Source organism: Equus asinus, chromosome 2, assembly GCF_041296235.1.
Source record: "Equus asinus isolate D_3611 breed Donkey chromosome 2, EquAss-T2T_v2, whole genome shotgun sequence".
NCBI classification, from domain to species: domain Eukaryota; kingdom Metazoa; phylum Chordata; class Mammalia; order Perissodactyla; family Equidae; genus Equus; species Equus asinus.
Window position 1 is genome coordinate 156,509,011 of NC_091791.1, and position 270,437 is coordinate 156,779,447.

The 270,437-nt window shown below is 43.0% G+C and overlaps 3 long non-coding RNA genes across 4 annotated transcripts; all 3 read right to left on the minus strand.

Moving 5' to 3' along the window:
• Positions 1-6,655: 6,655 nt before the first annotated feature.
• On the minus strand, positions 6,656-16,642 carry LOC123283498 (uncharacterized). The gene is made up of 5 exons (XR_006524174.2): positions 16,572-16,642; positions 16,404-16,456; positions 16,161-16,238; positions 14,118-14,194; positions 6,656-7,296 (listed from the first exon to the last, which is right to left on the minus strand). It is a non-coding gene; the product is annotated as an uncharacterized lncRNA (long non-coding RNA).
• A 33,689-nt stretch (positions 16,643-50,331) lies between these two features.
• On the minus strand, positions 50,332-183,492 carry LOC139043873 (uncharacterized). 2 transcript variants are annotated; one of them, XR_011500942.1, is made up of 3 exons: positions 183,324-183,492; positions 70,689-76,699; positions 50,332-55,666 (listed from the first exon to the last, which is right to left on the minus strand). It is a non-coding gene; the product is annotated as an uncharacterized lncRNA (long non-coding RNA). The 2 variants fall into 2 exon arrangements; XR_011500948.1 differs by lacking the exons at positions 50,332-55,666; positions 70,689-76,699 and adding exons at positions 162,876-171,602; positions 172,270-172,391.
• Positions 183,493-192,214: 8,722 nt separating this feature from the next.
• Positions 192,215-207,714, minus strand: LOC139043969 (uncharacterized). The gene is made up of 3 exons (XR_011501040.1): positions 206,929-207,714; positions 198,190-198,238; positions 192,215-192,553 (listed from the first exon to the last, which is right to left on the minus strand). It is a non-coding gene; the product is annotated as an uncharacterized lncRNA (long non-coding RNA).
• Positions 207,715-270,437: the final 62,723 nt, after the last annotated feature.

Below are 270,437 nucleotides of genomic sequence, written 5' to 3' on the forward strand. Positions count from 1 at the left end.
GGTCCTAAATCTTCATTCTAGTTACTTATGTCTATAAGCCAGCTATTTTAACTGACACTGAATAAACAATTTCACCCTGTGAAATTTCGCCATGGACCACCCAGCCTCTTCCCACTAGTATGTATAATCACATGGATCTGTTGTATACAAATGATGATGATGCTTCAGAGCCAAAAAAGATGCTGCCCATGGTGTTGTCTGCATATAAGTATGAGTGGATGCTCCAAAGCAGTGCTCTCCTCCCTCAGGGAATGTGAGCATCCTGGACCGATGTGGCCACATTGGAGCCTTTTGGGGGGCCTGTCTATGGTGGCTTTTATTCCTTAACACCTCATAGTTTAGTCTTTAGGCCATTAGCTAAGCTTCATTTTGTAGAGCTTGTCTACTTAAATAGCTATGATGAATCATGTCCCTCCCATATCCGCTAATACACCTTTAAGCCTCAGAGAACCTAGACAATCACAGCCCCTTCTACACTCTAAGGCCCAGACTTAGACTTTAGGTGAAACCAGCCCTGCTTCTGCTGGTGGAAACAGGGCTTGGAGGACAAAGCAAAGTAGCCTTATACATGCCTGCAGATGCTAGAAATAAGAAAGGCCGTAGCTCCCAGCTGGCTGACATGCTGCCATCCCTGGGTGTTCCATATCAAAGGCGGGAAAACCAAATCACATCCTGTATTTGGAGAAGTATAAACACCAAGTGAACACAAAATCGCTGGATCGCTCAAGGTCAGGCTGCTGTTGCAAGTGATGTAGTTACTCTGCTGCGTCTTCTGAATCCTTGAGAGCCCAAGAGACAGGGCTGCTGTTGAAGCCCTTTCCCATAATACCCCACGTTCCGGAGCATCTGAGCAGCAAATTGCCAGTGTTGTAGCAAACCTACACGCATCTCTTTAAAGAGCCTAATCAAGACAACATCTATTATCTTATTTCAACACCCTCAAAAAAAACCATGAGGTAAGTGTTTTAATTCCATTTTAAAAATGCAGAAACTGGGTCTTAAAGCCAGAGGGGAGTTGCCCAAAGTCGAATAGATAGTAAGTGGAAGAGACTTTATGCGCTGGGGCAGTATCATTTTCTTCAAGGCCAAGATGCTGTTCCAGTCTCAGAGGCTAACTGTGCACAAAATGATCAGCAGAGGGACTGATCTAAGATCACTTCTGGGCTCACCTCCTGGGCCAGGGCTCTCACAGGGCCACCTCCTCCAGGTCTCCAACTGTCAACTCCATTCTGGAATGTTTTATTAGCCCATCTTTAATCCATCCACTCCCGGTTCCTTTAGGCTTCCAAGACACAATCAGCTAAGTGGTAAAGACATGCAGATTGCTGCAGTGGAGCAGAGCAGCCATCCCCCTGCCCCCTCCTGGGGCTGTCACACTCCTCCTGGAGCTCTGCCCGTGGTTCTGTGGTGGGACTTCTACTCTAATACTGGAGTGTGGAGTGTGGTGGAGAGGAAGGCAGTGTAATTCCGGGCAGATGGTGCTCATAATATCTTGGGACCATGTGATCCTATAATGTGCTCGGAGAAGATCCTGTGTGACCACCTCCTTGTGGCAAACCTTAGTTGTTGAGCATTCTATCATTATTCTCAGTGAGATATGTTTTAATAATAAATAGGAAGGCATTCTCACCAACATTTATGTCTTGGAAAGGAACCAGGCTGTACAGAGGGAGAGCCTTGAAAGGATGTTTTTGTAGGATGGCCAGCTTTGCTGGTTACTGTGACCAGGGGCAGCTATTAGCAGGACATCCAAACAGTGGAAATAGAGTCATCCTAGGATTTGTCTCCTGCCTCGGGAGGGAGAAGGTGGTCAATGCACCTTCCAAGAAACAAGATAATCAGCTGGGAGAGAATCTTGGCACTTTGAAGGACTCTACCAGCATCCTCTACATAAGACTAATAGGAAAGTATCTGCCAGAGAGCCTGGCACATGCTGGTCCTTCCACAAATGGAAGTTCCCTTTATTTCTTACACTTTGGTGAAAAAAGTGGAAGAGTCTCTCATAGTGATTTACACACAGAAGCACTTAGTAGAGTTGCACACAAACACACACATTATGTGAGCACCCAGAGAGAAATAAACCCTAGATAAATATGAGAGGACCAAGGAAATAAAAGCAACCATCTAAAATGTAGTCCCCACCTCCAGTGCCTGCCTGGTATACAGTATGTGCTCAATAAATGTATATGAAATAAATACATACAGACATAAAGTGTTGATTGAATATATATTGAATCAGTCAATAAAAGTAACCTGTTAAAGGTCCTATGATACAATAGGTAAGTTTAGAATATGAATCGAAAGGGCTTTTTTCAGGGCCCAGTGAAGCCACACTCTGGCTACCTGACCTTGGGTAGGTCACTTGATGTCTCTTTGATTCATTTCTTCATCTGTAAGGTAACAATAATACCTATCTCACCAGATTGCTGGGAAGATTAACTTGTTTAATACATATGAAAACAATGTACAAACCATAAGCACCATGCAAATGTTAAGACTATTACGACAACAAAAAATAAGCACAGTGAGATAATAGGATTATTATGTACTTAACAGCCTGCTTTAGCACAGCTCATACCCCTGAGAGGTAGGCCTCATTCTGAGTTCCACTTTTCTAAGCAGTTCTTTCAGCTTCCTCCTTCTTGATCTCAGAATGTGTGTACATCCTGACTCTAGTGATGTGAGAGAATAACAATCTTAACATTTCTCCACCTCACTCTTACTCAGCCCTACAGACCCAGTTCAGGAGTTGCTGCCTCCCAGAAGTCTTTGCTGATGTCCCCTTGTGTGAACATCCTGTGTGTACAATACTCCCTGAGTTACATGTGATCTGTAATCACGTAGCGATTTATGCATATGTCTTTGCTTAATCGTCTGGGACTGAAACGTAAATGTCTTGAGAACTAGATCTTTCCTCTGATTATCACCTATTCCTAGAACAATGGCTGATACAAAGCAAGAATTTGGCAAATATTCAATGAACTCATTATGAGTGAATGAGACTTAAAAAGGCCCATGTTCCCATTGGTTGGCATTGTAGAAAATTCCCTTACTAAGGCAAGTTAATAGTTAATCTTCCAAATATATTCTAAAGACTGACTCACAGAACTCCAGGAATGTGTGTCCTTGAAGGGGTTAGAAAAATGTCAAGCTGGGCATGACTGTTTATCTATTAAATGATATTTTCCTCCTTTTATTTTCCTTATATGTCTCCTCTAGCAATAAACAGGGTCTCTTTTCTTACCATGGCATGAATACAGCATAAACCACAAACTCCACACATTCCTTTTACTGAGGCAACTGTACATGTTTTCCAAAGGAAAAAAAAAAAGGAAAGTTAGACACAAGATGTAGAAGTCATCAGCAGTTTTTTTAAGGTCCCAAAGATCCCTCGAGAAATTAACATTTGCAAAATCACTTTGAACTCTGGCGTTCAACAGCTTTTTGAAAGTTCCATACAATGAAAAGTTCCATTCCCATAAAAGCAGAAATACTTTTCTGGGCTCATTTCATATCAGAATGCAATAAGGTTCATAAAAGTCTCTGTGAAGTTTGAGTGTAATAAAGTTCAGCTATAAAACACTTAATATGTGACAGGCTTCTAGACCAGTCGACGCACTGACTGTGTTTAACAGGGCTCCCTTCACAACATACTTCATCTGCAACAAGAAGAAACATAAAACGGAGCAAGAAATATCTATAAATACCTGCAGGACAACCATCAAAGACTTTTCTACTCTTATTACTGATCAGGCTGAGGCAAGCTGACATTCACGATCACTCCGCCCAAAGTAAGTTCATAGAAAGATCTGTGACTCTGTCCCCAAAGACCATGCACAATCCACTTCTGATTTGGATTCGTCGTTCAGCAAATGATAAATATTCTCCAACAGCTTCAGCAGCAGCCTTTCCTACAAAATGAGTTTTTCCTTTGGGACCCAAAGATGCAGGGTCCTTCCACCTGTCCCATGGTGTCTGTGTACCTCCTCTTCAATGCAGACTCAGTTCTACCACCAAGCCCTGGACCCTGGAGCCCCTGGACCCTAGATGGAGCAATTCCATTAACAAAGTCCCATGAGTAATTTGTTTGCAATTTGGGCTGGCAGGCTTCAGGTGTCTCTCTCCTAGAAATGACTCCATCAGTCACCAGGGGGGATCCCCACTCTTTTCATGCTTCTCCAAGGCTAACAGAACTACGTCTACAAGCGTTGAAAGAAAAACTACAGAATTATACCCAAAGCTCACTCTCTCACTTCATTCAGGTTTCTGCTAAAATGCCTTCACCACATACAGCCCTTTCCTGACCACCTTGATTAAAATATCCCACCAATTACCCTATATCTCCTTACCCTATTTAATTTTTTTTAAGTTTTATCATCCCGTGTCATATTTACTCATTAGTTGTCTGCCTCCCTCACTAGAATGTAAGCCTCCCGAGGGCAAGGACTTTGTTTCACCCACTCACTGTTGTATTCTCAAGGGGGGAGAATTGTTTGTAACACCTGGCTGATGCTCAAGAAATGCCTGTTGACTTTAGTGTGAATGGATGGATGGACGGATGGATGGATAGAAAGATGAAAAAAATAGAAAGTCATAGACAAATGGTGTAAAGGACGACTGGGGAAACCCATATTGTAAGGAGCCCATTTTGAAACACAACATGTAGCCACATGCCTCTGTTTCTGTTCATGTTGGTCCCACTGCCTATAATGTCTCGACTCCCTGAAAAAGGGCCCATCCTTAAACATCCAGTGCCAATTTCACCTACTCTCTGAAGCTTCCACAGCCCTCACAAGACAGAATCGACCACGTCTTCTCTGTTTCAAATGCATTTTAAAATTATCTCTATAAAATCTTATGAACTAGGTCCTAAGTCCTGCCCCTAGCTGTATAAGACTCTTATATAAGACTGCCACTTGCCATTTGCCTCCTATGTAAGACTGTGTTGCCTAAAGACATAGCCTGGCCGAGCTGTACAACATACATCAACTGTCTAAGGTGCCTAGGATATATCAGCACATAAAGTAGACAAAGATCCCTAAACTTACTGGAATTATGTTCTAGTAAATGTGTATTAAATACTTTTTTAAAAAAATGGGTTTTCTTCAGTGACATCTGACTCAGTCTTCTCACCCAGGAGCCTCAATATTTTACTCTCTATGTCAGTTCACCTCACCTGAGAAGGGTAGCTGTTTATTGAGTGGTTAGGGAGAAAGGCAAGTCTTCCTTTTCAGGAGTTCGGCTATTAGGTGCCATTTCAGAGGTTAGATTGAGAAATCCAGGTTTTAGGTGACAAAAAGGAAAGAAAGGGAAGCGGGGAAATCAAAGATTTCCTTAGGCATAGGGTGAGGTTGGCAGCCACAGAAGTCATTCTGAGAATTTGTCGCAGTAGGTGTGTATGAGGCTTGAGAAAATCACTCCCAAGTAATGGTGACTAGCGGTTAAACCCAAGATCAGCACATAGACGGTTTGGTGTGGAACTTTTTTTTTTTGCTGAGGAAGATTAGCCCTGAGCTAACATTTGCTGCCAATCTTCCTCTTTTTGTACGTAAGCCGCCACCACAGCATGGGCACTGACAGACATTGGTATAGGTCCATGCCTGGGAACCAAACTTAGGCCACTGAAGCGGAACATGCTGAACTTAACCACTAGGCCACCGGGGCTGGCCTAGAACATTTTGTTATAAAGAAGAAAGCATTGAAGGAGGAAGGGTCCTTTGGTCTGAAATATTTGAAAGCCAAGGGAACTAAAAGTTATCCAAGATGTTAGGAAATCTAATCTCTCCTGCGTGGCCTCTACACACAACGACTTGTCCTTTTCATCACTGACACCTCCTTGCTCTGTCAGTAGATTGTCAATATTCCTTAAATCTCAAATCAGAACAGGTCATGTGTCAAGCAGAAGTGGACTCACAGAACATAAAGTGAAGATGTTTGAAAACAGAACTGTCCCATAAAATATAGGATAATGGGCACCATACCCATAAAAGAAAGCCCCGATCTTAAAACAATTTCTGCTGGGGAATATGGGTAACAAAATGAATGCTTTACCCAACATCTATCTCCACCTTCATTAAAAAGGCAATGCACCAAGTTTCCAGATATTCAAACAGATATAAACTAAATAAAATCATAGAATGTTATGACTAGAAGGGAAATTAAGTCATCTCATCCATCCTTCCAACTAGGGCTTGCATCTTCCCTGAAACATCCCTTCTGAGTGAATACCCAGCTTCTCCTTGAACAGCTTCAGAGGGTATTACTCTTCATTTGTCTTCAAACATCCTCAGGCATCCCCTGAGGACCTTTCATAGCTGATGTTCAGATATCTGCAATGACACATACTGATCTGAGGAAAGAGAGGAAGAAAGAAAGAAATTTTAAACGTCTCATTTCCAAATGTTTCTTCAAGAAAAAAAAATTTAAGTCTGATTTCCAAATGTTTCTTCAAAAGAGAAACATGCAGTGAAACCAAATGGTAACCAACCCTGACTGGGTGGGGTCTGTACCAGCAGCCAGATCAAGACGTCCCAGCACAGTGCTCCCCACTGTGCCTCGTAATCACAAGAAGAATTCACTAGGGGTTAATTCCATCTGTGTAATGTTCTCAGAGGAGGAAAGAAATAACTTTCCCCCAATTTTTCAAGCTATTTACCTTCATGTCCCCTGGAACCTTTTAAATAACATTGCTTGAAAATCCAGTCTGTAAGCTGCCCTTGGCTCCAAGAATCATTAAAGAATTTATAAGCTGTTTTCTCTCTTATCCCAGGAGCTACTGCCAGGGGAAGCAAAATCCAGACGTTTGCAACTCAACACCGGTGAGTGCCTGGCTAATCTGATCAATGAGGAGGCAGCAGTCACAGTAGCCTTGGACACAGGGCATCTGACAGGCGTTGATACTCTGCTCCTGCTAATGCTACTTCAGGGCACTCACCCAGCCCCTTTCCACCATGGCGGAGCTCTGGGCTTTAAAGACTTCCAGGTCCAGGTACCAGTCCAGACAAAGCTGACTTCTCATGTCTGCCAGGGCCTCTCTGGAAAGCTCAGGAGTACAGACTGTCTTGGGAGGTTTCTGATATTTCCTGCCGGTGACGTCCAAGCGATGATGGCAATGGCGTGCAATGTCCACCTGAGGCCCTCAGGGTAGTATATAACCCTGTTGAGGCAGTTCAAACAAACGTCCCAGTTTAATCATCGAATGCTCGTGGTGGCATTTGGGATCTCATAAATCAGGAAAAAAAGCTTTTTCTGCATGAGCTCCTCGGAGAGTTTCCAACAGCAGAACTTGAGCCAGGCCTATGCAAAGCCAAAGAATTCTCTTTAGTCACCTGCTTGTGATGGCAAACCTGAGGAATCCTGAGTCTTGGGAAATATTCAGTAGTGCAGTTACCACATCGGTGAAGGCACCATTTTTGGACTCTTGAGGGTCATTCTACACGCCACCTTTCTGACCCTCAAGAAGGGAAGGATTTCTCAATGCGGGCAGGAAGAGGACAGAAGACAGCGGTCTGTCTTTTAGGTTCTCTTATTGCTGTTATACTTTTAAATTTTCTTATTTTTTCTTCACTTAAATCTTGTCTAAGAATTCCAAGAAGTAAGGGTCTCTTGGAAACTTGGAAATCAAAATAAGATACGACTATCACTCCTCTCCTGGACAAAAAGTAAAAGCATGCGAATTAAAGTGCATATGTGTACACACACACACACACACACACACACACACACTAAATTGATTGGCCTTAATCGGCTCTTCTAATTTTCATCAGTCTTTTGCCTGATTTATATTATTCTTCATGAGGAGGCCGAAGATTGCATTCCTTAGCTGTAAGAATGCCAATCCAGCCAGTCAAGATTGTTAAACCAATTTAGTTTATGTATTTAGTAGGATGGAAGAAGTAATTAGGATAGCCCACTTAGTTGTTTCACTGGCACACAGCCAAGAGCTTGCCCACAGCCGGGCATGTTTCGCAAAAAGTATATGCAGACCCTTAAAGGACTAACACCCATCTTTGTACCAGAATGTTGTAACACGTGGTAGCTGAAATGATATGAATGTCCCATTACCATACAGCCCATCAAGCCCCCAACCCTTGGTCATCTACTGTTATGGGATATTCTCTACTTGCTTCATGTATATTCATCTTGTCAAAGAAACTGTGCAAGTGCCCCGAAAGCAGGAATCAAGTCTTCTGCTGCTTTTCTATCTCTAACAGCAAAGTATGACAGTGAACTGTCTCAGTGACATCCCCCATAAGATATATCAGCCACTCAGTAAAGGAAAATCTCCCTATGAAGGACACATGCCTCTCTGAGATAAATTAAATGCATTCCTAGCTAGAAGAGGGTTAATGTATAGATGCAGAACCAAAGGCTCAAAGAGAAATAGGGGCAGGGACTAAGGATGCGACAGCTTAAACAGTGAGTTTATAGGGTCTCTTTCATTTCTACAATTATCCTACAAAGCATCTTCGTCCTCTGCCGCATGTCATCAAAACTCATTTCCTTTTCCTCCTGGGCATGGAGTAAACTGTGTTTCCCAGCCTCCTTTGCTGTGCTGGGTGACCGTGTGGTGGACTTTTAACTAATGGAATGTTGGCAGAAGTTATGTGCACCACATACAGGCCTAGCTGATAAAATCCTCCCATATGAATCCTCTCGTGCTTTCCCCAGTCATAAGATGAATAGAGAAGACTCTGGATGTAGAAGAGTTCGGAATCCAGAGACAGAAGCAGTCCGAGTTCCTTAATTACCACTGGACTACTCCCCACCAAATACCCAAGGGTTTCATGAGTGAAATAACCTCCTATTGTTTTAGGTCTATTGTTTTAAATCTGGGGCTGTGTGACATAACAGTTAGCATATCCTGGCTAATGCATCCTATGAAAGCCGATTTCTCTTCTCTGTCCAGTGACATGAGTGTGCATCCTGGGTGCAGTTTGGTCTCTACTGCTGATAGTATTTTCTATCTCCCCATTTTTTATTGGCTCTTAACCAATTATTAGTTAGTACTAATATGTTAGTACTCTGCAACAACCTCTTCCTTTCTTCTAGGCATGTCTACAGTTTCTTTGAAGTGAAGTATGGTTGTGAATAACATAAAAAATGTGTCTATGTTCTTTAAAGCTCATCTTAGAACTATTAGTAGGGAGGAAGTGGTTGGGAGTAGAGGAGAGAGAAGGGAATTGCAGGCATAAAAAGCCGTATAGAAGGTCATCCCTGAGAGAGAGTTGAAAAGCTCTTCTGATCTTTAGAATAGAAGTCAATGATAACCTGCTCTTCTTACTGAAAGAGGCTGTGGACCACAAGCCAAAACTTAGCTCCACATTGATGAAAAGTGATGTGGCCTTTCCTTCTATTTTGGACAAGGGAAGGAACAGCCACATATCTTCTACTCTGAGAATAATTGGAATTCCACATATTATTCTAAGAGGCAAGTCACCCACTTTACGAAAGAGAGAAAGATGGAAATGGAATATTTGGGCTTGGGAAGACTGTGGTTGTTAGAGAGAGCCCACCATTTTCTCAGTTTTCCTGGGACAGTGCTTACATATCAGTTGTAGGGGGTGGGAGATGCAAGGAAGTAAAAATAGACTTGATAAGACACAGAGCTTTTATAACTACCAAGAAGTGCCAGTAAAATCTCCTCTGATCCAGTTTACTGTAAGTTTCATGTCCTCAACACCATCAGAAATGATGAACAGATTCACAGAATGTCTATAAACAGGAAATCCTTCTCAGAAAACAATTTTTTTTTCCAGTCACGGGGAGCCCAGATTCTTGGGCAGAATTCTCTCCGGGAGCCAAGTCAGCCTGATATGTTGACTTCTGTCAAATATTAAGAGTCAACAAATGGTTTTGCCTTGAAGACTTGGCCAGAGCTGCAGCTAAAGTTCATCAGGCTGTTGTGGGGAGATTGTTGGTCTAAGAAAACAAAATTCTAAATGCTCCCATTGTGAAACTAGGGTGGCAAAAATGCAATGTAATAAAAGGAAAAAGTCTTTTTCCCTTTCACTCTCATGGAAAAAGTAACCCATCCTATTGTTTTGATATTTCCTTTCCAGTGTTTGCAAACTTATTCCACTGTCAATTGAGGAGGAAAGGATAATGTACATTTGCCTCTCACTTGATGAGATGACTACCTTCTACACTCACGTCTTCTTCTTTCGGTTATCACACAGGCTCTGTTTTCTATGGTTCATATCTAAATCCAGCCCTGGAAAATGTTGATATGAATTTATCTCCAGGTATCTCCATCTCTATTTACTGTTCTTAGTAATTGTTTCAATTTGCTTATAAGAAAGTTGGGACACTAAGAATTGAGAAAGCATTCAAGCAGCCCAAAATACTGAGGGGGAGGGACAGGTCTCTCCTAAAGAATTAGACACACGCAGCTATTTTCCCCTCCAGACACTTTACCCAGCAGTCATTGTGGTCTCAAGTGGCATCTGCTCTGAGGCGCATTACTCACCAATAAAAATCCTGCAGAGTGTGTTGCATGGGGTAGATAAAAATCAGGTGGTGACTTAAGAAAAATGTTTGTGCTATGAACTGTTAAAAGGTAAACTGAGGCATTTGAAATGTTAAGAGTTTAATGATTAGAATCTGGCAGCACCAAACTGGAAGTGGTTAAGAGCGCTCTACTGACAGGAGCCAGAGAAAGACTTTTGTAAAGAAAAGGTGAAGCAAAGTAAGAAAATTATTGATTGGCTGTAGTTTAAAGTCTAATTGGCTGTTGTTGATTGGTTGTCCTTAGTGTTTTGATTTTGTAACTGTGAGGCATTTATAGGCTTTGATTTTGCTTTGGTTTACCAAGGCTGCCACAGCTTTAGAGCCACATCAGTCTAGTGGCCTCCTTGTTTCATTAACTTAACAATATACATAGAAAAAGAATAAAGAGTTTAACAGTGGGTTGTCTTGGGAGGAAGAGTGATCAGTAATTTTTATTTCCTTCTTTTTTCTAATCTGTATTTTATTTTTTAAGCAAAGAAAATATATTATTTGGACAATAATATTGGTATTACAATGAAATAAACATTTATTCTCTTTCTCTCCAGTTTTTGCTTTTTGGTCTGTCTGAGTGGAAACTTGGAATATGGCTGCTTGTGAATTGATCCCTTTGTTCTCTGAGCTGAGGAAGATGCAATGTGCTTAAGGACAGTGAGGAGAAGACACCTTTAATAGTCAAGACCAATGTACCCTTGGTGGGGTCAGGCCACCAATCAGTTTCTTTATCTGTGCTGGCACAAGGGTATACTTTGGCATTCTCTGCAGCTTTAAGGAAAAGCTGTATACTTTTTTTACATGCATGCAGGCACATCCAATTGTCCAAACTAAAATCACATCTAAGATGGGAGGCAGCCTGGAAAAGGTCATTATGGGTCCTATAGGCTCTGAAGTATGAGACACACACACACACACACACAAACTTTTGAAGGAAAGTGAAATGGATGTTAAACACCAGAAAAACTTTAGAAGTATTTCTGCTACATTCAGGAAAAAGTGGTGCCATTTTCACCACTTTATTGCCATTGTACTAAAAGACAAGTCAAAATAATAATAACAACAACAATAAGAGTTATATATAAGACATAGAAAGGAACAGAAAAGACTGGCCCCATTTTCTGATGAAGTGACAGTGAATCTAGAAAATCCAGCTACGAACAAGTCAAGGTAATAAGAGAATAAATGAAAATTGCCAGATATAAATCAACATATAAAAGTCAACAATATTGCTGTCCACATCAAATAACCAATTAGAAAATGGCATAAAGAAGCACACCAAATAGTGACAAGTACTCTAAGGAACCTAGAAGTTCAAGGAATAAAAGATGTGTAAGATTGGTGGAAAATTGTAGAAAAGCAAAATTAAAAATAAAAAATCTGAACAAATGGCAAGAGTCATCATGCACATTGGACCAAAGTAGATATTGTAATTTAAATTATAAAATACAGAAATAAACGATATATAATGCTATGCTTCAAAACATGTTGGATGCAGCTAAAGCAGCACTTAAAGAGAAATTTATAGTCTTAAGTCCGTGTATTGAGAGAAAAGGGGATAAACCTTAATGCAGTGGTAAGCACCTACTTAAGAAAAAGTAGAAAAAGAAAATAATTATAGCAGAAATTAATGCAATATAAATAAACATATAAAAGAGGGGTTCAACAGGTCCAGAGTTGGTTTGTTTTTTGGTTTTGAGCTTTTTTTTTAACTTGCAAAATAACATCTACCAAGATTGAATAAGAAAAAAGGAGGAAGGTACTAATAACTAGTATTAGCAATGGAAATGTGGATAAAATTAAAAATACTGTTGATATTCAAAAGATAAGGGTATTATGCATAACTTCATCACAATTTGTTTGAAAACTTATTTTAGCTTATTTGAAAATGGTGAAATTCCTAGAAAAATAAAACTCACCAAAACATTCAAGAAAGATAGCCTACTAAAAAAATATATCAACAGCTGCAATTTTTTTTTTTTTGGCAGGGAAAGATCCACCCTGAGCTAAAACCTGTTGCCAGTCTTCCTCTTTTTTTCCCAGCCCAAAGTCCCATTACATGGTTGTATATCCTAGTTGTGAGACCTTCTAGTTCTTCTTTGTGAGTCACCACCACAGCATGGCTACTGACAGATGAGTGATGTGGTTCTGCAACTGGGAAATGAACCCAGGCCCCTGAAGTGGTGAGAGCACTGAACTTTAACTGCTAGACCATCAGAGCTGGCTCAACAGTTGCAATTTTTTGGCAAAGAAAACACTAAATGGTTTACCCAAGTTCTGCCAAGTATTCAAAAAACAAGTAATTTCAATCTTAAACAAATTCTTCCAGAGAATAGAAAAAGGGGGAGTGATCCTCATCTTATTTTATGAAGCTAGAGAAACAATTGATGCCAACATTTGACAAGGGAAGTGTGAGAAAGGAAGACCACAAGCCAGTCTCTCTCATGAACAGAGATCGAAAAATTCTAAACAAAACATTTGCCAATGAAATCCAAATACAGTCATGCACTGCACAATGACATTTCAATCAAGAACAGACTGCGTGTATGATAGTGGTCCTGTAAGATTAGTACCATATAGCCTAGGTGTGCAATAGGCTATACCATCTAGGTTTGTGTAAGTGCACTCTATGATGTTCGCACAATGATGGAATTGCCTAACAGAGCACTTCTCAGAAAGTATCCCCATCGTTAAGTGACACGTGACTATATATAAAGGACTGCACCTCATGATCAAGTTGGGTTTATCCTAGGAAGGTATCCTCTGTGTAACCTGCAGAAAAGCAAAAAATGTGGATGCAGTTGCAGGAGATGGAGGATTTGGGGTTCAGAATCTGTGGAAGTTCTCTTTTGATTGCTTCAATTTTTTTCCCAATGAATTAGAAAAAAATGTTATTAGGGGAAGGTGCAAATAGAGGAGCAGCTCTTGGAGATTTGAGGACAAAGAAGGTATGAATTAGTCCTCTAGGAGAGTGGGAGAGTAAAGGGAATAGAGTGTGACTGAATTGAAATTCATCTAGGTTCATGGTCATAAATTTAAAGATCATTTACTAGAGGCCCCAGCTTGTGCAGTAAGAAATAAAAAGGTCTAAGGATTAGGAAAGAAACAGTGAAGCTCTCATTACTCATAGATGATATTATTATTCCTACAGAAAACCAAAAAGAGATTGTGAAATATATAAAAGTCAATTGCATTTGTAAACATTAACAGCAAATAGTTGGAAAATTTAATCTTAAATCAGATCACATTTAAATATATATATGATTATATATCACGTTGCAAAAAATATAAAAGTGTAGATTCTTATGAGAAAAATGTAAAATTTTACTGAATGATATTAAAGAAGCCCTAAAAAGGGGGAATTATATAACATATTCATGAATAGGAAGAATCAGCATCATAAAGAAGTCAATTCATCACTAAATTGATATATAAAATTCAACGTAATTGTAATTAAAACTGTTCAAAGACATATTGTTGACAGAAAGGCAAGATATAGACCCTACTACAAATGAAAATTTATTTTCATGCCATAATAGTTAAAGGGATATGGTACTGGTCCAGGGATAGACAAACAGATTAACAAAATTGTCGAGAGAGTTCAGAAGCAGACTCACACATATATGAAGACGATTCATAATGGCTCACTGGAGAAAGGAAGGCACAATTCCAAAAACGGTGCTGAGGCAACCAGCTATCCAGAGTAAAAGAAAATTAAAATTAATTCCTTACATTATGCCATACATAAAAACATCTACATAAATTAAAGACTTAAATGTAAAAAGCAATTTTAAAATATATTTTAGAAAATACCAGATCATTTTTATGACATTGAGATAGAGAATATTTTTCTAAATAAGATGGATAATGCACCAAAAGGAAAATATTTGAATTGACTAACATTAAAATTTTTTGTGTGATGTGTCCAGGTTTCAGTATTCTGTATAGTTGAATCAGGAAGGAGCCTAAGATAGGAAAGATTGAAATAGGCTATATTCTACCTATGTCAGAAACTGTTCTACGGTAGAGTTGTGGATACAATAGAAATGTGACTCTGACTCCTTTTGGTGAAATCTTACAGCTTGTGTTCCAAAAAGCAATATAATAGAGACAAAGGAGAGTTATAAAAAGAAATATAGATGTACTTTGGTAGCAGTTGAGAGGCAGACATTGAGATGTCCTTGAGAATCTGAATTGAGGAAGCTAGACCTAGCCCATGAGCGCAAGCAGCTGAGAACTGAAAGAGAAGATGGCTTTCAAGGAACAAGCAAAGAGAAATAGATAGATGCTAGGCTGAAGGTGAACAGATGGATAATAAAGCCAGGAGAGATTGGTCAACCCTTTATTCAGGCCATCCTCCTCTGTATTTCCTAACTTCTCACAGCAGACGCTCCAGTACATACCAACCGAAGGTCAATTCATGGCAGTTCCTGCAATAATTCTAGCAAGGGCAGGAAAGAGTTAACCTCGACCCCACCATCCCTCAAGGCTTAGACTTAAACCACTAAGTCAGCCATGACTGGTGGGTTCATATTTGGCCTCCTAAAGTCACCTCCTCTGCTCACATCCAGGACCCAGCCAGCCCCACTCTAATTATATTAACTTCTAAATTGGAGACCACCCTTCCATCCACCACTACCTGCTCCCGCACCATGCTGCAGTTCTGGCCAGCTCCAAATATTGGCAGCCAAGTCCCCCTGTCACACCTGGGACCCTGCCACCCCTCTTCCCCTCTGCCTGGGGCGAAGCCTGCCTCCTTCCCTTGCTGCCAGCACACCACAAGGACCCTCTTAACTATTCCATTGTCTCATTACTAGTGGAGGAAATTTTTGTTAAGCTAGGCCCTACTTTGAAGAGGAATACATTTAAGCCAAAAAGGAGAGTCTGCCTTTCTGAGACAATTGTCCTAAGGCAGCAGTGATAGAATTCATAGATCCCAACACTCAGTCTCCCCTACCCTAGTCCCAGAGCACCCCACTGCCCACCACGAGAACTCATTCTGCAGATATGAGAGATTTGCCCAGGATGAAACTCCTGATTCAGGCCTCAGGAGCTATGGATGCAGTACACCACAGCTGACTCAACCGGGCATCTTCAGAGCTGGAATGTCTCACCTTGTGTGTCTGCAAGCCAGCTGCCAGCTCATCAGGACCAGTTACGGAAGGGAAAATCACATTTTCCAAAAGCTTTTCTAAGTGTTCACATGGCTAACTGCCCTTGCTTATTGTCCTGAGTACTCAGGCACCGCACACCACAAAAACCAGCTGAGACCACTTCAATGACTGGTTCCCAGAGGAAAATGATGGTGCGAAAAGGTGAAACAAAATTATGGAAACCAGCTGCCTCTTCATGGAAGTATCACCCTGGGTCTATACCAACCAAGGGTTCGATATTTACCAAAATATAAATTACTCTCCAACCTCAGAGCCAAGGGCAATGTCTTAAGAGCCTGAGATGGCTCTACCAGTTGAATGAAGTAAGCAAAGTCTGATTGCTTACTATGAGCTGGACTGTTCTCCATTATTCTTTTTATCATGGGGTCCAGTGTCCCCATGTTGATCTACAAGCCAAGTCTCCTATTTCATCCTCCCACATGTGTCTTCCTTCTCTAGGCAACACTTCAAGATTTGGACATCTTCTTTCTTCCTCCCAAAACTTACCAGTCCTGGATTTCCTTTATTTAGTTCATTAATTTCAACATAAATTTTTTGGTCTCCTTCTGTGATCCAGGCACAATACTATAGTACAAAGCATAAAACAATAAATTAGATGTGTTCCTTTTTCTCAGGAACTAAAATAGTTCTATTTCTCAAGGAACATGTGAACGTTTACCTAACGTCTAACTATACTAATGTATTCATTCATATTTCAGGATTTATTTATTTTACAAATAGTTTACTTACCTGTATATTACACCCCTGGGTGGTTCAGTCGGGAAATACTGGATTCTGAAGTGCTGTGGGAGAGGGGGCAGAGATATAGCAATTAGTATTATCTAGAAATCAGCTAGAAATTCAAATAGAGGTTTTTAAAGGAAAGTCAAGCCTGGATATGAGAATGACTGTGGCTACCTTGGCAGAGAGAAAGGCTGAGAACTACACCCTGGGAACATCCACCATTTAAAGTTATACAAAGGAAATGTGAATTCAAAGAAGATGACTGAGAAAAAGTGCCCGTCACATAAGCAGAATCACGTGAGTGCAGTTTTAAGACGTCATCAGCAGCCCCAGTTAATAACACATGGTCATTTTAACGATGCCCTCCAACCAGCTTGGGCATGTGAGCCTTTACTTCCTCAAATTACAACCCATAGCCAAACAACCACCTGATCTAGAGGTGAGTTGGTTGGGCCTGCATACTGTCCTTTGCTAATGGGAATGTGACTAAGGATCGAGGAATCAGGAGCGGGCCAAATGGACTCACTGGGGACCAAGAACAGGACTGGCTCTGTGCCAGGAGTTCAAATTTCACTAGTTGGCTGCAAATCTGTGCCACTTCCCAATGGAATGCTACAGTCCTCCGACCTACCCTCAACTCATAACAGAGGTCACAACTCACTGCAGTTTCACAGTGTGTTTCTGTGGATGTTTGGAATCAGAAGCACGGAGTCACAGAATAGCCGTACAGAATTTAAAGAGAATCACCAGAATTCAGCCTTCTCATTTTACACAGGAGGACGCTGAGTCCAAAGATTATTAATTTGGCCAAGGCTGCATAGCAGTTTAGCAGAGTGGTTAAGTAAACAGGCTGCGGACTCACAGTGCCAGGGAACTTGAAGCTGTGTGCCTAGGGCATGGCCCTTAAGGTTGCTAGGTCTCAGTTAACACTTCTTTAAAGTGGAATATGAATAATGTCTGTATCACCGGTTAGTTATAATATGAATAAGATAATGAATTCAAAGCTCTTAGCACAACAACTAGCATATGGTGGCACAGACGATTCTCAAAGCCAAGTCTTCTGACTTAGAGGTCAGAGCTCTTTCCCTGAGCCATGCCCCCTCCCTTATACAGAGAAGTTAGAAATGAACGTACAGAGGCATTGCGCATGTACAAACTTATCACTAGAGCACGTGAAGTATGCATCCATTTTTTTATTGTGGTCATAGTAGCTTATAACATAGTGAGGTTTCAGTTGTACATTATTGTTTGTCATACACCATATAAATATGCCCCTTCACCCCTTGTGCCCACCTTCCACCTTCTTCCCCCAGTAACCACTAGTTTATTCTCTTTGTCTGTAAGTTTGTTTATATTCCATATATGAGCAAAGTCATATGGTGTTTGTCTTTCTCTGTCTGGCTTATTTCGCTTAACATGATGCCCTCGAGGTTCATCCATGTGGTGGCGAATGGGACGATTTCGTCTTTTTTATGGCTGAGTAGTATTCCATTGTATATATATATCACATCTTTATCCAATCATCCATCGTTGGGCACTTGGGTTGCTTCCACCTCTTAGCTATTATGAATAATGCTGCAACGAACATAGGGGTGCACAAGTCTCTTTGAATTGTTGATTTCAAGTTTTTGAGTAAATACCCAATAGCGAGATAGCTGGGTCATATGGTATTTCTGTTTTTAACTTTTTGAGAAATCTCCATACTGTTTTCCACAGTGGCTGCACCAGTTTGCATTCCCACCAGCAGTGGATGAGGGTTCCCTTTTCTCCACAACCTCTCCAACATTTGTTGTTTTTGTCTTGGTGATTATAGCCATTCTAATGGGTGTAAGATGGTATCTAAGTGTAGTCTTGATTTGCATTTTCTGATGATTAGTGATGATGAGCACCTTGTCATGTGCCTATTAGCCATCTGTATATCTTCTTTGGAAAAATGTCTCTTCATATCTTCTGCCCGCTTTTTGATTGAGTTGTTTGTTTTTTGTAGTTCATTTGTGCGTGCTCTTTATACATTATGGAGATTAACCCCTTATCAGATATATAATTTGCAAATATTTTCTCCCATTCGGTGGCTTGTTTTTTCATTTTGATCTTGGCTTCCTTTGCCTTTCAGAAGCTCTTTAGTCTAATGAAGTCCCACTTGTTCATTTTTTCATTTGTTTCCCTTGTCTGAGTAGACATGGTATTCAAAAAGATGCTTTTAAGTCTGATGTCAACGAGTGTACTGCCTATATTCTTTTCCAGAAGTTTTATGGTTTCAGGTCTTACCTTCAAGTCTTTGGTCCATTTTGAGTCTATTTTTGTGCAAGGGGAAAGATAATGGTCTCCTTTCATTCTTTTGTCTGTCCAATTTTCCCAGCACCATTTATTAAAGAAGCTTTCCTTTCTCCATTGTATGTTCTTGACTCCTTTGTCGAAGATTTGCTGTCCGTAGATGTGGGGTTTTATTTCTGGGCTTTCAATTCAGTTCCATTGCTCTGTGTCTCTGTTCTTACACCAGTACCATGCTGTTTTGATCACTATAGCTTTGTAATATATTTTGAAATCAGGGATTGCAATGCCACCAGCAATTTTCTTGTTTTTCAGGATTGCTTTGGCTATTCAGGTCTTTTGTTGCCCCATATGGATTTTAGGATTCTTTGTCCTATTTCTATGAAGAATGTCATTGGGATTCTGATTGGAATTGCATTGAATCTGTAGATTGCTTTAGGTAGCATGGACATTTTAACTATGTTTATTCTTCCAATCCATGTGCATAGAATATCTGTCCATTTCTTTATGTCACTATCAATTTCTTTCAGTAATGTCTTATAGTTTTCTTTGTTTAGGTCTTTCACCTCCTTGGTTAAATTTATTCCTAGATATTTTATTCTTTTTGTTGCGATTGTAAATGGAACTATATTCTTGAGTTCTTGTTCTGTTAGTTCATTATTTGAGTATAGAAATGCTACTGATTTTTGTAAGTTGACTTTGTACTTTGCAGCTTTGCTGTAGTTGTTGATTATTTCTAATAGTTTTGTGATGGATTCTTTAAGGTTTTCTATATATAAAAGCATATCATCTGCAAACAGTGAGATTTTCACTTCTTCAGTGCCTATTTGGATTCCTTTTATTTCTTTTTCCTGCTGAATTGCTCTGGCCAAAACCTCCAGTACTGTGTTGAATAAGAGTGGTGAGAGTGGGCATCCTTGTCTTGTTCCTGTTCTCAGAGGGATGGCTTTCAGTTTTTCCCCATTGACTATGATGTTGGCTGTGGGTTTGTCATATATGGCCTTTATTATGTTGAGGTGCTTTCCTTCTATACCCATTTTATTGAGAGTTTTTATCATGAATGGATGTTGGATCTTGTCAAATGCCTTCTCTGCATCCATGGAGATAATCATGTGGGTTTTGTTCCTCATTTTTTTAATGTGGTGTATCACGTTGATTGATTTGTGGATGTTGAACCATCCTTGGGTCCCTGGCATGAATCCCACTTGATCATGGTGTATGATCTTTTTAATGTATTGACGTATTCGGTTTGCCAATATTTTGTTCAGGATTTTTACATCCATGTTCATTAGTGATAGTGGCCTGTAATTTTCCTTCTTTGTGTTGTCCTTATCTGGCTTTGGTATCAGGGTGATGTTGGCCTCATAGAATGTGTTAGGAATATTTCCATCTTCCTCAATCTTTTGGAATAGTTTGAGAAGAATGGGTAATAAATTGTCTTCGAATATTTGAATTTTCCTGAGAAGCCATCTAGTCCTGGACTTTCATTTTTTGGGAGGTTTTTGAAAACTTTCAATCTCTTTACTTGTGATCGGTCTATTCAGATTATTTATTTCTTCTTGGTTCAGTCTCGGGAGGTTGTAAGAGTCTAAGAAATTATCCATTTCTTCTAGATTGTCCAGTCTGTTGGCATATAGTTTTTCATAATATTCTCTTATAATCTTTTGTATTTCTGTGGTATCCATTTCTTCTCTTTCATTTCTAACTTTATTTATTTGAGCCGCCTTCTTTTTTTCTTAATGAGTCTCGCTAAGGGTTTGTCAACCTTGTTTATCTTCTCAAAGAACCAACTCCTTGTTTCACTGATCCTTTTTACAGTGTTTTTTGTTTTAATTTCATTTATTTCTGCTCTAATTTTTATTATTTCCCTCCTTCTACTGAGTTTGGGCTTTGTTTGTTCTTCTTCTTATAATTCTATTAGGTGTGGTTTAAAATTGCTTATTTCAGCTTTTTCTTGTTTGTTAACATGGGCCTGTATTGCTATAAATTGCCCTCTTAGGACCACTTTTGTTGCATCCCATATGAGTTGGTATGGTGTGTTTTCGTTCTCATTTGTCTCCAAATATTTTTTGTTTTCTCCTTCTATTTCTTCGATTATCCATTAGTTGTCCCATAGCATGTTGTTTAGTCTCCACATTTTTGTTCCTTTCCCTGCTTTTTTCTTGTAATTGGTTTCTACTGTCATACCATTATGGTCAGAGAAATAGTAGATATGATTTCAATCTTCTTAAATTTATTGAGGTTTGCCTTGTTTCCCAATATATGGTCTATCCTTGAGAATGTTCCATGTGCACTTGAAAAGAATGTATACTCCTCTGTTTTTGATGAAGTATTCTATATATATCTATTAAGTTCATCTGGTCTAGTTTTTCATTTAATTCCACTATCTCCTTGTTGACTTTTTGTCTGGATGATATATCCATTGAAATAAGTATGGTGTTGAGGTCCCCTACTGTTATTGTGTTGTTGGTAATGTCTCCTTTTAGATTTGTTATAGTTGCTTTATGTACTTTGATGCTCCTTTGTTGGGTGCATATATGTTTATAAATGTTATGTCTTCTTGCTGGAGTGTCCCTTTCATCATTATATACTGCCCCTCTATGTCTCTCTTTACCAGTTTTATCCTGAATTCTACTTTTTCTGATATAAGTATGGCAACACCTGCTTTCTTTTGTTTGCCATTTGCTTGGAGTATTGTCTTCGATCCCTTCACTCTCGGGCTATGTTTGTCTTTAAAGCTGAGATGTGTTTCCTGGAGGCAGCGTATTCTTGGGCCTTGTTCTTTAATCCATCCTGCCACTCTGTGTCTTTTAATTGGAGAATTCAGTCCATTTACATTCAGAGTGATTATTGATATATGAGGGCTTGATACTGCCATCTTATTTCATGTTTTCTGGTTCTTCTGCATATCCTTGGTTTCCTGTCCCATGTATATCAGGCTACCAATTTGATTAGGTAGTTTTCTTCATTTTCTCCTTGTCTATCATCTATGTCTCTGTTCTAATTATTTGTTTAGTGTTTACCATTAGGTTTGTGTAAAAAGTCTCAAAGATGAGCTAGTCCATTTTCTGATTGCCTCTTATTTCCTTAGACTATCCTGCTTCCATCCTTTTCTTCTTCCCCTTCTAAGTTATTTTTGTCATGTTTTATTCCATCTTGTGTTGTGAGTTTGTGGTTAAGGTGATGATGTAATTTTTATTTTGTTGCTTTCCTTTTCTTTATCCTTGATGTAAGAGTTAAGTGTTTACCAAAAGACATGCCTATAGATCAGATAGAGAGCTGCCAATTTCTGATTGTTGCATACCTATTCATCTCCTTGCTCAGGGTTTTGTAGCCCCTTTCCTGTTTGTTTGTTTTTTATTCAGGTATGAGAGGCTTCTTGAGGATTTCTTGTAGTGGGTGTCTTGTGGTGATGAATTCCCTTAGCTTTTGTTTATCTGGGAAAGTTTTTGTTTCTCCATCATATCTGAAGGAGCTTTTCTCTGGATAGAGTATTCTTGGCTGGAAGTTTTTGTCTTTCAGGATTTTGAATATATCATTCCACTTTTTCCTAGCCTGTAAGGCTTCTGCTGAGAAATCTGCTGAAAGACTGATATGGGTTCCTTTGTAAGTTATTTTCTTCTGCCTTGCTGACCTTAATATTTTTTCTTTGTGGTTGACTTTTTCCAGCTTTACTACTATATGTCTTGCAGTAGGTCTTTTTATATTAACATAGTTGGGAGTTCTAGTAGCCTCTTTCACGTGGATTTCCATCTCCTTCCCCAGGTTTGGGAAATTCTCTGCTATTATTTCTTTGAACAAGATTTCTGCTCCATTCTCCTTCTCTTCCCCCTCTTGAATACCTATCATCCTTATGTTGCATTTCCTAATTGAGTCAGCTATTTCTCTGAGAGCCTCTTCATTTCTTTTTAGTCTTAATTCTCTCTTCTCCTCCGTCTGAAGCATTTCTATAGTACTGTCTTCTAAACTGCTAATTCGGTCTTCCATATTGTCAGTTTTGTTGTTTAGGGAGTCCAGATTATTTTAATCTCATCCATTGTGTTTTTCATCTCCAACAATTCTGATTGCTTCTTCTTGAAAGTTTCAGTCTCTTTTCTGAATAAGCTCCTGAATTTGTTAATTTCTCTGTCTGTGTTTTCTTGGAACTTGTTGAGTTTTTTTATGATAGCTATTTTGAATTCTTTGTCATTTGGGTTATGGATTTCTGTGTCTTCAGGTTTGGTTTCTGGGTACTTGTCATTTTCCTTCTGGTCTGTAGATTTAATATACTTTCTCATAGTGCTTAATGGATGGATTTTTGCCTCCACATGGAGTTATTATCTGGTCACTGCTGCCACGTGCCTCCACTGGGTGAGGATCAGGCACTGTGTATTGTTGGCCCATCATGACCTGGGGCTCCCCAGCTCCAGCCACTGGCTGCTTTTCTCACTGTGTGATGCTCTGGCCAATGGCAGGTCTGGAGCACTGGGCAGGGGGAGGGGTGCTCTCCTTCCCCTGTGCTTCCCCCAGCCTCTGCTTCTCACTCTGTTCAGAGCTCTTGGTGATAGTAGGACTGGAGTGCCAGGCAGGGTAAGGAGTACTTTCTTATGACTGCATGCCTCCCCCAACTGATGCCTCTCTCCCTGCATGGTGCCCTGGGTGCTCATGGGGCTCCACCTGCCATTGCTTTGCTCTCCATGTGGTGCTCCCAGCCATCATGTGGCTGGAGCTCAGGGCTGGAGCACAGGGTGGGAATGGAGCTCCTCTCCCAAGCTGTGCCCCTCCCCTAGCCAGCCCCTCTCTCGCTGTGCCACTCTCCCAGTGAACCTGGGGCTGGAGCACGGGGCTGGAGTGCTGGGTGGGAACAGAGCATCTCTCCTCATCTGTACCCCTCCTCTAGCCATGGCTTCTCTCTCTGTGGAGCTCCTGCCAAGCAGCTTCACCTTCTTCTGGAGGATCCAGCCTCACCACCACCTTCAGGCGTATGGCTGTGTGGGTCTCCCAGACATCTCCTGTGTTGTGTGTGTGTCCTCTTCTGGTTTTTGAATGTCCTTTTGGTTGTATTTTAGAATTGAGAGTCCAAGTTAAGAGCTCACTCTGCCATGATGCTAATGTCACGTATAGTATATCCAGAGAAAAGATGTTGAAAAATGGCAGTTCCTTGAAAAACAATTTTCACTTCACTCCTGCAGAGAATTTTTGAAAAAGGCCTTGCATAAGTGTGGCACCTGGGATCATATGTGTTCATTTTTTTAACAAAATCAGTGGGGCATCTATGGACTGGATGTGGACGTGCCCATACTGAACAAGACCTGGTCTCTTCCTTAGGGAAAGAGAAGATTGTGCCTTATGTGCAGGGGTGAGGTGGATTTGCATGGAATAAAGAGGAGTAGGAAGAATCTAGAGACAAGGAGATGAGATGGGATATTCTTGCCATAGTCTAGGCATGCAGCATCAAGGTCCAGAGTGACATGGTGAGAATGGGAATTAAGCGAAAGGACAAAGTAAGGAGGCAGGAGCAGGAGACTTACCCCTGAGCCATTATTATAATTATTGTAACCTGTCTATGAAATCTTTGTTTTTATGTGTTTCTGACAAGAATTTGCTTCTAGAATTCCAGAATAAAGTCAGTTAGTACTCTGTATTCAAGGAGCCGCTGCTTCCTGCCAGTGCATAGCACAGGACAGACGATACACTTAGGCCTCTTGTCCAGGGTTTCATCCACAATGAGGGGAGGCCAACAATTACTAGTGTTAGGGCTCCAGAAATGGGGTCTGTTTAGCCAGGTCTAAGGCCATCTGTCTTTCCCTCCTGCCAAATTCATTGAGGGCATAACGGATTGGGTTTATATGGTAACGAAGTGAGGAGAGCGGGGCTGAGCAAATAGACAAATGTTTATCTTCTGCAGGAATGTGGGTTTGGCTCTGGGGGCTGCAGCTGTCCATTAGAATCCACACTTGGTAAAGTTGCAAAAGGAAGGGGCTCAGACAACACCCTGAGTTCCTTGGCCTCCGTGGGCTTAGCGCCATGTGCCAGGATTCCAGGCCAAAACACATGTCACCCTAACAAGATCAGGCAGAAATGTCCACTGGTCCATTAAGACTCTACACCTAAACACTGCCCACCCCAGCCTCCCTGTCCTTATTATGGCCCTACCTTTACCCTCAGGCCTGCTCTCCTGCCCAAGAAAGGGAGAATGGTTAGCGACTTCCAGAAACTTAAACAAACACCGAAGTTTGCCAACATTAAACCCTGCTTCACAGCTAAATGGACCATAAACTTTCAGGACCTGGAACAAAACTTCGATTCAACCCCCTCCTACAGGTGCTGTGGGCACAAAGACTGCACAGTATATTTTGCCCTGGAAAACAGTCTCAAATTATTTTTGTAAAAAAAGTTTGCCTGGAAGAAAGTTTCATCTGGTGCTTAGAAAAATAAGCCCAGCGGCAATGCGGCCCCCTTCCTCTCCATTCTCACATCCCTGTGCTCCCACGAGAAGGTCCCACCCCACCTGGAAGCCCACAGTGGATGTTAGAGAAGCGGGACATCTTCTCCCAGGTTTTCAGATGAGCGTCCAGGATGAGGTACACGCAGACCATTCCAGGCAGGCTGCAATCCACCAGCTTCTGAAAGGCCCACAGTTATGGTGCAAATTACATGAGTGGGAAGCACAGGCTTAAGAGCCAGAGGTCTGGGCTGTGGCCCAGGCTCACCGTCATTTCCTATGTGACCCTGGCATGTCACTTTACCTCTCAGGTCTCGTGTTCCTCAGCCAAAAATCTCACGATTTGGACTTAGGTCCCTTCTGGCCCTAAAATTCTGTACAGGAATGGCATCAACAGAGTAAATGGGTAAATTTTTTGTTCAAACCAGGAGAGATGTGTGAATACAAGAGGTAGCTATTAATAATTATGTCTGGCACCAACCAAGACTGTGCTGAGGAACCAGGACCCATGGCTACCACAGTCCTCAGTGCCCCCCCAATGGGGGCTGCCCCCAGAGCTCCTCTGGCCTATTCACCTACTAACGCCTCTGTACCCTGGAGTCCAGTGAGAGAGGAACAGAGAAAATTCTCAGGGAGTCCAGTGCCTTTCCTCTGTTCTCCAGCTACTTCTCACCATTGTTCTCCCCTCTCCATACTTACACCCTGTCCTGGGCTCACCACATTCTAGGTTAACTTGGCAGCAAGGCAGAAGCAATGAGAGCCAGTCTCGGTCTCAGACTGCACGGATTCAAATTGCAATTTCATAATTTACCACGTGATCTTGGGCAAGTTACTTAAACTTTCTAAAGTACAGGCTTTCAAGTGTTTTTTTAACTGCAATGCATAGTAAGAAATATATTTAACAGACTGCTTTAGCATATATATATATGTATATATATATAAACACAAGTTTACTCATATAAATTGAAACAAAAGTTTAATAAAACAATATTTATTCCTTATTTTTGTGCAGGGAAAGATTCGCCCAGAACTAATATCTGTTGCCAATCTTCCTCTTTTGTTTTTCCTCCCAAAACCCCAGTACATGGTTGTATATCCTAGCAGTATGTCCTTCTAGTTCTTCTGTGTGAGCCACCACACAGCATGGCAACTGACAGACAGGTGGCGTGGCGACTGGGAAACAAACCCGGGCACCAAATCAGTGAGAACTCCAATTTTAACTGCTAGGCCATCAGGGCTGGCTCAAAACAATACTTATTCTTTTTTTTTTGAGGAAGACTAGCCCTGAGCTAACATCTGCCACTCCTCCTCTTTTTGCTGAGGAAGACTGGCCCTGAGCTTGCATCCGTGCCATCTTCCGCTATTTTGTATGTGGGACACCTACCACAGCCCGGCTTGCCAAGCGGTACCATGTCTGCACCTGGGATTCGAACAAGCGAACCTTGGGTCACCGAAGCGGAATGTGCACACTTAAATGCTGTGCCACCAGGCCGGCCCCAACAATACTTATTTTTGATCTATTCTAAGCACTTATTATTTGTTTGATTGATTCTATTCTACATAAATTTTTGTAAGAGCTAATCATGACCCACTAAATTGATTTCATGGTCTACTAATGGGTTGAGACCCAGAATTTGAAAAACTCCGCTCTAAAGTTTAGTTTCCTCATCAGTAAAATGAAGATGATGATAATATTATCTCTCTCATGGAGTTGCTATGAAGATTGACTAAAATGTTGACATGAAAGTGTTCGGTTTAGGACATAAGTGCTCAGTGAATAGTAGATATTATTGTTACTCAAGGCAGGACACTGATAGGCAGTAAATCTTGTCACACTTAAAGTCCAAGAAGGATATTCCCAGCAATCATCCCCCTCATGAACCTGAAACAAATGGATTTCCCCACGGGCCACACATAATCGTAATATCAAACAAGTCTGAATTTAAGCTTCTGTCACGGATGGGGTTATGTGAGGACATGATGCTTGGCACTGTGGCAGCAACCATCAGCAACCATCTTGCAACACCTGAGGAAGGGAGAGCAAAATGATGGAAAGGGCCTGGGTTTTAATGCTATTTTTGAGTTGCTAAACCAATCCTGGAACTTCCACCTCAGTATTTCTTTTTGTTTAAATCAATAAAATCCTCTAATATTGAAACTGCATTTTTGTGCATACCAGTTGATAACCTCCAGTGATATCCCTTCCCCCAGCATCAGGAAGTGGTCCTACATTTAAATTGCCCCTCGATTCTTGAAAAGGAGCATTCCCTCAACTGCCGCTCTGGAGTTCTGGACTCTGAAACCATGAAGATACCCCACAATAGAAAATTCTCCTTTGATTCCTAAACTTTCTTTCTAGCGCTCCTGTAGGGCTCATGAGAATAAAAAGAACACCTCAGGCCTCTCGTGGTCAACAGTGGCCCCACACTCCTTCAGGGGAAAGATGTGAATTCAGGAGCCCCACTGCCACTCCTTGGGGAGGTACCACAGACTCTCTCAAATACTGACACTAGTTGAACCTAAGCAATGCAGGGGAAAAGCCCTGTTTCAACATGCAGGGCTAAGCTCACCCTGACCAGCATTCAGTGGATTGGAGAGAAAACAATTTATAAATTCTTCAACGTTGCTTGGCTCAGAAGGCAATTAGCTCGCTGGCTGGCTGACTTTGCAGGTACTTTCAGTTAAGGGTTCCAAGGCACTGGAAGGTAATTAACGAGCGAGGTGTCATAACACTGAGGACAGAGGAAAATTTTTTTCCACCATCCCGTGCCCCTGGTGGCCATTTTCCAGCCCTAGGGCAAGTTTGCACATGACGATGAGTGGTATCTGAAGGCTGGTCCTGGCACGGAATGCGAGCAGATGACAGTTTAGGACTTGAAACTTCCATCGGAATCATTGGTGATCCTGCCACTGTTTCCAGCCAGGGGAGTCCAAATCTAGTCTGTCCTTTCTTTCCCTTATGCTGTAAACTTTCCCCTATTTTAGTCAAATGATGCCAGCTCAGGAATTCTGACAGCCACAGACTGAATTTTGAACCTCTTCAGTTTCCAAATAGTTAAGACAGAGAAAATGAGTTCAGTGTAACATAGTCAGATTAAAATAACCAATTCAGTGTTGCAGGAGAAGAGTTCCGGCTGAGTCTAAGATGAGTGCCTAGCCCAGGGCCCTGCAGTGGACATATGGTAAGTATTAAGCTGGTTTTTTCACAGATGCACTTAAGGATGCATTTGATAAATTAAAAAAGAGGAGATGAAAACAAATATTTATCAAGCACTTATTGTCTATCAGGTACTATCTATACATTCTCTCATTTATTTCTTACAAAAAATATATATCCTAGCTACTATCATTCCCATTTTTGAAAAATGAAAACTTGCCCCAGATCATAAAGCAGGTACATATCAGAATCAGGATTTAACCCTTGGCCTTTCTCCTGCTGGAGTTCCTACACTTCTGGCCACACTTCACTGCCCCCACAAAGAGAAAGGGGTGTAAGAGAGAGCACAGGAGTGGAAAGAAGAGAAAGGAGGAGAATCTAAAAACAGGGAGAAGAAAGGAGAGACAATGGATAAAAATAAGAAATGAGAAAGGGAATAAACGCAAAGAAAGAGCAGGAAGAATGTTGATAACACCTTGGCTTTTTAGTGGAATTTGATGATTTAGAGCTTGAGATGTGCAGTCCGTCGCTCTGGTCTCCCTCAGGGAAGCAAGACAACTATAAATCTGTTTTCCTCAGTGTCCCCAGTGCAAATGCCTCCAGGAAATTTTCCGGATACTTGAAGCAAGAGCTAGGAACCTAGACTATCTTCTTACTCAGTCATGACCCCAGAAAAGGGCTCAATGGAGTTTCTGATGGGACAGAAGGGATAATCCCTTTAGTTTACAGCTACCAAAAAGGAAGTATTTTAGGACCTGTCAATATTGGATTTTACTCCTTCTCTGGCCTCGGCTTTCCTGTGAGTCTTTTAGCTGCAATGAGCAGATGTTTAGGGTAAGAAACAGGGAACAGTCAAAAATTTGTTTCCTATCCATGTTGATTACTAAGCTATATCATCTCTAAATTCCAAGCTCACCCTTCATTCTCAGCCTTGTGAAACTGGAGCTGGACCTCTGCAAACTGTGTTTCTGCTTTACCAGCTGGATCTCCATTAACATCTGTCCTGAGGGGCCACTAGAGAGAGAGCAGAGACAGGAAGCGGAAGAAGGGACTTGCTCCTTCCTGTTTGCTTGCTGGTCCTGTCAGCGTCAGCCCACCAGCCATTAGGTCCAGTTTTCAGTTTTTTCTTTACTCCCAGAACCAGGCTCCACTCACTCCTGCAGGGAGAAGATGTGCCCGTTGGTGCCCCCGCCCCCGGATGTTGAGTCTCTGCTCTAAGGGTCTCTCCTCTGAGTTCCCAAGATGCCCATGCCAACTAGGTAGGCAGCACCCTCTGTAGTTCTGGGTTACAGCTCTGAGGGGCCCCCTCCAAGCCTCTAGATCCCAGTGACCATAACCTCTTTCCTTTGCTCCCTCAGCCCTGGGTTGGTGGTGGCTGCCTGAAATTACTCCCTCTTTGATACGTCCATGTTCCTCTTTTGCACTTTCACTGTTTGAATTGCCTGTATTAAATATTCTTTATTAGAAAAACTGGTGGATGTCTGTTTTTCAGACTGGCCTTTGCCTGGTCTGTTTTCGTTTTTGTCTCCATCCAAGACAATGCTAAGTGATATTCTGAGATTACATTGCATCTAGCTTCTTGTGAAGGTGCGATTCCTTTGGGAATCCAAAGGCATCGTCACTGATGTCTTCAGGGTGGACAGAGGAGTTTGTGGGCAGTCTACAGCAAAGCTTTGAGCTATGCTCTAGGAATTTCTGTAAAAGAAGTGCTCTGGTCCTTTTTATTTCTCTCCTCATGGCAGTAATTTGGGTTCCATGTTATCATTAAATTTAAACTCTCTCACCTCACATGAAAAGATTCAGCGGTGAACATAACATTTTTACTTTATTCAAGACACTGAGGATGAAAGATTAATTAGTGCTGTTCACAAAATATTACCAGTTTTCAGGGCTGGCCCAGTGGCATTGCAGTTCAGTTCACTCACTCGGCTTTTGTGACCCAGGGTTCGCCAGTTCGGATCCCCGGCACAGACTTAAACATCACTTATCAAGCCATGCTGTAGCAGGCATCCCACATATAAAATAGAGGAAGATGGGCACAGATGTTAGCTCAGGGCTAATCTTCCTCAAAAAAAAAAATTTCCAGTTTTCCTTCTTCCAAGCATATAAGTGGACTACACTTTCCTGCTGCCTTGAAGTCAGGGTCACCAAGTGTCTTACTTTGGTCAATAAAATGTGAATGAGGGCAATAAACAAACAATGGTATATCTATACAATGGAATACTAGGAAGCAACAAAAAGAAATCAAACCACAAAAGGACATAAAAGAACCTTTTTTTTTTTAAAGATTGGCAGCTGAGCTAACATCTATTGCCAATCTTTTTTTCTTTTTCTTCTTCTTCCTCTCCCCAAAGCCCCCTAGTACATAGCTGTATATTCTAGTTGTAGGTCCTTCTAGTTCTGCTATGTGGGACGCCACCTCAGCGTGGCCTGACGAGCGGTGCCATGTCTGCACCAGGGATCCAAACAGGCAAAACCCTGGGCTGCTGAAGTGGAGCGTGTGAACTTAACCACTTGGCCATGGGGCCAGCCCCTGGAAGAACCTTAAATGGGTATTGCTAAGTGAAAGAAGGCAGGCTGAAAGTCTACGTACTGTATGATTCCAGCTATGTGACGTTATGGAAGAGGCAAAACTATGGAGACAGTAAAAAGATCAGTGGTTGCCAGGGGAAAGGGGGAGGGGGAAATAAGGAATAGCGCATGTTTAGGGCAGTGAAACTATTCTTCAGGAGACTATAACGGTGGGTACAGGACATTATGCACTTGTCGAACTCATAGAACATACAACACAAAGCGTGAACCCTAAAGGGAACTATGGACTTTAGTTAATAATAAGGCACCAACATTGGCTCATCAATTGTAACAAATGCACCACACTAATGCAAGATGTTAATAATAAGGGACATATGGGAGTGGGAAAGGAGTACATGGAAACTCTCTACTTTCTGCACAACTTTCCTGTAAACATAAAACTGCTCTAAAAAGTAAAATCTATTTTTAAAATATAAAATAAAAAATGAGGTGTGTAATCTGTGTCACTTGTGGGTGGGAGCATTGACAGCCTGTACACAGTTTGCTATCCTCCTCCCCTTTTTCTATTTCAGCAGTGGAAGCTTGAAGATGAGTCTCCTTTACTCTGGTTCCCTTAACTAGGATGGGCTAGAACATCTCCCCACTCCCCACCTGCCAGTCAGTCTTCAGCCGACCTGTACCCTTAGAGGGTAATAAGTTGTGGTGGTGGTTGTTTTAAGCAACTAAGATTTAGCGAGATTCTTTGTTGCCACCGGATAAAATAGCTTATTCTGACTCATCCAGAGAGGAAGTCTGAGGAAGTCCTGACCTAGTCTTTAAAGAAATGTTAAACTGTGAGCAATCGTACAATTTCTAGACAAAGAAATACACTTTTTATAGACAATTTTCAAACATTTCGCATTCTCTTCCCTGATTGTAATTTCACCTTTTGGCAAGGTTGCACCACCTTGCTCGGGAACGATTTATGAATGGACTCTCTCCCAAGAAAAAGAAAAATTGTCGTATGGCGTTGTTAAAGGACCTGAGCAAATCAAACACTTTCTATGGCAAAAGGAATCCCTTCATCAAATTTTGCTTGCGTGCCCAAAGTGTTTTCTTATGACAATTGTTTAGCTTGTTTGTTTTAGTTAAGTAAGTAATCATTCTTTGGAATTTAGCATGTCAACGAAAGTGTCAGGAAATGCTATGCTGAATGAATGGAACTGAAATTTTAAAATAACCCCCGCAAGGAAAGGAAACTATACACATAAACAAAACCAAATACAGTTATAGAAACTTCGTGGACAACTTTGTATCTAACAAACAAAATCGCTAACTGAAACAACGCAAAGAAACGTCACTACCCAAATGGTCTTGTCAAAATCTTATTTTTATCACCTCCAAAAAATATCCATCTCTCCTTTCGCGCCTGTACCCACGCAGCTACTGATCTGCTTTCCATCACTGTATGTTACTTTACATTTTCTAGAATTCCAAATAGATGGAATCATACAGTATGTATTCTTTTTTGTTTAGCTTCTTTCATTCAGCACAATGATTCTGAGATTCATCCACGTTGTGTGTATTAGTAGTTAATGCCTTTCTGTTGCTAAGTAGTGTTCTGTTGTAACTTCATTTGCATATCCTTTAGCCCACTGATGGACATTTGGGTTATTTCCAGTGGCTATTTCAAGTAAAGCTACTATGAACATTCACGTATAAGTCTTTGTGTAGACACACATTATTTAGGTGTTTTTTTTTAATATCAGTACTATGTTGTTATATATTCAATTCACACACACAAATGAATTAATGACTTAAATGAGGTTAAAGATGGTGATGAAAGGTAACAAATACTGTAACTCAGAATTACTTTGTAAAATAAATTAGTGAATAAGGCTTGGTAAATAGAAGAATGAAGCTGTTAATCAAACTAAGCTAAAGGTGATAATTTAAACAAGCATTCAAACAAGAAAATTATGAGCAGGAAAAATGACAATGAATTTCCAGACATTTAGTTTTAGTGGGCTGGTGACCCATTTGTCCCATTTGCATTTTCAGTCATGAGTCTCAGTCAAGCAGTGGACATGAAAGCATCAAAGCTTTCGTAACATTTTTCAAATAAAGCACAACAAATTCTCTACATAATCAATGGAGTTTTTGCAATAAAAAATATAAAATAATGCTCTCCATTGCAAAATTTACTAACTTACTTACTAGAGGCATGGAAGAAAACAAAACTAGAGATATGTCTTTCAGAGTTATACATCTCATAGCAAAAATAAATAGAACTCACACTATTTGTAAGAAAAATATAAAGGCAGCCACAAAGATAATGGCTATTATGGTGTTCAGAAATAAATTAGAATGAGCTATTGAAAAAGTTACCTTTACAAATGACTCTATTACATGTTAACTAATATCCATGACATACATTGTAGAAAAATAATTCCTGGTGTATGTTAGAATTATATAAAACCACAGATGTGATGAATATGGATCAACACTTAGCATTATATAGGGTTCTCATATGAGGAAGAAGCGGTTGACAAATTTCTGTATTTTTCATCATGGAAAACTCAGGCTACAAAATTAGAAGTTTTGTCACTTAATTGACTCTTGTTTTATGTGATTTATATATACATAATATTTGTGTATAGATTATATAATGTGTATATATAATATATATAACATATATATGTAATATGTGTTATTATAAATAATATCTATGTATAATATAACATATATTATATATACATATGAAAGGATATAGCTACCTTGAAGAAGAGAAGTGGCTTTTGAATGACTGTCTGCATGTTGTTTATTCACAGAGAATAATTATGACAAAAAATAAAAAATCTCCTGCTCTTTATTTAGTGTTGACAGAAATGGTGAGATTATTTAATACTATCAACTTTCAGGCACTGAATGTACTTATTTTGAGAGACTGTTCAAAAATGCCAGATACAAACGTTGCTTTTCCACATTTAAATACTCTGCTATTGAGAGGAAAAAAATAGTCATACACATTTCTGAAATGAAGAATGAGATAAAAATATTGTCTCATGACTATAACACCAATAAAGAAAAATATTGATTTCACGGAATCTACAGAAATAACATATCCCAGTAACATACCAGTGTCATGAAGCAGGTGAATCTATCTTTCAGAGCCAAGGTATCAGGATTTTTTAAGATTGAAGATAAGTAGTTGGGATTTCTTAAGAAGGCCGACCGTGAAGGCAAGGATTTGATTGTCCAGTGACTTCTCTGGGGCCTGAAGATTTCCTTTACTCTTCAGAAAATATGGTCAATGGTTCCACTGGACCTTTTAACATCACATCCAAATGCTGTGACAGATGGCGGCACCTTCCTTCCAGGCCAAACGCAAGCGCACAGTGTATTTTGAATCCATTGCCATTATTGGGAAAGCTGAATCATTCTACCTTCCAGCTTTGAAAAGTGATATCTATCCTTATCAATCCATGATCTGAAGGAGCTCTGAACCCTCCAGTGCGAAATCGCCCCATAAGACTCATTTGAGAACATCAGGAAGACCTAAGACTCAAGACACCTCTCCTTGAGCTGGACAAAAATTCCTTGGGAAAAGATTATAAAATAAAACAATTATTTTTGATAAAATTTTAAATATTTTATTTTTTTATTTGTAAACATTCGTATTTTTAAATTCACTTAGCACTGGTGGTATATTATAGCGCTAAATGTTTATTAAGTGACTCAGAGATGCTGAATCTTTGGAAAGCACTGAAGTAGTCCAGCGTTGGGGGCTGTTGGGGAAATAAAGGAGATTGATCTGAGATGTTTTAGGGAGTAAAAGAATGTGAAATACAATACTCTTCAATCAAATAGGAATGTCTGGTTATAGTAGTGCCACTGGACGGGTGACTGTCTCGAGTTTGGGGTCTTGGGTTTGCAGATGCTCAGTAAGGGTATGATTTCCTGTTGCCCCTTATAAAGGATGACCTTGGACTGTAACTGCCAGGGTGCACACTGGAGCCCTTTGTTGCCTTTGTCACAGCTTAAGCCCCATAAGCCTTCCTAATAACAAACTGAAGTCAGCTAAGTTCAGGTGGCTAAAATGGTGCTTTTGTTATGAAAGCAGAGGCCAGAAAATGCAAACTCTTTGAGTCACCCAGACCAGCTATTTCCTTCAGAATCCAACAGTGAGCCAAGCGGGTTTTATTTTGTCTTCTCAACCTAGGTAATGCTCCCTTGTAGCAGACTCCAGGATAACTACAGGCAGCTGGGGGCACACCCCACTTTTGGGGGGGAGTTTTCGGACCAGATTTAAAACCGATTACCAGACTTATGTAAGCGAGGGCACCAGCAAGAGCTGGCAGGAGAGGGGTGAAGGCATTTAGGAAAAGAGGCACAAACGGCAAAATAGGAGGAAACCGTGGGAGAAAGCAAACAGAAGGAGAAGCAGCCCACGCCTAATAGAAGAGAAGATTGTTTTCTGGCAGAATTTATGGATGTCTAAAAAAAAAAGGAAGAGAAAGAGAGAGAAAACAGCAAAACAGCCATTTCTTCTTTAGTCTTGGCTCAATCACATGGCTGTCACATGGGACCAGTCCAACCCTGAACGTTGATGGTTTCTTTCCTTCATTTCTGCTGACACTTTCTCCCGCTCGGCCTGGGGCCCTTTCCTGATTTTGTTTGCTCATTGAGGCACAGAAAGAACCAGAGTCCCTGCTCTCAGGCTTTCCCTGAAGAGCCGTGGAGAGAACCGACCTAGGGAAGAAGGACCACCTCAACTTCATCACTTCTCCACCAGCCCCACAGCATGCCACAGGCCCGGATGCAGTGCTTGGATTCCAGGAAGTTCCAAATCCTCTTGAAGGCCTTCATTATCCTGATCGACCTGTAAATAAAGCACTTTCTAGACGTTTAATACTTAAAATAATTCTTCCTGTTTTGAGTGAGCTATAGTGCCCCAGTAGTTTCCAGATTCCCAAAGAATAGCACCAGAGGAAAGGATCCAACGTTTAGTCCTTATCATCAAGCAAATCACTGACTATAGAGTCTTCTTTGCCAGAAATTTCTAAAAACAGCCTACTGCAATAAAGACTGTGGATATGGCCGAAGGCTGTTGTTTTTTTCGTCTCTTTACTCTTGGCCATATCCTCTTTTGAACACGGTTTTCTGTAATGAAGAGTAACAAGGTGGAGATGATTTGGTTGGGGGAGGTACTTCAACGAATGTCTTTTCAAACTACAGATTCTTTGCTCTTATATGAGACAACTTTGTCACTAAATGTTCAGCACACTTGTGCTCTGATACGGCTGTGAAAGATTCGGATTCCAAATTCTCCAGCAACTAGGTCAAAGGGTTGGCTTTGAAGCAGAGATCCTGGCAAGAAGGAGCAAAGGTTGATTCTCAAAGTCAAAAAGTTTATGGCGTTATTTGGTCAGGATTTTTCAAAATAAAATGCAAAATGTTAAAAAGAAAAAGCTGCTCTTTTCAAACGGGCCAGTAGAGGGAGTTGATTTACTCCTGGGCTCATTCATTCAGCATTTATGCAAGCCCAGAGGAGGCATGGAAGCTGTGTGCCCCTGTCCCCATACCTTGCCCTTTGCATCTTTCTATTTGGTTGTTCCTAAATTGTATCCGTTCTAATAAACCAGTAATAGTAAGTAAACTATTCTTGAGTCCTGAGAGCCATTCTAGCAAGTTATCGAACCCAAAGGGGTCATGTGAACTCCTGATTGATCAGAGCATGGGAGGGTGGTGACTTACAAATGGCGTCTGAAGCGGGGGCAGTCCTGTGGGACTTTGCCCTTACCCTGTAGCATCTGCAGTAACTCCAGGTAGTTAGTGTCAGAATTGAATTGAATTGTAGGATACCCAATTGGCATCCAGAGAGGTGGAGAATAGGGTGTGGAAGAAAGTATCACACATTAGGTGCCAGAAGTGTTGTGGTGCTGGAAAACAGTTCATAGAAGAACACACTTACTTGCCCCTGGAGGTAAGAATCGGGAAGGCTGTAGACGAGGTCAGTCTTCAAGAATAATCTGATTTGTCCTAACAGAAAAGGGACCAGATTTGGAAAGCCATGGAGGTATCTGGGAGCTTGTCACATTGGGGGAAGAGAGAGCAAGGGTATGGGCCATGGGAACCCATTGGAGAGAGACAGGAAAAAAGTCTGAGAAGGAAGCAGGAACTTGAGCATGACAGACTTCAAATGCCAGGCAGGAGAGCAGATCAGTACACAGCGGAATGACATGAGGTCTGAGGTTGAGAAAACTCATCCTTCCTGGCCACACGGAAGAACCGGAGAGGGACCATTTGGGAAAACACTATCCCAGTCCAGGCCAAAAATTTTTTAAATGACGTGGACCTGAACTGAAGTGGTCGTTACAGCATTGGACGTGAGGAGACGGGTCAGGAGATATGAATAAGTTAAAATCAGTCATCTTAGTGGTTGATTGGATATGGGAGTGAGTGTAGTTCATTTCAGACTTGAATTCTAGGCAGGCGCTGCCATTCACTGAGATAAGGAACATAGGAGAAGCGTGTTCTGAGAGGCTGTGAGCAGGAGTCGGGCATATCAAGTTTGAAGTGGTGGCGGTGGGACATTTAGGAGCAATCATTTCCAGATCCGGACTAGGGATTTAGATCTGAAAGACATTTGAAGATGAGGGCCCTGTGAGCAGATGAAATAGACCAGAGGGTCCAGGAAACAGTAGATCGCAAGCGTAACTGCAGGTATTGGAACACGGGTGGGTGAGGATTTCCTCAGTCATTGAAAGAAGCTTGATCAATGTCTCTGAGCAAGTCCAGGCCAAATGGCAGAGACAAAACAAAGAGAACACTGCCCTGAGGTTACTGATCCTCACTGCCCGCCTGTGAGTGGTGGGAAAGATCCACGGTCAGTACGCATCTTGAAATCACACATGCCCCAAATTAGATCATCAGGTACATTTTTGAAACAATAGTGCCCTTTCTCTTAGGCCCCTTGTCCTTGCTGGCATGTCCCTGGGCCAGAGTCTTTTGGCCACTTGGGGCTCTTCTCTGTCCATTGAGGCTTCGCATGGCCCCTCAGCCAGGAGCAGCCGCTTCCCATCTCCCAAATCTCCTGTGTCAGAGAGAGTGTTCCTTTCCAGGTAGGTCCATCGGAGCCTGAATCCAGAGAAATGGCGCATCTGACTCAGGGCCTCTGATTTTCTAAACCAGGACCAGCTTATATTAAAACCAGAAAAAACAGGCCCTCTTTTTACGGAATGTACTTTCTATGGGAAATAGGAGGAACCAATGAAAGATTTGCCTCTGTATTTTGACACACTCTCCTGACTGCAGAACACCATCTCCCTGAAAGATTGATTCTTAACCTCACAGCCTAATCAATCAGCATGCAGGAAAAGCTTGAGCCAGGCTCCGAGCGTGCAGTGGCCTAAGCCCCTGGGGGGAGGGTATGACCTGTGCTTTCTGTTCCTGCAGTCACAGTGCTTGTCTACAGAAGACCTGTGAGAACGTCTTTAAAGCCACACCTCTAGCCAGGAGTCTTTGTCTCCCAACTTTTCTGAAGTTTGTGTTATGTAGACAAATGGCTCTGCTTTCCCAGCAGGAGTGGCCTTCGCACTCCTGCTGTGGACCCACTTTATGGAAGAAGCCAGCTCAGGCTGACCGTGATGTGTGCCCAGCAGACATGGCCACTGGCTGTGGGTGAGAAAGCACTCCTGATCTGTCAGAATAGTGATTTCAGCGTGTTCTTGGCGGGCTGTCAGTGGATCCCGCAAATGTACCCCCATGCCTCTGCATGATCTGTTGGACTTGGAGTCCTTCCCCGTTTCAATTTCAGTATCACTTGGAGGGAAATAGCAAAACAGCATTCCTTCATGTAGATAACCAGTAGGCAGCTGGCTACTCCTGTTGGTAACATAACTCCGCCAGTATATCCTGGCAGCTGGGTTTACTTAAGGGAGAAGACAGACATTCCCCTGCTCAGCACAGAGCTGCCGAACATCACTGCAGGAGCCTCCTCACCGTCTGCAGCAGTCAGACCCTTGAGGGAAAATATCAGGCAGGGGCTTGTCTTTGAGTCAGCCTGAGCACAAATCCCAGACCTGCCACTTACCAGCTGTGTGGCCTTGTTCATTCATTTCTTCCTTTAAGAAATATCTACAGAGTACATATCGCAGGGCAGGCACAGTTCTCAGACTAGTTAGCTGATCTTGCTATGCCTCAGTTTCCTCATCTGAAAAATGGGGATGCCACTACGTACCTCCTAGGGCTCTGCGAAGAAAAGTGAGATCGTGCATACAGAGAATGTAGCACGAGGCTCATGCAGGGAGCCCTCAGTCGCCGCAGCCTGCTGTTGTTCCCTTTAGCCCAGCCTACGCCAGCTTCCTTCCCAGGGAGCAAGTCCTGAGAATGCTAGCTCCTCTCTCCAAGCCCTCAGCTGGTGCACAGTCCTCCTTTTTATTCCTTCTGTCTTTATATGATATTCATTGACTTGCAGCAACCCACACGAAGGGGCAGTGTAAATAATGGCAGACAACACGTCTCTGACCTGGCTTCAGAGCTCACCTTTGTGGTCCATGCTTGCCATATATGAAATATTTATGTATATTATGTACAGAAGTATGTGTATATATTTTTTTCTTGACCCAAAGTTGAATAGATTTCTCAGTGATGGGCAGGAGAAAGTGATAGTTTTAACATAGACATGTGGCAAAGAGAAGTTGACCTTATTAACAAAATTAAAACAGAAGCTGAATTAGGCTTCAGCAGACTCTAGCTTTGCCCAAAAATCTCCTCCAAATATTCCTCAGTTCATCTGAGGTTATATTATAGTGTGGAAGCAGGAATAGCAGATGGTACTAAAAACAGCTGCTCCGGTCCTGACCTCCCTTCAGACTGTTCTATCCCGCTGGTAGTGGTGCCGAGGTCTGTCCAGGTGGTACTGAGGTCTGTCCAGGGAGGGGCAGCGAGGATGCCTGTCAAACCAAAGAGGGGGCCGGATGTCACTTCAGTCAAAACCAGCCTTCCTGCAAACTTCTTCAATCTCCACAGTGGGCTCTGTTGACTTCTTCAGAGCACAGGTCTCCCCCAAGCCCCGATGAAATCCTGACCCTAATGAGAGGCCTTCAGAGCTCCAGTTCAGTGGTGCTGATGGGAATATCAACCAAGTTTGTTGTAAATTTCATTTTGCCGTTTCTTTCATTCAGCAAATATTTATTGAGCTCTTACTAGGCACCAGGCACTGGATTCAGTACCACGGTTCTAGTCATCTGTCCAACTCCTCAGGCACCTGATGCAAGTACCTGCCTCATTTCCCCAAGACTGAATTCTGCCTTAATATTCTATCCAAATTCCAGTTTGTGTGAGACTTGCTCTCATCCACCACTTTTCACTGTGAACCCCAGTCTGTCTGGAACTCGAGTCACATCTATCAGGCCTCTACTGACACCACCAGCTGGACCAAGGTGTCCCCTATTTCCTCTTGCGTCAGGCAACCCACTCCACTCCTCCTCCCACCTGCAAGGACACCACTAGTTACCTTTCATTGGCCTGCCCCGACATTGGATTACCTAGACAGAGAACTTGCATATAGTACACACTTAATAAATATGATTTGTTCCATTGAGATGGCCCACTGGTAAGGTGACCTTCTTGAAAACAGAAACTTGCCTGACTTGTTCACTGATGCGTCCCTAGAACATAGTAGGTAAGGAAAAAATGCTTGGACTGCAGATTCCTTCCAGCCTTTGTTTACTTTTAAGAAGGTTGGGAATGTCAGCCCCCACCATTCAATGATAATCCCAAACGAGAAGAGGAAACTTCTGTATCAGACACCTCTTTTTATTTAAGCCACCCCTGAAAGAGCACCTCATGCACCCCAGAAAGCTGGTGGTTCATCTTATTCCAAGTGAACTATAGAGATGAATCCTGCCCCACCTTACTCAGGAGCAAAACAACCCTGGAAATGTGTTTTCCTGCTCAGTTAACCAGAGAAAGGAGTGGGGTGCATAACGCTGTGGAATATTCCAAGCAGAGTATTGCTCTCCTATGCTTTTTCTCAATGCCAAATGTGTATCAAAATGACACGTAGTAATTTCCCTTACCCAGAAACTACAGTTTGAAATATATCCTACAAAAGAACATTCCTCTCCATTTCTCTTCCCCCTGTCAGCCATCAGTTCCTTGACAACGAGAAGCCATATGCAAGAAGATCTTACTTGAAGGCTTAAAAGAACAGAATTCATTCAGTGATACATCACTTTGGTTATCTTGAAGATACTTAAAGAGAAGCTAGAACGTGCCAGACATTTCTCTGCAGACTTCATGAAGAGTTGGGGAAAGTTTCAAGGTCACAGGGGAAAATGGATGTAGGGGCATTAGCTGGCATGTCCCTTTAAAGACCATGTGTCCTTGAGGCTCCTGTCTGGGCTACACACCAGCACTCACGATGATAACAGTCCTGGGCTTGGCCAACCCAGCTGCTTTCTTGTGGGAGAGTTAGCACCAAGACCTCGTGGACTGAGGGAACACAGAGGCCCTCCAGGGGGGCTCTGGTCCTTGGAATGTAGGTCATACAGGGACAGTCCCTTTTGGCAAGCATGCAGACTTTGTTCCTCTCCCTACTTAAGCCAGCTTCTCTCAGGGGGTGGCAGCGGATTCACGTTGCTGTCCAGCCCACCGTCACTGAACCTCCCCTGTAAGTAACTCCCTAATAAACCCTTAGGTCTCATTCATTATCTCCGGGTCTTTGGTCTCTTGACAACCTGTCCCACACTGCTCATCCTGCTGGGTGTCTGGAGGAATATGGAATAGACTAGTTTTTGCAGATCAGCCGAATTCTTCTCCATCTGCATGTAATTCCTAGTTCACTATCTCCTCAAGCCCATCAACCTGCATTATCACAATCAATGCACGCACTGAGCAGGCTTCACCACTATCTGAGGTAGAGGTGGTTTAGCCACAGTGCACGGGAATGCATAGCATGTCAAGATAATACTGAACACACCAGATAGGTTTGTTGGTAATAATGATGAGGGGATTAAAAACAAATAAAAGAAAGAGAATACAGTTTATTATGGGCCAGGCATGGTGCAAAGTGTTTTATATATGATAGTCTTAATCTTATTTGCATAATAATCATATAAAGTTGGGATGGCTAGTTCAGACATTAAAAAATTGAAAAAGGCTCAGAAAAAGAAAGCAACCTCTTTAAAATCCCATGTGATTTGAGCTGCACCCCTTTCTCCAAAGCAAAATTTTCTGTGCTAGTAAAATTATCACTTCTTCCGCTGTGTCACTCTAGCTCTCTGTCCATCATGCTATGATAACAGGTGTAAATTCCATTTTAATTGCCTATATACGCATGTCCCCAATCAGGCTTATCCCCCTTTCCTGCTTTATTTTTCTCCTAGAACTGCATCAGTTAGGTTTCGACCAAAGAAGCAGAAGCAATAGGAGATAATATCAAGAGGTTTGTTGTAAGGAATTGGCTTATGCAGTCATGAGGGCTTCCTAAATAAACCCAGTGTCCATAGGACAGTTAACAGGAAGGACATGGACTGAAGCCACTGTCCACAAACAAATTTCTTCTTCTCTCAGGGAAGCCTCAGCCCTACTTTGAGGGCTTTTCAGCTGATTGAATCAGGCCCGTCCAGATCCTCTAGGATAACCTCTCTCCAAGTCAACAGATTATGGACTTTAATTATATCTAGAAAATACCTTCACAGCAGCATCCAGATTAGCGTTTGATTGGCTAATTGGGAACTACAGTCTATCCAAGTAGACACATCAAAAAGACTACCACAACCTGATATATTTTACTCATTTATTGTTTACTGTCTCTCCTTACTGGAACGTAAGCTCCACGGGGACATCAAATTTTTTGGTTTTGTTTACTGCTATATATTTCAGGAGCTAGAATGCTGTCTGGCACGTGGTGAGGAGGCAAAAGATTTGTGTTGAATGAATGAATGAATGAATGAATGGCTTTCTTGCAGGAAGGAGTTGTCCTTCTCCATATGGTCTCGCCAGCATCCAGCACAGTTCCCAGAACAGGTGGTCACAATTGTTTCAAATTAAATTGTCAAGAGAAAACCAGCTGGTGACGCCCATTCTTTCTTTGCCTATATAATTCCACAGCTCAGGTGAACTGGTGTTGTGGCGAGGATGGGCATGGAGCACAGTTTACACATCTGATATTACCAACCTGAGGAGGTATGAACGTCAGCACCATCACACTCCTGCTGGAAACTGGAGGAACTGAAGACACAAGGAGATACAATCACTTCAGGAATAGCTCAACTGAGCACTGGCTGAAAGGAGGTAGGAAAGGTCATAGAGTATATGGCTTCTAGATGCTTCTGCCTCTGGATGAAGCCCCCGGCTTCTGGGTGACAGCCAGACAGGAAAGTCACGGTCTTGGACTATCAATTCAGATGATCAAAGTCAACAGAGGAAACGCCATGAGCGCCCAAGGTGATGCTTCAATTTCTGTGGCCCCTGGACAGTTGTCCTTGAAGGAAAAGGGCATCTGATATTGTAGGGTTGTTTCTTTTGGAGCCCAGGGCTGTGAGAGTCCTTCTCCTAACCACGGTGGGGTATTTTTATTTACAGCTGGGATGATAATTATATGTACGATTTTTTTTAATATGGAACATGGATCCTCTTTTTTACTCTTAAAGGAGAGAAAGTTTTCCTACCAAATCTGTTATTACCAAGTGGTATTTTCTTCTTCCCGATATACACGGGACCTACCAGTCTGCCAGCTCAGCAGATGCATGGAAATATCCATGTGCCACACACACACATACGCTTACAGGCAGTAGTAGCAAAGTAAACAAGAATAGAGATGGAAACACGGAAATGACCAAGGAATAGAATGCTTCTTTAATGCATGCTCTGGTGTATTCTAGACCGTAAGGAAAATTCACTCAGAAACTTAAAAAGTGAGTTGGCTGAAACGTTTGTAAACATAAGATTATGAATTTGGCAGTAGAAGAGGCAATCATGTATAAGAGGGGGTCAGTGGACCAGAGAAGCTGTAAACTGAAATATCAGACCATAGAATCAGGCTATAAATTTCCCTCCTTATAAAACTCTGTGGAGGAACTAGAACCAGAGCCAGAACTCTGGGAGGAGATGTGATTAGCACCTAACACAGGAGTCACCAAACAAATGCTTGCTGAAGGTGACGTCATAAAACCCCTGTTAGAACAGATGGAGATGGGCTTTAGAAGGAGATCACTGAGCAACTGAATGACTTTGTGTGTTTGTGAGGAAGATTGGCTCTCAGCTAACATCTGTCGCCAATCTTCCTCCTTTTGCTTGAGGAAGATCGTTGCTGAGGTAACATCTGTGCCAGTGTTCCTCTGTTTTATGTGGGCTGCCAGCACTGTGTGGCTTGATGAGCAGTGCTAGGTCTGCGCCCAGGATCCGAACCCGAGAACCCTGGCCCACCAAAGCAGAGTGTGCAACCTTAACCACTACACCATCAGGACAGCGGCCTGAATGACTTTTAAAAGTAAAACCGATGATGCCTTTGAAGAAATATAGGTTTCTCAGCTCCAAGAAATCTGAGCTTCCACCACCACCATCACAATTGCATAGTTCTTTTTCAGGCTACTCTGTTGATCGGTAGTCAAATCCTCGGAAGGATGTGCTTGCTCAGAAGCTGGCTCACTTGCTCAGAAGGCTCGGCTCCTCCCAAAGCAAAGCGTGATTATCCAACATTATTCTTCAAAATCTAGAGAAACACTTCAGTGAAGCACTAAACCAATTAACAAAGAGTGTTTAGAGTGGCCCAGAGATATTTAGGAAGAGAATATTAGGCTGAACCTTGAGGTTCAAGGGTCAATAGAGGCCAGTCTCTGGACATATTCCAGAGACAAAGTAGCAGTTAAAAATTGTTGAATTAATTTAAATATAAATTGAAAATAAAAGCAGATCTGAAAAATCAGTATTAGTAGAGGACGGCAGAGATACAAATAATTTTTAAAAATCGTTTATGTTGGACTTTGTCGTGTTTTCATGGATTACATGAACCTGAGTGTTTCTAAATTATAAAACTCTATGTGTCAAAGCATTGTACAGCCAAGAAGATCTGAAGGGACTTGAATATTTTGGGAGGACATTATTTATCTATCCCCTACCTTGTTGCTAAAATAATTTAAGAAATTTATAAGGACGTGTACAATGAAGTAAAATAAAATAAATTTAAACAACCAAAAAAATAACAGAAAGGGAAAATAAGGTTAGGCAAATAAGATGGAGCCAGGAATGAGATTAATATCCAAAGACTAATTCCCTAGACACTAGAAGACATAGGAGGATAAGAAATCTCTCTAGCTTTTTCCCCCCACCTCCTACCATTGTCTAATCTCCCCATCAGATCTCTACGTCCTGTGGTGGCTGGCGTAAAGACAAAACACCAAACATCCATCGCTAAGCTAGCTGATTCTCTCATTTCTTTCCTGGGGAGATGGATATAAATTAAATGGTAGCTAAGAAAGTGTGGAAGGGGAAGGGTCTCAAAATTTCTCCCTGCCCATATTCCTCCCACTGTGTAGACTGCTTTCTCATAAAGCTTAATAAATGGATGGATCCATAAAGATGAGTCTTCCACCACAACCAGAGTTTGGCAAAGACAAGACGGAAAACCAGCAGTCCAAATGTAGATCAGGAAAAGTCAGTGATTCCATCACTTGTAAGGTTTTCAGAGGTTCAAGTGATAACCTTTGTTTCTTCCCCTCTTGAGTTCAGAACCAAATGAGAGATGGATACAGGAATCAGAAAGATGGAAATTAAAATATCAGCTTTATTACTGGGGTAGCTGAATTTGAGAATGCAGCTTGACCCACAACCAGAATATGAACCTTAATGAGTCTCCTGTAAACAGAATCTACAAATGAAAGCACAGGTCTCTCCCTGCAGAGGCAGAGGATATCTGGGTAAGCTCCAAATGCATGAGCAGACCAGTGAGATCCTAAAAAGAGCTGGCTCCAAATAGGACCAAGAAGAGGCTGAGCCACATGTTTTCAGAGTTTCTTCTCTATCTCACCAATCAGATTAGTCTTTCCTTTCCTGGGAGCAAGGGATGGGGATTGGTTAATGAACGAGGAAGAGAAGAAAGAGCCCACAATTATATCTTCACTATCCTCCATGGAGTGGGACGTAAGCATTGCCCCTGAAGGACCTCCAAGCAGAGGTGCCGTCCTCAGTTCCACAGATGTGTAACAGTGGGATGCACAGAAAAGCACTGGAAACAAAACTGTGCAAGTGTTGATTCATTCTAAGGTCTATATCTAAAGCCACAAGATAACCTGCACCTGTATGTGGGCCTGAACAGGTAGATGAGGCAAGAGTACTCTGGTTTGCTCTGTCCCTAAGAGTCTAAAAGGCAAGAGAATGTGGCAAATAGCATATTAACATGAGGCATGTGTTGAGATCTTGCTTCCTGATGCTGTCATCCCAGGCTGAATGGTGCAGTGGGTCTTCCCTCCCCATAAAACCCTTCAATCTCTTCCTTGTTCTCAGGTTTAAGTTCTAACCTCTTAGGATATCCTACAAAGCCTCATCCTGTGGCCCAGGACCCATCTTCAGTTAGTATCTCATCTCTTACGGCTCCCTATCTCACCCTCAACCTCTCCTTCACTCAGTTTCTCTGAAGCACCAGCAATGTCACAGGAGGGTTCTCTCCTCCATCTGGAACACCCTGTCCCTCCCTCTTCTCCTGGTTAACCTCAACCCATCCTTCCAGTCTCCTACAGGAAGCATCTCCACAAAAGTGGTTAGGAATGCCTCCCATGGTATTCCCCTATACCACCCCGGTACCACACTAATGGTCAGTTCATTTGTCAACATTTCTTACTAGAATTTATACTTCATAAAGTCAGGGACCCTGTACCTCATTTTATCATTTATCCCCAACATGTAGCATAGTGTTTGTCATACCAAAGGTGCTGAATAAATATTTACTGATTACATGGTGAATGAGACTGTCCCCCAACCATAGAACCCCAACCCCCACCTTGGCCTCCTTTCCCCTCTGCTGAGAGACTCAGATCAAAATAACGACAAATATAAATTCCAAGATCCTGCTTCTTAATTGTTTTTATTGTTGTTACTGCTACTACATAAAGTCTCCAAAGACCCAAGAATTTGGAAATCAGCAGTTTCTCCTTTTTTCTGCCAAATTAAGGGAGTTACAGCTCTCTTCCCCCAAAAGTACACCCTCCCAAGTGGCTTATTAGCTCAAATAGAACCCAGGAGTCAACAAGATTGCCTTTGTTCAATTGCACAGCCATTGCTCTATTTCAGCCCTCATTAGCCTTGCTCTCAACAGGCCCATTATAGGCCTCCCCGCTCCAAGGGTGACTTTGATTGAGAGGTGAGTGCAGTTTTCTGTCAAAGCTCATACACCTGAAATATTTAAAATCCAAGAGTTGCCCCTCCCCACCCTGTGAGCTGACTCCTAGACCAACCCCATTCTACCTCTGCTCCTGTGACTCCCAGGGAAGGTCTCCAAGGAAAGTGACCTCCCTGGGCTCTTCCCAGGTGTTACCTGCTACCTCAAAGAAGGGTTTTGCCTCTATAGTAGAGTTCTTAAGCTTTATTCAAAGGTTGACTTTTAGGGAATCTGAAAACCACCTGAACGCATTTACAAAATTTTGTGCAAACATCCATTTGCCTGGGAAGGGGTCTGTAGCTTTTACTGGATTCTCAGAGCAGCCCACGGCCTCACTGTCCTGTGGATTTAACTGGATGGTCCTTTTACAGCATCTTCCAACTGATGCCAACCAATGACTGTCTTTCCTAAGTGTTCTTCAACTGAGGCCTTCGCATGGGTGTGGAGAACCCTTCCCATACGCTGGCTTCTTTGTCTCAGCTCAGTTTGCTTCCACCTTACAGTCCCTCCCAAGGGAGGAACCCATAGGGGCAGATGCTGAGGTGCTGGAAGACCCCATGGCACCATTTTATGGAAGACCCCATTAATAGAAGGTAGGGACCTGGGTTCTGCTGTGGACTCTACCTCTAAAGATGTGTGTGACCATGTGCAGGTTACTTATCCTTTGTATTCTTCAATTTTCTATCTGTCAAAAAATAAAGAAAAACAATGTGGACCAGATACACCCTAAAGTCTCTCTGAGCTCTCAAATGTCTATAATCACATGATGTCAGACCGCGTGGACAGAAAGGATGCTCTGAGTAAGTAGCTGTATGGGTACAAGCTGTGTTAACATGCTCTGCGGTGCTCCATCTTCTAGAAGCGAATGTGCATGCTGTATATCTGAAAAGGTAAGCTTAGCCTATTTCCTATGTATTCCTCTTCCTCTGTATTTTCTTTTCACCCATGTTTTAGATGTCAGCTATGGCAGTGGGGTCTCAAAAGAACAACAGAACAAGAGTCAACTTGCGGCTTTTAGGTCTCAAAACAGACTTTGAAATCCTCAGCATAGAACACAGATTGAATAGATTTATAAAGAAGCCATGAAAGTATAAGAGCTTTATTTCTTACTCTGGACTTGAAGATTCTTCAGAGAGGGGAAGGAGAAAAGAGATGAAGAGGCAGTGCGTGGACATAAGTGTGTCCCTAGAGAAAGGGGCCTTCACACTGCCACTCTCCCCAAGGCAACAAAGGTTTGAAAGTCCAGGTGCAAAAACAGAAGGTGTGTCAGTTTCCTGGCTGGTCCTGGGAAAGTGAACAAGGTCCTAGAGGTCCTCTACTCCACCAGTATTGTGTGGTTGCAGGAGGAGGCCAGGGCAATCTAGGTAAATAGGCTCTGGAACAATCTCCAAGCTTCCTTCTGCCCAAGAGCAGGATGGGGAACGGCTCCTCTAGAATTTCGCTTCGGATTAGCGTCTTCTATAATCTCTTGATGCTGACAGAAAAGTGAGATTTTACCTCCTAATTGACTAATCTTCAGTCTACTGACATCAACATAAGATATATTGAGAAAGATGGTTTTGTCAAAATCCCCTCCGAGCCTTTCATATTTGGCTATTAGACATGCATCTTCTCAACGCAAGCAGTTATATTCAATTAATAACACAAGTCACAACAGTTATTTTCAGATCCATTGACTTTTCTACACTAAAATGACCAGTGGACAATTCCTTTAAGAAATACAACAAGCTTCAATGCTTTTTTACACATATCAAGATGTTAATTACATGCAAACACCACAGCAACACCCTAGCAGTTAATGACATAGCTCCTTTGCCATAGAAACTCCTCTGAGCTCAATAGAAGGTACTAGGCTGTGATGCCGACCACGTCTCTGAGCTCTGCAAGCTGACAGGAAGTCCTGAGTTTGGATTTATCCACACCCTCAGACAATATGCCACTTTGTACAGTTCTGACTGTGGCCACAGACCACAGGCGGCTCCCACAATGCCTTTCCTCCAGGACATCATGAGGAAAACAAGCTGGTGTATTGAAACTACACTGACACTTATTATTCTCACACCAGGAAAAGAAATATTAATCCAGTAATGTTAAGTTTTGAAAAGACCCAAAGTACAAAGCCTAGAATTTCACATTTTAGGGGGAAAAAATAGCTTTGCAGGCCCACATGATACCCCCTGAGGAGAAATTTAAAAATGACAAATACAGGACGTGACAGATCTGGGTCCACAGAATGTGTGGTTGGCCTCCTGGACCATTTCGAACACTTTCCTGCAAAGAGAAGAAACATCGCAGAAACCGTCTCTGCCTCCACAGAGCACCATTTCTATCTTAGCAGCATCCTTGACTCAGGAATGAAGAACACATGGTTGACGCTATAGTTCTGATTTTTTTAGTGAACAAACTGAAGCATACAAACTTTGTCTGCGATAGTTTTGCTAACCCCTTCCCTTCATTTCTTTTGAAATTTGACTCTTTTCTCATTAAATATCATGTAGTAACTTTGACCTTGTGAGATTTTGATAGGCAACTCAATCTCCTAATATTCACCCCTATCCCCCTCTCCCAAAAAAGTGACCAAGATATCCCATTAGGTCAGGATAGTTCACGTTACGGGGAAATGTTAATGGGAATTAAACAATGTTTGTGAAAGTATCTTCAAAAATAGGAACTGATTATTATCAAGTCCCATAAAAGTCACGTTCCCTGCCCAGCTGGTCACTTTCAGCTTGAGGAGTAAGGGAAGACAATAATGAGACATAAACAAGGACATTCTGCAAAGAGTCAGAACCAGGCAGGGGAGAGGCATCCTCCAGGGAGAAGCTGGGAGCTGGCAGAGGCCATGGCCGCAACATTCTGGGTGCTGTCTGTGCCAAGAAGGACCAGCATCTCAGCAACAGCTTCAGCATCAGGGCCCATGGACACAGCTGGACAGAGCTGGGACTTCAGGCTGGGGTGCCTCAGACCCAAACAAATAAGTACGTTTCCTGCCCAAGTTCTCAGAGGTCCTAGCATAAGACTGAAGAACTGGGTACTGCCTGTCCTGGTTAACCTCCACCAAAAGCACTTTCTCCCTGAGTCCTGAGACTCAGATCGGGACATTCTTCTTTTTTAAAATTTACTTTTACTTTCTTATTGGAGTAGTAACTTCAGATCCAGCATGGGATCTTCGTGCTTACGGCCGCCTGTTCAGTAAAATATTCCTTAATGAAAATATTCTAAATTTGCTATTTTAAAATAACTGTCTTCTTTGGACCTTAAGATTCTTTTCTACAGTTTTAAATTCTGGAGATATTTGCTCATGTTCCATCATGGTGGCACATCTGGAAGTGTTTGTCAGTGGCTCCTGTCCCCAAGTCTAGAATAAACACTGTCCCATGTCCAACAGTTTATCCAAAAGATTATCCCTAAAACTAACTTAGAAATTGCTCTTCCTACAAAATACATCTGAAATGTGACTAGCTCTCACCACCTGCAGCTGTGCTGCCCAGGAGCGAGCCACCCTCCCTCCTGTCCTCCCTGGTTTTCCTCTGTGACTTTCTTCCTTGACAGAGCTGCTGGAACAATCTCTTTAAAACGTCAGGGGGATCATTTCTTCTGCCACTCCCCCCAACCACCCATTCTTAGCGGGTCTGTCTCATTCAGAATAAAGACCAGAGTCTTTACCACAGCCTGTACTCAGCACCTGCACTTCGGATTTAATGTTCTGCAATTGATGTCTTACAATCTCAATAATCTTATCTTTGAATTTGAGTTTTCTAAGTAAAGTCCAATGGGACAATGGAGCACATGCTCAGGACTGGGAGCCTCAGCTCACGTGCACTCCTGCCTCCCACCACTTCCTTGTCTCCCCGGGTCTGGTTTTCACTGCCCACTCCCTACTCCCTGGTGTCCAAGGCCCCACCAGCTGTCCCCACCTCATGCCCCTGACACATGACAGCTGATGCCTTGTACCCAGTGACCAGGTCAGGTGATAGGGTCGGCAGTGGAGGCCTGAATTCCACCATGGCCCTCACACCCCTACGAGAACGTGGACTGAGCTAGCATCCACAGCACTTTGACAGGCGATAAGTGGTGGTGCTAGTGGTGGTGGCGATGGGCAGCGGGGCAAGCTTCTTGCTCACTCCTAATCCAGGTGCCAAGTGCATCCCAACACTGCATTTGCAACCCTTTGGGGACTCTCATCCACCATGGGCTAGAGTGGGGAGCGGAGGGCTCATGGAAGGGGACACTGACTTCCCCTCCTCCCAGCCAGGGTAGGACATATGGTGGTCCAGTGGCCAGTGGGAAGAGGAACCCTGAGAAGCAGGACAAGGCTTCTCAGTATGTGGTGAGTGATGGATGGCTCAGTATGGGTGCCTCAGTCCCCAGGCACGCCTCGTGTCTACATTCACCCCTGAGCATCTGCATACCCAAAAAAGCAGGACACACATAGCAAATATAATCTCCATGAAGGGTTTAGAGAAAGACTGCAAAAGAAAGGAAAAAACATATTTTAGTACTTATAAAGTTACTTTTTTTACTGCTTTTCAAACAAGGGGCCCTGCATTTTCATTTTGTACTCTGCCTCCTAAATTATGTAGCCAGCCGTGCCTGTGCCTGATTGGCCCTGCCTACCTCTCCAACTTCATCTCCTCCGCTCTCTCCCTCCTGCACTCCACTCAGCCAGCCTGAAGTTCCTGCAGGTCAGAGAACACGCCAGGCTCCATCCCACCCCTTGGCCTGCACCTTGCTGTTTCCTCTGCCAGGAACACTCTCTCCCCAGATCTCTCAGTGGTCACTTCCTCATTTTGATTTTGTCCTCAAATAACACCTCCTGATCCTGATGTCAAATGATCACCACCCTCTCTGCTCACCCTATGAAAATACCACCCTATGCTAATCACTCTTCCTCTCCTTACGTAGCCTTATTTTTCCTCCAAGCCCTTAAAGTTACCTGACATATATTAGATATGTGCTTGTCGTTGTGGTTGTGGCTGTTTTATTACTTCTCTTCCCCATAGAGTGCATATTCTAGGAGGCCAGGGACTCGTTGTGTTCATCTCTTTATCCCCAGTGCCTGGAATAGTGCCAAGCACACAATCTGTGCTTAATAAAGATGTGTTGAGTGAATGAATGAACTAACCCCCATCTGTCATTCTGCATTCTTCTTGCTCATAGCTTTCCTTTTGAGGAGGGAGAAAACCACCTCCTAAAGAGCGATCCGCCCCAACCTGGGGCCTATAATCCAGTCAGTTATTAGTCAAAAAGCATTTATTGGACTTTGGCCACATACAACGTCACGTCGATGCCTGTTTCTTGTAAGGTTCTATGTTAGACCCTATGGAGAATACTCCTTATTAAGACCATCTTCACTTTCCATTCCTCAAAATTGTTTAGAGTATTCCATTAATTTTTTAATGCTTCTCTTCCATCCCTCAATTGTGAACTAACATCATCCGAGGGCCTACATACTTGCTACAGCATTTGAGAATAGAGCAGAATGATATTATTCCATTGGGGGATGTAGGCTTCTGTTTTTCAATTATAACAACCTTTTTTTCAGTGCGTCATCCACAAAACTCTGTCCTCTGGTGACATCTGAGGGTTATCACAAAAATACTGCACGTCTTCTCCAGGTAAGGAGTGCCCCAACTCTGTCTATTTTGAGTAATAATGCCATTAAACTTGGCTCCTTTGCTCCTTGTTAAAGCATTAAAAGTGGCTGCCAGTCGCCTCCTTTTCCCTTGGCACTCCTCCAGCAGGCTCTTTCCATTTATGGTGGATATCTGCCCCCTGGGAAGGATGCCAAGCTGGGGCCCAACCTCCCTCTGAGCACCTCATTGGCATTCCATGCTCTCCTGCCCCTCTCTGTGTGTTCCCTTGGCATTAGCTGGTACTGGCACAAGTCGGTGCTTGTAATGAAATTAGCAAGTGACACCAGCGGCCTCTTCCAGAACCTCAGTAATTCCTTTAAATGGACCTGACCCTTCCCTCACCCCACTGGCGCCACATAAGCCAACACCCCCAAGTTTGGAAGCATGGTTTCCACTTGGTGCTTCCTATTGTTTATGGCTTCCTGGCCAAATTCTCAAGCCCTGTGAACTTGTTTTATCCAAATCAACTGAATCCAGTTTGGCAGGAAACGTTTCATGACGTAGAGGAGATCTCCAAATATGTGTTGGCTTCTGCCAGGGCTAGGCTAATTCTTTTGAAATCAGCCACTTAGTGATTCTTACTGTTATTTAAAGACAAAATAAGTATAGAAAGATAAATCACCAGTCCTGTGGGGAGACTGCGGGAAGTAGACCACTCTCATTTCCCTCCGCGGCTGGCTTCCGTAGGTGTCCTCCAGCGAAACAGACTTTTGCTTTGTGACAATTAATAAGGTAAAAAAGAATCTCATAAATAAGTCAATTAGTGAAAAAAATCCATGGCAGGAAAAAGCAGACTAATCTATTTGAGAAAGTTCCTACCCAAAGAACCACACTCCAATTTGTTCCATTACTTTCTCAACTCGCCACATGGTTACTATTTAATTCTCCAGTAACACAATATAGTGGAACCTAAATCTTCTCTTCGAGAAATCTCACTGTGACCTGCCTTACTGAGGCCTGAGGGAGGCCCTCTCCCAGCTAGAACCTTTGAGGTCAGGATCCCCCTTACAGGCCATCCGATTAGCGCCTCACTGGTTAGTAATCACAGAGTGTCTGGCAGAATTCCCTTGTCAGCTGTCCTCTACATGCTCACCACTGGTCACAAGGGGGATGAGGCCTCAGAGTATGAATTGCTCAGATGCAGCACCACAGTGGAAGGACCAGTTCAACAGGAATGCTACACTCGAGGTGGTCCCTTCTTTAAGAGAGGGGAAAAACAGGAGGCTAGTGATTACCTGTAACAGCCCTGCCAACACTTGAACATTCAGTGTCTCTTCATTGTCCCAGATGGGATAGGTGGCCTTTGTACAAGTCCATGTAGGAGAAAATCTCCATAAAAGAAAGGAACAGTGGGGACCTAAGAATCAGCAGAATTGCATTACACTTGGTTCTTAGTTGTGTTTATCTGGATCCTAATTTCCTGAGCAGGGAGCTGCATGCTAATGCTCATACTTTTTTTGCTATGATTCCCAGGCCCAGGTTTGATTTGGCTTATTAAGGATAGAGTTGTCACCAGTGTACACTTGAACCCTTCTTAAAACCCTAGGCAATTATATGAGTTGGCCTGGAAATCCATAACTTTTAGGTCTTACACATGCTAATGATGCCTTTTCCTAGCCTTTTATTTTTAACAACATTCTCACCCCCTCCCTAGTCTGATAATCCAGATACATAGCTCATCTAGTTAATTACCTTTCACATCAAAATCTGGCATTTAACTGACATTAACTTCATTGTAAGTTTTATTACATGTATGTATGTACAGATACTCTATTTGGGGAATAGGCCCTTGAATTGGGGCTGGGGCAGAGACGCAGGGGTCGGGGGTGGGTGGGGTCGTTGGCAGCATACTTTGTGTGTGAGTGAGCCTGGAGTTGCCTACCATGAAATTCCCTCTGATAGTTAATCATAGATGTGTTCACTATTCAAACTCTATTTTTCCCCTGATGTGTGTTAGGTCAGATATTTTCCACCCTAACATAAACAGTTCAGTTTTGAGTTGTTTATATATCCTTGTTTTACCTCGTTTTATTGGAGAAGGTGAATAACACGGAATCTAGTTCATAGATCAACACAATTGTGTTTATTAAGGCATGCATTCCATGGCAAAACTAAAAACTGGAAGTGGAAAACCTGCTTTCACTCTCTCCTACCTGAATCACTGGAAGCGTAGGAAAAAAATCAAGCAGTATGCATCAATATAAGATTAATTTAAATAAAGTATGAATGACGCTAAATCTCTTATGTAGACAGAAACTTTGTAAGAGATTCAATATAGACTTCTTAAGAACACGTCCTAAATCTGTCCATCACACAAAACAATGCATTTCACTACCATTTCTTTTCCAAACAAAAGGTCCATCTCCATCTTTTTTTCCTTGTTGGTCACAATGTTTTCACGCTGACATGAATTTAAAAGAGCTTGGATCTGTTCTGTCTCAAGGATTTCAACACCTTTTATAGTTCTACTTTTGCTGCCATAAAATATTTTACTGATCTGAGTTTCTGGTGTCTCTATATTCAATGAGGAGACGTATTGGCCATCCAAAGAACAAAACCACTGAAACCGTGGAAGGCAGCTCAAGAAACTGGCAGCATCTTATATTCTAGCACAATTATTGTTTTGTTCCTTGAAGCTTTATTGTGGTTCCATCACTTTCGAGTGACTCATCCACCTTCTACAGTAGTCTTCCAGAGTAAAACTGGCCCCTCCACTGCCAGCTGAGAAGGCTTATGCCTTTTTTCCTCATAGAGAGAAGAATTTGAGATTAGATGCTATTGGGAAAACATGATTATTATTATTCCAAAGTGTGCAGGTCATCATGTATATTTCTCCAGAAGCATTTGGACCATCCATGACTTCAACCCACAATGCTTCCCATCGGCCTGAAGGAAAGAGTTAGAGAGTTACTTAGGACTTTGGGCACAACTTGGCATCTCATTCTCAACTTAACCTGTGGACAGTTTTGAAATTTCACCTCCTTCTTTTTAGATTAGAGACTAAGAAGAAAAGGCTAAACAGAGTTGGATAAAATGTGTAAAGAACAGGGATGATTTCAATTTGGCTTAGTGAGGGAAACTGTCTTCAAGGCCACATAGAGGGTTATGACAAGGATGATAACCACAAGTTGTACATTTTCTTTGAGCACCAGGCAAAAATAATGGGTTAACTTTTAGCCGAAGACAGGATAAAAATAAGCAAGAACTTTCTTGCTTTAAATTGTTAGGCTTTTAATTGTGTTAAAGAAAAATTTCTCCTTTGTTATTAAAAAGAAGAATACATACCTGTATTCTTTTCTCGTTAGTAATATCTCAACTTAAGATGAACTGAAGAACTGATCAAACTTCTTTTTTGCCAGCCCTGAGAAATTCAACCTATTGTACTGCAAAGAGTTTCAGAAGCAAGTAAAAATTAACATGGACCCTGAGCTGAGATGGAGCTTCAGAGTTGGCCTGGAGAAACACCAATTTCCACTCTCTTTCACCATTGTCATGAACAGGTAGTAAAACAAATCCAGTCTGGTTCATGAAACCCATGTTGCAAAGCACTTTACTCACAGGCTGGGCCCCTCAGATTCCACCACACCACAGTTGGGTGGCAAAAGGTCAATATACAGCTGTTTTTAGGACTAAACAATACTGAGCCCTTGGAAATTGCAGACTATTTACTGTTGTCCCACGGTAATTGTGGGAAGAGTTTTGGAAGGTCTTCTGAGAAATCCAGAGTAGTAAGAAGGGAGAGAGAAAGCCACAATTTGAATAGAGGAAACTCAAGAGGGCTACAGGAAGTGAAGAGATGATGGGAGTTCCTCCTCCCTTGGGGCAGGGCCTACAAATAGCCAGGCTTTCTGGTACTACTGACAAAACCTCCTGCTTTGGACAATCATTCAACAGCTTTGTTCAATTCAACAGAAACTGAAATGTTCTGAGTACTGCACTAGGTTCTGGGGGTACAATAATTAATTATGTCCAATACCTATCCTCACATGACTTAAACTCTAAGTGAGCCCACAGATGTGTAAACCAAGTGTTTCAATAATCATTCTTTCCCTTCTCTCTTCACCTGGGCCACCTTGGCATTTCAGGTGCAGCTTACATGTCACCTCATCAGCAAAAAGCTCCCTGCACCTCACTCGCCAGAATTGGTCTCTCTGTGCTTCTATTCCATAGCACTTTTCATACTTGTCATTTAAGAATTTATTTGTGTAAATATTTTTTAATACACTTCTCCTCCATAAAGGACGCTATCTGGCTTTGTCAATGCAGTCTTCCCAGTACCTAGGACAATGTGTGGCACACAGTAGGTGTTCAAAAGTAAACTTGATGGACGAATGAATGAATAGGATGCATTAAAAGCAATGATGGAAGAATGCATAGGACGCTATATGAACACAAAAAAGGAAACCCTGCCCTTGCCAAGAAGCTCTAGAAAGATGTCCTGAAGAAGATCGCTGATCTGAATCTTGACGTATGAGTAGTGTTAACCAGGCAAGAAAAGAGGGAACAGATACGCCCAGCTATGGAAACAGCATGCTAAATCCTAGAAGCGTGAAATGGCTTGTACTGTGAGAACAATTACAAGTGACACAGCATCACCTGCAGGACACGAATTGGAGGGAACGGGTAGCAGGAGATGTAGCTCAAGAACACAGAAGACTTTGTAACTTATTCCAAAAAATTTCCATTTTTCTCCATGGGCAATATGGTGCCTTCAAAGAGTTTTAAGTCAAGAGGTAACACGGTCAGACTGGCAATGTACCTTTCTGTGGACAAAGCGGGAAATAAAGACTCCCAGATCAAGACAGGCATTGAAGACATAAGGCTCAAGGCCACATCTCTATCAGTTCTTCCTAACATGGGGCCTGTGACAATTGATGTGGAGGCCCAGAGTTCATAATCCCACGTTAAGTTCTAACGGTAAATATTGGCTAAGCAGATCTCATGTGCCCAGCTCTCGTGAGGTTTCATGAGAAGTAAACAAATCCAGCTAAGGAAGCAAAATACCTATGGAACAACCAGAGAACAAAACTACACATCAGGAAGTAGTATAATGTAAACTGAAAAGAAAAAAAAAAAAAACAACAAACTCAGGACAAAGCGGGACCAGAGAGGTGTGGGGCGAGTGGGGAAAGACTCTTTGATAGAGGTGAGTTTTGATCTGGTCCTTTAAGAAAGTGATGGGACTGAAGTGACGGAGAGAGAGGGAGGGTGCTCAGAAGTGAGCCACCTGGGGAAGCTACAGTGGCGGTGGAATGCCACCCAATGGAAGAAGGTTGCCTGGATTTGTGGGACGAGCTGTTTGAGGAAACAATATGTTATGTAGCTCTCACCAATTTATCATAGTAAAAACTGTTCTTTCAACTTTTAAGACTGGCTGCTTCCCAAAAGTCTTTAGGTGGAGCTGAGCAAAGATAAGTGTAGAGCTGGCTAGGGTGGGTGGGTGGTAGCTGTAGGGGTTCAGAGCAGGGTGTCTGACTCTGAGCAGAGTGAGGAAGGCCCTGTCCTGGGAAGGCACCTGGTCCTTCAGGGAATCAGAAGCTGCTGAGCAGGGCCAGGGGGCTTCCACGTAAAGCCACCTGGGCAGGTGTCAGAGCCCGATTGTGATGGTCGCTCTGTGGTTATGGAGGAGATTGTCCTTGTTTGTGGGAAATACACACCGAAGAACTCAGACAAGGTGTCTGAGTCGGCGAGTAAACACGTTAAGAAAATCTGTCAATAATTTCCTCTCAAATGATTTCAGGTGGAAAAACGTTTTGTACTAAGCTTACAACCTTTCTGTGAGTTTGAGTTATTTCAAAATAATGTTAATTAAAAAACACCTGAAAGACTGGTAAACTATAGGCACTTACCTATGGATTTGAGCTGAGTCACAGACATCTCACACACACTTAAAGACTCTTTAGTTTAGAAAATATTTGCTTATAAGATTTTAAATTAGTCTGAGCAAAAACTGAAAAGGAAAGAAAAAGAATAAGGAAAAAAGAAAGGAGAGAAAAAGAAGCCTCAGAATCTAAATCATAGTTATGTAGATAATCCCAGAAACGCCTCAGTCTCTGGGCTTTGTCTTATCAGTGAGATGAGTCTTTATTTTCCTATTCCTCAGATTCATCCACTCAATTACTTAACAATGCGGAGCCTCCCATGTGCCCAGCATTGTGCTGGGAGTCAGGGGCACAATGGAGGGGAGGGAGTGAGTTCACCTCCTCTGTCCCAGTTTGCTGTGCTTGTTGCACTCTGACCTAGTTAAACAATAACAATAGCATCTGAAAAAGGCCCCAAGGCAAAGGTCTTTGTGCTTATATTTCCAGACTAGAAAGCTCCTGGCCCAATCACCGGCATAGCTCCCCACTCCCTCATTCATTCAGCCCTTCTCTGACTTTCCTCTGTCACTATCAATTCCTTTATTCTGCTTTCTTCATCTCACTTCTTTATCTAGCTCCCTGAGAACAGACTTTGGTTTTTCACTGGTGTATTTCCAGCACCTAAACATTGGCTGACACATGAGGGCTCAGTAAATATTTACTGAGCGAATGACCTAGTGCTAGGAAAGGGGCAGGACAGGATGCTATGGGAATGTGAAGTTGGATACCTGTATATGCCTGGGGAAGGCAGACAGTAAGGGCGGGCTTTCCTGTCCAGGAACTAAAATCTACACAGAGACCTAAAAAAACAATAGGAAATGCCAAGTGATGAGTGTTCAAGTAGCATTCAGGCCTACTGTGTGCAGGGGGTTCAAAACATGACCTTGGTCCATCAGAGGTCACTGCTTTCCTTAGCATCTCTCTTAGTGACATGCTTCTATTCTGTGGCAATATCCCCATTTCTCTCTTCTCTGTTCTCTCTTTACCAAAAGTGTCAATACTAATCTGACCTGAGAGGCAGCTTTTCCTTCTTTTAATCTGGTCACAGGCCCCCAGGGCTGACTAGGAATTGTTCCCTACAGTATAGGGCTAGGAGCTTGACATGGGGTATAAACCCCCATCAGGTCACTTACTAGCTGTGTAAGCTTAGACAAGTCTCTTCACCCTCTGATACTCTTTCCTTATCTAATAAAATCTGTCTACTAAGAATTCTTATGTCACAGAGTTGGAGCGAAGGCAGCTTCATGCTAAAGCACTTCATAATCTGCCATTATTTTGACCCCCACTCATAAGGCCTGAGATAAAAGATGGCAGCCACAAGCAAGGAAGGTTGTCATTGTGCACAAGACAACCACACTTGTCAACAAAAGACCCTGGAGAGAAGATTCAGCATCACACTTCAAGGCTTTCTCTGTTGATCTCTCCCTCAACACAGTCAGAAGCCTCCATGTTTCATAAGGAGCATGTTTTCTGCTTAACGCTGCAGTGTTCTGTAGGCCTCTCTGACCTAGCCCTTTTGTCAGAGGGTAAGGTTTAAGAGTGTAGGTCCGTGCGCTTGAATCTTGGCACTAGCATTCGCTATCTGGGTGATACAACCTTTCTGTGCCTCAGTTTCCTCCTCTGGAAAATGATGCTAATTGTACTTACCTCATAGGGTTTTTGTGAAGATTAAGTGATTTAAGGCTTTATCAAGTGTTTGGAGAACTACCCGGCAAATGGGAAGTGCTTAAAACATTTTAGCCATTATCCTCCCATAGTCATTGTTTCTAAACAAACCAAGAATTGGCTTGTGCTGTACAGTTAATTCACCATGGCACAGTGTAGGTGGCATTGGCACCCACTGCCCCACTGCCGGTGCCGGCGAGGAAAGGACAGCCCCACTGGAACTTGGAGAGTGGCTATTCTAAAGAATTGGAATCTCCTGCCCAGAACAGGCAGCTAGGAAGCAGATACAATGAACCTGCTGTTGCTTCTTCTGGGCTTTCCCACCTTTACAAAGGGGCTGGCATTTCTCAGTCATCCAAAGGAAGAGAAAAACTTTCAAAAACTAATCATTCTACTGTTAAAGAAGTTAAAATCATATACACTTTTCTTAGATATCTCACATACTCTTCTTTCCCAAAGTACTTGAAACTTAATTTAGTCAATGGCCAGTCAAGGGAGAAATGTGAATGTTGCAATTTGTGATTCACCCAGTGATAATTATAATAAATGTACTAATAGCAGTCAAAGTGAAAGCTAACATTTATTACATACCTACTCTGGGCAATGTTTTACCGTAAGTGCTTTATAGACAATAACTCATTAGAAACCTTACAAAAACCCTAGGAGGTATTACCCCACTTTACAGAAGAGAGCTCTGTCTCCGTGGTTCCCAATAACAGGAAATCAGGGAGATTTCAGTAGAAGGGTCAAGCCAGGAAAAACATGAATTCAGCAGACAGTAGGAAATCTGTGAGGAAATGACACCCCCCTCACTTTGTCACTCAGCACCAAGAACATTTCGATTTACTGTATGAGTTTCAAATAATGAGGCAACCATTTCGGTCATCAGAAAGTCCAAATAAAGGGCAAGCCGTATGAAAGGCTGTTTAAGGTTGAGTCACTTTTGATTCCTTCAAAATGTAGATCCGTCTTTAAAGATGGCTTCTGGCATGTCCGCATTAACAGGAGGTGTATTCTTCAAGCTGTTTGGAAGTGGTGTTGGTAATCAGTCACACCTGTCTAGACTTTTCAATGTACAAATCACTTTTAATGAATCATTCAGTCTGATCCTTTCAATGGTGGTGAATAATAGGAATTTTATTTCCTTTTACACATAAAATTGAAGCTCAAGCATGTCCTCAAGCCCTGGAGCTAAGCAGCGGAACTGGGTGCAAAAGCTACATATTCTGCTCAATCTCACCTCCTTTTTATTGGATTATGCTCTTGGCTTTTAATAAGATGGAGAGCCCAGGTTGCTACACAGAGTAAAATTCAGTTTCACAGCTATACACGCCAATGAACTTGTACGCGCATGTCACTGGCTGGGAGTAGACACATAAAACAGAGACAGTAAATGAACTGGTGTTGAGATTGGGCAAACATCCCCCAAACTCTGTTGAAAAGGGTCAACAGCATCATCATGGTATATAGATGCTTTTTATGTCTGGGAAACACAGATTTTGGAAAAACTCAAGGGAAATTCTATTGATATTATAGTTTTTCTTCTTGTTGCTTTAATCCAGTTTGGCTAGTAGCCAAAGGAACAAGGTAGTCACCTCCCCTTCTAGTCTTCAATATTTCAACTGAAATGAGAAGCATTTACATGCATTTTATAAAATAGCATTGAGTGATTTGGGGCTTTGAGACCCTCTCTGGGGTCTAGCAGAGAAAAGGAATGAAGGTTCCTGAACCGGCAGTCCAGCGCAATTCACTCATGCCTGATAGGTGAGCAGGAAAAGGGTTGCGCTGGAGCCAGCCGGTCTCCCTCTGGAATGTCCCTTTGAGGCTCTGGCTGAGCGTGGGGAAATCCATGTCATCACCTTCCTGCCATTGAATAATCACAGTTGTTAGTGGCTTCCAAAGGCCCTCAGAGTCAGGTTTAGGTCACATGGGACCAAATAATGGGATTTCTGCTCCCAAGGCCGGAGGAAGACTCTCATTTCACTTCACAGTCAGCGTTGCATACTACTTCCACCTGAGACTGTTTTTGTCTAAAACACTACCCAAACTGAAGTGTCATGGTGTGAAATATCTATGTCTGATGTTCTGTGTCCTCTGAGAGGACTAGGCTATGACCCTGCCTAGATTTCTGCTCAACAAACAAGAACTTTCAGACCTGAGATCCACTGGTGTCCAGCTTGAGGGCAAATCCCTAGAGAGGCCCTGGCTCCTTCACGCCTGTGGTACTGTGATGGTATAAGACGACAGCTTGGGGGGTTGGCCCCACGGCTGAGTGCTCTACTTTGGTGGCCCCAGGTTCACCAGTTTGGATCCTGGGCACGGAGCTACCCACAGCTCATCAAGCCATGCTGTGGCAGCATCCCACATAGAAGAACTAGAATGACCTACAACTAGGATATACAACTGTGTACTGGGGCTTTGGGGAGAAAAAAGAGGAAGATTGGCAACAGATGTTAGCTTAGGGTTGATCTTCCTCACCAAAAAACAGAAAAAAAAGACAAGCTTTGTTGGACTTGGAACCTGGGTCTCTGAGCACTTCCGTGCTGAGACCTATGTCTTCTTTAGATGAGGACCAATAGGGCAGGTGCAGCAAGGTGGAAGAGACAAATGCATCTCCTGGGAAAACCCGATCTGAGATCAGATTAGAGGTGTAAATCAATGCCTCAAAAGGAAAGCACAAAAGACAAAGCATTTACTGCTGCGAAGAAGACTTCCCTGATTGCGTGAGATATAGCAATCCCCACCCCCCCCCCCCCACCTTCTCTGCCCTTCCCCTTGACACTGTGTCTGACTGGCTGATGGCGATGCTGGTGACATGCAACTTCATTGGCAGAGCAAATCACTCCTATGCGAGCTGCTCTCACCTATTTAGTTGACACTTGGAATCCCAATATCTCAAAGAGTGATACTGCTTCTGTGAGTCTCTTCGGTTATTTACAGGTCCCTATTGTCTAGATGACACCCATTTAGCTGGCTTAGCACATCATCCGACACAGATAATCCCACTCTACTTTGACTCTAAACCCCTTTTCATCATGTGCTTTCTCACGCAAGCCCAAGTTAGAAATTATTAGAGGCTACTGTGTCCTTTTTGAACCCCATCAAGCCCTCACAAATGCAGAGGGAAACCGCCCCCTTCAGTTGCTAGTGAAAAGCCCTTCTGTTATGCAAACTCTCTCTCTATAATTAGTCCACATTGCTTCCAATCTTTGGCAGCAGTAATAAATAGGCCACTTCAAATATGGAGACCTTAAGGAAGACCATGGAAAATGAGGGTGGGAGCACATAGCTGTTGGTGGAGACATTTGCTTCTCATACTAGACAGAGTGCACATCCTGTCATTTTTTATCTGCTGAGAATAGACGAAGAACCAAGAAACAGACATGGCATCTGGCTCGGAATTGCAGCCATATATTTTTAAAACACTTGCCTAAGAGATTGACTGCATCATAATAAAGAATCCTATTCTCCCACCAGCGTAGTCTTAACACACCACAAATGAAAATCCTTTTGCTTCAATCTGCCATGCCAGATTCTTTCTCTAGGCCCTCTTATCTCTCTAGAATGACATGCATAAAACAGAGCACCAATAATACTATAACGCTGCATCCACCCTCCTACCTTAGGGAGATTCAGGGCTTCCAAGCTCAACCAAGGTTTGTCAAGATCATCAGGGACCAGCAAGCCCCACCAGGGAGGGAGGGTGGAGGGAAAGGAACTAACATCCTGAGACCCTAACCTGCCGTGTCTCAAGAGCTGCAGGTGTGTTGTCCCATCGAATCTCTACAACCATCCAGGAGATAGCATTTTCTCCATTTTACATATGTGAAAACTAATGATGAAAGAGGTTTAATAAATTGGCCAGTCACATGTTTCAAGCATAGGTGTAGGGTCAAATGCCATGCTCTTTCCACTGCACCACACTGCCCCGATTCTGGAGCACATGCACAGAGCACAAGAAAATGAGAGATGCTTACATGTTATTTCATCTTAAAAACAAGAATAAGTCAGCATTTACATTAAACTTTTTATCTCACATATAACACTCTACAAAGAACACAGAGAACTTATTGAAGGAGAGTAAAATTGAAGATAAGGAGCCCAGTTTAAGAAGGCTACCGCACTATTCCAAGACAGTCTTGACTGATAGGGTTGGAAATAAGGCGTGTATCAGTTAGGATTCCGTGGTTTCTAGAAAAATAAACAACACAAAAAGACATTCAGACCCTTTGGCTACTTTGTAAGAGCCTTCATTGGAAGAATTTGGTGGGCTCTCATGACTGCCAGGAGGCTGGAGAGCAAGACTTGAGAATGTGCCATAACCAAAATCTCCAAAAGGCAAGGAGTCAGGAGGAAGAGAGGCCCTTGTGCAGTAGGAACAATCTGGTTGATAGGCTTCTGCCACTATCCTGCAATGAGTGCCCTCCAACCTTTCCTCTGTCCTTCGACCCCTTACTCAAGTTTCACAGACCTGGGACAGGGCAGCTACTTGGCCACGCTTAGGTCAAACACCAGAGACCTAGTTTGGGAAATGGGCAAGGAGAGGAAGGATTTGGAACTCTTAGATTCTATAGTGAAATGTAGGCACGTAGAATTACCTCCCAACAAGAGGGTACACTTTGAGTGAAAGGTAATTAGCCCCAGTGGACATCCCGGTACTACTCAGAAGGTAGAGCGGATGCTGGGCAGCCCAAAAAATGATCAAGATTCACAGGAAGCACTAACAGTGAATTGGGGAGGAGATAATGACATCTGAAGTGCCATAAGCATTGAACACATTGAGAGTCTACTGTGTGCAAGGCAGTGGGCGAGGTGCTACCGGAGATACACGGAAATATAAGGCTCACACAGAATATGAGACCCAAACACAAGAAAGATAAGTGACAATACTAAGCCACATGTATGATGTGTAGATGTAGATGATGAGGCACATGGAATTCAGAGAACTGAGGAATTATCAAATCTAAAACAATTAGGAAAGTTATCCCAGGTGTTGTGGAACTTGAATGTAGAATTTGGACCAACAGACAGGAAGAGAGAGAGGGTTCTAGGCAGAGAGGATGATCTGAGCAGAGGAAGGGAGGTGCAATATACAAGATGCATTTAGGAACTGATTCGTGCACAGCGGTCTAAGGAAAAGAGTTCACGTAAGGAACCATTCCTGACTGAGAGTCAGTGATATCTAAGATGCACAAAAATGGACAACGTCTCCTTCTCTTCTTGTTTAGCTGAACTTGGTCGATCGCTAAGCAATTCCATTTCAAGACTTTAGGAAGGAAACTAAGAAAGTAGTATATTTGCAGGACTGAGGGGTTGGAGTCAAACACATCAGTGGTAGTGAGAGGAGAAAGAAAACAGACCTGAGAGAGACTGGCATTGTGCTTCAACTTTCTGACTCTCCTTCCTGGATCAGGGCTTCTTGGGTTGGTCTCAATTCATCCAGCTCATTGTCAGGCTGCCAAATGCCCTGAACTACCCCAGCTGCCCCATTATCCTCCCTGTTCCTCCTCCTTGCCACCCTCCAGCAACATTGTCTCTCACCAACCTGCAGAGCCAAGGCCCAGGAAGAAGAGTGGGTCCAGCCCAGGGAGTGGAAGTCTGGATCCTCCTAGACCCTGACTCCCCAATGGCAGGAGTCTTTTGCCCTGGCAGCCACTTCAACACCAGAGCCAGTCCTAATGGGACCACCACTCCACTCCATGGCTTGCTCATCTTCAGCATTTCCCCTTTCTTAAAGTGGTACTACAGATGGTGTAGACGGACAATGTACTAATTATACCCCCAGCTGATACTTGTAGGAATCAGTCAGGCCTCCAGGGCCCTGCCAGCAACTCTAGATGCTTTCATTTCTAGACACCTGCAGACTCCAGGAGGTGGCCATCTGCTTTTCTTCTCTCTCCCAGTTCTGGGGCATGATGCAGCAAGCTCACTATACTGGATCATTAAAATTGGATTGCAGACGGCCAAGATGTGTGGCCACCACAGGCAGGTAGATAGCACTGACAGTAGGCTTTTCCTTTAAGGAGACTCAGAGGGGTGACAGGATGCATTTTTCCCATCAGAGACGAATGGCCCAGGAAGCTTTTTCCTTCCCACCGTCCTATTTCCCTGTGGGTCATGGTGACATTAATCACCTTTAAAACTTAAGCCCGAATTTGTAGCCAATGCTAACAGTAGATATTTAAATGCTTTCCATGTTTCTAGTTCTTTACAACACTCAGTGGACTAATCAAGAGAAGCCAGAGATGTGGTCCAGGCCCTCAAGAAGCTCAGTGAAGAGATAAAAATCCAACTGTATGAAATTTACCCCTGAGACAAGCCTGGCACACCCAGTTCCCTTCAATGACTATTTGGTATATTATCCAAGAGGAGCCACAGAACTCTTAAGCACAGTTAGAATGGAAACAAAGCAATGGTAGCAGGTACAATTGCTACTGAATTTGATGTCGATGTGGCTATAAAAATACAAGAATAAATAAATAGCTAGGTTTCTTAGAAGAGCATCCTAAATCCTCTGCAGCATCCTCTGCACTCTGACTGTGCTAGATGTTATTACAAAAATTGCCTCAATTGTCTCACTCCTCACAATGTGACTTTGTAGCTGTTCCCACTAAGAAGTGGGGGTCTCTCTTCCTGCTACCTGAATTCAGGCTTAACAGTGTACCTTGGTTTGTCTAATAGAATGAGATGAAAGTCTTGGTATTCCAGTTCTAAGCCTAGAATTCTGGGGCCGTAGATGTTTCTGCTAGCTCTTTTGGAATCCTGTCTCCATCATGAAAATAATCCCATGCTTTACTGCTGGATAATGAGAGACTAAGTGGAAAAACTGGGGTGACAAGTTGAGGCATCTCAAGCCAGCAGCCCCCAGTTGACTTGGCAGCTGACCACATATGGGGGAGTGAGTCCAGCCAAGACTGGAAAGACCATCCAGCCCACATTTCCAACCCACAGAAACATGAGCTAGATAAATGGTTGTTTCAAGTCAGTGATTTATGGGTTGCTTTGTTACACAGCCATAGGGAACTGATATACCCACCCTTAGGTTTGTGGACACCCTATTTCTTCTTGGACATCAGGAATCAATGCAATTGTTCCAACCAGAAGCTGAGCTATCACTACTTTGCAAACCTGCTCCCGGGCCCTGCACATACATCCAGGTCATTTCTGAATTTTATAGTTAGCATGTCTGGGATTTCTACTTAGTCTTGCCTATCTTTCCTTTCCATCCCTGCCATGATCAAGCCTTCATTTCCTTTGCTGGACACTGGAAATGGGGTCCTAACTAATCACTGCATATTTCTCCTTCTTCATTCTGTGGGTTCCCACTGTCCAAAGAATTAGGCCTAAGAACCTTATTTCTGGCCAGAGCAAAACAACAACAAATGGTATTGAGTAGCCACTGTGTGTCATACCAAGCTGAAGAAGAGAGAGAAGAGTAAACCCACTGAGGGCGATAGAGGCCCTCTTTAATCTGGTCCCATTCTACCTCTGCAGATTCCTGCACCACAGCTCATCTACCTGACACCTGCCGTGACCCTTAATCATGGACATTTTTCTCCATGTAACTTCTCCCCAAACTCTGCTGCCTAAATGCTCTCCCTACTTTTCCCAGCTTCTCTAACCCTTTGTCTTCCTTCAAGGCCGAACTCAAGTCCTAACTCCTCCAAAACCTCCTCCAACTGCCCCTGCCCAGGTCATCTCTCTCTTCTGTCTCTCTTGCCTCAATTCCTCAAGAGCTCCCTTAGCTGTTGGCCATGGCATCTGCATGGCTAGTTACATACTAGCCTGGAGACAAGGGGCCATAGTGTGTCCCCTCTCCATCACCCAGCACAATACCAGACACACGTGGCTGCAGGGGATAATAATACCAGATAAATATGGATTCAATTAAGCAACCCTCTCCCAAGACAATGTAATATGTTGGCTCTCCTTGCTTTTATTTTATTTAATTAATTAATTCATTTATTTATTTTGGCAGGGGTATATTAGCCCTGAGCTAACTGCTGCTGATCCTCCTCTTTTTGCTGAGGAAGACTGGCCCTGAGCTAACATCCATGCCCATCTTCCTCTTCTTTATATGTGGGATGCCTACCACAGCATGGCTTGCCAAGCAGTGCCATGTCCGCACCCGTGATCCGAACCAGGGAACCCCGGGCCACCAAAGCGGAATGTGCACTCTTAACCGCTGCGCCTCTGGACCAACCCCTTTCCTTTCTTTCACATAAAACTCTTATACCCTCAATTTTGGGTATTGGATTTGAGGGAAAGCTGTCGACCCTCACCATCCCTACCACACCTCACAGGAGTCAGGTCAAAGGACAGCACTCTTCCTGACATGTAGCTACACCTTACTAAACTCTCACCAAGGACCAGGTTCCACCCTGGACATTTCATGTGTATTATCTCCCTTAATCTTATAGCAGTCCAATGTGGTACATGCTACTGCCTCCATTTTATAGTAGTGGAGACTCATTAGCATGACTGAGTGCAGAGTTAAGATTTGACTCCAATTCTGTCTGAGCCCAAAGCTTGTGTTCTTGGTCAGTAAGCTGTAATGCCCCTGACTTGTCCGATTACTCTGTTAAGACATGTGTAACAACTTTTTATCACTATTGCACTTTCCCATGAATAGTCCTTAATCTTCAACTAAGATTTCAATTCCAGGAAACCTACCTAACCTAGCACCTTCTGTGGTAAGCAGAATAATGCCCTCACCCCAAAGATGTCCATGTCTTCATCCCCAGATCCTGCAAATATGTTGTGTTACATGGTATGAGGGAATTAAGATCGCAGATGGAATTAAATTTGCTAATCAGCTGATCTAGAGAAGAGGAAACTATGCTGAATCATCCAAGTGGGCCCAATGCAATCACGGGGGTCTTTATAGTTGAAAGAAGGTGACAGGAGAGTCAGAGAAGGAGATGAGACCACAGAAGCAGAGATAAGAGCAATGCAGTTGCTAGAAGGGGGCCCCAATGCAGAATGCAGTCAGCATCTGGAAACTGGAGAAGGTGAGGAAACAGATTCCCCTAGAAATTCCAGAAAGGATAAATCAGCCTAATGAGATCCAATTTGGTGGGATAAGAAATTTGTGTGGTTTTGAACCACGAAGTTTGTCGTATTTGTTACAGCAGCAACAGAAAACTAATATGCCTTCCTATAGAAATGATTAGGGCCAGTTCACGGTCCAATAGCTTGTCAAGACTTCTTACAGCTCAGAAGCTACAGTCTGAATAGTTATAAGGAGTTGTTTTGGTTAAACCCCTATTATGGAGGCATTATAAATTGTTCCCACAAACAAAGGGGGGGAAGTCTTTGAAGAGCCACTCAAATGGCTAAAGAAGAAAGGGAGAGAGTGGATCCCTCTCTCCATTCCTGGGTTCATACACCCTGTAGGACCATGTTCCATTAAGGTTCTGATTAGCTGTGATTTCCTGTGGAACTAATGTCTTCTTGCTAATTCCCAAATGATGTCTCTCTTCTCCCAGTAAAATCAAGAACTGCCAATAGGGTGCAGGCCAGCTGCTGGCCCCTCTGCCTCTCACATACCACATACACAAATAGGAAGATGGTCCCCAAGGCTGTAATTTTCTGTCCAGCAAGTGTCTTGGGTTTCACTTGAGTGGTTAATGATGATGTCACCCGGGCGCCTTAGTATGGGACATTTCCAACCTTCAATTAAAGGACTATCATTTACTCTATATATTAACATCCAGAACAATAAACACAGTGGAACACAGTCATTAGAGGCAGCCATAATCCATGGCCTGCTGTGTATTGATGTCAGCCCTGCTGCGTTTGACATCTCAAATAAGTCCAAAGAAAGCCCTGCATTTTCAAAGCTGGGACTACGTTGAGGATATCCGCCCCTGGCTGCATTCCATCTTCCCACCTCCATCTTCCAACCTTCAACATCCTGGGTTCAAACTCAGAGTTAAAAACCACTTGTCCTCTACAAAAAGACATCCAGGCCAACCTCCTCCCTGACTAGGAATAATGCCACTAGTTTTTAGTTGATTGAACCTCGTGGGGCTTCACTGTAAGATAATAAACTAATTCAGGATGTTATGATTCCTAATCTAAAGGATGTTAAAATGTAGCAGGCCTGAAGATATTTTTAAAAAAAACAACTGACCTCATGATGCACAAAGGGAGTAGAATAGATAATATAGAAAACCGGAAAAGCAAAAGAAAATTTTACTCAAACTTAACCAGAATGTCTTATCACAAAGTCCTCCGGTTATTTCCTACATTCTTTCCCCACATTCATTCAATGCACCTTAGTTGATAACTTATTGGTGCTGGTAAGTAGAGAGAGGAATGTTAATAGGATCACATAGTCTAATAGAGGAGACAAAGAATCAGAAAATATCAATACTTACCATTTATTCAGGACTTACTATGCCAGCAGGTGCTATTCGATGTACTCTGCATCCACGATCTCATTTACTTCTTACTACAACCTCTGAAGGTAGGTACTAGGAGCCCTGTTTTACAAAGGAGGAAAGGGAGCCTTAGAGCGCTTAGGTCCCTTTCTCAAGGACTAGACCTGAATTCCAGCTCAGCAGGCCTCCCCGCCTCACAGGAGCCCCGTGAAAGGACGGTACTTCTTCCTGCATTGCGGGACCCATGCTCATCTCATCCTGTCAACCCAGCACAATTGCAATATCTGGGGGTCCAGCCACCTAGATTTCCAAGCGAGCTCTTCCTTCAGGGGATGCAAATTAAAACAGAATTCGAAAGGCTCCTCTGGCAGGTAGTGGGGGTTGCCTGGCATGGAAGTCTCCTGGTGTTTATCATCCGCTTCAGGCTGCGCAGAGAGATGTGCTTGGGTCATTGGGGTGATGGAAAGATGCTGTTGAGTTAGATGGAGAAGTAAGGACACAAAGAAAACCTTCTCAGCAGTCTAGGGCACTCTGGGACTCAACAACTCCATGACTAGAGAAAAAGCAGGCCTTCTTTCTTCCGGGGGCTGACAGCAGCTCCCTACCACCTTGCTGGATGAATCTCACATGTGAACTTTGCTCATGGGAGGATCCAATGTGGTTGGTCCTCACACTGAATCTGAGCATCCTCGTGGGAGACCTTGTTAGACCTGATCAGTTCATAGGCAGAGGCGGGCCTCTGCCCACCATAGGGCTGCCCCTGGCTGAGTCCCCAACACCCATCTGTTGGGTGGCAGTAGAGTCAGTGACTTCCCACTACACAGCACGAGCAGACTTGATGCCCCTAGGACCGCACTCCTCAGAAGGAGGCCTGGGAACACAGTAAGCAGGTAGACACCGCGTGTGCGTGTTATCTTTAGAGTCAAATATAAGTGATTTACTTCCCTTTGAGTTATCTGTGCCATTGTTCCTCTCCACCGAGGGTGTTTTGTTTGATTTCATTTTACTTCAGTTTTGGTAAAGTGTTATTCACCATGCTTGGGTTTGTAGAAGCCAATCAGAAAGAGTCTCGGCACACCGCTCTGGTTCCCTGAGCGCAGGCTGTGGGGACTTTCTGGAAATGACTGTGCCATAATGCCATGTTTGGAGGGAGGGTTTTCCCAGTGCCCCAGTGCCTTTTTCTTAACACCCGGGAGCCCTGATGGGACGGGAGTGGAGACCGTGAGAGGCTCTCTGGGGCAGGCTTCCTGGGCTCTCCCGTGGGGTGTGCTTCCTCGACTTTGCACACCCTGCCTGGTCCCTGTGCACTTTCAAACCTGGTAGACTTGCTTTTTCTAACCATTTTGGCGAGCTCTACCCGCGGGCTTTCACTGCGCGCGGCCGCCACCTGCTGGAACCAGCCTGGAACTGACTGCTGGGCCACATGAGGCGGACACCTGGCCAGCACAGGAGGTGTGAGAGAACAGATTGTCAAGTTCCTTCCGTGGCATTCATTCCAGAGGGAGCCTCTCCACTGGCCTTGACACACAGGAATCTGGTTTTTAATAGCCTTTTGGAGACTCAAAGTCTACCAATGATAACTCATCTGAGAGTTTAATCACCTTCTCTTAGAAATATTTTCCCTATTTGTGATCTCAATGATACTTCTGTTTAGGTGAATGCCCTGCTCATCTGTCTTGATCGGGAAGAAACACAGCTGCTGTGAGTTCTCTGGGTAAAAGCTCAATGAATGTGCCTCACTTCTCTGGAAAGCTCCCAAGTTTTATTTCCCCTTAAATTGCCTTCCTTTAGCCTATTTCTAAACTTATTTATCCTCTCTGTGGCTCTCCTCTGAATGTTGTCAACTTCTCAACAATTCTCCTTACCTGGGGATACTCTTAGTAAGGATCTGGCTTAAGCCGAGAACATGCTTCCAATATCGTGTACACCCTCCAGATAACCACTCCTTTGACAAAAGTTTTCTGAGCACCTGCTGTGTGTGAGGCCCACAGGTAAGAGCTGTGTATGGTGGAAGATGAATGACTCATGTACTTTCCAAAAAGAGGAAGGAGGTACTACTAGAGTGCCTGCAGACGGATCTCTAACAGCGTACGAGACAGGTACCGGCATTGGTACCACCAGACTAGACGTCAACAAAAGGAGAGAGTACTTTCAGGCTGGGCATGTAGAAGGCTTCATGTAGGTGGTGAACTGGTTTTGAAGATGAGATGTGGTGATTTATAATAGGAAATATATATTTGTTCTTTGACCCGTTTCTGGTACAGAGCTCCTAAAACCCTTGGGTTTTCCTATGAGTGAGATGCAGTCGTCTCTTGTTATATTAATGAGATGACTTCCTAAGGATGGATGCTGGTTGCCAGAGGAAGCAGCAGTGTGATTAGAGGGTTGGCACTTTCATTCCCCTCCCCAACCTTGGGGAGAGGCGAGGGGCTGGAGATTGAGTTCAATCACCAATGGCCAATGATTTAATCAATCATGCCTATGTAATAAAGCTTCTATAAAAACCCAGAAGGATGGAGTTTGGAGAGCTTCTGGGTTGGTGAACATGTGGAGGTTCGGGGAGAAAGGTGTGCTCCAGGAGGGCATGGAAGCTCGGCGCCCTTTCCCTGTACTTTGCCCTATGCATCTCTTCCAGCTAACTATTCCTGGGCTATATCCTTTTGTAATACACCAGTAATCTAGTAAGTAAAATGTTCCTGAGTTCTGTGAGCCACTCCAGCGAATTAATCGAACCCGAGATGGGGGTCATTGGAACCTTCAATCTATAGCTGTTCAGTCAGAAGCATAGGTGACAACCTGGCCTTGCAACTGGCATCTGAAGGGGTGCGGGGCAGTCATGTAGGACTGAACCCTTAGCCCATGAGATCAGACTCTATGTCCAGATAGTGTCAGGATTGAGTTGAATTGTAGGATACCCAGCTGGTGTCTGAGAATTGCTTGGTGGTGTGGGGGGAAACCCCTATGTGTTGGAATTGGTAACCAGAGGCATTAGAAGGATACATAGAATTTGGACCCAAGAAGGGCATTAGGAGAGGAATGGCATTCCAGGCCGAAAGACAGCCTAAGGAAAGCCCTGGAGATGTTGAACAACAAGCTTGGTTATGAGCTTTTGGTTGCATTTGGGTGGGTCAAGGGCAAATAAGGGAAAAATAGACCGAAAATAGACCGGGCCAGATTGTGGGGGCCTCTCCAACAACGGGGAGCCATTAAACACTCTAGGTACTGTGCTTACTTCATACAAGTCCTGTTTGATTTTATTAACTTGAAGACAACTTGTTTTTCACCAGGCTAACCCTAAATCATTCTCAGCTGTAATTAGTGTCATTTTGTCCCCATCTAGTACTGGCTCCTGGTTTTGACTTGTTTGCTCCCAGTCTCAGTTTAGTTTTTACTCTTTTGTTTCTCTATTTCTGAGAAATCTGCCTTGCCCTGGCATTTTTCACTCCCAGTCTCATCTTTGACAAGATCACTTCCAGCTGGCCAGTTCTGCCCCATCACTCCTGAATTGTTTTCCTGGTGCGGTGGATCTTTATATTCCACTCTCCCTTTAGGGGACTTAGGAAGGCAGGGCACCTGGAAGGAAGACCCTGGGCAAGTCACCTGCCCATTCTGGCCTCGGTGTCCTCCTCTTAGAGAGAGAAGGTATCTATTGACCTTTTGGGTCCTTTTTCAATCTCATGCTCTGTGAGGCAACAACCTCAACTACCTCTGTCTGTGAGCATACCCCTTAACCATTTCCACAGAATAATTCCAGCTTTCCTGGAAGAATTTGCCTATGAGATTGACTGAAAATGGAGTTTGAAATAAATTAGATCTGCTAGGAAGTCAACCAGCTTTGAGTTATTTGTTTCCAACTGGGATGAGGACAGAGGAAAAGATGACAAGTATGCCTAGCTTCCCTCTTGCCAAAGGGCCTCTCCCTAGGAGATATTTTCAAAGAAAAAGAGAAAATGATGGATTATAAAGCACAGAAATGAGCTGCAGGTGGCACTCAGCACCCCATTCCCTTCTTGAATTAGCCAAATTCTCTCCCTCTCCTCCACCTTTAGCATCCGACTGTCTCCGTTTGATTCAGCCTGTCGACCAAGGCAAGACCTTCCCTCTGGCTCTGGCGTGGTTCCCACTGCCATCAGCTGCCTTGCAGGTCCCTTCCCCATCTCTGCAGATGGCAAGTCTCATGCACAGCTGCTTTGAGCCACCTGCTACCCTAATTCTCAGTCTTCTCTTTGGTGTGAATTGCCTTCAGCATCAGTCCAGCAGGAGTATGAGATGGAAAGTGCTAACCTTCAGCAAATTTGTAAACTCCAGCCTGGGGTGCCTATCAGGTACTAGAAGTAACATGAGCCCCTTATCAGGAAAAATCGAGGGGCTCATGAGGATCACAGAGGGAGGACAGAACTAGGGGATCAGGGCAGGGAGTAAAAGTTTACAAATGAGAATTGTACCCCGTCCTACTACTTCTGTATTGCTTTGTTATTGTTGTGGTGCTCCATAAAATAACCCCACCTCAATTGTTTTAGTTAATTCTCATGATAGCCCTGTAAAATTAGGTGTCACAAATACTATTTTGTAGATAGGGAAACTAAGGTTTTGATTTTTTTTTATGTCTTGTAATGAGTGAACCTGACAATTCTAATATGACTTTCCTTGGATTGAAGGAAGAAAACATGTGCTGTTGAGATCCCAGAGTCGAATGATAAATGAGCTCAGGAAGATTTCTAAGCATGGTACTTTAAGAAATAATGGGAAAACAATGTGCACGCTTGTTGTCCCGTACCCTTAAAATGTTAAAAGTCTGCAGCTACTTAACAATAACAGCGTCAAGCTTCTCAGGAAGAATAATTTCCATTTCCAGCCCTGAGGCTTAACCACAAGTGTGGCTGAAGAAGATGAAACTGGGAAGGACAATAACCACAGAGGGGGGTGAAAAGTGATAGCAGCTGGATCATCAAGAAGGGCCCTGAGCGGGTGATCACTTTCATCTGAATTGGCCATTTCTGCTCACTCTCAAAGAGAGGGAACAGAAAACACGGATGAAGTCTCCAGGTGATACTAACCTGACTCAAATACCAGGGAAGTCTTAAAAATACTAACGAGGAAGAAGAAAGGCCTTGGATTACAAGAGAGGACCCACAGGAATGTGGAATATGTTCCTCTAGCTTTTTTTTGTTTGCTTAAATACTGCAGACTTCTTTTGGTATTTGATGATTTAAGTGGCTTTTATAAGTGGCCAGAGCAGATTCCAAGGCTCTCCAAGCCTTGACTTCCTCCAGGCATCACCCATAGTAGGCCAGTAAATATTTGACTGGGTGTCCAGTCGTGGTGCTTTAACCCACATCCTCCATGCCTAGAAAGCCTTTTCCTTACTTTGATCAACATTGTGTTTATCCTTCAGGCCCAGCTCGAATCCTGCCTCTACCCCGAAGCCTTCCCTGGTCACCACAATTCACAGCCTCCTGTTGACACTGAATCCAACCACATAAGTTGTGCAATTGACATTCTGTTCTTAAGTAATTAACATTGCCAGTGCAGAATACCTTATTTCTCCTTGAAGGGAAGAAACTATATTTCACAGTTCTTTTTATTCCAGTTAGTGTTATGCTTTAGATTTTCGAAGAACTTTGTGTACTTGTCTTATCTGACCCATACAATAATGCTGCAAGGTAGACAAGGATATTAGACACTTTTGCGAGTGACAGAAGCCCAACTTGCTGGAGCTGAAGGAGAAACGGAAATTTAGTAGAAGAACGCTGTGTTCACTCACACAATCAAAGGAAGAATTCAGGACAGATTTGGTGGGCTCCGAGAATGGAATACAGGATTTGATGCTTCTGATGGTTCTGTCTCACTTTTGTGTGTTGCCCGCATTCTCTATTGCTTCTTTGGCTTGCTCCAGGGTAGGATGCAGACATTCTCTTCCCACGTCAATATGTGTAAATCCCACAGCCTCAACAGAATCGCACTGGAGGGAGGAGGAATAGTTCTCCAAAGAAAGGCAAGGTCTGCACCTGAAGAAAGAGGAGGACAAAAAGCATACAGAAAACCGATCTCCACTCCAGCAGGGTACCATTGTTCTCTGAATACGACACTGAAACTTAAGTTCACACAAGCCACGTTGCTACTCTTGAGCAGATTCAAGATGAAAAATCAAGTTTCCCAGAGGTTTCTCCCCTATAATATACTATTTCAGTAGCTAACACAGGGCCTTGCTCAACAGAATTAGTCTCTAGAAAATTGGTTAAGGCCTCCTCTAACCCAGGCTTCCTTTCCCAACTGGAGTATCTAGGGCTGTAAGAAAAATCACTATAAGGAAATGAAGCCACCACTCAATAATTACGGTGACATGTAATTTGGAAACTGTTAAAATTACAATTATAGCAGCAAAAACAACAGAATCTGACAATTCAGTGTTTAATGTATGCCAGGAGCCATTCGAAGAGATTTGTGTGTGTTAATTTGGTTACTCCTCACAGCGCCACGGGCAAGGTACTGTTAGCCCCATTTTGTAGAGGAGAAAGCTGAGGTTTAAATAGGTTAAATCATGCCTGGAATCCCACAGTTGGTGGCAGGACAGGAATTCAGATCCCCGCCTGTGTGACAGTGCGCAGGCCTGGGCTCCTGCCCACTTGCTACATACCCCTATTGCAGGGCTCTCCATAGAACTGATTACCATCCCATCTGGTCTTACTAGGGCTGGACATTGCCACATGGCACTCAAGCCTCCTCCTTTTCTGACTTGAATTTTTACCACACTTACTCCCAGGTCACCTTGAGATATGGAGGAAATTGAAAGGAAAACTTTGGGAAAGATAGGTGATCTATACATCTGAGACATATTGAGAATAGATGTTCCCAAAACAGTTATGTCTGCTCACTTTTGTTCCTTTGCCCAAGCTGTTCCTTCTGCCTCAGTCTTGAATCCTTTCTTGAGTTTCTCTGCCTGGCAAAACCCCACTCACTCTAAGATCCCACTCAAACATCTCTTTCTCTCTGTATCTTTCCTTGACTTGGCCAAGAAATAAACACTGACTCCTATATACTATAGTGCTGGCTATGCAACCTCAAATACAATTTGATCTTCATGTATGTCCAGACGAGACTGACAGCCTCTAGGGCAGGGACTTATTCTCCTGTCCCTTATTGGTGTTTGGGTCTCCAATGCCCAGCATAAAGCCTGGTATATAGAAGGTGCTCAAAGAATGCTTAATGAATAAGTGAATAAGAGAATGATAGTTGGAAAGCACATGATATCATTCACTTGTTTGGGGGATCAACAAGTGGGTTCCAAAGTGATTTCCATCCAGTCTCTTGGTACTTAGAGGTATACCAAGACTGAAGGCCTGGGAAGGAAACCAGTGGTCTTGGAGGGGGATCAAAAGAAACAGTCTCTGCAGAGTCCATGGCCTTGTTATGTCTGGAACACCAAAGGAAAAAGAAAGCATAAACATAAGCCATGTAACTAGCAAGATGCTATAATCAAATTGTTTTGGTCACTGCCTCTCAGTCCTAACCATAGGATTCCGCAAAGAAGATGATCTGAGCTGTGTCAAACACAGAAGAATTCTGGTGGGTGTATTTCTCCTCAGCAGTTTGCATAAATAACTCATTAGCTCCCTCATGGGTGTGGACCATATAATTGTTATTATTCTCCCTGACCTTTCCACTCAAGCATCTGGAACTAGATACTTCCCATATTTGCGGGTCTGCGTGATCTCCGTAGAGCATGCTCAGTAATGAAATGCAACTTTGCATAGCCAGAAATGTAAAAAGTGTCACTGTCAGTAAACAGAAATAACAGAATCATAAAATTGTAAACCTAGAAGACTCTTAGAAAAATAGTGCTATCCCTTATCCTATTCACGGAAAAACATTACCCAAGACATCGGATGTCTTTCCAGGATCACACAGCTAATCAGGAGTACTGGTGACATACCCCTTAGAGAAGTTTATTCTTGTGCTTGTAACAAGAGGACCTTTTTTGTAAGAATCACGGAGCGCTGTTGCATACATTCAAAATGATGTGTGTAAACTCTAAGGTCACCAGACTCTCATATGGGTCAAACTGGGAATAGTTCATCAAAGGGTAGGGTAAATTTTCAAGTAGGATACTCTCCAAGAGGCCAAATTTCTGGGCTCTTGGAGAATCTTAATAATCAAAATGCACTAGAAATCAAAAAGTTCGGAAGATTCAAGATGTAGGATCTTGAAAGGGGAACAACCAACTTGGAGGGTTAGAGAAGTTCCTAGACACAGAGGAGGGGTGGGGGATGGCGGGGCAGATGAGCCCAGCCATTGAGACAGGGAGGTAAAAGGCTACTGTTGACTAGTATTTGCTGTCCAATGCTGGGGGAAGAGCATGGTTGTCTTTTTTCACATTAGGCTTGGCCATGTGACATGCTTTAGCCCAAGATACGCGAGTAGAAGTCACCTCTGTTATCTCCAGGCAGCAGTTTTAAGAGTGAGTGTATGGTTCACTGTATCCTCATTTGCCTGACTTTGGAGTCACAGAAGTCTGTGTTTGGTTTAGCTTCCATGCACTAGATCCCAAGTGGCTACAATGAGCAGTCTTTTGGCCAGTCTGTAATGGACAGGTAGTATGAGCAAGAAATACGGCTATTTTAAGCTTCTGAGATTTAGGAGTTGAGACTTGGCATGATCTAGCCTACCCAATCTAAAAGAGTCTAGGCAGTCCAACAAAAGGGGAAGTCTGTTAGTTCTGAGAAACGTGGCTGATGAATCAAATTGGATGAGGTCGGCTTTCAGTTTGGCAGTGTACCTATAATATGCCCACACGTATACCATTCATATCCCGAATTTGCTGGCACAATAAAGAACTCTATAAAGTCATTGCAGTGTCTCAAGCTGAATGATGACTCACAACAGAGAAGTAGGACCAGAAAGGACAATGGAGTTAAGCTGGGCCCCGTGCCTGCCCAGGCAAAGCCCCTGGACTCCAAAAGCAGAGCAGACTAGTGTTAGTGCAAGAGGCCACGCATCCCCATTTACATTTTGCCCTTGGCATTCCCATCACATCTTCACTCCCATTTCACATCCCAGTGCCCTGTCAATCTCATCTCCAGTGGCATCTGATGGGCCTGAGCAGGCCAGTCTGCTCATCTGATTGTATATACATGAGAGTACATGTGTGCCAGCGAGTGTGCTCACATGTAGACTCAAATATTCAGAAAGCACTTGCTAGATACAGGGAATAATTCTATGTTCCTTTCTCTATATAGATGCTCTCTGAACCATCCGGCTCCCATCCAATAGCATTAACATAGATCTAGCACTCAATGGTGGATTCCTATTAGACTTGGGGCCGTGGTTACAGCTGCTACCAGTGGCCTAAACCAGAGTATTATCTCCTGACGGGGACCAGTGTCATGCAGGAGGAAGGTAACTCATATATCACTTCAGTCTACACCCTCCTCCAAAGAGCAGATACAACTTACCAGGCAAGTTTAGCAGCACTGGAAACTTCTAAATTGAATGTTTTAAATATGAGTAAAAAAGAACTAGCTGATCAATAGAATCCAGAAGCCAAAGCTGAAATTCACCTCCTAATGGATCCATTCTAAATATTTTTATTCACATCTTCACTTTTGTGTAGATTCCACCTGTCCATCAGAATCCCAGAGAGTGTTGAGAGGTGCATTGGTCCAGCCTCCTCTTTTTATTGATGAAGAAGCTGAAGCCCAGAGAGATTAAGGGGTATGCCAACTCCAGCAGGCTGCTGCATCCTCAGCGGTTTGGAAGAAGTTCCAGTACCAGGAGAGCCACTGGCTGATCTGTATATGAGGAGACCAGCCTTTGAAGCTGAGTCTTGATGGGAGTGGACTTGCTCCTTTCTCTCTGGCCTTTTCATAAGCACAGATACTATCAGCCTTTCATCATACGCCTGTATACTTTGTGTCTCGCTAAATACTCTTTACAAGACTTGCAGAGGCTATTTCAGTAGCTTCCTGGACAGAGAAAATGTTTTGTTTAGGCCCACCTTATGTTCAGGGTGTCTGGGGCCTGTTGAAGTTGATTGAATTTGAGAGAGAAAAGAGACAAGGCATCAGACAAAGAGAAAGAGATAGTTATAGATCTGGCTCGAGATCTTTCCACTTCCCTCCCCCACGTGCCTCTCTCTTCTCCTTCCTTACCCACTAGAGTTAGGACTCTGTACCAGCCATTGAAATAGTTCTGGAAGCTGAATTAGAAAGAAGACTATGAGTCTTGGAACTAAAGCTCACACTCTAGAGAACTGCTGCAATATCAGAGTTTCATCCATTATTGCAGTCCTAAATCAGAGAGCCCTTAGGAAACAGCTATGTCTACCGCAAATTATAATATCACTATAAAGCTTTTCTGTAATAAGTAATTTTCCATGAAAACAACACTTCTTAGTCTTCCAGGACATAGCTGAAACATGACTTAGATTGCAGATTTTTTTAATGCATTTTTTTAAATGAGAAGAAGACTTCAAATTCCCTGAGCATGATGCACTTTTAATCTTACAGAGCTGGACTTCTCAGTAGAAATCCGTCCTAGGGAAGGGAGCTTAGTCCCAGAGGAGCTGTTCTGACTTTACCCTCCAGAAGGCTAGGAGGGCTGATTTATGAATGGTTCACATGTCTAGGAAGAGTCTTTGGACAGAGAAAAGGAGCTAGTTATTCTCTCCTTTCCTGGAAGCAAGACAAGATATATTTGAGTCCAAACTGAAACTGAAAAGTTAAGATCAAATATTAGGAAATCTACTCTTAAGGCACATATACACTAAAATGGAGTAGTGGAATTAGTTCAGGTGGAGTCTTGCCTAAAGGCAATGGTATGCATTCAATATCCCATCCCCAAAGTCCCTACTACTCTGATCCCAGATACCAGATAAAAACAATAGAGGTCAAGACCCCAAGGTAGAAGAAGAAGACCTCACTGAAAAGGACCAGAAATACCACTCCTCATCCAGTCACCAAGAAACAAGGATTCCTCTATGGAATCCTCAATCCACTCAGTGTTTGGTCTTCCTACTCAACATGGACACCAAGAGACAGAGACAAGAGTTCAGGACTTCTGATTTTGGTGCTTTTTAGAGGTTGAGCTTTTAAGACAGAGAATTTGAAGAGAGTCAAAATTCAATGTAGTCTTTGAAAAATAAAGTTAGAGGATAGATTTTCAGTCATTCAGCAATCATTTGTTGAGCATAGTATGAACCAAGGACTGGAAGTTGAGTGACAGACATGGTTCCTGTCCTTGTGGTGCTTGCAGCCACGCACTTTAGTCATCTTCAATCTACATGTGATGAGTGTTACAAACAGGGGAAGTAGGCTGCACTGAAGTACCTAACACAGATCATAACCTGATCTAAGGAGCTGGGGAGAGCCTTCCTGGGGAAATGACGTACAGAGTGAGACCCTTTAGTGAGACCTAAAGGAAAGGCAGGAGTTAGGTGGCAAAAAGGTCATTGAGTGAAAAAGTGTCCCATACATTAAGGGTCTGTACAAGCAAGAATATAGCATGTCTGAGGGACTGTCTTAGTTAGTTTGGGCTACTATAACAAAATGCCATGGACTGGGGGGCTTAAACAACCAAGATTTATTTCTCACAGTTCTGGAGGCTGAGAAGTCCAAGATCAAAGGGCCAGCTGATTCAGCGTCTGGTGAGAGCTCTCTTCCTGGTTTGCAGATGGCCATCTTCTGCCTCTACCCTCACCTGTTAGAGAGCTAATCCCATCATGGGGGTGCCATCCTCTTATCCTCTTGATCTAATTACCTCCCAAAGGCCCCATCTCCAAATACCATCACATTCGGGATTACGGTTTCCAACATAACAATTTTGGGGTCACACAAACATGCACATAACAAAGACTGAAAGACTAGAGTGTACAAAATGAAGGCAAAGTTCATGAGAGATTAGAATAGAGAGAGAGAGAGCTGGATCAAGAAGCACACTGCAGGCCACGAAAAGGAATTTGAACTTCAGTTTAAGAACAGTGAGAAGCCACTGACAGGTTCTGAGTGGGGAAGTAACAACACTGAATTTACATTTTTAAAAACTTGTCTTAGTCACAGTGTGGAGAATAGCTTTCAGGGAATAAGACTTGAGCTGGGAGATGAGTTAATGAGACTATGAAGTAGTCCAGCTGAGAGATGCTGGTATATGGACTGAGAAGGTAGCAATGGACATGAAGAGAAGTGGATGGATTCATGTGCTATTTAGGAAGAAAAACAGAGGAAATGTCATGATGGATTGGATACGGTATGTAGCAGATGAGGAAGAAGGTTAGGGTGATCCATGGGGTTTTTATTTGAACGATAAGTTATATAGTACTATCATGTGCTGAGATGGGAAGTGACTGCTGGAAGAAAATCAGGTTCCAGGAAACATGGAATCAAGATATTGAGTTCAACCGCAAATAAATGGTAGGTGAAGCCATGACAGTGGAGGAGATCTCCCAGAGATAGAGCAAACATACATTCCAGTTTGCCCAGGACACTTCTGGTTTATGTGTGTTGTCCTAATTTTCTGCTCAATTTCACATTTGTTCCAGATGTTTTATTTTTTAACAAACTTATTTTAATTGCTGCATTAAAATGTGCTATGATGAGCTTGATGGGCTTCCGTCTCATATGCCTGGCTTCTGCCTTGGTCTCATTAGTCATTGAGTAGACATTTTGCACAGAATTCTGTGCTTGTTCCCTTTTATCTCCTCCTTTAAACAATAGATTTCTTCAGGGCCCAACCGCTGGACCTTCTTTCTTTTATCTACACTTACTCCCTTGAAGATCTCATCCAGATTCATGTCTGTAAATATTATAGGCTGATAACTTCCTAATTCCTATCTCTAACCCAGACATGAATTCTAGATTCCTACATCTAACCATCTACTTGACATCTCTCCGTGGATGTCTAATAAGTATCTAAAACTAAGATATCCAAGCCTGAGTTCCTGACCTTTTCCCAAAAACTGTTCCTGTCATAATCTTCACCCGGTAATAAATGTCAATTCCAGTTTTTTCTAATTGCTTGGCCTGAAAACCTTGTAATCATCCTTGACTTCCCTCTTCCTTTCTCATCCTACATCCAACTGGTTAGCAAAGAAACTTCACTTCTCACTGCCTCTACTGCTACCGCCCTGGCCAAAGTCACCATTATCTTTGTCTATATTATTTCAATAGCCTTTAAGCAGGTCTCCTTTCTTCTAACTTGCCTTCCTACAGTTAATGTTATCACAGCATCCTATTAAAATACTGATCAGATCATGACACTTCTCTGCTCAAAACTAGCAATGGCTTTTATATACCTATCCTTCTACATACTGATTAGAATGACTAAAACAATTTTTTGTTGTTGTTGTTGTTTTGTTTTGGAGGAAGATTAGCCCTCAGCTAACTACTGCCAGTCCTCCTCTTTTTGCTGAGGAAGCCTGGCTCTGAGCTAACATCCGTGCCCATCTTCCTCTAGTTTATACGTGGGACGCCTACCACAGCATGGCTGCCAAGCAGTGCCATGTCAGCACCCGGTATCCGAACCAGCGAACCCCGGGCCGCCGAGAAGCGGAACGTGCGAACTTAACCGCTGCGCCACCGGGCCTGCCCCAGACTAAAACAATTTTTTAATGTGACATACAAAATGCTGATGAGGAAGGGGAGCAACCAGAACTCTTATGCATTGCCATTGGAAACGCAAAATAGTACAGACATTCTCAAAATCAATTTGGTAGTTCTTACAAAGTTAAATACATTCTTATGATATGACCCAGCAATCTTTCTAGGAATGTATGCTGGAGAAACGAAATCTTAAGTTCACAAGAAACAATCTGCTGTACACAAATGTTTATGGCAGCATTATTTGTAATTGTCATATATTAAAAATGAATCAAATTTCTTTCAATAAATAAAAGATATGGTACATCCATACAATGAAGTACACTCAGCAGTAAAAAGAAAATGGCAGATTAATATACACACCATACATTACATAGAGTGAAAGAAGTCAATCTCCAAGGTCATCTATTGTAGGATTCCATTGATATGACATTCTAGAAAAGGCGAAACTGTCAGGACAGAAAACAGATGAGTAGTAGCCAAGGGTTGAGGCAAGGGGAAGATTTGACTACAAAGGACAGCACAAGGGATGTTGGGGTAGGGGGTGGTGATGAAATTGGTTTTTTCTAGTGATGGGTATACAAATTTATGTATGCGTTAAAACTCATAGAGTTATAAAACAAAAAAGTATTTTACTGTATATAAATTTTTAAAATAACGATATCTAAAAAGACATCTGAAGCAAATAATTATAAAATATCACCTGATAACTTATTTGGTGGCTATATAGTCTGTCATAATATTTTCTACACTTTACTATATTTGAAAAATATCCTGAGTAAAAATTAACATTAGCATATTCTCAGACACCTGAGGACAGTGTCCTGTCATTTACTTACTCATTGCCTGTGGCTTAGTTGTATTTATGACCACACTGGTGCCAAGAGACCACCTGAGTTGTAGCATTTAACCTTCAGTGTACAAATAAGCATATCTGATATGCTGTTAAATTGATGTCCTAATGTCTAAATGACAATAACTATCCTGCAACTACCATCTTTACTCTTGCTGAATTATTTTATTCATCAGAAAGTTAAAACTTGCATTGGGCATTTGTAATTAAAAGATATTTTTATAGAACAAAATTTTAGTGTCTTAAGTTTTTTAATAAATTGAGATTTGATTTGACATGTGGCACATTAATTACCGTCGATGAGTGAGAAAAGAAAAGGTGGATGTTACTTGTAAATGATGCATTAAAACCAACTGAAGACCCAATGACTTCACGGTGCACTGTACAAAATTTGTTGGAAGTTAAAATAGAGGAAAGTAGTGGGAAAATTGTGTCATCACATAGCACTTAGTAACAAAGTACAGACATGCCAAATTCAATATCTGAATTTAATTTGGAATTAAATTTAGTTGTATACGTGTATAAGATGTATAAGCATAAAGAATTTGTTCCTAGCTTTATATTTGTACATACATATTTATTCTAAAAACAATTTATGTCAATAGCAGGGATTCGGGAGAATTCTTTTCTTTTTAATATTTCAGAACCACTGCCCTAAAGCCTTTTATTCTGCAAAGGAATCATTTTCACAAGAGTAAAAATGCTTCATGCTTTGGAAATTCAATTTGTCCTTTTTCTCCAAAATATTATAAGCCCAAGCATATTTTTGGCCTGAGGCAAGAAGACAACCAGCTCTGGACTGCCTGCCGATGGAAGGACAATTCATATGGAGCCTTTTTCAGGCCACAGAGCTTCCGCAGAGCGACCAACAGCCTGGCTCAGCAGCTGAGCTCGCTCTGCTTCTTCATCCCCAGTGACCAGTCCCTGCCGGTACAATGCACCACTTTATTGCCTAAAGTCTATTTTCTCCAAAGCTCTACCCAGATCCCAGAATACTTACTGACTAATTAATTTCCTTACTGGCACCATTAATACCCAAGCTAAGACCAGAAATTTGTGTCATCTTTGTTAGTCTCTTCTGAAAAAAATCAACCTGCTTCCCCAAAATCCATGAGACAAGATCTTTAGACACTTTGATGTTGCTCCTCTTCCCAACTCACCTCTTAGTTTTACTCACATTTATTCAACAAATGTTTATTGACCACCTACTATGTTCTAGATGCGGTGCTAATGGGACATCTTACACCTTCAGTTTCTCCCGTTTCCTCCTTTCCTCTAATAGTGGTTGATAAACTCTCCTTAGTACCTGGTAATATTTCCTATTGCAGATCTCAGCTCCCTCATCTCATGGCCTTCATTGTTGCTGCCACCATGCCTGGCCATGCCTTGTCTTCTGACGCCATTGCTTTCAGTAAAGGAAGAAGGACCCTTTCACTAACAAGATTACACCCCTTGATTCCCAAAGAGAAGGGTCTTAGCCTTAGTTCTCTTAAATGACTCCTGCTTAAACTATTTTATTGTTTTCTAAAGTATCTTCCCCTCTGCCAGTTAAAAAAAAATGCTTACAATAATTTTCTTGAGTAATTAGTGGAGTAACATTTTAAATGGCACCAAATAACTTCATATCCAAAAGAATCCTTGCTCCAGACCCATATACGAATCCTTGAACTGAATCCAGATGGGGCCACTTCATCACTTCCATGTGACTTTAGTTCCCTGCCAGATATGATCACTGCCTAGAGGGTTAAGAATGTTTCACTCAAGAATCTTTGTCCCAGGGCCAACCAGCACCCCCAAAAAGTCCAGTTGTCTCCTTACAAGAGTCTCCTTAGACACTTGTCACTCAATACATTTGTCATAACAGGGTACAACTTGATAAACATACCAGGCATAAAGAGAAAAGAGCCATAAGCAAGCTATTTAAATTTTATTTGCCCAACCTTCAAATGACAATTATTCCTTAATTCCGTTCACCCTTCCCAACCTCAAAAATGCCCCACATTTACACAAAACACACAAGAACACAATTTCTCTACTGACACTAATCAACCAGTCAATCAAAATAGCCACCTGTAAAAAGGACCCAGTAGGCAGTGGTGGGAAATATTTACACAGCACTTTACTGCTTCCCTTTTGGGGGTTCAGAACGTTTTTTTTCTCATTACTTTTTCATGGAGCTTGGAAATCAACTTTTTTCAGTCAACTAAAAATTAATAATGCTGTTTCTAATAATGCTTGCATTCTTTTTTAAAAAGAAATGAAGAAACAGAGAATATGTATCTTTGTTGTTGTTCTGCTCCTAGCCACCCTGTGTAGCACAGAGCAGATCTCTACCCGGTCTTTTTGCACCATCCTCTCCCCTTCCGGTCCTATATCAAACAATATTCTGCTGCTATTCATAGGGTTTTCATGGCTGATGTTTTTGGAAGTGGGTGGCCAGGTCCTCCTTCCTAGTCTGTCTTAGTCTGAAAGCTCCACTCAAGCCTGTCCACCATGGGTGACCCTGCTCCTGTTTGAAATACCAGTGGCACAGCTTTCAGCATCACAGCAACACACAGCCACCACAGTATGACCACCAACAGACTGGTGGTGTGGTTCCCTGACCAGGCCCTTGTGATGAGAATGATGAATCTCAACCACTAGACCACCAGAGCTGGCCAATACCTATCATATAATAGACCATTAGAACAGCCTATGAAATGCCACGTGAAGGGTTTTACCTACAATTTCTGAAAAGTTTTCTAAGTTACTAAATGTTACTTTTTCAACTAGAGAAGAAAATCAGTTTCTCCATCAGTACCTTCTCATTTCATATGCCACCCCAAAGAGGAAAAAATAGCATCTGTGTAGAGGCTCAGGACAAGAAATCTATTGCTCAAACAACTGGGTCCACAGGTCTCTCTAGCTGACTTTTCAAACCCTCTGTCGTCAGTTTGGCTACAGTTCTAGTATATTTTGGCCCATTCCGCTGGCTTCAGCTCAGCTCATGCTGACACATATGGAAGGGGCTAAATTCAATATCGGGGTAGACAATTTATGAGCACTTATCGTACACCACCCACGTGCAATTAAACCTGAAAAGAAACTATGGATATCCTCTGCGGCAGTGTTAAAATCCTCATCCTCCCTGCACCTCACTTTTTCCAGATTACCTTTTCCAAGGCATGAGTGCTCAGCCTGGAGCCAGGGAACGGGAAGCCATTTTTCACAGCCTGAAGCATTCCTTTGATTTCGGCTCTAGTGTGAGAAAGATTTTTCCCCTATGGGTCTTTCCCCTCCCACCCCATGTCACAGTGAGCTTTCACACAAAACTATGAGAAGTTGAAAAACCCCAACCACACACCAGTCACGCAACGAGAAGGCACAACTGCAAGTGTCAGCACGCACATTTTAAAATTTGACCTTGTGCCGAAAAATATCCATGTAAGGAGGAAATGCCATTGCAGAGACCTACCGGGAACGAGCTATATCTGGAATAAATGACTTTGCTTTCCATCCTCTACTCTGTTGTTTTAGGTTTCTTCCAATTTCCATTTTACAAAATGGGTCTGTTGACACACCACCGATCTGTCCATCAGTAGGACTCCCAGTAGACTGATGGTAGCAATATGATGGGCCAGAGTTGATTGACAGACATCAGGATGATAATCTAGGAAGTTGAGGAAGGGAGCTGAGGTTAAAAAGAAAAAGTAAAGGGCCAGAGGAAAGGATGACGTGAACCTAGACAGAAGCATCGGAGGAAGGGAGTCCTGTTGAACAGAGGCTGAAGAAAATTGAGGAGCAGCTGAGATCTGGAAGGCAAAGGAGCCCATTCCTCACAACAGAAGTTGCCCCAGCGGAAGGATCTACAGCAGTGGGGCAAGGAATGTGGGCTTTTTCCAGAAGAGACCATGGGGCAGATTCTGTAGCAGCAACAGTTAGATTGGTACTGTGATGCTTCCAGATATTTGACATGGAACTTAGAGGAATCTAGCAAAACCTCACTGAGTTTTCACAAGTTTCTAAGCGCTGGATGGTTTAGGGAGGAGACAGGCCAATGTTGTGAAGACCACACTCACACTTAGAGATTATACTGCATTGAGCTAACTATAAGGAAATGGTGGGAAACTATAATTTACCTATATTTTAATCATTTTTCTAATCCTCATCTTTAGTCATTTAATAATTATTCATTGAGCTTCTACCACAATGCTCACAATACCATAGAGAAGAGAGCAAGGGCTTATTTGATGAAACTGTAAACTCCATGATGGCAAAGTCTTTGTCCAGTTCCATACTTTCAGAGCCTAGAACAAAATGTTCACTAAATACTTGCTGAATGAATGAATGGAGCAAGCTTATAGCCTGTTAATGAACTCTTGCCTCTACTACAGCTAGAATGCTGTGGGAAATTTGCTTTGCTCACCATAATGCTAACAGAATGAACAATGTATCCTTTCCCACGTTCAGAGGACTTGGCACATGGATGAGGCTGGGGGCAAATTCTCCTAACCTAGAAGAGAAATTCCTCTTCTTTCCTATTGTGGTTGTTATGGAAATGGCCATAGCCCAAGGAAGACAAGCTGCCTTTGGACCGCTCCTTCTCTCAGCATGTGCACACAGAACCATGGATAAGCAGCTCTTGCTATACAAGCATATGAGCTGAGCAGAGGTGGAGAAGGAGGGATTTGCTAACCTAAACAGAAGAGCATGGCCTTGGGTGTTATACTAGTCAGAATCCTGGCAAGAAAGAGATGGCTCATTCAAAAGGGTGACCAAAGAGAGTTTCATGAAGGAGCCAGTTTTCAAGAGAGGGCAGAGTCAAGGGAAACCAACAAGGGATGGCGTTGGGAGCCTTTAATCTAAAGACTGAAGATACAAAGGGAGAGAGCGGTTGCTGAGATCTAACAATAATTGTTACTGTGGGAGAAGAATACCCAACAGGAGCCCTGGCCCCGAAAAGAAGAAAGCGGCCACTGCCAAACTGTGACCCAAACAGGAGGGAGCCAGGGAATGCACGGCTTGGTCTATCTTTCCTCCATCACTCCTATCTGTCATTGCCATTTCAACTAAAAGCCACTGGGGAAGGGAGCCTGGTTAAAGCAGATCATGGAAATCAACCTCTCCTTGCAGAGAGCTGGGTAGAGAAGGGTGGGAAACAGATCTAAAAGGGGAGAGACTATCTAACACATTTTTGCACTTCAACATGTATTGTTTCCCTTTGTCTGGTTGAAAAACATGTGTCTCCAATATAGGAAACACAGAGTTCCCATCAGCAGATGTATCACCATGAGGTGCAGTGGATTCACTCATATTCCCACATGAAACAGAAAATGCAGGCCAACCGACATCAGTGCTCTCCATGTAACGTAACACAGGGAAAAAAAGACGGGGGTAGGAATGACACAAAACATGGCTCCTACAGTCTCTGCTTTTGCGCCTGCTCTCAGGCCTAAGTTGATAACCACAGCTTCCTCCTTCTTCTACCCATTTCCTGCTCCCCTTACTCTCTGTAAGCTCCTTGGCTGGAGAAAGTCTTTACCTGGTGGTGAGACTCAAACCTTTATACAAAATCTGAGTCCATGGTTGTCTTGTATTTACTGGGACTCTGCAGTTTTTCACAGATCAATGTGGTAGAGAAATACTAAGAGGAGCACCAGTCAATTCTCTGGGCTCTAGGCATAACCCTTGCTCCTTGACTTGATAAACTGCTGTTGTACTTTCCCCTTTAACGGATGGTGGGTCAGATAACACCTAGTTCGTTAGGGGTAGCTCAGGTCACGTGGTCACCTGATTTTCCACAGTCAGTGTAATGGTTTGAATAGTGACCCCCCCAAAAGATACATCTCCTAGAACCAGTGAATGTGACCTTTTTTTGAAAAAAAGCATTTTTTGCAGACAGAATTAAGTTAAGGATTTTGAGATGAGATCATCCTGGATTACTGGGGTGTACCCTGAATCTAACAAGACAGAAGAGAGACACAAAGGAGAAGGCCGTGCAAAGATGAGGGAGAGATTGGAGTCATGCAGTCACAAGCCAAGGAATTCCTGGAACAATAGAAGCTGGAAGAGGAAAGAAAAGATTCTCCTCTGGAGACCTCTGAGGCAGCAGACCCTGCTGTCACCTTATGTCAGATTTCGAGGCTCTAGAACGGTGAGAGAACAAATTTCTCTTGTTCTAAGCCACCGAGTTTGTGATAATTTGTGACTGCAGCCTCAGAAACAAATGTGGTCAGGCATTTAGTTTCTACTAGGGCCCAGTGGCAAGGCGGAAGCTGTTTAAAGGGAGAAGAGTCACCTGCAGGAGGGGTCATGGCTAGACTCCAAAACGCCAGAGGTCTGCACCCATTCTTCCACTGGAAAACAGGAGCTTTCCAAGGAACAAAGGGGAAGGCTGGTGGCCACAAATGTGGTTGGGGAAGCAGGAACCTCTTCCTTAAGCGATGAAGGATCAGGGGAGTGTGGAGCTCCACAGTTCTCAATCTTCTCTGCTCCTGACCCAAATGACCGCATCTTATATGGCAGGAATCCACTCTTTTTTCACTTATGCCTTATCTTGTCCTACAAGACCAAGTACTGTTGCCCACTTAGTGACGCAGCAACCTGTCTCTCAGTGATTAAGCAATTTGTCCAACCTTATAGAGGTGGTGAGCGTCAGAGTTGAGAGTCACTCCCAGGTATATTTGAATCCTCAGCACAGGCACCTTGTATTTGACCATATTCCAAACCCCTAGAAATCTATCTAAGAGGCGAAAGGTGAACAGAGATAGTCCATGTGTTTAGGCACAGATGGTCTTCAATCATACTTGCCCTGCAGCTGTAGTAGATAAGAGATTCTTTAAAAGCTAGCCTGAGTTGGATACATTCATCCTGCAGCTACAGAACGTACAAGATTCTTTAAACACTTTCAAAGTGGCTACTTGATTTTCCACCTATACCCTGAGTTGAGCATTGAAGGCTGATAGTTTGTCCTTTTCTCTGTATCTGCTCTCTGGGATTCATAAGTCACCAGATCGTGGCACAATCTGTGTCATCTAAATCACCTGACAAAACAAGGCACGCTGCAGTCATGTGGTCTCCGCCCTTCTCCTGCACACCACCCCAGGCAACAGCTGTTGATAATTTGAGCAACTGTTATTCCACCACATTCTACGTTATCCATTTCACCTTGGCAAGGAGATTATCTGTGCCCTCATCAAATATGTGAGCAACTGAATCACAGAACCCCATTTTCTGGATCTGTGTTCAGGAACAAATCCTGGTTTCATTTACTGGATCACCCAGGTTCCCAAGATCAAACAGATGGTACACTCAAAAAGGATAATTAAAGAGAGTTTAAAGAAGGGACATTTACAGGCCTGTGGGCAAGGTAGTGTTAAACCAACAAGCTATGGTAAAGAGTAAAAAGCTGTTACCAGCCCTAGGCCTAAAGGTACCAGGGAAGAATTATTTGCTGGAATGTAGAGAGAGCTGAAGATGTAAGGAAGGCCATCCAGCAAGAGCTGTGGCTTTTGGTATAGGGATCCAGCCACTGCAAAATAGCTGGGACAGGAAGGGAGCCAGGGGACTAAGGGCCCTGACATTTCTTCCCTCACCTTTTCCAATCTCCTGCTGATGCCTTGCACTGGACAAACCCAATCAGAAGCCAGAGGAAAAGGGAGTCAGCCAGTTGATGGAGGCCAAGGAGGTTCACCTCACCAAGGCACAGAGTGGGATGGAGAAAGCAAGAGAGGGCATCTAGAGGGAAAACAGAGAATTTCCAGCTATATGTTTACTGACTGGTTTTGAGAGCCAAAATATACAAATCCATACAGCAACAGCCAGTTTGTCAGTCCCCCGGTCTGACAGTTATCTATTGGAGAATGAATAAAGTATGGTGGAACCAGAGCTTCAGCCCGCCATCTCCTGATCTCTCCCTCTGTGGTCACTGGAACAGGAGGAGTCAAACACCACGCCACCTCGTGTGGCTGAATAAGTGTCTATGTGTACACCTTTCCCTTCTTAAACCAACTTCCAGGGGCCAGAATGTGCATGTACTTAGGACTCAAACATATGTGGACTTGACTCTCAGCTCTGACATTTACAACCTACCTGACGATGAGTAAGTCACTTAGTTACTTTGAACATTAGTTGTTCCATCTATATAATCTGGAATAATAACCAGCTTAACAAAATTGTTGCAAAGAATGAATGGAACAATGGAAAGTTTTTTTTTTTTTCTTGCTTTTTCTCCCCAAATCTCCCCAGTACACAGTTGTATATTTTAGTTGTGGGTCCTTCTGGTTGGGGCATGTGGGATGCCACCTCAACATGGCCTGATAAACAATGCCATGTGCACGCCCGGGATCCAAACCAGCAAAACCCTGGGCTGCCAAAGTGGAACGCGCGAACTTAACCACTCCGCCACAGGGCCAACCCCTGGAAAGTTCTTGATAGGGTTTTTCACACATGGTAAATACTCTTTAAATGTTCCTTCTCCATACTGACCTTTTTCTCGTGCAGCTGCAGCCACCACATAAAACATATTTGTAACTCATTTTATGAGAGAACACATTCCAAATTCCAATCAGTTTACAAAACAAAAACCTTTTGAACACAACTTGTTTTAAATCGAGAGGGGTCTGTATTTAGGCAAAACTGTCAAGGGGTAATTGATGATCATATTTCCAGAAATGATAGGATCCCTCTTACTGGGATAAAGTGAGTTCACTCTGAGTTCACTCAGATGTTTATATAAGAAAGGCTACATGACACAGAGAAGTAACCTGAAATCTATGCATACCCTCTAAGGAACATGCTCTGGAAGCACATCCACAAAACTATTAATGTTGGTTAACTCTGGAGACCAGAGTGGGATTAGGGAGTTGAGAGCAATGAAAGCAGACTCTCCCTTATTTCTCTGTATATTTAAATATTGCTTAAATATCTTACGATGAACATGCATACTCATTCTGCCTCACTTTAAAAACATTTAAAATTCTTGCATGGTTCAAGGGCAAGACAAGATGTCGATATTATGGACAAAGGAAATGTCTGCTATGGAGAGCAGTGATGAACTACAGATGAAGCCATGATGATACGTAATAAATAAGATGGTGTAAAGCTCACTTAGTTACTAAAGAGGAAAAGTATTTTAATCATATAGCATATGGTAAGTAAAGTAAAGCTGCTAGTCATTATATAACACTAAAATCTCCAGGAGGATATATCCATTTATTCTTATTTATCCCTAATGCCTGGTCTAATAAATGTTCTATGCTCAATAAGCAAGTATTGTATTAATAATTTTTTTAATTGAGAGACAGAGTGGTATGTTGAAGAGAACACAATTAAATCAATTGTCACAAGCACTTCACAACTTCCCTGAGTCCCAGTTCCCTCATTTATAAAATGGGGGAGTTGATAACATGAGCCATTCCAAGACTGTAATTTTAATAAACGCGTAAGTATGTAGAGTTTTGAGAAGTGACATTGAGTACCCAATTATTTATTATACCAAGGAAGGATTTTAAAAATCATCATCTATTGTCACTATTATTTCATAAGTAAAAGGAAATTTTAACACCAAAAATGTAAGAGAGACATAATTCAGAATAAAGAACAGTCTTTCCTAAGAAAAGAGAATTGGCAACCTTACACCACTGCATGCACACGCGTGCACACACACACACAGATGCACACAAAATTGTACAGAAAATTTGACAAAGATTCACAGTAGATTTTGAATCAAAGGACTAAGTGAACTCTGGATTCTTATCATCTCTAAGATTTTGTGAACACTTTTTATTTTTCTAAATTTACTTAATGTTTTTATTTTCCAATTCGAAAATATGCCCTTATTTGTTAAAAAAGAATAATAATAATAATTCCAAACAACACTGATGTGTATAAAGTGGAAAATGAAAACCCGCTTCAAGGCCTTCCCACTCCTACTCCCCAAGTTAACACAATTCAAGTGTGGTGTGTAGGCTATTTTCTGTGACAACGTAAACATATGTATATTGGCACATAGCTTTTTTAAAGGAATAGAACTAATTCTAAACTGTCTATCAGTTTGCAAAGTAGAGAACAACATATGTAGTAATAATCAACTGAGCTGGATGTCAATAACATTTAAGGAAAATATTTGTTTGGCTCAGTTGAGGGGGGTGGCTCGTTGCCATACATTCCTCATAGTCGGGCAAGAAGCTTGAGTTTGAAAGTTTCCCTGACTCAGCAGGCAATTCATTCCTGTGTGCTGCACACGAGATCCCAAGATCTTATCTTGGGATAAAGATCTGCCAAAGAAGATGAAAAGCTGAGGAGTGTCCAGATGCAGAAGATCAAGTGGCTATTTGGAACAGAACTGAAGGGGGTCAATGAAGGTGTCACCCAAGGCTGGCAAGGAACTAGAGTCTTGAAGTGGGGTAATGGCCTCCATTGGAAAGCCATAGCTATGGCTGTGTTTAGGGGCACAAACTTAGTGAATGGAAGCAATTTTCATTTCTGGAAACTCCCATCATCTATTAATTCCCTAAAAGCACACCACAGGACTAGAGAACACCATAAAGGAAGGTTCGAGAGGCCTCTGGGAGGCTGGGGCAGTGGCTCCCGAATGCCAGTAGATGTTAGCCTTTTCCCAAGTTTCAAACTGTGAAAGCCACAAAGTCCAGAAGTTTTCAAACCACCGAGTTAGTGCTCCAGATTTGGTCACAAACACTGGCCGTATTTTCATAGACAAAGAAAGTCAAAGAAAAGTGGAAGCAATTGGCCTGAATTGAGGCATGAATGGTCCCTATTAGCTTCCACCATTTATTCAAATTTAGCAAATGATGGCATACTTTGACTGGGTTGAGACAACCTCAAAGTGTATAGTCTACATAATTTTACTCTCTAAATATCAAGAATGTTGTTCGTGTTCAATGAATGAGAAGGAAAGAAAAACTAGTCACTTGGTATGAGTTTGGGCAAGTATATTCTCCTCTCTGAAAGTAATGTCATCTACACAAAGAATGGCACAGACTGACTCCTGTGACACTGTGCCACCATCTCACATGTAATAGTCATCATTAGGAGTTGAACAGAACTTTAACCTTTGAGTCAGGATACAGCCTCAGTGTCCTCCAGGCAGCCTCTGTTAGTCAGAGCTGGCACCGTACATTAAATCTATTTACCATATTTGGACTCTGATCTCTAAGATCCTTCCTACATCTAGCTGACAGTTATTCTCTAAGAATAACCCATCAAAAAGAGGAAAAATAATATCCTCTAAATAAAATGTGTCTATATCAATGTTTAATCACAGATCATGGTTAGCAGAGAAAGGAAACTAATGTTGCCTTTTCTGTGGTCTTACTGTCCCTGGTCAACCTGCCTCCCCAGCTATTGCGGACCATGGAAGTTCTCTTTCTTCTCTTCTGTTTTGCATTACAAGTGAATTCTGCATATGTGCATCCTCTCCCTCCATTCTTTATCACTGGTGACCCACAAATCTGCTCACAACCAACCAGAGAGGTTCCTAAGTTTTGGGCTTTGAGCCTGGGAAGTAATGAACCCTTAGAAGAGGTGATGTTAGCTTCATTAGCAACAGCATCCCAAGGAGAACAGGGTGGAAGTCAACATATCAAAAATACCAAGCATCATCATCATGGGAATGCCTGAGCCTTCTTGAAGTAGGCCACAGAGCAGCAAGCAACATTTCCTTACAGGACTCCCTTAAACCTGAGATAGTAATTGGTTCCTCAGCCAAACAAGTATGATCATTTACTTGGAAAACTATGTTAAACAACATTAAAGCAGATTTCTTTACTGAGTGATTGTACAAAGCTTTCAACACCAATGTGTATTATGAATCCCTAAGAAGAGCGTTAGATTCTGCCTCAGTTTCTCAAATGTATTTAACCCCGAGCCTTTGTACCAAGGCCTATCTTGTGGGACCAGTGTTCCATATGACAAACATTGGAAAACAAAGCCCTAGCATTCTGAAGGCAGCTTCCTCATTTTATACAGATGAAAAATTTTAAAATTAGTCTTCCCAGATGGTTTATAGGGAAAGCTGGAACAAGAATCCAGATAGTTCAAAGGTAGGCTTTGGTCTTATTTTAATGCCATAGGTCCTTAAGACAATTCCTAAGGATTAGGCGAAAGGGTTAGTTCCAGCACATATGTGAAAGAGTCTCCTTTTCTTCTACAGGTCCTGCTCTGTGATGTTTAGCTGTGAATATTAATGTTACCAATGGATGCTAGAGCCGAAAACAATCTTGGAGGACCCCGGCTCTGACTCCCTCATTTTACAGATAAGGAAACTGTGGCTCAAAAAGGCTACAAGACTTACCCCAAATCACATAATAGAGTTTGGACTAGACGTAAGTCTGCTGACGGCTCAGTTTCACGTATAGAATCCAATATACTGCAGCCACTAACTCCTAGAGTGAGCAAGATAGAAAAGATGGTTTATTCAAGTCAAGATAAACCCTTTGCTGTTGAACTTATAGAAATTGTGTATGTTTCATATATATATAAATATATGCGTGTGTGTAGATAGATGGATGGAGATAGACATAGACACATACAGATATAGATACATCCCGATTCTAACTCCTGAAGAGGCTATCTAAGTGGAATAGGAGTTAGGGAAACAATGAAGGAGAGCATATATTATAAACAGCTAAAACACACCAAAAAAGTCTTCTATGGAAGTGAAAGAAAAAAACTCAGTCAAGGTATTCAAAAGAAAACCAGACTTGTCAGTATCACCACTCGGTGGTTCTCCATCCCGGCTGTGTCTGAAATTCCCCTTGAGATCTGTTTAAAAACACACCCATGCTTGGGACTCCCCGAGCCTGGGGCCTGAGGTGGGGCCGGGACACTGGCAGCTTTGAACAGCCTCACAGGTGGTTTCACCTGCAGCCAGAGGTGAGAACCACTCCCCGAAGCCAGAGAGTCCAAGGGCAGATTCCCTTCACTCTACATCATCCAGCCTCTGGGGCTACGGGTGGAATGTCCAGCCCAGAGGTTTTCCAGACGTTCGTTCACAGCCGAGGCTTGCTCACAGCCTCGCCCTGAGCGTGGAGCCAGAGCCAATAATTCCCAGCTTCTTTTTGGGCTTCTAGCTGCCCCGGGCTGCCTTACTGGCTCCCGTCTCTCTCTTAGCACTTGTCAATCCAAAAGCACTGGGGAAGCTGGAGTGAAATCCTTCCATTTGTTTATGTGGCAACAAGCTCAGAGTCTGCGCCGAAAAAATGTCCTTGGCCTTTGACAAAGCCGCCTTGGAGGTGCCTGTGTCTGTTTTAAATCGTCCGGAAACTCGCTGGGAAACCGGTGCCCTCCCCCAGGAGCCAATCTGCTGAATCAGCCCGGAGCCGCACGGGGAGACCGGCGGGATTCAAACGCCAGCGTGTTTTTGACATTTTTGTATCTTTTCGCTTCAGGGGAAGGCAGGAGTTTGGATGTGACTGTGGAGAATAGGTCAAAAAGAGATTGATTTGTGAGATTGGTATTTTCAATTTTCGGGAATTCTTGAAATACAATGATGAGGCCCTGGAATATGGAAAGGAATCAAGGGTTTATGACATTTGTTTTAAAGGAAAGTTCTCGTTATTGGGAGACTAATGTATTAGCCACCTTTAACAGCCTTGGAGGAGAGTTTCCGGCTAGATCTTTGAGGCCTCAGAAAGGTATCCAGAAGGCAAGGAAAAGGAAATAGAAGAGACAAATAAAATAACCTTTCTAAAAGTAACACGAGTTCAAATTGAGAAGCTTCCTCTAACTTATGATGAAAAAAGCAATGTGACGGTTGAGAAAATTCGATATTAATAAAAGAGTCGTTAAGGGCGGGGTGAGAGGAGGCTCAGCCCTCCCATGAGAACAGGTGAAAAGTGTAAAATTATTTTTTACCGTGGGTTCCGCCCACACGTGGAAGGCTTGCGCTGTTCAAGGAGCCATAGAAACGCAAGTCCCTGCCCTTAGGAAATCTGCCATCCAGACAAAGAGACAAGAGAAGGACAATGTGAAATAGCAAAAGGATAGAGAAACGCCAATGGCAATTTGAAATATAGAAGGTATTTCACAGCATAAGTGAAAAGTCGGCTCAGAGAGTAGAGGTGCCCAGGCTCCAGACACAGAAGAGGGTTCTTTTGGCTAGTGTAACCAGGGGGAAGAATCCACCGAAGTGGGGCCCGGGGAGCCAGACCCTACAGGAAGAGAGAAGACTGAGGAAGCCGGGAGAGTACTGGGGGCAGAAGGCAGGAGAGAGGACACAGCTTGCAGTCCAGTGTGCCTTCCCATCTTTGACCGCCCCAGCTTTAGGAAATATGAAGAACGCTGCTTTGGCCTTTTCCTGCTCTGAGCATCAGTGATGTTGTGAATGCCACCTTTGACCTTAACTGGGTAACAGTTAATCAGGACATCCAGCCTAGAGCAAGTTCTTCAGGGAAAGATCCAGAGTGAAGCAAATTTGGAGAGAAAGGGGAAAGTGGCGAAAATTCACATTTATTGAGCATCTCCATGAACACACCCTATGTCAGAGACTTTAGTTGTATAACCACTTAGTCCTCAAAATAAAAATACCAAAATCAACAGCCCTATATGGATGGTGTGATTGCTCCCAATTAATAGAAGAGGCAAATGAGAGGAGAGAAGTTAAGCAATTTGCCGAAGGGCACAGAGTAAATAAGTGGAAATGCTCAGAAATGATAGAGGCAATGAGTATAATCAAAGGTAGAAATGAATACAGACCTGGACATTCCTTAGAGATTTGTACTATCTTTCCAGTTCCTTCTCCTTTATCCTGTGGGTGCCTTCCTTTCCCCTATCCCACGATTTTAGTCACATCATAGAATTTCAGAGTTAAAAGTGTCCTTAGAAAAGTATCCAGCCCCCTCTTTCGGCTTATGAGGAAAGAGGGGCTCAGAGAGGTGAGCCTGTGTGAGTGCCAGGGGTCACACAGCCTGATCAGGGGGCAGAGCTCAGAAGCCAGCCTACCATGCTCCCAACGCACATGCCAGCCCTGACGAGGGACTGGGTGAGTAGGAGAAGCAGAGATGTGTGTGTCGCCAGGCAGTTATGAGAGGACTTAGATTTTCTATCACTTCTCTGATGCACCCCTCATCAGAGACACAGAAGTATCTGCCACTTCCAAATCATAACAAATTCATACTCTCTTTGCCCTTTGAGATGGCTTGCGCAGGGTGGCAAAGCATGCCAGTACCCATGGGGCTCCTCTTCTTTACCCTGAGCCAGACGGAGACAGGAGTCATTGAAAAACAGAGTGAGCCGCAGAGACTCACAGCTCTTCACCCTCAGGCTTGCCTTCCCCCACTGGGGGAAGAGTCAAAGTAAAGGCATTTCTGGCAGTAGTGGGCGTTTATCTTAAGATTGCAAATAAAATTTCGTCAAGAAACAAGACTCATCATAGGTGTAGCATCTGTTTTTACTCAAAGGCAGATTGACAATGGATAAATGATGGTTGTGTTCTTGGGTTTCCAACTTCTAAAGGCAGACTGAAAGAAATGGGCCCCGGGCCTGCTGGGAGGTCAGAGGAGAGATCTTGACTTTCCCTCTCACTAGTGTCTCTGGTCATCAAGTGGGGAGAGGACAAGTCAGCCCTCACCGTGAGAGAGGGGACCCGGTTTCTGTTGCTTTTGAGGGCAAGCTGCGGATGGCTCTCGAGGCCAGCTAGCCTAGGAAATAGCACATGGGTTAACTTTCTCCAACCCGAAAGCTAGTCGCCGCCTAATCTTACTCCCAGTGACTTGGCCAGCAATGCTGCCATTGTTAGCAGAAACTACTCTAAATGACTATCAGTTTCCTTCCAAACACACACACACACACACACACACACACACACACCCTATGAAGGAAGTTTTGGTGTGCTACATTAAAATAAAGCTTTCTTGATCCTATCAAGAAACCCCTAGAATTCCAAAAACCCCTAGAATTCCTATTAAATAAGAATGACCATGTAGACAGTTTTATTTGAAGCCAAGTCTCAAACTTTGAAACTGACTCCAATGCAGTTTTTGCTTTTTCCCCTGGGGGCCTATTCTGTTGACTTTTAGGCAGTTTTACAAGGCTCCTACCAGCTAAATAAAGATGGTTTAATCAACCTGCCAGCCACCTCCACTAGCAGTTAAGTGCAGAAACAGAATCCTAAATTAAAGCCAGGACCTTCTCTTCCCTTTTTCTAAATATAAAAATGAGGCCAGATCAGCCAAAAAATAAACATCTACCAGTCAAATTCCAGGTCTCTGCTCTGCCCCCATTCAGAATGTGCTTGCATCACACAGCGATTGTCTAGTATAGAAAAAAGCCCGCATCAGAGCTTCCAACTGGTATCCTAAAGTGCCCAAGGAGTGGAAAACCTCCACCTGCTCACTAACGTCCGTGACAATTAGCTGGGAACTCTCCAGGTATTTTCAATGGGAGAGGAATGTGTAGTTAACAGCACTGACCCACCCCCACCCCATCCTGCTGTATGACATCACTGCGGCCTGCGGGAGAGTGACCAAAGCTAGTGAGAATAAAGAATACCATCTTCCCATCAAATGGAGAGGGGTTCCTCGGCCTCTGTCATTCATAGCAAAACTAGTTCCCAACTACCTCCAGAATTAATTTTCAAAAAATAACTTTTGTCTAGTCCAGAATGATCTAGATAATCACCTCTATCTTTCACTTCTTACTGTTTCAGTAGATGAATTCTTCCTGGAGATTTCTGCAAATCTCAGTCACCTTGGGGTTCAGTTTTTTGTGGTGGTGGTGGTGGTGGTGGTTTTTGGTGAGGAAGATTAGCCCCGACCTAACATCTGTTACTAATCTTCCTCTTTTTGCTGGAGGAAGATTGTCCTTGAGCTAACATCTGTGCCAATCTTCCTCTATTTTGTATGTGGGATACCACCACAGCATGGTTGATGAGCAGTGCGTAGGTCCACACCCCAGATCCGAACCCGCACACCCCCGGGCCGCTGAAGTAGAGGGCGCAAACTTAACCACTATGGCACTGGGTCGGCCCCACATTTCAGTTTTAATAACATTCAATGAGGAATCTTTTACAAACTACATCTTAGTACTAAGATAAAGACTATCTAATACAATACTGTGTTTTACTCAAGACTATGCTTCTCGAAGTGTGGTCCATGATGGTGTAATTGGTTATACCCCAAATCACCAAATAAACGGTATCTGAGATCATCAATTTTACTCAAATATTGGGAAGAAAATATATCTTTGTATGAAAATAAAAACAAGTATGTACTATGGTGTAGAAGTAAAATGTCTATGACTGTCAAGACAAAAATGAAGGTTAAAAAGAAATTTATAATGGACCACTTTGAGCCTGTGCACCAAACCATCCTGGGCTGCATGCCCACTCTTGCCTGATGGGGGGTAGATCACAGCAGGGGGTTGAAGGGAGGGCTGGAGAGCACGTCTACTTTCTCCTGCCATGTAGAGTACTTTAGTGGAGACATACGAGAGGTCCTGACAATATGTTTAATGGTAAGGACATTTTAGAGAAGGAAAATGGTGGCTTCATCAAAGCTCTGGAACCGTGTTTTCTAAAGAGTTGTCAACTCATCTCTAGTCACACAGAAAGCATTTTAAGCAATACATGGATAAGCATTCATATTTCAATGCATTTGAATGTTCTTCCTCTATTTACGGCAAGTTATGCACATGTTCCTAATTTTCTCAAAGTTTTTCTTTTAAACTAGTTTCAGTAAAAGAAATGAGTTAAACTAGAGACAAAAGATTAAATAATAGTACATGTGGTAATAGATACAATAAAATCGTGAAGGTGGTAAGTGAGTGACTGAACTTAGACAACCTAAATCCATCTCTATGTTTATGATATTTCTCTACTTAAGAATATTAAGAAATACCATACTGGGTCAGCCCCGTGACCCATCTATTAGATTTTCAAATGACCCCAAAGAATACTTATCTCCTCATAAATTTATTACGACCTACTATGTACCATAGACAGCCTTATTTAAAGGAGCCACCAGTCCAGTGAGAAGGCAGACTAATCCCAAACCAGTGCAATACAAGGTCATCATTGTCATGATGGATACGCCCAAAAGGTTCAAAGAGAGAGCAGATGCAACAGCAAATAAGTCTGCTGGATTAGGGTCAGAGAAGGCTTTATAGAGTGGGTGACATCTGAGTTGAAACTGAAAGAGGAAAGAAGCTTATAAAGCACATTGCATGAGAGAGCATAGTTATCTTCCATAAAAACAATGACAAAAGTTAATGCATAAAACTTAAACATATGTAGATTATTTTTAAAGTTCCTGATTTTAGCTCCAGAATAGACTAGCTTGCACATCTGGTCAGCCTTTTAGGGGTCCGGAGGGTCCTCTCAGTAGCTCTAAAAATAAGCACACTGGCAAGGAGCTCCAGAGGAGGGACCACCAAACCTTGCCTTGGCAGGAGAGACTTCCTTTAGACAAAGTCTGCAGTAACTCCTGTGCCCGCACCAAAGAGCATCCAAAAAGTACATTCTTGTTTCATGCTAAGGATTTGTCGAGTACCAAAGAGGTTAAGAGACTGAAGATGCCTTAACGATCCCCTCCTTAGAAACAGCTATGGGTAGAATGAGTTCTGTTTCCAAGTATCCTTGAAAAAAGTTTCCCTTGGGTGAACCCCAAGAGAGGGAGAGATCAAAGGAGTTTGAATCCTGTCCTTGCCACTTTTGAGGGGCTCCAGGCTGCCTCCTTCTTTCCCAAATCTCTGTTAGAATTGAGGGGTCAGACACCAGCATTTCGTATATCCGCATTCCTTTCATTGTGAATGGCTGCCTTAAAGACATGGTAACAATGGGACATCTGATGACTTAAGCCCAGCTGCATTGTAATTCTCCCAGGATAGACCTCCTTTCCAGGAATGATCCCTAAGGAAATTCCAAATATATGGGCATATAAATCTGGGTTATTGACCTGGCACCAAGCTCTAGCTGCCACCTACTCTACCTTAGTGCCAAACAGCTCACAAATTGAAAACTCATTAGGGTGTCTCCAGACATCTTTGTTCTCTGTGTATAAAAGGTGGCAGAGAACATTCTAAATTGGCAGCCTTCGTGCCCAATCACAACCCCACCCACTGTAACCATACACAATGAATATCTCTGCAAAACTGCAGCCAGGAAGCAGCCAGAAATACCTTTTTGGACAGCCATCTGTGTCTGCCTACTCTCTTGCTCACTGGATTGCCAGGTTTTCGTCATCCTTAGCTTCCATACCCAGAACCTAGCACAGTGTCTGACACATAGTAGGGGCTCAAGAAATGTGACTGAGGGATGATTCCATTCTACTGATTCTTTTTCTGCTCTATTCCCCCAAATTCAGTTCAGTTCAATGCCTGATTTCCAATATGTGAAAGTTACTGAAGTCTATTTGGTCCAGATCAAATCAGAGAGAGGACAAAGTTGAAGATGGTGCCAAGTCAACAGCAAAATTACAGGCAGAAGCCAGTGAAAGGATTAGAGTCACTAGAATTCCCTGCTGTAGTACTGTATGAGCCCATCTAATACAATGTATAGCTCAATACCATTTGTGTATGTACAAATATTAGTTGACATTCATAAGAAGAATTCTTATTTCAGGTTCTCAAGAGAACCTAAAATGTCTTGGCATTAGAACCAACTTGATTTCTCTGGTTTAATATGGCCTTTGACAATTTCGTTATGTAACCATTTCAAAGACTGAACCACAACTGGGAATTATGTGTCCAAACAGGTCTAGTAGGTATGAGGCATGGGAGAGTAAAAGAATGGACGGTAGCTCTGTTCAGAAAGGAGGATCGTAGAATTAAAAGCTTGGAGACATTTCTAATAATGGCCATGCATGTAGCGAGATGCACTGGAATGAAAAGAAATAATTGAAGAGCAAAGATCCATAGCGCCAGGGTATTGGAAGGTCAATACGGTTGCAGAAATCCCTGAGAATGATGGCAGCGGATGGAATAAAGGGGAGACTGAATCACAGGCTCAAAAATCAAGGTAGAATTATCTGGCAATTAGAGAAAGTGTGAGATATTAAGATATCAAATCCTAAAGTGGAAAGATTGCTAAAAGTTTATGGTGTGGCAAAAGTTTAAAAGCAATAATGGAGATTATTATAATGTTATACCAACATAAAATATTGTAATACTGCATCCCCTTCCTTGCCTAAAAAATTCCCTAAAAATAGGAGTAAGAATAGGATAAAAAGGAGCATTGATTACATGCCTGCTATGTTCCAAGCCCTGGACCTGTAGGTTTGACAACATTATTATTTCATTTAGGTTATTATAGAGTTGGCATGATTTGTGCTTCATCTTCAAATATGATAGGATTTCATTATGTGTGGTGTTTTTAGTCTAACCTCTTCCTGTAACAATTTAACATAGTTATTTCTCTCTGATGTTAAGTGAGCAAATGTACGAAGAAAAAAAACGCAGCAATACTAGCATCTACCAGACAACGATTACATTCCTGACACTGGCCTACGTGTTTAACACACACTTATTTACATAACCTCTCAAAAGCCTCTTAAGGTAGATGATATTGTTTCCATTTTGTAGACTCTGAAATTGAGACTCAGAGATTAAGAAACTTGCCAAAAAGCACAGAATTCATTAACAGATGAAGGAATCAGACAATTCTGTTTGATCCCTACCCATGTTCTTTCCATGACATCACGTTACCTTTTAACTGGAGAGACTTTTAAAGAAAATGATAATGGTGCCATTTACCGCTACAGTGAACAGGCAGAAACAACTTTCAGAGGAAAAATTGAAAATGCAAAGTCCTCTTCACAATGGAATAGGACCAGGGTTAGCAGCGGAGGAGGCAGAGAGCTGCGATGAATTGACATTCATATTTTCAAGATCAGAAAAGAAAGGCCAAGGGTGAGAGGTATTCTCGAGGGATGTATTTGTGATGGATAAAGAAAGAAGGCTTATTTCTGATATTGCTAATTCTGTTCTGTCTACACTTCTGTAATACCTCTGAACACAGAACTGTTTACCCCAGGCCTTTCACCTGTGGTTCTAAGAGGAAATCGGCTTGTCAACACACATGATTGGTAGTCAGTCACCTCTGCCAAAGAGATGCACAAAGTGCACATTCTTGAGGTCCCTGAAATTGTCCACCGTCCTTCAGTTTAAGATTAGCCATAGTCTTGTATCAGTTTCTCCAGAGATGGTGCCAGGAAAACAGCTTGTTTCTGGTCCTGGTCAGCCTACCTTACCTTGGCTAGTTATTTTCAACCCTACATATACATGAGAAACCCTGCAGGATTTTTTTTTTCATGGTGAGGAAGATTGACCCTCAGCTAACATCGATGCCAATCTTCCTCTTTTTTTTCTGTATGTAGGACACCACCACAGCGTGGCTTGATAAGCAGTATGTAGGCCTGCATGGGGTATCCGAACTCACAAACCCTGGGCCACCGAAGTGGAGTACATGAACTTAATCACTATACCACTGGGCCGTCCCCATGAAGGATTCTTTTAAAAAATACCAATTCCTTAGGCCCCATTCCAAGAGATCATGATTCATTTGGTCTGGGCTTGGTCCTGGGCACTGGCGTTTTCTAGTTCTCCCCATTATTAAACAATAATGAAAGATTATTTTATGCACAGCCAGGACCGAGACTCACTGGCCCATGCCCGTTGCCTCACCTCCAACACAGACGCAAGCATTTCCGCCATTTAATATCCCAAGCTGCTGGAAAATTCTAGAAATAAATGAGGGGCAATTCTTCCTCTCCTTGAACATTTCTCTTCTCCTCTCTTTTACTTCCACATCTCTCTTTTGCTAAAACACTTCACTCAAAGACTACACTCAAAAATTGTCACAGGCAAGTAGCTCAGAGAGGCAAGAAATATCTTGCTTACTTGCCTCTGCGTACGTCCCAACTCTTGCCTATCTTTATAATTCTTTTGGATAGGTAACAGGAAGACTAAATTCCCAAGACTCTTTGAAGAAAATATCCAAATGGTTGGAAACTTATTTGACTGTTCCATGGACTTCATTTCCTGGAGTGGCGATATCGTCGCTATGCGCTTCCATTTGGAGATGGCTGCGGTAAATAAAGCTCAGTCTTGTGCGGTGGACAGTGTGTCCCGATGCCAGGCTTCTAGGCATATCCAAAAGGAGAGAAAGAGACATCATGACTATCAAAATCAAGTTATCCCCACCAGCTATAGGTGCTGTGTGACAGCCACTGTGCTGGATGATGGCATCTGTAGAGTCTGCGTGAGATAGAGCCACCAGGTACGGAAAATTCAGGATCTAGGTGGAAATTCAATTTTTAAACATGAGAAGATAAATGATAGTATATAATAGAACTCCAATGGAGGAGGGGCAGGGAGGAATTACATATAGACATATTTTGAATCCAGCACTCCAGGCTTTTTATTTCATTGAATCATTACAACTACCCAACTATCTCCCTTTCAAAGATGAAAGAACTAAGGCTCAGAAAAGTTAACCTGGAGTCAATGCAGCACAGCAGGGAGGAAATCTATTTCGAATTCTGACAGCATTATCACCTACAAGCCATGCGATGTTGGGCAGGTTCTTTTCCCTGAACTTCTGTTTCACTCTCCATAAAATATAAAGGTAATAAGAGCAGCTATACAGTTGTGATGAGAATTAAATAAAAATATAAAAGTAATGTGGTAATCTCTCATCATTTAGTAATCCCTGTCTAAATCATTATGGTAGCTGGAATTTACTTAAGATAGCATAACCAGAGTCCCAGTGAAAATGGGAACTCTGGTCTGTGAAACCTCATCCTGTTTCCATGACACAAGAGATAGAGACCAAGAGGTCAAAGGAAGGAAAGATGAAGTAGATTGAGAAATTCAAGGAAGACTCCAAAACTGAAGAAGTAAGGAGTTAGCTGGGTTTCCAAGAAAGAATACAGATAAGCAAGAAGACTTGTACGTTCTCTCCTTTGGGCTAATGCCAGAAATGTTACTTTTGGGCATCCAACATCAAAAATTATATTTTAATTGCTTTTTGATATACAGACAGCAATTTCAGCATGATATTAAGCAACTATAAGAAAGAGCAGAGAACAAAAATTCGGATGGCGTATTCACCAACCCCGACTCTAAATTGCTCTGCTAGATCGATTAACACAAGCGTTTGTTCTCCAAGTCCTGGTCACGGCGAGCCAGGCCAAGGCAGAGGGCAAGGTGTGGCCACACTTCCCTCTGCGGGCAGATACAGAGAGAACGGAGCTCTTGGAAACTCTTGACATCTGTGAAGTCTGAGAGAAAGGGCACGTCTTGGAGCGTGCCTCCTCTTGCAGCCACCTTCCAAGGTACCGAAACCACTCCTCTGACTTAATGAACTCCACATGCTGCCACAGCTATTTATAGTATCAGCCCCGTGAGTGTTTTGTTAAAGCCTCTAGATCATATTTCTTAGCTTTGCAGTTTTATTTCCTACAACTGGGCCATTAAATTTTGCCTCCCTTTCCTCCCCCACCACATTCTTGGAAACCCACGGTCAACTATACAAACAAATGTACAGGACTATCCAAATATTTTTAAGCCATTATTTGCCCTCTCTGTTTTTGTTCTGCTCCTGTAAGTGTGAATTTCTATAGCATCACTCTTCCTGGAAACTTCGATCTGACAGAAGGTAATTCAGCCAAAGGGGAGGGAAGGAAAAATCCTCTATAAGCAAGGCTGTCACTAAGTCTGCTACTACTAAGTGCAAACTAACCCCAAAAAGTCACAGGAAAGCAAGACAAATCTGACAAAATAAAGGTGCAAACAAAAGGGGAGCAAAGAGAAAACAGGCTGAAGTGAATAATCAAGAAATAAAGGGGGGCTAGTCCCATGGCCTACTGGTTAAGTTTGAGTTTAGTTTCTGGACACAGACCTATACCACTTGTCAGTGGCCATGCTGTGGTGCCAACCCTCATACAAAATAGAGGAAGATTGGCACAGAGGTTAGCTCAGGGCGAATCTTCCTCAAGCAAAATGATGAAGATTGGCCACACATATTAGTTCAGGGTGAACCTTCCTCAGGAGAAAAAAAAAAGGAAAATTTATCTGCAAAAAACAAGGAAACTGAAAATGACAAGTCCAGTCTCTGATGAATCGGAAGAGAAAGGAGCCAAATCTGAGTATTAGTGTACACCAGATCTCATGAGGGACCCCTGTCTCCCTTCTCGTACAATCCAGAGGAATATTTTTATCAGCTCTTTTGTAAATGCATTTTAGTAGTTCTAGAAACCCATTTTCCAGAAGGAGGGAATTCCACCTCCCCCCATTTTTTAAACATATTTAGGTAAGTGCAAATGCTTTGGTTTAAGGATATGAAGTCTCGTGCCGGTTGCTTACCTTGCTGTACCATCAGAACATAGTGGGATACTGAATCAGGGAGGGTGACTGTCCTAGGTGTCAATTTAACATTCCACACTTTGGGCTAGGGCAGTCTTTACAGCCTGTAATACAAAGCCTACTCAATGGCAATTTAGAGCTGCAGTCATGCATTTAATAAGTCTTAAAACCTCTGAACTTACTTCTATTCTCATGTTGGGTTTTAGTAGAATTGCCTCCTAAAGAGAGCTGCTCCTGAACTTGGCTCTCCCTGTCAGAGCCGTGCGCCCTCTGTGACATCTTTAGTCACGGTAGTCCATATTTTCCTAATAACTTTGTTAATATGCTGTGATGATACTAATTATTAACGGTGACATTAATTGTGAATTAGTGGGACTTACGCTGCGTATAAAGTGTTCATATTTGTATTCTTCCTTCACATAAACCAATACAATCTCAATTTTTAAAAAAAATCCAAGTACATATTAAGATTACTTTCCTCAGCTTCCCTGTGTTAATAGGATTTCTCAAAAGAAAATAAATTCTTAATCCAGTCATCCGTGAGTTTTTGCTTTGGTTTGATTTGGGGTTTTGCTAACATTAACTGAGAATTTCCTATGTTCTAGGCACTGGTGCCTTTTCTCACTTAATCTGTGTACAAATTGTGAGTTAGAGATCATCCCATGTTTCAGACAATAAAATGGGGTTCAGGGAGCCAACGGGACTCATTCAGGGGCTCATGGACAGTGGGCAGCTGAGCAGGGGCCATGTTCAGATGAGCCTGAAGGAATTCGGGTGAGCAGGGCCCGGGCACACGCCTCCCTCCCACGTGCCTGCACCTGTGGCACAGGGCTCACGTTTCAGGCTGCTTTAAGGAGGTAGCTGCAGGTGGCTGGGGAGCTCTTAGCCCTTAGAGCATACAACTAAACTAATCCTCTTCCTGAAAGCCCCCACCACAGTGCTGTTTAGTGAACCTCCCCCATGCCAGGGACCCTTGAAATCTGGCTTTGTCCACCATCTCTGCCTCTCTCTGTGCATCCACCACCAGCACATGCTAACAGTTCAGTCCCACCACATGCACCTCCACAAAGACCCAGCCCCCTGTCCTGCAGCAGATGCTGTGAGTCCTCATCTAGACCACTGCAATAGGCTCTATGTTTGAGAGAAATCTCTGGATTTCAGAGACACAAACTCACCTCAAAGTAGCCTAGGAGAAGAGAGCTTGATGGAAAGACCCTGGGGTGTTCACAGACAGAAGACTGAAGCAACCTTTGGGCATTCGGAAGAACTGAAAATGAGGAAGTGAATGCTCGCTCCCATGCCTCCCACCCTTGTCTCTACTTCTCTGCCTGTCGTCTTCATTGTCTCCATGTGTATGGCATCCCCTACACGTCAAGAAACACTACCACCTTACGCTCCCAGGAGTGCCAGCCCACAGCTTCTGCAACCAAGAGAGACACCTCATTCTCAGAATCTCTTTGGAAAAAAGAAAAAGAGAGAAAAGAATTCCAGAGGAGCATATCTCTAGATCAGTCAAACGAGGCCAAGGAGTAGAGTCAGGTAAAGACATGGAAAGCCACGCTTGGAATTGGAGGAGGGAGCGTTCCCAGAACAGGCCGCATGCTTTTCCAACCGTTATAGATTTGCCCTTCTGTTCTCTCTTCACAACCTTCATATGCAAAGCCCTACCCATCGTCCAACGGCACCTTAAATACCACCCGGGAAGCTTTGTTCAGTCACCGACAAGAGGCCTCTCTTCTTTGTAGCACCCCCACCCCTCCTTAGTTGTGCCCTCCCTTAGGGCTCTCTTCCTTCTTGAACTTGCATTCAGGAAACTGTCTGCAAGTTTCCTGGCACAAGTAAATTCCTAGAGGTGAGAGATCAGATCTTAATCACATTTATATTTCTCCAAAATGCCAAGGAAAATCTTTGCCTATGACAGGAACTCCATAACTGTCTGCTGCGTGGTTGAGGGAATGACTATAAATGTCTGAGAAACGTTTCAGTACCCACCCTGGGTGTTAGATTCCTCACCAAACAGTGAAGACACAATGTTACTGGAATCGTGTCCTTTGTTGGAGAGAAGATGCCCCATGACTTTTCTCTTAAGGGAGTCAGCAGACCTGAGTATGACTTTACTACTCTAGGCCAGATGAGAGTATGGTCAACAGCCCAACTCACATATTCACTGATACCAGAGAGGTTCTATAGGGCTCATTTCAGTTATAACTGGGCTCAGATGTTAACCTTTGCTTTCACAGGGCTTGATGCAAGCTACATGAGGTCTCAGTTTCCTCTCCTGCTGAATCGGAGTAAGAGTAGCTCCCTTACGGTGTGGTCCCGAGGCCTCATGAGATAATCACCTGTGTAGCTTCAGGGCACAGGACCTGCATAGCCACATAGGGCCTGGTGCTCAGAGTGGGTCCCACACTTGAGTTTTAATGCTGTGCAGTCGTAGTTCCAGAATCTGAGTTTTGTAAGTGAAGTTTGATAGAACAATGGAAGTTTAGAGCCACGATCTGGTTGTGGTTCTGCCTCACACGGCCAACCGGGGATAGATTCTTGGCTGCTGGCTGGCTGCCCTACTGTCTGGTGCCCCGGGACCCACCTGATCTCCCTCTCCCCACCCCCACCCAGCAACCACAACCCCCAAACCCTGCCAGCAGGGTCCTACACGCTGGCACAGGGTGGGTCAGGGCCAGGACTTACATGAAAAAGCAGCATCCTGGCCCCAGGCTAGCAGACCCAAAGCTCATCTACTGAGCAACTTAGGAGGCACCAGCCTCTGCCTATCGAGTCCAGATCCCCTGTCCACCATGGGTTGGGGAAAAGGAGATGCTTGGCTCCACTTTCCCGTCTCAGCCAAGGCATGCTCATCAGCCCAGAAGTCGGTCAGACCACCGCCCCACCCCACACACACACAGGGAGTCATGGAGCAGAATTCCTGGAGCCTGTGATGGTCTGTACTCACTCTGCAAGCATCCCCATGCCCGAGGGAGTGCAAAATTAAATAGCAGATAAAAACTCACATTGACAAGTAGAAAGCCCATGGATGAAAGGGAAAAATTGTACTATTTTTAAAAATTAACTTTTTTTCTTTTTGAGGAAGATTAGCCCTGAGCTAAGATCTGCTGCCAATCCTCCTCTTTTTGCTGAGGAAGACTGGCCCTGAGCTAACATCCGTGCCCAGCTTCCTCCACTTTATATGTGGGACACCTCCCGAAGCATGGCCTGACAAGTGGTGCCATGTCCACAACCGGGATCCAAGCTAGCGAACTCTAGGCCGCCGAAGCAGAACACACAAACTTAACTGCTACGCCACTCAGGCTGGCCCCTAATTAACTCTTTAATGGAGATATAATTAACATAAAAGGTTGTATTAGTTTTAGGCATACAACATAATAATTTGATATATGTGTACATTGCAAAATGATCACCACAAGTTTAGTTACCATCTATCACCACACAGTTACAAATTTTTTTCTTATGATGAGAACTTTTAAGATCTATTTTTGTAGCAACTTTCATATATAGAATACGGTATTGTTAATTACAGTTTTATATTTGGGTAATTTTAATGGCACTTTTTCTTTCATTTTGAAGAAGAAGCCTCACATTTTTATTTTGTGCCGAGCCCTACAAACTATGGAGCCGATCTTGTGCATCATCTCGCACTGTGCCAAGAGCTAAAAAGTGCTTAGCAATTGAGAGCTATTGTTTTCCTATCATTACTAAACGTTCACACAAAATCTGATAGTTTCACAAGGTAAGGGGTTTCCAAAAATACGATGTCTATAATCTCATTTGATCTTCTGAAGTAGGTAGGATGTGGATACTATGTCCATTTTGTAAACAGGAGATTGAAATTCAGAGAAGTCAGGAGGCCTAAAATCATGTCACACATTAGTGAGAGAGCAGGGCCTGCAATGCGGGCGCTCTGACCTGCGGCCCCGTGTTTTCACCAGAGGACCGGACCATAAGTGACCCCCAGGGCAGCTGAGCCCTTGCCTCACTTCTCCAGAGGGAGAAGGAGCCAACAGCCTGTGGAGCCGTCCTGGGAACTCTGCCGGGCGCCATGGAGCTGGGAGCATTTGCCTCGGCCACTGCAAGGAATCCACACTTGCCTTGCATTTATTTTCTTTCCCAAAACCATAAAAATTAAAGACGACTCCTAAGAAGCCAGCCATCTGACTCTCTGAAGAGCCAGCCTAAGGCTGTGGAGGGCAGGGCCACGAGAGCTGTTTCTTTGCCCCTGTTGACTCAGGTCTGTTTACCTGGCTCCGGCGTTCCCATTTCCTCGCCTCAGAACTTGCACAGCCCTCAGATTTATGCTCTAGGCGGACGGGGGACTGATGGTGTGTTCCTCACCCATCCCGCCCCAGGAAGGGCACCTCTCCCTGCAGCTGTCAAAACCACCCACGCGGACGCAGCAGGGTGTCAAACAGTTCATGGAGGGAAACTCCTCGGAAACAGTGCCCAGTTCTGGCCCAAAGGTTTTGCCCAGTTGCCCAAGTTCTGGTGATAAAAATGCCAAATATAACGCGGAGAGAAAAACAAAGGTCAGACTAGCCCAGAGGGCGGGGTGGGGCAGGAGTCATAAACCGGGATTAGGGGACAGAGGTGTGGCAAAGGCTGTACTCCTGGACTCGCCCCGCTGCGCCCTGGCCTTGGGGCTGCAGGGAGGAGAGGGCGTCACATCTCACATCGGGGACCACGATGAAAGCAGAGGTGCTCTTGGGTTTGAACTAAATCCAGAGGCCGACTTCCCTGAGTCCTGGGAGAATGCTTTTTTTTAAACGACTTTGACTTTCATTTTGGGGGACTATTAAATGAGAGGAGTGTGGACTCCATGGCTAGAATGTGACTGAGGCAGCCATCGACCCGGGTCCTTAAGCTGGAAAACATACGGGTCAATAATAACTACATGTATTGAATGTAAGCCGTTTGCCAGTCACCGAACTTGGCGTGTATGATTTGCACGTATTATTTCTAATCCTCTCAACAGCTCTGGAAGCACATTCATGATTAAGCTCATTTCAAGGATGAGGAAAATGATGTTCAGAAGGTAGAAGAACTTGCCAGGTTCACACAGCAAATTGCCAATAGTTGAACCCAGGTCTGATATTTCTCTACAGAGCAAGTTCAACGCATGCTCTGTCCCTTGAGCCTCTCGTTGCTGCATCCCAGGGGAAGAGTAACAATGGCTCCACTGCTGACATCATGAGGATTCCCCCAGCCTGCTTCGCAGGAAGACAGTGAGTCTAACATGGCTGATGGCTCTGGGCCTCTCTCTGGATGAAGGAAACACAGTCAGCGGATTCAACCAACTGCAGGCCGAAAGGCCTATGATGGTTGCATCTGCACTGAACATGTACAGACTTTTTTCCTGTTGTTATTCCCTAAACAATACAATATAACAACTACTTGCATAGGATTTACATTGTGTTAGGTATTTTAAGTAATCTACAGATGATTTAAAGTATGTGGGAGGATGTGCAGGTTATATGCAAATACTATGCCATTTTCTTTAAGGAACTTGAGCATCTGTGGATTTTGCTATCGGTGGGGGTCCTGGAACCAACCTCCCGTGAATACAAAGGGACGTCTTACTATTACTAGAAGAGAGTGGATAAAGACATTGCCAGTTTTTCATTCACCAATTGTCCTGTCCTTTATTTCTTCTCTGTACTTCTGACCATTTTCCCTACTTATGTTAAGGTCTCTTCCAGTGACATAAAATTAAGGCAAAAAAGATCAACTGAAGCGCTGTGATTGGATAACTATGTCTGGTAGCACTTGGCCCACAGGGAATCAAAATAAAGATCACACCGCCACTCACACCAGGGAGCAATTTGTACCTGTTGAAAAAAATTCCATTTTGAAGTCCCCTGAAATTTATTAATCCCTGCACTAGCTTCATCAGTTTAGACAATTGAGAGGCTTTTGGTAAGTGCACAGGCAGTCAGTAAGGTAGATCTGTGCAGAAGAAGGGACTTTTTAAAAAAGATTTGAAAGCCCCACTATTTACATGGAAAATGAATTTTTCTTTTGGCTTTCATTAGCTCTCTAATGTTCAGTTTCTTCATCTACAAAAGAGGACTCCAGTTCAACAAGTACTTATTAAGAGATTACCAGGTAAAAGACGTGACACTAGACATCATGGGGGAGATAAACAGTAAAGAAGATACAGGCCCTGCCCTCCAGAGTCTGCCAGGCCACAGGCAAGGGTGATACCTACTTGGGTAATGGTGAGACGGGCCTGAGTACCATCAGGCTGCAGTAGAAGCTCACACCAAGGTGTTGGGCATCCAGGAATGATGGCACCTGCTCTGGTCACCCTGACAATTGGAGTCATTAGGATGTGACTGTGAGATTGTGAAAGTGCTCTGCGAAGAACTACCCAGAACTGAGGGATTCTTCATCATTGCTCTTATTACCAAGCATGGTAGTTAAGAATGTAGCCTCTGGAATCAACCCACCTGAGTTGGTCTCCCTGCTCTGCCAACTATACTATGTAACCTTAGGTAAATTGCTTAACCCTCTCCTTTTCTTTTTTTTTTTGGAGGAAGATTAGCGCTGAGCTAACATCCATGCCCATCTTCCTCTATTTTACATGTGGGACGCCTAAACAGCATGGCTTGCCTTGCCAAGCGGTGCCATGTCCGCACCAGGGATCCGAACTGACGACCCCTGGACTGCTAAAGCGGAACGTGCGCACTTAACTGCTACGCCACTGAGCTGACACCTGCTTAACCCTCTAAACTTTAGTTTCCTCAACTATAAAAAGAGAATAATAGGATCTACCTCATATGGATGTTGTGACACTTAAATGAGTCAGTATCCGTAAAGGGCTTTGCACATTGCTCAGCACAATACAAGGCCATAGACATGTTACTGGTGTTAATATTATTAATCCATGTTCACCAGTACTTCTAGAAACTGTCAAGGTCATGAAAAACAAGGAACGTCTGAGAAACTGTCATAGCCAAGAGCAGCCCAAGGAGACATGACTAGTCAATATGGTGTGGTATCCTGTACAGGATCCTGGTATAGACGAAGGGTATTAGGTGAAAGCTGAGGGTATCTCAATGAAGGATGGGCTGTAGTTAATAATAACATATCAATGTTGGTTCATTAAAATTGTGACAAATGTACCACATTAATGTAGGATGTTAACAGTAGGGGAGGCTGGGTCTCGGGTCTATGGATTCTCTCTGCACTATCTTCATAACTTGTTTGCAAATCTAAAACTATTCTAAAATAAAAAGTTTCTTTATAAAAACAGCATCACGAGGATGTAATCACATCAGGAGAGCTGAGGAACCTCAGGGAAAAGTCAATCAAGTTAACTTTTGCCTGTATCACAATTTTTAAGGAGCCAACACTAGCCAGGAGAATTTTCATCAGGAAAAAGGAGTCAAAATTGAATGGCTGGTGTTCACTTATGTTCTAAAAAAAAAAAGCCATTTGATAAATAGTCAAGGTCAAATCTAGTATTATAATGTGTTACCAGTTACCAGTGTGTTATATGATGCCCAATAACACTTGAGAATGATTAATAAGTATTTTCCTCTAACATGTGAGTAAATCCTCTATCTAAGAGGATAGGAACTCAAGAAACTAAAAGTCTACTTTCAATTCAAGAGAGCTATTGAGTACACCTTCCACTTTATTTTTCAAGACACAACGAGACCATTCTATCACGAGGACCAAACATCCCAAACACTTAGCTCCAACCACTCCTTGTTTTTGCCCTTGGAATGGGGCTATCAAAACATGTTGATGTTAATTGCATTGTCAAAACCTACATCATCTCTTTTCCCGTAATTGCCTCCAGGCGGCACCTTGGCTGTCTCCCTGGGAGTCACAACTGGACACCTCATGGAAAAGTCAAAGACACAACCTCAGAAACAATGCTGCTTGGAGATGCTAAACCAGGGCTCAACCACTCTTTGCTCTAGATAATCTTTGTCATTGTCAAATAAGAGATTCATAGAGGGGTTTATATATTTCCAGATAGGATTATAAATGCTCCAGGTTCATAGAATGTTGGATCTGGGGGCAATCAACATAATTGAACACCACATCCTACAGGAAGGAAATAGAAATCCAGAAAATCACACAGCTAGATGTAATCAGGATGGAAACTACAACCCTGTTTGCTGGCTTCCAGAGGAGCAAGATTGGCTCTAAGAATAGACTTGTTCCCCTGAGCCCTTGAGCTAATAACAGGGGAGCTACTTCACTATGTAAAGGTCACTGGAAAGAGTCTTTCTGATGCCCAGCTACGGCAGACACCACGTTCCTACAGCACCTACAGTGTTTAAGACAGAGGTAGTACAAGAGGGAGATAAATTACAAGGGAAGAGGGAATCTGGGTAGGGAATAATCATGCCACACCCAGCTGAGGTGTGCATTGGGCAATCCACATGTAAAACTACATTCCAGTTCCTGACTTCTGAAGTGCCCCAGTGGCTCTAACTGAATGGCATTCTAGCCATGTTGTCATCTCCCTGCTTCTAAATTTGGCACAGCAATTCCTACAGTTAATTCTTCCAGCACTGCGAAATAGAGAAAAGAGGTCATTTGGCCTGTTTAATAGCCATAGTGAGGTCTCGGATCTCAGCATTAACCCATTTGCCTGAATTGCAGGTGGCATGTGATATGAATCAGTCCATTGTCATGAGTCACCGATTTTGCAAAGTTCAGCCACATCTCCTTCCCAACCCCGTTTGACCCCTGTTGATCCATCAGTTTCTATCATCACCAAGAGTCAAGGTGAGCAAGTCTTTTCAAGATTTTTTTTTTAGTGTGCTAACACCAAGAACCCTTCCAATAGTAGAATCTCAGGCAACAATCATGCCTTTTTAGTTCCCCTTCGAAATGGCTTCTAAATGCCTTAATAATCTGCCCAATTTTGTTTTGTTGTCATACTTTCTGTTTCTATAAATACACAAGCATGTGTCCTAATTCAGTTCTTATGTGGATTGTGTTCAGTCTGTGAGCTTGGGTGACTGTTAAAGTGCTCTGTGGTTTTGTCCTTTTATTTCAGGAAATACTTTTCCAAGTTATCCTCTCTGTGGTTTCTATTCCTGCATGCAGGAAGCTCATTTTGTTGCCAGCTGCTGTTGTTCATTTTCCCCTTGACTGGAGGAAGATGGGTTGAGTACCCAGTCGCAAGATATGAAAGATGAAGGCATCTACCCTCTACAAAAACAGCTATAAAACCAACAGATAACACCAACATGGTACCAGTTACCAACTTCCCAACGGATTGTCACTGATAATTGTCACTGATAGTGGGGGAGGTTATCAACTAGCACAGCTTCCAATTACAGGCTATGCAGTCTCAACAGACTGGCCAAGGCAGTTTTTTAAAGCTTCTAGATTTCAATCTATTTTACTTAATCCTATATGAGACCACACATACAGATTATCAACTTGGAGTTGCTCAGCTCTAAGACCATAACAGCAGGAATCAAGTTCATTATCCTACTCTAGCACATCTCTGAGTCTCTGATTAAATAAACATGCAAAAAAAAGGATGGAGTGGCATTTGATGAAATAATGAAGTATTGAATATTTATCACTAAGAAAACTCGAGCTCTTCCAAATTCATTCCTTCATTTCTGCTTCTGCCTGGCATTGGCGCCTCTTGATGCTTTCCTAAAAGCTTATCAATTACTAGGGGCTAGAGGAAATCCATTTTTTTCAAGTCTAAACCTCCTGAGTTTCTACTTATTCTTGTCTTTGATCAACAGTCAATGGTAGCTGCAGCTTCCACCAATTTTGGCTGCACTGCAGAGCTGCTGTCAACATTGCTTCTTTTTATATCCTTATGTTTGGTAACCAAGGACCCACAGAACATTGAATGAGCTGATGGATGTGCTGAGCTCTCAGGCCATTAAGGTGATACTGCAAATACTTGTGTAGTGAGAGGGCAAGATGCTAGAAGGGGAAACAAATCATTATTATGGGAATAACAGAATTAAAGGGATTTTCCTGTTTAGGGTAGGCCCAGAGAGTGATGAGGAACCTTCATAAAGAATCCTAACCATAGCCCGAGGAGGCTGCTAATTTACTGCAAAGTAAACTAAGGAGGAAGATTTCTATCCAAATTGGAGCTTGAGAAGTGGAAAATCGAAATATAGTTTATAACTCAAATCTTCCTCCCTTTATCTCCCAAAACACAGCCCCTGAAATAAATTGAGCTTTGCTAACAGAAGCAACAGCTTTCTGCTCTCTGATTAATTTCTCCTAGTATGGTAACCAACCTTCCTGGTTGGCCAGGATTGTCCTGGTTTTAGTGCTGAAAGTCTCACTTCACAGAAACCCCATAGCCCCATGCAAACCAGGAAGGTTGGTCAGCCTAAAAGAGAGAAAGACATTGTGTATAACTTTTAGCAACACAGTCCTCACTAGCAAGAAGCTGTAGCAGCTTTGCAGCTGGATTCAGCCCACCCTAATGTTTCTAGGTGGTTGAGCATCACATGCTCCAGGAGGGCACAGAAGGGAACGAGCTTGGGGCTCTGCAGGGTGGGGAGAGACAACACCTGATTTTCAAGAGCTCCAGGTATCTGGCGTATCCTCTCATTTAGACTCATCCTTGTGAGGGAGGGAGGGTCAGAAAGAACTTTCCTTTCTGCTCCATTTATAAATGGGGAAATGACAACGGGGAGCCAGGGCAGCTTGCTTGAGACATCACAGGTAGTAGCAGAGCCCATGTGAATCACAGTTGTTCTGAATCCCAAGTCATGGTGCCTCATAATGAGCGTTGTGATGTGGCACGGACTTTTAATACCAAAATAAATCCTACCTTGCCTGATTAGGAATAAAGTGAGGCTGAAGATCCTATCTCTATGCACTCAGTCACCAGTCAGGGGAAGAAGCATTTGCCTATGGGGGCAGCACATGCAGCCCTCACCCCAGTTTGCCTAAAACAGGCTCTATCTCCAGTTTTAAGTCAAACATTGACACACCATATGAGCTGGTCACCATCCTGCCCTCAGTCTGGGGCCTTAAAGATATAGATTGTATTACCATAACAGAGGCCCCTGGAAACTGACAACCTGGGGAAATGCCCACCTCGGTGCCATGTGTAAGTCTGCTCTCCTCAGCCCCTACCCTGAGTCTGAACCCTGGATGGACCAGAACCACAGAGCAAGGGGCCGGTGCCCTTTATCCCTCCAAACCTGAGATGGCTTTCCTGCTGGACACCACGATGGGGTCCAGCCAGTCGAGCTGCGTAGGGCAAAGGTGAGCCACTCTCACGGTTTCCTCAGAACCACCCAGCTGGCCCACAGACTGTTTTGCCTCAGTTTCCCTTGGCATGTTACCCTCCCTTTATCCATGTTTTCAAGAAAATGATGCTGAGGAGGGCAGAGTGTACTTTCAAAGAGGTTAAGCAGAATTTTTTCACCTCTGGAATTCACTTCCAGAGAAGGTGATAGCTTCTAGCATTCAGGGCCAGCAAAAACATCTGAACACAACGTCTAAGGTGGCAGCCTGTAGATGGAGAAGGAGCCAAACAGAGTGTGTGGCTCCTCAGGGGGTAGGAGGCCGCTTCCCTGGGAAGGCAGACTCTGCCCAGTGAGTGAATCAGACACTGTTTTAGAGCTTACTGTGCATAGAGCCACAGAACTTTGTTCTATGAGCTGCACTGAAAGAATTAGAAATCAGAACTGAAAGAATTAGATAATGCACTTGAGGAGTTTTGAGTCAAACATTGGGAAAATCACAGAAGAAGCATGGAAAAGATTTAAGAGAGGTGGAAGTAACGTAGGTTGACTTTGAGGGTTATGATGTCAAAAAACCTAGGACAAAAATGACAAATTGAACTTACTTCAAATGCAGGTTTCCTGTTTTCTTGGGCTCCCAGGGACCTCAGTCCAAACTGGGAAACGCTGTGGGTCCCTCTGAATATTCACAGCTCTGCCAGATCCTTCCAGTTTCAAGCTCCTTTTCCCCAGGGACGTTTGAAACTAAGCAAAGCGCGGACTCTCTGGTATCCTGCCCCTGACACAGAAGGGAGCTTTTTCTGAGGGAAGAATCTGTCCATCGCTCCTTCCCCACAAGGGCACATTGAAATACAGTCATTTTGCTTCACACGCCACTCTTAGTCCTCCACCTACTTCATTTGCTCAACACTCATTGTGTGGCCATACCCTGTGCCAGCTTCTGCGCTGTGCTAGAGATATAGCGATGAAAAGACTAAACTGCTGCTTGTCACGGGGTTTAGCATCAAATCCTCTGCCCAGGGCCCAGGAGTTCTCTGGCCCAGGATCATAAGACCTTAAAACTTACTCATCTGGAGGGTAAAGTGAAGGTAAAGTAAGGAGAGGGTAAGAGGGGAGAGGGTGTCCAAGGGAGCAAAGACCTATCAGCTCTTGACCTCCTCTTGCCCTCCATCCCACCAAGGGTTTCCAAGCTATTGCAAAGCTCGGCCTTCTTAATAATACGAATATATGGACATCCCTGTAGGGACAAAGGCTCAGTTGTAATATAATATGAGAGGCTTGTGATATTGTGATAGAACAAGCAGTATATATTTGGTCTTCATCCCTGAGCCCTAGTACAGAGCTCCTAAAACCCTTGTAATTTCCCGAGTGATAAGCATAAGAGGAGCATCTTTTGTTATTCATAATAAGCCCCTTTCAAACATACTGGAGTTTATGATAGTGAGGTGGCTTTTGATGGGCCCCTTGATAGCCTCGGGATTGGGGCTCATTGCCAGAGGAGCCAAACATGTGATTGGAGGGTTGGAACTTTCAGCCCCACCCTCCACCCCTGACCTCCAAGGAGGGGAGGGGGACTGGGAATTGAGTCAATCACCAAGGGCCAATGATTTAATCAATCACGCCAATGTAATGGAACCTCCATGAAAACCTTAAGCTTGAAGAACTTCCAGATTAGTGAAGGCATTCATGTGCCAAGAGGGTGGCACACCCCAAACTCCACAGAGACAGAAGCTTCTGTGCCCGGGACCCTTCCAGACCTTGCCCTATGTAACTTTTCATCCAGCTGTTCATTTGTATCCTTTATAATAAACTGGTAATAGCAAGTAAAGTGTTTCCCTGAACTCTCTGAGCCGTAATAGCAAATGATGGAACCTGAGGAGGAGACAGTCCAGGGAACTCCCAATTTGTAGTCAAGTTGGACAGAAGTGTGGGTAACCCGGGAACCCACTACTTATGATTGGCATGTGAAGTGGGGGGCAGTCTTGTGGGACTGAGCCCTTAACCCATGGGGTCTGCGCTAAGTCCAGGTAGCTCGTGTCAGAATCTGATTGTGTTGTAGGACACCCAGCTCGTGTCCGAAGAGAATTGGAGAATTGTTTGGTGTGGAAAACCCACACATTTGGTGTCAGAAGTTATGTATGAGTAGGGCCAGAAATCCATCCATGATTCTGTCATTTACTTTCCCAGGGAAGATTTTTCATTAGATATTGCAACACAGTTTAATAAATAAAATTTGAGTTCTGATACACCCTTCTGGCATGGGTAAGCACTTGGTACTTGATAACATTTATAATGATGATGATGATGATGGCTGCTACCTTCATAACATAACTAAAGGCAACATCTACATAGCAAATATATCTGACCTGATCCACCAGGACTATAAACTGTGGCAAAGCCATCACCACCCACCCCTGAAGACCCCAAGGAAAGGAATCCTCGCTACACCTCAGACTCCAGGGCCCCCTGTCCCGCTGTAGATGGGCTCCGTGATGCCTGCTGGCCTATGATTAGCCATGGAACTGTTGGGATTCCAGTCATCACGTCACACATTCTCATGTGATGGCTTGTTTCCATCAGAGCACTTATCCTAGTTTTTAATACAGCTTTATCAGAGCAGAGCTAGATCTATTTTTATTCTCTATTGTATTCCCAAGCTGAGTGCCTCAGGAGGAATATACTCATAACAGATGCTTAAGAAACGTGTATTGAAGGAAGGAAGGAATGAATGAATAAACAAAAGAACAAATGATTGGTGAAGTGAGCTGCCCCAGAGGCATTTCAATCAGAGACATAGAAATGATCCAGGAAAAACTCCAGCAGTCAGAGTTATGGGTGGCTTGGCAAATGTAGTTGATCAGAAAAAGAAAACATCCAAACATGTGCTAGTGAGAAGTAGCGATGCGCTTATTTTTCTTTTCGTAAAATCAGCCTAGTGAGGGATCCTGGGGAGCCCCCAGCTCGAGTGATGAGGCCATAAAATAACAGCAAGAATAGCCAGACGGAGTGGGTCTGATCCCACAGAAGCCCCAATCCAACCCACCAACCCAATTACAGCACACACTGCACCCCGTGCTGCTCAGTGTTTGTCACCCGAGGCATTGGCCAGACCAGTTCAGGGACAGGAAAAACAAAGCAACACTTTTGCCAAAGCCCTTGAATTTCCAGGCCTTGTGGTTTCCATGCAGACCATTTGTAAAGGATTGCAGGCTTACATTGCCTTTGTTGTTTCAATCTGCAGGGCGTCCAACAAAAAGAGAAACCTCAAGCCCTAGCCAGCTGAAGCTGGGGAAGGAATTCCGGTGCCTGGGCCTGTGGGCAGGAGGGCCGGGGGCCTCTGCTGTCAACTCCATGCCTCCATTGCAGCCTGGGTGGCCTCAGCCAGGGCCTCTGCAGTTCCTCCCTCGGCTCCTTGGCCTGGAAAAAGGAAAGCGAGGTTCGCCATGGAGACCCTCTCCAAGGAAAGCGATGTGATTGAATGAACCTTTAGAAAAATATTCAGTTTTCACGCCTGCAAATGGTCCTTTGGTATTTGCCTTGTGCCTCAAGACTCCCCACATTTCTTCTAATAACAAACTCCATCGAGCCTCGCGCCTGTGAATCTTAGGGTCTAAAAGTCTTTCCCATCAGGGTCCTTTTTCCTTGGAAATTTGATCCTGCTTATCTGATAGAACTAAAAATGGGGCCACTTTACTGGACTGTTGCTCTCCCCAATATATGAAAATAGAAGGTTTCCTCAAAAGTGTGCTCAATTTATGTCAATCATAGATAACTTTTGCCAACACCATCACGTAAGAGAGGAAGCAGAAAGCATTTAATTTGTGATCCTGGTCGTTGCTTTCCAACAAGCGCTTATGCCCATATCAATGTGTCCTTGCAGTCCTAGATTTCTTTCTTTCCCTTTGACCGTGTTAGACACATGGTGGCCACATCACTAAAGGGTATCTAAGTTCACAAATGTGTTCTAGAGTCTCATTCAAACACAGATTTCGCGGTTGTTAACCAAATCCGAGACTAATGAGGAATGCTTAAGTAAATGATGGGGAATCTATGTGATTCTGTTCTTGAAGAGTTTTTAGTGACATAGGTAAATATTTATGAGTTAAGTAAAAAGAAACCAGAATAAAAATTGTATATGTCATATGATCTCAATGACATCCATAAAAGAAGGGAAAGCATAAACACGTTACTACAATGAGATTGTGATTGATTTTCATTCTCTTCTTTACACTTTTTTGTATTTTCAAATTTTCCACAGTAAACATGTGTAGCTTCCCTTATAAAGAAAATATTTTCCTGATTATAGAAAACATGCAAGCATTACTTTTTATAATTTATCTCCTAAGGCAATATGACAATAGTGAGTCTTAAAGATAGTAGAATTTGTTTTCAAAATACTTTGAAAATTTAAGCAGTCTTTAAAAAAATACAAAAACATGTGAGTAGACACAAAAATTCAGAAAAATCTATATATTTAAATACACTAATATTAATATATTTAAATAAATATTTTAAATAGATTTTTTTTTTTTTTGAGGAAGATTAGCCCTCAGCTAACATCCGTCACCAATCCTCCTCTTTTTGCTGAGGAAGACTGGCCCTGAGCTAACGCCCATGTCCGTCTTCCTCTACTTTATATGTGCGATGCCTGTCACAGCATGGCTTGCCAAGTGGTGTGTAGGTCCACACACCCATGAACCCTGAGCCACCGAAGCAGAACGTGCGAACTTAACTGCTGCACCACCAAGCAGGCCCCTAAAATAGATATATATTGTTAAAACACATTATTTCACCACCTGAAATTCTTTTACCAAAAGTAACCACTGTTAACAGTTTGGGCTATAAACTTTTCCGTAAATTTACATATGTGTGTGTTTTATATTTGCACATATATGGGTTTGGGATTTTTAACATTAACAGGATCATATCATATGCAGTGCTCCATAACTTTCTTTTTCTCCTTTAACAATGTATCTTAGATGTGCACTTGTATCTCTCTACAGAGAGGTCTACCTCATTTATTTTTAACTGCCACATTACTACCTAGCATAGATGTGCCATGACGTATTCATCCATTCCCTTATTGATGTATTTTCCTGAGCAGATGAACAATTATATGTTCAAGGATGCTCACTGCAATGCTAGAATGAACATCTTTTACAGTGAACCCTCTCTTACCCATAGCTTTGTGCACATATAAAAGTATCTCTGAAGGTTAGATTTGCTTTTCTTTTTTTTCTTTCTTTTTTATTTTTTTTGAAGAAGATTAGCCCTGAGCTAACTGCTGCCAATCCTCCTCTTTTTGCCGAGGAAGGCCGGCCCTGAGCTAACATCCATGCCCATCTTCCTCAACTTTATACGTGGGACGCATACCACAGCATGGCTTTTGCCAAATGGTGCCATGTCCGCAGCCAGGATCCGAACCGGCGAACCCTGGGCCACCGAGAAGTGGAACGTGCGAACTTCACCACTGCGCCACCGGGCCAGCCCCTGAAGGTTAGATTTTTAAAAATAAACATCCTTGGTTAAATGTCACAGACATTTGAATTTTTAATCGGCACAGCCGAAGTGCCCTACCAAAAAGATTATATTAACTAACTCTCCAAATTGTAGCATAAGCATGTTATCTTAGGAAAAATGCCCTTTTCAGATTTAGAACGAGAGCTTTCTCCCAGATTCCTCCTGATTAGCTGATTTGGAGATCAAGACTAATCAAAACTAAAGCAAACACAGAAGCTATCATTAAATCCCTTGAAACAAGATGATGTTACAGTAACTTAAGTACTAAGAAAACAGGGCTGTCCTGGCAATGTCTAAGGAATTGTTAACTTTTGAAGAATTACATTACAATAATCAACACTTCAGTTCTGCCAATCATGATTTAATAGTTCTTAAATGATTCAGAAAATATTTTTTAAATTTTATAATTCCTCAAAGGAAAAAGTAGCTACTGGCATTTCCTCATTGTGTGTGTTTTGGATAAATAGACAGAATCCATTACCCTGATGATTAAAAGCAGCTGAAAGATGTGGCAGCCAGGTCGTCTCTGCACCTAGAAAACAGTGCTCACAAGAAGTCTGAGAAGGCTCTGGTCAGTGAGGAGCTGTGCGTTAGCTTCATCGTCCAGACCCCTCCATTTAGGAAGCCAGCATTCCTCTGCTCTCCTTCATGGTCACGCTTTCTGAAAGTGCTGCCAATGTACTTACATACATTTCTTTACTCTATTCCCTTCTTATATTTTTTAAAAATTATTTAATTATGCAATAAATTGAATGTAAGAGACTGATAAAACAGACATGCAGCTATCTACTATCCAGATTTAGAAAATTTTATAATTTTGTATAGTTTGCTTCAGACCTTTTTTTAAAAGAAATAAGCTATTACTGTTGAATTCTTCAATTCCCAGTCTATTCGTCTCTCTCCCTCCACAGACGTAACCCCCATCCTGAAGTCAATATGGAATCTTTTCCATCCACGTTTTATACTTTCACAGCATATGTATAGGTCCACTTGCAATGCGGAGCATTATTGTGTGCATTTCTTTAATTTACAGAAATAGGATCATACGACAGACATTCTGAAACCTGGTATTTTTTACCCAAAATTTTTCCAGATACTTGTTTTTCCAATGTTGATAGAGGTAGTCAATTCTCTCACATTAATTGTTGAATTGTATTCAAGTATATGATTATACAAAAATTTAATTGTCTATTGATTCACATTTAATTGGCTCTCAAATTTTCTTATAATAAGCTTTATAGGTTTCATTGTTATTTTGAATGTGATCCTTTTTTTAAAATAAATTAATATATATATATATCTCATTGCAGTTTTTAAATTGGCATCCATTAATTTATGGGAATGACAGTGATTTAATGCTAACAGTTTGTAGGCTTCCTTGGATTGTGTATAAAAACTATTATAACGTCTTCAAATAATAAAATTAGTTCTTCTACACTAATCTTCATACCTCTTATTTCTTTTCCTCGTCTCATGCACTGTTTTGAACCTCCAGTAAAATTTTGAATAAAAGTACTGATAACAAGTAATTTTGCCACGTTCCTGACTTTAAAGAGAAGGTATCCAAAATTCAGTCGTTATCTATGATGTTTGTTGAAGGTTTTTGGTAATGATTCAATTTCTTTAAAGGTTACAGGTTAAGAATTATAGGCTTCTTCAGATATCTATACCTTGAGTCAAGAGGAATAAATTATACTTTAGCATAATATTGTATATACTGTTTACATTTTCAAATTATTGACATAGAGGGTAGTCTCACTGTTACTTTCAAACTATATTTTTATGTATACTTATCAATCTATATGTATATATACACATCAATCAATCTACGTAATTTTTCAAACTATCTGTAGTATGTTCACCTTTTTATTTTATAGTCTCTCTTATGTTCTCTCATATCCTTGTTTTCCAGAAGTTTGTCTATTTTATCAGTCTTTTTAAAAACCAACTTTTGTCTTGTTAATCTTCTTTATCATTTCTTGGATTTCCAGCTCATCAATTTCTACTCATATCACCAATATTTACTTTCATCTACTTTTTTGGATTTACTTTTTGTTGCTTTCCCCTAACCTTTTGCATTAAATAAGTAACTTGATATTTTTCAGTCTTTCTTCTATAAGATATGCATTTAAAGTTATAAACGTCCCTCTGTGTACTACTTTCACTGAATGTTACAAATATTGTTATACATTGTTTTTTATTTTTTATTATTCAGTTCTAAACATATTATGATTTCCGTTATGGCTTCTTCTGTGACACCTGAATCATTTGTGTGCAATTTATTTTTCAAATTAGAAAATCGGAAGAATAATTCTACGATATTTCTTTCATCTTTTTCATGGTCTAGTATGTGGTCAGTTTTAAAAAACAAAATTCCAATATGTCCAATATGTGCAATATGGGTGCAGGATTCTATTTGTTTCCATTAGATCAAGCTTTTGTGGCAGACGGCAGTTCTTAATAATCAGGCATCTATCCTTCCTGCCTTCGCCAGGATCTTTGCTCTTAGTTAGGGCCATGTGATTAGGTCTAGTCAATGGAATATGAGCGGAAGCTTCATGTGTCTCTTCCAGGCCAGGCTCAGGCAATGAAAAGCCAGGCATAGTTTTCTGATCTCTTTTCCTCTTCTGCAGTAAATGAAGAAGGCCCCTTGTCCCATATGGTGGAGCTAAAAGATCCTGAGCCTCCATTAGCCTCTACAGAGACGCAGCCCTAGACCCTTTTAGACAAAATACAAGTGAGAAATAAATTGTCACTAAAATCATGAAAGTTTTGTGGTTAAAATGTTACTACAGCATCACCTCTCCTAACCTTACAAATATGGCTTCTTCTCTGTGTTGTTAAAATTTTTCATGTTCTATCAACTTATTATCTACTTAATATGTTAGTTTCTGAGAAAGATGTGTTAAAATTATTATGATTATATATTTGTCAATTGCTCTCTCTAAATTTGTCAATTTGGGGCTTATATATCTTTGATGCATGCAGATTCAAAATGGAAAATCTTCTTAATGAATTGTCTTTGTATCATGATATAGTGACACTCTATCACTAATAACAGTTATCTTGCATCTATTCTATGACATTAATATGATATCAATGGTGTTAATAGTTACCCCCTTTTATTTTGATTAATATTTTCCTGCTACATCCTTTTACAATATATGGTTATATACCCCCCCCCCACACACACACATGCATGCAAACACATTCATGTATATTTATATCATTGGAATATATTTTTATCCACTTTGAGAATCTCTGCCTTTCAATGAGTGTCTTTAGGCCATTCATATTTCGAGGTTTGGTGTGCTGAATATCTTCCATTTGTTCCTTCAGATTCACTTTCTACCCTGCTACAAACCCAGGAGGCTGACATGTATGGATTCTATCAATGGGTCCCATCGATCTCTGACTTCCCACTGGGCTCAGACAACGGAAGTCTCTAGCAAGAGGGCAGAAGGCAAGAGGAAAGTAAATCAGAGTATCACTCCTCTAGCTCCATTTTTGATGGTTGCTGTCATTTGGCTGCTTCCTACTGAAGGGCACAGCTCCTGTGGGGCAGCCTTATCACTACAGCTCTTTCTGTCTGGGTTCCAGCAACCAGTCCTTCCCTTGCCCCTTGAGACCTGGGGTAATACAACCTGCATCCCCTCTTGCTTTCCCTAAATCCTGCCCACACTTCTATTAAACTCCTCACATAACCCAAATTTAATGCACTGGACTCTGACTGCTACCGATGGTGTATGTTAACATGCCATCCTGTCCCTACCTCCCCATCTCCCCATGACCAAAGAGGTTTCCCATGTGTGTAGTGCAAAGGGACAGGAAGGAGGAGACACAGCAGTTTCCTGCCATAGCTTCAAGGATCCCCTACTTGGGGATTACACAGGAAGGTTACTCCGGGGTAGCCAGGCCTCCCATTTTAGATAACAGACTCCAGCATGTAGGTCTTCTGCCCATGTGGACACTACAGTTTGCCACCATTTCTCTCCCCTGACAAGTGGGGACTAGAGGAAGAGTGGACCCAACTGTGTATAACAAGCAAATCAAAAGTTAGATCACTAAATCTGAAGAAGCAAGGGGAAAAGTGGGACCTAAGACATAGAGCCAAAACAGAGAAATAAGGGAACTCGATAAATGAGTCACTTCAGAATAAGTAGAAGGGAAATGATCTGGAAAAGTTTCTCAGCCTTTTTTTCTGTTGTTCCTGGATTTAACTTATGTGGACATAGTGCGTTTAATGGGCTAAAGAGACTGGACAATGTTTTCCCAGAATTTTCCAATTTCCTCCTTCTTACAAATCCAAGAGATTTCTCTCAAGCCTCGCCTTAGTGGTTTCACAGTGAGTTCCTGGGAGCCTTGGGTTCCAAAGAGATAACACAGGGGCCTCTGAGGGGGAGGGAGCTGAGTAGGGGGCGCTGCAGGTCAGTGTGCCCCCAGTCCTGTGAACGCAACTTAGCTCTTTATTTATTTTCCAAATTGGGTTCTATATAGCATTTACATTTTTAAAAGCAGGAGGGAGGAGGCTGTTACTTAAAAAAGAAGTAAAAACCACCGTTCCTCCCTCTTCTCTTTGATCCTCTCGTTCTCCTCAGGGTCTGCAATTCCCTAAAGGCGAAGGACAGTTTCATGATTTTTCCCCCTACCTCAGTGCCTCTCACAGCAGTGACGTGGAGCTGCAAAATCACTCTGGAGCTGAGTGTCTCAAAGTTGAAGCAACCCTAGTGGTCAGCTCCTGTAATCTTCCATTTTGTTACAACATTCCTCACAGGGGGACAATCATCCTCTCTTTGCACACCTCCAAGGACAGGGAGTTCTCTCATTTCTGTAGCCCGTATCATTCAACAGCTCTAATCATTAAAATGTCTGCAGTCATATGGTCCCAAATTATACCTCTGTATGACTTGGGTCATTTTGTCTTCTAGACACATACAAAGTCCACATGGCAATGCTTCCAATATTTAAATCCAGCTATTAAAGAATAAGTCTTGAGTTAAAAAACAACAACAACAACACTTTTCTCTCCAATCTAAAATTTCCATTTAAGTTCTTCACTAACCTTACATGAGTCCTTGTTTAGCCATGTCCGCTTTAAGAAGGAAGGTCAAAACTGGGATAATTTAGACATGGTGTAACCAAGAAAAGCAGAACTAACCTGGACACTACAGTGTTAGTAGAAGAGCCTAAAATGTTATTACCTTATTTTTAGCAGTCTCATCCCACCTCATCTATGGTTTGTGGTAAATAAACACCAAAGTCTGCTTTTAATCTATAGTCTTCTATATTATTCTTAGCCAAGTATTTTTGTGCGTATCTAAATATAGGATTTCATATTTATCTGTATTCTGTTTCATTCTACCAGTTTCAATCCATCACCATAGCTTGTTGGAATCTTTTGTTAAAATTTTAAGTCCATCATCCAACATAGTTAACATAGTTGTGTGGCATACTCATGAAGAAGAAGGACATTTTTAGTGCTTTACCTCAACTAGCATCCAAATCATGCAGTTATCAATCACTGCCATATCTCACCTATGTAACAGGTGATATAGTAGAACATGATAAGTCAAATACAGTAGAAAATAATAAGCAATACCTTCCATTAATTTTTGAAGGGGAAGGAATAACCAAAACTCAAATTTAAACAAGATCCCATTATATCATGACACCCAAAGGGAACATTGTCAGGTCTCCCTTAGAAGAGAGAGAGTTGGGAAGCTTTAGCCAGTGAACTGAACCTGCTGTGAGGAACAGGCAAAGTCATGAGCAGAAATGTTATTCCCAGGCCCTGGGGGCAGGACAACATCAGGTCAAACAGCAGAGAATGCTGCCTTGATCCTTTCTAATCCACTGAGGCTCCAGAAAACAGGAAGACCGGATTGAACTGATGGAACTGGCATGGCGGGAAGCAGAGCTTTTGCCTCGAGAGCAGAAGAGAATGGTTTACAGCAGGCCCAAATTCCCATTGATGATAACCAGAAAAGTTTGATTAGCTACAGAAAAATTCATATAGTACGAGGCTCCAGACAGCTTCAAAGCAGTGAGGACTAGAGGGAATAAAAGAAAAAGAAAAAGAGGAAATTCTCTAGGTTCTGGTATTTGATTTTGAAATATCAATTAGATGCAGAGCCAAATTCAGTTTCTGACACTACTGTAGACTTTGAAGATACACCAGCAAATGGAATAAAGCCCTGCCTTTGTAGGGCTTACAGTCTAGGGGAGGGAGACAGACGACAAACAAATGAGTACATAATATGGCAGGCAGCAGAAGACACAGGGAGAAAAACAAAGCAGGCTAAGTGGGGGATGGAATAGCCAAGGTGTGGGGTGGAGAGGGGGTGTAATTTTTTATGGGTAGGAAAGTCCCTCTAATAAGGTGATTTTTGTGTCACTGGGGGAAGTGATGATCTTTAACATCTGTGTAGCCCTATATTTTAGGATTACATGAAGGTGGAAAAAAGACAAAACAAGTTGGGCTACATATGTGGAAGATAAAAGAGAAAGAAAGGAATAATGGAAACAATTGGATGTACACCTCCAAGTATTTTCCCTCTGAGTGGGTTTCTCTTTACATATATGGCTTGAGTTACATTATAGGGATGGGGGAAAGCACTTGACAAAATTAAGCATCCTTTCATGATAAAACTCTCAACAAATTAAGTACAGAAGGAATGTACTTCAACATAACAGAAGCCACATACGACAAGCCCATAGCTAACATCATACTCAATGGTGAAAAGCTGAAAGCTTTTTCTCAAAGATCAGGGTAAGACAAGGATGCTCACTCTCACCACTTTTATTCAGCAAAGTACTGGAAGTCCTAGCCAGAGCAGTTAGGCAAGAAAAGAAATGAAAGTCACCCAAATCAAGAAGAAAGAAGTAAAATTGTCTCTGTTTACAGATGACAGAATCGTATGTATAGAAAACCCTAAAGACTCTACCAAAAAAAAACAAACCTGTCAAAACTAGTAAACTGAGCAAAGTTTCAGGTTACAAAATCAACATATAAAAATCAGCTGTGGGCCGGCCCCATGGCCTAGTGGTTAAGTTCGGCACGCTCTGCTTCAGTGGCCGACGTTCGGTTCCCAGGTGCAGACCCACACAACTCATCAGCCGCCATACTGAGGTGGCCACCCACATACAAAATAGAGGAAGACTGGCACAGATGTTAGTTCAAGGCAAATCTTCCTCAAGCAAAAAGAGGAATATTGGCAACAGACGTTAGCTCAGGGCAAATCTTCCTCAAGCAAAAAGAGGAATATTGGCAACACATGTTAGCTCAGGATGAATCTTCCACAGGAAAAAAAATCAGTTGTATTTCTATACACTAACAACAAACTATCCAAAAAAGACATTAAGAAAATAATCCCACTTAAAATAGCAGCAAAAAGAATAAAATACTTAGGAATAAATTTAACTAAGGATGTGAAAGTTTTGTGCACTGAAAACTATAAGACATTGATGAGGGAAATCAAAGAAGACAAAATAAATGGAAAGATATCCTGTGTTTATGGACTGGAAGAATTAATACTGTTAAAATGTCCATTCTACATAAAGCAGTCTACAGATTCAATGAAATCCCTATCAAAATTCCAATGGCATTTTTCATAGAAATAGAAAAAACAAATCTAAAATTCATATGGAACCACAGAAGAGCCTGAATAGCTAAAGTAATCTTGAGCAAGAAGAATAAAGCTGGAGGCATCACACTTCCTGACTTCAAACTATATTACAAAGCTATAGTAATCAAAATTGTATGGTTCTGGCATAAAAACAGACAGATGGAATAAGATAGAGAGTCCAGAAATCAACTCTTGAGCATACACTCAACTAATTTTCGACAAAGGTGCCAAGAATATACAACGGGGAAAGAACAATCTCTTAAACAGATGGTGTTGGGAAAACTGGATATCCACATGCAAAAGAATGAAACTGCCTCCCCATGTTACTCCATACACAAATATTAGCTCGAAATGGGTTAAAGACTTAAACATATAACCTGAAACCATAAAACTCCTAGAAGAAAAGGGAGGAAGCTCCTTGACATCAGTCAAGGTAATGATTTTTTGGATATGACACCAAAAGCATAGGCAACAAAAGCAAAAATAAATAAGTGAAACTAAATCAAGCTAAAAAGTTTCTGCACAGAAAAGGAAACAAACAAAATGAAAAGGCAACATACAGAGTGGGAGAAAATATTTGTAAACCATCTGTTTGGTGGGGGTTAACCTCCAAAATATATAAGGAACTCATACAACTCAATAGCAAAAAAAAACCTGATTAAAAATTCGCCAAGGATCTCAATAGACATTTTTTTCAAAGAAAACATACAAGTGGCCAAAAGGTATATGAAAGATGCTCAACATCACTGATCATCAGGGAAATGCAAATCAAAACCACAATGAGATATCATCTCACACCTGTTAGGAAGGCTATTATCAAAAAGTCAATAAATAACAAGTGTTGGTGAGGACATGGAGAAAAAGGAACACGTGCACTGTTGGTGGGAATGTAAATTGGTGCAGCCACTATGGAAAACAGTGTGGAGGCTCCTCAAGAAATTAAAAATAGGACTACCATAAGATCCTGCATTTTCATTTCTGGGTATATATCCAAAGAAAATGAAATCACTATTTCAAAGAGATATCTGCACCTATATGTTCATTGCAGCATTATTTACGATAGCCAATTTATGGAAACAATCTAAGGGTCCCTCAACAGATGAATGGATAAAGAAAATGTGGTATATACATCATAGGGATGGTGGAGAGAAGAGGAAGAGAGACACACAATATCTATGTCTCCACAACTTACATTAGTTCATCTGTGAGTTGACTCTAACTTCAGTTCCTTTATCCTAAGGTGATTCTCTTTTTTTGACATTGGTCCAACTTAAAGTAACAAGACTTCTCAAAACTGTTTGTGAAAATTTGCAGAATTACAGACTTATAGGCAAAGAAATGACACAAAAGCAACCCATGCTACTCCAGCTCTGGTTCCAGTCCAGCCCCGAGGTCCACTGTATGCAAAGCCTTGCTCTATCACCACACCAATCAATCACTCAGAAACCTTGAGCTAGAATAACAAAGCTGGAAGCATCACACTCTCTCACTTCAAACTGGAGTAATGGCAGACTGTCTCTGTTACTCTTTAAATCTTTTCCAATAGCGAGTAGGCACTCAAAGAATAAAGTGAATTTGGTGTAGTGTGTGATCGTTTAGGCTCAGGAACCAAATTGCCTGAGTTTGAGTCCACTTTCACCACTTTATTAGCATGACCTTGGAAAATAGGTCTTGTGATTGTGATTTCTTGTCTTTAAAATGATGGTAATTCTTGTATCCACCTCAGAGGGGATTTGTGAGGATTAAATAAATCAAAAGGTGCATAGAACAATGTCTAGTCCTTAGTGAGCATTCAATAAATTTAGCTATTGTTGTTAATTACAATAAAGCACCAGGTGCTGGAAAGGACTTTGAAAACCCAGTCTTCAATTCAGATAATGTGTACTTTATGAATGAAGCCATGGATAGCCATGGATAAGATAGTTGGGGAGAAGATGACAAGAAAAAATTGGAAACTCACTCTCTTCAGGCTCTGCCAGTGAATTGTCTGCATCAGGGCATCTGGAGGTTATTCAAGACACCAAAGTGATGTAGTTTGAGAAAGGATATTGGGCATTATTAACCTGGTAGGGTGCTGAGGGGACCTCAACTTTAGAAAAATGAATTAGTAGTATGGTCTTCTACTGACCAGGTAATAAGGGTTCTTGTAGCCTCAGTCGACTCTTCCTTGGGGTATTTATTTTTCTTTCATGGCATTTACCCATAATTGACAACTGGCAGAGGTTATCCTAGGGTTTGAGGTGAAGTTACTCTTCACATTGAGAGACCTTGAGGAATGACTCATGCTATTGAGGAGAGTCCCACTATTGGTCTCCATACCATTCCTGATGCTTGTAAGGTTTTGTATCTTCTAATGAAGGTGGCAATGATATACCTGAGGCATGGTGGGAGGGAGTCCTGGACTGCAAGTAAGAAAGCCTGGATGCCAAGTCTGGCTGCTAGCATGGTTTTGAAGTCATTTAATTTCTCTAGGTCTCAATTTCCACACGTTTCAAATGTGGAGCAAGATTGGATACTTGCTAATGGTGCTTGCAGCTATAATATTCTACCACTCTTTGTGTAATATGCCCCAATATCTGCTGTGCCCTTTCATCATTAATTTATTCACCTATTGATTGATTCCTTTAACATCTAATATTTTCCTCTCTTTTTACTACTGTTGTAAGTTATGAAAATGTTCATTACACACAAAAAATGAAAAAAATTACAAATATTCATACATCTACCATCCAGATTTAACAGATGCTAACATTTTGCTATATTTGATCCAGACTTTTCCTTTAAAAAGAAATGAAACATTGTAGATAATAAACCCCCATTTCTCCCCTCCCCAGAAATGGCCACTATCTTTAAATTAGTATATATTCTCAATATACAGTAATGTATTGAATATTTTAAAGGTATATAAATGGTATGCTGTAAACATCCTTATTTTTCCTGAACTTTATATTTTCCAGATTTCATCACTTTACCACCTATGGAATTATCCATTCATTCATTTTAACAGTGGCTTAGTATCCCATTATATGAATATACCACAGTTTATCCATTCCCCACTGATGGCCTTTTAGATAGTTTCCAACATTTTGCTGTTAAAAATAACATTGCAACAACCCACCATGTAAAAGTCTCCTTGAGCCCATGTAGGAGAGTTTCCCTAGGGTTATTACCTAAAAGCAAAATTACTTGGCAGGGTATGTTTATTTTCAGCTTCTCTAGATAATGTGAAATTGCTCTCCAATGTGCTTGTAGATATTTATACTCCCAAGTACTATGTGACGTCTTGTTTTCCTACATCCTTGCCAGCACGTGTTTTTAAGACTTAAATTTTTCCAAAGTGATAGGTATGAAATAACATTTTCGTGATGTCTTCATATATTTATTGGCTATTCAGATTTCTCCTTCGTAAATTTCCCATTCATAGTCTTTGCCCCTATTTTTTTGTTGTTTTTGTTATTAATTTGAAGGATTTTTTTATATTCTGGATGCTAATTCTTTTATTGGTTTTAAGAGTTAGAAATATCTTCTTCTAATTTGTGGCTTGTCTTTTAATTGTTATGTTTGTTTTTTCACCTAAAAAGTTTTAACTTTATTGTAGCTAAATTTGTCAATCTTTCTCTTTGTGGTCGGTACTTTTTGTGCTTTGTACAAGAAATTCTTCCTTACCTAATATTATAAAGATGTATTTCTGTATATGCTTCTAAAAGTTTTACAGCATTGCTTTGTTTCAACGTCTAGGTTTTTCATCCATATGGAATTTATTTTTGCCTAGAAAACTAATTTTAATTTATTTACTTTATATAAACAGCTAATTGCCCTGGCATCATTTGTTAAATAGCTTATGTTTCTCCATTGACAGGTATTGCAGTCGCTGTCATTCACAGAGTTTCTACATAGATGTAGGTGTGGTCCGTTGGCGTGCTGGGCTAACCTTGCTTTAATTACTGCAGCTTTGGAGCAATTCTTGACAACTAGAATGGTGAAAATTGTTTTTATTCTTTTTCTTCAAAACTATGTGAACTATTCTTGCCCCTTCACTTATTCATATGAGTTTTACAATCAGTTTGTTAATTTCCACAGAAAAGGTGTCAAGACACTGTTTGGAATTGCATTGAATTTATAGACAGACGAGCAGAATTAATATCATAATTTATCATATCACCATAATATTATGATATTGTATATTATATATAATAATATAATAATCACATCATAATAATCATATATCATAATTATTATCATAATATTAGCATATCTGTTTATTTAGATCTTTTTTCTTGTTTTTAAAATGTTTTGTAATACTTTCCATAAAGCTTTGCCCATATTTTATTAATATATTCCTGTTTACCTTATAATTTTTGTTGCTATAGTGCATAAGATCTTTTTCTAAAATTATACTTTCTAAATTTTTTTCTACAATTAAAATATCCAATTTTCTGCTACTGGAGTAGAGGAATGTCATTGGTTTTTTGTGTATTGATTCTTAACTTTCAAATTTGTTGCTGTCTGTTCATGCTGATATTTTTGTCTGTAGAATCTCTTGAATGTTCTATTTAGGAAATAATATCATCTGCCAATAATGAAAAATTTGTTTTTTCCTTTCCATATCTTGTACTTCTTATTTCTTCTCCTTATCTTATTATGCTGGCTGGGATCTCTAATACAACACTGAATAAAGGGGGTGAGCAAGGGGCACTTGTCATTTTCCTGGATCCAGAGGGCACTCCTCTATTGTTCCATCCTTGAGTGTGGGATTTACTGCAGATTCTTTTTTGGGAGTCCCTTTAAAACATTATAAGCCTATGATTGTGTCTTCTGCTCCTCTTTCTCAACAGTGATTCATGGTAAAAGATGAGCTTTGATTAGGCATACATTTGACTCTTCAAGTTGTGGAGTTATTTATCAGCGAAGCAATACGTTGACTTGGTTCTTATATTTGTGGCTTGGGATAATAAATATCGGGCCTGATGAGATCCACACCGTATTTCCTACAACAGAGAAGACATCTTTCTGGATGATGCAGCTGTGGAAGAATGTAGGTCATGAGCCACAGTGCTCTGTTTCGTCCTGAAGGTCTGACTACACCTCTAGGTGGAAGATGAAGGTGACGCTTGTATGGAGGGCTTAGCCTTGGCAGACAACTGGCCTCCTTGGGCCCACCTAGGCTGCCAGCCTTCAGTTATTTGGATAGGAAATTTCAGAGAGTGCTAGAGTATGATTATTTTTATAATATATGTTAGTGATAGGGCTAAGGAGTAAACTCTTATAAGAGATCCAGCATCTTTAGCAATGAGGTGTGGGAAAGAGATCATCTTGATTAAAAATAAACATAAATATGACTTTTTAAAAAAATTCCTGAACATAATTACCTGGCAAAAAAAAAAAAAAAAAAAAAAAAAAAACCTTGAACTGGGGTTAATGGTGCAGAAAAGTAATTTTCTACAGTAGAAACTCATAAAATCATGAGAAGCTATAGTATTAGAGTCAGTATGACGCAGAGCCACCATGGAAGACCTGGAGGGAGGAAGAAGTTTATTATAAAACCATTTCACCTGTAATGCAGGCTTCTGGGAATGACTCCGTGGATGACATTTTAAGGACTTTACAGTGAAGTGCACTGAAATTATTAGAAACGAGGTCAGGCCAATGGATTCCCAGGAGCGGAAGTCTTATAAGGAACTGGGCAAGTTATTTTCTCATAGAATAGACACCTAGGATGTTAATGCTTTTTATGTTTATCCAACATAAAAGAGGGCTTCCCAGCTCTACTGGGGAGCCACAAGGAAGAAGGAAGGAAGGAAGGAAGGAAGGAAGGGAGGAAGGAAGGAAGGAAGGAAGGAAGAGAGGGAGGGAGGGAGGAAAGGAGAAAAGGAGGAAGGAAAACGGTGTTGAATAGTATGGTTTACAAAAAGATCATCACCAGTCACCTGAAATAGGAACGCAAACTGTTGCTGACTTTGTGTCAGGCATCACCTAATTCTCTGGCGTGAGGGTCTTGTCTGAGTAATGTGTAGCCCAGTCTCAGTGGTGACGTAAGTGGGCTTAATACCCACACTTCCTCTTTAGCTAGGATGACAATGTATGCTGGTTTGCCCATGGTGGACCTGGCTTATGTATTTCTATGGGCATGTTAGTCGCTATTGCAATCCTTTACTCTAAAAAAAGGCCTGGTTTGTACCATAAGCTATGTAATCATCCCATCAAGAAATCTTACAAGCCACTCCTAAATATGTTACAGCTGTCTGTTCTCTTACTTGATGCTCCCGTTAAAGAGTGAACTCTTTGAGGGTAGGGGCTGTATCTTCCGTGTCTTTGTGTATCTGATTATGATCACTGTGCCTGGCGCTTAATAGGGGCTCAATATTTCAAGAACAAATAGATGAAATGCTACCTTAAGGAGTCCTTCTTTGAGATTTGAATTAATGAAAGCACCTTGGGAAGCGATCATTTGTGTCACTTATGAGCACCTGAATGAAGTCCTTAGGACTGGGTCATAGGATATACCCTGTCCCAGCCCCAGCAAGGAGGAAGAGTGGGAGAGCTACATAAGCAAGGAAAGAACAGAGACAAACTTTGTAACTTCACTGATTTGGGCCAAGGCTGACTTTGAGCCTATCTTCTTCGTGAGGCTATAATAAAAGGACCATAGTAAAAATGATTGAAACAGCCATTTGAGATCTTAAAGAGAGCTCTACAATTCTTTAGGGGCCGCGGCTCTCAGCTCTACAGTCATTCGCTCTGCAGCAAGAACATCCGTTGGGAAGGACATGCTCTTTGCTGTACTCTGTGCAATTCCTCAGATAGAATCATCGATCTATAACTTGAAGTGGCTTTGGGCTGTCTAGTTACGCTCTCTTATCCGAAGCCTGAGAAAATCGGTTCTGGCAGGTTGAGCAATTGGCCAAGCCCACGGAGCTAGGGAGCGTCAGAAGCCAGTTCAGGTAAAGAAATCTCTCTATGGTCCCTCCTGTGCTCAAATATCATTTTAAAATCTAGTTTGCATCTCTTTCTCGAGCATCCTGATCTCAACCCCTTTCCTGCTTTCCAAGACCTACATGGAATTAGGCTTTGCCAATTGGCAAAGCCATGCCTTAGTCAGCAGAACTCAATTTGCATGAAGTGAGAATTCAGGGGCTCGGTGCAGACCAATTTCCAAATAATTTTGGAAGGACTGAATGGCTTTGGTTCCCTGCTGACCCTCTGGAAGGGGAGATTGCTTGTCCTGCACAATGATAAGAGTGAAGGGAGCCCTCGGAACAATTTGGGGGTATAAAAGGGAATGTAATTGCCTACAGGGTAGGGAGAAGGAGGATTCTGTTTCCATATTGCACCTATTAAAGTGACAACAATTTCTCATGTTGCTCTTGAAATGAAGGCAAACCCTTTTCTTTTGTGTGTAACCAGGGCATAAAAACTGACAGGAACAGATGTTCCATCCGTGAATTCTGAAGCCTACCAGTTAATAAAGGGTCCTGAGACGTGGAATAAATGAAGGCAGATCATCTTGGCTGCGCATCCTGTCATGTGGTTGGAAAAATGTGCTGCGTGGAAGTAAACAGCCTTCAGGATGCTGGGCGGGCGCGGGAGGGTGGGCTCCCGGGTGGGTTGGGCAGCTGGCCTTTCCTCCCATCTCACTCTGTCTTTATTAACAACCTTAGGGAGTGAGAAAGGGCTTGGAAATGAAATTCACAGATGATTCTGAATGGAGAAATGTGGCAAACACCAGCATAAGCAAAGGAATAACCTAAAGGAATTAGGAAAATGGGAAAGGCAGAGCAAAACGCGGATCATCATGGAAAAATGCAAATGGATATGTCTGGGGCAAAATAATCCACAAACCAGATATTCAGTGGGCAGGAAAATTCTGAAATACATTAAGAATAGAAAAGTCTTCTTTAAAATGGTTACTTCTGACAGTTGCAGAGACCAAGGCAGAGTGGGCCAGAAGGAAGGGAGTGGGCTTGGAAGATGGGTGGTCCTTGTAGAAGGCCCATGTATAGGTGTCAAGTGACCTCATGAAAGGGCCAGCTGCATCTCTCTCCTCGCCTCACGGCCTGTTCTGATATCCCCTGGGGTGGGCTGGGGAGAAGTGTGTGTCTTGCTGGCACCGTGAGATGTGTGTCTGGAGTAAGCAGGTAATATTACCACCGCCAGGTATTTGCTTTGGACTGAGCTTTCCAAACTGTATTCTTTTTTTCTTTTTTCACTTTTATTTTTACTACTTTTTAAAATTTTTTATTTTTAAAATTCATCTACCAAAGGACATCCAGGCTATTCTTTAGATGGAAATGAGACAATGAAAAAGAATTTCTATCAAAGAACAAATGTGTCCCATTTATGTCATCCAGAATAACAAATTTGGGATAATTTTGTCCTTGTTATTTTGATTGGAGAAATTTGTTACCAGAAATTTTCCTTTTAACCTCACTTGTAAAGCTTCAACAATTACCAACTGATGATGACCAGAGATTCTTACATTTTCCAAAACAGCCTGCATGTTTATAACTTTGGAAATTGCTCTGTTCTGGAAAGTCCTGCCGGAGACCCCGCTGAAGTGTCTGTATTGATGAGGCCTTCAGCCAGAGGAATTCTGAAGAAAACCAGAGGCCTCCACTCCTTTCCTATTATAGTGGAGTCAGAGGCCCCTGGCACAGGCTAGTTTCCCTGAGAGTTCATCATCTTGTTTTGTGCAGCTCTTCAGTTTGAAAAGCTAGGCCAGAAATCAAGGTCTTATAACTGCTGACTGAAATCACTAAAGAAAGTACAAGAATAGCGGGACAGATTCCCTGGAACTTCTTTTATCCTCTGAGTGGATTATCTAGCGAAATTATTCCAAAATATGAGCAGAAATGGTATATATAAGCCTGCCTAATTGGAGAACATGCTTCTCGTTGCAAGAAGAAACTATTTAATAAGATGCTTTGGGTTTGGCTTTCAGATGTCTTTCCATCTTCCTTTCATCACAATAATTCTCAAGAAGGCAGGAGATCAGAATCACCTGAGGAGCGTGTCCATGACTCGGGACTTGGTGCCACCCAGGACGGCGGTGTGGGGAGTCGGGTGGGCCCCGGTGGTCCGGGATGTGGTGGTGGAGAGGATACAGGAAGGCAGAGTTGCCGTGTGTAGCTGAAGCTTACCAGAGCTCTTTGACCTTCCGCTGATGACCTGACCTGAATGCCTGCATCGGATCGTCTACTGATGGAAGAGCTTTGATGTGCGGCTGGAGACGCTGTTTCTGGGAGTCTGGCTTTAAGACTTACACTTCTAAATCAGGGCCTAGGTAGGTGACCCTTGATTCAGGTGTCAGAGGAGGAGCCCTGGAGTCACATGGCTCAGCTTCCTGCCTCTCATCCCCACCCTCTTGTGATAACCCTGGAAAGCCCATTCCTGGTCAGGGACTGGGCTGGCCCAAGCTGGGGTGGGCTCCCAGGGCTGGAGCTGGGTTGGGTTGGGTTGGGTCTGGAAGAGGAGGAGATGGTAAGAGTTTATATCTAGGAAGCCTAAATCTATTGTCAATTCCAAGGGGCCAGAAACAAGCGGCAAAGCCAACAGCATATGAATCAGGGTAACACTGCAGTTAATGTGGGAATGAAGGAGGACGTGAAGAGAATTACTCTGAATAGGGAAGGAAAGCCTACAGCTCAGTGTTTGTTTTCTAGTGAGTGTGTGGATAACCAGCGCTGGCTCTGGAGTGCTTGGGTGGGCACGTCTAATTCAGAAGTTCAGGGTTAAGACAACTACAGCCGACCGCATCCAGGCTGAAAGCCCAGTTCTGCTTCTATAGGTTCCATGACGTCTGGCCTGTCTGATAGAAAGCTTTGGACCCCCCAAGGTGAAATAAGTGAGAGATGTCCTCCTGGTCAGTACCAGGTGGACAGTAGCCATGAAATGATGCTTGTAATGTCAGAGTTCACACCTAAAACTAGTCCAAGCAGGATTGGGTAGAACTGAGCTAGCTGGGTTCCTGGAACGGGTGACTGGCCGGGCAGAATGTGGGAGCCAAGAAGTTTCAGTGGGCTCACCGCTGGGAGCTGGCAGTCATTTGGACTGACGTGCGGTCAGGAGTAAATGCTAGTGGGTGGAAGCAGCCAGAAAAATGTGGAGGCTGGGACTGCGAGAAACATGGAGGCTGCTCCATCTGCCATTATTTTCCCCCTCAATTATCTACTTGAAGATGTTTCTTCTCTGAAGATTAAAAGCACTGATTATGGCTCTTGACAGATTTACATGCTTGTATTTTTTTCTCCAGAGAAGAGATAACCCTGGGTGCCAGTCTCAACCATCCTCTTGTCTTGTTCTCGACGTAACACCCTTGGCTACCCTGATATTTTATTCTAACGGGAATGTTATCTCCAGGGAGGAGGAATTGTGGCACTTTTTCCCCCTGGGTCCCTGATACATAATCGGCTCTAATAATAGAAGTTAGACAAGGGCTTTGACGCCTTGCGTACTCGCGCCCTCCGAACATGAGCTGCTTTCTTGCCGTTGCGTCAGCGGATCTCCTCTCCTCGGACAAAAGGTGGTTTACCAGATGGACACACAAGGCGCTTTCTTAGGATTTTAAACACTTTCTTCTCTTCGGTTCTGTACATATGGGTTAATGGCTTTGCAATGACTCAAGAGACTCTCTGCTGATGACCCATCTCCGTAGACAGTGATGAGCTGGTGGAAACGTGTTCTCCTGAGGTTCTGTGGAAGCAGGGCCCTGAGGACACCCACAGTCTCACTTCCTCTGCTGGGTGAATCTTACTCTTTGAGAGGCAAAGAGGGTGGCGGGTCCAAGTGCAGACTTCCTAGGCTCAGTCCAGGCTCTCACCTTGCGGTGCAACCACTTGGCCTCTGTCTCCCGTTCTCTCATCTCTAACACTGGATGATAACAGAACAGCAATACCTACTTCCGGGATGCTTGTGGAGATTAAACAACTTAGTAGGCATAGAGTACTGGACCACGGAAAGCACTACAGAGGCATTAGCTCTCATCATTATTAATGTGGGATTATAAAAAATACAGCCTGTCTAGTGAAAGTCAGTCATTGCACTTCTTATGACTGTGAGGTGTTGAAGAGATTTTCATGATGCCCTACACTGTCATTTATGCACATCGGCTTTATAGCCTTTACATCACTGGGTGACAAATGGTTAAAAAGGAACAACTTTCGGGGCTGGCCTGGTGGCGGAGCGGTTAAGTGTGCATGTTCTGCTTCAGCAGCCCAGGGATCACTGGTTTGGATCCCGGCTACAGACCTATGCACAGCTTGTCAAGCCACGCTGGGGCAGACATCCCACATATAAAGTACAGGAAGATGGGCATGGATGTTAGCTCAGGGCCAGTCTTCCTCAGCAAAAAAAAAAAAAAGAAGAAGACGAAGAGGAGGAGGATGGGCAGCAGATGTTAGCTCAGGGCTAATCTTCCTCAAAAGAGAAAAAAAAAAGAGCAACTTTGGAGCTGCAATAGCCAGAAAAGCTACTTACTGGCATTCCCTAAAAAACTCATGGTGTTCCTTTTGCTTTGTAGGGAAAAACCCTTTTTTCAGCTAGCATCCAGTAGCAGACACGCCTTAAGGTAGATCCTGATGACCCTCACCCTGGTATGAGCCCCTCCCCTTGAGTGTGGATGGGACCTGTGACTTCCATGTAGCCAATAGCATATGGCAAAGGTGAAGGAATTTTGCAAACATAATTAAGGTCCCAAATCAGTTGACTTGAGTTAATCAAAAAGGAGATTATCTGGGTGGGTCTGACTTAATCAGGTGAAAGTCTTTAAAAGAGTGGCTGGAGCCCTCCCTGAGTGAGACTTTCTTCTGCCGGCCTTGAGGAAAGGAGAGGCTGTGAGTTCTACAGCCACAAGGAAATACATTCTGCCCTTCCTCATTCCAGGCTGAGGGAGCGTGGAGTGGATCTTTCCTTCGTTGAGCCTCTGATGAGGACATAGCACAGCGGATGGCAGCCTCATGTGATTCTGAGCAGAGGAGGCAGCTTAGCTATGCCCAGACTCCTGCTCCATGGAAACTGTGAGAGAATAAATGCATGTTGTTTTAAGCCTCTACGCTGGTGGTAATTCATTATGCACCAATAAAAACTAACACAGATCCAGTCAGGAAATGACTCTCTTCTCCCCACAAAGCGGCCTGCAATCCTTCTTTTTATTACACAGATACAGAGGTCGTAGGCAGGTGAGAGCACAGAGATAGGAGAGACTCCTAAGAGCGAAGTTTTCAAGTATTGTCAAGCAAGACAAAACTATTCTTAACTTAAAAAAGTAGTGCAGGAAGTCAGCGTGCTGAGGATTGTACTGTAAGAGAACCTGTTGTGGTAATCAGTTGATAAATAGGCAATTAAAGGTGAACTTTGAGGGCCGGCCCGGTCGCGCAGCGGTTAAGTGCATACCTTCTGCTTCGGAGGCCCGAGGTCCACTGGTTCGGATCCCGGGTGTGGACATGCACCACTCAGAAAGCCATACTGTGGTAGGTGTCCCACATATAAAGTAGAGGAAGATGGGCACGATGTTAGCTCAGGGCCAGTCTTCCTCAGCAAAAGGAGGAGGATTGGCCACAGATGTTAGCTCAGGGCTAGTCTTCCTCAAAAAAAAAATGAATTTTGAGAATATTTATAGAACTCTTGCAACTCAATAATAAAAAGAAAAAATAATCCAATTTAAAAATGTGTAAAAAAGTTCAACAGATATCTCTCCAAAGAAGATAGACAAATGGTCAAGAAACATGAAGAAAACTCTCAACATTATTAGAGAAATCCAAATCAAAACCACAATGAAATACCACTCCACACACACTAGGATGGCTATAATCAAAAAGACAATAAGATGTATTGGTGAGGATGTGGAGAAATTGAAATCCTTATACACTGATGGTGGGAATGTAAAGTGGTGCGCTTTGGAAAACAGTCTGTCAGTTCCTCAAAAATTAACAGAGAGTTACCATATGACCCAGAAATTCCACTCCCAGGTATATACCCAAGAGAATTTAAAACCTATGTCCTCAAAAAAACTTGTACAGTTTTCATAGCAACATTATTCAGAATAGCCAAAAAGTAGAGACGATCCAAATGTCCATCAACTGATGAATGGATAAAAAAGGTATATCCACACAATGGAATATCATGCGGCCATGAAAAGGAATGGAGTACTGATTCACGCTACCGTCTAGATGAACCTTGAAAACATTATCCTAAGAGAAAGAAACCAAATATGAAAGGCTACAGATGGTATGATTCCATTTAAATGAAGCATCCAGAATAGGCAACTCTGCAGAGACAGAAAGCAGGTTAGTGGTTTCCAGGAGTTGAGGGAAGTGGAGGGAGGATGGGACGTGACTGCTGAAGGATATGGAGTTTCTTCTTGGAGTGATGAAAATTCTTTTGTAACTAGCAGTAATGGCTGTACAACTTTGGGAACATACTAGAAATCACTGAATTGTACGTTTGAAATGGATGAATTTCATAGCATGTGAATTATATCTCAATACAAAAAGTGAATTTTGAGGGGCCTGGCCCCATGGCCCAGTGGTTAAGTTCAGCCCGCTCCACTTCAGTGGCCCAGGTTCACAGGTTTGGATCCTGGGCACAGATCTACACCACTTGTCAGCCATGCTGTAGCAGCAACCTGCATATAAAGTGGAGGAAGATTGGCACACATGTCAGCTCAGGGCTAATCTTCCTCAAGCAAAAAAAAAAAAAAGAGAGAAAGATTGGCAACAGATATTAGCTCAGAGCTAATCTTCCATTGGCAAAAAAAAAAAAAGTGATTTTTGAGTTAGTACAGTTTAAGGGCCCCCAAAGAAGGAAGTGATCAGTTCTAGTGTGGATGGCATGAACTATGAACAGCAAGAGTGACGCAGAGGAGAATGAGCAGAGGCTGTAAGAAGTTTAGGTTGAAACAGATTTGTTGCTCCCCTATTCCTCATCCTAACTAAAGATTTCTCCCCAAACCTCAGTGAGCTAGAACTGGACAGATCCCAGAGCAATGTCCTGGCTCGCTACTCCCATCATAGCCTGTCATGGCCTCCACCCCTCACCCCTACCTGAAAATATGGCCCCCTCTTCTCTTTCCCAGTTCGCATCCACCTCCATATCAGTCAATGGCAGGCTCTGTTCAGGCTTCAGATGTTCAGTGCACTAGCTCTGAATCACAAATTAAATATGTCTCGAATTCAGCAAAAAATTAAAAGAACATTGCACACATAAAGGCTAGTCCTGTTTCCCTGTTGTCTGAGACAGGTTATTTTCGCAAAAGCTCATCTCTTCATTGAATCCTGCAAACCCCAACTAACGTGCATTTTAAATATATCTACATTGACTTGGAGAACCAACGGGTATCTAAAAATTACACACAAAGAAACCTGAATATTAGGGCATAGAAAATGAATCATCCATGGTCCATCCTCTCTCTGGATAAGCTTTTGGGTTAGGGAGATAACTCAAAGACAATAATTACACGAGGCCACATGTCACACACGATGCTACAGTTACTACTTGATGTCACTCAGTGAAGCTATGGCTGCTAAATGTCAGGAGCCTTTTAATCATACTGTGGTGATCAAGAAAGTTCCTCTGAGGAAGAGACCTTTGGGATGAATCTTTAAAGCTGGACTTGATAGCTATAACCAGAGACCATGGAAAGGGAACTCCAGGCTGAGAGGAATGGCAGGCATCAAGGTATGGAGGTCAAAATGCTCATGGCATGTACTGGGAAGCGTAATTTGAGCAGCTTGCCAAGGAAGATTTGCTTTGGGAAGAAAGGAGATAGAGGTTTGCAAAGGGGTGGAAGGGGAGGGAGCCCTCTTTCTGAGAGAGAGGCAGGATTACTTATTTTGTAGATTAAGACTAGACTGGAAATGCCCTAAGAGGTTCATCTCTTGAGCTTGCTCTTCCCTCTCACTGCATGGAGGAAAAATGAATCTAAGGCTTCCAGAACCTTGGAATTAATTATGTTTCACCAGAGAAGACTTCCCCGCATCTATGGGGAAGAGGAAACCTCAGGCAGCACAAACAGAGCACTGTCTAATGCTCATGATGATGAATGTGGAAAGCGTTCTTTGGAAAAGTCTCAGATGGCGGTGGTATTTGAGCCCAGTATTTATTCTATGATGCAATTGTCCTCACACAGGATGCTCTTGATTACCAGCTTTGTCCACAATGATGCCATGCATATATGTTGGTGTGGATATATAGAACAGGTTTTCAGCACTGCTGGCTTACAATTGGCTGCCAGTCAAATTCACAATCCAACCCGTGCACAGGCAGCTTCACAAATCTCAGACAGAACAGCTTTGTACCCACTGCATCACCTTGAAAGAGCAATGTACCTTTTATGGTCTTTCTTGGCCAAAGTTCTTGGCAGTTTAGGGCCTTTTTCTTTGGAGACATGTAACATGTGGCTGTGGCCATTACGGGAACTCTGCTTTTCCATCCCGATCCGTGAAGGGTACTATGTAATACTGCGGGGATTCAATATGACCTCTTCAAGCACATGAGTATGTGAATATTTCCTTCATCTGAGAGACCTGTTGTTTATTAAAGAAACTCGCCTACTCCTTAGCACAGGAAAATTCTTAAATTACAAAATTGCCCGTGGAAAATTGATGCTTTAAGCGAAGGATGAGGAAATGAGCTGTTTTCTCCTCATTTCTACCCTTGATTGCTTTCTGGTGGGGGCAGTGATGGGCAAAGGGCCACATGCGTTACTTTCTCCACAAATTCTCCATGAGCCGTGAGATCCCTGGGTGGTGTCTCTGGACAGAGCATTTGGGTGTCATCCAAACCAAACTCAGACCTCCAGGTGGGCCACTCTCCTCCTCGCCACCTCACATGCCACAAATATTTCTTTCTCTACACCTGTACATGTACTTTTCCCCTAACGAAAATACTCTCCCTCGACCACATTTGATCTCTCTTTCCTGCTCCAAATGCCATGTCCTCCCCTTGGCGAAGCAGTCATTGGTTATTTCAGCCCACAAGAACTACCTCTCATCTGCCTCCCGCTGCCTCGCCTGGCCCCCCTCGCAGATGCTCTCATGTCTGTGTGGGTTGTTTCCTTGACCAGATAGTAAACTCCTTGGGCGCAAGATCCTTAATGGATAGAATTATAATGATTAGAAAGAAAGTGAAAAATTGGGACTTCGTAAGAGTGCAGTGATGGCATTTACACACTTGTTTTGCTTCTAGGAAGCAATGTAAGTCATGCAGGCTTTGCAGAAAGTGTTACCATTAGGAGAACAACATCAAGTGGCTATCAAAAGAGGGTGCCTACAGCACCGCATTCTGGTTTTGGAAGCTGGTTCTTTGCCCTCCCCAAACATCTCCCTTAGAAAAGCCAAAACTGGAGGGGCTGGGGCCAAAGTTGGGGCTGATTCACCTACCACTGAAGTCACAGCGTCTAGAGGGAGAGCAGGACAAGAACAGCAATATCGTCCAGGCTCTGGAGCTTGTGCCCCTAAGTGTGGCATCAGAGGGACTCTCTGTCCTGCTTTATGGTGACTTTGTACTTTTAAGAGGCAGGGACCTGGGACTATCTTGCTCACCGCTATTTCCCCACTACCCAATAAACAATCTGGCACATGTTTAGCGAATATTTTTTAAGTGAATCAAAATTGACAAAAAGATTTGGTCCATGAGAAAGGAATATGCTAATATTACTGAAAGTTGAGGAAAAGTGGTAGCCCCCAAATGTGTTCCCATGTGTGCTTGCATTGTGGCTTAAGCAAGAGTGACCTTTCTGTTCCCGCCCAAAAGAAGAGCACAAGTGGCCATTTCTGAGCTTTCCCTTGGAGAAACTGAGGCCTAGCCTCTGATAGGAGTGGTCCATTAAGTCTCATTCAGAACATCCACTGTTTTGTGTCTTAGCCCATGAGACCTTGGGAATTCCAATGAGCCCCATAAAGCCATTCCCCTTTAACCTCAAAGAGAACTATGAAAATGGGAGTTGATCTTGTAAGTCACATGGGCCTGTACCAACAAATATCAAAAATCTGGCTTTTCGGGTGAGCCAAAGACATGTGACAGCTGCCTACCTAGCTCTGGCTTGGTTGAGATTTAGGCCTTCTCTGCTATACCCTACAGCTTTCACAGTTGGTATATTTGGACTTTATAGAGAATTTAAGGTTCAAAGAATTTCTAAGGATTTCCTGCGACCCACTTTTACACAAATGTCTTTGTCGCTCCCAGAAGGCATAGATCCCTGAAGCTGGCTAGAGATCTCAGCAGCCAGGCCTCAGGAAATTCCAGGGTACCCACAAGCATCTCAAGAGTCCTGGAAATTCTCTAACGGACTAACCCAAACACACAGGGGCAGAGTTTTAACAGGGCCAGATGGGCCCAGAAGGCATGGAGGTATTTACTCCCCTGGGCCCCTATGTGTGCTGGGGGTCCAGGAGGGGGAACCTCGTGCCCTTCAGGGGCCTTTCTCTGGCATCCAATAGCTCTCTCTGAAAGAAGGAAAAACTTTGTTTGCTTGGTGCCCTCCCATCCTTCCAGGATCTCCAGAGAAAGTGTTTTTCGTTGCTGTTTCTGAGCACACAGCAGGCAGCAAGAGCCAACAAGAAGGTCCTTGCTCTCCTGGCCACCACTCCTGTGCTCCCTGCCCCCAGCCCGGGTGCATACCTGGGGAGGAGGGTGTCTGGAGGCCAGGAGAGCCAGGGGCACGCTCCCCTCACTGTCGGCTTCACCTCTAACCACAAGCAAATTTTCCACCGTTCCCATTATTTCTGGCACAGAGCCACGCTGTAGGAAGACAGACTTTCTGTTCAGAAAAGAGGAAAGATGGAGTCCGGTGAGGGAGTGAGGCAGGGAGGGAGGAAAGGAGAGCGGGAAAGCAAGGAGAAAGAAAGAAAGACAGGCAGGGAGGGAAGCAGTAAGCGCTGCCCGATAACGGGCAGGGCCGAGCTGTCTGGGCAGGTGTCTGAATAGCAAAGTGTGTTTGACGAAGTTAGATTCATCTAGCTGATTATGTGTAACCTGCTGTTTTTGGATGGAGTGTTCTATATATATCTATTAAGTCCATCTGGTCTAGTTTTTCATTTAATTCTGCAATTTCCTTGTTGACTTTCTGTCTGGATGATCCATCCATTGGTGTTAGTGGGGTGTTGAGTTTCCCTACTATTATTGTGTTGTTGTTGATATCTCCTTTTAGTTTTGTTAATAGTCACTTTACATACTTTGGTGCTCCTGTCTTGAGTGCATATATATTTATAAGTATTATGTCTTCTTGGTGGAGTGTCCCTTTTATCATTATAAACTGCCCCCCTTTGTCTCTCTGTATCTGTTTGTGTGCTCAGTCAATACTTTTTGACTTAACTACCCTATGAGAGAAATTCCTTTTAGTTCTATGTCACTCAAGGGACTTCAATATTCCCGAGGAGACAGGATGCAGACCTCAAAGTTATTTGATTCATTATCAAATAAAATCTGAAATTTTTTTCCAGATAGCTTCATGATGCAGATCCCATCTCCCACCCCCAAAATAATAAATAAACACACATGTGAATACGTCCCTTGTAGGTACCAGATTGACTGTGGGTTATGTTCATTTCTGATTCACTTCTGCAACTCTGTGGCTTTCTCTTCTTTTCCAGAAAACAGTGGAATGCAAAGAGTGAGGATGACTGATTAGAGGGATAATTTGCAATTCTCTCTGATTTTATTTTTCAAAAATTCTCATTCACACATTTTCATGCTAAGATGACTCGTGGTTGACAATTATTTGCAGGGCACCTCGGAAAAGATTTGGGACACGCTGCTGTGAATTGAGATCCGCAGCTCCGAGAGCTGACCTTCCCCGCCCGATGTTCCAGGCACAAAGATGATTGTTGTCTAGATGTGGGGGACACAGTGAGACATTTTTGCCCGTTCCCGACAGGAACCACAACATAAAGGAAGTAATGCCATTCTGCGAGTGAAACTTTAAAATAAATCATAAGGGATCAGAGCAGCGAGGAACAAAATTTTGAGATACTCTGTCCTGGGAAAGAAAAATGAGAGGAAGGATAGAGCGATTTGCAGTTAAAGAGGGAAGAGGAGATGCCAACGTACCAAGCATGTCCCCAGACAAGAAGGGAAAGACAGTGCACACATACGATGACACAGGAAAAACAGGACGAAAAGTTGGCAGAACAGACGAGGGTATGGAAAATAGCTCCCTCCTGCCCTTGAGGAATTTAAAAATTTCTTCAGATCATGAATCATGGCAGTCTTCCAAACGGTGAACTTCTATAGTTCTTCTCAATACCCATCCCACCCCAGGAGGAGGTTTCTAGAAAAGACTGTTAAGAACTTCGATCTTTAAGACAATTTTCCATGTTTTTCATTATAAATATGCTTTTAATAATTGATCTTTTACCTGTAAGATCTACATTGTGACTGATTCTGTGGGTTCTTCAGAAGTTTTAGACTTAAAATTAATCCTTATAATATAATGAAGTGGTAAATAAGGCTTTGAAAATGTAAATCAATGCTAATTGTAGTATTTATTAACATTTGATTATTTAAGCAGGAGACTGTGGGGTGCCCCCAGGCCTGCCCTTAACCGCTTAAGCCCCTTAGGGACCCCATTGGTTAGAATTGCATAATCTCCCCAAAGGCCAGTCCAAGCTTGAGTTAAAACTAAGGAGAGGGGCTGGCCCGGTGGGGCAGTGGTTAAGTTCGTATGTTCCGCTTCAGAGGCCCGGGGTTCACTGGTTTGGATCCTGGGTGCGGACATGGCACCGCTCAGAAAGCCATGCTGTGGTAGGTGTCCCACGTATAAGGTAGAGGAAGATGGGCATGGATGTTAGCTCAGGGCCAGTCTTCCTCAGCAAAAAGAGGAAGATTGGCAGTAGTTAGCTCAGGGCTGACCTTCCTCGGAAAAAAAAAAAAAAAAAAACCTAAGGAGAAACAAAAAAGGGAGAGAGGATTTAGCACTTAACACCACTTGGTGGAGCTAGGGCCAACCTTGAAGAATCCTGGCAAATGAAACCAAGAAAAGGTGCTGGTGCTGGCTCAGTGGACCAGGGAATGTTTAAGATAGAGTCTGTCACCTTTTATCTGGGGTCAGCGGACACATTCACCCCATTGACAGCCTGTGAAATATTCACGCTATTCACTTGAATGTTAGAGAATTCTTTGGTGAGGCTGAACTGAAATAATTGATTTCAATAAAAAGAAATGCGAGGAAAAATGGTTTTAAAACTCTTAGGACAATGTATTTAAAACTCATAACCTGTTGATAAGGGTGGCATCTTTCCTGTAACAATGAGGGGGCTGCAGGCTCTGTCCACAGCCCTCCACAGTTCACTGTGTGCTCACTGCCTGCGAGAGCTCACTGCCGCCAAGCAGCACAGATGTTGACGGCTCCTAGAGCCATTGCTCCAAGCTGTGCCTCTCACCCAAGGCCATGTTTCCCCACCAGGAAACAGCAGAATGAGAGCTTCAGGAGGTCCCCATCCAAGTGCATCTTACTGTTTACCAGTGTATCCCCAGCACCCATCACAGTAGCTCATAGCAGGCATTCAACAAATATCCCCCGGATGAATGAATGAATGAATGGCTGCTTCCAGCGGTCTATCACCAGGTCTGTTCACCAAACATTTCCAGACTCAAACTCAGAATCTTCCCCTCCAGCCCCCCGACACTATTCTATAAGAACCCAAAATTTGAAATTTGAAATCAGCTTACATTCCTCTTCTCTGGACCCTATATTGGATCCAACCACCTCCTCTTTTAATATATCTGATTATCTCCTTTGTCCCCCTGCCAACAGGCCAGCCATAATACATACCTCAAGCTTTTAATATAATGATAGTTCTCCTTCTAATTTCTATTTTCTTTTTTTTTTCTTGGTGAGGAAGATTGTCTCTGAGCTAACATCTGTGTCAGTCTTCCTCTATTTTGTATGTGGGACACCGCCACAGTACGGCTTGATGAGCAGTGTGTAGGTCTGCGCCCAGGAGCCAAACCCACGAACCCTGGGCCACCAAAGCGAAGCGCGTGAGCTTAAGTGAACTTAAGCACTACACCACCGGCCAGCCCCATCTGCTTTTCTATTTTCTCCCTATTCAACACATCCAACAAACTGGTACTGTATCATGGCTGAGCTTCCTGGCCCACAATGGCTTCATGTTTATGCTGAGACCAAGCACAGAGACAGGAATGTAGCAAGGAGCAAACACTGAATGGCCCTTTTGCCACCCATTCCCTCTGAAAGCCTGGGCATATTGTCTCACCACCCTCACTCTCCATTGCCTCAGGTATAAGATGTGAAGTTTCCAATAGATGGTTTCCAAAGACATGTCCACACTCAAATACTGCCATTGGTATCCCACCAACTCCACAATACGCTCCATTAATTTCATGTTCTCGTCCATTCAAACCATATCCCTACCCCCATTCCATACAGAAGTTCCCTTCTACTCCTGTCAGGCTTCCTAGTCTATACCAATAGGCTCAATTCCAGCACTTAATCTTGACTCATTTGGCTTTTTTCTCCATATGATGCACCCGACCCCACTTCTTTATCAGTCTAAATTCTGCACTTCCTTCAAGGTCAAACTCAGGTCTAACTTCTGTGAAACCTTCCCTAACTCACCTGTCTGTGATGGCATACTTTTTATCCAAGTACCTGTAGCAAAGTACCACATTGTCTCCCCAAGGCAGATACTCCTAGAGGAGAAGGCCTCCCCAGGGAATTAACAATGAACCTCCAAACAAAGGGAGTGGCAGTATTTCTAATTTTTTGTTTTTTGTGGTTTTTTTTTTGCTGAGGAAGATTCCCCTGAGCTAACATCTGTGGCCAATCTTCCTCTTTTGACCTGAGGAAGATTAACCCTGAGCTAACATCTGTGCCAATCTTCTTCTGTTATGTGTGTGGATCGCTGCCACAGCATGGCCACTGATGAGTGGTGTAGGTCTGCACCAGGGAACTGAACCCAGGCTGCAGAAGTGGAGTGCATGTGAACATAACCACTAGGCCACGGGCTGGCCCCCAGTAGCTTCTAAACTTTTAAAAGCATGCACCCAAGTTAAACATTTAAAACAAATTCTTGTTTATTTATGTTTTGCTTTAAAGTTGCATGTATAAATGATATGGAGAAAAAAATTATCCTCTTGGCAATTAATATGGAAGAATTTCCTTTGCAAGAGATAAGGGGAAACTTTGAATGAATGAAACCCCAGAGAATATGCTCAAGTAACAATACATATATCCCTAAATGCCCTCTTGGGAGGGTATTCCCAATTAACTGTAGGACTTCCATTCTGCTGAGCACTAAGATGAGTGACATATTCCCCTGTAACAGAGTATAGAATGGGTAGTTTCCTGTCGTCTAGAATTTTTGACAAAGTCTCAAGCTGAGAACGATAGAGGAAAGGTGGCCTCACATTCCAAGGAGAGATGTTACACACACCAGACTTACTGAAAAACAAAACACTTGAAACCAGCAAACAGTTAGTCATTGAGGATTAAGTAGCCAGGAACTAAAGTTTTCTTTCCTTTTTGCAATTACTGATTATAGCTTTTAGCTGTTTAACCCACCCATTATTAACTGTGCTGTTTAGGCAATATGCTATCTGACTCCCACGAGGTTCCTATAGATAATATCTTCCTGGAGTCTGGGTCACCAGGGTAATTGTGTGTGAGCTGTTCTTCAGGAATTAGAATCCCTTTGTCCACTCCAGGCTGGTTGAGACCACCAGCTCATCAACTGGGCCCATGCAGATGTCCAATAAGTGATCATTTGACTTCGAGAGGCTAAAAACTCCACCCTCGGATTGTGCTCATGCCACCATTTTATGAGCATGCATCCTACGAAGAGGCATGCAGTCTGACTATGCTTGGGCACATCATCAATTACCTCCCCTCTCTTCACCTCCAATCACCTATCTCCACATTTCAGACCACCTTTCCCTTTACCCCATGAATATCCCTGAGTCTCTATTTTCAGAGAGGTGGGTTTGAGACTCATTCTCCTGCTTCCTCACTTGGCTGCCTTGTGATTAAACCCTCTCTCTGCTGCAATCTCATCGTCTCAGTGTTTAGCTCTCTGGGAAATGGGCAAAAATGAACCTGGTTTGGTCACACACTGACCTTGTGATTCCTAACCTCACTACATACCTGTAGCCTGTTGAAGAGAAGTATGGCGGCATATCCAAACACAGAAACTGGGGCCTACTTCCCACTTACAGAATTACAAGGATGTAATTCTGTTTGGACAAAAAAAAGGGAATCAGATTGAAATTAAGTTGTCTCTGATAAACTGTAGGCTGAACAGAAGAGGGTGGTGTTTAAGAACATGCCCTTGTAATTATATGGCCTGGGTTCAAATCACGGCTCTGCCATTTACTAACCAGGGAACTTACTTCATCTTTGAAAGTCTATGACCTCATCCTTAAAAATACAGATAGTAACAGTACCTACTTCACAGGTCTTGAGGATGAAAAGAAGTAATGTTTGTACCTTGCTTAGCACTGAGTCTATCCCTTGGTCAAAGAATGTGAGCCATTATTATGCACCAGACATTCAACCAGCCAGCAGCAGAAACTCACCTCAGGAAGGCACTTTCTTCTCCAACTAGAACACAAATATTTATTCTTTATATGAAAAATCCCTTTCCTGTTGCACATGAGATTTTGCTTCCCCAGTAAATAACTATAAATCTCAAGTACACATCCGGATTGCAGTGGCTGATAGAGACACCCAGTATGAAGCATGTGAAAGTGATGAAAAACATATTTTGCACAGTTTCTCCAAAATTTTGTGGCAGTGGAGGCCCTCCAGTGGGAGAGTCACCCACTGAGGATGACATTATTCCCTGATTCCGTCAATGAGCATAGTTATCTTTCCATTTCTTCCTAATTGCCGTGTGTGATGGTAAAAAATTTAGGAGACACAGGTAGTCATGTGCAGAGTCACAGAAATAAAACTCTGAGCCACAAAACACGGATTCATACGACTCTATTCCTAGGAAGGTAGTTGCCCTCTATAGACAAAGTAGCTCTGCAGTTGGTCATGATGTCACTGAGTGCCTGTTCTGTTAAGCATCAAGGGACATTGAACCATGCTTATTATATTTTTCCATAACTCCCATTTTTCCTGGGGTAGAGCTCATTCCTCTTGGTGCCTGGAGTACACAGCCTCTCTCTTTTCTAACTTGACTGATCTTGCCACAGATGGTTACTGTGACTTTAGATGTCTCAGAGCCATGCTCAAACCCACTGAGCTAATTGGCTTAGACACCCTGAGGAAGGGTGCAGGGATCCCCCCGGGGATAATAACACCCTATTTCTAGAACAGCCTGTGGGAAATTTACAGGGTCATGGTCATGTTATTTACATGCAAATAGGAAAGGAAAATTCATTCCAGCAGGCCACATTCTAACTACAAATACCAGAAGAAGTTATAAATACACAATAGGAAAACCAGTCTGTTAGCATTATCTCAGAATGCCTAGGAAAGGGAGCCAACTGCATTAGCAGTTACAAAGGACTTGGGCAAAATCCGATGGCCCTTGGCACCAGATGTTTTCCTCATGCTAATTTTGTAGATACCAACTTTTATCTAACATTTTCATGGTTAAACCAAGGACAGCGTAAGTATGTGTATTTTTTAGAACTCCATTTGTATTGTAATCACTTCTCTGTGCTGGTCTTTGTGTAGCCGGAAGCCCCAGCCTGGTCTCCAGGCATCCTCAAAAGTTTTCTCTGACCTCTTTCTTAACAACCGAAGTTGCCGGTAAACACTCAACTCACTACATTCTCCAAGTTCAAGTTAATTGTGAGGTTCAGATCTGATCTCTTTACAACAGGGTTCAAAGTCAGTCCATCACCATTTTTCACCCCTAACTAAAATGTTTACTGTTAAGTGTTAATTTTTTTCTAAATTTTAAACCTTTCATTTATCTTGCAGACCTGAGCAGTTTATTAGCGCCAATAGGAAAGAAATGAAAGCTTTATCTCATGATATTTCACCTGGCTTCTCTGAGAACTGTGAGCGTTGCAGGATGTGGGGGAAAAGTTGACCCACAGCACCATCTCCTGGCCCATCTGGTGTGTTGCACTGAGAAAGTGAGGCGCATCAGAGAACTGTTGAACACTTCTAAGTGCAAATTTCAGGCCATTAAGTACGCCAAGCCAGCAATGATGTCAACGAACCACACCTAGAATATGAAAGTGTGAGTGTGGCTTTCCCAACAATCCTCAGGGAATCGATTGTTGCCAAGTATTAAAATCCGCCAGTGTGGTGTAAACGCAGGTACTCTAAAAGCTAATAAAAACATGCAGGCGTTCAAAGAGAAGATGAAAAAGTCCTCTGTAACAACGTGAGAAAACTTCCAGTAGAATACCAGCAGAAGGATAAAAGTAGATCATCAATCATGATGATAAGCATACAAAAAGAAGGGAAGGAGGAAAATGAAAAGTGGACTGTATAAAAATGGCAGCCAATGCAGTTGATTTCTTTTTCTAGGATCCCTTGAGATTACATACTGTCTGTGCAGTAAATGAGGACACGTAGGCGATCGCTAAGTTGTTGTGCTTTGCATGAAACCGTACTAGATGTACAAAAAGGATTCATCCAAATCTTGCTTCATGAATAGTATCTCATACTCACAGGAAATATTCTCTCAAATGGAAACAAGCCAAGAGTGCCCAGCTGACTCATGGTGCCCACTATCAACCTTGCCGAACAAGCCATTCTTTTCTCCCCCCAAAGTCAGCAACAGATCATATGGGTAAGGGCCCCCCCGAAACCGAAATCGTGTGAGCGCTTTAACCCGGGATCACTAGTCTCCAGGAATTTGACCGGCAACAGTCATTTCCAAACCTGCCTTACACAGAATCCCTTGGAGAGCTTTTCGAAAACAGATTTCCAAGCCCTACTCCCAGATCTGCTGTGACGGAATCTCTAGGGTTGGAACCCAAGAAATGACAGGTTCAAAATTCTCCCCAGGTGATTCTGAAGGCAGCCGGTCTATGGGCCCACAATTGGGAGCCCCTGGAGCAGCACAGCTGTATCTTATTGAGAAGGGAGCACAGACTCAGTAAAAGCCTTGCGTTGTTAGTCCTGCACTGCTTACAAGAGATGCGACTCCAGCTCCAGATCATCAAAGGTAAACATTCTTCGCTCCCAAAGTTTGCTGACAGTTACCAGGTTTTCTTTTGGGTAGAACATTTTCGAATGAAGAAATAATCCAATTTGTATATAGTCTATGGCTGCTTTCTTCCCCAGACCTTTCATGTGAACTCTGAAAGTCAGGATCATTGTAACATTGACCAAAGTCTGAATCCAGGAAGAAAATGTCTTGGATAATGGGGAGTGGGGTGCACACAGTTACCCAAAGGAGGAACCCCTTTTGGCCCAAGAACTGTCTGGGTGACCCTGGATCATTAATTGTGGCCATGGGCTAGAAGGTTCTTGGTGGAGAAAGGCTGGAGGCTGGAAGATTAATTAAATGCACTTGCAGCAAATTTGGAGTGAATTAATAATTGCCAGACTAAGATGGGAATTGAAAGTCATGTTTTCTTCAAAGTGATCGATGAATCCTATTTCCAAGAAAAGGCCTCCCTAACTCCCCTTGTCAAAATTAGCCTATCCCACCCTTTAACTTTATCCCACTGTGCCCTCCCTCATCAGAGCCACGTATCACAGTATTAGAGTGATTGGGTGATGTGTATCGCGCCGCCCGGTCCGACAGACCCAGACGCCCAGAGGACAGATCTGCTCTCTCACCTTTGCAGGTCCTGATACACCTACGATACCGCTTTGCCCACAAGGTAAGCTTGTAAATGTTAGCCAAATTTTTGGAAGAAGTTGGTGACTGATTTGGTTAAGGAGTAAGAATGTGCTGCCACTGAAGGTCATTAGAACCAGCACTTGGTTTTAAACAAGAACCGCAGGTCCTAATGATAGAAACAACAAAGGAGGTGGATGGTCTTCACAGAAGTTGTCACCAGTACACTCCACAATCCTCTTGGCTGTGACTCTTCAGCCATGACCCAAGGGAGGAATGTGAGGCCAGGACAGTCTCCCCAGAAACAACCCATTTGGTCACGCAGTACAGTAGAGATTATAGGACCTCAGGAAAGCTCTAGATTTCTCACCCCCTATCCAAAATGTCGCAACTCAACCTCTGACAATGAGAAAGGCAGGGATGTGCATAGATGACGGGGCTTTGTGAGATTCCCAGGGAGAGGAATGCAATAGACTTTAAAACAGAAAGCGGAAATCATGGCCTCCTGAAAGCTAGTCTTCTGACGATCAAAGCAGCTCACTGGGGTCTGGCGGATGACCTAAAACTTTCTGTGATTCTGCTTTTATTCACGCTGGTAGAGGAGGACAAGAGAAGGAGGAAGATGACCACGACTAGGAAATACAGAAGAGGGGAAACAGATCAAGAATTTTTAGAACCGGAAATACTACTGTTGTTTTGCTGTCCATGAAAATATTTGAGCAACTTACATACATGCCACTAGTCAATTGAACAGAACACCACGTTTCCTTTATTTTACTCCTTTTCTCTCCAGAATCTCAGCTAAGCTGTAAGGCATTTGCTTTAGTCCCATCAATCAATCCATAAGCACATACGCTGAGCACACACCCTCTCACCATGCGTGCCAGGTACCACAGCTTACAAAAGAGGAGAGCTGATGCCTGTCCTAACGGGTCTGTAACATGTGAGACATAGATTTACGAAACTATCAGTGAGTAAAAAACACCACACAGGTTTATTGTGTGATGTAGTCTAAACAGGACAACAGACAATAAGGTAGACATTTAAAGTACTTACTTTTAAAAGATAACTTTGAGTCATTAGTTTCAGTGTGATCTCATTTATTATAAATTGATACTGTAGGTACGCCCCTTCCCACATTAAGCAAACCCGATGTACATAAAAATTAAGATTTACACAGGCTATAAATTAAGGAGAGGTACCTCTGTTTATAAAATAATTACTTTAAAAGAGGATTTATCACAGCTCCTTTGAAATTGTGAGCTCAAGGTATGATGTGAAAGCAAGCTTTGGTGATCAAGAGCACATGCTCCAGGGCCAGGCATCAAGGTTCAGTGTAAGCTTGGCTCGTTTTTCGCTGTGTGACCTTAGGCAAGTGATTCAACATCTCTGTGCTTCAGTATCTTTATTTGTCAAAAGGAGATAATGATAGCATCTTCCCACAGGGAGGTTTCCAAGATCAAATAAGTTCCTGTGGTCAAGTGCTTGGCACTGTGCCTGGCCCTCATCTGCTGTGGAAAGTGACGCACACCACCATCAGGGCCAGGTGACTGGGAAGCTCGCGGACAAGGTAGAAAATCCGGTACTAAATAGAAATTCGTTTTCTCCAGAAAGATCACAACAGAAATGTTTGTATGTCTTTTTTGAAAAGCAAACAGAAGTTACTCCTCTGGGAGATGCAGGAGGAAATCATAAGTATTATTATTTAGATACATGCTTTCCCCTTTTATCTCAGCCTTCAAGCAGATGTACTTCTGCTTTCACATGAAATTGATGATCTTCCCACGCACCTCAGAATCAGTCGGAACCAGCTAGAAAGAGAAGGAAGTTTCCACAGCAGGAAAACCACAGAAATCACGTTTCCAATTGGACGCTGATCTTCCCATCAGGAGTGAAGAGAGAGAGATGATAGAGAGAGAAAATAAATTGCCCCTCAAACAACTGATGCCGAATGATAATTATATCTAATTTCTATGCATAGAAAAGTCACACTCTCTGATGTTTCACGTGTTAGCAGTAAACATACAGTTGAAAAATCAATGACCATAACAATTATTCTTTCGTATTGAAAGAAGGCCAATTTAAAGCTAAATGCGAAGAAAAGCAAAAACTCAAGCCAAATGAAATACTGGTTCAGAGAATATTCTTATGTTTTGATTTTATCTGGGCCTAATAGAATTTAAAAATAATGGTCCAAATAATTCTAAGTGTTTTCTGATAAACATAGTGGGTAGAATTCAAAATAAATAATCACAGTTTCTGAATACCGACTCAAAATCAGTTTATTCTGGATTTTTATTCAGTCCCTGATGCTCGTAACTTTTCTTTTGGATGTCTTATTCCAGCTAAGTTTTACTTGAAAAGTTGGTGGGGACCATGTCTCCTATCTTTTAAATTTTTGTATCCAAATATAATACAAATAAAGAAAAATGCACAGATCATAAACATACAAGTCAATGAATTTTCACAAACTGAACACAGCTGTGTGTTTAGCACCCAGATCAAGAAATGGAACTTACCAACACCTCAGAAGCCCACTTCATACCTCCTTCAAGTCATTAGCCACCTCCCAAGAGTAACGTCTAGCCTAACTTTTACCTAGTTTAGTGTATCAGCTGGCTATTGCTGCATGACAACCAACCACAAAACTTCGGTGGCACACAAAGTCAAGATCCTATGGTTCACTCACCTGGGGTGGTTATACAGGCAACTCTGCTCATCTTGGCTGGGCTCTCTCCCATGTCTAGGGTGGGGAACAGCTCTCCTCCAACAGGCCAGCCAGGGCATAGCCACGGTGATGGCAGAGGATAAGACAATGGACCCAAATATGCAAGCCTCCTATTGATGCAAGACAGGACCTGACAGAACCAGGATGAGTATGAGGCTAGGAAATGAGTCAGGCAAGTGCAGTGACAGCTCCTGTCTTGACTGAAAATGTTGATATTTCATTCGCCATGGATTTTCTTTTTGCATTAATTTTGATTTTTTTAAAACATTGCATTAAAATCTTATTTTTCTAGAGCACTGAGGTTTGTTGGCAGCCCCTTAAATTTTGTGCCCAGGGTAAATGCCTTGCTTGTCTCATCCTAGTTCCGCTCTTTTGAGGAAAGGTGCTCCATTTCTTAGTGAGGGGAGCTGCCGTCATATGGCAAAGGGCACAGATATCGGGAAAGCCAAAGAATCAGAGCTAGTAATGCAATTCATCACTGTCACCAACTAGCTGCCCCAAAGAACTCAAAGGTGGGTTTGGATATCTTAACTGAGTTTCCAAATTGTTCTTTTTCCTTTCATTATGTTAAGGAGATGCAGTCACCAACCACCCTGAAGCAGACCAAGCCTCACCAGAGAGCCATGCCTATGACCTTTGCCTTATTTTATTTCATGTGTTTTTGAGGAAGATTAGCCCTGAGCTAACTACTGCCAGTCCTCCTGTTTTTGCTGAGGAAGGCTGGCCCTGAGCTAACATCCGTGCCCATCCTCCTCCACCCTATACGTGGGACACCCAACACAGCATGGCTTTTGCCAAGTGGTGCCATGTCCACACCCGGGATCCGAACTGGCAAACCCCAGGCCGCCAAGAAGTGGAACGTGCACACCCAACCACTGCACCACTGGGCTGGCCCCTTTGCCTTATTTTTAATGCTAAGATCTCTCCAACAGGAGCTTAGGCCTTATTACCATAACCTGCAGTGTATATAGAAGCATATTTTTAACTGAGCCTGCACAAGCGAATGCCCACTTCTCCCTTTTGAATATTCATTCCCCATCCGAAATAAATGTCCCTGCTTCCCTTTGTTTGAGGATGCCACGACTCTGAAGTGCTTCCTCATGGTTTCCTATTTGCTGCAAATATACCTTACTCTGTGACACGACTACTTCTGGTAGAGAGTCTGATTTAACTCTCCAGAAGGGAGCCCACTCCCATTTTGGCAACATTACCACAATTAGTTTTGGCCATTTTTGCACTTTATTAATGAGAATTATGTAGTATGTGTTCCTTTGAGTCTAGCTTCTTTCTCTTAACATAATGGTTGTGAAATGCATCCATAGTCTCGTATGTGGTTGAAAATCATTCATTCTCATTGCTATATGGAATTCCATTGTGCAAAGACACCACAATGTTGATGGGCATTTGAATAGTCATAGTTCTGAGCTATTATGAATAGTGCTGCTTTGAATAATCTAGTATACATTTCTGTTAAATATCTATGCTATTTTCTTCTTGAGGAAGATTCAACTTGAGCTAACATCTGTGCCAGTCTTCCTCTGTTTTGTACGTGGGTTGCCGCCACAGCTTGGCTGCAGACAAGTGATATAGATCTGTGCCCAGGCCACTGAAGTGGAACATGCCAAACTTAACCACTAAGCCATGAGGCAGGCCCTCTGTTAAATATCTATACATTTTTGTTGGGCGTATACCTAGGAGTGGAATTGCTAAGTCAGAGAGTGTACAGATGTTCGTTTCTAGTAGCTACTACCAGTTATTTTTAAGATTGGCACCTGAGCTAACATCTGTTGCCAATCTTCTTTTTTTCTTCTTCTTCTTCTTGTCCTCCTCCCCAAAGCGCCCAGTACATAGCTGTATGTTCTAGTTGCAGGTCTTCTGATAAGTGGTGCCATGTCTGCACCCAGAATCCAAACCAGCAGAACCCTGGGCCACCAAAGCAGAGCCCACAAACTTAACCACCCAGCCACGGGGTGGTCCCCGCCTGCCAGTTTTGTAATGATTAATTCCTTTAGCTTTATTAAAAGTCTTGATATGTGGTAGTATAAGTCTTACAGTTTTATTCTTTTTCAAGATTCTCCTGGCTATTCTTGGCCCTTGGCATTTCTAAATGAATTTTAGAAGAAGCTTGTCAATTTGCACAAAAGAAAAGAATCTATAGGATTTTTATTTGGTTTGCTTTAAATCTATAGACTAAAGTGGGGAGAACTGACATCTTTACAGCAAGCTTCTGTGTCTTCTTAAATTTCTCTCAATGTCTCTTACCTTTGTATATCTATTTTGAATGAACTAGGTAGCTGAGAATTACATAAAATAAGTGATCCACAAACGCATTGTCATACAGGCCTTGGACTGAGTTCCGTCTTTCAGCCACACTGCTCATCTCACTCACCCCTCCACTCGTCCTCTTCTTCCACCTCTCCTGGCCTTGTGTGGGCTCTTCCTTGAGGCAGGTGGAATTCCCTTCCTGCCCTCTGTCCCTCCTACCAGACAAATTCGAATCTTCCTTTGAAACCAAGAATGGAGGAGTTCAAATTTCCCTGAATCAGAGCAAAACTGTGCCTCCTGTGCACAAGGTTGAAGTGGGAAACAAAGGAACCAGAGTGTCTGCACTTGTTTTGCAGAACAGCAGGAAGACCAGTGATGGGGGAGCTTGCTGACAGCCCCCTCTCCTCCCAGCTAAATGTCATGCAGGTTCACTGAGAAGCTAAAGTGACTGATTGTAAACTTTAGACATCACAGACTAAAAATCCACTGCACGCAGCACACAGGTGCCCCCGCTCCCAAAATTTGCACGTGTAACCCATGAAGAATATGAAAGAGTCGTGCCTGCACAGAGGAATCAGAACTTCAGCCCCCAAGGCCCCACACTCCACCTCCCCTACTTAAAACCCCAAATAAAAACCCTTGCTTGTAGCTCTGCAGAGAGTTCAGGATTGCAGCCTTGGCTGCCCGCTCTCCTTGCTCAGCACTTTGCAATGAAATTCCCACTTTCTTCCACTACACCTGGTGTCAGAGATTGGTTTGCTGCAGGGCAGGTGAGTAAACCCACTTCTGGTCCAGTCACACCTGGACAACTCAACTCAGACTTCATTGTCCTACAGAGTCAGCGAGTCATCCTTGTGGTCTCCCACTGCATTCTCCATTCCCCAATCTTAAAGCACCATAGTGTATTCGGATGAGCTGCTCCGGTGCCTGCTCAACCTCTGGGCTCTGGCCAGAGCCAGCCCAACGCTTGGTAGATACATGTTGGATAAAGGAACACAGCCATTGCATTTTTTGTCGAGTTGTTTGGTTTGGGTGGTTTGTTGTTGGTTTGCTTGTTTCGCCTTTGTGGGACTTCATTTGGATTTTAGTTTAGCTCAAGGAAAACTGGAGTGTCTAGTTTGGCACTCCAATGAATGTCAGTCTGATTTTTGTTTCATGATTTTGTTTCATTTTTATTTGAAAATATTCATCTACACTCAACCTGTTTCCAATAAGGTTTTGAAGCAGATACATTGCTTGGTCTGATTCACGTCACAGCTTCTATGTTGGTTTAAAAGAAAACCATCAACTCTGAATTTTTTTCAAATACCAGTGACAAGGGAGCTCATAAAAAAAGCAGTCACCACGCAATGGCCACTAGGTGGCAGTTTCACTCTCAATATGATCAGCTTGACAGTGTCTTGTGCTGTCATTCAAGAAGTGTGGGGATGCAAGATGAACTGTGGGTTAAAGCTTTACTAGGGCTGTGTTAATGGAAAAATAAAGGCCAAAAGTCAACCCTGAAGAAAATTGAGTTATGGGGAATACAACACGTAGAAAATGGAAAGGAATGCCGTTAGACATCATTTCAATGAAAGGTTAGCAAAAGGCTAAATTAACCACTTCCACAAAATCAGTAAGAAAGACATGCAAGACTAGAGGCAGGTCAGACGGTGCTGAAAGGCAACAGTCTCCTGCCCGCCCTCCACCGCTGGAGCCCTGACCCTTGGGGGTGGGGGAGGGGAGATGACGGCCTGTCGCTGGTCAGACTGAGCCCCCGATAGATAGCGTTCTTGAATTCTCCTGGGACGAAGGAGAGTTAGAGACCTTAGATCACATTGGATGGGACTCTACCAAACTGTTTTTGGTTAAAGCTGCTGTAAGCCCCGGAATTATAGGCGGATCATGCCAAAGTTTTGCTCTACATTTGACGGGTGGGGGCAGAGGCCATGTATTAATCACTTATTCTGTGCAAGAAACTTTATGGATCTTTTTTCATTTAATCTTCACAGCAACTTTATGAATTAGGTAACCCTATCCCCATTTTACAGATAGGAAACCTGAGGCTCAGAGCGAGTTTATATCTCATCCAGAGCTACAAAGTAAGAGGTCGGAGAGTGAAACCCAGCAGTCTGACTGTTGCCATAACCCTGAGCTGATTCCCAAGGAATCCCACCTCCCTCTCCTGGGAATAATGAGAGCATCTCCCTCCTCAGGGTCCGGTAGGATGAAGGCAGATGATGCTCATAGAGAGCCCAGGACAGCGTCTGAGGCACAGTCAGCATTAGGAAATTGAAGTTACCGGAGGCACAAGGTTCTTTCTCAGCAAGGCCCTCCAAGCCAGAAGCTGCAGCCATTTTCTCTGGGCCCTCAGAAAAGACAGCTGCCTGCAGATGGGCTTCATCATTTTGCACCTGTTGATCTCACCCAAAAGTGACATCCTCACCACCCAAAGAGGAACCTCTCCAAGGTCTAGTGGAGGGGAGGGGAGCGGAGCCAGGGGGCAGTGGCTGTAACCCAAGACTAGTCAGTTCTCCTGTTCTGGGAACCATAAAAGGAATCCCTGGGGGGGTCTGTTTAGTCTTCTAGTTCTGATTCTAAATTCAATAAGGGACTTTCCAGACTCAAAGTGTAAATCAGGGCCAGGGCTTATCTCCACTGAAAGCTGAGGTGGCTTCCAGAACAGCAAGTCTAGGCGCACCATGGTCTCATCCCCTACAGGCCACCCATGGACCTGGAGGAAACTGATTGAATAATGAACCTTGAGAAGACTGCAGGCTGAAAGGACCAACCATCCTCTATCGAGACTAGATGTTTTTATACGACAAATTCCTTCTGGCCTAGACTGGGGAAACTGAGGCCCAGAGGAAGCAAGAAACAAAGTAAATCCAACCTGAGTGATCAAGGAGGGCCCTGAGACCTGGGGTGGGCCTGAGAAGACATGGGCCTGGGGAAAGCTGTCCTGTTGGTGTCCTGGTCGTTAAGATGCAACATCCGCTCCTAAGCTTGGGGTAGGGCTTTAAATTTTGCACACAAAGAACCAGAGGAATCGAATTACCTGTTCTTCTTTCTTTCTCTGCTGCCAACCCCCAAAGAGGGCTAAGAACCAAGAAACTGGAGTCTAGACCAAACTACGAGATTCCAAAAACACTGCACCAGCCGTGAATAACCAGTAGACTTACGGTCTTTGTGATGAGGAATGGCTGCTTTATTTGTCCCCCTGCTGGAGTATCAGTTGTAAAAGAGACTAACGAGGAAAGGAGAGAAAAGTTTAAAAGAAGAGCTAATAAGAAGGGGCATGTGGCTTCTCTTCTACCATCCTCATCACCACCACTGACATCAATACTCAGGCTTTGTCCCAAGTAGTGGGAGGAGGAAGGAAATAAGCATGACTCCCCACAAACCATCTGAGGAGAGGAGAGATCACATGTGTCAATGCAAATAACCCATAACCAATCTATAAATGAAAATTGGTGTGAGTTTATTCTGAGCCATAATGTGAGGACCATGGCCCGGGGCCTTCCTTCCCCAAGGAAGGAAGGGTACCAAAGAAGTGGGGTGGACAGAGTGGTTATATACCCTCAAAGAGGATGTTTCACGTATGATTGAAATGTCCCTTTTACAATAGTCACAAGACTGCTCTGTCGGCACAGCAATTGATGGACACAGCAGATAGTAGCTCTGCTGTCTCGATGGACATAGCAGGGTGGCAGGTCTGTTGTCTCAAGCTGGGTGGTCACAGGTGAGCACAGTAATCAGTTCCTAGCCTAGGCAAGGATGCTTATCCTTAAGGAAATGCCAACGTGGGGGGAGTTGCACCTTTATCTTAAGGGCATTTGTTCTTCCCATAGGAAATGTTTAAAGCAGATATACAATGCATGCTCCATGGCCACGTCAGGCCCTTTTGGAAAAAACAAAGTCGGGCCAAATTAGGTTTACACCAAATGGTTTCCACATATACTCCAATATATCCTATTGCTTGCCATTTCTATTTGTCACATGTTCTCCCCCAGCTGGAGTTTCCTAAGCAGCAGCCCCCAGAGACACATCTGGGAGAAAGGAAGTGGGAGAGTGCATGGCACAGGCAGGTGGGAGGGGCTGGAAGCCAATTTCAGGCTTCCCTGGAATCAAGTTTTGTAATGGAGGAGGCCCATGTGTTTCCTTGGACCCAACCTGGTCTGGAGGCATTAGCTGGAACCTGAGACAACTTGCCAGCCCCAGGAGGACACTTGGGGGAAAGAAGAGGAGCATAGAGACAGGTGTGGACCACCTACCTAGGGTAAGGAGCAAGCAGCTGCCTCTGCGAAGCAGCAGAGATGACAAGAAGTAGCAGAGACAACAAGAAGCAGTAACCTATCCCCATTCTACAGATAGGAAACCTGAGGTTCAGAGCGCTTCCTGAAAAGGCCAGCCTCCAGCAACATCCATCCCAGGGGCCAGGCGGGTGGGGATGCCAGCAGTGGATACCAGCAGAGAAGTAAACCAGATGTGCCAAGAAGTATATAGGACTGGAAGGAGGGACGACTTCCCCAGCACCAGAATGCAGCCAACCAGGAGAAAGGACTTCTCCACCCCTGGCAGCCACCAAGGAACTGGGAGGCCAGAGGCAAGGACATTATGTTCAGTTACAAGATATATTCCACTCTGTAGCCATTTGTATTAGTGTTCTATTGCTGCCATAACGAATTACCATAACTGTAGCAACTTAAAACACAAAGATACTGTGTTTTAGTTCTGAGAGTCAGAAGTCCCATGAGACCCACCGGACTGAAACCACGGCCTCAGCAGGGCTGTGTTCCTTTGAGGAGGCTCAGGGGAGAATCCATTCCTTTGCGCATTCAGGAGTTAGCAGTGCCCAGGGGTTGTAGGACTGAGGTCGCTGTTTCCTTGCTAGCTCTCAACTGGAAAATGCTGTCTCCTTCACTCTCTCTGGTCCTTACATGTAGCTCTTTACATCTCAGAACCAGCAACAGTTGCATGGAACTCTGCTCACACTGTATCTCTTCTTCCATAGTCACGTTTCTCCCTCTGACCGCGCCTGGGGAAGGCTGGCTGCTTTGAAGGACTCAGGTGATTAGAATGGGCCCACCTGAATAATCCAGGCTAGCCTCTCCATCTCAAGGGCCATAACATCGACACACCTGCAAAACCCCTTTCGCCACGTAAGGTAACATATTCACAGGTCCTTGGGACTATGATGAGAACTTTGGGGGGTTGTTATTCTGTCTTCCACACCATTATATATTCAACAAGTATTTATGTAGTGCCTTAATGGGCCAGGGACAATGCTAGGTGCAGACTTAAGATGTCAGCATCGGGGGCGTTAGTCTGGGAAGGGAATCTGGGAGTGGGGTGCGCACCCCTGGACACCTGTCTTCCTGCTCCTTTGCAGTACTCCAGGGGGCACAATCTATGTCAAACACAATGTGGATTGTACCCCCCACTCACCTAACCCCTTGACTCCCCTACCCTTGTCCCTGAGTTATGCAGGCTGCAGCCTGCTCTAGAAGTTGCTAGAGGTCTCTGGAGAGGCTCATTCCAGTTCTCTGGGAAGCAGGAGCTAAGCTTGCCAAGGGACTGAGGTAGGGAACCTGCTAGATCCAGCTTTGGCCGTAGCAGAAAACCCAACAAGAGCAAGGGAGGATTTGCAGCATTCCAGAGGGCTGGAGACAGACGCCGCTCCTGCCCTCTGCCCTATTTCCTGACCTGGCTCCATGGTCCCCCAGGGGACTAGGGAGGGAAATGCCCAGAGTCCTCTTGGGCCCCTTGTAATTCCAGATCATAAAAGGGAAATGGGGAGAGGGAAGAACAAAGTTGGTTTCTGGCTAACTAAAGCCCTTTCCGGCTGAGGCTCCCCAGCCTATATTCTGTAGCACCAGGGTGCATGGGAGCCATTAGGTCGCTGGGTTTTCCTCAACCACAATCATGGTGAGTCAGCACAGTGGTTAGGTCTCAGCTGGGAGGCCACAGCCCCCAGCAGAGCTTTAGGTGGAGAGGCCTCCTGAATGGCCAGGCCTGCGGTCCTGCCCCATGTTCCTTCCAGTCCCGGGCCCCCTGGCTTGGCTGGCACCCCAGCTGTACATCAGTTCATCCAGCTGAGTGCTTCCAACGCCACAGCATGAAAGGCGAAGCTGATGGAGAAACCAGAAAAGAAGTTATCAGCTTGGTTTAACCAGCACTGGCTAGCATTTGGCCAACAGCATCTCAGGCTCTTTGCTCCATGCCCAGCTTGAGATAGGAGGGGATTAGTGATGCCTTCTGCCTTCCTCTGCTCTAGAGTCCACATTGGGAGGCCAGGCCCTGACAACGAGCACCCTCTGCAGCCTCGCATTGCTGGTTACAGGTCAATGTAGCTTCTATTCCTAAAGTTACATAATTTCCCTCTTGTTCCTGATCTACTTTTAGTAAAACTTCCCTGGAAAACTTGGCACTTCCTTAAAATATCCAACACAAGGGTATCTTTACATTTTCCTATCGACTTCCCACATTTCAGCTTCAGTGGGTTCATAAACAAATTAAGAGTTCGATATCCTGACAAGTTAATAAATAAGAGGGATTGTAGCTCCCCAACCCAAAGTGGGAGAATCCTTGACCCCCGTGTTTTTGTGCCTCCTCAAAACTTCTTCATCCTCTCAACCACCTGACTTTTGGGAGTAGGAGCAAATCCTCTCTTCCTCTTCACTGCGATCTGCCCAGGTCACGGAGCCCGTCTCTTAACTGGGACATACTCTAATCTTCTTGAGCATACAAATCAATAGCAAGAGTAAAGTTGCATGTTGCAGAATATTTTCGACTCACCGGCTGAGAGCATTTGCAATGCTGTACACCACCCAGGAATGTACAGAATGTCCTGCCCCACCAGGTCCCGTCAACTGAGAATGTAAGACGGCTCTCGGAGCACAGGAAAAAAATTCTGTGTCCTGTCATGGGGATAGAGATTCACATAGAAAGTATTTCAGAAAACCAACAGATTTGTCATGAGCCAGAACCAGGTGACATGAAAAGGATTGTTGCTGTCCTTAGAGTTGAAGGTGAGTCCCTTTTCGGTGGGCAGATGGAAGTAGAATGCTGTGCCTGGGGAGTCTCATGTTCTTTGAAAAGATAAGGCTCCTGTCATGGAACATCTGGGAAGTTTCAACTGTCACATTGCCTCTTAGGAACCCTTAACACGGGAGTCCAGTCCTAGCCTGGGATTGGCCTAAGTTCCACGTGTGCCCTTGGAACGAGCTTGGACCCCATCCCCTCTACTCTAGCCCACTTCTCACTGTTCCTCCAATACCCTAAGTCTGTTCCCACCTAAGAGGCCTTTCTCACTGTTCCCTCTGTCTGAAACATTCCTCCCCCAGCCCTCTGTGTGGCTGGGTCTTATTGTTCAGGCCCCAGCTCAAATATCTCCCCTCAGAGACCCCTCTTCCCTGACACCCTCTCTGAAGTAGCCCACCCACCCCACTACTCCACCCTCCTCTCTTGTTCTTTTATCTCTGTCTGACAATGTCTGGTCGGGTTTGCATGTTGTTGACTATCTCGTGTCACCCTACCCAAGTATGAGCTCCATGGAAGCAGGGCCCTGCACATTTCGTTCACTGCTGAGTTCCCAGGGCCTCAGACGGTGCCTGGCACATAGCTGGCGGCCCACAGACATTTGTTGAAGGAATGCTGAAAGGTATATTCAGACATACATGTTTGATAGGCTGGGAATCTCCATAGGAGTCAGACTTGAGAGCAAGAAAACCAGGCTCTGGAAGAAATCCCTTGAGTGGACAAGGACTCTGGCAGAGAGGACGGGTCCAGGCAGCTGGGCTCAGGTGTCCTATGGAATGGCTGTTCCAGGTCAAGTATGAGGGTATGTTACATCATTCCCACCCTGTCCCACCCAGGGAAGAAGGGCCCTGAAACGTAAAATAACTAGAGCCCTGCAAGCCTGTGATGGGAGCCCTTTGGAAAGATCTGATTTCCGGAGAGTTTCCAGGAAGACCTCCAGGAACAAAGACCCTCGGTGCTAGACGTCTGCACCTTCAGAGCATCTTCAACTCAGGAAACTCAAGAGAGTGCCTGAGTTTGAGAAGTAACTATTAGGGAGTACAGTTTAACTGAGCCAGAAAAACTGTTTGGTTCTTGGACCCCCCACCTTCCACCCCCCACCCCTGCCTCCCGCACATTGCAATGTTAAGCTGCCTGGAGAGGAGGGGGATAGAGAAAGCTTTAGAAGAGCAGCAAAGTGAGGGGCAGCTTTGCCCCTGTCACCACCCAACCCTGAGGCCTTGTCCTGCAGGGGGGACGGGGGACTGGGGAGAAGAAGAAAGACAGAATGGTCTTCTGTGAGGTCTGGAGATCTGATGAGTATGTAAGATTGGAATTCTTCCCTCTGCCCCATCTCAGTTTTCTGAGCCACAACCCTTGCAGACAGGCCCTGCAAGACAAGTCTTATAATTCTTGTTTCCCAGGCAAAAAGTTGAAGTGTAATGGATTGTAACGGATCACGTGCTTCCTTGCCTGCCAAACCACCATCTCCACCTGACCTCCTCCCTGTATTAGAACCTGATTTGGGGTATCAGACAGTTCGTGCTCAGAGGAGGCTGAGCCCCTCCGGGCCAGGCAAGGGAATCTTGATTAGACTCAGCCCGTGGTCTCAATGCTGGCTGCACACTGGAACCCTCTCAGGTCAGTTAAATCAGCCTCTCTGGGGTGAGTTATAGGCCTTAGCGGTTTTACAAAGCTCCCGGGTGATTCTAATGTGCAACCAGGGCTAGGAATCACACACCTAAACGACAAATGGTAATTTCCATTCTCACCAGCGTGAAGGGAGAGTGTTCTGGGGGTTTCTAAGAAAACGGGCTTCCTTTCTTTTCAAAACGCATGTTATTGTACTGATGGAACAGCCTATGCTGCCCCAAGAGTGATGCCTGGAACTGTGGACTCGATCTTAAGGACAAAAGCCAGTATATTAACGTTGTCAGAGAAAAAAGAGGAGAAAAGCCTGGATCCTTGAGATGTTATTGAGCAAATGAATTACCCAACCCGGGCACAGCCCTCTACCTGGACCTTCTGTTTAAGGGAGTTAAGAAAGGTTGAGTTGGCCAGGTTCCATTGTGTTTTTTGTTGCTTGCAGCTGAGAGCATCCTCAATGATATGGTCATTCAGAAAGTGGCAGAGCTGAAAGCCAAGAGCCAAGTCCATCTCTAATGCAGCCAGTAGGAGTGAAGAATGAGAGGCCAAGGGACAGCTGGGAGGGGACTCGGATCAGAGCATTGGATTCCGAAACAGTTTTCAACTAATGAGAGGTAGTTGGTGAATGTCATGACATATTAGTTTGATTTTTTTTCTCTTTTTCTTGTTCATCAGAATCCCTACATGAAAATGAAGAGGAATATTATCTAGATACTTAATTGCCAGCTTCTGGTTTAAAAAAATAAAACTGGAGAGAAAAGCCAGCTTTGAAGTTTGGAAAGTTATTGAAATTATTAGCTAAAATAAGGAATCCGGATTGTCTTGGATTTTGGTTAAATATCTAAGAAATTCTATTCATCTAGCCAATCACCTCAGTGACTAATGAATCGAACCAGTTTTTCAACTGAATTGAGTCTTCAGTCCACTGATTTTTCCATTTGGGGCTCCCAGGATAAACATTGGAAAGCCCCCTTTAAAAAAAAAAAAAAGAAAGGCCCCTCTACTATTTGGTCATTATAAAATAATCAAATCTCCGGTGAAAAGCAGTCGCCAAAAATACAAGTGTTTCTTGGAAAGTTCTTGTACAATATGCAAGGCTGAGATGGCTAGAAATTTCCACCGCAGTCCTGAGGAACGGCCTGAAGGTGGCGCTTGAGGGTGATACTATCAGAGCATCTGATCTGGCATCTGGAAAGAGAAAAGTCAAGGCAAGTCTTTCTCTTCTTCCTGATGGAGTTAACTGCCTTAAGTTCACACACAGCGTAAGACTTTGTGGCACAAAAAGAATAACAAAATTATAAAAGCTGTAATTTGGAGGTTTCGTCAAGAGCTGCCATGATCCGCCCTTAACAGGGATAAATGCTCTATGGCAGTAACGCTCCGTGTCAGGGCTGTCTGACAGAGGAACAATGCCCGCATTAGTATTCAGGCTCCAGAGAGGAAAAAGCTTTTCAGTCTGCAATTCCTAGTCTGCTCTTCTTTCCTTTACAACACATCTGCTTGATGCTTGCTATTTTTTTAGGGCATACTTTCCCCCAGTGGTCTCACATGTACATTTGCATGAGTAAAATATGCTTTTTACACTTTGTTGGGCGTTGAAGTCGCTGCCGAGGGAAAAGCCGAGATCCTCACCTTGCGGTGCTTTCCGTATCAAGGCTTTGTGATGTTCCCAAGTGCAAAACACGCTCTCTGAGACAGTACCAGGAGCCACCAAGTTTGCATCTTATGCCCTTACTTCCCAAGCCTTCATCTTCATGTATGTTCTTGTAGGGGAGGAAGACATTTCCTCTACCCACTCTAGGTCCTTCTGGCTGAGCTATGAATTAAATTCACATGAGACAGAATAACAGGAGAAAATTAAACAAAGCTTTATAACATGTATACACGGGAGAGGCTCAGGAAAACTGAGCAAGTTGCCAAAATGGCGGAAGCTCTCACCTTAAATACCATCCTCAGCTAAAGACAAAGGAGGATGTTGGGAGTGGGGGGAGTCAGTTATGGAAGATTATTAGACAAGTACAGTAAACAAGAATAAGGTTATTATGCAGTTTTAGGTCCTTTCCTTCCACACTGATAAGAGTTTCTAGAGATAAGGTCATCCCCTGTTCTTCCTGGTACAGAGAGGGAGACACCTTTACAGATGGAGATTTCCCTTACAAATGTAAATGTCTCTTACAAAGGGTAACTTCTACTTTTCAGAGCTTCTCTCATGTCTGCAGTTTTTAAAAGTAACCAGCCCAAAATAATCCTCATGCCAAAGAGACATACCTTGGGGTGGTCAATTCCAATCCCCCACATCCCATTCATATTCTTCCCTTTGAAACCTTATAAAACTGTGTCCTTTCTTCCCTGGAGAGTAAGCTGCTTCTAGAACAGGAACTGCTAACACTTTCTCTTCTATTACTTTGGCGAACAAACCTCTTAGCTCTCTTATTGATTCCATATTACCACCACCCCACACCTCAGTACTTCCCCTCCTTGGGCTAAAGCCAGCATGGAATGAATCCCCCATGGTCATCTTCCTGCTTTTAAATGGTCCCAAACTGAGCTAAGTTCACTCGGGTTCTTGGCTTGTTCCCTTGAAGATCAGGTGATCTTCTCCTTCTGAGGAGAGCTCTTTTGAGGGGGAAATTAGAGTTTACCTTCCTACTCAGAGCACCTCATCCTAGGTCTAAGAAGAAAATTCTTTCTGATCTCTTACACCTTCAAGGACCCTCGACTGGGCTGGACTGTGGATGCAGAAAGGTGGCCAAGATGGAGACGATAGAGATGGGTTGCAGTATGCGTGGGTCTGGCCTCACACCTTCCATGTTCCTGGAGCTACAGCTTCCTATAAGAGGGAAGAAGATCTTCCCTTTATTTTCTCTCCTCTCCACAGCCTGACAGCCTGGCCTGACTTTCTGCCCCCTGTTTTCTTGGGCTTCTTTCTCTCAGGGTCAGCCATCCTGCCAGTGTGGCCTCCAGAGACAGGCAATTCAAAAAAAGGGAAATCAAGAGGCAGACTCGTGGGGAGGTGGTGAGCCACAAAGGGGGCCTGAGAAACCAGAATGGCTCTGGTTGAGGAATGCATTTTCACCCTCAGCCTCAGCTCATTCCCTCAAGCCATACGCATGTTTTGAGTTAGACAGATGTCAACACAATCCCCAATATGGCTGCTTTCTGACCAATACTTGTTACCCAGACTAACTATAGGTCTTTGAAGAGGTTCAGTTGAACACAATGACCTACATCTGTATACTTACTTGGTATGCCTTCTACAAAAGGCATCTTTTCCAAAGTCTTCCCTCCACAGGCAACTTCACAAGACAGAAGGCATAAGCTCTCACCTGTGCTGGAGCATGGGCCATGTACTATTTTTTGTTGCCTTTACATTTGAAATCCTCCTGTTTCTCCATAAAGCTAGCCAAACCCAGGAGGGAAATGAAGCATGGGATATACAACTCAAAGGACCCAGCACCACTGCCCGGATGCCCAAGAATCAGAAGGTGGTCCTCAACGGCTGCAGTTCTCCAGATCCTCGCTAGAGGGCGATTTAACATATTTGCTCTCCCCAGATTACTTGAACTTACCCACGTTTATGAGGCCCAGCCCTCTGACCCTGTCAGTTGACTCCCTCACAACAAATGACTGTACCGGCCACACCTTGTGGGTGCTTAGCGTTCAGAGAGCTTTTACGGGTCAACTCAGGTAGGCTTCACACCACCAGCACCAGTAGGACTGCCATCATTCCCACCTTACAGATGAGGGCGCTGAGGAGCAGAGCCGCTGAGCAACTTCCCCCAAGGCAGTGATGTCGTAGTAATGAGCAAAGCGCCACGGGAACACCGATGAAAGAACAATCAAATAAAAAAATGGGTCATAACGAATGTTTATTGAGCTCTAAGGATCAAGCCCTGAGCCAAACACTGCAGCGACCTTCTCTGCTTTAACCCTCTCATAGGCTTGTCTGGAGATTACCTCAGAGGCACCGGCAGGCTCTCCCCTGGGTGTCTCCTGCTCTGACTGCTAATGTTTCAAACGCATTTGAACAGAGCCGGCTCTCCCACTGCTTCCCCTGATGTCCTCTCGTCCCAGTCTCAAGGATCATCGTGTCTGGGACAGCACACATGCTCCCTCTCACTTCCCCTCAACCTCCAGCTATGCCACCGGGAATTATTATCATTCCCAACTTAGAGATGAGGAAACTGAAGCTCGGATTAGCTAAATAAATTGTGCAAGTTCATTCTGCTTATAAAGGAAGAATTCAGGGGTCTGGGGAGGGAGGTATGTAAACCCAATGTCCAGCTCCAGAACAAACGAGGAAAGTCAAGACATCACAGGTGTGGGAGCTGGCCCTGTGGCCGAGTGGTTAGGTTCCTGCACCCTACTTCAGTGGCTTGGGGTTCACCAGTTCCGATCCCAGGGGTGGACCTACATACCGCTCATCAGGCCATGCTGTGGCTGCATCCCACATAGCAGAAATAGAAGAACCTGCAACTAAAATATACAACTATGTAGTGGGACTTTGGGGAAAAAAAAAAGAATGATTGGCAACAGATGTTAGCTCAGGGCCAATCTTCCTCACCAAAAAAAAAGCATTAAAAAAAAAAAGTTCATGATGGGGTCTAAAAAAAGACATCACAGGCAGAGGAAACAGCCTGGACAGAAGTGTGAAGAAGCCTGTTTGATTAAGATCTCTAGAGAGATGTGTGTGGTGGGAGGACAGGGCAGTTGAAAGAAGTGGAGGGACAGGACCTTGCAGTTGGATGGAGAAGAAACGTGTCCACTGTGCTGAAATATGGCACTAACCTGTGGGCCAAAGATTTTTAAGCAGCGTTTTAATGTGGTCAGATCTACTTATTGCAAAGATCTTTGACCAGAATGTTTCAAAATAACTTACTACTTTTGATTGATCTTGTTAATTGACAAAACACTGGAGAGAAGATAACAGCACCGTCACTCCCACTGTACAGATAAGAAAACTAAGGCAGAGAAACTAAATGACGTGCTTAGGGTCACAGATTGTCCATGCCCTAATCTTCCGACTCCTGGTCCTGAACTCTGACCCTCACAGTGACTGACTGTCGACTCCAAGAAAACTGCCAGCCGGGCACGCTTACCCTGTGCTAAGAAGTACCAGGACCTCTGAGGCCTCCCCCACTGCCTCCCTCGGGGCCTGCCCATGCTGCACTGCTGCTGTGCGCTCCCTCCCACAGTTTTGCAAAGTTGCTGCCGCCCTCAGCCTTTTTCATGTTAGTAGGTGCAAACGTTTATTCACACAGCCGGAGAGAACATTCAGATCCCAGCTGAGCCGCTTTGCTCTGAATTGCCTTTTGCACGTGCCCTGTCCAGGTCAGAGCAAAAAATAATTCTTCTTCAGAAAGCTGAGTTTCAGCAAGTGTAAAGCCTCGTACGGAAGAAGGTGCTCTTCGATTTGGCATTCGAGCTCCTCGGAGACGTACCCCAGAACCCAGAACGCTGGCTAAATCCTTTGAAGAATTCTAAGAACTTCCTCACAGGAAAGGGTGGCTCTGGGGCCTCTGGCGGTGCCGTCTGGGTTCCTTTGAGTTTTGAAGTGTGAGTGGGGCCTAGAAAAGATGGGTGGCAGGATGGGGGAGGGGAAGTGTGGCAATCAAGAGACAGAAGAACCAGCCATGCAAAACCTTGGTTAGCCAGCTATATCACTTCTGGGGACAGTGGGCCCTGCCTTCGTACATGGCTGTGTCCCCAGCCCCACACAGAATAAATATATTTTGAGGATGTAGATTATGGCTCTATCTCACTAACCAGGCAAGGTAGCAAGGATGAGGTACAGGGAAGACAGCACTGAGAGACCAAGTGAGTCCCTCGGAACACTAGTGATGCTAGGAGCTAGGATTCAGGGGACAGAAAAGGACAGAGTGGCAGCCGTATAAACCCACTGTGAGAGCCAGGAGTCTGGAGGACAGGAGGCCTAGTGTGGAGTCCTGGTCCCACCCCTGCTAACTGCCTGCCTTTGGGCAAGTTATAGAACCTTCTCGAGTCCATTTCTCCTCTGTAAAATGGGGATCATAGCAACATCGACCTCACAGAGTGGCTGTGAGGATTGAGGGATAAACCATATAGAAGCACCTAGCCCAGTACCCATCCCCCACCAAGCACCCAATAAATGTGAGTTATTATTCCTTCAAAATTCAAGATGGTTCTCCTTGATTCCAAAATGGCTGTCACTTCAGTCAACTTTCTCTCATAGGGTTTTATCCGTTATTTCTAGAAATGGTATTTGCAAGGTATATGTACTTGTCATTCTTTGTTTACCCACTTATCCACACTCAGTTCCTCACAAACAAACTTCCCAGCCTGCTGTGCGGTCAAAAGGCTCACGGCCTCCCACGCTGTCTTCATTGTTTAACTAAGCTGGGTTTTGTTTCTTATTTTCTGGGAAGTGCTGTTTGCCATGGGTTCCTCCTCCCCGGAGCCAGCAGCAGGGGTACCGTGGTTTCCATCTCTTTAAGCACATAATGGGCATCCTGGGGAGATAATGGATTCCAGAGAGCAAGGGGCCACTTACACAGAAGAGCCCGGAGTCTCTGGGTAAAAGGTGACAGCGCAGAAACCTCACTAATGCACTCCTTCCATTACTGTTCTCTAATTTTTCCTGTCTCCCACTATTGCCTTCAATTAAGCTTTGCTCTTGAAAACCTTTCCTCGGCTCCCTGGGGTCGTTAGCTTTCATCGGGCCCAGCAGCCGGCAGCCAGAGCTGGCCCTGGCACTTCTCAGAAATCTCAAAGTTTGGTGCAAGATAATTTTTTAGAAACTCCTTCACATGGTTCCTTACCTTGAACTCTTGCCACTCTGACAAAAGTCGTTTGAACATGGATCCTGAAGAAGTGATGCACTAGAGGGAAAAAAATGGTCCCCAGCTTTCTGTGTTTCCTGCCCCTGTGCCGAGGGTGGGCAGGCCCAAGTTGAGGCAGACCAGTAAATGGGTTTATCTTACAACTGATTTAACAGCTATGGGCAGATTTTTAAATTTTATTTGGCATGTCATTTTAACTCATTTTGTCTCCTAACGACTCTGAAACCCCAGGTTTCATCAATAGCCCTTTCACCAGCCAAATTGGGGAAGGGGTAACACTGGGGTGGCGTCAGAACTGACAGGACAATGATACCTGGAGACAGTCCTTCTAGAGCATCTATCTACTGAAATCTTGAAAAATCTCTCATTTTCTAACACCTTGTTCCACTTCACCACACTCCCGCTTGCACCCTCCAAGAAGAATTGAAGTCTGGGCCCTTAGTCTTGACAAACAAACAGCAAGCAAATGAATATTGGAGTATATGAAGAAGCCATTTGATGTAAACCTAATTCGGTCTGACCTTGTTTTTCCAAAAGGGCCTGGTCTGGCCATTGAGCATGCATTGCATATCTGCTTTAAGCATTTGCTATGTTCCAAAGACAAGAACAAATGGCCTTAAGATAAAGGTGCATCTTCCCCCACAGTGGCATTTCCTTAAGGATAAGCATCTCTCCCCAGGCTAGGAATTGATTGCTGCATCCACCCTGTGACCACCCAGCTCCAGATAGCAGACCTGCTTCCTGCTCTGTCCCTCAATCGCTGTGCCGACAGAGCACTCCTGACTATTGTAAAAGGGACATTTCTTTATTTTTTGGAGGAAGATTAGCCCTGAGCTACCATCTGCTGCCAATCCTCCTATTTTTGCTGAGGAAGACTGGCCCTGAGCTAACATCCGTGCCCATCTTCCTCTACTTTATATGTGGGATGCCTGCCACCGCATGGCTTGACAAGCAGTGCTATGTCCGCACCCGGGACCCCAACTGGCGAACCCCAGGCTGCCAAAGTAGGATGTGGGAACTTAACTGCTGCACCACCGGGCCAGCCCCCTGAAAGGGACATTTCAATCACATGTGATACATGCTCTTTGACGGTATATAACCACTCTGTACACCCCCACTTCTTTGGTGCCTTTCCTTCCTTCTGGAAGGAAGGCCCCAAGCTAGGCTAGTCCTCAGATCTGGCTCATAATAAACTCACCCCAATTTTCATTTATAGATTGGTTATGGATTATTTCATCAACAGTCTCTACATAATTTACAAGTAACGGCTCCTGTAATACATGGGTACTGCCACCAGATGGCATCAGAGGTCACAGTTATCTTGGTGTATGTGCGCCAGACACCTTGCTGGGCACTTGGAGTCCAGCAGCGAGCAAAAATGAGAGTCCCAACCTCCCCAAAACTCCAAGTCTAGCAAGACAGACATTAAACAAAATATTATAGTTAAATTACAATTCTGGGAGGAAGCGTCCAGAGACTCAGGCTGGGAGTGGGCAGAGACAGTGAGCTCATGACATGTTCGATTTGCTTCTCCACGTTCTCCAGCCACCTTGCAGTTAGGTGGGGACCTGTGACTAGCTCAGGGCAATTCGAGGTGAGTGGAAATCACATATGACACTTTAGAGCCAAAGCAGAGAAAAGTGAGTATGATTTCTCAGTGCCTCTCTCTTCCTTCTCGGTGATAGCTGGTCATGTGACAGACGGTGGAGCCTCTGTGAGCCTTTACCCCTGAGTGGTTGTGTGGAGCAGAGCCATCACTAAGCTCCATGCTGCTTGACTCCACACCTTCACTGCTCAAGTTGGATGGGCAGCACACATCTTTTTTTTTTTTTTTTTGGTGAGAGAGATTGGCCCTGAGCTAACATCTGTTGCCAGTCTTCCTCTTTTCACTTGAGGAAGATTGTCCCTGAGCTGACATCTGTGCCAATCCTCCTCCATTTTGTATGTGGGACACCTCCACAGCATGGTTTGATGAGCAGTGCGTAGATCTGTGCTCAGGATCTGAACCCACGAACCCCGGGCTGCCAAAGTGGAGCATGTGAACTTAACCACTATCCCACTGGGCCAGACCCAGGAGCACACATCTTTATTGAATTAAGACATTGAGATTTGGGGGCTAATTTGTTTCTGCAGCATAACCAAGAAAGTACGTTAGTCTGACTGAGCACTGACTTTATAGTTACAGAAATGGAACTAAGAGTGAAGTCTTTTTTCTCTAAGTGAGTTGGCCTGTGAACAAGAAGCACAGATTCGTGAGGACGAAGAAAACAAAAGCAAGCTGCATTGCCACCTCCAATCCTCCTGAGACCAGTGGGAAGAAAGGGGAAACCCTAGCCAAAGAGAGGAGGCAAGGTTACCATTTCTTACCGTTTTAAGCAGGATCCTGGGCATGTGATAACAGACCAGAAGGTGTGATTGTTCCAGCAAGGCCAGGGAACGACAGAACTCTAGGCAGCTGGGCTCAGCAGGAGTAACTGAGACTGTTGTCTCAGGCTGGCCACAGCGATGGTCGTGAGGTCTCTCTATTTATAGCAGCCACAAAAGTAGTGAAGGGGAGTATCAGATATTTAGTGGTTGGGCTAAGCGGGCACCAGTAACTCACCAGTCGGCTTTCTTTTTAGTTACATAGTATTTTTTTTTGGAACCTCTTCTTTTGATATAATTTCACACTCACAGAAAAAAATAATGGGAGAAGAGTAGAAGGAACACCCACTTACCCTTCGTGCAGATTGGCTAGTCCACTTGAAAAGGATTTCTGAAAACCAATTGATCCCTTTCCTGCCAAACAGAGCTTTGGTGCCAAACTCAAACTTCAGTGTTAAATTCAAGTTTCATAAGCCAGTTCTATACTGAAGACTTGCAACATATACAGAGTATCCTCAATAAATAAAGAGTTATTTCAAATTCATAGAGAAGAAATAACACCCTTTGGAAAAATAGGCAAAGGCCATAAGTAGCCAGTTGACAAAAGAAGTGGAATTGACAAGTAAAACTATGAAAAAATTCAACCTCTCTAGCAACTAAATAAATACAAATCGAAACCTCGTTTTCTACCTAACAGACTGACAAAGCTTTACACGAATGCTAATACTTGTGTTGGAGACAGTGAGGAAACGGGCGCTCTCGTATGACAGTGCTGGTGCTGGAAATTGGTGCCACGTTCTGATTGGCTTGTCTGGCAGCAAGTATCAGAAGCAATTAAAATGCACTTGCCTTTTAACAGAGCCGTTTCAGTTTTAGTAATTTATCTGAGGGAAATAGGCAAGTAAGTGTCTTGTACCCTCCTCCGAGTAGAAGGGTATTCATCACAACATTATTTATTAAAGAAGATATTAAGTAGTGACTTTGGTTAAATAAATAATGGTGTTTCGTACAAAGCGCTAATACCACCTACAGAGCACTCACTGAACGCCAGGCTCTGTTCTTAACACTCGGCACATGTTAACTCCTCTAATCCTTCCGACAGATGGGTACTACGGTTATTGTCAGCATTTTAAGGTGATGAAACCGATGGATGGAGAGGCTCGCTAACTCATCCCAGGTCATAAAGCTAGTAAATGCGGAGCTAACATTGGTACCCAGGCAGTCTGCCCCAGAGCTGCCCTCTTAGACCCACACTATCCAGCTCTCCTATGGGGAATAAGCCTCTCTCTGTAGCCATTAATATGACAAAATAGATTTATATTCACTGCCATGGAAAAATATTCATAATATATGGTGGGGAAAAGTGGACTATGAAACACTGTGTACATTGTGAAACTATTTTTTAAAAAGAAATTATGTATCCATTTATATAGAAATGTATAAAATGTATTCCTCCATCAAAAGATTAGCAGCATTAGGATTGTGGGAGATTTTTGCTTCTTTTTGTTTTCCTTTATTTCCTAAGTTTTCTACAATGCTCATGTAATTCTTGTAATATAAATTTTAAATTTATATTACAATTCTTGTAATATAAATTTAAAATTTATATTCCACTCCCCAATCCTTCTTTTTCCTCTTCCCTCCTATGGATATGGGTCCCAGGGATGCTCCCTAAGAAACATCCTACATACTCAACTCCGTCTCAGAGTTGGCTCCCCGGAGAACCCAGCCTGTGAAGGTTGGTGCCGGACCTGGTCCAAGAAAGCAGACAAGGAGATGATGTTTAAGAGCTGGATCTCTCCCCACCCAACTGGCAAGGAGGACCTCCTCCCCGAAGGCAGCTGGAGAACAGACGGCCTCGGACGTGGTGAGTAAAATGTGGTGAACTAGCATAGTGCACAGGTGGAAGGGAACGCAGTAGCTGGTGCTGTGTGTTTGGTGCTGGAAAAGCACTGGGGAAAGAGTCGCCTGGAAGACAGTGAGCGAGGCTGCCTGTTGCGAGACTCTGGCGAAGTTCTACAAAAGTCTGAGAGCAATTAACAGGTTGTTGAAAGCCCAGTGACAAAGCCAGAAGCCCTCCATGAAAGTGAGCGAGGAAGCTTTTCTCACCTGGAGAGGGAGGATGGGAAAGTGGGAGCCCAGGCCCAGACCAGGCCTTAAGGGCAAGTGTAGGCCAAACTCCAGCGAAGGGTCAAACTCCCATCGAGGCAGGTTCGTTATGCCCAAGTCAGGAATTTGGTTGGGGGAAGATGAATCCTGAGCTATGGGATGGGAGATCTGTGTTGATTTCCCTCGAACACTTGGATTAATTCCCAGATCCCCTAAACTCTCTGAGCCTAAAGAAACGATCCATCTCTCTGATTAAGGACTAGGACCACTCCCTTGCTTAAAGACAACGCAGAGTCCTCTATCTCCCCTCCTGGTCACTTGGCCTATAATTAGGATGAAGTAGCAGCTTAACCTAGCTGCAGACATGCTGAGCCTCACAAGGGAGAAAAGGGACTAACCCCAAAAGAGCTGTAAGGCCTAGCTAGCAGGTACACACGTGGGACTGGATTCTGAGGGGACTTGATCAAGGAGGCTGGAACATAACACGGAATAAGAGGAAGGGTATTGACTTGGGAGTACTCTTCTGAAATACAGATTTTAACCTCCTGGCAAGGACCCCAAGAAATGGTATGTGCTCGCTACTAAGCTGTTTCCTAGATGCTTGGAAAAAGCAATGGCTCCCAGTAAGTGAGGATGAAATGCCAGAATTACCATAGCAGATGCTGGAGGAAGGGATTGAAAGACTCAGAGAAGTGGGCATGCCCGAGCAGATGTACTACCTCAGGCCAGAATACCCACCAAATGATTATATTCCACAGGAAAGCCATAAGTACACTGGTGAGAGACACACGAGCATCTCTAAGAAGTTCAGTGGTGGCTCTCCTTTGCAGACCATTGGCGATAGCAGGAAAGGCGATTACAGAACTAAACTAACTGATAGCAACAGAGATGATAGATGGACCCCACCCCACCCCCCAAAAATAGAGGTCAGACGATGGTGCTTAACTGTCGGAAACCAGACGGATCTAATTATGATGAGTGGCAAGGTTGGAATGACGAGTAAGAGGGCCTGGCCAAGACAGTTATGGAAATACTTAATAGAACACAGCCTCCCTAGGGGTAAAATGGATGGGATTCCACAAAAGTGCTCTTCAATTGACCATTAGAATATACCAAAAGTGGGTGATCCAGAAGCTGAGGGCAGTTGCCCCAGTAAAAATCCAAGATTCCTTGCCCCATCACTGGACCTAACCCAGGTTTCAGACCTAGAGCCCAGTGGTGGAAGGAGTAGTTGGGTTCCCAGAGGAAGGACTTTGCAGAAGAAAATCTACAAATGACCCATAATTTATGAAAAGATGCTATCAGTTGTCATCAGAAAAATGCAAATTAAAATCACAATGACACACCATTTCATACCCTCTAAAATGGCTATTACCTAAAAGACTGACATTATCAAATACTGGCCAAAACATGGAGCATTGTATCTAGGCATCAAAACTCAACCTCGTGGGGCCAGGCCAGTGGCACAGTGGTTAAGTTTTCCCATTCTGCTTCAGCAGCCCAGGATTCACCAGTTCAGATCCAGGGCGCGGGCCTATGCACTGCTTGGCAACAAGCCATGCTGTGGCAGGCATCCCACATATAACATAGTGGAAGATGGGCATGGATGTTAGCTCAGGGCCAGTCTTCCTCAGCAAAAACAGGAGGATTGGCAGCAGATGTTAGCTCAGAGCTAATCTTGCTCAAAAAAAAAAAAAAACTCAACCTCATAATCATCAGGTGGTAGACCCAGCCTAGTCAAAGCACATAATCAGAGGCTAACACTGCCTTCCCCCAGATGCAAAGAAGTGTGCAAACGCTTCAGGTTGTGGACACTTTCTTCCATGGCTTTTTTTTTTTTTTTTTTTTTTTAAAACATTTAATCCCACCATGAGGATATATAACTTCTAAAAACTTTTTGATGCCTAACCTTCTGTATTTTTTTCATGCTGTGGAAGCTGCTTAGTAACTTATTTGTTTTTAACTTAATTTTAGATTTACAGAAAAATCAAGAAGATAGTACAGAGAGTTTCCGTATACCCCTCACCCAGTCCCCCCATTATTAACATCTTACATTTGTTATAATTAATGAACCAATATTCATACATTTTTATTGACTAAAGTTCATGTTTTATTCAAGTCTCCTTAGTTTTTCCCTAATGTCCTTTTTCTGTCCCAGGATCCCATGTAGGAAGGCTCCTCTTGACTTTGGCAGATTCTTAGACTTTCCTTGTTTTGATGACCTTGACAGTTTTGAGGAGGCCTGGTCAGGTATATCGTACATAGGATGCCCCTATACTGGAATTTGTCTGATGTTTTCCTCACGGTAAGACTGGGAATATGGGGCTTCCTTAGCTTTTTTACCCTGCTTTGGATAACTTTGAAAATGGTCCCAATTACCAACTGAAGAGAGAATTCTTTCTGATCTCTGGAAAACCTGTTTCTTGCTGTGTTAGTGGGTTAAGCTAATGTTCAAATTCTGAGTAGAGTCAGAAATTGTAGAAGGAAAAGCATTGGAATATTTGTTTTTAAAAAAGCCCTACTTTTTGCACTGCAGCAGCTATAAAGAAACCTGGAAATTATCCTTAGCTTCTATCTAATTAGCATGGGTTTGAGTGGTACTGCTTCCCCCATTGAAAGGGCACGTAAGTCTTATATCAGCTCAATAAAGATGTCTTTCTAGTCACTTCATAATGCTTGTATTAAAAAAAATACCAAGGAGCAATTCGTTTTTGTGAAGGTAATTGGCATTACAATATCACTTGTGCTTGCGATTTTGCTGTTTTTTTTTTTTCTTTTCTTGCAATGTACAAAAGTGGAGTCACATGATGGGGAAGGCAAATTTGTGCATGCTTAATTGACTAACAATAGAAAAGCTGGCAGATGCTCTTCTTGATATACATTGGTGGCATTTTTGTTGTCTTATAAATACCTCAAGCTGAACAAATGAAAGGAGAAAATTTGAGGAAAAAAAGATGATTTGCTGTATGAAAAAATGAGTTTTCTTTATATTGAGATATAACTTGCATACAGTAAAATGCGCAGATCAGTGATCAATTTGATGAGTTTTGACAAGTGTACACCCATTACCCACTACCCCAAACAAAACAAGGCACATTTCCAACAACCCAGAAAGTTCCCTTGTGCCCCTTTCCAGTGAATTCACCCTTTCCGCTCCCCAGAGGAAGCACTTTCTGATTTTCATCACAGACGTATTGTTCTTATTCTTAGATTTGATATAAATGGAATCATACTGTCTATAATCTTTTGTGGCTAGCCTCTTCATTTAACATAATATTTTGAGATTAACTAGCCAGAATAGTAATTTCATGCCTGGCTCAAGGCAGATCATAGCCCTACCGGCCTCTGCGCTAGGCAGGCCCATCTGTAATATCTATTCTTCCAGGACAACTCTCTTTAGGCAAGACACTGACAATCCATGGCAGTTCCAGCAGAAGCGTCTGGAAGTCGGTTAAGACTGAGGAACAACTTAGAGAATTCGGAACTAGAAAACAGGCTTTTGTGAGAAAGAATAGAGAAGAAAAAGAGGGCCAAAGAATGGTCGCACAATGTCAGAAGGGCTGTCATCAGAAAGGGGAAATCGATTTTGTGCGTGTAGTTCCAGAATTAGAGCCTGTGGGTGGAAATTACTGGGAGGCAGTTTTCAGCTCTCTATAAAGAGGAACATCTTCCAACGACAGGTCATTGGGGTACGTTGAAAAGCAGTGGAGTTTCTCTTCGCAGAGACTGTTCAAGAAGAGGCTACTAGCCATTGATGACAGATGCTGTTAAAGGAAATCCCCATTAGGTGGGAGAGGACATCTTCCTGTAACTTGTAGTTTTCGATTTAGACGAAGCTGAGCTTTACCTCCCTTTATATTAGTTGGTCAGTGTGGTTTGTTATCTTGTATATTTCACATTGGCAATAAGGCCATATGGTTTTCGTTTCAAGTACCTCAGAACCAACTACTGCCGTGAAACTTACTAAGCCCAGAGTATTGAGGACCCAGGGTGGATTGTATGTTTGTATTTTCAAAGCATTCTCTACATGAAAGAGTCCTTCCCTGTCTTGTTCCCCAAGGACTCTGCTGGATAGCCACAGGCAGTATGAGACCTTCACCCCTAACAGACATGAGCACAGCATCCACAAGGGCAGACGCTACGAAAGGGTTCGCCTTATCCTCCTTCAAGTTGCAGCTTGCAGCTAAAACGAAAAATCAGAGCTCTGCAAATCTTTTGCAAGCTGCCCTCAGTGAGTTGGATAAATGCAGAAGAGGAAGTAATGAGTAGAGACCAAACGTTTATAAGAGAAGGTGGGTGTCCTCCAGGTAGCTGACAGGCCTCCTTAATCTGTTGACATCTGCACACATCCTTCCTCCTCTCTCAGCCCACTGCCAGTTACCCGAGGTCCAGCCACCTGCTTTAGTTATCTGATTGCAGGCTCCACCCCAAGCAGCTGTCCTCAGAAGGAAAGAAAGCAGAGGAATGAAGGCGATCAGCATCCAGCAGAAGCCAAGTTGACCTCTTATCGCCTTCTACAAATCCCAAGTGTAACAACCATCTTCATTGTCCTCAGCTTGTCAGTCACATTTTCCATCCCCCAGCTACTTTTAAGTTCCAATCCCTGAGAAAAATATTTCAAACATCTACACCATGCCTGGAACTGCCCCTCCTTTTTTTCGAAAACACCGTCTCTGAGAAGCCTGCCAGTGAATCTCACCCACTTGCTTCTCTCCCTGACTCCACCTCCCACAGTTTGTAAACAACCAGCTCTATGCCAGTGTGACCTCATTTATATATTACCTTATAACCACAGTAAAGTCAGTTTTAGAGATACATATGCTGTTTCACAATACCGATTCGACAAAAACCTCCTTTATTGTTCAATCTATGGACATTTGGCAATGTGATCTTCAGGGTGAAAGTAGAAAGCCCTCTCACATTGCAGCCCCAGGTTGCTCACTGAGAGAATGCATTCGCAATGACTTTCTCCAATGAGGTTTGGTCAATGGTGGCTTTCTCCCCCAAGAAAGAGCTGATTCTTGTAGCGGCTCCTTCCTCCCGCGATATTTGCGTGCGCCTCTGCCCCAGCCACGCCCCTTCAGGAGAACTAATGGGCAGGATAGGGCTAAATAAGAGTTCAGATGGGCAAGCAAAATAGCTGAAGCAACTTAGGCTTTTCAGAGCTGATTCTGCTTTCCGAGACCATCTAGCTGGCTCATTCAGGCAGAGAGGGGAAGTGGCTCACCCAGTGCCTCCCAATGAGGGGCAGAGCTGGGGCAGGAACCCACATTTCCCAAGCTTCACATAATTTACCTTATCCAAGGGGCTAAACATGGATAAAGAAAGGTGAGTGTATCTGTCGGAAACTAGTGTAACACACAAAGAGCTGGAACGGACTTGGTAAATTGCTGGCGTCTGACGTTAACTCCCTGAACCCGTTTTCTCCTCTGTGAAACGGGACATGAATACCTGACTTACAGCTCTTGTAAAGGATGAAAAGGACATAATGCATGCAGATGGCCTGCTGCTGATTGACATCCACTACATAAAGATTTCTGTGTCTTTTGTTCTAATTTAGCCAGCCACTGGCACTCATTTCAGGTTTTAATGTCACCCCAAAACATACGAAAAATGACCCCAAATATTTGAAGTCTGAAGCTTAGGTAAGTCTATGCGCAACATCAAAATCTCTTCTTTAAAGTCAGTATGTTTTTAAGTTATTTTTCTAGATTGTCTGGCCTAGAGTCAAACAAAGTTAGAGGAAATTTTCTAAGTGTTTTTGTGGCTCTTAACTGCTGTTTGAAACATCTGGGGCTTGTTTTTCACCTTTGAAGAAGACATTGCCTCATAATTTTATATCTTATAAGGCATCAAATACACTGGCATGTAGGCTCCACGTGTTGGAAAAAACAATCCTGATTGAAAGACACCTGGATGGAAACTTCTCCTCCCTGAGAATCTCTTACTTTAATTTCCAGATACACTTGTACAGCATAAAGGCCCTGCCAGCCTTGTGAGGGGATGCTCTATGAAGAGGGAGAAAAACACTGTGCTTTGTTTGCAGGAGGTGGGAAATAGTAGGAGTCGGAGGGACCTGCAGTGGGGTGAACGGGAGCCTAGCCTGGGCTTTGGGACAGTCCCACTGGTTCCCTGGCTGAGCAGTGACTCAGAGAGGCAGGAGGCATGGAGGAGGTGAGGCCATCAGCTAAGGACCTACTGTGCCATGAGGCAAGGCCACGTGGGTGGGCCCGCTCTCCACCTCCCCAGTAAGCACCCAGCAGACACTCTCTTGTCCCCAAGCTGTAGCCTGTCCTCTCATGACTTCCCCTTCAAAGCTGCCTTGGGGCTCTTCAAAACCTGATTTCACTTCTAAAAAACATGTTGTGGGGGAGGAAACACCCAGAAGAATCTGCCCCAGCTCGCTATCACCATCCCTCCCCACTCCAGATGGTTCTACTTGCAAAAGTTTACATTCTGGGCTTTCAGATATGCTTATATTCTGCCTTGAAAAGCTACTGTGTTCCAGACCCTTCTATCCTTAATGCTTCAGAAATGCCCACTCTCCCCTGGGGGGACCCTCTGCTGTGTCCTCCCAAGCACAGGGCTATTTGCTTTGTCTCAACATTCTGCATACATTATCCCTTTTTAATCCCAACCCTAAGAAGCATGACTATTATCTTAATTTTAGGGAGGGAAAACAGAAACTTGAGGAAGATAACTCTGTCAGTACAGAAACAGGATTCTAACTAGGTTTGTCTCCATAATGTTGCCCAATCTACAATAATTTCTCCCTAAACTGAATCTGCAATTAAAAGGAATTTTTATTTTCTGTCTTAAGAAAATAAATTGATGCCATGGATAGCATTATAGCAATGCAATACCATTCTTGGGTGCCTATCCAAAAATCTATTGCCATCTTCGTTCTTCCTAATATGACCCCAACTTTGTTTTTTCTTCCACATAGCCCATGTCTCTCAGGGAAGCTGCTCACGACTCAGATCTGGAATGGGACAAACTGGTATGAGAATAATCTCATTTCTCTTGTCAGCGATTGGTTCAGAAGTGGGCATGTGATCCAGTTCTGGCCAATAAGACATGAGGAGAGAGACTTGATGGGGCCTTCTGAACCTTCTTTCTTGCTCCTAAAAAAGGAGAATAAACAGTGACTCTCTCCCACTGAATGTGAACATGGAAGCAAACAGCCACAATTACTACTGGCAGCCATTCTGCCATAAGAGGAGGAGCTTAGCAAAAGTCCATACTGCAAATGTCACAGAAGAGAGATGAAAATAATGACATGTCACTTAATGACATTGCTAAGGTGTTGGATCAACCAAACCTGAAGACAACCCTCCACCTCTGGACTTCTGCCTAACAAGCAAATAAATTTTCGTATGATGTTAACAGATTTGATTTAGGTTTTCTGTTCTTCACAGCTGAAAGTATCTTTAACTGACGCTGGGATCCATCCCATCTCCTGCATCCACATAACTATGCGGATTCACATCTTAAGTGATGGTCAGGAGGCACCATGCAACCCTCAATCAACGAATGTAAGTCAGGGTTGGGATGTGGAAGTTTTGCTGGGTGCATTAATGATGGCCACAACCTCTTTGTCATTGGGAGGCCAATGAGAGATGAAGTCAATTTCCCCTTGTCTTGAGCCTGGGCTGGCCGTGTCACCTATTTTGACCAAGAAAATGCAGTGGAGTAACACCGGATAGCCTCCAAGGCTGAGCCTTAAGAGAATTGCAGCTTCCATCATATCACTTGGAACACTCTGTCTTAGAAGCCAGCTACCCTGTAAGACACCCACCTACCCCGGGACCACTATGCTATTAAGAAGCCCAAGCTAGCCATAATGAGGGAGAGAAAAAGAGACTGACCCCACGGAGTAGCACTAAGGTGCCAGACATGCGGTCACACCTTCTCAAATGCAGCCAAGTGAACCCAGCAGATGCCATATAGAGCTGAAGGACCACCCCGGGGAGCTTTCGCCAAATTCGAGACTCACAGATAAAATGGTGATTGTTTTAAGCCACTAAGCTTTATGCTTGTTTGTTACACAGCAATAGAAAACAAAAACAAGAGGAAAATATAGAAACGCCTTTCTCAAAAGCTTCCTAACAGAAACAAAAAGCTTTCTGCTGAAGCTTTGTCGAACCGGAAACTTCATTAATCAGTACACTCTATTCCCGGTTATAAGAATGTGTGACCATACGATGAGATGTGTACATATGGCACACGAATGTCTGTAAGCAAGGACCATGGTGCTCCACCCCATTCCTTCCCATTCTCCCTCACCTCGATCAGATCTTGGGTTCTCATCAAAGCTTTCAGAAGACGAAAGGAAATGTCTGGGAGAGTAATAGACAGCCAAGGGGAGCCCACTTGCTTGGTCTCGTGAGCTTTCTCCATCTACATACTCCTGCATCTCCTGAGAGCAAGTTCTCGTTACTTCTCAGTCTCACTGGGCTGGGCTTGGCAGAACTGAAGCAATTGTTCAGGTACTTGTCCCATAAAAAGTCAGTAGAATTCAAATTAGCCACCAGTTTCTTTTTAAGCTCAGCTGACATTTTGAGCTAAATTTATTTTAACTAGGGATTTATGACAGGAAAGGAATAGTTCTAATTAAATAAGTATTAACCTCAAACAGTGTGAATAATAACCCATTGGAAGTTTCCCAGTCCCCTAATAGCTAATTAACAGCTCATAACTGGGTTCCCTTTGTGTCCCAAGGCAAGTGTGAAAAGGAGGCCTTCACTGATTAATGAGATCAGCTCAAACCAGATTAAAAATGAAAATTGGCTTTGCGGACTCCAAACCTGCAAATCCACTCCACGTGAAAAGAAGGGATTACTTTTAAGGCATCCTGGGCGATCGCTGTGGGAACCAAGAGCGCACAGCCAAAGGCATTGATCTGTTAACACCCTCCCGGTGACCTCTTTCACAGCAGCCTGGACAGAGGACAGCCGGCCAGCTGTGAGGGAAATGGCCTGACCGGCGTCCTGAGGGCTGCAGGATTTGAGAGGGAGAGCCAAAGAGCCTTTGTTAAGACTTGCTCTTCCTTTGTCACGTTCGTATTTCAGATAAATATTAAGGCAGAAAATTAGAAGCCAATAAATGCCAATTTCCGTCTCTGCAGTTCCATATTAGAATGTGCTAGAAACTCTTCTCCCTCAGGCAGAGCTTAAGACTGGCTCTTCACTATTAAAGGAGATCATGCTCAGCTTTCCTGAGGCAATGGTAAGTCTGTACCACACCAGCCTCCTCTCCCATAACACTTTCTCTGGCACTTACCAGAGAATGTTTTTGAACAGGCAGTTGCGGACTCTGGAAAAATACCGTATGTATTTTGAGAAGCCCCTCTCTACTGGAGATAACCACATCCTTTTTATGTAGCTGGTAGTTGTGGTCACACTGCCTAGTCCCTAGGCAGGCCCCTGCTTTTACCATCACCACCCCCCAGAAACCTTACAATGGTACATAAAGCCAATATTGATTCTCCCAATAGAGTTCCACTCAGTGCATGGGAATTGCTTTGAGTCATGGTGGAATGGTCATGGGGAGGGGCTCCCATATTACTGTGAAATTTAGGTTTCTCCCAGAGCAGCCAGCCGACTCCTACCTGCCATTTGCACTGAGAGTATGTTCTAAGCGGGGGCCAGAGCAAGGCCACAGTTATAGGGGTGCTGATTTGGGGTCAGCACAGAGCAGTTGTGGCTCTTCATCACGTGGCTGACCCACAAACAGAAGATTAAATGTGGAGGGGGGGAGGAGCAACTTCCTTTCCAAGCTTAGAAGTAAAATTTATGATCTGCCCTCATCAGGAAATGGGATACTTTCTGTTAAACAAATAGACTCCACTCTTCAAAAGTTTAGGACTATATCACCTTTAATTTAGTCTTTATTCGATGATTTTAAAAAGGCCTTGGGGACCCTGTAGTGCTTTTGACTCTTCATAACAAACCTCATCAAAAAGGGAAGAGCTAATTACCAGAGAGATGCAAAGATTGGGAAGCCGATTTTACTAGCCTGAGTGCCTTAGGCCTATCCTGCGTTCCAGAAGATTCCTAACCTTCAACATCTAGTTTCCTCCTTCCCATCCTCCCCCGGCAAGCCTAGAACAACAGTGAGGTTTCACAATGGTTTTCCCTCTCCTCTGAGAATATCTCCTCCAAAATACGTGTCTCATTCTCTTCTGTCCAGATCAAAAAATGGATCAGAAATCAAGAACCATTGGACTTTGTACTGGACAGCACGGAAAACAAACCCACATCCATAAAAAGTGTATGGAAAACACCTGGCCTCTTTACATCCTTGCAAGGCTTACTGCCAACCTATTTGGTTGACTGCCACGAAAGGTGTTAACTCTTAAGGGCTGGTGGAGACGCACTAGATGTCAGTTAACGCTCCCTCGAGGTGAGCAGAAGTGCTCTCTTAGGCTGGAAAGAATCTCATTTTCTTCCAAGACTGCGGCTTGGGACTGACACTTCAAAATTGTCAACAGTAATTTGGGGGATGGGAATGTGTCTCTTTAGTTATTTTAATCAGCAGTATTTGGTACAGAACTCTGCCTAAGCTTCTGTGGGAAGATAACCATCGTGTCCGCCTTGGATCAGGTTAGGGGAGAAGTTAGGCCCAGCAGAGATCACATTGTCAGGGAAACAGGTAAGCCCATAACAAGTCATATTACATTAGTGCTGTGCATGTAGAGGGTGAGAATGATTAAAGGATAGCCATCTTTTACATTTTAGATAAGGTCTTTCAGGATGAGGACATTGCAAAATAGTGTATTGGAGAAAGCGGTGGATGAAAATGAAGAGCAGAGAGGGGCCAGCCAGTAAATCCTGCACAGGGACTGGTCAGAAAATTGAATACAGTAAGAACACTGAAGATGCCTGTGGTTTCATTAACAAGAAATAAAGAGAAAATTATAGTATTTCAGGTTACAGAAGTAAGGAAGAAAAGAACAAAAATCAATAGCATTAGTATCAAAAATTGGAAAAGGCTCGGGATGGGGAGATAGTGAGGATGATCACAGAAAGAACACAATAATAAATATTGTAGAAAGTGAAGAAATCAAGAAATAAAACCATCAGCACCTTATCTACTTATATAGGTAACTACCAGAACAGTTAAAATTACAAATCATTTTTTTTAAAAAGGGAGACTAGGAGAAAGAGGAGTGAAATAAAAATTGTTGATTTCTGATCCATTTTTGGATCCTGTCCTGATGGATGTTTCAGCATGTCCATGTACTACCCTGATGGTTTTTAATGGACACTGGCAGCCCCTCATGTTCTGAGTGTCTTTAAAACACTGCTGCCTGTTCTTCCATCTCTGTGATGACCTCCTCGGTGTGCTAGGTATGGCTGGGGGAAAAAAGTAATAACTCCTTAGAAACCCGGTAGAAAAGAAAAAGAGAAGCTTCAGGAGTTCTTTATATATTATTCATGCTAAACACGTCCCAATAGCGGATGCCTCACGACTAATAATATATTTTGAAACCTTCACTCTTATTTCACTTTTTAAGGGCTGTCAGTTGTGGCCAGTTAGTAAAATCGAACACTTTCATTTAGAGAAAAATCAGTGGCATCTCTGGAGGGGCTTGGAAGAGTTACCATTCCAAAATCCTTTATCCTGACTGTTAAAACACTCAATCCAAAGTGACCCAGAATTTTTCATTTTCTCAACATCTACAAAAAGTGGATCTGATGTTTGGTTTCTAATCCTTTTCTTAGCTCTCTCCCAAGTTGTATTCCCAGATGAGGGAAATCTAGAGAATTCATTTTAAGGGTCATCTGGTCTAGTTCCCTCATTTTAAAGATGAGCAAATTGGGGCCTCAAGGGGCTCTGTAATCTGCCCAAGGGCATGAACAAATCAGTAAATCTACCTCTTTGGGGGTCTTTTGAAGCCTACAATTCTCTTCTGTAGGTCCTTTGCCCCCTTCCACAATGATATCTTGGGAAGAAAGTTCTTAAGAACAGTGACGGATTACCTTCACCACAATAAAGAAGTGAGTCATGTACCAAAATTTCTCTCCCACCCATCCCTTCTTATGCACTTCATCTTAAAGCATCGTTTTTGTTCTATGAAGGAAAAACAGCCTTTAAGGGTCGGATATTCTTAATTCAGTCAATGTGGGAAGGGGGAGGTGAAAAAGGAGCTCTCTGAGGATAATCACAATGAGAACAAAAGCTTTGCCAAATTATGCAATACATTATAATTATGCTATAAAATTGCTCTTCAGCTGGAGGTGTCAGTGGAGAGCATCACAATTTTTAAATAGTTCTGTTCTTCATGGGAATTCATGAAGATTTGAGGTGTTCATGTGTGTGCATACATATTTAGGCAAGCCGTGGAGCTATAAGCGTTTATCCAGAACTCTGGTATCCTTTCCCCCACAAAAAATAGAAGAAGAAGAAAAACTGAAAGAACCCTCTAGATGTACAGGCAGACATTGCCCTTATGGTGGGATCCTTGAGGGAAAGAAGTGCAGCTCTAAATTCAACACATCTGGAGGTGTCCAGGGCTCCCCGAAGCTATTTGGGTTGAATTTGTTTGCCCTAAGTTGTCTGTCCACCTGCAGATGAAGCTGATGGAGGAACAAGCAGCTGAGTATGTTCCAAAAGGGAATGGAAAAGAATGTTAGAAAGAAAAGGATCAAAGTATGAGAAAGTGCAAAGTGTTGATGTTCTCTGAGTAGCTGTGTCCCTGAGCACAGCACTATGCTGGACATTTTTGGAAACACAATAAAGCAAAGACCTTTCTTACCTTTAGAATTGAAGAAGTCAGTGGTTTTCACTACTGGCTCTTGCCACAGCTGTAATAAGAGAGTCATGATTTACAAAGATATTATTTTTAAGGGTAGTTCTGAGTTTTAAATTCTCAACTGAGCATCTCCCATTTTTCTCTTCCTTTCCTTAACTTTGACTGAATCAACTATTTTTTGTTGTTAATGTTTTTGTTCTTATATATCAATGGTTCCCAACCTGGCCTCATATTAGAATCTCCTGGCAAATCTTAAATAAATGCCCCCCAGTAAGACCAACTGTATATCTCTAAGTCTAGGTATTAGTATTTGGAAATGTTCCCTGGACGTTTCTAACGTGCAGCCATGAGTGCTGCACATTATATCTATGCTATATCTATGCTATATCTATGCTATAGATAGTATAAAAGGATAATTCTGTAGAAACTTCAGTTAAGATCAGTTTGCCTATTAATTTAGTCAAAAGTTCTGGGTGTGCAAACAGTTCCCATATGGGACATGAAACCAATGGTGCCTATTCCAAGACCTGTAGATGTCAGTGGCTGACTTTAGAATCCATAGGAAATTCCAGAATTTAGTTACTACAAGCCTGGGACCATTTTCTGATAGGGACAATGCACTCTGGTTTGTCTGTGACAAGTGCTACATTTCTACCTCATTATGTGCTTTTCCAAGAGAGTCTCTTGTCATCATCTTTTCCCAGACTGACCACAAGCCCTTCCCATTCACCCCGGCCCTAGAACTCCTTTGGTAAAATAGGCCTGCTCTAGCTAGATGTATTTGGGAATAGATATGACGCATCCCTTGCCAGAGTCTAGGTTTTAAAACTAGAGCTAGGTTTCGCTTCAAGAAGAGAGGCATAAGCTCATGTGATATCAGTTGCTGCTTTCAGTAGCATTTCTGTCTCCACCTTGACTCTGCAAACTGAGTCTGCACGGAGTAGTGGATGGGAGACCCTGAGAGTAGGTGGGGACAGAGGGCAGGGAAGACAGTGCTGAGTACTAGGGGCAGCAGCTTGGCATGGTGACCCATGGATGGCATTCTATGCGTGAGTGACCATGGAAACTTGGATTTTAAATGCTTGTATTAGAATCTTTCTTTGGAGTATAATTTATTTACATATATATTTCTTTCTAACACACACACACATATATTTTTTTCCCTTTCAAAAATATATCAGAGCTCTTGGACATACTCAACAGAAACTAATGGTAACTAATGCTAAAAAGAAAAATAAATTTTTGGAACAATATTGCATACATCAGAGAATTGACAGAAAAGATGAGAACCAGGCTCAGAAAATGTAAGCAAGGCATGCTGCCTATGGTGTTTTGCTGATGCCCTCACTTCTGGACACTTGCTGTCACCACTGCTGGCTCCATTGCCAGTGGACACTCACCGTTAGGGTTGCTGCTGGACTCTGGACTACCCACCGCTGTGAATAACCCCAAGTGTGCCACCCAGAGCAGGTGCCTTTGCTGACTGCCAGTAAGAGTTGGGAGCACCAGTAGAAACATAGACCATAGACTGCAAGTTGTTCAAACTCAAGGAACATGCCCTGTCCATCTCTCCACCATTAAAACACTGCCTTGCATAAAATGGTACCCTATAAATACTTGTGAACTTAAAAAATGAAGAGAAATGAATTAGCATGACTTGTCGTGAAAAGAGATGACATGGAATGACATAGCAGGAAATGCAGACAACAAATGATAAGAAGCAGACTGTTATTGTGGAATAACTTCTATGGGAGAATTTTAGTCTTAATTCTACAATTCAGGAGTTTCAGACAGTGGATAATCGTCTGCGTCATCTAGACCTTAATTTCTCTGTGGTAAAATGTGCCCTGCCCCCGTCACAGGATTGTTTCAAGACTAGAATAAGTACTGTGAAATCAGGAGTGCCATATTTTGTAAGACAGAAAGCTGTGGAGTGTAAATAATTTCTTACTCAGAAATATTAATCAGAGATCCTCAAGCAACTCCCACACCCAACTTCATCGTCTCTACCTAGAAGGACATTGCCTGTCTTAGGGTAGTCTACATGTTGACAGCTTCCAACTTAATGATGCAATGGGGATTTCTTGGGGAAGGTGCTTAGCTAGGTTGATGTGGGCACCGTGAAAGGAGAAGAGTGAGTAAGAACTGGGGCCATTTACAAGAGGTTTTATTTCCCAGGGTATCTGAATAAATTTAACTCCTTCATACACGCTGCAACCTGGACCTCTACTGAGACATTCAGCCTGATACAGGCTTCTGCAGGTGTCGAGCATTCAAGGGAAAACGATTTGGTGCACATATTCGGTATCGAAGGGCTGCAAAAGTCATGAGCGGGGACTCCTTGAGGACAGGGATCATTTCTTCTACATGGATATTTTTTCTCTCCAGCACCTTAAATAATTTCTAGCACATGATAAGTATTTAATAAATGCTGCTGAATTAACTAATGAGTCAAGAATTAATCATGTGGATGTATATGCTGTGGTATAGTGCCATTTCCTTACCCAAACTGCCAACGTGCTGTGTAAGCGAGCTCATGGAAACTGTTAAAGAATGGGCTCATAGATGAAGGATAAACAACATAACAAAGATTTAAGGAGCTCTCATCCTGGCCCCTAACCCTACCCTCCTCAATCCAGTCTAAAATGCCACTCTGAGCTACTGCTGACATTCCTGGGCACTAAGTCACTCTCTTAGCACTGATTCAAAAAGAAACCATTTCCTATGCATCTCATGTCTTCCTGGAGAGCAACTTAAGTACTGCCTATTGCCCAGGGTTAGAAGAGCAGAAGAATGAAGAATATTCACAGAAGATAGAAAATTTCTTATGTTGCCCTGCATTTGTATTACACCTTATACTTTTTTTACATAGGCTTTCTTTTTTAGAGCAGGTTTAGCTTCACAACAAAATTGAGAGGAAGGTACAGAGGTTCCCCATATGTGCTCTTCCCACCCCCCACATGCATAGTCTGCCCCATTATCAGCATCCCCCACCTGAGTAGTACATTTGTTATAAATGATGAACCAACATTGATGCCTCATTGTTACCCAAAGACCCTGGTTTCCAGTAGGGTTCACTGTTGGTGCTGTACACTTTATAGGTTTGGACAAATGCAAACTTGTATACAAATGTATACCTTATACTTTTCAAAGTATGTTTACTGTACCATTTCACAGCAATGCTCAAACCAGCTGATGAAGTGGGTAGGATTTTTATCTACGTCGAAATATACAGACCAGTGACATGACTTATCAACCATTATGAATAGAAAGAATCTGGCCAAGATCCCATGTCCCCACCATGGCAGGTCTTTCAACCCCTGTCGGTCATTATCTCTGTCTTTACTGGACACAGTAAGGGGCTCAGGTGAGTCTGCCCTCCGTCACCAGACTAGATGTGAAAGTGCTTAGTTAGGAGCTAATGCTGAGACGCGGGCCAAGAAATGTTACTTACAAACAGACTGCACAGAAAGTGCTATTTCTGAGTTGCAATCTTGGAGAAGGAAGTTAAACAAAATGTAATTTCTCAGATTCTTTTGTGGGTTTTTTGGTTTTGTCTTTTGTAAACTTCAAGTGGCATATTCTGTACTGCAGAAGGAACTGGGAATGGAGGGGGAGAAGGGAGGAGAGGAGACTGACAGAGTACAGGAATAGAACATCCTAATTAAAAGCTATAAAGTGAGAACTTTGCAGGGCTTGTAAGGGGGGATATCCTTACTTAGAAAGAGATGTAAGATGGAAAATTCAGAGAAAAACAACAATAGATGGTGGTGTAGGGATTCAACTCAGTTTATGTGGTTTGTTCACATACATTACACTAGAAATGCTGGCCACTCAGGCAGTCTTTGGGCCCTAGTTTCCCCTTGACTCAAACTTCATGAAAAAGATGACGCAAATAAAGGAGGAAAGAGCATGTTGCCCGTCCATCAGCAGAGACAAACAGCATGGTCATCTCAACTTTCAAAGGGTTATTAATTTGAGAAGATAAAGAGAAGCACATACGAAACAGAACAATTCAAAACAATAAGGAATCGAGTGCTTTGGAATTTTGATGGGACCAAGGTTTTCCGATAGGGGGTGCATGTGCCCTGAAGGGAGGGGTGACACTGGGATCTACACCTGGACCCTATGTGACATTGTCATGTCTCCTGAGGGAAGAGTGGAATTTTCACAAGGAGGAAGAGTTGACCACGGCGGCTCTACTTTCCAATAATTGTGACAAATGGGCTTCTATCTCCCTACTTGAATGGATTTATCAATTAGTTAGTAAAGACTAGATAATACAGCTCCCACAAAAAGGACAAATGCCATAGAAACTTTTTTTGCAAGTTATCCATGGGATGAAAACACTGTCAATGACTTTAGTACAAATTAACTACAAGTAAATGGCAGGGGTGACATGTCCACCTTTCCTTGTACAAGCTCAGCTTCAATATGAGGTAAACACAGGGATGATCTTTGCCAATCTGGCAGGATGTCAACAAAGTTTTGAAATTTTAAAAAGAAGCAATGTAGATTTACATCCACTGCTATTAACAATGAACCACGTCCCTAAGTGAATATTTTGCCTTGAGATATAAGCTGATAATAACATGAAGACATCACAATTAGCATGATATTTTTAAATGTTGTTTATTTCATTTTTATCTCATCTTTTAAAGTTTCCCTCATTTCTACATAATGTTTTAGAGCAGTTATATGTATATATCTTAGAGAATCGGTAAACACGTCCATTGGGAGATATGCTCAAAAATGCTCTTCTCGTAGGGATATGCCATCAGAAAAGCAGAGCTTACTGGTTTAATAGCGAAGCAGCAGAAATTCAGAGAGAGAGAAATCAGTAGGAGCCGAGGTCAGGAGAGTGTCCCAGAATTTGGTTTGAAGGAGGGGGTGCATGGAGAAGGCGAGTCCAGATGAAAGACAAATGTGGCAACACTGACATAAAGAAGAGAATGCCAGATGGCAGATCTGACACCTGTGGGCTGGCATTGAGGAGAAATAAAGGCATCGTAGTCAGGTTGGGACATGCCAGCCTCCCACTCACAGGAAGTCAGGAAGTCTAGAATTTTCTTCTTCCAGCCTCACCCTACACTCTCTACCTCAACTCTGTCTTTCCATAACCTCAGCTATCTCCTCTGAAGATGGCCCCACACACGTATCTTTATCTCTAGGCTGACTTTTCCAGGTGCCTGTCTGGTATCTCCTCAGATCTCCAGGAGCCGTCAAATTCCACAAGTTCAAAAATTTCATCAGCCTGAAAGCACCACTTCACCAGTCTCCATCTTCAAACATCCTACCTCTTTGCATTTCAATCAAGTAGAGGGATCAGCTAAAGTAGTATCTATTTACTGTTCCAAAAGCTACATTTTACCTCTTTTTAAACACAAAAAGCAATTATTCATTCAACAAATATTTATTAAGCCCCTACCATGTGTCAGGCACTGATAAAGGCACTCGGGGTACGTCAGTGGAAAAAACACACAGTGATCCCTGACATAGAGGAAAAAGGACGTCTAAATTTAAGAAAATAAATAAATAAACTGACAGGTAGAAGGAAACGTCAAGTCCACCAATTAACTAATCTTTGAGAAAGATTTATCTGAGGTATTTGGCAGCAACATCTTTTACTTTACAGGACAATATGCGGTTTTGTTTGAAGTCAACCTGATCTGGGTTCACGTCTCAGCTCCATCACTAATAAGCTTATCTTCTTAAGCAAGTTACCTAAAGTCTGTTTCCTCATCTGCAAAGTGGGCATACAAATATGAAATTGGGAAGTTGTACGCTTCTACGAAATGCAATCTGTACGTGCTTTACACATAGTTGGTACTCAATAAATGTTAGTTTCTGTTTTAAAAATAAATATGCCTCTGTTGGCTTCACTGAGAAATGGTTTATGTGTGTGCATGACATACAAATGAGTCAAATCAAAAGAATAACCTGGAATGGGGGAGCTGAGGGAAGAAACCCTGCCCAACCACTGCTGCCTCCTCTATGGAAGCTTCTTGACTTCCAGTCAGAAGTCATTTTTCCTGGACAGACAGTATTGTTTATAGACCACAGTGATTTTTCCTGTGAGGATTTCTATATTTCCATCTCTACACTTCTGCTTCATTTTTTTTTTTTTTTTGACGAAAATTAGGCCTGAGCAAACATCTGTGCCCATCTTCCTCTACTTTATATATTGGACGTCTGCCACAGCATGGCTTGATGAGCGGTGCATTTGTCTGCACCCGGGATCCGAACCAGCAAACCTCGGGCTGCTGAAGCAGAGCATGCAAACTTAACCCCTGAACCACCAGGCCGGCCCCTCCGTCTTTACACTTCTTGAAGGCAGTGTCTTGTCAGGTCCCCTTCAGTATCCAATATGGTGCCCATCACAAATATAGGCCTCAATGAATTCAGGTGGCCCTTGAACACATTAGTGTAATATCCTATTGTGTCCTAGCAAGACGTTCTATATGACCAAGGAGAGCATTGTGGGATAGGCTCTGTATTAAGTCAGCTTGGGCTGTCATAACAAAATACCAGAGGCTTTAAACACGACATTTCCTCTGTGCATGCAAACAGCTTTCTTCCTCTTAGAAGGACACTAATCCTATAGGATTAGGGCCCCGACCTTATGACCTCATTTGATCTTAATTGTATCCCTAAAGGCCCTATCTCCAATTACAGCCACCCTGGGGGTTATGGCTTCAGCATATGAATGGGGTGAGGGGGCACCCAATTCAGTCTGGAACAGGTCCCTAGCTTTATTCTTGTCTACAAAGAGACATGCTAATTAAGGAGAGAGGGAGATCTGTGGTCCCTGATCTCACGAAGCTCACATCTCCCTCCATCTATCAAGACTTGAAGACAGAGTTGGAAACGGAGAGAAAGGCAGGAAATAAGGAGGAGCCCTGGATTCCACCCGTACGTAAATTATGTCGCCAAGATAGAAAAAGCACTAATCAGGGAATTAGGAGTCCAGAGCTCAATGCCAATCAGGCATTTAGACTTACAATGCACTAATCTACCCTCTCTTATCTAATTTTCTATTCTATAAAATGAGGTTAGACTTCCTGCTGCAAAAATGATGATTCTGTGGTTCAAAAATAAATAAGGCAATATTTTCCACTTTAAATAATCTCCTTTCCCCTTATTCACGTCTTCACACTCACTGCCTTTAAAAATATATTTGACCTTTGTTATTTCACGTTTTTTAATGCTTGGGATGAATTTGCACCCCAAATGCAGGCAATCCCTCTGTGCTTATTTTCTCTCCTTTGCAATGCCTGGTATCTGAGTAGAAATGCTTGCCCTTGACCCAGACCAATTGAGAAGTGACATCTCTGATTTCTTGCCAGAGGGAGAAAAAAAATACTGGTCCCTTGTGTATTTCTTCTATTTGAACCTCATCCTACCTGAAACTTTCTCTTTCTGGGCCCTCCCCTCCCCAAAAGCACAAATTCACAGGCAGCATTTTCTTAACAAAACAGGTGTGGCCCAGCCTCTTTAATGAGGCTCAACATGGTACTCCATTCTGGTCCCTAGATATAATTTGAGTTAACTTCACAACAACCAGCCAAGGTCAAAAAGATAGTGAGATAGAAGTCCTGTTCACCAAGTTTCTATCTCTCTGCTTACCTTTCAGGTACATTGTAGAATTATACTTCTGCTCACTTTGGGATTGGATATGGCCATGAAACTGGTTCTAGCCAAGGAGGAGAAGTGACTTGTGTCACTTCTGGGTCCATACTTTAGTTGTGAGACCATCCAGAGCACTCTTCCCATCTACCTTGGTGACCAGCAATGTTTCAGATTGTAATTGCTCTGTTAGATTGGATCAGGAACAAGGAGGGAGAGCAGAGTCTTCCCAACTCCCCAAATCCAGCTTTGCCAACCCAAGTTGGACAAGTAGCATGAGTGAGAAATAAACTTTGGTTGAGTAAAGCCACCAACATTTTGGGGTTCTTTGTTACTGAAGCAAAACCTAGTCTATCCTGACTGATAAAGACAGCTACTATCATTTCTGACCCTTTCCCACATTCTTGTAATATCCCGAAGGATACAGGCTCTCCACCTTGGACACCACAGTGCCACACACATGGTTGTTCAAGCAGACACAACTAAATTTTACAAGAGAGAATAGACTCAAATTCAGGTAAAACACATATAGTCATATAACTCAATTGTCTGGATCCAAATTTAAATTCCTACAAGGTTTCATAATTTGAGCACTCTTGTTCCAGACCTGCACCGCCCGCCATGACAGCTACTAGTCACATGTGCTACTGAGCACTTGAAATGTATATAGTTAGTACAACTGAGGAAGCGTGTTTTTTTATTTTGATCTTTTGATCTTTTGCATCAGATATTTATCTGGCCTTTGGTGCTTGGTTCCCTTTTGGAGCTGCCTCTCTGAATGTGAAATAGTTGACCCAGTCTCACATTCTTCAAAGACAAGGCAAAAGGTCCCCCCACGATGGCCTCTCACCTGCCAAAGGCCCACTTGAACTGGTTATCATTTTTGGAGCCCGCAAAGATCAAACAATTCTTCTACAGTTGCTCAGACAGCCACAGAAAAACTCCACCCCCTCCCCAACCTAACTTCCTGACCCCAAAACCCAGAGTCTAATCACTGAGCCAATAGCTTTAAGTTTGGGGTTTTGACAGCTAAAGAAACCTTGGGTTGCAAGAAAGTGGCTTCCAGACAAGGGTGGAAGAGGATGCACAAGAGGTCCTGCAAGTTTAATTACTTACTTTTAATCTGCTGGTTCTTCTAATCTGCATGTAGCTTTGCACACATTTTCAGTTTGAGTACCTTCTCATTCCAACTCTTGAGTTAATTAGTTTCAGGGATTAAAGTCGGGGAGTCATCTATTATATGAATTAATCAGCAGAGCCAGACTTGAACGCACGCTGCATCGTCTCCATCCCAAACCGGGAGTCCGAGACAGAGGCTGACCCAGGGCAGAGATTCAGCTCTAAATACGTTACACTCAGTTTTGGGCCAAATAAAATGTGCAATGTGAATAAATAAGTAAATGAAACGGATGAATATTTTTATGTTGCGAGGTATTGCCAAGCTTCTGACCTAAGATCAATGGTCTGACGTCACACTACTTAAAACCTCAAGGCTTGGAGGCTAGAGCTACCCAGCATGCCTTTGGTCGATGGGCTGGACTGCCTGGGCCTTGATCATTGCACATAATCACAAGTTTCACTCAAATCAAAGGTCCTTTGCTTTTCTGCAGAGGACTGTAGGAACACAGGTCACTTAACAGTGAGTGTTTGATGTGTGTTTTAAGTGTGTTTAGGGGTGTAGACTGCTGTCTTTTTGCATATATGAGTAGGTAGCTACTCATGTGATATGATTTTATTTTTATTTATTTCTTAAATTATTGAGGTCACATTGGTTTATAACATTGTGTAAATTTCAGGTGTACATCATTATATGGCAGCTTCTATATAGACTGCATGTGTTCACCACCAATAGTCTAGTTTCCATTCATCACCATACGTATGTGCTCCTTTACTCCTTTCGCCCTCCGCCACCCCCTTTCTCTCTGTTCTCCAAATCTAAGTGTTTGTTTGTTTATCTTCCACAGATGAGTGAGATCATATGGTATTTGTCTTTCTCTGTCTGACTTATTCCGCTTAGCATAATACCCTCAAGGTCCATCCATGTTCTTAGAAATTACACGATTTGGCGTTTTTTATGGCTGAGTAGGATTCCATTTTGTATATACATATATTTATATATATACATATATATATATACCACATCCTCTTTATGCATTCATCCTTTGATGGGCACTTGGATTGGTTCCAAGTCTTGGCTATTGTGAATAATCCTGCAATGAACATAGGAGGTGCATATGTCTTTTCGAGTTAGTGTTTTCATGATATGATTTTAGAATCCAAAGCATACCCTCTATGTTCACTTTCTCCCATTCTAGAATTACTGATGCCTGAAATGCCCCACTAATTTGGCTTAAGAGTAAGAATATCCCCAGAAAGGAGGATACATAAAAGTGCATTAATTACCTATAGTATGGATGATTCTATGGTATCTTCTACACCATAGGGTAAATGCAGTTTATCAAACCCTTACTAAGAACTATTTTGAAAAAAGAAAGAACAGAGGTATAAGGTGCCGGGGAAGACATTTTAGAGCGAGAACATGGTGCCGCCAGTTCCCCTCACATGGCCGCACTGGGTCAGCTCTGGGTGGAGATGGAAAGTGGAGAGGCAGGGAGAGAGGGCAGTAGGGAAGATGGGATGACCTCCAGTTCCGCTCTCTCCTTCCTGCCCAGTTGCCCTTCACCTCAGCCTGCTTGTTGCTGGAGGGAAAAAGCCAGACCGGGGAAGGTTATCTTTGTCACCTGCGGGGAAGGAGGTGTGGTTTCACTTCAACTTCAGCTTCCTTTGCTACTTGAGTGCAGCTCTCACAAGTGTTAACTTGCGCCGTTTGTTGGAGCTGAGTCGTTGCTACCTGAGCCCACGTATTTCGGCAGAGAGAGGAAAAAAAAAACTATCCCTTTGAAGCGAAGGTGGGTGAAAGAGAAAGCCACATGAAACAGCCAGCCAATGTCAAATTTGGGCTTGCTCCTATTTGTAAGAGTTTTAAAAATACCCTGGGCCATTTTCTGCTTTTGCAGTTCTTTATCTAGCTGCTGGCCCCATTTCCAAGCAGTTTTGTGCAAAGGCACTTCCTCCGACTCTCTTACAGCTGTGGAAAGCTTTGGTGTCAGTTCTCTGCAGGTTGAGGGGCTCTAGAAACTCCTGCCAGAAGCTGGAAGACTCTGGCCCCAGCCAAGGACGAAGATCTGAATTCAAACAGGACAAACAATAGTGAAGAACTATTCATCCTGCCCCACCCACAGACACACACCCCAGTCAAACCAACCCAAACCCACACTCAAGGGGTGTGTCCCCGAGGTGCTTAATCAAAGATAAGTTGATTTAATTGTTGTTGTGAGAGACTTATGGCATGCACTCCTCTGATGGGGGCTGGGGGCTGACAACTCTAAGGAGAGCGTCTTGCTTTGTCTCGGATAGTTGAGCAAGTTACTGAGCCACGGAGCTCTTTGTCGGAAATAAAGTCACTGCTGTGTCCTATGGGAACAAGTTTTTGAGTACTGCGCTCAAAATGAAAAAACAAATGGGAACAGACATCGTAAAGACCGGGTTAAATATAATATGGTATAACCATAAATGGAAAACCGAACAGTTGCAAAAAAATGAATGAGGACGCTCTCTGGGCACTGATCTGGAACAATCGCCAAGAGATGTTATTAAATGATAAGAAGCAAGATATAGAACAATGTGGATAGTCTGCCACCACTATAAAAAAGATCTGCTCCCTTTTTCACACACATAGATTATCTAGGATCCAAAACAGAAGATGCATTCTGTCCTGTCTCCCAGAGCCCCTGAATGTTCGAGCCCCTGATCCTTCCAGGGACCCATCTATTGAGTGCTTACTATGTGCCAGGCACTGTCTCAAACAAATAAAATCCAGATATACTCAACATTACAAAGAATCACACAACAAACACTCAGCTACAACAGTCGTTAATTCATCGTCCCTCTTAATTCACCTATTACCCCATTCGCTGCCAAATCAACACCCACCCCAAACTTACACACACTTAGAATTATTCTGAAAGAAATCACAGACATCATATCATTTCCTCCATAAAGATTTCAATGTAAACTTATAAAAATATAAGGACTAAGTTTTTAAACCCAACCACAATATCAATGTTACACCCCCCAAAATTAACAATAATTCTTTAAAATCATCAAATATCCAGATTATATTCAGTCTCATAGAATGACCAGGAAAATTTGAACACTAACTGGATTTGCACATAATTTTTAATCTTAGAGTCGATTTGTTTGAATCAGATCTAAACAGGGTACATTGGCATTTGGTTAATATTGACCTTAAGCCTGTTTTAATCTATTCGGAGGTATTTTGAAATTTATTTGTTGAATAAACTGTTGTTTGACCCCTAGACCTTCTCACCTTCGATTTGGCTCATTGCCTTCTCATGGTTGTTTAAGTTTTGTCTGCTCAACTTCCTATGTCAATTGATGTTCGATCTAGAAGCTTAGCTTGATTCAGATTTAATCTTTTTTACAAGAATACTTGATAGGTGGTGTTATGTGCATCCATCAGGAGGCATATGATGTCTGCTTGTCTCTTTTTTAATGATGTTAGCAGCCATTGATGCTTGTCGCCTGGATCCATTATTTCAATTAGGAGTTGCAAAATAGTGCTATCCCAATTCTATCATTCTTCCTTGTTAGCTAGAATACTCCTATAGGGGGAAAATTTTTCTCATTAACTATTTGGTTACCCTGAGTAGAGTTCTCACATGAAAGAAGGGATAAATTCTTAACCTTTTCCCTCTACTTATGAATAATTCAGGATAATGAGTTGGTCTTCCAGCATCCTCCAAAGATGACTAATTAGCTTTTTTCTAGTATGTTTATAAATTCAGGGTTTTAACATATCTATTCTAATTCATTGTGATTTTTAGCTTTTCTGATGCTCAAATGGCTCTTTGGCCAGTGGGAAGCTCTTCAAGTTGGCTCCTGAGAAATTTTGACACAAGTCCAATAGTCTTTGATAACTTCCTTGCACTCTGGTATGACAAGACATCCAGGCTCCTCTTGTCTGTTGCCTGCCTTCAGACCTAGAACATCCATTTCTCCAAAAATACCTGGTTCTTTTTACTAGAAAATCTTATTTAAATGGTTCAATCTGGGCACAAGAGGTGCTTATTGCTAATGAATTGACCTTTTTATGGACAGAACCAGGAAAGAAGTATTTTTTTTTTAAATTACATCATAGGTTATTCTGACATTTTTAATTCAACTTTAGGATTACAGGGTTTTGTTTCTGTGATTTTGTATCCTTTTTTCTGTTACATGGAAAATCTTAGTTTTAATCTCTTTAATATAATCATTTATTTGCTTTATGCTACAGTATATGTAACCATTTCAGATAGCAATACAAACAGTACTATCAGGTATTTTGTTTGTTTATTGTTGTTGTTACTGTTTGTTTTCTGCTGTTCTTTTTATCTTCACAGTCTACCACACTAGGGCTATATAGTCACATGACTGTTTTAAATCACTTTTTTATTTTTAGCAATTGTTTCTTTAATTACGATTTAATTTTTTGTAATTATATAGGATATTTACATTGTACCAATGTTATATCTACAAAACAAAATACATTCAGAAAAGTCTAACTTCCATCTCTATCCTCTTTACTCTCCTCCTTCGTAATCCTTTAAGTAATTATCTTATTTATTTTCTGATTCCTTAGAAATCAGCAAGTACACACACATACTCATATCACTCTTCCTTTGATAAATGTTAGGATACTATATACACTTTCCTATCTTAATTTTTTTCACTAAACATCTCATTGAACTAATGGCTCCATTGCAGTATATAGAGATAGCCCTCTCCCTGTTTATATCTGCATAGTATTCTACCAGGAGGATGTTCCATGGTTTATTCAACTAGTTTCCAATCTTTTGCTATCATAAACAATTCTGAAATGTATACTCATGGATAAAAGTCTTTTTCGTACTTTTACAGCTTATTTTCTGGGTAGATTCCTAGAGGCTGGATTACTGGATCAAAGAGCAAATGTGTATATAATTTTACTAGACATGTCAAATTCCCATCCGTATAGGGTTTGCGCCATTTTGCATTCCCACTAACAATGTAAGAGATTGTCTGTTTCTCCACAGCCTCATCCACAAAATAGATTGTCAATCTTCTAGATTTTTGCCAGCCTGATAGGCGAGAAAATTGTATCTCAGTGAAGTTTTCATGTGTGTTTTTGTTGTTATAAGCAAGGTCGAGCATCTTTTCATACACTTAAGGGTCCTTTTCCTTTCTTTTTCTGTGAACTGTGTCTGCTCCTATTTCCAGGCCATCTTTCATAGATGTGTTGGTCTTTTTTTCCCCACGTGTTTAGTAGCTCTTTTATATTATGTTATTAGCTCTTTGTGATATAAGTTGCAAATACTTCTTTCCAGTTCTAATAACCTTTTTAAACATATTTTTTGATATCCTCAGATAAAAATAGTAAGCACACAAAAGTTAAGGAAGCTCCCAAAGGCCATGAAAAAGGCTGCACAATTCATTGGTAACAGAGTACAGGTGCACAGTAGTTCATGACAGGAGGCTTATGGCCAGAGCCTGGTTCTCCCGCAGCGCATTTGGACTCAGAGTGCCAGATTCTGGACCTACCTGGATAATCCGCCATATGTCAGCTCAATGCTTGGTGCCTTGCTTTCCAGTTCTGTAAAACACTGTTTCCATTTCTGTCAAGTTCATTTATTCAACAAGCATTTCTAGACACCTTCCATTTAGAGTGTGGTGGTCAGGCAAAGTCTCTCTGAGACAGTCATATTTGAACTAAGACATAAAAAGAGAGGCCAACCATTGTGAAGATCTAGGGAACAGATTTCTGGACACGGGGAACATCCAGTGTGAAGTTGCTCAGAGAGAAGAAGCTTGAAATGTTTGAGGAACGCCAGGAACACAAGTGTAGGTGGAGCATGAATGAAGGGACAAGTGTGGTGGGTGAGGCTGACAACAGGGGCCAGATTAACATAGTCTCTTCTAGGTTGGGGTTAGGAGTTTGGGTTTTAACCAGCTTCTTCTCTTGCCTCTGGGTGAGTTTGATTTTTGGTTTGTTTATTTGTTTGTTTCCCCTAGGAGTTAATTATTTTCACTCTCTCCTTCTCGCCTTCTACAACGTTAGCACTAGCTCTCTCCTGTCATTTACTGTCCATTTTCTGCCTTGGCCTCTGAGATTGGGAATGCCGTTCTTGTTCTCATGGGACCTCTCAGCTCTTCCTGGAGGAGAAAGGCAATGTGAATGTTACCGGTTAACACACACTAGCACTTCATTTAGCACAGTTACATGAGAGGCCATTTGTTTTCTACGCACAAGAGACCTACCTGTTCACACACAGCAACACACACACCTGGTCTTTGCCCAGCTCAGATCCATAATAATCCTTCGTACGTTTGCAGGTGGTTTCTTGTGCCAAGTTTATCTAGGTACTTTCTAAGTTCCTTGTGGGAGTTTTATTTGTCATTCGCATTCTCTGTAAATTCTTAGAACTTTATCACATTCTCAACAAACAATTGTGGCTGCTTATTTATTAATTAACTTGCTTTGGAGTTCAGCTCTTAAGAAATCCTAGTTGAGCTTCATGCCACTATTGCAGGCAGTAACAACAATTAGAGAGCCAAGAAAGCTATTCAAAATAAACATCGCCCCTGCTTCAGCACCCACCAGCCCCAGACTGCTGGTAATAAATGTCTTTCCTTACCTTAGGAAACCCTGCAGAATCCAGAAGTGAAAAGCTAAATAAATAATTCTAAAACATTATTCATAATTATACAGCCTGCCAGGAGTACAGGAGACCTAGGGCAAGATTTCAAATACTGACTCTTTTTCAATAGGATGCTTGTTGAATTTGGGATAGTAAATATTCTGCTTGATAAATGTGTTTCCTAATCACTTTTTTTGGGCACAAATGATATTTCTCTTCTTCTTGATGACAATTTCTTTCTTTTTTTTCCTACCGAAGAGGAGCTACTTTTCTTTTTTTTTTTTTAACGGTATGCTTTTTTTGGATAGGAAGATTGACCCTAAGCAAACATCTGTTGCCAATCTTCCTCTTTTTTTTTTAATTTCTCCCCAAAGCCCTAGTACATAGTTATATATCATAGTTGTAAGTCCTTCTAATTTTTCTATGTGGGGTGCCACCACAGCATGGCTTGATGAGCGGTGTGTAGGTCCGTGCCCAGGATCCAAACCAGTGAACTACGGGCCACCAAAGAGGAACACACAAACTTAAGCACTGCGCCACCAGGCCAGCCCCTGATGACTATTTCTAACTTAGTAATTTAATTTTCATTCCAGCAGACGCTTATTCTCACACACAATTGAAGTATTTAAAAACAAACCTAAAACCTTAGAGCCAATTAATATTTAATGGGTGCCTACTAAATTCCTGGTGCTTTCACAAACACTATTTTATTTAATTTTCTTCTAGAGTAGTTTAGTTTTTTCAGTAAACATTTATTAAGACCTACAGGTGCCAGCACCAGGCCAAACGCTGAAGGTATGTATCAGTCAGGATGGACTTACTTATGTTGTGGTAACAAACAACCCCAAATGGTAGTGATTTAAAACACAGAAAGTTTATTTTATACTCACACTAAATGTGTACCATGGGTTGGCTGGGGATCTGCTCACTATCCTCAGCATCCTCACTCTGGGTCCTAGGTTGACACCGTGTCACTACCTGCATGTGGCCAGCCAGCCAAGGCAACAGTCAGAGTCTAGAGGGTCTCCCACTGACAATTAACTTCTCTGGCCCAAGACTGATACAAATCCCTTTCACACATAACTCATTGGTCAGAACTAGTCATGTGGTTTCAGGGGGTCAGGAAGCACAATCCTACCATGTGCCCTGAAGCAGAGAGCTAGAGTCAGTGACCAGCATTAATGATGTTACAGGACAGACAATTAAAATGACATGGTTCTTGCCTTTGCTGGAGCAATCAATCCACTTGGGGAGACACGCACATAAACAGGAATTTTCAAATATTACTGTATGCTAACTGCTGAAACTGAAGTCTGCAAAGGTGGCTATAGGAGCACAGATGGAGGGTGGTGAACCCAAGACAGGGGGTGTGGAAGGTCATGAAGCCTACCTAGTGAAGGTCACAGCTGAATGAACAGTGAGCAATGGGTAGGATCCAGCAAGTGAAGGAGGCAGGGGATGGGTTAGCCCTCTAGGCACTGGAGTCAAGGCAGAGGCAAGAGACAGCACAGTGGGTATGGGACAAGAAGCAGGGCATTGGTGCAACATTGCTGAGTGTAAATTTCTAGGCCAGAAGGGACAGACGATGAGACTGTATATTGAGGCAGGAGCCAGATCACGCCATTGTAGGGAGCTTGAGTCTTAACCCAGGAAAAAGGGTGCTTTTGAAATGTTTTAAGTGGGAGGTGCTGGTCCGGTGGTGCAGCGATTAAGTGCACACGTTCTGCTTCAGAGGCCCAGGGTTCACCGGTTAGGATCCCAGGTGCAGACATGGCACCGTTTGGCAAGCCATGCCGTGGTAGGCATCCCATGTATAAAGTAGAGGAAGATAGGCATGGATGTTAGCTCAGGGCCCATCTTCCTCAGTGAAAAAGAGGAGGATTGGCAACAGTTAGTTCAGGGCTAATCTTCCTCAAAAAAAAAAAGAGAAATGTTTTAAGCGGGAAAGTACTATGGTCAGCGTGTCATCTCTTGGGGCATGCAGTCCAGTGTGCACCTTTAAATTCTTTGGAAATAAAAGAACAAGATGGTACTTAAATAAAAATTATGAAATCGACCCAAATTAGATGAAAGGCAAGAAATGGAAGGTTGTCATAAAGAGACAGAATGTCTCAAGCCTTAGCCAACCAGAACCTCTATTCACCAACCTAAGGATATTTGGGAGTGGAGGGAATGGAAAGGTGCTGTACAGCATTGAAAGCCTAAAAAATGATATTCACACAGCAAATATAGATTCTGCCCATCCAGCTCTGGATGAGAAGAAAGAGAAACTTCACAAATGGACTTTGAGAGTTTCCAATCACATTGCCAAGGTCAATCCAATTATGAGACAGCTGCCTCAGGTGTTATCAGAGCCCGATGCTGGTAAACAAAACCATTTCATTGTTTAAACAATTCCACTTCATCTAATTCCATGAATGCTAAGCAAACTTGCCCTTAGGATTTGTCTTCCAACATTATACAAACCTGAGAAGGTGTCCATCAAGCAAGAATATTTAGTTGTAATAGTTGTATCTGGAATAGTTGTATCTCTCACTGTGAAACAATTTGCTGATAAATCAAAATTCTGAGCCTGAAAGATCCAGGTCCGTGGTAGAATCACCAGGATAATGTCACCTGTGAAATCTTCTAACAAAAAGCCCATTATACCTCTTTCCTTGGTCAACAGACACTCTCCGTGTTACCCAAAGCACATGAGATCTAATTCATCTGAAAATTTATTCTAGTTCAATTTTTAAAATATGAAATATTTCAAATATACAAAACCACAAAAATCGTATAACAACGATTCATACACCTATCACCAGTTTTTACCATGTTGATACTTTGCTATATTTATTTTATTCCTTTTTTAGAAATAACAGAACTATTGTTCTGTGTTTTCAAATGACATAAATATAATATATGCTCCTTTTGTAACTGGCCTTTTTTCTCAACACTAGCTTCAACAGGTGTATCCATATCAATATATGAAAATATAGTTCATTCATTTTTAATTGCTGTGGGACAGTAGTTCTCAACCCTGACTACACATTAGAATATCTTGGGGAGCTTTAAAAAAAATCAAAACTAATATCTGAGATCCACCCCAAGTCAGTTGGATCCTAGTATTCAAATTTGGCAAATGCTACAATAGCCCTTCAAATTAATATGTATTCTCTAATTGATGGACATAGGGTTCTATAAATATCCATCAGATCTACTACACTAATTATATTAATCAAAATTCCTAGGTCCTTACTTACTTGTTTTTTATCTTCTTCATCTATTAATTTCTAAGCAAAATATGTGATAAAATTTTCTACTATGATTGCTAATTTATCAATTTCTCCTTGGAGTTCTTCCGTTCGAGGTTTAGGTACTTTGACACTGTGTTGTAATATCTTCCTCAAAAATTGTTCCTTTTTGTTGCGTTTTATTGTAGTCATCTTCATTTATATGATTTTTTTGGTTTAAAGTCAGCTTTCTTTGCATTGTTTTCATGGTATCTCTTACCAGCATTTTATTTTCAAATGTTATGACATTATACCCTACTTATGTATATCGAAACCATCAAATATCTGGATTATGAAGTTGTGTTTCTGTTTAATACAATCTGAGCCTCTATATTTGAACTGGTGAATTTAGCCCATTTATAATTTATTATGATTACTTATGTATTTGGGGGGATCTATCTCTATAATTTTATTTTGTGCTTTCTGTTTACGTTTCTCATTGCTGCTTTTTTCCCTTAAATTTTGTTGAATTTATCATGTTTTCTATTTCCTCTTTTGCCCTCTTCTGATTTTGAGATCATATTTTTTATTTCTATATTTTGAAGATTACTCTTAAAATTCTACAAACATGATTAATTCACAAAATCTAAATTTGGCCAATATTTATAACTTCCCCACACATAATAGAAGAACACTAGAGCTTTTTAAATTCAGCAAACTCTCTCCTATCCTACATGTTATCGTTTTCTTCTACTTTAATTCCACCTTGAAATTACATCCCTACAATAGTCATTATTTTTTTGTTGGTACTGCTTTGTTATTGTTTTGATCCCCACTTATCAATTTATCTCTAAGTTTCATATCATTTATTATGCATTTTGAACTCCTGGATCATGTAGGCAATATGAATTTAAATATCAAACCCATGCAAGGCATAGGCCGGCCTGTGATTTCATTTTCTCAGGTCAGACTTTTTTTTTTCACCAAGAACTGTATAGAAACAGAGAAGCCTCTTCTTTGAGTCTTTGGCCTCTCTGTAGATTTTTTTTTCTTTTCTCCTTTCACTGACAGTACAGCCTTAGCCTCTGAATGTCTTGGTTTTTGCAGACACCTCAGGTTGACTCCCCACACCACGGAAATTCTAGCTTCTATTTCACATACTAGGGTCCTTAAAGCCTAAGGCCTTGGCAATGGGAACCCAACATCCCCACACCAAGGGCAACCATAGTCTGCTTACAAGCTTACTGATCTGGTTCTCAGTTCCCTCTTCATGTCTGGGATCCAGGGATTTCCCTTTTTTTCTTATAGACTCAACTATAAATTTCAAAGAATTTTTAAACATTTTCTTTAGCTTTTCTCAGAATTCATAGTGGGAGAGTTTCAGTTTCTCTTAGACGACTCTTTTGCCAGAAGCCACAGATTTTCGATGTGGTTGTATGTGTGTATGTACATATTTATATATACATTTCTACATTTGTATATGTTTTCTATGTCCTTGTATCTTATATATTTTCTATCAATTCTATATATTTATATAAACATGCTTGAATGTATTTTTATATATATATATATATAAAACCTATATAAATAACAGGTATACAACATATATACACAGCTGCAACAGTTGCACCTAAACTCCTACAAATTTCTATAAGAAATTCCTTATGAAATAGTGATATAGAATTACTCCTAGTGGTTTCTGCCTCTCTGATTGAACCTTGACTAATACAAAATTTGGTACTGGGAGTGGCTTGGTTCTTCCTTGTAAGTGTACTGGAGGACGTGGAGAAAGAAAACAATGAGCTCTAAATTCCCGCCTCAAACTCTGCATCAGAGGCCCAAAATATATGACTTCCCTGATTGAAACCTTTATCTTCTACAGCCTCGGGGCCAAGATTTCTAAAACCACACTCAAAGTCTGCTCTTGCAGGTGGCTGAATTACAAGGCAAATTGACTTTCCTTCTTACAGAGGTTCCCATGTTAAAGTCAGAGTATTAATGGGCAAAGAGTGGGGCCCTGCACACTGGGATGGGGATTTATGGACAAACTCCAGAGAAGCTGGGCACCCTGAATCCCTCAGCTCTACTAAGCCTTCTTTGCCAATAGCAGCAGCCCTTCCTCCTCTGTCTAAGGAAATTGGGTTCCTTTTGCCTAAAGAACCTGTAATCACCTCCCCTGAGATATTTTCCTTGCAAGGAATTGCTGAGCTTCCTTAGGACCTAATCCTACCACCTTTTACTGCTTCTACAAATAGCCTCAGGTCCTAGAAGGCCCAAGAGAACAAGGTACAAAGTGAGACTCGTGAGAAGGTACAATGAACATGGAAGGAATTGAGTGATTTTGCCGGTTTACATCAAAACAAATCTAAATAACCACTAATTCCCAGACTTAAGCTAGTTCACAGACCCAGAATGCCTTGATGAAGAAGAAAGTTCCCCTTGAACAAGGGCCTTGCTACACGTACAAAAAATTTATATCATAAATCTTCTCCTAACTGTCCTTAAAAGCACCTATGGCCATTTATCAAGGTGACTGTGCATGGGAGAAGGAAAAATCATCAGACTTTTCGGGGATTACTGGGCACTCACTAATTCCTGGAGATCCAAAGCGCCACTGTGCCCACTAATCAGAGTAGGACTTTACGGAAGCTGGGTGATGAATGGGGTTTTGGCTCCGGTGTGTCTCGCAATAGTCACAGCGGTACCTCAACCTCCAAGAAAATCATCACTGCACGCCACTGAGATTTCTGTGGTTGTTTGTTATGCAACATTAGTGTGGCAATAGATAACTGATATCATTGATTTAAGAAAATTTAGGGGAGGTTAAATTCAAAGGGCCTGACTTTTAGATTAGTAAGTGGTATTAGTCCTATTTACAGATGAGACTGAGGAATAAGGGAAGACAATTTACTTGTCCAAGGTCACAAAGGACAATATTTGAAAGCGTCCAGTTGTTATTCTCTGGGGTGACAACACGTAAAAGCAAAGTGCACTCATGTTGCAGAGAGGTTATCAGGCCCCATTTAACTAATAGACATTTGCAAGGTAGATAGTAGGATATGAGAAATTGTGTTCTAACTTTCTTTACACTTTGCTATAGACTCCCATTTAGCCATCATGTTATTGGGTGCCTCTCTCTGTCTACTTCTCTGCTTGGTGTCTCACAGAATGAGTTATAACTACAATACTACCAATTGACTTTATATCAAAGCATACCCCAAACCATGAGTCATCTTGTCCTTCAAGACAACGTAGTGGGGTCCAAGCTTAGCTGTGCGCTTAGGCAGAGTAAGGGGCCAGCTTCAAGGTGTGATTTTCGGGAGCACAAGAAAATCGGCTTGTCCTAACTGAACTCCCTCTTTGGATCCCTAAGTATCTGCTTTCTACCATTACTCACCCCTTGAGTACTTATGTTAAAAGGAACTGGTAAAATTCAAATACTCCTTGAGAAAAGTAACATAAAATATAGGTGTGAAAGATTTTCTGCTACAGTGGGGAGGTTAGGGGGAAGGGAGAGTACACAGAGGAGAAAGATCAGGCCCAGCGAGGGGGATAGAAGAGAAGCCCAAGCAGTTGGGCAAACTCGCTGCCTGGAGTGAGGGAGACCTCCGGAGGGAGAAAAGAAGCTGGGGGCAGGTTTATCTATTTCTTCATTTGAAGGAAGCAGGTGGCGTCTTTCCAGGAGTCAGATGGGATAACATCAATTTCAAGGAGTTAAGAATAAACACGGTAAAACACTGAAAATAATTAATAGATTGGGAATTGGAAGACCTGGTGTTAGGCTCCAATTTGACCACAAATTAGCTGTATGACCTTGGGCAGTCACTTCACCGATTTGGCCTCACTCCTCACCCTCCAAGTGAGAATTCTCAGAGGACTTGCCCCGCTTTTACAGACTATGAAGTGTCCCCTGGCAGAGCCCCTGGATCTAGGCAAGAAACACAACAGAAATTTTTTTTTTTCAAATTCCAACAAGTCCCAATGTGAAACTGCGGTGTGTGAGTACAACTGCTGTGTTTAGGTCTCAGAACAACCACATCCAGCAACCAGTAACAGACCCTGATTCCTTATCACTGAGCCTAATGTGCTCGTGACTCATGGGTCTTTTGCCATCACTGACATTGGGAGCCCTTGTTGACTTACTTAACGGCACTGTTTCCAAAGAAGCTTGCTGCAAAGCCATCTTTGCTGTGATGTTCACGGTAACAGGTGGTTGTGGTTTCAGAGTGGGTCTTGGTACTCAGCCTCTTGCTTACTCAAACTTCTCTTCAAGTCATATCAATCTCCTGGATGATAGAGGCTCTGAGTGTTACCGCCAGTTGTAAGACCTGCTACTCTTCAGTCCCAGGCTTCAGGGTTTATTTACCAAAGAGGCCCACAGCTCAGCCACACTCCCCTCACTGGGAGAAAATGGCTGTTATACTGCACCCTTTAGCTGCTGTTCAGTTTTGAAAAGTTTTTGTAAATTCTTTGCAAATACTGATGAATTCAACAGACCAGTAGGGAAATTTCTACCACAAGCAGTTTTTCCATATGACAAAACTGACACACGGAGCCCAGGAGTTACCCTTTACTACATCACAAGCTGTCCTGAGACGGGATCATAAGACGCCAAGGTGACATGATACTGTCTCTCGCAGCTCTAAGTCTCTCACATTTGGAAATCCCTGACCCGTTTACAAATTTCCCAAATTCCATCTTTACTGTTAAGAATACAAACTTTGTAATTCTGTCAGACAGAAGTGGATGAGGCCAATCTCCTTCTACAGACAGTTCATGTGAACAAGCATTTATTAGACTTTGTTTAGTGCACTCCCACTGTGAGAAACACACATATCTCTGTTCCAACATGTAGGAGTGATCATCACAATCAGTCTATGGCATCTCCCACTCTTAGGCAATGACATAAGACTCCTCCCAGCTAATATATTAATATGTAGAAAATATCAGATGGGTCCAAATTTTGCTAGCCCAGCTTGTGACTTCAGAGTGAGGAGGAAAGTCTCCCAAACCTGTCCTACATGGAATACTCATTTTAATTCACATCTAGTGATAGAAACTGAAAAGATTTCTCAGGAAGCCTTTAGTCCTACTCCAACCAAGTTTCCCATGGGCAACCTCTGAACTTCATCTGAGAGTTCAGTTACCAAAGAAACCCACAGCTAATCCATGCTCCCCTAACTTTGGAGGAAATGGCTGGAGTTGGGTCAAGGAGAGTAGTCTACATGTATACAAAAAGAATGTTCTCCGGAGAGCAGCGTGAACACCCACTTTAGGCTCAGATGTGCCCCAGCAGGCACTTGGGCAGTGGCTTTGCCCAACCTCCTATGGACTAACTTGCGTTTCTTCCCTAGATCGAAGAGGAGAGAATAATAAGATCTGCCTGGAAATTTAACCAGGTTATTCCAGCCCTTCCAACCAACAGGCTTCCTGGCTTAATGCAGGTCTAAGTCTGCAGTGGGAGACTTTCTCTCCCCACACATTCCCTCGGTAAACAGACAAGTTGTTTCAGGGGATAGTCTCAAGGTCATATCCACACTCCCCTTTCACTGCCACTGCCCATGCCCTAATTCAGACCCTTGTCACATCTCAGATGGACTCTTCAAAGTTTCTACCTGGCTTTGGCCTCTAGTTTCACCCTGTTTAATCCATTCTCTGTACTGTCGCCAAAGTGTCCTTCACGGACACTTTGAATGGTCCTGGGTGCCCTACAGAATGAAGTCTGAACTCCATAACTTGGCTCTCAAGGCCCTTCCAAATGTTGTCCTGACCTGGATTCCTAATCTCATTGACCATTTCAAATCTTCATGCCTCCTTTTCTGCTGACATATCCAAGGGGCTAGCATCAATCACTTGTTGCCACATTAATTCTATGTAAAAATCAGTGGCTTGAAATAACAGTGATTTATTCTCAGGCTCCCAGGTCTGCAAACTGGCTGGAGTGGCTCTGTTAACGTGCATCCCTCATGGGGCCCAGGCTGAAAGGGCATCAGCTAGCAGGGTGGTAGCTCCCAGAAAGGTGAGCAGAAACACATGGCACATCTGAAGTCCTCAGTAACTAAGAATGGACATATTGTCATATTTGCCCACACTTCATTGTCCAAAGCAAGTTACATGGCCAAGCTCACCATCAATGAGGTGGGGAAAAATATTCTACCTCTGGCAGGAAAAACTGCAATTCTGCAGAGCAAAGGGCATTGATGCAGAGAAGGGTAAACAACTGGGAACAGATATCTACTGCTGCATAATAAACTATCCTCAAAACAGCAAGTATTTCTTATCTCACAGCTTCTCTGGGTCGGGAATCCAAGAGCAGCTCAGCTAGGTGATTCTGGCTCAGAGTCTCTCGTGAGATTTCAATTAAGGGGTCAGTCAGAACTGCAGTTATCTGAGGCTTGATGCTGAAGGATGTGCTTCCAAGCTCACCCCCACGGTTGCTGGCAGACCTGTTCTTCTCCACGCGGGCCTCTCCAGAGCCTGCTTGAGTGTCCCCACAACTTGGCGGCTGGCTTTCCCCAGAGTGAGTGATCCAGGAAGGAAAAATAGAGAACGCAAGACAGAGCCACTGAATTTTATAACTTCACCTCAGAAGTGACATACGATCACGTCTTCCGTGTTCTATTGGTCACACAGACCAACCCTGCTACACTGTGAGAGTAGACTATACATGGGTTTGAAAACCAGCAGGCAGGGATCATCGGGGCCCATCTTGAAGGTTCTGATTTAAAATATCTTATGTTGTTATCCCTATAAACTGCCCAACTGTTTCCACACTTCAGTATTACCGGGTCTAAACCATGATAGCTAACCCAGGGTGATAGCCATTGCACAAAATTCTTTGTCAAGTCAGATTAATTTTTATACCAAAAATAGTAGCCGTAAATATCAATGGGTTTTCATCTTTTGGGTTTTTTTTGAATGTCTGTCTTCCTGTCCATAAGTTTTCTTCACAGCTGCACATACTCATTACCACTTATTCTCCATCCCCCAAGCAACCAGATTAACTCTCAAATATCACTCTTTCTGTTGGCCTCCTCCAGCTGCTGACACCTGTGACGAGATCCTCCTACGTCCCCACAGCCCTTGGTGTGCACCTCATCTAAAAGCCTTAACCCACCATAGAGTATTTGTATTCTTCTCAGTCTCCTTCATTAGACTATGAGAGGTCCAAGGCCCATATTTGGTATAATAGCAGCTCAATAAATGTTTGAAGAAAGAGTGAGAGGGAGGATGGGAGAAATGGAGAGATGACAAGACCCAATCCTGACAGGCTGTCAATACATTGGTTTCCTACCATCTTCTGTGCAGATCCTCCTAGGCGCCAGGTAGTGTTAGATGCTTTCAGACTCCTCAGCTCACTAGAAGCTTGCCACAATCTGGTAAATAAGAATTATTTGAAGAGGATTGGGTTTTCAAGCTCAGAAAGGTTAAATAATTTTCCCAGGAAGTACTAAAACCAGAATTTCATCCTTAACTCTCACATTCCAAACCCATGCTCTTCACGCCACCCGGGTCAGCCTCTGTAGAGAAGACCCCCATGGCTTTTACAGTACTGATCGGTGGATCCACTGCTTAGAGAACTAGTTCTCTCACTTGGGGATCTTGCTCCGTCAGTTCCTGAAAGTTGTTCGTGAGGGTATTCCTTGACAGATCGTTCTCTTTTCACTTGTGTCTTGATTGGGTTCCAGAACCCGCAGCAGCCGGGTAAAGCCTTGAAGCTCTCCCTTGAATCTAAGATGGTGAGTTGTGTCTGGAGGAGTAAGCACATTGCAAAGGAGCCTGGAGAAACTCAGAGCCCTGCAGGCAGGAAGAGCCGAGCCACACAGTCCAGCTCCCTGAGCACTCTCACACAAAGAGAAAGCGAGGCTGCTCCAGCCACCTCACCGCAGACGTCCATCCCTGGAGCCACGCAGAACGCCCTGGGGGCTCCGACATGTAAAGGTCACATCTCCCAGGAAGTCATGAGGATGGAATGAATGGTCTCCATTAAAGCACTAAGAATTCTTTGAGAAAAAGCTGCCATATAAATTCTAGGTACCACTAAGCATATTTTTGAAAACCACTATTTATGTTAATTTCTTTTTTTCCCCAGGAAGTAACTTGGGCACATATGTATACACACATATAAAAAATAAATATACACGTAAATATAATACTGATTTTTTAAAAATTATAAATTGAATCATGTCATAGATATGGGAGGGGGGGTGTACTGTAGTCTTTTCTTTCCTTTTTCTTTTCTGCTGGCCCCCTCCCCAACACCTCCTCCCCCGAGAGTGCTGAAAATCTAGCAGGTATCCTTGTCTATCTTTTTCTCCCTGTTCACCTGCACACTCATATATAAACTAAGATGGGTCTTTACTTATTTAACAACAATGGAAATCATTTTATACAAGCTTTTCAGCATCATGAATTTCTCGATCAGAAGTATGTCATAGAAATTCCCCAAGTCAGCTGGTATGGCTTTAAATTTTTTTTTTGAAAGTTGCACAGTATGTTATGATGTGATGGGCCCATGAATTTGTATCCATTCCCTTCTTAATGGGCACTTACTCGTCTCCAGATTTTTTTAGCACCACAAACAAGGCCGCAATAACATCTACAGGTAGAACTCCGCATTTTGATATTTTATTTCTGTAGGATATACGCCCAGGAAAGGGACCCCGGGCTCAGAGGGAATGCGTATGTTGGCTCTTAGAAATTGTCGCCAGTGTGGTGGGACTAAAGAGGGAGCACACTGTTACTTACGGTGCGTTTCCCTGACCACTAGTGACAGTGACCATTCTTCAGGTATTTGTTACCATTTTGATTTTTCTCCAGTGAACTGTTTTTCCATACCCTTTGCCTTATTTTTGTTGGATAGCTTGTCTTTTATTAATTTATGAGAACTCTTCAAATATTATAGGCAAAATCTTGCTCTGTCTTCTACATTGGAGCTATATTTTTCCATATTTATCTCTTTGTTTCTTGATGATATTTATGGTCTTCTTTGACTTCACTGTTATTTTCATATATATGTATATATTTATATATTCTTTTATAGCCTCTGGTTTTCCTGTCTTAGTTAAGATAAAACTGTCCTCTGGGGCTGGCCCAGTGGCCTAGTGGTTAAGTTCGCGAGCTCTGCTTCGGTGGCCTGGGGTTCACCAGTTTGGATGCTGGGCATGGACCTACACACTGCTCATCAAGCCACACTGTGGTGGCATCCCACATGCAAAATAGAGGAAGACTGGCACAGATGTTAGCTCAGAGCCAATCTTCCTCACCAAAAAATAATAATAATAATGCTAAGTGCCCTCTATCCTATTCATACAGTTTCCAGATATTATTATGCTTTTTTGCATTTACATCTTTAATCTATCTGAAATTTATGTGATTTTTAAACACAGTGTAAGGTCGCGTCTAATTTTATCTTTATCCAGTGAAAGAAACAGTGGTGCCAGCATCATTTATCTAAAAGCCCATCATTTCCCCATTGAGTCTCCCTTAAAGTATGTTAAATCCTCACATGTCCTTCAGTTATTTTCTAGTTTCTTTATTCTGTTATGCTGGTCTATTTCTCTTTTCCGAAGACAACATCCTGTTTATACAATTACAAATTGTTCTGACATCTGGTAAAGCAAATCCAACTCAAGAAAACCCCTCTTTTTTTTTTTTCTCATTTTTCTACCTACTCTTGGACATTTATTCTTCTATGTGGCATTTAAGATGATTTTATCCAGTTCCAAGAGGAAAATCTATGGGATTTTCATTAAAGTTTGATTAAATTTTTACATTGGTTTTAGGAAAATTTATTTATAATTCTAAGCCTTCCTATCCAAGAACAAGGTATGTTTGTATGAATCTTTTATAATTGTTATTGCTACTGAGAATGGAATGTTCTCTCTATGTTTATTTTAGGCGCTTGTGGTAATATGGAGACAAGCTAATGAGTCATATGCATTTATCTTATAGACAGCCACCTACATAATTTTTTATTAATTCCAGTATTTTTTTTTCTTTTTTTGGTGAGGAAGATTGACCATGACCTAACATCTGCTGCCAATCCTCCCCTTTTTGCTCGAGGAAGACTGGCCCTTAGCTAACATCTGTGCCCATCTTCCTCTACTTTATATGTGGGACGCCTGCCACAGCATGGCTTGATAAGTGATGCGTAGGTCCAGGCCCGGGATCTGAACCTGTGAACCCCAGGCCACCGAAGCAGAGTGGCAAGATTAACCACTACACCACCAAGCTGGCCCCCTTAATTCTAGTATTTTTTTCACTAGACACTCTAATTTTCCAAGTATACAATTGCAGATCTAGCAAAAGAGACTACATTTCTTCTTTTCCAAAGTTTATACAAATTATTTTATTTTTTAAAATCTAAAAATTCACTAGAATTACATTCACTAGAATTTCTAAGCCAATATTGAGCAATCTTATTGATGGCAGGCAATCCCATCTATTACCTGGTTTTAACTGGAATGGTCTTAGGAAGGTGGCATAATTTTGGAAAAGGATTTGGTCACCATCTAGGACCTCATTTCCAAATATACCTCACTAGCCGAGAGCTGCGCAGGGACTTCCTGGGGAACAGCACGTCACTGCTTTCCCGTAGGTCCACGTAGAAAGCAGAGTCAAAAGAAGAGGCGATGAGAGGGAGTACCCGGAGTGGTGGAAGCCCTTCTCCTGCCAAGGGGATAGAAGGCTTCACAGAGCATCACACTGTCAGCAAGAGTGATAGCAGAGGCCGGAGCACACGAAGCCATCTGTGCACTAGTAAGGAGCTCCCCACCTGCCACCAAGTTGCCAGGTGCTCCCCTCCCCCAACTTACAGGATCACTTACTTTCTATCAAACTCTTCTTTGGTTTGTCCAACACCAAACCGCTCCTTCCACAAACCTGGACGTGGGACCCAGCCCCACTCCAGCTCCCTGCAGCTTTCCCCTCCATCATCTTGAGGACTCCTGAAGTCCAACCTCTTCCACCAAGCGAGACCTGCTGAGCATGGGTTTCATGAGTCTCACTACTTACTACCGACCAATGAGATGTCCCCATAGGAACAGACACTCTGCTAGAAATACATGTGGAATCTTATCTGGTCACCCAGGTGCTGGCCGGGAGGATCATCAACCATCATTAAGGGGTTGAATCCCTCTGACAGGGTTTCTCAACCTTGTCACCATTGACATTTTGGGCTGGATCATTCTTTGTGATGAAGGGCTGTACTGTGCATTGTAGGATATTCAGCAGCATCCCTGGCCTCTATAAATGCCGGTAGCATCCCCATTTCTACTTGTGACGACTAAAAATGTCTCTGAACATTGCCAATTGTTCCCTGGTAGGGGTGTGGGTGTGGGGCCAAAGTCATCCCAGTTGAGAATCACTGCCCTGGGCTCCACGCCCTGAAGCACATTACCTAGAGTTGCCTGCGTATAAAATAGCTCATTTGCAAATCATTGCCTGTAAATTGAAGCATCCGCCCTTGTCACTTTCAATTTGGAACTTACATGAGACTTCTGCTTCTTTCCTCTATTCAAACAGTCTTAATACATATGGCTTGCTTCTCTTGATTGGCAGTCACCCAGGCCTCTTGTTGAAAGATGCTGGCTCAGAGATCCTGAAAGTTAATTTTGTGCATGCCACAGTGGGGTCAGTTCACATCAATGTTATCTATTTTTAGTTGCAAGAGTTGGATCATTTTTATTTAGCTTGCTGGTATATCACTCAGCATGAAGATACATGTACTTTGGTTTCTATTGATGATGCAGATAAAATATGTGCAGCTTTCAGAACTGCAATTTTCAAGAGGAAATTAGCTTTCCCCTGAGCAGCCTGACACTGCAGTTTGGCTGATGACATCCCAGTAAACAACCTACAAACAAATGCTTGACTCTAGAAACAAGTAGGAGCTATTTATAGGCAAGAAATGATTTTCAAGTGGGTAGTCAAAGGGAAAAACAAGCTGAGAAAAGTCAGCAAGGAAATTCCCATTCACCCAGTACCTTGAAGTGAGGAACTGCAGGGCCATTTGCCAAAATGGAAAGTCTGCCTCACTATTACTAATGGAGGAATGATGTTTTGGTGAATTTTCAGCTTGTTGAAAATGTCAACCCATTTAGTTTGACACAACCACAGACTCAATTTAAAACATAAAACCTGAAGACAGGTCCTTAAGACTAAGGAGACAAAGGGATTCCAATCAAGATCTTGGAAACATCAATCAGATGACACGTATCCTAGCAACAGGGATGCTGGTAAAAGGCGGCCTGCCTAGAACACGAGGTTTCCCACTCTGAGACTGTTTGAGATAGGTCTCCACGTGCATGTGAATCTAAAGGCCCTCAGCATTCTGAAAGGCTGTCATGTCACTGCTGCTCTCTTTTCTGCTAAGGAAAGTCAGAAAACTTTGAATTGCCCTTGGAGGAAGTCCAGCTGGGGACAGGATACTAGGTTGCACGCAGCTCTGAAGTCAAAGAGGCAGAGTCCTGAAAGGGGTAATCTGGTGGGCTCTGCAAAGGCAAACGATGGTTTTTGAGGAAGTTGAACTGTTCAGTCCTTGGCCAGGATGACAGTCTCCTTACTAATCAGCCTTTCGGGGCTGTGTCTCGTGGCTTCTGGCTGGTACAGCTCCTACCTTCACTGGAATGTAGGACAAAGCTTAGGGTAAAGAGCAGCAGCTGGTTGATGGGAAAACTGTGGCCCTTGGTTCCCAGAAAACAGGGAGAGACCTTTCTCTCTTGTAAGATGGCTCTGATCTGAGCATGCAGGACCTATTCCTAGGATATACAGATATTGTTAACCTTGATCAGGGATCAGCAAACTTTATCTGTAAAGAATAAGGTAGTAAATATTTTCAGCTTTGGGGGCCATAAGATCTCTGTCACAACCGCTCAACTCTACCACTGTAGCACCAAGGCAGCTGTAGACAACATGTAAAAGAATGGGTGTGGTTATCTCCAAATAAAGCTTTACTTACAAAAATAGGTGATCAGCCGAAATTGGTGCATGGGCCATAGTTTGCCACTCCTGATCTTGATGAAAGAAGTCAAACACAGGGGCTGGCCCAGCGGAGCAGCAGTGAAGTTCACGTTTCTGCTTTGGCGGCCCGGGGTTTGCCGGTTCGGATCCCAGGTGTGGACATGGCACCGCTTGGCATGCCATGCTGTGGTAGGCATCCCACATATAAAGTAGAGGAAGATGGGCACGGATGTTAGCTCAGGGCCAGTCTTCCTCAGCAAAAAGAGGAGGATTGGCAGCAGATGTTACCTCAGGGCTAATCTTCCTCAATAAATAAATAAATAAATATGTTAAAAAAAAAAAAAAAAAAGAAGTCAAACACAGATAATTGTCCCCATCTGAAAAGGCCAGTCTTTCAGATCTGTCTGGCCTCTGCCCTAGTTCAGGTCCTCATCTTCTCTTCTCTCTTAATGCCTCTTCCTGACCCCAGTATTTCCCTTCTCCAACAAATATTTTTCATTGCTGACAATATTATTCTCTTGGAATATATAATTAACCCATCACTCCCCACCTCAAAACCCTTGAATAGTTCCCCAATGGTTAGAGTAAGAAATCCAAATTCCTCAATACAGCATCAAATCCTTCCACAATCCATTATGCCTTCCCATGTGCATCCTGAGCTGCCACCATGGTGGCCAAGTTGCCACTCCCCAAGCACACCAGCCAGTTCCACCCACCTCCAAACTTTGTCTAGACATGTTCTCTGCCTTACACAACCATCCCTGCCAGTCATTCTCATCCTTAAACTGTCACTTCAAATTCACTTTCCAAGTGAAACCTTTCCTTTATACCTACTATAAATGATCCGTTTCCTTCATGGGCTCCCATAGAATTGATTTTATTCCTGTCTTAAATAGTATGCCTTTGGGGCTAGCCCTGTGGCCCAGCAGTTAAGTTTGGTGCACTCTGCTTCAGCAGCCCGGGTTCGGTTCCCAGGCATGGACCTATACTATCTGTTGGTGGCCATGCTGTGGCAGCATCCCACATAAAAATAGAGGAAGACTGGCACAGACGTTAGCTCACGGTGAATCTTCTTTAGCAAAAAACAACCCCCCAAAACAGTATGCCTTGAATTAAAGTTATTTCTATTTGCTACCCCCATTGAGTAAATCATGTGCTTCTTGGTCATCCCTTGTGTAGCCTTACATCTGCCATAGTTTGCTCAATTTCATCATTCCATCATTCCTCTATTAGCAGATACGTTTTGCACACCCACTGTTTGTTTTGTGTTGTTCTCAGTGCCAGGGAGACAGTCCTAATCTAGACAATATCCCTGCCCTCAGGCTTCCAGGATAGTGCGGAAAGATAGATCTAAATAAATAAATAAACAAACCAACATATAAGCTCATCTCAGATGGAGATAAACACTGCTCAAAAAACAACACAGAGCAACTTGTTAGGAAGAGTGAGGGTGTCGGGGGGCAAAACTACTTTTGCTGGGGAGAACAGAGATGGCCCCTCTGAGGAGACGATATTTCAATTGATACCAAATACTGATGATAAATTGAATATTGAACTATGAGAAGCAACCACTTACGCAAAGCTCTGCACGAAGTATTTTTAAGTGTTTCTTAAATAATTAGTCCTATAATTAAATAAATTATAATACAGTTAAGAAAATGAGGTGGGTATATCTGTACGTGCATATATTAAAAGATATCTAAGAAATACTGTAAGTGAAAATAAAAGCAACTTGCTGAAGTATGTAAAATGTAAAAAAAAATTTTGAAATTAAAAAACTTCAGAACCAGCCCTGATGGTCTAGTGGTTAAAGTTGGACGCCCTCCACTTTGGCATCCTGGTTCAGTTCCAGGCGTGGAACCACACCACTCATCTGTCAGTAGCCATGCTGTGGCTGTGGCTCTCATAGAAGAACTAGAAAGACTTACAGCTAGGATATACAACCGTCTTGGGGCTTTAGGGAGGAAAAAAAAAAAAGAGGAAGATTGACAATAGATGTTAGCTCAGGGCAAATTTTTCCATGCAAAACAAAAAATTTCATAGAGATATATATGTTAATCCATGTCCAAGAAATTTCTGGAAGGATACACAAGTGAAAGTTAAGAGTGGTAATTTCCAGGGCTGCTAATGAGGGATTGTGATATTTTTGATTTCCATTTTATACCTGTCTGTACAGTTTGAAACTTTTACAAGCGTGTATCCCTTCTATAATTTTACACACAAAAAATCAATTTCTCATGGAAAAAAATTTCCCCTTTCCCTTCAGTTTTTTTCAGTTTGTAACTTATGAGTGAATTTTCCCTGACATACTGGGAGAAAATTCTTTTCATCCTCCTTGCCATTATTGAAAATTTGTCCCCCTCACCTCACTCCCAATGGCAAACATCCCCACCCCTTCAGTACCCTTCACACACACACACACACACACACACACACACACACGCGTGCGCATGCACACGTGCAGCTGCTCACATCACAGTTCACGGAGGGTATCTTCTTTGATATACCATAGTGTGCTGAAGCATTGATTAAGACGAACTGTTCTCAACAGGCCAGGGCTGCCAGATAATATACAGAACCCCCAGTTAAGTTTGAATTTCAGAGAAACAATGAATAATTTTTTAATGTACATCCCAAACATTGCATACTAGTAAATTATACTGAACAATTATTCATTATTCATCTGAAATTCAAATTGAACTGAGAATCCTGTATTTCGTATTTGCTAAATCTGGTAACCCTAAAACAGGCACATATGCTGAATTAAAGATGCTAAAATCTTGGATGAGAGGCATTAGGTCTTCTCCATGAACATTTCCTCCACTGAGTTAGAAGAATAACAGTGCATTGGTCCAAACCCTGGCTCTGTCGGAACATAATTCCCATGGCTCCGCTTTCATTGTTTTCCCCCAAAAAATATCTACACATGATAGGGCTTGATTGTGTGCTTCAGTGTTTATTCTCTTGACCTCCCTTGAACCTTGTCTACACCCTGCTGCCTTAGGTAGAGAGTCCAGCAGAGAGCACTTGGCCTCACAGAGATCCCCATCTTCATGATGGTGCACACAGTGCCCCAGAGCCAGGTCCTGCTTCTCCTTGGATGGTAGTGCTGAGCCCTGACTGCACATAGAACCGCCCAAGGCACTTTTCACATATACTCATGTCCAGACCCCACCCCAGACAAACTAATGGAGAATCCCCGTCTCTAATATGTTCTAAAGTTCCCCAGGTCGGTCTAATGCAGCCAGCGTTGCAAACAATTGCCTTAACACCTAGGCATTCTGTACCCCACCCTCAAGCTTTAAGATCCATAAAATAGTGCCTCTCAGACTTTTTACACACAAAGATAAACTCGGGATGCTGTTAAAATGCAGATTCTGATTCCATAGTTCTGGGGTGGGGTCTGAGAGTCTGTGTTTCTAACAAGCTGCCAGGTGATGTTGATGCTGCTGGTGCTCGAGACACATTTTGAAGACCAAGGCCGTTAAAAAACAGAAACAAAACACAGGGCTAAAATACCTTAAAACCAAAGTCATTGACACTTTTTATTTTACAATTCACATAATAAGCAAAATAAATACTGTAATGAGACTGGTAATAAAAACTTTCTTTGGATCCACAATAGTCCTAAGACTAGCACCATATGTACACTCCAGTTTCAAGTCACAACTTCTCTGGATTCATTTCCTATCCGTGGGAAGCTAAAGAGAAAATAACATTGGTTCGAGTTTCAGCACAGATTTTTTTTCAGATGCAAATAGTCAGAAATCTCAGGCTAAAACTTCTTTTTTAAGGGTCGTGAAACCCCGACAGATTGGTCAGGCTTGGCTGTGGCGTGACTTAACTTGCAACTATTCACAAATAGGAGCGACAACATCTTAGTGGACTGGCTGCGTGATATGCTCTCTGGGGGCAGGGAAATGTGCTAGGTGACCTCAGGAGGACCCCGCAGCCCTATGGGTCTAAAACCCCACACTGCCCTCCAGAACAGCCTGAGCTGGCTTTCCAAGCGAAGTTTCCATTATTAGTGGATGGGAGTGGGGCTGGGGCTGCCCAGGCTCTGGTTTGAATCTCCACTCTCTCCCTGACTAGCTCTGTGACCTGGGACAAGTTATGTCACCTCCTTTAAGCCTTAGATCTGTCAGGAATCTTCTGTGAAAAAGGACCATGAATGGATATTTAGATGAGAATAAAGGTAAAGTGGTCAGCACAGAGCCTGGCACATTCATAACATTAAATCTCAGCTGTTATTGGGATGGGTCCTCCTCCATCTCTAAGTCAGATGGAAATACTAGGCTTGATGTCCCTACAGGAGAAGCTGAATCACCACCTTCAAGTACAGCACGCACACCACACTCCTGCTGCCCTCTGCCTGGGCTCTTGGTTCTAGCCCATGCAAGAGACAGCAATTGGTGCCCACAAGGAAATACAATAATAACTACATCATCTCTGCACACATTAAGAAACCATATCAAGCTTAAAGGCAAACAAAATCCAGTAGGTTTTTCTCCCACTTTATGGAAAAGGAAGTTTGTCTTGTGACCAGAGCTTCTTCCTTTTAAAGCCAAGGAAGAGAGAAGTAAGGACAGCTTGAGTTACTCTGTGCGCCCTTTATAGGAGCAGAAACTTGCAGCGTGATGCTGTTAGGGGGTCTGCAAATGGCAGGGGAGAGGAGCCAGGGAAAAGAACAGTGCCATCGCTTTTGAATATGGATGAGAAGCTGCCTGCTCTCTCCTAAGCAAATGAGGAACACGAGTAGCAAGGAATTCAACCCTCTTTACAGGTAGTCTCTGGAATGAAGGGTAGATGGTGGAGGTGATAGTTTTCAGAGCCATATTGCAGTTCAAAATCTAGCAGTATTGAGTCTGGCTTCTGGGAGACAATCCCCGACTCGTCTCAGCAAAGAGACAATAAAAACGTAAAAATAGCAGATAACCCTTGAAATGCTAGTGTCAGCCCCAAAGAACAGCTTCCAGAGATGAGGAGTGGGTGGACTTCCAGAGACACAGATTCAGAATCTAACTTTAGCCTGAACTTTCTGAAGCTGCTCGGCAGCACCGGGGAGAAGATTTGGTGTGAAGGCGGCTAAGAATAGAGGCTCACATCAGAATATGGAATTAGATGAGTTTCCATCAGCCACGTGCCGCCCCCCGCCTCCCCCTGGCAATCTCTTCCTTCTTCCCCAGCCTCAGTGGGACACGAACACCCGTAATACTGAAGACTTGGAGCGATGAGACAGGGCTTAGACCCAGAGCAATGAGGAGAACTGACATTTATTGAGTGATTAGGACTTGCAGGCCTTATGCTGAAGAGTTCACATCCATCAATTCATTTAATACTCCATTCTTCAGAGCCCCTCCATTTTAAAAGTGGGGATATTTATACCTAGAGATGTCAAGACACTAATCCAAGGTCACTCAGCTGGTTGAGTGGTAGACTGGAAAAAGAACAAGGAGGTGCTGGGAAATGGCAAGAAAAACTGAAAGAACTGGATGATCAAGGACTGATAAAGAGGGGAGACCTTCAAGGATAGAAAGGGCTGAGTAACGGGGGGATGCAATTGTCTTCCCGCTCTTTAAGAAATGAATAGAGATTTCCTACGTTGCAGCAAGGGGTAAGGAATGAGGTTAGCTCTAAGAAAATAAAACCTTCTAGACTGCAAAACTGTGTAACATAAATATTCATTATTGAGGGACAATGAGAAACCTGCTAAGTTAATTTAAATTAAAAAAAAAAACACAGGCTGGTTTTGTGCTTCTCCAGGTACGTTCTACAGAACAGTAGTCTTTAAGACATTAGTAAGTATAATCAAATACATCCAGGAAATATTGTTGTAAATAGAGTCGAGCAGTTTTCTTTACTAGAGGAGCTCTAGGAGCTTTTAAGTAGCTAATAATTGTTGTGAATCTCACGTGGTAAAATATAATAGGTGGTGTTCCCCAAGCGTATTCGACCAGAACCCTTTTTCTAGTCTTTCCTTAAATACACATTCAGAAGTCTGGAGTTTGCGAAGATGATTTTCTTTCCTTTGTTTCTTTTTTTTTTCTCTTTGAGGAAGATTAGCCCTGAGCTAACTGCTGCCAATCCTCCTCTTTTTGCTGAGGAAGACTGACCCTGAGCTAACATCCATGCCCATCTTCTTCTACTTTATATGTGGGATGCCTAGCACAGCATGACATGCCAACAGTGCCATGTCCGCACCCAGGATTTGAACTGGTGAACCCCAGGCTGCTGAGAAGCGGAACGTGCACACTAACTGCTGTGCCACCAGACTGGCCCCGAGAAGATGATTTAAGGAGGGAACTCCCTGGAGGCTGGAGGCTGGCCTTGCTACTCAAAGTGTAGTCCAAGCACTTTGTCATCAGCCTGGGCATCACTTAGGAGCTGGCGAGAAATGCAGAACCTCGACTCCACCCCAGACCTACACAATCAGAACTTGCTTTTTGTGGCATGACCTGATGAGTTATTTCAACTGAACATTTCTTCAAGCCTCAGGATTTGGTTACACAAAATTCCATAGCAGCAGCAGCCTGTTAGCTGTAACAACATTGCAGCAACAACAATTGTAACAGCAAGACATTGTAACAACAATGCAGCAGAGTAACAAACCACCCCAAAATTTCCTGTGTCTTGAAATGATAATGATTAATTTCTCACAGTTTTATAGGTTGACTTGGCTTAATTGGTAGGTTCTTCTGCCTCAAGCTGCATGGGGTGGGGTCAATCCTAGGCTGCATTCATGGGCTGGACTATAAGGCCTAAGGTTTCACCCATATATCTGGTGCCTCGGTGCTCCTCCCTGGAGATTCTCCAAATGGACAGCTTGAGCTTCCTCAAAATACAGCGTCCTCAGGGTATTGGGCTTCTTGCATGGCAACTGGCTTCCAAGATGGAAGAAACAGATGCTGCCAATTCTATCAGGGCCTGGACCCGAAAGACCCAGAACATCACTTCTGCTGTATTCTATTTGTTAGTCAAAACAAATCACAGGCCAATTAGACTCAAGGAGAGGAGAAGTGGTTTCCATCTCTTGATGGGTGAAGTGGCATGCATATACAGGAGGGAAGGAATTGGTGGTGGCCATCTTTGGAGGCCAGCTACCATACTGCCCCCTTTGGTTGATATTAGATGCTGTGCATGAACCCTCCCTAAACTCTAAGTGCTTGAAAAGACTTCCAATGTGCATCCTGGACTAGCTCTTCCTCCAAGATAAACAGGTTACCTCAACCCACTTTACAAAGGAAAGGTATGTCCCATCCATGGAGCATGTCAATGCCAGCAGCAATAGGAGAATGGGTTAGGTCTTGTCATCCATCAACACCAGCCAAAACCATTTATTCTGGACCTAATGTGTGCTGGGAACTTATATCTAGGTATGTAGCAGTGCACAATACAGTTATGTGCACACTATCTGAAGCTTACATTTTAGTGGTAGACAATAGTCAATAAACTAGTAAGCCATTAAATAAATGCAATAATTTTCAAAAGTAATAAGGGCAATGAAGAAAATAAAATAGGGCAATGTCATTGTATGTGGCTTCCTGAGTTAATTTAAACTAGGAGGTCAAGAAAGTTCTCGTGGAGGGGTTGTTATTGTATTGGACCCAAAGGATGAGAAAGAGGAAGCCATTCAAAGAACTAAGGTCAGAGGGGCTAAGGATGCAGGTACAAAGGCCCTGAAGCAGGGACATGCTCTATATGCTCAAGGGACAGAAAGAAGGCCATTGTGCCTGGAGCACATTCCACAAGGGGAAAGTAGCCTGAGATGAGGCTGGAGAGGTGAGTGGGGCAAGGGCTTCATAGGGCTTTGTAGATCTGAGTAGGAATATAATAACCAGACCAGAGTAAGAATATATCGTGATAACATTCTATCCTAACCAAAATGGAAAACCACTGGACCATTTAATGCAAGAGGTGACACAGCTTGATTTGCATTTTTATGAGAAGGCTCTGGCGTCTGTGTGAGAAACAGACTGTAGAGAGAGAAGAGCAGAAGCCGGCAGACCATTTAGGAGGCTAAAGCGACAATCCAGGGGAGAGAAAATGGCAGTCTCCATGAAGGTGGGGCTCTGAGTGCTGCAGGGCCATGTGGAAGGTCCCTGTCCTCTCTCCTCCCACCATCAGAGAAATGCACTCACAAGTCCTCACAGCCCATGTGCCTCCCACTCAGAAAAAGACATCTGAACGTAGGTCTTCCCAGAGCAGAATATTGCCTTGGGTGTCTGTCTTTTTCATTTTATTGTGTTTGGGTGATGAGGATTAGAATAAAATTTTCCTACATTTCTAGATCCTTTTGTATCTAGAAATACGTAACTGTGAAATACTTCATTTCCTTTCTTAATCTTTCAGGGTCCTGACTGTAAACCCAGACTGGTCACGATTCACAGAATGTGAGTGTAATACCACGGTGAACTCTCAGAGCAGTTGATGACACCAGCTGATTAACGTTCATTATCTTTGTTCAGGTTTCAAATATTTTATCAAGGTCATCCTCTCTAGCTTTTTGAGATTAAACAGAAAGAAGCTACTATATGACTCCAGTCTTCCAGCTTGAACCCAGAATGTGAATCAATGCCTTAGCTGGTGCCCATGACAATCCCATAGCCACTCCTGAGTTGCGACCACACTAAGTGACAAAGTCTGTATTTACTGCTTCTAAGACATTACTTTTAAATCCTTTACATGCTGGAGCTTCTAATTTTGCAAGTCATGAGCATATTATATGTTCAATTTTCTGAGATTGCCCCAATTTTCATATATTTATTCTTTTCAATAAATGTGATTTGTTCGATGTTTAACAAAATAAATTTCATATTTATACTTTTGTCATTTCATGTAAGTTCCAAAATCAGAAACAACTATGTATTTATCAAACTGCATCTCTAAATTTTGTTTCTAAAATTCTTTAAAGTTGCAAGAAGTGTAAATTTGTACATCACTGACACCTTCACAACAAAGCTTTCACTGCATACCCACTATGTGCCAGGCCTGGGCCACGTGCCCTCAAGAAATTCACAACCAGATGCCGTTTCAAGCATGAGGCTCTAATCAATTAAGAACTTAATAAATGACCTCTGGTCATCATAAGCTAATTTCTCTCTACTCTGTTGGGCAGAAGCTGTAACAAATAGCCCAGGTCAACTACTTGACAAGGAGAGCGGCCAGGAGAACAGAGGGATCTAGCAAAACAACTTATTTCTGCCTTCATTTATTTCCCCAAAACCTCTTTTAAAGTTTGCAGCTAAGAGGAGGACAAGCAGTTAGGGACCTCAGCCATAATGCCCACTTGTTCACAGATTGGTAAGAAAAAAGGGACTCAGTTTCCCCAGGAGATCATCAACAAAGGAAAAGAATGGCTTTCTCTTCCTTATTCCCCCAGGAGCTTGGACTAATAGGCTTATTTTTTGTGCACTAGGTTCCAGAAGCTGTTACCTGTCAACTAAGGCAAGGGGGTTGATGTAAGCTGGGCTGATAAGGGGAGGGGAGAGAGAGAAGACGGTTGCATAGAGAAGAAAAAAGTGATAAGAGAATAGTAGAAAGAAAGCGATGAGGTCAGGATCACAGAATCCCAAACCGGAAGTGCAAACCCACTTCTCCAACTCTTTCTTAAAACATGAAGAGACTGAGGCAAAATGACAGAAGTGGGACTAGAGCCTGGCTCTTCTGATTCTCTGAGCTTCTGTCTCCACAGTTACTTCTTAACAGTGTGATTGTGAGGATTCTGAGAAACTTTGTTTTCAGTATAACTATGTACGACAGAGCACCTTGCACTGTGCGCAACTCTGTAAATATTTAATGACACGCACCTAGGCAACGATGATAAATCCAATCATATCTGTATTAGCACAAAGGTTTCCTCAGGTCCCTAGTAGTTTTCGGTAAGGAAGAGTCAACGACAAGGGCAACAGCGAGGGTAGAGAGCCTTGTAAATCTCTGTTGTTTATTTTGAGTCTGGAACTCCTCTTGGTTTCAGAGTCCTTTTTCCTCAGGTTTTCTCCCTAATAGCTGCTGTGTGAGATGCAAATGGTGGTTGAGAGGAGAGGGAGACTTCCAAAAACAAATGAAATAATGATTTTTAGCTTCTCAGGGTCAAGGGCATGGGCAGCAATCTAACCAGTGGTAGCTGCTTGCGGAGGAGCTGGAATCCAAAAGAGAAATATATCTGGGAAATGCCTGGCATAGGGAATTCCATAAAATTTTGATGAATAAATAAATAACCCTGCCTCTTGCTCCATCTCTCACAGCACAGTCCCAGGCATAGAGGAGAGGCTTAAACACGCAAAAGGAAAAGAAGAAGAAAAAAGTGGAGGATAAAATAATAACGTATTGGTTTCTCTATTACCTGTATGTCCAGTTTAAAGGAGACCTATTTAAAAGCTAGGAGTGTCTCTGCTAAAACTGTTATTTAAACATCCAAGAACTGTTACGTAAGCAAGGTGGAGTAACAAAAGGCAGACAAGTTGAGCCAAAGACGAACAGAAGTGGGAGCTGTTCCACGTTTCCTGAGGCAAAGGGATTCCAGGATGGGAGGAGCTCATGGCACCTGGAGATACCAGAAGTCCAGTCTCACAGAGAAGAGGAGGAGGAGCCAGGGGGAGATGGAGGGAAGGAAGCTGCGCCAGCCCCACCCCTGCTCTGCAGGGCTCTGCACTGACCTGAGCCCCTGTAAACCCCGCGGCGGTGTCTGACCTTAACTCGCTCTGAGGAAGGAGAGCAAGGGCTTAAAGGAGAGGGAACAAAGGCCGTGAGTCACAATTTGTTTTTATACTGAGAGGTGAGCATCCAAACATCCAAGCAAACAGTGAGAAAGAAAACCCAATTTTTAGTCCAAAGAGATATCCAAAAACTCACTTCTGACCCCTGTAACCTAGTGGGTTTTATCCAGTGGAGAACTCCACAAAGGCGGGGCTCTGGCTGTACCTCCTTAGAGCTTACAGCTATAAGACCACATGCTCTAATATCCCCATGTTAATTGATCTCTCCTATGAGACAGGTTCTTTAAGGGCAGGACCCGCGTCTGTTTCTTCTCGGAGTGCAGAGCACAGTGGTTTGCACATTAGAGGCATTCTGTTTGTTGAATGACTCATGGAGGAAGGCTATTTCCATAGGATTTCTAAGAGATCTCTCATCTTTCCCCACTCAATGTATGCTTTACCCCAAAGCCAGATTAACCTTCATAATAGACAATCCTGAGTGTGTCATATCTGCACTCACAACTGTCCACAGTCCCCTAGTGCACACAGTTTTGTCAAGTCCACTGCCACTGGCTGATGTGCATGCCCACTCTACCATGCCAGCCTTGTCTCACACCCTCCCTTTAAACACCTTCTGCTTTCCACCCCCTACCAAACCGTTCAATAATTCCCAAACACTCTCCATGCTTCTTCAATTTGATACCTTTGTTCACACCTACCACCTGCCTGGAATAACAGCAGTAGGAAGACCAGATGAGGAGTCTAGACACTGGGCTCTAAACCCCACTTCTACTAGTGCATTAGCTACACAGCCCAGGGCAATTTTTTTTTAGCCCCTGAGTCTCATTTCCCCATCTTTAAAATTAGATATCATGTTAACCCCACAGGGTTGTTGTAGAGAGAGATAAAATTAGATAACATTTAGGGGCCGGCTCCGTGGCCGAGTGGTTAAGTTCTCGCTCTCCGCTGCAGCGGCCCAGGGTTCGGATCCTGGGCACGGACATGGCACCACTCCTCAGGCTACATTGAGGCGGCGTCCCACATCCCACAACTAGAAGGACCTGCAACTAAGATATACAACTGTGTACAGGGGGGGTTGGGGAGATAAAGCAGAAAAAAAAAGATTGGCATCAGTTGTTAGCCCAGGTGCCAATCTTTAAAAAAAAAAAAATTAGATAACATTTGTGAAAGCACCAAGCCATCACAGGTTCCCAATAAATGTTTGTCCTTCCTCTTTATTACCCTTCAAGTTTGAGCACAACAATTAGCTGGTTACTGCAGGCAGAAGAGCCTTTCCCTCTTAACCTGAGCAAGTATTTGTGGGAGCTGTTCACGCAATAGTGAGGGAGGCTCCATCTCCACATCAGTCACGTCCACCTTGGAAGCAAATGGGCCCACAGATGACACAGCCACATGTCCTCAGACAGAGAAAGTTGGAGGAAGTCACTGAACATCCTAACAGTGACTTTCAGTCACTGAAAACCCTGACAGATAATCTAATCAGATTTGCTGTTTTAAAGATAAGGAAACCAAAGCCCAGTGAAGGGCCAAGACTGGACTCCTCCCTTTGTTCATTACTCTTCACTATGCCGTGAAAAAGGGCCAATATTCACCAACCAGATGCACAAGAATGCCCTGTGCTGAGACTGGGACTGGAATTACAGGCCAAAGAGCTTCCTCAGAAGTGTCTAGTCCATTGGCTTGTTCTAGATAGGCATGCACCTTCCACTCACTCAACCTGTATTGGGCTCCTACAAAGTGTTGGGTCCACATCTATAAGGAGGATATTCAAATGCCTGAGACAGACATCGTCCTTCCATTAAGATTCACAACATAGCTAGGGAGGAGTCACTGATTTAAATAATTGCATGCAGTGTGGGAACTGTATCCACCCCACCATAGGAGCACCAAAGGACTGGGCGATGCTCCCTGGGAAAGCAGAACAGTCTTCACAAAGAAAGAGACAGATGAGTTGGGCCTTGAAGAACAAGCAGCTTGCTAAGTGTACAGGCATTGGGAAGGGCTTTCCCACTTGGTCATTGATTTTCATTGTGCAAACTATTGCAATAGCATTGAGGCTGCACACCTGTGTCCTCTGGTGACTGTCTTCTCATCACAACAGAAGATCCAGCTCCATGAAAGGCAGCCAAGGACAGTCCCAAGCTGTGCTAGTGTCAGGGATATTTTTGAGCCAAATGCCAGTTACCCAACATCTTCCCTAATTGATTTGTCTTATGCTGCTTACTTCCAAGGGTCTCTCATCACTTCCTATATTGCTGGGATTGAGGTGGGTCTAGATAAGAGAAACCTGGACCTCAGGTATGGAAGCTTCATCCAGAAAAAAGAAAGATGAAGCAAATGGGAAAGCTCTTAAGTCAGAAATAAGAGGATAACCTCTCAAAAGAAAAGACAGTTTTTCACAGTGGGCTGGTTGGGTATTCCAGGAAACAGATGCCAAAACAGAGTTAGGAATCCAAGAGATTTCCTGGCAGGAATACCTATGAAAGAGAAAGAGGGGAGAGAGTGGAAATAGGTAGGGAGAGGCTTCAGACAGTGATGGGGCCCTGACACCTTTGAATAGATAGGAACAGGAAGGAGGACTGGGTAAGACCTTGAGGTGCAAAGATTGCCCACAGAGGAGAAATGACTGGCCCTTGTACCCCACTAAGCTGAGTCATTGCCAGGGCTGCCTGGGCAGTGCCTGGTTCCAAAGCTGAGGAAGAACCCAAAGGAACCTGCCACTGACAGCGGGCCTCACAGCAGGTTCCCTCTTAAAAGGAGAGTTGAGCAACACATCTCCATGGCTGCTGAACACATGTATCATCCTGGCGTAAAAGAACTTAGAGGGAAGTTTACTGTGCTGATCAATAGTAGAAACTTGTTCTAAGTATGCAGGGAGTAAGCCCTGATCTTAAGACCACAGATTAATTGTAGGCTGTAATTTGTTAGCTAATTATTGGCATACTGGTAGGAAAAACTCCATCACTAGTGTTTATTACTGGCCTGGGTTGAGGATAAAGCTTTTCTCCTGGAGCTCTTAGCTCTCTAGGAACCAAATTCTTTGGTTGAACAAGTCACTCAAGTGTTTGATCACTAATTGAAAAGAAATATAAGTCAATGTTCCTAGCCAGATAGAAAGAGAGAATAAGGGAGGGAAAGAGGAACAATCCAGTGGACCTTGAGTGGCATGAGGACAGGATTCCATCGGTCTTTTTCTCCAGTGAACGGCTAGCCGCTCCCAGTGTCTGCCACAGGGAGGCCCTCAATAAATAAGGGATGAATGAATGGATAAATGGATGAACAGATGAATGTCACCCACACCTTCAGATAAAACAGTTCTCTCTTGCACTCATCCCTTCCTGTGGTTAGCTCCTCAGACATATTAATTTCAATTCTATTTTCTTTATTTTCTTTACATGCCACGCTGTATCTGTGGGGGTTCAGGGGTAGAGAACAGAATCCTTTCTAATTAGTTTAGGTGAGAAAGGATTTATTTCAAGATATTAAATGGCTTATAGAATCATTGTGGGGGCTGAAGAAACAGGGTTTGGGTTGCGTTGTCAGGAAAGACTCCTGAAGTGCACCGCAGAACTGGCCCATCAAGGGAGCTGCTGCCTCCCCTACAACCAGGAGGCTTCCTCCTCCAGACCCTCACTGCACTGCAGTGACCAGGAAACTGCCGAGATCCGGAATCCTCCACGGCTGCCAGCTCCAGATCGCACCACACCTGCTCCCACATGAATGAATGCCTCCCACTCTGCCTCTCACCACCTATGAAGTAACAGACTCTGGAAGGGCCAAATGCCTTCACGTACTTGTTGGCTCTCTGAAGCAAAAGAAGCATGAGCCCCAGCCCATGTCTGTCTTCCAAATCTATGTGAGTGTCCGTGATTGGTCAATCTTGAACCCCCTCGAGAAGCCTAGCTTCCAGGGAGTTGGGAAAATGTAGTTTTTAGCCTTCCAGCCTCAGGAGAGAAGAAAGCACTCTGGAAGGAGGGCAGAAGGAACTGATGAGCATTCCACCCTATCCTTCTCGGAGGAAACCTCAGCGAAGGTCTTAACTTCTATCAATGGCAGACTAGGCACCTTCAGTACCTAAGATAGTGTTGTCTCCTCACGTGTGAAGAGATTAAAAACTTCTGTGCATTTTCTATGGAGCTATAAAATCAGGAGTCGTTGGTCATTAGTTGTCTTCCACAAAGGGACCTCACCTACGGGCTTCGGCTCCCTGGATGCTCCATTCAGAAAGCCACAAAGTCACTGATGTCACCCTGTAATCATGACTTTTGTGAGGTTACATAGCAACCCTTCAGTCATTCATTGCAACCCCAAACCACAACTTCTGGGTTTGACCTTGGTGTTCTTGTGTCTCCCACATCTCCATGTAGATAGTTCTGTTGCAACCATTACAACCTGGTTGACATTACTCAGTAAAAATATATTTATTGAACACTCACTGCCTCCCAAGCACTGTCTGAACATGTAAGAGGCAGGTTGAATAAGTATGATTCGTGATGTACCCAGAACTTTTTTTGTCTCCCATGGTCCCTTAATGGTTTCCTCAGTGGGTTAAACTTCCCTGCCCCTGGATAAAAACTCTAGCAGGTGTTGTGTCTTTTCTGCTCACTTCTAGGTCATAAACAGCATTGGAGTCACTTTGAGCCACAAAGACATTCTCACTTTGGTGGTAATAATGTCCAGTCCCATGTAATAATCAAGAGGCTGAACTCAGCTTAGTGTTGAATCCTCTGTCCTTGGGTCTGCCTCAGGCTGGAAGCCCACAGTGTGGAAGGAGGTTTGACACTTCAGCTCTCCTCTTCCTATCACACTCCCCCCGCCTCCCTCACTGTTAGACCTAAAAGAGAGGAGGCAGGGGAGGGATGGGGGATAGGATAATACTTACTTGGCTGAATGGCTTTGTGCTCTCTGGGTCTGGCACATGGCTAGCGCTGGTGTCCCCAGGTAGAAGAACTCTTGGCCTCAGTAAGTGCCTTTGTAGTTCTTCATGAGTCTCTTGCTAGTCCCCATTGACTTGGTAAAAACATCTCTATTCTTGGTAGCCTCTTACAGCTCCTCCTTCATCCCCTGGGCATTGAGCAACACACCTCTGGCCCTTTTCGGTGCAGTTTCTCCTCTCCTTTTGAGACAGGACCTCTCCTATTGGAGACGACTCCACCTCATCTCTCTCCTGAGTGGCCTTCATCTAGTCCATGGGAAATGGGGCAAGTGTTAAGGCATCCTTGCCCTGAAAATTCCTTGATCTGGTTGAAGCGGCTGAGAGACATGAGACATGTCCTCAGGGTTATTTTTCTGTAAATCTGCAGATGGTGGGAAGGTGATGGGTTCTGTTTCATACTCCCTTTGTTAGCTGATAACTATCATGTTGGTGTCTCAGTCAAAATAGGCAGGAATGGCCCCAGTGTAACATCCTGCAATGCATGCTTTCTAATGTCCCTTCACAGAGATTTGCCCTGACCTCCCCGCCCCGTTTACACAGTGAGTTTCTCAGCAATAGAAATCATGCTTGCATTGTTCTTCTCTCCCATCAGTATCCATCCCCTTCACATCGTTCAAGAGCCAGCTCATCTCCCACTCCTTTGGTGAAGCACAAAGTCTTTCTGACTGGTTAATGTTTCTCGGTCTTCTACATGGTTCTCAATCTTTCACGTGTCCCTGTCAAGTTTGCCTCCTCCATGAAGCCGTGATTGACCTGCATGCTCTCCAACACAAAATTAGCTCCCTCCTTGGAGCTTCCTTAGGACCTTTTCATACATCTGTTACTAAATTTTGTGTTGTTTTTTTCCCCAACTATTTGCCTTACATAATAGCCTGAGAACTCTTCAAGGACAACATCCACATCTTAGCCAACTCATATCTTTAGTCAACTCATACCATACCGCACTTAGTCAACTCACACCTCTAGCACCATATGCAGTCCATCAAAGGCAATCAATTCATTCATCCAACACGGGTTTATTGAGCAACTACTACAGGTACTGAGAACACCAAGGTGAACAAGACAGACAAGGCTTTTGCCTTCATGGCATTTGAAGGAACCCAAGTGCACTTGTGGCACCTCTTAGAATCTCCTTCACTGAGGTCCTCATCTGTGCTCGGCCCATTGCAGGTGCACCCCACCAGTGAACAGGCACAATGAGATTCTCAATTACTTAACATGGAGGTCTAGCACACTTCTAACCAGTTGTCACAGATACTTCTGGAGAACTCTGACTTGTTCCACCAGTGTGGACTCACCTATCAGTAACTCGATTTATTCTAGAAAAGTCCTGGTGAGTGTTCTGAAAGCCTGATGTTGGGGACTTTTCCTTCCTGAGAAAGGTGATGCTCCCCAGAGAGGTGTGTCCTTCCGCATGAGTCACCTGAGCACACACCCAGCCCAGGGCTTCCCAGTGGTGACATCAGGTCTATGCACAGAGAGGGAAAAAAGAATACGCTCACACAGCAAATTTTCTTGTCTTCACTTCTAATGAGAGAGTATTGGCTCATTGATGTCCTAGGTTATGGGGTTACTGTTTTGTTGCACTTCTTTCTGTGGAGAGATGGAAGGACAATAACAATATGGCAGATCGGACCTGAACTTTGGAGGTGAAGAATATTGAGCCTGAATCTGTCAGTGCTAACAAATGCTACACATCAAACTCACTGATAGCAACAGTCTCCTCATAGAGGGTGACCTAAGAGCCAAAGGGCCTGGAAAGGTCATTCTACCCAAAGAACATTTCTCCCCGACCCTCTACATCTCAAAGCAAGAAATCCTCACAATGGAACTCCGGCTAAGGTAAGATGCCTCTACAAGTTCCATGTTTACGATGGAATCTACGCAGAATTCTAAATATATTACGATGTACAACTGAAAGTTACATAATGTTATAATCCAATGTTCCGGCAATAAAAAAATTTTTAAAAAAATAACTTCTAGTTATAAAATAAATAAGTCACGGGGATGCAATGTACCGCATAAGAAACATAGTTAATAATATTATAACCACTTTGTATGCTGACAGATGGTAACTAGACTTATTGTGGTGATCATTTTGTAATAGATATAAATACCACATCATTAGGATGTAGACCTGAAACTAATATAATGTTGTATGTAAATTATATTTCAATTAAAAATAAATAAATGAATAAAGGTAACCAGCTATTTCAAAATATATGATGACTTCTTAGAAGCAAGAAAACAAAAAAAAAGAAGTTCCATGTTTAGGTAGTCATGAAGGGCAGTGGGCCTAAGAAACTCCAGTGACGGTTGTTGACAGTGTAGGTCTCCGGATCCTGAACATTTTGATTAGGAGAGCAGTCAGAGCCCCAGACACTATAGGATTTGCTACAGCTTTTTCTCTGTTTGCTAAGGATTTACTCAGCATAGATTCAATTTGTCAAATGCCTGTGCTTGATCTCAAAAGACACAGGATAGGGGAGACCTGACAGGGAAAAGTTGACAGACCATGTCCAGACTTTGGGGTGACATGGAGAAAAGCACATCCCAGGGAGGCAAAGCTGTGAGAGACTGGGTCCTGGAGGAAGGAGTCCCTCAGAAAAGACAAACTCCACATCAGATCTATGCCCCGGCTGCTGGTTCCTGGGAGGAAGGGAGGCAGCAGCCATGTGTGCATCGTGGAGTTGTATATAGCAAAGACACAGCAAATTTTTCTGTAAAAGTCTTTCTAGTTTCTCAGAAGCCTTCCTAGCTGAGACTCCTCTGTCCTCCATGAACCTTTCCTGTAAAAGAGGGTGTGAGTACCACAAAACCAAGTTGCGAGTCCGCTGAGCTGCCAACTTCCTGGACGCCATCGTCGAGCTTCAGGCTGGCTCAGCTTGGACTGGACTGGCTTTTCCAGATGTCTTGACTCAACCAGCTGATCCAGAACTACCTGCAAAGATGAGCTAGCACTTCAGCAAACGGCACTGGTCCTCTCCTCTCATTTGGAGCTGGTTTTGCTTTAGGGCACTGACAATGGAGACCAGGAGTAGAAGTGAGGTATTCCCAGAGCTAACTAGAGGTCACCTAGCTTTCCCAGCAGGACCAGCGGAGCACTGTTCCACCTGCTTTACAAGAGCCTGCTGCAACAATAGGCCGAGATAATGCTGAATCTACAAAGGTAAATGCAAAATTTAAGCATGATCTTCTGCCTCAGTGGCTCTCCCTTTTGGACCTGCTGCTCCTGTTTCATAGGTCTTCTTATTTCACTCCCCATCTCCTGCCCCCCAACAGACGCCATGGAGAGTCCAAATTCCCCACATTTGCTCCCCCTATTCCCCCAGTCTGGAATATTTCCCCCTTTTGTCTCTCTCTCTCACACCTTCTAAGATCCAGGTCTAACTTTCAACCTTCTATCAAGGCATATTTGACAACTCTGGATTCCATAAATCCTAACTATGCTTGTAATCTTACAGTGGTGGTTCCAAAATATGGGGCAAAAACAAAGCTTGCTGATGAGCTTTATAAATATTTGCCATCACTCTCCTGAGGTTGCCTAAATTTGGAATTTGGAGAGTGAGGCTGGGAAATCTGCTTTTTGCTTTTTATTTTTTATTTTGTATGTTCTCATAAACCCTCACTTAAGAATCATTGATCTGTAAAGAACCGTAAAATGCTTGCTATACACTATCATATCGTTTTTAAATTGTTTCGAGTTTGCTACTTTTGTTTTTCCTACCAACTCATCATCTCTGCTGGCCAGGGGCAGGGACACACACACACACACACACACACACACAGAGTCCAGCGCAGTACTAAGAACAGGGTGGAGATATAATAAATCGTTGATGCTAGATTGCCATAGCTGATGAGCAAAGAAGGAAATGGAGTGATGGGAGAGTGCATTATTTGTATTGTCTTCCTTTTATTGTGATTCTATGAAAAATAAATCCTGCACAAGATCCAGACCATTCCCTAAAGAGCTAGTCTTAAAGGGAGACATTTGTGGCAAAATCCAGAGCACTGACAACACCAAATGCTGGTGAGGATGTGGAGCAACAGGAACTCTCATTCATTGCTGATGGGCATGCAAAATGGTCCAGCCCCTTTGGAAGACAGTTTGGCAGTTTCTCTCAAAACTAAACATACTCTTCCCATATGATCCAGCAATCGCACTCCTTGGCATTTATTTAAATGAGCTGAAAATTTACGTCCATACAAAAACCTAAACGTGGATATTTGTATCAGTTTTATTCATAAGTACCAAAGCTTGGAAGCAACAAAGGTGTTCTTCAGTATGAGAATGAATAAATAAACTGTGGTGCGTCCAAAGAGTGGAATATTATTCAATGCTAAAAAGAAATGAGCTATTAAGCCATGAAAAGACATGGAAGAAACTTACGTGCATATTACTAAGAGAAAGAAGCCAATCTGAAAAGACTTCATCCTGTATGATTCCAACAATATGGCATTCTTGAAAAGGCAAAACCATTGAGAATGTAAAAAGACCAGGGGTTGCCAGGGGCTGAGGGGAGGGAGAGATGAGTAGATGGAGCAGAGAGGATTTTTACAGCAGTGAAACTACTCTGTATGATGCTATAATGATGGATACATGTCATTATTAATTTGTCCAAATGCATAGAATGTATAACACGGAGAGTGAACTGTAATGTAAACTGTGGACCTTGGGTGATGATAATGTGTCTGTGTAGGTTCATCAATTATAATGATTATAACCACTTTGGAGGATATTGATAAAGGGAGGGGCTATGCATGTGTGGGGTAGGGGTATATGGGAAATCTCCATGCCTTCCACTCAATTTTGCTGTGAATCTAAAACTTCTCTAAAAAATAATCTATTTTTAAAAAGTGGGGAAGAAGGTTAGTTATCACCGTGCTATATGACAACCTATGCATTCCCATCAATTCTCACTCTAGTAATAAGAGATGATGGAATCTTAGAAAAGGAAATGAAGTCAAGTCAGGCCTTAGGAGAACTGAAAAGCCATCCAAAATATTAACAATGATAATAGCTATTATTTTATGAGTGTTGATTACATTCCAGGCACTCTGCTAAGCAATTCACCTGATAGAGATATCATCATTCCTACATTAAAGATGAGGAAATTGAGTCCTAGAGAAGTTAGGTGTTCGTTTATCCACATTCACAAATAACAGAGTCCAGATTCAAACCCAGACCCATCAGACCGCAGAGCTGAAGTGTGTAACCCTTCTCTCCATTTCTTAGCATCATGTGGCTCTTTCTTTTCCCTGCCTCTCTCAGCGGAAGAGCTCCAATTAATTTCCCGTCTTCCTGCACACGATCTAAAATGGCTGCATCGTGCCTAGAGCTTTTATAGAGACTCTTCTCTCTGTGACTCCTAACTCAAGTCATAATTGAGCAAATAGGACTAACCAATGAATTGGCTGGCTTTGAGACAAGTATCCATCCAGGATCCAACCAGCCATAGCCACTACCCAGAACTATGGGTAGTATAGGCATTGCCTAATATGTCCCTCATACTGGGACATCTATCGCTATCCTTGAAACCAGAACCCTGGAGCAGACGTTGTAAACTTGCCTCTTTCCTCACATGTAGAATCAGGCTCATCATGGTATCCCCCAACCCCCACATGCTATTATGAGATTTAAAGGAGTTAATTGATGTGAAGTGCACACAGTGATTGCTATGAATGGCATTACTAGTCAAGCTGTACTGCACCCACTTTTGCTCTGGGTCTCTGGCATGCTATACCTTGACTCCCAACTTAGTTCATTTGCCTGAACCACTTTTTTTTAAGAACATGGGCTTTAACAATTGCCAAACTTAAACATCTCTGGAAACACATACTTTTCCAGGGCAGGTTTGATAACACCCTTAGACAACAAAGGTGGACGAGTCCCAGTCTGAAACTGTCTAGGGCTATGCTAAAACAACCCAAACCAATGCTAGCCTTTATCTTTGGGAAGGTACTTACAAAAGCAGGTCTTAAAGGAAGAAAGTTGAGTTCACAGAGGTGATGGGCAGAAATGCCCTGCAGCCAGCTCTGCCCTCAAAGTCACATGTTTTGCTCCACTGCTCTGTTTAACAAGGAAACGATTCATTGACGACCATGAATAACAGGCGAAAAGGACTATCAGACTGAGCTTGTCCAGGCAGCCAAAATGAGTTATGAGTTTGCATGGTATCACTAAATAATGTCACCATATTCAATCTGGGGGGATTTAATTATTTCCAGAGGATTACTATGAATTCCAGCATAGTGCTAAAATCAACTTGAGTGCCTTATACAAAAAAGGCATTCAGACTTTCGTTGACTCGATAAAGAGTAAATAAAGAGCAAAGAGAGGCAGTGCCGCCCGGGAAGCATCACTCAAACAAGCAAGACAGGGGATGTCTTAGTCCATACATTGATAACAACCACCCACTTACGTCATTTATTTCAAATTTCTCATTTGATATTCCTGGCTATTGCCCTGCAAGCAAAGTAAGGCCACTATTCTTCAATTTTACAGATGATAAAATTGAGGCCCAGCAACTAGCTACTGCCCACCACTGCTTGGAAGAAGAACGTAGGACTAGAACCCAGGTCTCCTGACTCATGTCATTTCCCTGCCCCATGATGTCCTCTGTGGTGCATTCCTGGTGAAAACCATGGAAGGTAACTTCCACATAGTGACATCAACTGATTAAGAAATAACTGGCATCTCTTAAAGTGTGCCCCTTCAATCACTATTTTGCCATGATGCTCCAAGAATAAGCTTGGGAATTACTGCTCACCAGATAGCCCACTTTGACTTATAATTCACGTTAGTTTATTAAAGCCTCTGAGCAATCCTAACACAAAGAAACCTATAGAATTTACATTAACCCTGTATTCTTCAAGCAAATTTGACCATAAAACTCTTTGTGTGTGTGTTATTTATTAATACCACACAGAGGAATATTCTTTGGGAAATATTTTAGACTATTAAAAATAATTATTCATTGATGTAGGTAAAATAACTAAAAAATCATGACTCATTCTATTTTGCCTGATCCCCTGTTTCTCAGGCCCATACTAATTTCTGGAAGTAATACTAACTGTAAGGGAGATTTCTGGATACGCAGCAGGCTATTGGGAAGAATATAAGGGAGGATGAAATTTTAAAGAATTGAACTAGGCTTTAGGAGCGCAGATTAATATAGAGTTTCTATCTCCCACCTCCTGGTGGCCTCCAGAGACTCCAGGTGGCCTCTCTTCCTTTTATCTTCCCACCACGTAGCTTTTCATCTGTCTAGGGTTATGCCAGAGGTGTGAGGCACAAGCTATTTCTCCTTTCCTTCCTCATCTTGTGGTTTTCCCCACAAAGAGAACTTTCTCCCTTCCTCTGGGAGAAATCTTTGGCCTCCTGGAGATGAGCATCTTATATACAAAGTGGAAAGGTCACCCCACGGTTGCTAGGAACAACGAATGGAGGCATTAAGGAAAAGGGGAATGTCATTTGCTTCCCTTTCAAAAACCTTTATCAGTGTCCATTAACCAACCAATGAAATCCCCTGCAAAGGGAGCCCTTTCATCATCAGACTACTTTCTCACACCTTCTTATCAGTGGCTGCGGCTCCGCAGTGCACTGCTGAAGCAACTTCTCTTGAAATAATTAATTTTGACTCATCTTAACGCCAACCCATTACATCCAGATTTAATTCATTGAAACGAGTTGCCAATTTACTGCACGTATTTCCCACTTGGGGAAACACATGAGCTTCCTTGCCTGTGGCCATTCCCAGAAGCAGTCGTGTCTTAAGATGCTTTTTCTAGTCTTTGGCCTCACCCTGGGCTGAGGGAGGGTTTGGGCGACTGGCTGCTTTCGCCAACATTGTGTTTTCCTTCTCACGAGATCCAATATGGCCGAGGCTGCCCTGAGAATTTTCTTCTACTCAGGTTTTCATCTCTAAGGTTTCTTCTTTACTGTCAGAGCAGTTCTTCCAGGAAATAGTGTTAAGGTTTCAGACAACGTCCCACAGAGGTCAGCCCCTCCTCCAGCCCACAGCCTGCAGACCTCACTTCCTTAGTGGCCCTGGCTCCTCGCCACAGACGGGGAATATATTTATTCTAGGAGGGTTTCTCGATAGCGAGATGGCTGAGCACTAGCTAAGAGATGGATAGGGCAGCCACAGCCACCACTTCCACCTTCCCACCTCCCCTATCTCCAGCGCCCCGCAAGCAGATGTCTCCCAACAAGATAGTGCCCTCCTCCCAGCTCCTCTGAGGGACTGGCTGCCTGAGAACTCCACCCAGGAGCAGAGACCACCCCCCACTCCATTGTTTGGTCAGAACTATGTGGCCAACACAGAGCACTTCTGAGTCACCCTCTGAGAAGTCCAGCATGCTACCATCTCTTTTCTCTCTCTCTCTTGCTCAGAGCTGGAGCAAAATTAACTTTCTAGACCTTACAGAGTGAAGGATTCTTTCTTGAGGATTTTTAACCACCCAGGGCAGAAAAAAGCACCCTTACTCAGATGATTCTCCTTGTTACATGCTTTATACCGCATATATCATTCTACCTAGGTTCAAAATGGTACTTTTCTTAAAGGTTAAGAATAACACTTTTAAATGACAAATATTGTTATTTAAATAATAAAATAAAACATGTGAAATGCACATAACTGCTTTATAAATATTAATGTTTATATTTTATAAATATAATTAACATTCATAAACTCACATAACAATGCTATGGGAGAGATAGCATCTTATTAGAGAAAATCTTATCATCTCGATTTTACAGATTAGAAAACTGAGGAAGAGAAAGGTAAGGTAAGTTCCCTATAAGGTAATATAGTGAGTGGGAGAGCTGGTGTGACTTTTTTCCTCCCAGACTCTTTGTCCTGGTAATCCCCTCACTGAGAAGTGTCACTCCTTTTGGAAAAGATCCTCTCCCTCATACCCACACACTGTTAAAGAAAAAAGTATTCTAACGCTTGCTAAAAGCGTAAGGGAGATTTTATTCAAGACTATTGCAATAGGAGTATTGCGATAGGAGAGAGAGATGGGGCTCAACTCCAGAAACAACAAGGACAAGTGGGGATTTATGGCCAAGGAGTAGAGAGAGATCTGCTTTTTATTCTTTATAGTGTTTATTAGACCAAGGACCAGTTAGGTGTTGGGGGGGGGGGGCGGTGCTGGTGGAAGTGACAGAGCTCTCATTGTCCTGTGGGCATCTCTGTGGGACCAGACCCTTGGGGCCCACATGGCCACTGATGGCTGGCTTCCACCCAACCTCTCCTCCCCCAACACATCCCCAGGGGGTAGTGTTTGAAAGTGACAGCCCATTAAAAAGGCAACAACTGGGGCCGGCCCCATGGCCCAAGTGGTTAAGTTCCTGCACTCCCCTTTGCTGGCCCAGGGTTTTGCTGGTTCGGCTCCTAGGCGCAGACATGGCACCACTCACAGGGCCATGCTGAGGCAGCATCCCATGTGTCACAACTAGAAGGACCCACAACTAAAATATGCAACTATGTCCTGGGGGGATTTAGGGAGAAAAAAGCAGAAGAAAAACAGAAAAAAAAGAAGACTGGCAACAGTTGTTAGCTCAGGTGCCAACCTTTAAAAAAAAAAAAGGCAACAACTTTTATAAAATGAAGACTAAGGAAAGAGCCCAGGGCTGGGCTGAGTTGCCCACTAGCTGAGATGCCACCCTAGCAATGGAGCGTAAATCTGGGTGGGCGCTACCCTGCCTCCTTCCACTGCGTTCTCGGTAGGGTGAGAGGGCTGTCGGGCTCAGGACCAGTGGGGGCTGAATCCAGGAGGGTCAGTGGATAGAAAATTACTAAGAGGAGACACCAGGGGTATCGGGATTCTTGCTAAACTGGCCTAACAGAATTCTTGCCAAGGTAGGCCAAAGACGGAAGGCATCAAAGGTGGAGACTGATCAGATATCAGGGGTGGGGGGATTCGCTAAACCGACTTAGCATGATTCTTGCTAAAGTTGCACCAAATAAGACCAAGACAGGACGGGTCAAGGTCGCGGCCTAGTCAAGAAGAGGTCTCAGAGAGGAGCCTGACTAAAGTTTGGTCAAGGAGAGCGTCTTTGACAACACACCCACACACAGACACAGACACACACACACACACACACACAAACATACATAGACATATACATGCACCAGGCTTGCCCTCTGGCAGTGGCCCCGGTGTTAGTACTTTTCTAAGACATTGGTGCAAGTTAGTCATCAGAAAACTTGAGTTCTAAACTTTACCTCCCCTTGGCTCTCCCTCTTTATCCTTGAGCCCTAGGATAATTAGAGATAAGCTAACTATGCTAGTGCTCTCCTTCTCGTGGAACTCCCTGAGAAAGCGCTGGGTTGGGGGAAAGACAAAATGGAACAATCGTTTGGGTCCCCATCACTGGGACTGGATCTCAGTGGGCCAGCAGGTGGAAGAGCCGCACAAGGCAGAAAAGTCAGAGCAAGCACCTGCCCCGGGCAGGTTTCGAGGAGAAGTTAATCCTCCTGGGAACTGGTTTTCAATGACAAAATAATGTTGTAAGAGGGGAAAGTAGTGCTACAAAGTATTTCCTGCCATGATTTCAGGCAAAGTTCACTTAGCACCCCTGCAGATTTAAGCACTCAGCTGAGTCAAGAAAAACTGAAAAAAAATTGAAAGGAGCAAAGAGATTATTGAGTATCCTTTCAGTGGAAACTAGACAGCATCTGGAGGACCCTTCCAAGCTTGTCTGCTTCCTGAGAGGTCTGTGCCTTTCTTGGTCTCCAACTATTTTTCAACTCTGTGGAATTAGATGTTAACTTGTGGAGACAGAGTGACACAGATGATTTCTGTTCATGAAAAAGCAAATGAATTTTGATTTCCACCCTGTGGTACAGGCTGTTTTTGCAACTATTAGCAAGTGAAAATCAGCATTTCTGATTGCCTATGACTAGTTTTTGGCTTTTCCTTTGAATTCTCTGTAATATCTTACGAGTTCTCTCAATATTAATGAGTTAAAATAGTTGGCGTGTGTTCATTTTATATTTGTATGGGAGTCAAGATTTTATGTTTTGAAAAAATTACTCTCTAACAGTAGAAATTCCACAATTTCGTAGCTAATAATAAAACCCTTCTCACTCTTCTGTTCTTGACTGTGACCCTAAAATTAGACCCGATGCCAGATCATGCTGGCTTTCAAAAAGAGACAGCTTTAAAAATAAATAAGTGAAATTTAAAAGGGTTCCTTGCAAGACAGCTAGGACCTCATAAACCATCTTTAATCTGTTTGTAGAGATGGCCTGGTGCACCTGGGCCAACAGGAAAATACCAATTCACAGCGTCTGTCCCAAGAAAGGACGGGAGGGATGTGTCTATAAGAATACTTCATGCAGGCTAGACCTACCCTAGGGAGCTTGGGCAAACTCTTCCTCAAGGGAGGGGTGGAAAAAACTAAAATGAAGAGAGCAAGAAGGTATTCTAACTTATATTACTTAAGTTACTTAAGAATTGAGGTTCCTTTAGTTTGGTATAGTCCTACTTGTCTATTTTTGCTGTTGTTGCTTATGCTTTCAGTATCATATCCGAGAAGTCACTGCCGAGACCAATGAAATATTATTCAGCCTTAAAAAGGAAGGAAATCCTGGGCCAGCCCTGTGGCCAAGTGGTTGGGTTCACGTGCTCTGCTTTGGCAGCCCAGGGTTCGCCGGTTCGCATCCTGGGCGTGGACCTACGTACTGCTCATCAAGCCCTGCTGTGGCAGCATCCCACAGAGAAGAACTAGAAGAACGACCTAGGGCTTTGGGGAGGAGAAAAAAAAGAGGAAGATTAGCAACAGATGTTGGCTCAGGGCCAATCTTCCTCAAAAAAAAAAAAAAGGAAGGAAGAAAATCCTGCCAAATTTGACAACATGGATGAACCTGGAGGACATTACGCTAAGAGAAATAAGACAGTCACAGAAGGACAAATGCTGCATGATTCCACTTATATGAGGATCTAAAATAGTCAAACTGATAGAAACAGAGAGTAAAACGGTGGTTGCCAGGGGCTGGGGGGGAGGAGGAAATAGGGAGTTGCTGTTCAAAATGTACAAAGTTTCAGTTACACAAAATGAACACGTTCTAGAGATCTGCATTACAACATTGTGCCTATGGTTAACAACACTGTATTGTACATTTAAAAATTTTAAGACGGTACTTTTCGTGTTGTGTTCTTACCACAACAAAGAAAGAAAGAAGAAACTGAGGGCTCTTTAGAGTTCAACTTTTCTCTGCAGTGTTACTAACTCAGACATGACCACATAGACCAGAGCACGGCTATAGCGATCAAGGTGGGCACTGACATGGCTGAGTAGCTATTCCATTCTGCGTCCCTGCTTTTTGGTATCTTTTAATGCTACTTTAGCTGAGAAGAGAGTCGGGGGCTGTGAGTGGCCCCCCATCACACAACTGCCTGACCCCACGTCTTGCTCTTCTCATGGCACCTGCTCCCCTCTACAGACAAAAGCAGATGAGAAACCTCTCCACAATGCAAGTAGCCTGCTGTCGTTAAATCAGGACCAGGAATGAGCCCCTCAAATCCCCTGGTTTCCAAGCATGGTCCAAAGACCACCTGCTTGAGAATCACCTGGAGAGCTTGCTAGAAACGCAGATTCCCGTTTGCCACTCCTAAAGATTCTGAGTCAGGATCTACTTCAAAGTTTGGAAGTCATTAAATTTTAGCCCAAATAGCAAAAAAGGGGGAGCATGTTGTCACCCTCTGTGGGCGTTAAAAACCAGTCAGGGCCAAGTCAGAACTGGCCTCCAGATATCCCGGAACGCGGGCTCCCCACACTGTGCCCTGCTGTCCACAGGCACAGTTACGGCGGAGAAATGAAACTAGCTTGATCAAAGTGTTTTGCTCTTCACCATCTGTTTACCATTTTCAAACCATCTGTTCTTTCTCATGAGCTATTTTGGCCATTAAAGACTAGAGGGCGGTGATCAGAGCTGGATTCTGGACCTAGAAGACCAGAATCTAAATTCTGACATTGCCACTTCCCAGCTTTGAAACCCTCGGTAAATTACTCAACCTCTCTGTGCCTCAGTTTTCTCATCTATAACAATAGTATTGACTATTATTGTCGTGAGAGGTGTATGAATTAATACAAGTTGTGACATTTTAACTAACCCAGGTTGTGTGAATTCAAATAACAATGTATGCAAAGAATTGAAAACAGAGTCTGGTATGTCACAAGGGCTCAGTAAATATTAACCGTCACTCTTATTATTATTGGCTTCTCTCCTATGATTATTTCTTAAGATAGGAGGGGGGTTTAACAATTAATTTCGCTCTCAAGGAGATAGTACTGAGCGGTGATCCCCCAGCTACAATCTTAGCCCACTGGCTGACACCTCCCTCATTTGGCTATACCAGTCAAGGTCACCGCCCTTGAAGTTCTGCCCAGGTGCAGGTTCACTGGGCACCAAGCTTGGCTGGTACAAACTGTCTGAGGTGGGACATAAAGGGGAACCCAGTCACGCTCTGTGACTATGCAGTATGTCATTGTCAGTTATTTTTCCCTTGGTTAGCTTTCAGTAGAATTAAAGGTGTATTTTAATATTCTATCCTTGACAAACATCAGAGAGGCATCTATTGAGACACAGCACAGGCTCCTCAGGTCAGAAAACTCTGAGACATCCCCCTCCCACGGTGATTGACTCTTGTTCTCGTATACTCCACCCCAAGCTTTCCTACCAGGTCCGCAGTTAGAGGATCCTCTTAGAGCGGAGACAACTGCTGAGATCAATTGAGCACAGCCTGCAGCAGAAAAGGAGAACTAGACTTCTCAAGCACTTATAGCATGAATCTTGTCTTTTTAGATGAACATGACATTAAGAAGCGGGAAATACCACACCAAAGTCTGTTATTTAAATAAAGAGCAAGCGTTACTTACGACAGAGCTGTGTGTGTTGAAGTGTGCCCTAGAAATGAGTATCACTTCAGATAATTCCTCTCCTTACTTTTTAAGAGGACTCAAGAAACTCAGCATGCACACTGAGTTGAAAAGTCATTAAAACCGCTGAAGCACTCACGCTACAGTGCGCTCTCCTTGTAGCAGAACTCTTGGACCCCCAGAGGTAACATAGACTGCTAAACATCATGAGTTTCTGAGATGCAGCCTACTGATTAAATAGCAAGCATTTGTCCTATGATGCCCAGGGCACTGGAGGCCACTGGAGATGTATGGCACTGCCCCGCATTTCCACCTGTTGCCTGACTGACTTGTAGTAAATAACGCAAATCCCTTTGTGATTCAGTTTCCTCATCTGGGACATAGGGAGCAAAATACTTAACTATATGAGTTAGGATGCTTTCTTTGGGTGTAAGTGACAGAAAAGCATGACTTGAGTGCTTTAACCATCATGAGGAGTCCTATCTTGTGAAACAGAAAGCGCAGAGGTGTGCCAGGAGCCAGGGTCCGCCTCTGCTTCGCTTGACTCTGGCCTCTTCCCTCTGTGTTAGCTTCCTTTACAACTGTAGAAATTCCACGCAAACATCGAGACACCGCAAGGTCCAGAATAAGAAAGAGGGGTGTTTCTTCCTAGGTGCCTCTTTTTGATCAATGAGGAAACCTTCCCCAACCCCCCAGCCCCCCACCTGGCCAGGCTTCCCCTCATGCCTCCCTGGCTTGAATGCGGTCACATGACCTCCTCTGAACCAGTCACTGGGGATGGATGCCATGATGGGTTTAAAGTATTCGCACTTACTCCTGGGCCGAGAGCAGAATCACCTTCCCCAAGGACAGGGTGACAGGAGGACAAACATGTAAACAGCAGCAGGACTTTGCAGACAAGGAGGAAGCAGTAGCTGGCGGGTGTGTAGACACCAATGGTGTTTACTACACCACCCCCCCAAATTCTCGTGATGAACAGATGAGATCATGGATGAAAATGGCCCACTCGGAGCCTGGCACATGGGAATAATAATAGCAGCTGACATTTTTGAGGACTTACAATGTGCCAGGCCCTTTCTCTGAATCCTCTAGTTTAATGAGTGTCCTGCGAGGTAGGCACCATTATTCTGCCCATTTGACAGAGAAGAAGACTGCAGCACAGAGGAGTTAAGTTCCTTGATCGAGGCAGAGTCTGCATTTAATCTCAGGCAGTCTCAGTTCAAAGTCCTACTCACACGCATTCATTCTCTAAGCTTGAGTGCACTGAACTAGCAGTCAACTTCATCACCCCACCGCTCCCCTAATCTCAAGAAACGTGTACATTTTGAGTTCAATGGGACACACCACATGAAAAACTAGAGAACAATGCAATATAGCAGCTAGTGACAATTATTAGTGATGTATTAGAGGAAAGAAGTAACCAGGGTGCTGAGCACAGGGAAGACAATAGGGGGTGGTGCTGCCAGGAAGGTACAGGGGCTGGACCTCAGCAGAGGTGTGAGTTTGGGGAGTCACGGGAGAGCATGCCAGACTGGTGTCGCAGCTTACAGTTTTCGGGAATTAAAATCTACTCTTATGTGACTTGGGCAAAGGGAAGGGGCTTAGGAATCCACTCACTGGAGGAGAGGAGAAGCAGAGCAGGGCTCCAGCCTCATTGACTTTAGGAGAAACTTTGAAGGCTGTTTTACTCACAAAACCATGGGCTCATGAGTTGCATTACAGTGGACTTCACGAGTTGTAAAACTTTTATGCAAGGAAAACCCAATCCTGTTGGTAAGCTCTAGAATTTTCCTAATATTCTTATACCTCCTGCCTATGAGCCCCACTCTACAGCACTGTAAACTTCCAAGAGAAGTTTGATATTGGCGGTCAAAGCCTAGAATTTCTCTCCCAAATCAGGCAAGATCTCCTGTAGAACTGAGTTGGATGAGAGGTGGTACCGGAGTTCAGATTCAAGGTAATCATGCACAGATCCTTGTTTCCCGCAGCACCCCCTCTCCCCGAGGGTTACACCCCTATGCCCACAGTTTGGGTACCCAAGTCTTCTGAATGACTCTGGAGATTTGGCCTTAAACCCCACATTCTTATAAAGAGTGCCCTGGGATGTTGAACATTAGGTGCTATGTCCCAGAGGAATCTGAGGAAGAGGGTTTCTCTTTACATCTTATACGACTTCCTGTAATACCAACTTTCATGCCAAGAAAGGATCTCTGAGGATATATTCTGGGCAGGGTTTCAGGTCAGGTTCTGATCCTAAACTGATGTGTTGGAATCAAACTGAGATGTCTTTATCCTACTTAGAGTCTTGTCTGTTATCAAGTTCTTATTCATCATCTTTTACCTTATTTAGTCTTAAAATTACTCCCCAAATTCCTCTGCAATCTGATATGTAGGCAACAGGTACATTTCTAGGTTAATAAAATAGAACCAAATTGGGGAAGAATGGTCTTTGGTGTCACAGATTGCGTTCGAGTCACAGCATTGTCACTCATCTGAACTTGTGAGGCAAAGACCTCATGCATATGACAGCACAATATTCCATCCTGATGAGGTGAACAAGGTATAAGGAATGATTCTAGATCATTGTCTGGTACATAATCGGTGTGTTAAGTGTTAGCTTCTTCCTCCCCTCTGTCCTTTCCCTTTATAGAGGGGAGAGGGAGATCTCTGGAGTAAAGCAAGGACATTTCTATAGTTTTCAGGATGTCTGATATGCCCTATGTTGCTGTGTACCTAGGGGGAGACCTTTACCTTCTCTGGTTCCATTTTCTCATCACCAATAAAAAGAGGTTCGACTTAATATTTCCAAAGTCACCAATACATTTAAAATTATAGTTTTATTATATACTGTCTACATTCCCTCAATTCTGAGTCACAGGAATTCCCCCAATTCATCTGTCCCATCCAGGCTCCTGGGGCATCTCCATCAGGTGGGTGTGGCTGTTTCTTCCCTTTCAACCCGGCCTGCAGGTTCCCTCCTGCTTCTGACCTGCTGTGAAATGGCTGCAATCTAAGATTAACAAGTGCCTATTGACTACTTAAGGAGGGGGCATGGCGGGGACCCAGCGACAGTGATCTCAGACCCGTCTAGACAGCCAGCATTCAATCAAAGCAACTGATAGCAAAGATGTCAGTAGAAAGGAACGTGAGGTCACCTCACCCCGTGGTTTGCAAACTGCGTGCCTCAGAGACCCAGAGGTTCCCCAGAGCCCATGACAGCTGAGGGACGGGGAGGCAGAAAGAGCCCAGCCCCACTCCACAGAGTGCGTTCACCTTGCCTCATTTACTTTCCATGTTTCTGCAGAAGTTTCTGCTGGGAGAGTCTACTGGCTAAAAAGAAAAGAAAAAAGCTTAAAAGTCACCAATTTCACCTTATCTTTCATTTTACAGATAAGGAAATTGTACTTCATACTTCAAAAGCCTTAGAATGATTCCCATACCCTGTAGATCCAGCAATTCCACTTTCAGCTAAGTTATCCTAAGAAAATTTTCATGGATTTGTGAAAGCTTCAAGAATGTTCATTATACTATGGTTTAAAAGAGAGAAACAATTAGAAGCAACAGCAAGAGAGGAGTAATTGAACAAATATTGGCACATCTCCAAACATGGGATACTGGGAAGTCCCATATCTCATAAAAGGAAATTACTTATATGGAAAAAGTGTTCATAATATATTGCTAAGTGGAATACACATAGCCACATGCTTGTTCTGCCTCTAACATCTCCACTCGTGTCATCAGAGGGTTTTCTGGGAGGCTCTAAATGGAGCATCATCGTGCCCATGGTCATCTACAGTTGAACTGTGGCATTCACTTGTCCCTTCTCTCACCTACCTGCTCTCTCTCATGTAGGACCTCTACTACTGCCACCATAAGAATAGGCATGTCCATGTGACACTGCCAGATCCAGAGGCCTCAACACTTCCATTCCCAGTACATAAGAAGTCTGCTGGGTTCTTGGCAAAAACAAGTAACTTGGAGCCACATTTTTCCTTGACTCTAAAATAGCCCTTCATGTCCCCAGCGCCACACAGTCTTTCTTGAATGGTTCCATCCATTTCCAGCCATCACCCCCTATTCAGCAAGTCTTAAGTCCAGTTCTTCAGGCAGAACTGGAATAGATATCACAAAACCTTCCATTCTCCCTTTCTCCCTTCACTGTTCCCTCTTCCCATACACACACACAAAATTCCTCACTCTTCCTCAATTTATAACAAACATTTGCATGTACATAAACAGGAGCAATCAGATAATGGAAAATGTTTTGTGTTTGGGCAGAATAATGGACCCCTCAAAATATCCATGTCCTAACCCCTAGAACCTACAAGTCTGCTACTTTACAAGGCAAAAGGGATTTTGCAGATGGAAAGGAAGGTTCTTGAGATGGAGCCATCACCCTGGATTTTCTTGGTAGGTTCAATGGAATCATAAGGGCCCTTGTAAGATGGAGGCAAGAGGGATGAAGTCAGAAAAAGGAGATGTGACCACGGAAGTAGAGATTGGAGTGCTGTGCTGCGAAGATGGAGGAAGGGACCAGAGCCAAGGAATGCCTGCAGCTTCAAGAAGCTGGAAAAGTCAAGGAAATTGGTTCCGCCCTGGAGCCTTCAGAAGAAATGTAGCCCCGTCAACATCTTGATTTTACCCCCGTAGGACTCATTTCAGACTTCTGATGTACTGAAGGGTAAGGTCATAAATTTGTGTTAAGTCACTAAATTTGGGGTAATTGTTAAGGAATATTATTGTTTACACTAGAAGTAGCCAAACTATCCTATTGAGTAGTGGTTGGAGTCGGGGTAAGAATTTCTTTTAATTATCCTATGTTTCTTATCTTTACTTAAATGAACACAGCTACCTTCCGCAATAAAAATGAAAAGTCACTATTCTCAAAAAGAGAATTCTGGTGAACCATTGCAGGAAAGTCCTAAAAGAGAGTGGGCCTGGACTAGAGCATCTGTCGCCTAGGTGGGTGGGTAGGGCTCATGGGAGATTCCAGCACTGAGTCTGGAACATCTCTAACACTCCTTGATGTATCCAGGGCAACGATGTCCAGCAACTCTTGAGAGATGGCTAAAACAGCACTCAGGAGCACTGGGCTTCCCCTAAGATGAACTAAAAGAATGAATTTAGAAGTGAGCCAACACGAGAAGAAGAAGAAAAAACTGAGAAAAAAATGCATTAGGCAAAAAAAGAAAAATCCAAACATTACATGAAAGTGAATCCTCAGACACTTTACAAATCTGTACAAAGGAGGCATGGGGCAAAGGACAGTTGACTGGCTACACTGAGCAAGCACATGACGTGGCCGGATGCTTACAGCATCTTCTTTAACAGGCTCCTTAGTGTTCCTCCCCCTGGGACATCCCATCCAGGCCCTCCCAAGAAAGAGCCCCTTCTGCAAATCTTTCTTAGTCCCTAATTTCCCACCAAAATACATCTGTCTTATTTGAAACACAATTGACATAGGCACTTCATGAAGTCAGTGTCAAGGGGAAAAAGGAAGGAAGCACATTCTAGAACCAACTCTGCCCAAAAGAAATACGATGCAAGCTACATGTCATTTTTAATCTTTGGGTGCTCACAAAAAGAAATAGATGAAACTAATTTTTGTAATATATTTTACTTAATACAATATAGCCAAAATATGATTTCAACACGTAATCAGTATTAAAATTATACTAATGAGATACTGTCTTTATTTCATGCTAAGTCTTCGGCATCTGATATATATTTTGCACTTAAAGCACGTCTCAATTTGGACCAGCCACATTTCAAGTGTTCAATAGTACACACCTGGCTGGTAGTTACTGTACAGGCACTACTGCTCTAGATTAAAAGAAATTAAAGAGATCTAATGACCAAAGTCAGTGAGTGACTCTAGTCTGGGTCCTAGTTCTAAAGAAAAGAGCTATAAATACATTCTTAGGGCAATTGAGAAGACTTAAATAGGGCCTGGACAACTGGAAAAAACTGACTTTTTTCACCCATAAGTGAAACATTACAGGTATGTGGGAGAGTGTCTTTATACTTAGGAAATTGAAGCTGAAGAATCTAGGGGTAAAGTGTCAGCATGTCTGCAGACTATTCTTGAAAAGAATATTTTTAAAAGAAAGAAAGCAAATATGGCAAACTGTTAATTAGTGAATCTAGGAGGAGGGTAGATGGGCACCCTATGTACTATTCTTTCAACTTCTCTCTGTGTCTGAAATTCACAATAAACAGTTGGGGAAGGGCCAGCCTGGTGGCATAGTAGTTAAATTCGTGCACTCTGCTCTGGTGGCCCAGGGTTCACAGGTTCGGATCCTAGGCGCAGACCTGGCACTGCTCGTCAAGCCAGGCTGGGGTGGCATCCAACATAAAATGGAGGAAAATTGGCACAGATGTTACCTTGGTGACAATCTTCCACAAGCAAAAAGGGGAAGATTGGCAACAGGTGTTAGCTCAGGGCCAATCTTCCTCACACACACACACACACACAAAAAAAAAAATTAGGGAAAACGCACACACACACTCTCTCATATGCCCTAGACTCCATTCCAAACAGGGCAATTTATCTATTGGAGGCTGTTAATCTGCTGAGCTAATTGTGCTAAAACATTTTTTAGGGTAGAATATTTTATGGAGGAAGCAGCATGGTTAGTAGTAAGAACACTAAATCTGAAGGCAAAAGGTCAAGATTGCAGCTCCAGGGTCACCATTCGCTAATCATCTAACGTGAGCAGCCCGACTGTGAAGGCTTCCACTTCCTTATTTTACGTATAGATATATAGTTAACTTAACCTTGCTGCACAAAGGACAATGTATGGCCTTTTACAGGAAATTTGAACGTCAAAGGTTCTTTCTGTAGGAATTCCAGGCCTTGGAGCCAGTGAGTGAGACGGGAATGCCGATGATGTCATTTGGTGTCTATCCACTCAGTCACAATGCTGGCATCTTGGAAGGAGAAAGGTTCTCCAAGGCCCCTGCCCCTGGTCACACTCCTGAGCTGTGAGGAGAAAGCCTTTGCCCTGCGCAGCTGTCAACACCACCGCTCCGGGGTTGATAAGAAGAACCAAACTGGGGAGAGATGGATGGGCAGGCTGGGTTTATTAATGGCTGGAAATGGCTTGGAAACTATGAAATGCCAAATAATATCTGGACAGAAAAATCCAAATAGTGTGGGAAGGGGTCATCCGTGTGAACAAAGAACACTTGACATCCACAAAAATATTCGTTTTGGGACAGTGCCCATTTATCCTGAGAGCACCACAGTCAGGGAAAGATGAAGAGAAAGCTGACGTGCTGTCCGCGTCTGTCACTTTAAACTCAGCCTCAGAGGAGTCAGGCAACCTGTCAGCACTAAAGGGCTGAGTCAGAAATCCTCTACGAACTAGAATCAACGCTCCCGGAGGAGCCCTGCATGTCCGTGTTCTCCCTAAAACTTGCTTGGATTTGCTTGAATTTTTTTTCACTCACTGCCAGTCAGGGATAGACTACAGGTCTGTTGTTCTAAGACACAAACCTCAAAACTCATTTATTATCTCCAAACATAAACACTATGTAAATGTAGAAATAACTATCTACTTCAGAAAGTCTATTCTAGTGGGTTTTTCCTTTTTTTTATCCTGCCAAAGATCTGAATATTTATGATGAAGTGACACTAGCCTCCTATTTCCCCCTTTGTTTTTTATGCTGTGAAGTTTCTCTTTATTTCTTTTGCTCAACTTCAAAGTTCTGAGATGATTTCTTTACACTTTTCCAGATAAGTAGCTTCCATCGCCCTTGCTCGTTTCTCTGGGCCAGCTGCCTTAAAATCCTTTGGCACTGACAATTTATCATAATAGCACACACACCTGCATGGGTGCACACACTCAGACACATACAAACACACACACCTAGACAGACCCACATATTTGAAGATCACACTTAAATCCCAAAGGTTCTTAGATTGCCCTCAAAAAGTCATGATTCAATCTGTCACTCCAAAGCTTATAACATTATGACATCTTAAACTTCTTACGTTTGGACCCATTGGTATGAAGAAGGTCAATGTCATGTTTAAGAAAAAACCAAAATGTCATCTACAGAATATCTTTAAGGATATGGAGGTTTATGTTGTTATCTTTATTTTTTTTAACTTTACAGGACATATATTAATTAAAGATTCTTCTAGAATGCTGCTCAGTCTACTTTGCTAAACTTCTCTGTAATTAGTAGCAGCAGTGTTTAAAAAGTATTTGCATCTTCAAAGGCAGTTTTCTTCTTAGCAGGTAAATTATTTGCTCCTAAAATCATATGCTTAGGCTTAATAAACCCTTTCTTCACATATATATTTAAGAAACAGCAAGCTTCATCTCATCCCTCTGGAATTACTAACCTCTAAAAGTATGGAGTCTGGATTAATGATATTTTACTGTATCACTTGTCTAATTGAAGAGCATGGAGTTCAGTCAATGTTAAGCGAGGTGAAAATTATCATAGATGCTACCAGCTAGAGCACCACCGGGGAGACCAAGATTCCAGAAGTGAGTGACTTGTCCAGTGTGTCAAGCAAAGAAAAAAAGAATTGAACTAACAACCTAACAGTAAATGTTTACTTAAAACTGGGGAAAACTCTGCAAAACTCAAAGTCTGATGGGCTCTGGCCCCTCCCCCAGGTCCCATCCCTTTTGGAAACTACTTTAGGGGTGTTCTAGCTGGGGCTACTTGAGAGAAGAAGAGAGGGAACTAAACCTCTGAGACCATCTGGCCCCTCCAGAAATTCATCAGATTCTTGATCAATGTTCTTAGAGTTTTTTTCTCAGCAAAACAAGCTATGAAGTTCAGAAGATTTTTAACATTTAAAATATTCATTGTAAAAATGTATGTATATTTTCAGTTTACATATACAAGTCCTTGAATAAAAAACAAAAATGATATAGTCAACACTAAAATGGCTATTAGGGATCGAGCGGGTACGTGCTCCCCTAAACCACAACACCAAGCGCAGCACAGAGCAAGGGTTGCAATGGGGATGATTCCCGGGCTATAGGCAATGTCATATGCCATTTTATTATTTTTTTTTTGATTACATGGATTTCTGCCTATTTTAATGAAACAAAATAACTAGCAGAGAGGGAGCATATAAAAGTCGAATTGTATAATGTGGATCAATTATGAAGGCTAATCATACTTTTCAGACAATACATGCTAGAAACCAGGAAAGAGAAATGAGATGAAGACAGGCAAAGACAAATGCTTTGCCACCTGTGACATAATCTTTTCAAGAAAGACTTGATGCTGTTTTGGTCAAGAGGCAAAGCTAGATTTTGAAGACATGATGCCATTCCCAATTTGTTAATGATTCACCCCGTGGCCCAAAACAAGTCGCTTGTCTCTGCGTCTTGGGAGGACTCTGGTGAGTAACGAACAATAAACAGGGATAGAAACTCCTCTGTGAATTAAGGGGAGCCACCTGTCTACTGAAATCCCAGGAAAAACCCAGAAAGGTTTGGGATTTCCCCCTCAGCCCTGAAAGTCTGCAACTGCCCTGTTTTAGACAGTTCCTGGTTACGTGTTTCCAGGGGACTCCACAACCTTAAATCTCCCCCAGGAGACCAGTCCATCTTTCAGTGTCCACAGGTCCTGGGAGGTCTTAGAGGGCTGCGTCTTTCCAGCCAGGCCCAGACAGGATTCACTTCCTACGGGCAAGACCACAGTTGACAAAACCCTCCTGAGTCCTCCAGATCAGCACTGGCTGAGATCTGAATCAAACCTCCTTAAGAAAAGCTAGACCTCACTTTCGAAAGAGGAAAAAACAAAAAACATGGACCTAGGGAAGAAGGAAGAACCTGGTAAACTTACAACCATTTCCCTGAGTTCTCTTCTCTGCTGGAATGATATGATTTCTGTTTGATATCTACCCATAACTACAGCCACGCCCCTCAGGAAATACAAGATGGGAATAAACGCAGATAAAACAGGAAAGGCTTCTCGCTTTCTTCCCCTTCCAGATGAACTTCATATCCTGAAATGGCAGCTGACCTGCCAATCAAAGTGTACTTGGATGCCAGCCAGCACAGTGCGTGTGTTTTCTCCCCGTAACATGAGCAGCCTTGGTTCAATGGGGATGAAACCCCAAATATCCCCGAATATCGGGGACTGAAAAGACTTTTGTTTCAGGCAGTCTTTTGAAACCTTCATTTTCTTTAGCTCTGGTCCTATTCCTGTCACTCAACAATGACTTACTGTTCAGAAAGAGCTGCTTCTGCCAAAAACCTTGGGCCTTGAGCATCTGAATCGAAAGCAATTCCTGACTCTCAGAAGCCTATTCTAGGTTTGGGATAGCCACACCCTCAGGAAAGTTATGGCATAAAAAATACTAATGCAAGACTGTTGTCAGTCTCAGGCAGCTTGAACCCACTTCCCAGTAACAAGGGCAAACACACAAGTGTGAGCAGAGGACAACTCTTTCCCCAGAGGATGAAGCAGGGTGGGACACAGTTAAACAATTTTTCAGGAAGCTGGACCTATCATGCTTCTTTGCAGCAGAAGCCGAAAGTAGGTGGGCCATCCTCCTTGCTGCATCTCCTTGTGTGTCCTTAGCTCTAGCCCCCGTCTGATTTATAGGTACCCTGGATAGTTGACCGTCTGACCCTTCCTGCATGGACTCCAGGGTTTGCAAGGACAGGATTTGGCATGAACTCATGGGGCTGGCAGAAAGGCCAGGTGTCACGTTAACTAGAAGATAAAAAGTGGTCCTCAAATGTCCTGCAAGGGCAAGGCCCTGATAGAACAGCAGGAAATAGAAGTCTATGCGTCACCCGTGGGTCCTCCAGAGAGACGGGGGAGCGGGAAGAAAAGCAGCACCACTGAGTCAGGAACTCCGAGCATGGGATTCACCCTGTGTTGAGAGGAAGGTACGTGGGGACCCTTTTTCTTCAGTGCCCAGATCTGTATCAGAGCTGTGTGCAGGCTGGGGAGGGCAACAAGGTTGGAAGATAGTGAGAATGCTCGGTTTCTGGCATGTTCCTGGGAAGGATGGTCGAGGCTTGGAACTTGAGGGACTGGACAAAAATCATCCAAAACTCAGAAAAGCCAAAATCAGTCTTACCTCCCAATTGGAGCAAGTTAGACCAAATGTTTAAATTTATATTGGCACTGCAGAAAAATAGGCACACCTGTTGAGAGTAGACTTTACGATTGGACTTCAAC